Genomic DNA, 259511 nt, shown 5'->3' with positions numbered 1-259511 from the left:
GTGATGTTGATGTTCCCGCCAGGGAGGTGTTGGAAGATGGATGGGAGGACAACCTCATAGGTGACATGAAACGTCAGGAGGATGATTCGACCAACGCAGAGACAAACGGGACGCTGAACCTGACGAACCCGAGGACAACCACATCAAATCATCATAGGACGCCCTCAAGGTCATCAGACAACTCCGTGGGTTCTCGGTCAAGAAAGGCATGCATGATCTTCTTAGAATGATCAACACAGCGGAGGACCTTTTGGAGGAGCAGGCCTTTGCTGATCGTGCTTCAGCTAGACAGTGTACACTGGACTCATTTTTGTGCAAGTGACTGTTTAAAACATTCATTGGATAAATGTGTATGTGTTCTTTAAAATCAAATCCATAATTCAATCGAGAGACTTTAGTTTACTGTGTGAAAATGGACTACACCATATATGAAATGAACATTAAGTGTGTTACAGTAATCAACACAAATGATACGTAAAATGGACATTAATAGAGAAAATTATTATGTTTAAATGGATTACACCATATGAAATGAACACTCAGTGATTGTGTCATCAACGGTTTTTGAAATGGACATACAGTACATGTATAAGTGGTAGTGTCATTGGCGCCTTTTCAAACTTGTAATGATTTAAGAGCATATATTGAAATATTATTTATTAAATGAAGATTATTATTAATTAAATTGTAAGAAACAAACCATTGTCTTTGTTTTTATTTAAAGTTAAGACTATGGCATGTATTTAGCCAAATCTATACAACTTGCACCTGAGTTCAGTCAATTAAGAGTTACGGTTCCTGATGGTCTAGCTCAATTTGGTCCACCTCGGTATTGAGACCACCTCACTATTAAGACCACTTTGACCCGGACCCCCAGGTGGTCTTAATAGTGAGGTTTTACTGTATGTCTATCAGGGAGAGACAGCTGGTGGAAAACCATAATCGACTAGCATTAGTCCGGAGTACAGAGAATCGGAACATCGTGATTCCACGCAACGGATGTATCTATTCAACAACAATTGACGGCCAGAAATACTAAAATTGACCCCAGTGTGTTTTACCAAGTTTCCTTTTACCTCTACTGGACGACATCTTGCTCATGCGAGGTAAAGAAGTCATCAACTTGTTTGAGGATGAAATTCCGATTGGAGATCTGGATCTGGGCCACACTTTATCTTTCAACCACCGCATTGATCTGGATGATGACAGACCTTTCAAGCAACCTCCATAGACGGATACTACACTGAACGGCATAGGAGATCAAAGAGCACCCAAAGCAATTTTTAACATGTGGAGTTATTAGGAAGGATCATTCGCTGTTGGCATCTGAAGCTGTCCTTGTAAAGCGGGATGGTAAATCACGCATGTGCATTGACTATCACCCGCTGAACAACCAGACCATCAAAGATGCCTATGCGCTGCCAAGAATTGTCTGGCTCACAGTACTTCACACGAAGATCGGCTACCATCAAGTTGAGATAGCTGAAGAGCACGAGGAGCGTACCGCATTTACTGTAGGACCCCTTGGCTTCTTCGAGTTCAACAAGATGGCGTTTGGATCGACCAACGCCCTGCGACATATCAACGGCTGATGGAGCAGGTCTTGGATGAGCTATATATGGTAGATTATTTTATATACTTGGACGATCTGATCATATTTGGCAAGACCTTTGAGGAGCATCTTGAGAGGTAGGACCATATGTTTACCAGAATTAGGGGTGTAGTATTAAGTTATCTCCGAAGAACTGCGCATTTCCAGCAGAAGGTTAAGTACATTGGATTTATTATGCCTATAGAGGGCATTGAGGCAGATTCGGAAGATCGTGGATTGATAAACACAGACAAGTCCAGAAGATATTTGACGATTTCTACGATTTGCCGGTTATTATCGGAAGTTCATTAAGGACATTTCTTGGGTCGCCTGACCTTTGGCCGACATTTTGCCCATCGTAGAGAAGATGCGAGGAAAGAAGATACTATATTAAACTTGTGTCTGGGAATAGGAAGCAGATCAACAGCGTGCATTTGACTACCCTAAGTATGCCCCGTCATCAACACCAATGCTGGCCTTTCCCGATTACACCAAGCCATTCGAGCTGCACACGGATACCAATCACAAAGGACTCGGAGCGGTGCTATCCCAGACGCAGAATGCAGCCATGGGTCATCGCATACGCCAGCCGAGGACTTACCAAGGCGGAAAAGAACTATCTTACTAATAAGTTATAATTCCTGGCTTTGAAACAGGCTGTTATGGAGAAATTAAAGGACTTTTTTTTTTGCAACAACGAGTTTCAAGTCTTGACCGACAACAACCCGCTGACCTACGTTTTGACTAGCGCCTAACTTGATGCTACTGGATATCGTCGTTAAGCCGTTCTAGCAGCATTCAAATTCAGCATCAAACACCTGCCCGGAAAAACCAACGTTGTAGAAGATATACTGTCCCGTCTTTCGACTAAGGAGGTTACGAAGGAGTCTGTTGCAGCTATTTGCATTGTTTACACAACCTGTGGTTGGGAGTGTGTACATGACCGCAAACAGTTTGAACATCTTTGACCAATCTGCCAGTGAAGACATTAATGATTTGCAGTACCAGGTCATCAATACAACACAACGAAGTGACATCGTGCTAGCACCATGTTTCGGGATCTTCCTACACGGATACCAGACACTCAGGAATGAAGTACCAGAAGAATCCCGGAATTTCCACCTGTATCGTCTGTTTGATTCTTTGAATGTTGTTCGAGGTAAACTTTACCTGGAGGTAAACCATCGAATGATAGCTTACAGTAAATCCTTGTATAGAAATAGTTTATATTGCATTACAAACAATAGCCACTGTTAAGATTTTAAAAAATTCTACGAGGGGTAAAGCAGGGCGATCATTTGAGCCCTTATTTCTTCTTACTTTAGCAGTAAAATTTATCCAAATATAAATGGCTTTACCATAAATAATTCAGAATATCTTGTAAGCCAGTTGGCAGATGATATATAACATTATCTGATGGTTCAGTTTCCCTTTAGTTTTCACAGGGCTTTGCAAAAGTATCAGGCCCCAAAATAAATATTTAAAACCCCTAAGTAATATGGACGGGGTTGTGGGTTAGAACTTCTACCCCCAAAACTATTGTTGAATCTCCATGATGCCTTTAAACTACTCGGTATCATATATTTTCAATAAAAATAATAAGATCATAACATTGAAAAGCAAAAAGGGATTAAAAATTATCAAAAGATTGGCCATTAAGAAATTTATCCTACATTGGAAGAGTAGCAATTATTCGAATTCTAGCTTTAGATATTTTTATTGAGACGTTGAGTGTCCTCCCTAACCCTCCTTCATATATAACTACTGAATTACAGAAAACTATTTTTTTTACTTCTTGTGGGATGGAAAGCCAGCTGAAATAGAATTGTAAAAACAGTTACTATATAAATGGAGGGTTACGCCTACACATGTTTTAACGTTTTGTCATGCTTTAAATATTTCTTGGATAAAAAATATCATGGATCCATCAAACCATGCAACACGGAAAACATTCTCAACGCATACTAGTGCAAAAAGATATATATTTTGTCTCTGATTTATTAGAAATTAACCAATTTATGTCTGATAAAACGTTTTTCTTATACACGTGATAAAAAAATTATCATCCTGGTCCTTGAATTTGATTGGCCATGTCAATGTTTGTCTACCCTGTAGTTCTAATTTTCCCAGTCGACGATACCTAATACCTGGAAGATGAAGGTTGGCAGCGAAATCTCCATTATTGAGGTTTGTCTTAAACCTTTTGACTTTTGGATGCAAAGGCTTACTGGTTTCCAAATTCATGTAGTATCCTAAATAGTATATGATGCTGGATACGTGGGCACATACTCAACGGTTCTCTGTCCCGTAGAACACTAGCAATAAATATCTTTTATGGGATTACGGAGTTGTCATGCTGGATCAAAATATTGTACTTTACATTGCTCTTATACCTCGAGTGGATCTGGTATCGTTTGATGTCCCGTGAGTGTCGATATATCCAGATCTCATAGTCATCATCATCACTGAGGTGCTCAACGATGTAGCCAACCGCCAGTGATATTTGGCATGTACCACAGGAGATTGCCCGAAGTCTTCCATGTCTAACTTTGGAAAGTCACAATACTCCTTTCTCGCGCGGCAGTTACATCTAGTTTGAAAATTAGTGACTTGGCTTTCAGGTAGGATCTCGCTCATCTTTCACACGCTGAGTTAAGGTGTAGTGAACACTAAGGCGCTTTCATTTTTTTAGCCAGCGCTCTATCGTTTGCGTTTCGCTCTGGTGTTCTAACATATATGGATCCTCGGATTTCATTCAGACAGGCTGTTACTAATGTAACGATCGAGTGCCTCGATGACATCAATGAAATACTTTAGTAGTGGGCAAGTTGTGTTTTGAAAAAAAAAACAGCCATTGCTTGAAGCGTCCTTGATATGACTCCACTACCCATCTAGATTTAGTTAAAGATCTACCAATGTAAGCTTGCAGGTCGTCATGTTGAGTCTGCACAGGGTTTAGATAAGACTGTATCTTTATTATCACACCACGTTATTTCAAATCTAGCAAAATATCCCTAAACCTTGATCAACATTGACATTGTTCCCCAGCCTTGAGAGACTATCCATGATGACTTTCGTAATCTTGGCATCATTATCGCTTCCAGGAAAAGGACCTACTGTATCTAGAAGGAAACCATAAGGTAGTGCTATGCTCATGAACTTCAAATAGTTCCGCTTCTTCTGACCACAGCAGAAGATTCTCTGGAGCTTTTGATCAGAACTCTAAGGAATAAAGATATATGTAACGGCAAGTATGACAGTCGCCCGCTTGCCAAACATTCTTCGGAGAACACTCTGATGTGCTCCAGACCGTTTTCTCTTATAAGATTTTCACCTCCACGGAACAACGGAACGATAGTTATGTGTAATGCTTTAATTGGAAACTGGCATGTTAAAAAGAATTGAACACTCTTTCCATGATATGTCCGTCTTCACTTTTACCCAGAAAAATAGATACATCCTCGTTGTTTTGAGTGTAAATACCAGTGTCAGAAGAGGACGAACAATGTAAAATAATTTCTAGAAACTTTGTTCTTGTCTAAAGACTCATACTTTGTTATATTTCTAGCATATTTCTTGGTTATAACATAATTCTAGCATATTTCTTGGTTATACATGTAATATAATTCTAGCATATTTCTTGGTTATAATATAATTCTAGTATATTTCTTGGTTATAATATAATTCTAGCATATTTCTTGGTTTCAATATACATAAAATGTATCTCCTAAAGGCAACTTCACATCCCGCACATACACACCTATCTCTCATTATGAGAACAGTACTGTCTTAGGTGTTTAAAGAATCCGTCAAACACGATTTAATAAATAGGATAGAAGCGCTTTAATGATATATTTCAAATCCTGAACAGAAAAGCTATTTTTGATTATGAAGGAAATGTAAAAAGTGACATAAGTAATGACAACAGAACAATGAGATCGGGGTGTATTGGAAATGTTGTTGCAAGATTTGTTTAGTCACTATCGGTCATATGTCGGAATTACTTGTGTGCGTGCTACGGATTGTTCTATTTTAAGAAAGGTACATGTATACATGAAAGGTTTGGAGTTAAACAGGGTGGTCTGTTATGTCCTCCTTCGTTAAAGTCATTTGAGTGACACACTTCAAAACTAAAAACCAACACTTTGCACAAATGGTAAAGCTTCGATCTTTGGGTAGAATTAGGGTAAGTAATAAAACTCTCTATACGCTAAATAATTTTGAATGGATTAAACATGGAAGACATTCAAAATATGGAAGACATTCAATATGTCATTTGTTCACAAAAATATCAGCAGCGGTATACTAATTGTTTTAATATTTTGGCATTGAGTTTATTGTTCAAATTCTCCTATTTCGTTAAAATATATAATTATTTATCTTTGTTTTGTGACAATTTACGTTCTTGGATTAGTAATTCAGTTGCATAATTAGTTAATCAGGAAAGTGCATCATCGATTAATTTGGGTTAATTGTATAGCCAATGGGACCAACTTTGATGGCAGAAAGCAATGTTTCAATGAGTGGTTTCGAAGATCTTTAGGCCAACTCCTATGGGAAGTTAACATTGCTAGAAACCTTACCTTTATATATATAATCTACTTGTCTGTAATAAATAAAGTTATAGATGTTGAGTCAAGACAGATTTTACAGGCCCCATACCACTTTGGGAAGTACTGAATACTGTAATAAGTGATTAGACAGTTAATGGGTTTTTTTTTCGTCGTACAAGTCGTATCCCTTATGTTATTTTTAATGTTAATCGCGAATTTCCGCGAACCAGTTCAACATGAAGTTATACCTTCGATTATGTATTACATGTATTAAAAGTCGATTGGCTTTCAGGGGTTACTTCCGGAGATCTCAAATGGCCGGTCTTATTTGTATTCAATTACACTATGTTTTTATTTCACATTTTTCATCATGACAAGCCTTCGGCAATTAAATTTTTTATCGTTTCGCCATGTAACTCGAAAACGTGCATCGTTACATATCGGGATTTCCGACACTATTCCAACCAGAGTTGTTTCCCATCCATTGGCTGAGAGTCAGCTCGGCGACCTCTGTCAACAACTGTTTTTTTCCACTAATTTTGTTCGTTGGTAGGTTCATCTACGAACAATACAAAGGAACGTAAATAAAAATGATTTGTAAATACAGCAATTTCGTTTAAATATTAATGAACTTTCAAAACAAATTCAGAAACCAATCTTCAATTAAATTTTATGGCATTATATTTGGCTTTCATTCCAATGATCTTTTTCAGTGTTGAAATATTTCCTATACATCCTTTGCATGTATGTTATATGGTGGTACATTTGTAGAATACATCAATTTTACAGCAACCTATGATAGTTTTCATTCCCAAAACAGTGCCAAATGGTAAAGTATAAATGAATTCCAAGAAGAAGTAGACTGTTAGTTAAAATATATGCAGTATTGAGAAGTTATGATATAGTATACAATTGTTGGTATAAGCTTAATATACTGCAAAAGTATGTTATAGAAAGAAGTTTTTTTTAAATGAATAGTAAATAAACAAACAAGAGAAAACTCTAAAGCCCTAATAATGTATTGTCACTTTAGGATAGATGATTTCAAGACGAACATGTTTTTCTTTATTTCTTTTGAAATATATTTACTTGTGGTGCATGAAAGTTTGCCAGACTCATTCTATACATCTTAAGAGGCTTAACATACTCCTATGACCCTGAATGAAAACATAACCCAGGGACCGCTCCCTAGATCACTTGTTGTCAATAATAAGCGATTCATGGGTCAGACCCTAGGGTTAATTTTCTCCTGTGTTAAAGAAACCTATCAAGCCATCACTAGTGATGTGGATGTCAGACCCGTCTGGGTTGATTTATTTATCTATCTATTTATTTATTTATTTATTGTTTTTTTTTCTGTTTCATTGGAACGAATCAAACCCCTGTGTACCTCCATTATTGTGTGTAAAATATGAGCCGTGTATTGATAACAGACAGGATGTTGATCAGATGAACTTTTTGCGTTACCATCGGCTCTGAGTTCTGTTGAACCTTCAACTGCATAAACTATATATTAAATTGACAATAATGTGAAAATCTGTTGATCTTCATACTAAATTTCAGATCATATTATATACACGTATTATAAGCAAATAATAAACTCAGTTTTGAAATTATGAACAAGCACTTAAAAATATTGGAAAACATGTTGAAAAAAAGCGATTGAAACCTGTATTTGATAGCTAACGAAATTGTCCGTTTCCTTTGTCAAGCAAAGAGTCAAATGACTGATGGAATTTTTGAAATATAAACGATGATGACGATGGCTAAGTGGCACCGTTACATGATAAGATACTGAACAACAAACTGGTATTACCTAAATACCTGAAGTCGTAATCGAGAATTCGATGCAGGAGATTATTTGTTTTTTATTCTGCAGATATTTCTCCAATGTGCACAGGTAAATAAACATTGCGTCTCATCTAATAACCTTTCTGACGCCGGACTCGTAACTGTGCTTGTTTAAACAATGAAGATTACATTATCATTGAAAACGGCTTCAATTTCACAAATAGCTATTCAAACAAAACAGGGGTGAAACTATATTGAATAACTTTTTATTAGTGTTTACACATGTAATCAGTCTGCATGCTTCCGGTGAATTAACTGTAAACAACATCTATTTCTGGTGATATGACTCTATGTTATATACAACAAGTACGGCGAATTTTCAATGTTTATTTTGTAAAAAAAAGTTCACAGACTACGAATAGAATTGAACTACATATATATATATACACGTTTCAGCTACACACAAATTCTTGTCATACCACAAACACGAAGCAATACCTGGCCAATCAGATGAGGATACTAGATCAGTATCCAATCAAAAAGAGGAGGAATTCGTATAAGAGCTACCGAGCCAATCAGATGTGGAAACCGAAAATATCAATATCCAATGAAAAGAGGAGGAATTTATGTGGAAACCAGAATATCAATATCCAATGACAAATAGGAGGAATTCGTATTAGGATTACCCAGTCAATGAGATAAGGAAAGCGGAATATCAATAACCAATTATGCAGGGGAGGAACTATTGATACGAATACCAGGCAAATCAGATGATTTAATACTAATATACTTGTATGTGCTGACACAGGAAATCACAGATACGCTTTAACTTTTCAAAACATTTCTATGTACAAAATTATGATACATAGCATAATATACCTACCTCATGATGACCATTCTCGATATTACAGTTATTGTTTTAACGTACGATCTTTGGAGACGCAGAGATTGTAATCATTGCATCTTAAATATGTCAAATTGAAACTACATGTAGAGTGAAACCTCGTTATCTTGAAGTCAATAGAGTCATTGAAATGTACTTCGCGATATTCGGATATTTGAGGTGACTTTACTTCGACATAGACAGGGTATTCGAGTTATCAATGTTCGAGATAACGAAGTTTGACTGTATATCTTGCGTATTTATATTTTTCTTTTCCATAAATTGATTATGACTAACTCGCTAAAGGAAATATTCAGTCAATATATAGACACAGGATATCTGCTATGATGTTTTCATTTTCACTTTTCAAAGTCATTATGATGTAGGTAAACAAATCATATCTAAATGGTAAATAAATAAATATTTCAGGAAAGACTGAATAGCTTCGATTGTCTACAATTGTTTGAAGAAATATGAATAAATATGAATATGTACAAACAAGGCATGTTTACAGATTGGCTTTAAAAGCCTAGTGATTCTACATGAACGATTCCTTTATAGGTTGATCACTGGCTTAGTATACCTCAAATGACCAACTTCCTTCGACGTAGAGGATATCCCCGTAAGTTCACCTGAGTCGCCCATTGATAGGGAGGTCCTTCTCTCCTTAATAGGTCTCCCAGTCTCCACATCAAAGGAGCCTCCGATCCCAGTGTGATTCAGAGAACCACGACGGGCAGCGCTCAAGTTATCGGCTCCTTTGATTCGAACCACAGAAGACCGACGTTCTGTTACATGGCCCATTACTTCGTTCATATCCTCATGAACTAATGATTTACGACGTTCACCAGAAGTATGGGATTGGCCACCAACACCTCCCTTCATAATTCTTGAGGACGTCAAAAAAGACAACATGTGTTGATCCACGCTGGATTTCCGCCTGCCCCTCCTTTGGAACTCAGGTATGGTAGATTTTATATCCTTATTGGCCCACCCATTCTGTCCTCTAGCTATCCCGTTGATGGCATTTCTCTCTCTACCCATCGAGTAAGCTTCGCGGCTATCGGTATTTCCAGAATCAACGTTATTGCCATCACCGCTGACTGACGGAAATTTGTGTTGATTTGCAAACGTATCTTTTGGCGCGTGATGGCTTGAAGACGACGTACCCTCTGGTATGCTGTGGCTTGCAGACGTACCCTTTGATGTGTAGGGGTTTGTAGACGTACCCTGTGGTGTGTGATCGTTTGAAGCGTTGTTTGTGAAGTTTTCATGAATTTGTTCATTCGAGGCGTTATCACATTTTGAGATTCGATTGCTAGAAGTGTTATTTGCAAGTTCAATAGAATGGTCATCCGAGGAGTTATTTACAGATCCATCTGAAGCGCCGTCTTTTGAAAAGTTATTTACATGTGTTTCTGCAGTAGGATCATGAAGATTATTTGCAAGTTGTCCCGAAGCATGACCTTCTGTGCAGTCTTTGTGAAGTTCGCCAGCAGTCCGATCATTCGAAGGGTTACTTGTATGTTCACCGGTAAGTTGAGCAGACTCAATGCCATTCTTTGCATCCATATTGCTATCCTTATTGGTGAAATCGACCAAAGAATGCTCTTCTTGTCTGTTCTCGAGTGTGGTTTCTGAATTTCTTTCTATATTTTCTCTATGCTTCTTCTTTTTCCTCCTCTTCTTACGCTTCTCCGTCGTATCTGATGCACCTTCAACGGTCGTACCAGACGGAGGCACCAGGGGCGGTAGTTTAGCAGGCACTGTGTTCGAATCCACAGGAACTTGTATTGGCACTGGTACCATATTGGGAAGAACTGCATCTTTAACAGTCGCATGTGGATTGAGAGGCGGGAGTTTACCGCCATGAACATCCGCCTCGATGAAACCTATTTTGTTCTGACCGAATGTGTTTTTATAGTTGGATTCTGGGCCGCACTTCTCCGGACCTTTCGAGGAACGTCTTGTGTTGTTATCATCAGAAGCAGGTAGGCCGTTTTTTTCGCCATCATTTGACTTAACCTTTAAGAAAACAATTGCTTTATTTCGTTGATATTTCGTAAAAATACATTGAATTATTGCTGTAGAATATTTCCGTACATCTAGATTATCTAGGCGGTGTTTTATTTTACTCTAACGCGATTCATATTCAGACGTTTAAAAATGCATAATGGATAGATAATGGTGATTTCATAGTGAAGTTATCGGTATATGGTCAATGGTATTTATTGTAGAGCGACAGTATGTTGATAATTTCATAGTATTCCTCATTGTCTATTTTTTAGATATGACGTAAATTATATATGCATACCTTTTGTTTCTTCTTCCATCGTACAATGATGATGAAACCCAATATAACCACGATCAGGATGGCGATGATAATATACCACCATGGAACTGAAAATAGATTTTCACTTGTAGTGAGTTTACACAAATGTTAGAGCAGATAAAACTAATGATATGATTGACAGATTCATCAATCGTATCAGGACGGAAAACCGTTGTCTTTTGAAAATTTTGTTTTTTGCTGAATATTGATTTTTGAATCGGAAACTAAATCACACACGGTCTATCATCCAATAAATGGATTCACTTTAAGAATACTATTTACAAAATTATCCCAAGCCTTCAATTTCACATAGCATTCAATTTATACTATCTACATGTAATTAAGTACTGTTTGACGGTAAATTCTGGTCCATTTAGTCTGGAAGGTGAAAGTAAAACAACAAACAAAATACAGTACACAGCTCTAGACCATCAACTTTACATTCACACGCTCAATTTTATTGTTACATTACTTACAAGATGCAGTTGCTGACTCGCTACCTCGTGGCGATGGTTGGGACGAGTCGGGTGCCATGGTGCTGCTTGTGAAGGTGATAATGTTTGGTGGGTTTGTGGTGTTCGTGGTATCGGTGGTGTCAGAAAGCGTGGTGGTGTTGGCGGAGGTGATTGGGGATATGGCTGTGGTCTGTGTTTCAGTATTACTATGATTGGTTGTGGGGCTGGTATTAGACACAGTGGTGGTGTTAGTGGTGGGAGTAGGTGTAGTTGTTGTAAGGGTGGTGGTCGGTACGTCAGTGGTAGTAGTAATGGTTGAAGTAGTTTCGTTGGTGGTGTTGAATTGGGTGGTGGAGGGGATGTCAGTGGTTACGGTCAGGGTTGTATTTGGTTCCTCAGTGCTTGTAGTAATGATGGTGGTAGTGTCACCTATTGTTGTGGTAGACACGTTGTTGGTTGAGGTTGAAGTGGTGTTGGCATCAGTGAGAGTGGTTATGGGTATGTCAGTGGTTGTTATTATGGTGGAGGTGATTTCGTCAGTGGTTGACGTAAGAGTGGAGGTAGGGTCAACTATTGGCGTAGGCAAGTCAGTTGTAGAGCTAAGGGTGGTATCAGTTTGAGTGGTTGTTGGCACGTCAGTTGTCGTGATAGTTGGTACGTCAGTGGTTGTGGTCACAGTGATAGTTGGTACGTCAGTGGTTGTGGTAGTTGGTGCGTCAGTTGTCGTGGTAGTTGGTACGTCAGTTGTCGTGGTAGTTGGTACGTCAGTTGTTGTGGTAGTTGTTGCGTCAGTGCTTGTGGTCACAGTTGTAGTTGGTGCGTCAGTGGTTGTGGTCACAGTGGTAGTTGGTACGTCAGTGGTTGTGGTCAGGGTGGTTGTTGGCACGTCAGTTGTCGTGGTAAGTGTGGTCGAAGTGTCGGTGGTTGTGGTAGCCACATCAGTGGTAGTGGTAAGTGTGGTCGAGGTGTCGACTGGTGTTGTGGTAGATATGTCGGTTGTTGTGGTAGGTACATCTGTGGTAGTGGTAAGGGTGGTGGTAACACAAGAAGATCCACTTGTCGAGTTGGCAACACAGTCATATTCTGGGGCAACTGTTGGACACGATATCTTCAGCGATCCACAGGTGTCCGCTTTAAAGAAAGAGATATTTCTTTGTATTTAAGCATTTGTCTTTATCATAGTCACTTTGGATAACGAACTTTTTTGGAAGATATTTAAACTAAGAAGTAAAAATACTGGCATATTGTCTAAATACTTACATGTAAACCCGATCCAAAAGTAACCATTCGTTTGTCCAAGGTCGTTGGAGAATGTCATCTCCAAATAGTTGGACTGACTGGTGAATATATCTTGAATAACGAAGATATTATTATTGGAACAGTCCAATGTTATTATCGATGAGTTGTCCTTTATTGCAATGCTTTGTCGACATACTCCCGTGGAGTCACTCTGCAGACGAATATCCAATGCTGAAACGGTTATCTGGGAGCCACACGCAGTTTCTATAGAGCACGTGCTAGAGGTCACGGAGGAGTCAATTGGGTTAGGGAAGTTTGGACTCCATAAGTACAAGTAGGATGGGTCGTTTGTTCCTTGAAGAGAGGCAGAGTCGGTTCTACCAATAGATGAAACTGGGGGGAAATAAGTCAATGAGTGTCAATCAAGCATGATACAATAAAGAATATCAATACGATAACAAAACAATAGCCGTAATTCAAACTAATAATTAGTTACACAATGGCAAAATATATATAAAAAACATTAAACATCTATTGTATATATATTTGCACGGAGTCCCTTGACAGTATGGGGAATAAGACCCGGTGTTTCTGAAGAGAAAGCGTCTTCGTATGGCTCTTTTTGGAAAACTTCACCTCAAAGACCACTGGGATGCTTTTCCTAACATTACAATAAACTAATTACATGTCATTGTAACTCGCTTCTTTCTATTTAGTCACAAATTTTCAAGTTTATATTTATAATCATAAAAAGTATTATTATAGCAAGTATACTTATATTATTCATATTTTTTCTGTATGATGCAAGTTTACTTGTTTTAATTAAAACAAATCCTTGCTTCCAGGGAATAAATTAATCTCGTTTTGAATATACATATTGTACATTGTAACTCTAATAAATTATTCATTTTTCAATATCATACAATAACCAAGGTGCCTCTCAACTTAAAGAGAGAAAAAACTTCAAAACAATAAAAACGAACAAAACAAAAACCGCTTCAAAACAAGAAAATGAAAACCTCCGTGCAAATCAGATTAGAGGATGTTCGTATGAATATCATGTTTGTTTTGTCACTTTGGAAACAACAGTATAAAATGCATATCACTATTTAAAAGCAGTATTAATGATACTATTAACAAGCTATTCTTCAGTCTTGTGTTTAAATCAGACTCTTGCTCTACAGGTACGGCGTAAGAATTTAACCTGTTGCTCCCATTGCATGATCGTTAAAGGCGACTTAATTTAATATCTATCTTTTCTCTCTACTTTTTGAACAGCTGTCTTCTTCCTAATGTCTCCCTTGACGCTGTCTCACTTTGAATGCTTTGGGTTTTGTCGCTCGAGATACATTGTACCAGAGTCTATAAAAAAAGGCTGCTACTTCTGCCTAGTGCTTTTGAGAAATGGGATGTCTGGTTCGGTCAGTATAATGTGACAGTTGGAGTGTTCTGGTGGGTGTCTTTGGCAGTATGTTTCAGTAAGATAGCACTATAAGTCGGCGTTAGTTCCGTGCAATCACAAGGAGACAAACACAAACATGCCTCTGGCCTCTCAAAGCACACACATTCACCTCATACATATATCGCATACAGGGGAGGTTGTCCTTAGCTGTTGAGAGGACATTTGGACACTGAACAATTCGAAACCAAACCAAAACAATTAGATCGGACTCTAGGTGATAATCGAGGAACCAAAACAAACAACAAAAACAAAACAAAAAATGGATCGTTCCCCTTATTTTCATAGTAGCAAGTTGAGTCTGGTTCGCTCATTGACAGGTTCATATGACTATGCGAGTGTCCAATGCTGATGTTTTTCAATAGATAATAATTAGCTAAGCAAGAATAGAAGCAGTCTAAAATTCCAGCCCGGATGATCATCTCCATCGAATGATTATCATAAATACACAAACGTTGCTGATACTGGTAAGCGAATGCATCAATTAGATAGCTGTTAAACAACTATGTTTGGTGTCCTGTTTGAAATTTGCTAGTTCACAATAACAACCATGCTAAATGCGTGAAGTGAAATTATTTTCGACGACAAGAGCTTGTGTTGATTGGTAACATAAGTCAATGCAATGGTTTTTTGTTAGTATCTATGAGCATCAAACAACAATTATGTTCAATTCAATGGCGGTCTCTCCTGTGTGCTACTTTAGCTAGCTAAATGTCTCTGGTTATTTTTTGATTCTGGCGCCAATGAGAAGTTTCTCGCCGTGTTATCCTCTAACATTGTTGGGGTACCCTATGTGCGAGATACATGCCTGAGGTTAGTTCATGCGTTTTTCGACAGTATATTTCAGTGAGGTAGCACTATAAAGTCAGCACCAGTTTCACGCAATCACAAGAATACAAGCAAATACAGCAGCCTACCAAAAACAAAGCTTTGTTGAGCAAATGTCCATAATGCAAATTGGTTAGCTCTTAAAATACTCGGTCATAATAACTGCACAGAGTAATTTTATGTCAGTACAAGTCAAACGAAATAAAATATTTCTTGTACAAAAATTACCTACGAGTGACATTCAATTATAACTTACCTGGAATGCAGTAGTAATACATATACAGATAGTTGCTGGTTTCCAAGTACCCGGATGGACACGAATCGGGCGTTTCCATGGTATCCACGCGAATCTTGTCACATTCACTCTTTCCCGTACAATTTATTTGGTATTTGTAATTTGCATCAAATCCCCCTGTAACCGAATAATCGAAAGTGCAATCAGAGTCCGCAGGCGTGCAACACATAGCTTCCTCCTCAACAGTCGATGTGAATCGTTCACAGCCTGTTACGTTTATCTTGGCTCCTCCGAAGACGTCTCGGACTACAATCCGACCATCTGATGGACACTGTGCGTCCATGTAAACATTTCCATCTTGGATACCGTAGCAGCCATATTTATACTCTTCAGATTCTGGTATAGTAGAGTACACGATCCCTTTAAGACAAAAATGGAAATAGCAAAATGAATATTGCAATTCATGACAAAACGAGCCTTGTTATTTAAACTCTTTTTCCTAAATGGATGTTTCAAGTAGCGTTGATGTCCACCATGATGAACAAATCACAATTGCAAGTAATTTTCTGCTTAAAACACAAATGCATATTTTTTTTTTAAATATGAAAAAGAAGATTTATATAGATTCTAGAATTTTTTGCAGTAATCAAGTAAAAGTGAGAACCAAAAAAAAGATCATATGAAGAAAAACTAAATTTAAATGAAAAAAACAACATCGCCATACCAAAGCAGAGAATAGCCGTAAGAAAGGTGAAGATAATATGCCGAGAGTCCATCGTGACACCATCGTAACAATGTTTCCAAATAACTGCCGGCCCGTATGTTATAAGTAAAACGTTATGTCAATACATAGCCAATCGAAATTTGAAAATTGAGAAGTCAATCAACAAAGGAATTTGACGAACTCGCATTTTACGCCATTCCAGACAAATCAACCGACGTGATGTTAGCGTTTGTTTACATTCCCAGTTGGAATACTTAGATGTCGGGGATGAGAATTTCACCATAAATCGGTTACATTAATTACAATTCCATTGTAGTTACGATATATTTACATACTGTATTTTTGTGATGACAATTGGTCACGTGACTTACACAGCCTAGTGGAGACTGGTTCGGGAAACGCCTTAGATTCCCCTTACAGTATTTCTGATAGATGCATTTATTGTTAATTATTAGTATGTATAATTGATGAAATACTAGTTGTTCATCTACACCATTGCTAGGATTGTTGTTTGAAACAATCTTGATTTATTTAACAATAAGACTACGTACTTCCCACATGCTAATAATACGTAATGTTTAAGTATGAAAAAAAAAAAGATTGACACTAATTGATAATTAATCGATTTCTAGGACAAAGCCATGCGAAAATAAGTACAATGATTTATCTCCCGTTTCATCTGAACACGATTTCTTCGCCAACTCCGAGGATATGAAGCTGTTAATATTTTGACCTTGTTTTAAACTATTTTGAGACCGAGTTGTATCCAAACAAGAATGGTACCCACGGTAAAGAAATAGATCTAGATAACAACAAAAAATGACAAAAATGATAGCAACGTCTTCAAAATGGCTGCTTATAAAAGACCGAAAGTTACATACAATCATAAAAATATAGCGGCAGAGTACGAAAGAATTTCTCCGGAATGAAAATGATTAGTTATTTATTCTAGATGAAAAGATGGTCTCACGCTCCATGTAATTTTTGGTATTAATTGTACATAGAAAAAGAACAATGACAATGACAATTATTTATTCTCATAAACAGTACAGTGCACATACATGCTTGTTTTCAATCAGTAAAATGTATTCTTTGTCGAAATGTTGTTAGAAATGAAGCCGGAAACCATGGCTGACGAAGTTGGATGCAGCTACTTACTATCATATTATAGATAGTATAAACGGTGTGAAATTTAGGTTCTCAGATATTGCTAACCATATATACGGATCCAGGATTTTGGGATAACGAGCGGCGTACACTTCATTTCTGGAATGAACTTTTTTTTGTGTAGGGTGTTCTGATGAAATTCTTAGTTTCAATTCTTGCAAAAAAAAAAAAAATAGCCATTTAGCAAAATTTAGCCATTTGCTAACCATATATATACGGATCCAGGATTTTGGGATAACGGGCGGGGTGTACATTTCATTTCTGGAATGAACTTTTGATGGGCGGTCCGCCCCCCCCCCCCCCCCCCCCCCCCCCCCTCTCTCTCTCTCTCTCTCTCTCTCTCTTTCTGGATCGGCGACATACGAGGGGTTTTATCATCCAAATTGCTGTCAGGTGCAGGTTAGTCCGAGTTTCCCCGACATGATGTCAAGGCCAGAGAAAACTCGGGCTTGGCGCTGATGAATATGCAATTATGAAAATAAATCAATCACTCTTCAGAGTCTGAAGAGTTCAGACTACACAGTATTAAAATCATATGCGCCAAATTTTCGTCATGCATTACCTTGAGTTGGGGACACATGTGTGTTCAAGCAAGTACATGTAACATGGTCGGCTTGTTTTTACTTTTTTCAGTGCATCTATCAAGATCTCTTTACATTTTTCAATACACTGATGTGGGGCCAAGCTCATATAACAGAAATAAATTACATTTAAATGTGTGATTGTGGCTATAAGGAAGACTATGAAGACTGCCTGGGAAAACAAACCAAAATACATGGAATACTTTGAGTAGACTATGTCCAGGTGCAAGCATGCCACTAACAGGCTGGTTAAAATTTCCCGCACTACTCAATGTTGGAACTCTTCAAGCCAGAAGATAAGAAACTTCGGAGATACCTCGAGTCGTGTTTTGGAGCGAAAATGACAGAGCGAGTGGATTGTGAATCCTTCACTGTAACTTTGGAAATTAAATTAATCTAGAATGGATCTAGGAAAACTAAACGGAAGAGGGACAGAATATCAATGTTCTTCACGAAGGTAGGTCGACATTGCTTGATATTAATACACACAGTAGATTTCCATAACCGGTTACAATACACATTCGACTAACTCGATCGCTGCATGTTTGTGGTTGGGTCATATTCTGTAAACAGGTGGCCTAACTGTACATAAACTAACTGACAGTTGGATCTACAGCATCGATATTTGGGTTATACTTTTTCTTTAATTGATGAGTAATTCTTCATTAAATCATTTGTTTACGTTACAATGCTTTGTATTGACGAAGGACAATTCATACCAATTTCCATTGCATTTATTTCTGATAGAGGTTATATAGGGCTATCTGGTTGTCCGTTAGAAGATGTAAAGAAACTATTGGCAAATTCATATCAGTGTTATTTGCTGGCCTTTATGGATCATTGTCTCAGTAAGATCGATATACCAATTTATACCTGCCCTACCTGTTCATAAATCTGCATGCAGGCAGGTGGTCTTTATGGACAGGTCTATAACTTTGAAAGATGGAAAACCTCAACGACTGCAAATTTGTTTTGTGTATCATTAATCATAAAAAAGTGGGACACTCATGTCAGCTAATTAAGGTCACCGAGTATAAATATAAATATGTTTTTGTTTAAATGGTTACAGTACAGAAATGGACCATGATTGTCAGGGATTTTTCTCACTGATTAAGGGATAGGGCCTTTTTGTCTCATTTTGGGAAGAAAATTGGTAAATTGGGAAAGATTTTTTCAGGAGTAAACTGAAAATTTTGGGAATTTGGCTTAAAAATGACATTATTTTAATTGGGAATGGGGCCCTTTAACAGCCTCAAAAAGTCCCCAGAAAAAAGTCATGATTGTATATATATCAACATTTTATGGCTGGATGTGTGAGCATGCAGTGCAAATAAACACTTCTTATCGTGTAATAAAGTGTAATTCTGTGTGTTAGTGTAGTGTAAATTTCTGATATTAACAAAGTCATGTTATTATAAAATACAGTGTTATATATATATATATATTATATAATAAGAGGTCTTTGTTTATATATACCAGAAATGAGAACCTTTTGTACATGTACAACATGTATACATATGCATCTATTTACAGCTAGATAGTCATATCATGTATTTTGTATTAGGGCCACAAATTCCTTTGGCTTTTATCCACTGATCAAATCAAAAAGTTTGAAAAGTAAATTCAGATAATCAATTTGATACTACTTAGATTCAGTGATCTCGGAAAAAGTTTGATTGAAGGTAAATTTTTCACCCACAAACTGGTGTTTGTGTCCTCATTTTAAGTGATTTTCCCAAGATTGTCCTATACAAATTTCTGAAAATCTCTCAAATATACTCCCAAACCTGAAGATACTTGTGGACTAATTATTTGGCTTTTGTCAAATTTGTTCCACAAATTTAACATTGATCATGAATATTCATGATTAATAATTAGACAGTGTGTATACATTTCTGTAAACAAATCACTGATGTTATCTCAGCATTGCATAGAATTATGTAGCACTCATTAATCAAGTTAATGTTGTTTGTCCGTACTAATCAAGGATATATATAGCTAGGGGAGGGGGAGACACAACGTGGTCCCAAAAGGTAATGAATCGTAGAAATCCAGACTGACTGGTAAACAACACTCTCTATTAAAAAGCAGACCATCGAAAGAACCTCCATGTTAAGCTTGCTATTAAATACATAATCTAGGATATGTATCTGTATCGGTACATTGTGAAGACATATCCACCATGAATTTCTAAAAATTGAAAAAAAAAAGAAAGAAAGAAGAAAACAAAATTATAAAAGTGTTTTACTATGCCAAATTTAATGTTCATTATGTATTCAAGTTGTAACATAAAAGCCTATATTTACCTAAGTCCTTGAAGTGTATGAAAAGGATCACTCCAAAAGGAAATCCTGTTTTAAAAAATAAAGACAGGACTGACAAGTTTGAGCTTAAGCTTGCACCTGTATTATAAATAATTTATATTTATATTGTGGTTAAGATGATTTATTATTATTTCTCCTTTGTACAGTTTCAAGGATGAATCATCTGTTAAAATGAAGTAAGTGTTTGTGTATTGGGTAAAACATGCGTTTATTGGATACAGATTTACAGCTTCTGATGTCACTTTGCCAGGCAATAAAACATGTATAATAAAACTCATAGCTAGACATGTTCTCTATACAGGGAAATATTACCTTGATCAATTCCTAGTGAATTAAGCCATAAATATTATAATTATCCTAAGTATAGAACTTAATTTTCATAAATTATTTTAATTTCTAATTATTAATGTTGATTATCAAGCAGTAATGATTACAAGCAATCGGATGATTCTTCAGCAGATCTTAAATTTCTCTCTGCTTGTTTCTTTAAGTGTTAAGGAATACCTTCACTTATACCTGACTTATATAAGATTGTGGTGTTGAATTAGCTCTATCAACAACTCATTGTAAAGCCCTTCGTAACATTTTGCGTAATATATTAAGTGTAAACTTGATCGACTTACATTAACATATTTGCTCTATAATGCATTTCATAATTACTCTGAATTGAATATGTTAATCATATTTCACTAATTGATTTGATAATAAGTTAATTGGTACTTTTCAATTCTTAGCGATTCATTAAAAATTGAATTACGTCGTACTAAACGACAAATGACGGATTGCATGTATATAAATATAATTTGACAATTGCTTTTGGAATCATGTAGAGAATCAAAAAATTTATGAATTAATTAGAATATTACGATATAGGTATTATATTTCACAGGGGTTATATTTTCACTATATTTGCGTTTCTACTAAAATCCACAAGTTCTAAACACCAGCAAAATATCTAGCACAACACTTATGTTATGGAGATGTGTCGTTGTGAAAATATAACTCAAGGACACAATGGATCACAAAAGCACAGACCGACCTGTTTCTCAGCTTCCTATTCCTAAGAAACACAAACTGACACAGGTAGCTATATATATGGAGCTTCGAACCACAAACCTCGGATTATAACCTCATATTGTGTTGTCAGTGTTCTAACCGACTGAGCTATCCCTCGTAAATAACTAAAAATTTCAGAGACATGTATTTATAGTGAGTAATTAAAAAGTGTTCAATTTATAAAAGTTTGTGATCTCCATCAATAACAAAGATCCACATAAAAAGACCCTTCTTTCCCTCATGAATGTTATGCAAAATAACATTGCCCGATACTTACATACTGTTTTAATGGATTTTGATACTGTTTTAATGGATTTTGATGCTGTTTTAAGTGACTTTGATACTGTTTCAATGGATTTGAGTTCAAGGCTAACAATAGCTAGATTTCTTACAGATTGTACAGGCCCATTAGGTCTCTTGTTTGTTTTCAATTCCAGGTTTAGATTTTGTAATATTGTAACCCTGATGTACCGGAGCTATGCAATGGCTCACAAAAGACTGATCTTTATAACTAGCTAGAGACAACATAAAATTGTGATTTTTTTTTTTTTTTTACACTTTTAAGGTAATAAGTTGACATTTTTGACAGATATACAAAAAAATTGTACTTGTAACGTTATAGATATACAACATCAACTGTTGTCACCTGCCCTAGGTGACAAATGCGGTTGCCTGATAAGGCATTCTCACCTTTGAATTCTTTCAGTTTCTTAAACTGTTTCATTCAGGTGTTATTCATGTGACTTTAGTGTTTTTATAAAAAAAAGAAAGCTTAATGTACAATATCATATCAAAGCACAGTCAGACATTGAAATGCAGAAAAACGTGATTTTGGTATGCAAGGTATTTGTTGGCAATTTTTTGGAATATTTTTACTTGTTTATTTTTGTGTCATATACCGTAAATACTAATATAACTTCCCTCCTAGAAATAATTCTCCTTTCCCTCCTGAAATTGTTTGTCATCTTTGTTTCTTTATTTCTTAGAATTTATTGTTACCAACAACAATATTTTTTAGCTGACCGTGGCAGAGCTTTAAGGGAGCTATATATTTTTTTTTGCTATACCATCAGTGTCCATATACAGCTAAGTATAAGTTTATTTTAAACAGTGTGGTGCCAATATTAATACAACTTAGGTATTTCACATGTGTGTTCCTTGTCACAAGACTTTTCTATTGGTACTTTTGTGACATATGTGGGCCTGCTGACCTTGACATTGACCTTTGACCTACTTTAAAAAAAAAATAATCCGAATTTCAAACCACTACATGGGCAAGATATGGTGTCTTCTGACAACTCTTGTTATGAATAAATGAGAAAAATTATTTTGTTTGATTAGAAAAAAGGTTTGATTATCCATGAACTTGTGATAATAATTTTGATGATTATTTGTGACTTGCAGGGTTTAAAGTTACATTTTATTTAATTTATTCTTCTGTGCTATACAATCCATGCTTTTAAGTAAACAATTATGTGCAACATTTTCTCTGGTATAATCAATTTTCACAAATTTTTTTCTCCTACATTTTTTTTTTACCTATGGAATTTCGCCATGTTGACAGCATGTGACTGGTTTTCTCAGCTTGTTTTTAAAAAAGACCTATAAATCTCTCTTTTGTAACCTAAGTACTTTTAGATGCATATGAAGCTACTTGGTACATTAAGATATATATAACGAATGGTCATGTGAGGTTTCTGTTAATACTGAGTGCTTGTGTGTATAAACGTCAGGTAAAATTTACACCTGAGTTTGACACAGCGGAGAAACAGGTTGCTACATTGTCACGCTGGACAGCATGGTGGACGGAAATGGCAGCTTTCGCTGACCTAATCTTCTGTGGAGGTATTTCAGGAATGTCATTAAGTATGGAATTATGTGTAATGTTTGTACTGAGGGAGTTTATCTTAGTGTAGATGTCTATCTAGGGATGAAAGGTGATCCCTCTGTCACTAATGCTCGACACTGCCTGATCTCTCTATATATAACGCTGCTTTAACTTACATATAATAATGCTGTAACTTTTAACAGCGGCATTTTACTATTTGGGAATCAGACCTGAGACAGTGGAATTTAAAGAAAAAATATCTCATGATTAATTGTATTTAAATCACAAATTTTACTTAATATCAATTAAAAAAAATCTGTCTAAACGCTTTCTTAATTTTTGACACAGAGCAATTATTTCAGAATTTTAGGACAATTTAATCTTTCAGGTAGAAACATACGGTACTTCATTTGTGTTAAAAGGAAAAAAACCAAGCAAATTTACAGGGGTTGGGTTAACATTGTGACCACGTGCACACACCGTTTTAAACTCAAAGGATTTTAAAATATTTCACACAAAAGAAATGTAACTGGTGCATTTGCACAGACACACATTTAGAATACCTCTTTATATATCAACTGATTTATAGCTACAAATTCTTATATAATGAGTGTCATTTGCCACACAGAATTTCTCGCATGATGTAGCGTTCGTTTCAAGTAGAGTTGTATATTTCACTTGAATTTTAATCACTTCTGAATCATTGGACTCGTATAAACAATCTCTAAGGCGACTGATGTAAATTATAATGTACATAAAAAAAAAACATTGACTCATATCAGTGATGATGTTGTCAAAATTTATAATGGTGTTAAGGGTGTATGCTATATTTCTAGTCATTATACATTTCCTTTAAGAAAGAGTTCGCAAGAGCCAATCTGATAGGCAATTTCTTAACATTCAGTAGGAAAAGTACACAAAATAGCTTCTAGCTATCCTGCTATGTCCGTTACAACATTATGACTTTTTGTTAAGTAGAAAAATAGATTTTATAATGTATCCTTAAGTGTGAAACTTACTTTTTGTCTCATGATTCTTTGAATTCTCCGCGGCAGTTATGGAAGACACAATTAGAAAAATCATCAGTCCAGATTTGAACATCGTTAGAAACACCACAGAATAAATAATCCAGTAGTGTTTTCTTCAAAAACGTTTTCCGATAATATTGAATTTTCAGTTCCATTCATATTTTACGAGTTATAGAATAAAGGTTAAGTCTTCGTTAGGTCACCATATCACAGAAAACTGTTGTGATTTTGCTCAGTGTAGATATTATTAGGGTTTATGTGGGAAGTACAGATGCATGAATTAAACTTGTAGATAGTTTCAAGTTCTGTCTTGCTTAATGAATATTGTCAATTTTATGATGGTCAAGATCTTGGATGTTTACAACGAAATGACGAAAATCCCATTAAGGTTCCAAGATTTGTTCTTCAGATAACAGGTACCGGTCACTCACACCCATTCCATAGAGATATATATTGATCGAATCGTGATAACTTGACAACTTTAAATCATTTAATTTAATAAGATATTTTGAAGAGAAATGAAAAAAATAAAATTTGTTTGTATATTGTAAAAGTTGTGATAATTACTGAGTATATTTAAATTTGTTATGTTTTGAAGTTGTCTCTTTCCCGCCGGTAGTAGTCATTTTTCGGCATTGAGAACTACATTACTATGCTAGCTATCTTTGAAGATAAATATCATACAGTTTACTATGTTTTCATGCAATTTTCTGTTATTCATATCGCTATGTATGCTATAGAAATGCACTTAAATGCTTGGATATACATTCTGTGTAATTTTTACATAGTTTCTAATTTTATTAAACAAATATGTTCATTACTGACAAAATGTTTTCCTAAGAATAAGATTAAATAGCCATTTTGACGTTTAACTGTTGTAGACTAGAAGTCCCTGTGCACGTCTAAAAACATGACATCATGAAAGGCAATTCAAGCAATGAATGTCATTTACGTTCCTTTAAACCACAATTCCTTCCAGTTGTTCATATGGTGGCCGAATGTACTGAATACTCGAAGCATTGTCTAAACTCAACAAAATTTGTGTTTCAACAACTAGTGTGATGTCACGATGATTGATTTGTAATGGAAAATCGGTTGGTAACCCTTCATTTCAAGACAATCGATTGCAAAATCTTATAATCAGTTGATCGTTTCAGCAATAAATTCAACAGAAATTTATTTATTTTTCATAGCTTTACTTCTGAGATTGGCTCCATATATTGAAGCGCGTTTAACAAACCTAAGTGTTAATTTCATAGACTGTAGATAGGCGTTACTAAACTATGAACAAGTGGCGTACGTTATTCCTGAAATTGTTCCAATAATATCAACTAAAAGCCTTTTTCAATGAATTTATAACTTATGAGTGGAATAAGATATTAGATTCACGATAAATAACCAATATAGTTATGCATAAATAAACTACAGATGTAATGATTTTGCTTTTTTAAAAATTTCTGGATTTTGCGATACAGCTTTACATTTATTAATTTGTACTTTCGTTTTCTCAAAATCAAAATGCCAGTCGAATTACGCCCATTACTAGACAGTCTTATTACAACCTAAGCAAGTTACAGAAGCATTTGACAGATAGTCTATGTAAAGTAGAAATGATAAAAAGAGTCAGTTCCGATGCGATTATTAACCCTTCATCAGTTGATTGTAGATAATACATTTTTAGTATTAAAGGAGAATTCCTTCGTTTAAATAAAGTTTAGGTCGTCAAAATTAAACTAACTGGAAAATATGTATTTTCCGAATAGGAAAAGTTATAATCTTTACATTAATAAGGCAGTTTTACTCTCAAGATAAACCAAAGTTCTTCCAGTATTTTAGTCCTGAAAATTCTTAATTCTACCCGAAGTATCACTAATTACCGCAAAACATACAGTATTTGTATATGATACGCCTTTTCCCTGTACATTTTGGCGTTAATTCCATTACTTGTAGGCACAAGCACTCATATAATCATCGTTTGGACATAGATTTCATCGATAGAAATTGTGCATGTTTCTGATGTCCGAACGAAGGAATGTCCCTTTAATCAATTATGGTTTTCAACTGTTTCGCGATTTACGGTAACATCACTAAAAACAACACTGTTGATTTTGCACAGTTCCTGTTGGTATTTACAAACTGAAAGTTGATATCAAACATGGACATAGTAAAAATATACAAATGTATATATCTGATAAAGACATTGCCTTCAAGACAGCAGATTCATAGTGTCAAGATTAAGATCAGACAAGCCCTTTTGTCTAGAGGCTACAAATGTTGGTGCTCATTCATGATATCAAGTTTATATCGCATGAATTTAAACGGCCATAAACTTTCTTGAATATTAAGGGATAGCACAAGATCTGTTTATGTATACATATATGATGGAAGTTGTTTTGATGAATTTTGACATTATTTTATTTTTTGTATGCATGGAAAATAATGTTAGTGTTTTTCCTAGCTGTTTCAGGAAATTGCTACCTGGTGGAAATTGATTGGTAATTTTTTTGTGTAGAAACAAGTGTAAAATTATCATTGGGGAATTATTGAACATTGGTTGTCGGTTTTTATGCCCTTCTTAAAAAATTTCAAATTTAAAGATTATCTGAATAACAAAGGTACACAATTAAAAATGATACCTAAATTCGGACCCAAAATACATACGCTGAAAAAAAATTGAATGAAGATTGTGATGTATTAAAAAGTCACACTTTTGATAGAAATTACCAGGCTTCCAATACTGATAATTTTAAACCACATTGATTGACCTAAGTCAATTCCATCTGTTGTAGCGGTGCACAAGTCACATGGTTTGGTGTGGACTGATGGGAAGGCCATCTTTCTCGCCCCGGTAAAGATTCTCAACGGACAAGTGGAGCCGTGTGAATCGCTGAAACTTGGAGAGTTCGGGTAGGTATGGCCGAGTGTGACGGTAATATGGATTTTTTTGTGTTTTGTTTTGGTTTGCTTAAATGATTTAAATGGTTCAATGAAATGCAGATAATTTAACTTTGATCATATGAAATATTTGAACATCCGAGTGAACGGGACAAAATATAACACAGATTTTTTAATGTACCTCCAACATTAACTGACCCTCGGAAAAATCTCAGACCTACGTAACTCCTCCGTCAAATTATTTTCTGGAAAAAGTTGACCAGTCTCTGCTAATCTGTGTTATTTTATTTTCACATCAGATATACAGTATACTTTGTAGATGGAAATCATTGACATACATATATAACTTCTAATTCCAACTGATAATTTAGTACCAATTTTGTATAGATTTTAATTTATAAATTTTATTTAAACCAAATGATTTTCCTTAAAACTCATTTACAATCCTAAAAGAAAAAATAACATCAAGCTGGGATATGATATAAATTAATAAAGGATACACAGAAAAAATGTAACTGAGACAAAAAAAAATCTATTATTCTATTGATCTTGAATGATAGCATTTAACTAAATTTGAAGCTGAGCGATTGTCTTTTATGCTGATGATTTCAGGATTAATATTTTAATAGTTAAAGTGCACTTCAACTTGCTACTAATAGTGATATCTGAAAAAAAGAATTTTTTTTCCTGTATTAAACAAATCTTAATTAGGTCACATTATGAGAAATGTTAGTTGTATTCCAAAGTTTGTTCTGAGGACTTGTAATTAATGGTCACACATATGAAGAAATTCCGATGATCGAAGATATATAAACTGATTGTGGAAGTGTAAAACTTAAACAGGAAATGTAGCTATCAAAGTCTTAAATGGATTTGAGGTCATAGGTTTACAAAGGGGAAATACATGGTAGATTTAAGATTCAAGGTCAGAACAATGTCCGATGTGTATTAGGGGGAAAATGGTAAATTTAAAATTCAAGGTCAGAACAGTGTCTGATGTTTACAAGGGAAAAGATGATAGATTTAAAATCCAAGGTCAGTAACTGTGAGACGTTTAAAAGGGGGAAAACGGTAGATTTAAAGTTCAAGGTCAGAACTGTCAGATGTTAATTTACAAGGGGAAAACGGTAGCTTTAAAATTCAAGGTCGGAACGGTGTCAGATGTTTACTAGGGCGAAAACAGTAGCTTTAAAATTCAAGGTTAGAAAATTGTCACTCATTTATAAGGGGGAAATGATAGCTTGAAAAAATGTGTCAGACCAGTCGATGTATTTAGGGGTTTATGTAAGTCGTACGTAGCTGTAGTTTAGTTGATAATGATGAGTTAGGTATCAAGATTATATACCTAGTGAAGGGGAACCACAAGGATCAGTACGTGCTGTGATAATTGTCCGACTATTCGGTCACTGGTTGTAACACACAGTCAGGTGACAATGTATCACAGCGGTTCCTCACCTCAACGATTACCTTGTCAAGTGTAGATTTCATAGGTTCTTACAAAAAACAGGAGTTTCAGCCTGATATGGAGTACATCAAACATGTTCTGAATTATTGAATATGTTGCTTCGATTATATTAAGGCTCCTAGCATAAAAAAAATTCTTCTTCAGCAGATTTCGATCTATATAGACACGAATTTGATATCTGGCCTGTAGGCTTCATTTATAAAATACATCAATACTGTTAGTTTGAGGTATGTTTATTACTGGGATAGTCACAATTTGATGTGCATCACTATATAGAAATTCTGAAAATATTTTGAATAGATAAATTTCTTACTGTAGATTCTTAACTTTTTCCGATGCAAAGGTCACAATACGATGCATATGTAGAAATGCATATATGACCATTACGGGATTTTCTTAAAATACTTTGAATAGATAAATTTCTTCTGTAGATTCATAACTTTTTCCGATACAAAGGTCTCAATATGATGCATATATAGAAATGCATATAATATGTGACCCTAAGGAATTTTCTGAAAATATTTTGAATAGATAAATTTCTTACTGTAGATTCATAACTTTTTCTGATACAAAGGTCTCATTTTTTTTCGCAATTAAATATAAAAATTTGGTTTTGAAGATATTTAAATGAAGTGATTTACAAAGACAAAGAAATATATTCATTATTCTTAATGAGTCAGTTGTCAGATCTAGAGCTGTACAAAATATTGAAAAGAACATGACAAAAAAACATCACTATTGATAAATCACAATTAATCAATTCAATTCTATATTTGGTATTGTAAAACATTGTGCACTTCCTTTCCAACATTGCAGTGGTGACGAGGATGAATTTATAGAAAGTGAAACAGTTGACATTGATGAGGATGAGTAAGAAATTTTAAAGAATGCTTTTATCTGGGACAAATACTCTCTCTTTCCTATGTCTCTTTAAAAAAAAAATCTGTGGGAAATTACCGAAATATCTTTTGAAGCATCAACTTGGCATGAAAAATATTCTGTTTCCTTTAATTGTGTGATGTGAAGTCGGACATGTCCAATGTTTGTTGATATGCATGGTGATTCCATTGTCACCATCCTGGTTCTCAAACAAAGTACGATAGGTTTTCTCTCCGTTTGTCTTGTATGTAATTATGCCAAAGTTTGTCAGCTTCATTCTTGAAGGATTTTGATCACTCTATTATGATATATATTATAAGCGGCTTCATTCTTTGAGGGATTTTGATCAACCTCAGGGATTTTCCTACAATAGAACCGTTGAAAGGACCAATTCCCCTAAAAAATCTTGTGAAAATTCCCAATTTGCCACTAAAAATTCCCAATTTTGAAGTCACTTTTCAATGATAAAGTACGTTTTATATACAAAGACCTTTATTAAGGCAATTTAAAAAAAAAAAAACAGCTACAGATAACAAAATGAAATCTAAAATAATATAAACACAATATTCATAAAAAAAACAACTGAAATTTATATGAATTTCAGTATTTTTTGTTTTTCCCGATGTCATATTTTGTCGCGTAGAAATTCTCAATTCAATGGACCCTGCATGGACCCAGTTGAAAAATTGTAGGAAAATCTTTGATGCTTTACACCATGATAAATTATCAAGAAATATCTCGGACCAATTCAAATTTCAGAGATTTTGGGTCAAGGTCACTGTTACTACCAGGTATTTTTAGGGGGGGGTGGGGGGGTCTGTTAGGGGACATGTTATTAATCAGTATACTCGTTCTTCTTGCATTTTTTCAAGAGTCTCCATCAACAAATCTATTTCATGCATATTTGGACTTGTTTTATCGATTTCGAGTCAGAACAATGATTTTATGTGCATGTCAATATTTTCTATTGTTCTTGTTTTCAATACAATTTTTTTAATTTTATTTTTTTTGGGGGGGGGGGGGGGGGGGGGGTGTCTTAAAAAGTCATTTCGCATTCATGCATGTCAAGGGCGTATGTAAACAGTGCTTATACCTATCAACTTTCTAATCTTGTATTTGACATGTACATAGTCAAACAACATATTTGAGGTTGTGTTTCAGTCGGAGCTGCACTATATGTATATACGGTATATATGCATGGTAGATGGTACCCTGTACACATGTATAAGATACCTACTTGTGGTTTCGACCGTTTCGTTACGTATAAGGAAGGAAGTGATCAGTCACATTGGCAGTACCTAGACCAGCTGTCCCGATATGATAATATTATGACATCCTGTGTCCATCTGTCCTTCCGTCCTTCTCCCCACGACTTCCTGCCTCCTTTCTCCCTTTCCCCTCGGCTTGAGTGAAGTTTTCATAATGAAGTATGTACTTGTTTATTAAACCGTTATTGTATTTTTAGGGAAGGTAGGTTCAAACTGATTTTTATGAATCTTTAATTTTATAATAATTTACATGCTTCATAGATAAACCTCCAAAAATGAAAGTAACAACACATTAACTGTATTTCCTGAGGTTAGTGACGACCACACATGCTCTATATACTATATAGTGCTTTGTACAAAATCTGCCCTATCTCTACTATCACCAGTCGAAACTAATTTTGTGTTCATTTCAAATGATTATCAAATCAGAGAGATTTACTTGTGTTCATATTTTCAGACTTAAGAAAAAAACATTTCGTAAACCTGTCATGACAAACATATACGTGTAACTTAAAACTACCTACCTGAGGTCAAAACTGTTCTTTATTTTCTCTAATACCAATAATTAATGTAAAAAAAATTGGCGTCCAAAATTGGGAATCTCCATCCTACGTATCAATATATCCAGCTCAAAATTGTTAAAATTGATGAATATAATGTGTACTTTCAGCCATTTTGTTGTTTGTTTTGCTTTTTCTTTGAATTGATTTTAAATGGATGTCTGTATTAGCTTCAAAACATATCAGCTGTGTGCAGTGACTTAATTATACCCCCGCAACGAAGTTAGGGGGGTATACTGGAATCAGGTTGTCTGTCCGTCCGTCTGTCTGTAGACGCATTTTGTCCGGACAACTCCTCCTAAACCGACTGGCCGATTTCAATGAAACTTCACACAAATATAGAGGACCATGTGTAGATGTGCATGCCACTTTCTTTTCTTTCAAAATTATGGTTGCTATGGCAACTGGTCACTTTAAACAGGTTTTCTGATAAGAACCATAACTTTGTTTGTCTGGACTACTCCTAAACTAAATGGCCAATTTCAATGAAACTTCACACAAATATAGAGGACCATGTGTAGATGTGCATGCCACTTTATTTTTCTCAAAGTTATGGTTTTTATGGCAACTGGTCACTATAAACAGGTTTTCCAATATAAGAACCACAACTTTAAGTTTGTCCAGACAACTCCTAAACCGAAGGGCCAAATTCAATGAAACTTCACACAAATATAGAGGACCATGTGTAGATGTGCATGCCACTTTATTTTTCTCAAAGTTATGGTTGCTGTGGCAACTGGTCACTATAAACAGGTTTTCCAATATAAGAACCACAACTTTAAGTTTGTCCAGACAACTCCTAAACCGAAGGGCCAAATTCAATGAAACTTCACACAAATATAGAGGACCATGTGTAGATGTGCATGCCACTTTATTTTTCTCAAAGTTATGGTTTTTATGGCAACTGGTCACTATAAACAGGTTTTCCAATATAAGAACCACAACTTTAAGTTTGTCCAGACAACTCCTAAACCGAAGGGCCAAATTCAATGAAACATCACACAAATATAGAGGACCATGTGTAGATGTGCATGCCACTTTCTTTTCTTTCAAAATTGTGGTTGCTATGGCAACTGGTCACTATAAACAGGTTTTCTGATAAAAACCATAACTTTAAGTTTGTCCGGACAACTCCTCCTGAACCGAAGGACCGATTTCAATGAAACTTCACACAAATATAGAGGACCATGTGTAGATGTGCATGCCACTTTATTTTTCTCAAAGTTATGGTTGCTGTGGCAACTGGTCACTATAAACAGGTTTTCCAATATAAGAACCACAACTTTAAGTTTGTCCAGACAACTCCTAAACCGAAGGGCCAAATTCAATGAAACTTCACGCAAATATAGAGGACCATGTGTAGATGTGCATGCCACTTTCTTTTCTTTCAAAATTATGGTTGCTATGGCAACTGGTCACTATAAACAGGTTTTCTGATAAGAACCATAACTTTAAGTTTGTCCGGACAACTCCTCCTGAAACGAAGGACCGATTTCAATGAAACTTTACACAAATATAGAGGAGCATGCATGTTTATATGTGCATGCCACTTTCCTTTTTTTTTTTTTTTTAAATTATGGTTGCTATGGCAACTGGTTAGTATTGACTTGTGCTGATTGCGGGGGTATTAGTCAGCCATCCTGGCGACAGTTCTAGTTTGACTATGATGATAAATTGTAAAATACATTGTGATCTTGCAATGTTCCATACTTAGCTGTCAGAATTATTGTTGCAATTATTAACTGTTTCAGCCAATCAGTGAAGAATTATTGTTGTAATTCTTAACTGTTTCAGCCAATCAGTGAAGAATTATTGTTGTAATTCTTAACTGTTTCAGCCAATCAGTGAAGAATTATTGTTGTAATTATAAAACTGTTTCAGCCAATCAGTGAAGAATTATTGTTGTAATTATAAAACTATTTCAGCCAATCGGTGAAGAATTATTGTTGTAATTATAAAACTGTTTCAGCCAATCAGTGAAGAATTATTGTTGTAATTATAAAACTGTTTCAGCCAATCAGTGAAGAATTATTGTTGTAATTATTAACTGTTTCAGCCAATCAGTGAAGAAGTATTGTTATTATTATTAACTGTTTCAGCCAATCAGTGAAGAATTATTGTTGTAATTATAAAACTGTTTCAGCCAATCAGTGAAGAGCATCCATTGGAGCAGTGATGTCGGCCCCAGCTTGTGTTACTTGTGTGTAGTCCATCCCCAACATGTGTCTGTCTGGAAGGTCGAAGGTCATGTACCAAAACTCAGTTTCAAGCAGGTCCGAAAACTCAATGTCCAGCCTATTCAACAAGGTAGGACCGCATTCTGTATAATTATGCATATTTCAGATTTCAATTACACAGAACTATAGACAGGCAAAATTTGACATAAAAAAATTAAATTCTGGTCAATGTCTTGACGTGAAGGATTTTAAAAAAAACTTTTTATGTAAATTTGACCTGATCACATGAAATTGATCTGAAATTTTCACATGAAATTGACCTCAATTTGGCCTAAATTGACATGAAGACATTTTGCCTGTGTAGACAACTTCGCAATCCAAGGGTGCTACTTTTAATTGGTTTAAAAATCTTCTATATGTAACCTAGATTAAAACTCTTAACAATTTCTAGGCTGAAAAATATTACATCACCATGTGCAAGTCACTGTGACCTATATTTTCTGCATCACTGACCTCGGTTAGACTTTGTGTACAGTTCATTTTCGATCAGTATAGGATCCGGAGTGAGCATGTTCAATTTTTACGAAATTTCTAAATGATAAACTTTTTCATCTATAAAGGTCCTTGAATGTAGGACCTTCGACTTATCACAGACGAAATCTCAGGTGTAGACAGGTGTTAATTACAAGTGCTATTTCAGGTGTCATAAACATCCGTTTTATATCAATTTGATGGTCAGGCTGTCATCTTGAAGGGACATTAAAGTGTCAATGTTATAGCTGTAACGATTTAATTATAAGTTGTTGAAAAAATCACAATGTCTATGTGATAGGTGATTTGATGACATTTGAAAAATCTTATCACAAGAAAAAATATATATATATATAATTTGAAGTTTAAATTTAAATATTTGACTCAATCATTAAGTATATTGTAAAGGCTTATGAATAGGTTTTTACATAATTAAGAAGTGTTTAACAAAGCAAGTACATGTACATAATATACTCTTTCGTATATATTAATTATAGCTATAAATGTAAATTTATCAGGAAAGAATGTGTTGAATTGAAGGGTATATACATGTATATATATATATTCCTAATTACCAGTTGATATTTTACACAATCTCTTTGAAAAATTGCAGAGAAATGATTTAGACAATTTCATGAAACACAATTCAACAACTCCCACAATTTTGCAAGCATTGCATGAATATTATTTCCTGAGATGTTGTATAAAATGAATGGTAAGGTAGATTATTGAGGGCGTCTTGGGTTACCAATCTGAGCTAACAATGGGACATGTGTATTTACAGTAATTTTTTACCAAGAAAACTTAAGATAGCCACATTAAATATTAGATCATTTCAGTTGGGAATTGGGCAAATAAGGAGTCCCCGAAAATCCCTATAACACATGCTGATCCCAAGCAAAAATCTATATTATCCATAACATGCTGGTCCTAAGCTTGAAATCAATATTATCCACCATCCTGAACTTATTAGAATAAATGCTGTGTATAATATAAATAGTCAGTAAGAAGTGCAAAGCGCACCTGTCGTGGATTAGAATTCAAGGTTTAATATTTCAAAAGCTGTGGTGGGGATTTTTTTTTGTATGCTAATATACAATCTGTGTATTGTGTCAGCTTTCAATTAGATTTTATTGCAGAACCTGATAGTATTTGACAGGTACAAAGTGAGTTGCCTATTTCCATCTCGACATAATGGCTGCCAGCACTATTTGACCTCGTCTATTGATTACTAAGTTGATACTTGACAGAATTTGCAAATCATGTGCCTGAAGTGGAATAGACTTTATAGGAATGCTTGATATTTCCTGTTCTATATAATAAATAAAATCATGATTCAAGTTTCTGAACCCTAGCTGGTTTACCAACTGCGAGCAGACGACAACTGTAAGCAGATGTCAGCTGCAGGAATACTGGGTCTGTGGGCAGACGTCGGCTGTAGGAATACTGGATCTGTGGGCAGACGTCTACTGTAGGAATATTGGGTCTTTAGGCAGACGTCGGCTGTAGAAATACTGGGTCTGTGGGCAGACATCAGCTGTAGAAATACTGGGTCTGTGGGTAGACGTCTACTGTAGAAATACTGGGTTTGTGGGCAGACGTCAGCTGTAGGAATATTGGGTCTGTAGGCAGACGTCGGCTGTAGAAATACTTGGTCTGTGGGCAGACGTCAGATGTAGGAATACTGGGTCTGTGGGCAGACGTCGGCTGTAGGAATACTGGGTCTATGGGCAGACGTCAGCTGTAGAAATACTGGATCTGTGGGCAGACGTCTACTGTAGAAATACTGGGTCTGTGGGCAGACGTCAGCTGTAGGAATACTGGGTCTGTGGGCAGACATCAGCTGTAGAAATACTGGGTCTGTGGGCAGACGTCGGTTGTAGGAATACTGGGTCTGTGGGCAGACGTCAGCTGTAGGAATACTGGGTCTGTAGGCAGACGTCAGCTGTAGGAATACTGGGTCTGTGGGTAGACGTCGACTGTGGAATTACTGGGTCTGTGGGCAGACGTCGACTGTGGGAATACTGGGTCTGTGGGCAGACGTCGACTGTAGGAATACTGGGTCTGTGGGCAGACGTCGACTGTGGGAATACTGGGTCTGTGGGCAGACGTCGACTGTAGAAATACTGGGTCTGTGGGCAGACGTCAGCTGTAGGAATACTGGGTCTGTGGGCAGACATCAGCTGTAGAAATACTTGGTCTGTGGTTAGACATCAGCTGTAGGAATATTGGGTCTGTGGGTAGACGTCAGCTGTAGAAATACTGGGTCTGTGGGCAGATATCAGGTGTAGGAATACTGGGTCTGTGGGCAGACGTCAGCTGTAGAAATACTGAGTGTGTGGGCAGACGTCAGCTGTAGGAATACTGGGTCTGTGGGCAGACGTCAGCTGTAGGAATACTGGGTCTGTAGGCAGACGTCAGCTGTAGGAATACTGGGTCTGTGGGTAGACGTCAGCTGTAGGAATACTGGGTCTGTGGGTAGACGTCAGCTGTAGGAATACTTGGTCTGTTGGCAGACGTCAGCTGTAGGAATACTGGGTCTGTGGGCAGACGTCAGCTGTAGGAATACTGGGTCTGTGGGCAGACGTCAGCTGTAGAAATACTGGGTCTGTAGGCAGACGTTGGCTGTAGAAATACTGGGTCTGTGGGCAGACGTCAGCTGTAGAAATACTGGGTCTGTGGGCAGACGTCAGTTGTAGAAATACTTGCTCTGTGGGCAGACGTCAGTTGTAGAAATACTTGGTCTGGGCAGACGTCAACTGTAGGAATACTTAGTCTGTAGGCAGACGTCGGTTGTAGAAATACTGGGTCTGTGGGCAGACGTCAGCTGTAGGAATACTGGGTCTGTGGGCAGACGTCAACTGTAGGAATACTTGGTCTATGGGCAGACGTCAGCTGTAGGAATACTTGGTCTGTGGGCAGACGTCAACTGTAGGAATACTGGGTCTGTAGGCAGACGTCAGCTGTAGAAATACTGGGTCTGTGGGCAGACGTCGATTGTAGAAATATTGGGTCTGTAGACAGACGTCAGCTGTAGGAATACTGGGTCTGTAGGCAGACGTCAGCTGTAGAAATACTGGGTCTGTGGGTAGACGTCAGCTGTAGAAATACTGGATCTGTGGGCAGACGTCAGCTGTAGGTATACTGGGTCTGTGGGCAGACGTCAGCTGTAGGAATACTGGGTCTGTGGGCAGACGTCGACTGTAGGAATACTGGGTCTGTAGGCAGAAGTCAGCTGTAGAAATACTGGGTCTGTAGGCAGAAGTCAGCTGTAGAAATACTGGGTCTGTAGGCAGACGTCAGCTGTAGGAATACTGGGTCTGTGGGCAGACGTCGACTGTAGGAATACTGAGTCTGTAGGCAGACGTCAGCTGTAGAAATACTGGGTCTGTAGGTAGATGTCGGCTCTAGGAATACTGGGTCTGTGGGCAGACGTCGACTGTGGAATTACTGGGTCTGTGGGTAGACGTCGACTGTAGGAATACTGGGTCTGTGGGCAGACGTCAGCTGTAGGAATACTGGGTCTGTAGGCAGACGTCAGCTGTAGGAATACTGAGTCTGTAGGCAGACGTCAGCTGTAGAAATACTGGGTCTGTGGGTAGACGTCGACTGTGGAATTACTGGGTCTGTGGGCAGACGTCGACTGTGGAATTACTGGGTCTGTGGGCAGACGTCAGCTGTAGGAATACTGGGTCTGTAGGTAGACGTCAGCTGTAGGAATACTGGGTCTGTAGGTAGACGTCAGCTGTAGGAATACTGGGTCTGTAGGCAGACGTCAGCTGTAGGAATACTGGGTCTGTGGGCAGACGTCAGCTGTAGAAATACTGGGTCTGTAGGCAGACGTCAGCTGTAGGAATACTGGGTCTGTAGGCAGACGTCGACTGTAGGAATACTTGGTCTGTAGGCAGACGTCAGCTGTAGGAATACTGGGTCTGTAGGCAGACGTCAGCTGTAGGAATACTGGGTCTGTGGGCAGACGTCAGCTGTAGGAATACTGGGTCTGTAGGCAGACGTCAGCTGTAGGAATACTGGGTCTGTAGGCAGACGTCGACTGTAGGAATACTGGGTCTGTGGGCAGACGTCAGATGTAGGAATACTGGGTCTGTGGGCAGACGTCAACTGTAGGAATACTTGGTCTATGGGCAGACGTCAACTGTAGGAATACTTGGTCTGTGGGCAGACGTCAGCTGTAGGAATACTGGGTCTGTAGGCAGACGTCAGCTGTAGAAATACTGGGTCTGTGGGCAGACGTCAGCTGTAGGAATACTGGGTCTGTGGGCAGACGTCAGCTGTAGGAATACTGGGTCTGTAGGCAGACGTCAGCTGTAGGAATACTGGGTCTGTGGGCAGACGTCAGCTGTAGGAATACTGGGTCTGTGGGCAGACGTCAGCTGTAGGAATACTGGGTCTGTGGGTAGACATCAGCTGTAGAAATACTGGATCTGTGGGCAGACGTCTTTTCACATTTCAATCTTCTTCTCAAGTTCCACCAGTGGGATTAAGATGAAACTTGCCAGAAATGATCCTGAGATGGTCCTGACCAAGTGTTGTTATTTTTCGGGTTGGTCCGAAATCCAAGATTGCCGCCATAGCCGCCATTTTGAAAACACATTTTAAACTTCTTCTCTAGTTTCACCAGTGCTATTGAGCTGAAACTTGCCTGAAATGATCCTGATATGATCCCGACCAAGTGTTGTTATTTTTCGGGTCGGTCCGAAATCCAAGATGGCCGCCATAGCCGCCATCTTGAACAACACATTTTAAACTTCTTCTCAAGTTCCACCAGTGCTATTGAGCTGAAACTTGCCTGAGATGATCCTGATATGATCTTGACCAAGTGTTGTTATTTTTCGGGTCGGTCTGAAATCCAAGATGGCCGCCATAGCCACCATCTTGAAAAACACATTTAAAACTTCTTCTCAAGTTTCACCAGTGTTATTGAGCTGAAACTTGCCTGAAATGATCCTGATATGATCTTGACCAAGTGTTGTTATTTTTCGGGTCGGTCTGAAATCCAAGATGACCGCCATAGCCGCCATCTTGAAAAACACATTTAAAACTTCTTCTCAAGTTTCACCAGTGCTATTGAGCTGAAACTTGCCTGAAATGATCCTGATATGATCCCGACCAAGTTTTGTTATTTTTTTGGTCGGTCCGAAATCCATGATGGCCGCCATAGCCGCCATCTTGAAAAACACATTTTAAACTTCTTCTCAAGTTCCACCAGTGCTATTGAGCTGAAACTTGCCTGAAATGATCCTGATATGATCCCGACCAAGTGTTGTTATTTTTTGGGTCGGTCCGAAATCCAAGATGGCCGCCATAGCCGCCATCTTGAAAAACACATCTTAAACTCCTTCTCAAGTTCCACCAGTGCTATTTAGCTGAAACTTGCCTGAAATGATCCTGAGATGATCCCGACCAAGTGTTGTTATTTTTTAGATTGGTCTGAAATCCAAGATGGCCGCCATATCCACCATCTTTAAAAAACACATTTTAAACTTCTTCTCAAGTTCCATTGGTGCCATTGAGCTGGAAATGGGTGAGGATGTCAAGGAAGGCGAGCCAACATAGTGTTGTTATTTTTTTGGCCTCGTAAAAACTTTGACATGGCAGCAATATGGCGGCCATTTTGTAACATGATTGCGCAATCATGGTTTTCCTGAACAACACCTATTTCAAACTACTTCTCAAATTCCACTGGTGGAATTCAGCTCTAACTTACCAAAAATGATCCAGAGATGGTCCTTACCAAGTGTTGTTATTTATTGGGTCGGCCAGAAATCCAAGATGGCCGCCATGGCAGCCATCTTGAAAAACACATTTTAAACTTCTTCTCCAGTTCCACTGGTGCCATTGAGCTGGAAATTGGTGAGGATGTTAAGGAAGGAGGGCCAACAAAGGGTTGTTATTTTTTCAGCCTCGTTAAAACTTTGACATGGCAGCAATGGCGGCCATTTTGTAACATGATTGCGCAATCATGGTTTTCCTGAACAACACCTATTTCAAGCTTCTTCTCAAATTCCACCGGTAGGATTCAGCTCTAACTTACCAGAAATTATCCTTAGATGGTCCAGACCAAGTGTTGTTACATGTATTTATTGGGTCGGTCAGAAATCCAAGATGGCCACCATGGCCAACAGTGCCACTATATACTTGCTAAAGAGAATACATACTACAATAATATAAGGATTTTAATTTAGAGTCAGATGACCGTTTAGGCCCCTGGGCCTCTTGTTTAAAGAAGAAATTGAACAAAAAATAAAAGTCTTTACAGGAAACTTATGAAAAACTCCTCCTACTCGGTGATCTTTGACAGACAGAGTTCAATAAAGATCGGAATACAAAAAGGGAGACATGATATGCTTTCGTGTATGATGTAATTTCGATCTAACAGTATGTGTAATCTGGCCTGTTCACACGTCCAGTTGTGATGGTCATTCTCGGTCAGACACACAACTAGGCATCTTACACCAGTGTCCTTATCACCTCGTCGGTCAGAGAAAAGAGGATTATACCCATCATGTAGGATTTATTGATCACTCAATTTAGCAGGTCCATTATATTCTAATAGTCTTCTAACACAAGTTTTGTTGAGGCGTAAAAGGCTATATATAGTCTTGTAGGGGAAATTTTTTGTAAACAATCTTAGATATTGTTGTGTTATATGTAGTAAATACTTGGTCCAGGGAGCAGGGACTGTATTTTTGCTCTAATTCTGGTTTACTATTACCTATCATCATATTTATCTGCAAATGAGCTCCTGTCAACAAGTAAGCCTGCTATTTCATTTTATGCAGTGAAAAAAGAGTAAGCTGGTCCACAAATAAGCCCTCTCTAAACTTGCATTACTAACTTTTACACTAGGGTGAGGATAGAAATGGTACTAAACATTTACACTGGAGGAGGGGGCTTATTTGAGGATAAATATAGTACTAAACATTTACACTGGAGGAGGGGGCTTATTTGAGGATAAAGATGGTACTAAACATTTACACTGGAGGAGGGGGCTTATTTGAGGATAAATATGGTAATAAACTTTTACACAAGGGAAGGTGCTTATTTGAGGATAAATACGGTATATACCCGAGACTCCAATAACAGCTGGGGTGACTTGTCTGTAGTATATACAGAGACAGATGGTTACATACAAAAGTTACATAATATTGATCCTGTATTGTTAAAAGGTGGGCAAAGGTTCATGTATTAGTGATAAGTTGTTGTGTAGTCTGATAGAGATTCTCATCGTTATGCTAGATATTGATATCAATATACTGACCAGGTTGCAGCCTACTATATGTATCTCGTCTTTCTGACAGCACAACTCATTTCAGCTGATTAGAAGACAATTTTTCCACAGAATATGATTATTACCTAAACATCCAGGAATTTTTAAAATTCATTCTCTAAAACTACTTCAGAAAATTTGACCGAACACACATAGTGAGCCATATGCACATGCAAAATAAACCCATAAAATCTCAGTGATCCAGAGGAAATTTGAAAATCTGCTAATGAGGAAGACCAAATGTCTATGAGTAATTTTAAAACAGTGGTAAATTAATTCTACCTGCATGTCTGTATTCGATTCCCTACAGCTCTCTTCATAATCACCAAACATCATGTTCACTATACACATATTTACACTTATCAGATATTTTGAAAATTTTCAGAGAGAATAACAAAAAGGGGTCAGGGTTGTGATATGATGTTGGACTTTCAGTGAATTTCAAGAATTATGTCGGGGAGACTTGGCCACCAAAACCATTTTAGTTTAAACCTTTTAATGTATGATTTTATTGCTTTTGAATTCAAACAAGTTGATTTGGCAAAAGTTATACAAAATCATAAAAGCACTCCTCATTTTGTTATTTGCAACATATATGATTATTTCCCCTACTAGCAGGGACAGTCTATAGGATGATTGATCACAACTGATAGTAATGGATGACTATTGGTTTCTTTTTATCTGATTCCAGGGTGTCTATGGAACCCAGGCCGGGATATTCTCTGTGTCCTGAGCAAGCAGCAATGTAGCTTCTTCTTCAGACACGCACAGAACAGGGGCAGTTATGCCTTCCCTCCCATAGAGAGGTAGGTAACAAAACAGACAGTTACGCCTTCCCTCCCATAGAGAGGTAGGTAACAAAACAGACAGCTACGCCTTCCCTCCCATAGAGAGGTAGGTAACAAAACAGACAGCTACGCCTTCCTTCCCATAGAGAGGTAGGTAACAAAACAGACAGCTACACCTTCCCTCCCATAGAGTGGTAAGTAACAAAACAGACAGCTACGCCTTCCCTCCCATAGAGAGGTAAGTAACAAAACAGACAGCTACACCTTCTCTCCCATAGAGAGGTAGGTAACAAAACAGACAGCTACGCCTTCCTTCCCATAGAGAGGTAGGTAACAAAACAGACAGTTACGCCTTCTCTCCTATAGAGAGGTAGGTAACAAAACCGACAGTTACGCTTTCCCTCCCATAGAGAGGTAGGTAACAAAACAGAGTTACGCCTTCCCTCCCATAGAGAGGTAGGTAACAAAACAGACAGCTACGCCTTCCCTCCCATAGAGAGGTAGGTAACAAAACAGACAGCTATGCCTTCCCTCCCATAGAGAGGTAGGTAATAAAACAGACAGTTACGCCTTCCCTCCCATAGAGAGGTAGTTAACAAAACAGACAGTTACGCCTTCCTTCCCATAGAGAGGTAGGTAACAAAACAGACAGTTATGCCTTCCCTCCCATAGAGAGGTAGGTAACAAAACAGACAGTAACGCCTTCCCTCCCATAGAGAGGTAGGTAACAAAACAGACAGTTACGCCTTCCCTCCCATAGAAAGGTAGGATATCTATTCCTATTGAAAAGAATTTTATGCATGCACTTTTATATTTTAAATTTTTACTATCCTGTGTGTATTCCATAGTCTACTGTTAAGGGATCTGAGCCATTGTCCATTCAAATTAGACCTTTGATACTGTACTTGGATAAATTACATCACTGGTAGATGAAGAAGATAAAAAAAAAAAAAAAATGACCAGACAGAGTTTCAACTGCTGCATCAAGTCTGAAGAAGCTATAAAAGAAATTCCTAGCAGTTAGGCTTTGGAATCTGTTGTTACATGTATAATATGTTTTTACTGGTAGCTGAATATTAACTGTTAATTAAATAATATTGAAATATGAATCCGTATCTGTAAAACAGATGTGTATCTTTGTTTGTGTCTCCAGTTATTGTTTTACTGTGTTTATATAGTGGTAAGATCAGATGCGGAGCCTGGTCCAAGGATGGTACTCAGCTGGTGTTGTGTGTAGGCGCCATGTTACTGGTGAGTAATACTGGATCAAATTGTTTTAGTCCATCATCAACTTTTAAAAGATTAGCATAATGATGAATTGTCGAACATCAATAATATTTGAAATAGTTGAAGACATTGTAACTTTCTTTTAGTACATTCATATTTTAGTGTAAAAGTTTTGTATTAAAGTTACCGAAGGGCTTATTCGTGAACCACTTTCAGTTTACTATTTCAAAACTGATGATTATGCAAAATGAAAAATGGGGTTTATTTATGAGCAAGCCCTTTATTGTGGATACAATAGTTTATAAAACTTTTTGATAGCACAATCAAATTTTAGCACAATGCTTCCGTTGTGAAAGTGCACAAATAAGAGAATCTGTAAATAGCCACGCTTTAACAGTAAAAGAAACTCAACCAATCTACATGTATAATTGTTCAAATTTTTCATTTAATATTTCTCTATTGTTTTAAAAATTTCATTGTTTATTTGACTGTTTCAGATTTATTCCTGGCCGGAGATTGATGTGTCCATCAGTGACCTGACCCCCACGGCCTGGAGGATTCCACAGTATGTGTGCGATAGTGGTCAATTATATAAGTCCCACATGTGGTGGCCTCTACATTTTGTTCACCTACCCAGGTTTCATTCTTGCTTTAGAATAACCGTTCAATTTCCATCAAACTTTGACATGATGTTTGTTTCATTAAATTCTGTTCAGAATGGTAAGAGTTATTCCCCCTTTTCACATTTTCTCTGCACAGACTATTCCTTCTCAAGGGGTTGCGATAGCGCAATCGGTTAGAGTGCTGGCCACATAACCTCAGGTGAAGATCTGAGGTACGTGGTTGGACACTTCCTACCCATGTTGGTTTGTGCTTCTTGGGAAGATGAGAAACTTGCCAGTCTGTGCTTTCGTGATTGTGTCCTTATAATTAGGCAAGGCACTTGACCCTAACTACCTTTGTCGGATTGTGCTTTTCAGGAAGCTGAAAAACAGGCCAGTCTGTGCTGTAGTGGTTGTCTCTTTGGGCAAGACACTTTACCCTTAATTGCTCTGGATGGCATGCAACTGGCATCATGCATGTTATTCAGTGAGGTAGTCACCAACTACTACGAGGAAACCTCACCTCAAAATGACCTTGGCTGTTCACAGGGCGATAAACCAAGCAGACAAACAAACAAACCCTCTGGCTACTATGTCTTTTTGCCTAGTAATTTTGAAGGATATATATGCTCCAGCAGATTTTATTTAATGTTCAAGTTCAAATGTGATTGTTAATAAGACTAATTATCAGTGGTGATTTTTCAAAAGTCATTATAAAATATTTCCCACGCCTTGATGTTCTCTTGCATTTTAATGCAGATAATCTGTGTGAAATCAGTCTTAATGAGTCATAAAATGATTGCATTAGCAAAAAAAAATTTTTGTGATTGTTCCATAGAGTCCCTATTGGACCTTTTGAGTTTGTTTTATGATTGATTGTTTGTAGACCTTTTGAGTTTGTTTTACGACTGATTATTTGTTGACTTGACGGAGGCGTATGTTCCATTTAGTGTCCCTATTGGACCTTTTAAGTTTGTTTCACGATTGATTGTTTGTAGACCTTTTGAGTTTGTTTTACGATTGATTATTTGTAGACTTGACGGAGGCGTATGTTCCATCGTATCCCTGTCGGACCATGCTGTTGTTTGTGCTGCTGAGCTACCTCTGGAATCCCTGTGTAAGAGACAGGACACTTTCATAGCACCAGGTATATAGGCCAGGTGAAGCTTCGTCTCTTAAAATGTCTTATGTTCACCTTCACAGCTCCAGGTATATAGGCTAGGTGAAGCTTCGTCTCTTAAAATGTCTTTTGTTCACCTTCACAGCTCCAGGTATGTAGACTAGGTGAAGCTTCGTCTCTTAAAATCTCTTATGTTCACCTTCACAGCTCCAGGTATGTAGGCTAGCGGAAGCTTCATCTCTTAAAATCTCTTATGTTCACCTTCACAGCTCCAGGTATATAGGCCAGGTGAAGCTTCGTCTCTTAAAATGTCTTTTGTTGGAATTCATTGGAATATTTTAACATTTACTACTTATAGGGAGACTTTTCACAAATGTATAGAAAAATTTAGCATAGAGCGAGTTTGATCAAAAATTATAGTGACTATATAGGGTCTATTATTCATGGAGCGAGTTCTATCCGAAACTATAGTGACTATATATGGCTACTATCCATGGAGCGAGTTCGATCAGAAATTAGAATAATTATATAATTATGGTCTACTATCCACTGAGGAAGTTCGATCAGAAACTATTAGTGACTATATACATACATGGCCTAATTTCCACGGAGCGAGTTTGATCAGAAACTATTAGTGACTATATATGGTCTACTATCCACGGAGCGAGTTCGATCAGAAACTACAGTGACTATATATGGTCTACTATCAACGGAGCGAATTCAATCTGAAACTATAGTGACTATGTTCTACTATTGTTTGAGTGCATTAGATAGAACAGCTTAATATAGTAAATAGCTGATGATCAAACTTGGGCAGTCATTGACATAATGATAGTGGTTTCATCTTTTCAGATTTGAATCAAAATAATTAAGCCAGGTTTCCTCCGTCAAACTCTCATTAGTTTTTAGCCCACCATCATCAAATGGTGGGCTATTCAAATCGCCCTGCGTCCGTGGTCCGTGGTCCGTCCGTCCCTCCGTCCGGCCGTAAACAATTCTTGTTATCGCTAATCCTCAGAAAGTACTAAAGGGATCTTTCTCAAATTTCATATGTAGGTTCCCCTTGGTGCCTAGTTATGCATATTGCATTTTGAGACCAATCGGAAAACAACATGGCCGACAGGCAGCCATCTTGGATTTTGACAATTGAAGTTTGTTATCGCTATATCTCAGAAAGTGCTGAAGGGATCTTTCTCAAATGTCATATGTAGGTTCCCCTTGGTGCCTAGTTATGCATAATGAAGTTTGAGACCAATCGGAAAACAACATGGCCGACAGGCAGCCATCTTGGATTTTGACAATTGAAGTTTGTTATCGCTATTTCTCAGAAAGTAATGAGAGGATCTTTCTCAAATTTCATATGTAGGTTCCTCTTGGTGCCTAGTTATGCATATTGCATTTTGAGACCAATCAGAAAACAACATGGCCAACAGGCAGCCATCTTGGATTTTGACAATTGAAGTTTGTTATCGCTATTTCTCAGAAAGTACTGAATGGATCTCTCTCAAATTTCATATGTAGGTTCCACTTGGTGCCTAGTTATGCATATTGCATTTTGAGACCAATCGGAAAACAACATGGCCGACAGGCAGCCAATATGGATTTTGACAATTGAAGTTTGTTATCGCTATATCTCAGAAAGTACTGAAGGGATCTTTCTCAAATTTCATATGTAGGTTCCCCTTGGTGCCTAGTTATGCATATTGCATATTGAGACCAATCGGAAAACAACATGGCCGACTGGCAGCCATCTTTGATTTTGATAATTGAAGTTTGTTATCGCTATTTCTCAGAAAGTACTGAAGGGATCTTTCTCAAATTTCATATGTAGGTTCCCCTTGGTGCCTAGTTATGCATCATTTCTTTTCAGACTTGAATTAAAATAATCAAATCAGATTTCCTCCGTCAAACTGTCGTTAATTTTTGGACTTTGACATTGATGTTTTTATCTTTTCAGACTTTAATCAAAATAATTAAGCCAGATTTTCTCGGTCAAACTCTCAGTAATTTTTGGGCTCTAATATTGATGTCTTCGTCTTTTCAGACTTGAACCAAAATGAACCTAGTTTGTCGCCTTCGTCTGATATCATCTCTCCTAAAGAAGGATCTCTAACATCACTGAAAGATACTCTACTCAACTTACCACGGCATCCAGGGGTATGTACTCAACTTACCGCGACATCCAGGGGTACGTCACATCAAAATCTAACTGTAGAGTTTGTGTCATTCTATAAAGAAAACATCCACATTGAATCAAATGAAATTGATGCATTTTGTTCATAAATTATCCCAATATAAAAAGTTTTAAGAGAAATTTGTTTTTGTTGGTATACTGAGGTTTCCTTTGCAATGATTTATGTCAAAACAGAAAGAATACGTTCAACTATATTGTCAATACATAAACCAGAAATACATGCATGTGTATTATCAGAATCACATTGATAATTGTTTTGTTTAAAACTTCCTATAAAGCACATTAAAACACAAAATGAAATGTTTAACATTTTTCCCTTGCAAATTATTGCAGCAAAATGCTTTCAGTACAGAAATATGATTATCAATAAAATATGTACACATACAGTATATTGAAATTACCAAATTACACCATCTAGAATGTGATTTAATTGTGTCCCCTTATACACAGATCTGAACTAAAAGATTGAGATCAAAACAAGGTATCATATCTCTGTATTTCTTATTCAATGCTTCACCGAATAGTATTTAACTAAATTTAGTGTATAATTGTACCAAAAGTCTGAGAGTAGTTTTTTCAATGTTTTAGAGTCTTATTGAGGACACCAGTCAGCTGATCGTTGTCCAGCTGAGAGCTAATAAGGAGCCCCTAAGGAGCTGCTGTGTAGGGGTCAAAGGAGTGTTGACCCCAGATATACTTATGTATGAGGTAGGATCACGTCAATATGGTGCACTGTACATGTACAGGGGTCTATTAGTTCCCATGTGGGGTTCGTTAATTTAGTAAATATAACATTTCAGGCATGAATCGCGACAGACATGCGGATATTTATGTATGTCTTTAAAAAAAAATTTGTCAATGCTTGTCTGAAAGCAACATCAAATCATTCAGTCATTTTATTTCAAATGTACTTTTTGATTAAGTCTTTGGACAATACTGAGCAATTACTGCCAAGATTTTCAGAGCATATTCCTGTGCCAGTTCTGTGTAGACTTCAGAATTGGTATGTCGGATCATCATGAGTTGCTGCCATGTCGCAAACCAATATCAGTTTTATTTGATGAAAGCTGAATAAACAGATTTCCACATCTGTATCTGTGACACTAGTCAACACTTGGTAAAGACAATGGTTCATAAATGTTCATAGTAATGTCATGAAGTTATTTCAATCGCATTTAAGCTAAAAAAATTCATCAATACCTCCAAGTTTGGCCAAAAATAAAAAAAAAATGAACCTGGAAAAATGAGGAAAAAGAGCTTGAATTTTGGTATGAAAATCTGTAAGAATCGTGTACATTTACCACAATTGGATCTAAAATCTGGTTAGAAATAGCTTTACTGACCAGTCGGTATACATGTATGTTTGTTTCAGGATACGCAGCAGTGTGTGGTAGTGGGCAGTAACAACCAGAGTCTCCTACAGGTGTACGCGGTGGTGGACAGTGGCCGGACACTGGTCAAGGTCCAGGAAATCGTGAGTTAACTGATACACACAGTCTCAGTTATCTAAAACATTTCAAAGTCATATGCTCCTTTAGGTCAATACAGGGTCAGGTGAGAGGTGCCAAATCACTTTGTTGTATGGTGAATCATTTTGCTTTTGTTTTTAAGACTACATACAGAAATCTAGTTCAGAGCTACTGAAGGACTCGCACAACTAAATTGTTTACTATATGTTAATCCTAGTGACTCCATCCCCTCATTCGAAGTTCAAATGATGTGACATTTATATCAGCTTAAAGTTTGAAATTTTCGATATCTCAAAAAATGGTAAGGCAGTAACCCCGATATTTACAGTGGAATTCCCGCCATTTTTCACCTGTGGACTTACATCATTCTATTTTCAGTAGGAGTGTATAAGTTTTTTAGCCCACCATCTGATGATGGTGGGCTATTCAAATCGCCCTGCGTCCGTGGTCCGTCGTCCGTCCGTCCCTCCGTCCGTAAACAATTCTTGTTATCGCTATTTCTCAGAAAGTACTGAAGGGATCTTTCTCAAATTTCATATGAAGGTTCCCCTTGGTGCCTAGTTATGCATATTGCGTTTTGAGACCAATCGGAAAACAACATGGCCGACAGGCAGCCATCTTGGATTTTGACAATTGAAGTTTGTTATCGCTATTTCTCAGAAAGTACTGAAGGGATCTTTCTCAAATTTCATATGTAGGTTCCCCTTGGTGCCTAGTTATGCATATTGCGTTTTGAGACCAATCGGAAAACAACATCGCCGACAGGCAGCCATCTTGGATTTTGACAATTGAAGTTTGTTATCGCTATTTCTGAGAAAGTACTGAAGGGATCTTTCTCAAATTTCATATGAAGGTTCCCCTTGGTGCCTAGTTATGCATATTGCATTTTGAGACCAATTGGATAACAACATGGCCGACAGGCAGCCATCTTGGATTTTGACAATTGAAGTTTGTTATCGCTATTTCTGAGAAAGTACTGAAGGGATCTTTCTCAAATTTCATATGAAGGTTCCCCTTGGTGCCTAGTTATGCATATTGCGTTTTGAGACCAATCAGGGAAAAAAATGGCCGACAGGCAGCCATCTTGGATTTTGACAATTGAAGTTTGTTATCGCTATTTCTGAGAAAGTACTGAAGGGATCTTTCTCAGATTTCATATGTAGGTTCCCCTCGGTGCCTGGTTATGCATATTGCATTTTGAGACCAATCTGAAAATAACATGGCCGACAGGCAGCCATCTTGGATTTTGACAATTGAAGTTTGTTATCGCTATTTCTCAGAAAGTACTGAAGGGATCTTTCTCAAATTTCATATGTAGGTTCCCCTTGGTGCCTCTTTATGCATATTGCGTTTTGAGACCAATCGGAAAACAACATGGCCGACAGGCAGCCATCTTGGATTTGACAATTGAAGTTTGTTATCACTATTTCTGAGAAAGTATTTAAGGGATCTTTCTCAAATTTCATATGTAAGTTTCCCTTGGTGCCTAGTTATGCATATTGCGTTTTGAGACCAATCTGAAAACAACATGGCCGACAGGCAGCCATCTTGGATTTTGACAACTGAAGTTTGTTATCGCTATTTCTGAGAAAGTACTGAAGGGATCTTTCTCAAATTTCATATGGAGGTTCCCCTTGGTGCCTCATTATGCTTATTGCATTTTGAGATCAATTGGAAAACAATATGGCAGACAGACCGCCATCTTGGATTTTGACAATTTAAGTTTGTTATCTCTATTTCTCAAAGTACTGAAGGGATCTTTCTCAAATTTCATATGTAGGTTCCCCTTGGTCCCTTGTATTGCATTTTTGGACCAGTCTGTCCTGAAAACAACCTGGCAAACAAACAGCCATTATCGTTAAATCTCAAATTTCTTATATAGCTAGGATTCCCTTGTTTGAAAAGTACTGGAGGGATATCTCAATTTGCACAGATTAGTAAAAGGAAGGGAAAAATAGAGAGAAGATCAATCTGACATAGAACCTATAAAGATCATTCAATGGTGGGCGCCAAGATCCCTCTGGGATCTCTTGTTTAAGAATAAAGATACAAACTTCTGAAACACAATGACTTGGTTCAAATGAAACAGGGGAGGGCTGAGTAATTGATCATCAAAAATTTTTTTATCATAGTTATCTGAATTTCTGAAACAACATTCTTATTTAATGACCTACAGCAACTGAATAAGGATGAACGTCCGAGAGGGATTTCTGGCCTCCAGAACCCCCAGCTTGCTGGTTACCAAGGGATACTACTGGCAGTGGGTAAGCGGACGACGGCGAGTGCTCTGTTCCCCTCATCATCGGAGGGTACAGGAGATGTCCGACTACAGTTCTTCCCTGTGGCTATAGGTGTGTATAGATATATTTATCACTGTAATTTTGTTTATCCTTTTCTGGGTTTCTGTTGTTTGTGAATGTGATAATATGATTGTAACAAGATTGAAATTCATTATTATACAAATATATCATGCATGTCTGTGCAATAGTCTAGAATATTTAACCCTCTGTACTGGAAATTGACCAGTGTTCTATTGCAAGTCTGTTTCCAAAAATAAGAAATTCTTTGCAATTCTATTTACAAAATAAAGAAATTCTATGGATGGTGAAGACAAGAGAAAAAGAAAAGGTTTATAATATGATACTGTTTTAGGTAAAATCACTTCTGACAGAAGTTTTCGACCAACTTGGAGTTCTCATTTGAATGAATATATTACTGGAATAGCCCTAACCACAATAATGATTATGTTTCTCCTATATTTTTCATGTTAAGACTTTTGTTTTAATTTCTATTGAGTAGACAGATCTGCTTTGAAGAGTTCCGAAGATGGAAACACAACAGCAATAGATCAGAGTTTGTTAGAAAATCTCGTTCCCTCAAATACATCCACACCCGCCACACAGCCTCAAAAAAAGACAATAAAACTTCAGTATTCTGTCGAAGAAGACGATTCGTCGTTGGGTCAATCAGACCGCCAATCAGAACCTTCGTCTCTTGAACCATTCAGCCTGATAAGCAATGGAATATCAGAGGCTAGTGCTCAAAAAACCACTCAAAATGAATCTGTCGATCTTTTACTTAAAAAACAGAGAACAATATCAGAATTGAGGGACTATTCTGATACAGACTCGGCTAAATCATCGCCAAGGGAGACAACTCAGGATTCTGGGGAATTGTCACCGAGAGATACAGCACCGTCTGAATCTAAACCTCAAAAAAAATTAATCGTTGACTTGAACAAATCTGATAGTGCTGACAGTGATTTAGAAATAGAAACTACTGAATTCTCCGAACAAAAACCACAGTTCAAAAGTGCAGAGTTGGATAAATATCTAGAAGAAAACGTAGGAATGTCTGACATTCCGAACATGTCTAAAGACACAAAAGATGTCCCGTCAGAGTGTGATTCTGAAAAGACTGCCAAAAAGATTAGCCCGAGTGACCCAGACTCGGGCTACACAGAAGTCTGTGATATTTCGCATCAACATCTTGTCGTCGGAGGAGCCGAGGGAAAAGTGAATAACAATATGGCGATTGAGGACTTGGAGCGGGAAATACAACTACAGGTAAAGCAAGTTAGTGGATGGGGAATCTCATTGTTCACATACTGATACTTAAGTTTCTTATTGAGAATATGTCACATCTCAGAATATTTCTTAGTCAGAATTCCGAAATCAATCAATTTGCTGAACCAAAGACAGGCAAAATGTGACATGAAATTGAAATTCAGGTCAATGCCTTGACATGAATTGTCTTTTTTTAACTTTTCAGGTAAATTTAACCTGATCACATGAAATTGACCTGAAAATGTTCTCATGAAATTGTCCTCAATTTGACCTAAATTGACATGAAGACATTTTGCCTGTGTAGACATCTTCGTAATCCAAGGGTGCTACTTTTGTTTCTTGGTGTAAATATCTTTTATATATATGTAACCTAGATTAAAAATATGATCAATTTCTATTCTAATGTATGTACTTTTGTCTCTCAGAATTCACACATCGAGCAGTTACAAAAGAAGGTTGATTCACTATCAAGGTAGGTTTTTTGTAACATGATTACAGACAAATGATATTGTTAAGGACTACATATTTAATATTCTTTCAACAGTTTATTAATGTGGATTTGATATATATAGCAATAAAAATGAACACTTTTGAAATATTTCTTTTCATGCCTGTTAACTGATTGTAGATACCACACAAACTAGAAATGATTTTAAACAAAAGACTGCATGTTAAAGAGAAAAAAAAATCTTTGTGGAATATAAGGGAGATAACTCTGTTACAAATTTCAAGCATGTAAGGTAACATACACCCTTAATCCTCTACACGTACATTATGTATTTATTAACTTAACAATTAGCGAACATACATTATGTATTTATTAACTTAACAATTAGCGAAAAGATGACTAATTTGAGTTTTCTGTCTATAGAATTGTCGAAGAAACATCAATGGTTTTCCCAACTAAATACCAGGCGTTTGAAAAACCAGGTAAGTTGAATTGTACATGTACACTGTGACATATTTCAGTGGGTAAGATTTTTGACAAAATAATAATAAATCTAAAGGTAGTTAAGACCATGAAAATGTCTCTCTGGGTAGTTTGACTTCATTAGATAAAGTGTTTAGTTTCGACACTAATTAAAGGCATGTTGTCCTCAGAATAAATTTTAAATACAAACATTCGGCTCTAATGTACAAAAGGCGGTACCTTGCCTGGAGACTGTTAACTACAATACAAATACATTAGTATTGTGATACATAATACATAAACATCTGGAATTACGGTGTCCGTCTGTCCGTCTGTCTGTAGACACATTTTGTCCGGACAACTACTCCTAAACAGATGGACCGATTCCAATGAAACTTCACACAAATATTAATGATCATGTGTGATTGTACATGCCACTTTCTTTTTCTAAAAATTATGGTTGCTATGGCAACTGGTCACTATAAACAGGTTTTTTGATAAGAACCATAACTTAAAGTTTGTCCAGACAACTCCTCCTAAACCGAAGGGCTGATTTCAATGAAACTTCACAAAAATAGAGAACCATGTGTAGATGTGCATCTCACTTTCTTTTTCTCAAAATTATGGTTGCTATGGCAACTGGTCACTATATAACTGGGTTATCTTAGTTAGCCTCTAATTAACAGTTCCAATTCACCATTGTCCATTGACTTGTGCAGATTGTGGGGGTATTAGTCAGCCATCCTGGCGACAGTTCTAGTTGTTTCTATAAAACATTTCCAGCTACAAAAAGGATCATTAAAATTTGTTCTAAACAATGATTCCAGATGTTGTCCATGTGGTTTGTCACTGTGATGGAGCCAAAGCCAGTAAGAAGACATTTTTATTGGACAACGGACGCCTGCCATTGGACGTTCTGAAACATGCATTTGGTCTGTCATTGGTGGAACTTCTTATTGGTGAGTCTACATGACACAACTTCATCTTATCCTGTCTGATTTACAGATATTGTGTTAAATATTTTTGTCTTGTTTCTATATTCATGAAATTCCAGTTTTATATCCTCATTTTGATAGACAGATATATAAATAGCGCTATTATTTCGCATACTGTAAACATGGAAATTTATGCTTAACAGGCGACTGCAGCTGCCTTTGGACCACAAAAATTTCCCAATGCATATCATTTTGTGATTATGTGGTACAAATTTTGGAGCATGTGCAAAAGAAAAATTCACAGAAATACCCCCATGCGTAAAAGTTACCTAAAGACATCGCGAAATTAAACCCAGTGGAAATAACCACGTTTTCAGTAGCTTGTGAATACATTCACAAAATTATTTCTGGGTTGTATCTATTTCGTGCAAAATTTTAAGATTTAGTTGGATGTCTTACATCATTGGGAGCAATATTTTGAACTTTGACCTTCATAGCGCAAAAACAATTTCCTGTTTATCCAGTATATCAGTGGATCATCATGATGTTTGAATGGGTTTACATGTATTACAGAATGTGCTTTGAGTTACATACTGGTTATAGGTCGCTGCAACCTATGTTTTGACCTTTATGAAAGAAAAACGATTTCCAGAGCATATATATCTTGTAATATTTCATGTATGACCTTCAAGATTTTTATATAGGTGCAATGTAGATCTTAATTGGGACAAAGTAAAAGCAGAAAGTGGAACTGGAAATATCTGCTGAGCTCTGTTCAGAATTACCTCTAGTTTTAAATTTAAATATGAGTAAAGGTTTTGTTAGTATATTTTATTTTGTGTATGTGTTATTATATTTTCTTCTTCAGATGGTGAACCTTTTGTTGTTGGTGCCAACATAGACGGTTACATACCCATGAAATTTGATCCCTCGTCAACGGTGGAGATCGGCGGTATCGTACAGCCTGCTTCGGACAAGGACAGTACCTCGGAGGACATGGGCATCGGCGGAATAGACAAAGAGGTCACATGCTGAACAACTATCATCATATCTGATTAAGGAATGAACTCTCCTTTTATTTTTTCACATGACAAAGAACAAATCTCCAAACATTGTGATGATTTTTAAACTTTGACAAGCTCAGATCTGATTTACTGTTGAAAGTTGTTGTTTTTTTTCTTTGCTTTTCTATGAATCTCAATTTAGTGTTTGATATTCAACATTTTCTATAAAAAGCTGTCTAAATAGCATGATGGGAAATTTTACTTTTGTGAACACATTACGTAGCATTAATGAACCTCAACAACACAGGGGTAGGTTTTACATATGCTGACAGCTGTAGATATTTGTTTTGTGTTGTTAAACAGTATCCAGTCTACCCATCTATAAAAATGGGTACATAGTAAGGAAGTAATCCTATGAAATGTCTCCCTTCTGGGTGTCAGAGAGACTTAAGCTAATTTCATAATACATTGATGGGTATACAACTGCTATATACATAGTATTAAGGATGAACAAGACTTAAAGGTTAAGTTCACCTAGCTGTATAAATAGGTACTTCATATGCCGGGAAGTAAAAACCTGTGATAGTTTGACATTCCATTCTATAAATCCTGAGTTATTGTGTATACATGATTGTATATAATGTATTTTGACCTGTCTGGTTCCAATTCATTGATTGGATTGCTGTGTAATATTATTTTTACTTTATAAATGAATAAATATATATATATGTATACATGTATATGTATTGTGCATTACAATAATTTTCGGGGTTTGCTCGATCTGATATAGCTAACCGGGTAAGTGAAACAAATTTGACTCTTGTCTTCTTGGGTCCTGAAAATCCAGATCTTTGTAGTGATCATCTTGTCAATACAATACATCTGACCATTTCACTACTGTTACTTTCAAACCTGAAATGATAATTGTAGTTTTCAAATTTGAATGAATTATCTACCATCTAGGAAAGAAACTTGGATGATAACACATTAACTTTTTTTTCTCAATTTGATCCAAGGAAACAGCTCCTGAATAAGACCTGTATATTATGGCCTCCTGTACAATCCGACCAATGTGTTATCTCACAAGGATTCTACATGTGTCATTTTGTTTCATATAAACAGCTGTTTAGGGAAATAATGAAAATATAGCTTATAGGTTTTGAAAAAGAAGATAATATATTAAAATTTGTATAAGTACATATATTAAAGCATCGTATATCTGTACTACTGGTATGTATTAAAATTTGTACATTTTGAATTACATGTACCACATTATCTGAACTTTCTGTAATTCTATAAATGGGGGGGAAATATAAACTTGTACAAAAAATACCATACATTAGATATATAAGCTGTACTCACAAAAAATATAACTAGTCATTATTGAATTGATATACTGTTTAATATATATTCATGTAATTTTTTTTTTGTATTTTTGTATAAACTTCAAACCGGTATAGCTTGGACTGGTGTTGATCAATGCATGTTCACTAAACACAGGTCAATGATAACAGACTGAAAACATACTGACTGTAAACTATGGCCTGTACATATATTTACCTAAGTCCTTTGATGTAGATATTGTGTAAAAGTAATGTAAATTTTTAAATCTGCATACTATTCATTGTATGAGTATACATCTTCCTATACAAGATATTGGAAGATATGCAAGAGTTAGCCCCCCTTACTACCTACTAACATATATACATTGTATACCTAGGTTATTTATCACTGTTCAAACAGTTACTGCAGGGTTGTTTGTTTATGACAGAGCTAGATATCTTATTTTAGATTCTGGCTAGCCTTGATAAAGATTTTCATAGTCTGTATTAAAATCTGCAGGTCTGTCAAGATTTATGCCTGAAATAACCTGTTTGTCTGTAAAACAGCGTTCAGATATTACCATAGCAGATATATACAAAAGTGATCTCCCTTACCTAGATTTTACCAGAGCTGTTCCCTCCGACAATGTAAGCCAACTTTAAAATATCCAAATATATACATACTTACATGCACTAAAGCTATTATATGAAGTGAATAATCTTAGTGTCTCATTTTGGTCGACTATGCAAGTTATGATGTAAACATATGAATTCCCAGATAACACCATCCATATCTTTGCTGAAGTGCCAGTGGTTTCATAGACTGTTGGGAGACCTGCTATGTAGTTATGTATGTACATGTACCACTGACTGACTGTGCATAATGATTTGTGTCCACAATAACCCAATTTGCTTGCCATTTTCGTATTACAAAGTATTTTTTAAGATTATTTTTCCAAACTCCCTAAAGTTAAATATTATTTTCAAGATGCATTATCAATTCATTGTTTTATGACTACTATTAAATTTGTTTTCACTGAATATCAAAACATTTACAAAATGAATGTACATGTAAATGCATTCATCCATACATGGTAGAATCTTGTTATACTGCCAATATTTGTCTGGTAAAAATTAGTTATACTGTCATCATTTGTCCAGTAAAACCCTGTTATATTGGCATTTTTTTGTCAATAAAACCTTGTTATATTGGCATTTTTTTGTCAGTAAAACCTTGTTATACTGCCATTTTCTTTTTGTCTGTAAAACCTTGTTATACTGCCATTTTCTTTTTGTCTGTAAAACCTTGTTATACTGCCAACATTTGTCAATCAATACTTAGTTTTGTTGGTTAGAACAGAACTTTGTGTAGATAATGGATGGCAGTATAGGGAGGATTGGTGTATATGTATCCAATATATTGTGTTGTTTCTGTTGTGTTTTTAAAGTGTTTTTAATAGAAAGATTGCCAATCTTGATAAAGACAAAAGGAGTCACATCATACTCCATGTTTTTGAATTGTCATAAATATGTACCTCAGGATACCGAAGTGTCCCAGGTTTTGATTAGGGATATCATACTGATGTAGCGCATGATTAATTCAATTTAAATCACTGCCTCCGCTAGGGATCAAACCAGGACCTCTGGCTTACTAGTCTTACGCTCAACCGATCGAGCTTAAGAGATCTCTCTAGCCGAGCGGTATATTGCGGCTAGTATTTACCAGGGTTACATACTCCCCCTCCAGGAAAGAACTCTTCTTCCAGTTTCCAGGGGTAACAGCGATGCTTGTGTAGCGAGGCTGAGTATTCCCCCTCCCCCCCAACACTAGGGGAGGGGGCTTATTTAAAGGGATAAATATGGTACTAAACTTTTACACTGGAAGGGGGCCTACTTATAAGGATAAATATAGTACTAAACTTTTACACTGGGGAGGGGGCCTACTTATAAGAATAAATATGGTACCCAAATTTTACACAGAAGGGGGCATATTTGATGGAAAATACGGTATATATAGTGGAACAGCTCCCATATATTAACATGTTTCTGACAGTCATAAGGTGAGAAAAATAATGTTTGTTTACTTTGTTTAATGCCCTATTGATAGCCAGGGTCATTTAAGGACGTGCCAGGTTTTGGAGGTAGAGAAAAACCACCGGCCTATGGATGTTACCTGGCAACTGCCCCACCGAGTTCGTGACCCAGTGGTGGAGGGCTTGTGATAAAGTGTCAGAATATGGTAACCTTAACCACTAGGCCACCGCCGCCCCAGAAAAAAAGGATATTATACCCAGCCATGTGTTCAACTACTGAAATTATAAATATTGTACATTTATTTCATGTTTACATGAGAGATAATTCTGGTTAAGAGGACTCAATGTTTTGATATGTCGGACAGGTTAGGACACGGATGGATGATGTCACTGTACCTCTAAACATCTATTACTACTATGATGTCAGGATTGTACAAAAGACACCCAAACACAGGCGAATAGCACCCTGAAATATTGAAAAACCAAATGATGAATATAAAACTGCACCATACAGCTTAATTGTGTCCTTCTAGGTCTCGTCAGTGATGTTAGAGACATCTTAGTGACATCATACAACCGTTTAGTTCCAGGACTCGTCAGTGATGTTAGGGACATCATACAGCTGTTTCATCTTAGGACTTGTCAGTGATATTTTGGGACATCGTACAGCTGTTTCGTCCTAGGACTCGTCAGTGATGCTAGGGACATCATACAACTGTTTTGTCTTTAATTTACTCCTCAGTAATAGAAGTTTGTGTAAGCTATCCTCAACATAAAAATCATTTCAGATAACCACTTATGTTTATTTAGCTAAAAGTATAATCTTACGATCAGTTACATATGTGTAGCATTGATTTCATTCTGCTTCAACATAAAATGATTATTACAGTATTATGTTACTCTGGTGCCAGTGAAAAAGTTTGGTTCTGTACGTAGCAAAACTTACGAGTCACTAACAATATGGTTATCATATGTTGAAAATTATTTCTGTTAATGTCAGTTAATGTTGCTTTAAATTTCCTCATTGTAGTTTATGTTCTCAAACTGTGATGTAACAGTTTAATTTTGATTATATTTTAAAGAAATTATCATGTATAGAAGGAACATACATATGGTGACATTCCATGTATTTATATATATATGCATGTAATATAATTATTTCATGTGTCTGAGACCTGGACAACATGTTTCCCCCCCCACGGAAAGTTTCCCTAGAAAAGAATTAACAAGCCAGCCAATTCTGTTCCTTGAGAAAGAAATCAACATCAGCTTAGATTATATCTGCCGGGGAAAAACAGGTTATTTAAGTATTTTTTAAAATATATTTTTATCCATGACCATGACAAAGTCACATATACATGTATCATATATTCATATGTAACAAATGTATTAATGTCAAAAGTCATAACTTCTATGTTATTGTTATACATATACTGTATAAATGAAAAGCAATATTTTCTTAAATTTAAAACAAAATAAATGAGCCTATCAACATAATGGATTGTTTGTATTCTTTTCATTTCATTTTAAACAGCTCAGTTGGCAAATTCAGACAGCAAAATATTATTCATTAAACTCTGTAATTCTGAACATTGCCAGTTTTGTGTTTCCTGCTGCGTTTAGCTCCTCTGGTCTTGTATTTGTAATTAATGATAATTAAAGAGTTTTATATACCACTATATCACAGCAACATAGCCATCTCAAAATGGTTCACAAGTTATCCATGATTATTGGGCCTTCAGCAATCGGCCAATGTCTTTCTTACCTCCCTGGGGAACATACAGTCGGAGCTGCCATTTCAGAGCTAACAGCTTACACACGACATATCTTGCTTTGCCCTACCACATACTCATCATTAAGAGTTTATTTACTGGGTTTATCCAAATATCTAGAGCAGTTAGGGTAAGAGCTGACTGGAACATAATGGAGTAAAGTATCTTGTTCAAGGATACAACACAGCGTTGGTGCCAGAACTAGCGACCCTTCAGCAATTTAGTCCTGCATTGCATCATCCATCATCTGTCCATCAAATTTTCTGTAAATTTCTTACAGTCCAAAAAGGAAATTGAGCGAATTCTTAAAGCAAAAGTGAGTGGAGGATCGCTTAGATCTACCTCCATCCCTCATCAATAAAATAAATCTGTCCAGGGGTTTACGATGTATTGTACACCAGCATTTTGTACTAAAATTGGTCAAATGTAACCTTTGACCTTTAACTTTGACTAGTAACAACCAAAAGTTAATCAGGTGTAGAATCCCATACTGTGAAGTCCTGGTGTGAATTGGAACTAAATCTGTCCCGGGGTTCATGAAATATCTTTTACACAGTACCCGGAGAAAAACAACCGGCCTACAGTCAGTACCTGGCAAATGCCCAACGTAGGTTTCAAACTCACAACCCAGAGGTGGAGGGCTAGTGATAAAGTGTCAGGACACCTTAACCACTCGGCCACTGCGGCCCCCTTACTTTCAGAGAAATAGCGATAACAAACTTCAATTGTCGAACTCCAAGATGGCTGCCTGTCGGCCATGTTGTTTTCAGATCAGTCCCAAAATGCTATATGCATATCTACAGACCAAGGGGAACCTACATATGAAATTTGAGGAAGATCCTTTCAGTACTTTCTCAGAAATAGCGATAACAAGAAGTGTTTACGGAGGGATGGACGACAGACCACGGACGCAAGGCGATGTGAAGAGTCCATCATCTTATGATGGTGGGCTAAAAAAAAACAGAAGTAGATCAGGGCACAGTTCTTTAAAAGGTGATTAGGCTAATCAAAGTTCAACTTGTAATAAAAATAGCTTGACAAACTTTTATGAACTTTATAGCAGTCATCAGTCTCTTCAAACTTTAAGGAATAAATACACACACACATAGAGGTTTTGAAGCACTGTATAATACAAATATATCATGGGTGTCTGTGCAGTAGTCCAGAATATTAGACCAGTACCTCATAGCACCCATGATATACTTGTTTTATTACATAATCACTAAAACACACTTAGAATCACGGAAATTTCAACTTTCCTGAAGACCTACAAGTCACCATGACTCGTCTAGCAATGTTGACATCTGTGTGACTTTAAGGGTTTGTCTAAATTCCGAAACGTCAAAGGTGTTCAATAGTTTGCATGTGACTGTGCAAGAGTTCATAATATACCTTATGTGTATAGTTAAAGAAAATCAAACACATAATGTAATAAAAGATGATATAGCTTGTTTGACAATTGTGGTTTGTTTGTTTGTTTGTTTTTGTTTAACGTCCTATTAACAGCCAGGGTCATTTAAGGACGTGCCAGGTTTTGGAGGTGGAGGAAAGCCGGAGAATCCGGAGAAAAACCACCGGCCTACGGTCAGTACCTGGCAACTGCCCCACGTAGGTTTCGAACTCGCAACCCAGAGGTGGAGGGCTAGTGTTAAAGTGTCGGGACACCTTAACCACTCGGCCACCGCGGCCCGACAATTGTGGTAAAATAAATAAAGTTTATGACTATTGTGTAGTAAAATTCAATGATTATCAACAAGATCCATCAAAACATATTACATATTGTACTGATAAATCCACAAATTACATTTAAAACACACATGTACTTTTCAAGTTCCATGAGTTAAAATTATTTATTATGAAAATATTGACTAAAATCAAAGCATCAAAATAAATAAACAATTTTCAGTTTAACTGATACTGGACTCATCCATACATTGCATACATTCATATTCTTCAACTGGCAAAAACAGAATATTTTTTAATGCTGACTACCAAAAAAAGTAATCTGTATAAAGTAAATAATGATCCTGAAATCACCCTGCCAATGTACCTAATAAAGTAGATACCACAAGAATTTTGCAATATGACGAGTTTTATAATACAAATGATCATGAACAGAGATCTAGCTCTGCATGTTGTCCACACTGCACGCACAGGAAGACAAGTTTTTCATCGTCATTTTTAATGTATAGGTAATTGTTTTCTAAAAATTTCATTTGTATCCATATGTTATTCTCTTCGTTTTGGAAGAAATGTCTAAGGCCATGGTATCCGATTTATTCTGATCTTTTTCTTTGGCACGGATTCCTGAAAATAGATAATAACACTGAAGTTGAAACGAATTATTACATACTTACACAAAATCTGTTTATAAACATTAGTCAGTAGATCATAATTATGTACAAAATCGAGAGCATAATAAAGAAAAGGAAAGCAATAATTTCACAGAGGACTTAATTACTTAATTTCAGTATCAGAAAATATTAAATTATAAAAATATTATATTTAAAAATTTGCATTTGTGATTGTGAAAAAGGCATCCTGCATCAGATTCATATTTTATGATAACCGCATGCATCTTGCATCGGGTTCATATTTTGTGATAACGACCTCACAAGCAGTCATTAACACATTTGTAAAACAAGACGCCCATGGGGCCTGTATCGCTCACCTGGTTGGATTTGACCAAATGTCAAAATAATGTTCATGTTCAATTTGTTAATACATTATACAAAAATGTACTCTCTGAAAGACCATATGGATTATTTTTTACAACATAATGGTGTTTAAAGAAACTAAGTCCCTTAGGGTGGGGAAAACCCTTTGGCCTATGTTTACATAAGAATTGTGTTTATCCCTTAATGCCCAGCGTTACTATACATAGTTATGGGATTGAGGGTCACAGTAACCATTTATGCAAAATCTGTTCCCCCATCACCACGGATGTTTCTGACCAAATTGGGTTCAAATCCATTTAAAACTCAAATCTCTATTTCCCCTATTTGGCCCCTCCCTTCAGGCCCCTTGGTGGTCAGAGTCAATATTTATATAAACTCTCTTTCCCCCTTCCCCTAAGAATATTCCAGACCAAATTTGGTTCAAATCCATTAATAACTTTATGAATAATAGCGATTTAAAGGATAAACCCCTATTTCCCTATTTGGCCCCGCCCCTCAGGTCCCTAGGGGTTAAGAGTAAAAATTTATACAAACTATGTTCCCCTTCTACCAAGGATGTTCCTGACCAAATTTGGTTCAAATTCATTCATAACTTTATGACTAGTAGCGATTTAAAGGAGTAACCCTATTTCCCCTATTTGGCCCCGCCCCTCAGGTCCCTAGGGGTTCAGAGTAAAAATTTATGCAATCTGCCAAGGATGTTCCTGACCAAATTTGGTTCAAATTCATTCATAACTTTATGACTAGTAGCGATTTAAAGGAGTAACCCTATTTCCCCTATTTGGCCCTGCCCCTCAGGCCCCTGGGGGTTCAGAGTAAAAATTTATACAAACTCTGTTCACCTTCTGCCAAGAATGTTCCTGACCAAATTTGGTTCAAATTCATTAACAACTTTATGACTAGTAGCGATTTAAAGGAGTAACCCTATTTCCCCTATTTGGCCCCGCCTTACAGGTCCCTAGGGGTTCAGAGTAAAAATTTATACAAACTCTGTTCCCCTTCTGCCAAGGATGTTCCTGACCAAATTTGGTTCAAATTCATTCATAACTTTATGACTAGTAGCGATTTAAAGGAGTAACCCTATTTCCCCTATTTGGCCCGCCCCTCAGGCCCCTGGGGGTTCAGAGTAAAAATTTATACAAACTCTGTTCCCTTTCTGCCAAGGATGTTACTGACCAAATTTGGTTCAAATTCATTCATAACTTTATGACTAGTAGCATTTTAAAGGAGTAACCCTATTTCCCCTATTTGGCCCCGCCCCTCAGGCCCCTGGGGGTTCAGAGTAAAAATTTATACAAACTCTGTTCACCTTCTGCCAAGGATGTTCCTGACCAAATTTGGTTCAAATTCATTCATAACTTTATGACAAGAGGCCCATGGGCCTTAACGGTCATCTGACAAACACTTACACTTACAGCAGGGACACACACCTCAATCCAGCATTATTACCATAAATTATTTATCGCAGCCATTTAGCTTGTCCAGGAAGAGCAGCATCATAAAGCAAAATTTTAGCCAAGTTCCCATTTTTGGGGCAGCCCCTCTGTCCCAATGGGTCAGACAAGACTCATTTATATCAATTAGGATTGCCTTTCCCCAATGATGTTTCATACTAAATATGGTTGTTATCAATTCAGGCATTAAGGAGGAATTGCATTTTTAAGAAATGTTTAACCTAAGCGCTCCTTTTGCCCCATCTTTTTTTCCCCAGGGGTCAAACCTGTCTCATTAAAAAATACGATTGCCGTCACCTTATGTTTCACATCAAATTTGGTTGTAATCCACCAAAAGGTTAGGGAGGATTAGGATTTAACAGCAAATATTCACCAAAGTTCCCCTTTTGGGGCCCTGCCCCTCAGGCCCCAGGGGTCACACTAGCCTCGTTTATATAAAATATGACCACCCTTCCCAAAGGATGTTTCACACCATATTTCGTATTAATCCACCCAAGGGTTAGAGAGAAGTAGGATTTATAGCAAAAATTCACCAAAGTTCCCCTTTTGGGGCCCCGCCCCTCTGGCCCTAGGGGTCAAACCAGCCTCATTTATATAAAATATGATTGTCCTCCTCTAATGATGTTTCACACCAAATTTGGTAATAATTCACTATGGGTGTTAGGAGGAGTAGGATTTTATAGCAAAATTTCATCAAAGTTCCCCTTTTGGGGCCCCGCCCCTCTGGCCCCAGGGGCCACACCAGCCTCATTTATATAAAATATGACCACCCTCCACCAATGATATTTCACACAATATCTGGTTGAAATCCACCAAAGGGTTAAGGACGAGTAGGATTTTATAGCAAAATTTCATCAAAAAGTTCCCCTTTTTTGGGCCCGTCACTCTGGCCCCAGGGCTCACACCAGCCTCATTTATATAAAATATGACCACCCTCCCCCAATGATGATTCACAACATATCTGGTTGAAATCTACTAAAGGGTTAAGGAGGAGTAGGATTTTATAGCAAAATTTCATCAAAGTTCCCCATTTGGGGCCCCACCCCTCAGGCCCCAGGGGTCACACTAGCCTCATTTATATAAAATATGACCGCCCTCCCCAAATGATGTTTCACAACATATCTGGTTGAAATCCACTAAAGGGTTAAGGAGGAGTAGGATTTTATAGCAAAATTTCATCAAACTTCCCCATTTGGGGCCCCGCCCCTCAGGCCCTAGTGGTCAGACCAGCCTCATTTATATAAAATATGACCGCCCTCCCCAAATGATGTTTCACAACATATCTGGTTGAAATCCACTAAAGGGTTAAGGAGGAGTAGGATTTTATAGCAAAATTTCATCAAAGTTCCCCTTTTGGGGCCCCGCCCCTCAGGCCCCAGGGGTCACACCAACTTCATTTATATAAAATATGACCGCCCTCCCCCAATGATGTTTCACACCAAATTTAGTTGTAATCCACCCAAGGGTAAAGGAGGAGTAGGATTTTATAGCAATATTCACCTAAGTTCCCTTTTTGGGGCCCCGCCCTTCTGGCCCCAGGGGTCAGACCAGCCTCATTTATATAAAATATGATTGCCCTCCCCCAATGATGCTTCAAACCAAATTTGGAAGTAATCCACCCAAGCGTTAAGGAGGAGTAGCGTTTTGAAAGAAAAAGTTTACGGACGGCGCACGGCGCACGGCGGACGGCGGACGACGACGGACGAAGCACGATGACTATAGGTCATCCTGACCCTTTGGGTCAGATGACCTAACAAGTAGCGATTTAAAGGATTAACCCTATTTCCCCTATTTGGCCCCGCGCCTCAGGCCCCTGGGGGTTCAGAGTAAAACTGTATACAAACTCTGTTCCCCTTCCCCCAAGGATGTTCCTGACCAAATTTGGTGAAAATCCATTCAATACTTTATGACTAGTAGCGATTTAAAGAAAAAGTTGACGGACGCTGCACCATGGCATAAGCTCACCGGCCCTTCGGGCCAGGTGAGCTAATGAGACGGTTGATTAGGAAATCCTTGTTTAAAGTGACATGAGAAATGGCTCTGTAGGTTTTGGATAATTTCATGATATTCAAGATTCATGAAAGGGATGGGCAATACTTTTTTTTCAAATTTTATTGATAATGAAATAACCTTCAGATAATTTTGATGAACATTCAACATCACAGCCGCATTGAAATGACTTGCCCTACATCACTAACTATCAATTATGTACCTTCTGTGAAGCCAATATGGTGTTACCATAACCTGGTTGAATGAAATATTGACTGAGGGCAATGCCCAGGGGTAATATTTCTTATTATATCAGGTCGGTAAAACATAATATTAACAGATTCAAAGGTCCTTAATATATATTTGATTTAGAAGTAGTTTGCGAAAGGTTGGAATTGCATTAAATTTAATTATTGAATAACCGAAATTCACATTGGGGCATTGTGACATTACAATGATTATGATGTCATAAATGCAATATTGACTGATGTTTCTTAAAACAGAAACATTGATCAGGTCAATAACTCAAAATATCAACCTCCATGTGACTGTGTTTTAGCCAATGAGAATTGAGAATTCTGACCATATCTAACAATTCAATAATACATACTAACATATGCAGAGAATACAAACCTTTTCTGTATCTTCTTCCCTTTTTGGTGATTTAGAATTGTGACTCTCAGAATTGGTATCAAGTTTATCTGGTGAGGTCTTTGGCTTCTCTTTAGCACTGGTATCTGAATCGGCCAGGTGTTTGTTTATAAGACCGATTGTTTTACTTTTGTTCATTGAAAAGTCTTTCTTGGTTGGTGATGTCACAGGAGGAGAAATGGCTGGAGATTTTTCCTTGGGGCTTAATGTTGGACTAGTTTCTGATGATGAAAATGATATCAACTTGATTTTCTTTTTCCCTGGTTGTGAATCTGTGTCGCCTTTACAGTCATTATCGTGTGTTGGTGATGGCTTTAGACTAGATCCCAACTTGATTGTTTTCTTTTTAAAGTCAATGCAAGATGGAGGAGGTTTGAGACGGTTTTCTGCCTTTGAAGGATCATTAAACGATGTGATGAAGCGAGAATTAGTAGTGCTGTCTTCATGCTGTCTTCTGAAATTAGAAAAGAAATTACTTTTGCTCAATCAGATGTATGATTTCTCATTGTTTTTTTCCATTTTTTTCAGACAATTCATTCAGAAATTATTTATATGCACACTGACCAAAGGCTAAAAAATTAGCACAGTACACTCAAACAATATCTGAGAACTTGAGAACTGAACCTACTTTTTGGCAGGCTCCGTTTCATCAGGTGCCATAATTTTTCTTTTCTTGGCAAGCAAGATCTGTTTTTTTGTCATCTCACGCCCTCTGCGGTTCATCCTGTACTTTCGCTGTGGGAGGGGTATTACATACTTGTAATACAGCTCCACTAAGTCATCTTTCTCTAGCCTCTCAATATCTGGATGGTTGACATACCGCTGTAAAAAATTAATAATCAAAGGAATTATCATTAAAGTTTTGGGAGGTTTTATTTGACAAACTTGTAATTCATTTATTGCTTACTATTCTAAACTTGACAATATTGCAAAAATTCTTTACTTGCCAAAGGGTGTTCAAGATCCTTTAACATGTTAAAAGGAGACTATTTATTGAACACCCTTGACTAGCTTATATAGAGTAGATGCAAAACTGAAGAATGGGGCTTATTTGTGGGCAGGGGTTTATATTCAAATAAATATAGTATACAAATGTATATACATTCAACAAAAACAAATAAAAACAAAAGAGATTCTGATTGTCTACACAAATCAATAAACCATACATTTTTGTACACATCACAATGTAATCCAATGAGCATGCGCAGCCACAGTAAAAAGCATGCACAGGTAAGTGAATCTATTTTTAGAATGTACTTGTATTCACCTGTGACTGTTTTCCGACAAAAGATTACACTGTTATCAATGGCAATTTTAATATTATGGTTTTTCAATTAGTGTAAAAAGTAGAGAACAATGTGTCTGAGTTCAGAAGATTTTTCTCCTTTTTTATGAGATCTAGAGGACGCGTTGGTGTTCCAGTACATCCTTGCAAATGAAATGATGTTCCAAACTGAGAGATCTGGACCGGCACGACGAATTACCCAAATCTACCCAAATCTACCAATATATTCCACACAAAATAATATATATTACATCAATAACGTATCAAAAAGATGTTTTTAACATTTTATAATGATTATTACGTAGGTCTTTGTCGATTGGTTTAAAATTCAAAATTAAGTAGGGGTTATCTGGACTAGTGTTTAACCCGATCAAAACAGTATCTAGTAACGACATGTTGTAGCTTTGACAAACTTAGCCAATGAAGGATTCCCTCAACCATGAAATCAAATGCATTTAATCCCGAATTAGTATATCTGGTTTCTCTACTGAATGACAAGACATGGATTTCGACGGCGGGGTTTACCCGATTGTTGTTGGAGGAAGGTATTTATTTTGACTGATTGTCTTGACCTTTGACCCTCACTCATAACAAGTCAACAGATATCAACAAACTTAATTGAAATACCTGTCTCAATATATCTAAGAGTCCATCTTTTGACAGTAATTCTGGATAAAGCCAGTCGAACTGCTGCTTTCGATCGGCATCTTGCTGGGTGGCGGCCATGCTTCTCCCTTGATCAGCGTTTCTTTAAAGCTTCGAAAATTTCGACGTGATCAAACGTTTGATCGAGCTAGATTGTGACAGGACCGGTGCATTCGATTCAACAAGCCCACCGATTTTAATAGACCTAAAAATAAAATATTTATGCCTTGATGGAATTCTACTCAATTTAGTTTAACAATAATGAATATTGCCATTTATAGCGGCCCATGATATCATTTTCACCGAGTTTGATATAAGATGTAGAAAGACTATGAAAGGCAAAGTCAAAACGAGATGCGTTAGCATTTTAAGTTAAGACATTGAACGCGTTTAATATTCATTTTAACGAGTTGAAATATAACGCGTAAATCTTTTTTTTCATATTTAACGCGTGAAATGCGGTTTTACTACGTTCATAATTGTATGATTTTTTCCACTGTTTGTATGCAGAATGCAGCTTTAAGATTGAGTTTTTTTTCCTTTTTATACTTCTATGAGAGAAAAAAAAAAGTAAATGGCGCGAAAAACGTGACTTCACAACATTGACGTTGCATTTATTTCTTCAAAATAATCCCCTTTTAAATAAGTAAAAGTGTACGTAAAACGTGTATTAAACTTGAAATAAACTTTCAGAAATTAATAATAAGCATTGACGTCATTGGTTTTTTTTTTAGTTTCATAGGAAGGAACGAAAAAAAAATATTTGCAAACTTATGTAAGAATTCGCCACGCGGATTCATACAGATTGAAACCATTTTTTTCACGATGACATGGGTTTCTCGGGATACTCTGGTTTTCTCCAGCAGATAGAATAATTGCGCACCCCCAAATTGTGTGGTTTTTTTGCGTGTTTTTTTTTTTTGTAATAACCAGACTCCAAAATTACAAAAAAGGTGCCAAGAGGGCCTGTATCGCTCACATGGATATTTTAACAAATATGACAAAAACTTCTATTTAATTTATATAACAACCACTTTCTCAGTTAAGGTAATAAAATTGATTTAATCGGAAGCGGGGGTGGGGGTCAGTCCAACCGTTTGTACAGTTTTGGATCCCCATCCCATATTAATGCTACCAGGCAAATACATATAAGTGATATCCATTGCTCGGTTTCAGAGAAGAAGTCGTTTATATCAACGTAGCCAACTTGACCCACCATTTGTACAATTTAGAGTCCATATACCCAATAAGGATGCTTCTTACCAAATTTGGCCAAGTTATGAAGAAGTCATAAGTTGACGAACGGACGCCTATATATCAGGGGCCGGTAGCCGAGTGGTTAAGGTGTCCCGACACTTTATCACAAGCCCTCCACCTCTGGGTTGCGAGTTCGAAACCTATGTGGGCCAGGTGCCAGGTACTGACCGTAGGCCGGTGGTTTTTCTCCGGGTACTCCGGCTTTCCTCCACCTCCACCTCCACCTCCAAAACCAAAACCTGGCACGTCCTTAAATGACCCTGGCTGTTAATAGGACGAAAAACAAACAAACAAACCAAAGCCTAGATATTACATAAGCCCTTCGGACCAGGTCGCCTAATAATGGGGAATATAATGGAGTACTTAACTCACCGTGTGAATTTTCATATCCAGTGATACACACATTTTAGTAAACATTTACCAATTGATGATTTAAAAACAAAATTCCTCTTTAATTTTGTATCAAATTGGACCACACTTCAGCTAGACATGTTTATTCATTAAACAGTTATTAGAATCGAGGAAGACAGGCCTGCATCCAGTTTGATTTAGTATTTGGTATATACTTTATCTCATTATATATCTATTTTGTTCTTGTTTAGCCATCAAATTAAACTTGAAATCACAATGGTGCTAATTACTACTTCTGAGTTTTGAATTAGATTTTATAACGAATGTGTTATATTTTAACGACTAGCGCCTCAGCATTACGTTATTGGCCCCCTACCGGTGAAACCGGGGGACTACAGGTTTTCTCCCCGTCAGTCGGTTCTCACTCAACATCCTTGTGGGGTGCATTCGCCGATTCATTGTGTCAAAATATCTTCGTCGCCTATAGGAGACGAATTTTAAAGGGGTTTTTTTACCCGGAAATCAACATTAAATCTCACTGCACATGTGCTTTTTTAGCGACGGAATGAACGAAAAAAAAACAACAAAAAAACAGATTTTGAAATTCTGATCGGCTTTTGCCGTGCACCCCACTAGTCGACCTTGGCCGTACGCGTCCGTCCGTCCGTCCGGCCGTCTGTCAATCCGTCTACTCAGTTTTCTGCACTTCTCTCAGCCATGCTTCAAGGTATGTTGGTGAAAGTTGGTACGTAACTTTAGTATGAGTAGCTTCATATCAAGTTCGAGTTTTAGGATTTTTGGGTAAAGGTCAAGGTCACGGTTACTATTTTTAGTGGGGCTGGAAGGGACATGTATTGCTTTAGCAATACCCAGCATGCTTGTTTACATATGAAGTATCACAAGGCGGAACAACACATATCTGCGCTGTGCCAAAGTTCAGCAATTTCCAATTGACAAAACAAAATACGCCTGGAGCTGAACGTCGAATAAGGTCAAGGTCATCATATTCGAAAAAAACTCATTCATCATCAAGATTAATTACACTGTAGTTACTTCGAACTGATTAATATGACGTAATCAACATCCATGTAACATGATTTATTTATACAACTTCAGTGACCAATAACAAAATATATTTAATAGCAAAGAATTTGGTATATTTTTGTATAAGACCATCAATGGTCAAGGTGGACAAAGGAAGATTTGACCAATATAACAAACAAGAAAAAATCGCGGGTCAAGACCGGTTCTATCGGAACTGATCTTGAAAACAACAAAAACAACAATATCCAAAATGATGTATCGATGACGTCACTGCCACAACTTCTTATCCATCGTCGGCATTCTTCTCTACACGCCGAACCTGTAATAAATAACAATAAACAGGCTTACTGCATCATCATCATCATCATCGTCGTCGTCATCGTCATCATCGTCATCGTCATCATCGTCATCGTCATCATCGTCATCGTCATCGTCGTCGTCGTCGTCGTCGTCGTCGTCATCATCTATCCTCCATCATCATCATCATCATCATCATCATCATCATCATCATCATCTATACATACCTAGCGAGGGAGAGGGACCCAGACGTTGATTTGCCGCTGGATACACAGTGGGAATAGAGCCATGTCTTTCTCCTCAAATGGATTGCAGAATTTTCTTTTCCAGTAAAGGCCATCCTGGGGCAGTTCTTTTGTCAACTGTACGGACAACTCGAGGCCATAGCTAAACAACAACATGGCCTTTGACCTCTCAGAGAGGTTGGCCTTGTTCCTCTTACGGGATTTAGACGGCATCCATAGTAATCTTCTTTTTGCCTGACAGGGGACCGTCCCACAGTGGCGACATCTGGAAGGACCTGCACAGGCATAGAAATGTTTGGAATACAAGGGTTCCGCCCGAACACACCTTTTCTTATTAATTGCAATAACTCTTTTTTGGTTTATTTTGTTATACGTCCTTTTAACAGCCAGGGTCATTTAAGGACGTGCCAGGTTTTGGAGGTGGAGGAAAGCACTGGCCTACGGTCAGTACCAGGCAACTGCCCCGCGTGGGTTTCGAGCCCACGAACCAGAGGTGGAGGGCTAATGATAAAGTGTCAAGACACCTTCGCTGGTAATTCGCTGGTATAAAGGCCTCGAAGTAAGTATTAATTACTCGGCCACCGCGGCCCCATATGAAATAACACTAGCAAATGTAATACGATTGCAAACCATTATAAGAGATAGCGTATTTTAATATGTGATTAATATTACTCACGAGATCTCCATTCTCGTAAACTAGAAATCATGGCTGTCCATCTCTCTCTGGCACTGTTTCTGATCGACGGCGCATAACCCAGGAGTAAGGTTATAAGGACGCACAGGAGGTTACAGAATACCTCGCTCCCGATTCGCTAAAAATGAATTGAAATATGATTGTTTTATTCAAACAACACAGATTCTTCAAAATGTTCGATTGGAAATCAAGCAGGTTTTACACAAATATCTTAAAAGAAAGAAACAATTGATGGAAATACATTCACACGGACGCGAAACAGAGAAAATGAAATACATAGAGCTTTTTTAAGGTATATCATTGTTAAAATGTGGCTTGGACAGGATCATCCATATTCCTTCACTTTCGGTTTCTTAACTTAAAATTTTCGATAGGAAAGCATTACAGAATTAAAGGAAGGTTTCTTAAACAAAATTTTCCCTTAAATTATATAATGATTTCCCATGGGAACTGTTATGGTACGGAAGTCCATTGGTGCCAACTGTAATCCGTAAAAAAAAAAATATTGCGTTATATACGCAAAACTGTTCATTAATTCAAGGAATGTTTATTGAACCTAAGTCGGCAAATAATATCTATGTTGGGTATCAATTAAACAATACTTACACGTAGCAGATCGGCTCGCGCTGGGCAAATTCTCTCAACTTCTCTTGCGGAAAAATAATAAAACATCCTCTGGACATATCCTGGTTCCGGCTCCACACTACACAAAATGTAAAGTTGATATTAAATATCTTTAAATTTAAGAAGACAACATTAATTGATTTAGAAACGTAATTTTAAGTTAATTTGAGTATACGCGATGTGCATTTGCAGTCGACTGTAAATTTAATAAGAAAGAGTTCCAAACTTACCACGTAAGGTCCCGATAAGCAGCAGGACCTTGGTGCATGGCGCTCAGTATTACCACAAATATCAAGAATAACTTGATATCCATCGTGGTAATCCGAGATTTAGTATAAAATGTAAGTATTAGGGGAGAGACCCATCATCTCCGCCTTGGCTGATTGCTTAGCATCTAAGCAACAGGAATATGACGTCACAAACGGGATGATACATCATGACGTCATGACATTGTCGTTGTATTCATGTGTAGGCAATCCTGTTTCCTATACCCTGTAGAGAATGCACCCTTGAACTCTAACTCGGCTCGAAGTGGTGCCAAAGTGGCCGGCTCGGGTGATACTGGAACCTGTCTTCGGTTACTGTCGGTACTTTCCGTAAAAAAGCAGATCGTGACATTTTCAGCTTGTATTTATTTTTTGTTTTCTTTGCTATGTTCACCGCCCCTTGAACTCCCAGGTTCATGTTGAGGCGGGGTCTCCTTGTAGTAGTTGGTGACTACCTCGATAAACCATACACGGGAGCGCATTATTGACGACTTGGCATGTTCCTTTAACCCTTAATGAATAATTTTATCTAGGGTCTGAACCAAAGATCACTTTTTTTTTCAATAAGAAGTCAATCTAATTATATGTAATTTCCGCTCCTCTACGTATCTTAGAGGAATGGTAAATTACAAGTCTAATTTTAATTAGATTGAATAATAATTAGTGATCTAGGGGGTCGGACCTTAGGTTTTCATTTTTCTATCCCAGTGGGTCAATGGAACGTATCAAGCCCCTGTGGTTCCTATAGTATTATACGTTTCTATTGATTAATGTAACACCTAATTTTATGATGGGGCGTAAAACTGTATTTGCGGTTTGGTACATTTTCTAATACGGCATGCAAGACTTTACAAGCGACCCGACCTTACCCATCGCCGGAACGTTTGAACGTGTGTTCAATATTATAACTGAAATTAGCCTAGAGAGCCAATACAGCTCCTCTATGCCAGTTACCTCCCCTCCTACGTGTATTGTCGGCGCCAATTTAAACGAGAATAGGCAAATAGGAAAACCACTCGGACCTTTCCGTCATATCTTCGGAGATATGGCGACGGAAAGGCCTCCGAGATATTTTCCGAAGATATGACGGAAAGTCCCGAGTGGTTTTCCGATTGCTGAATAGGCATGTCATACTACTACAATAGCAGAGACTTATTTGAATTTATCAGAATAATCTATATTTACACAAGGTCAACATAAATACGACAGTGAAATCGATATACGGTAATTTGACAATTATAAATGAAAGATAATAGGGACAACAAAGGAACAATTGATAAAATGCTTATCTTGTGTAAACGTTCGTTTCCTCATTATAAAGGAACTGCCTGATTGTATCAGAGACCTATATACTAGTATATAGGTCTCTGATTGTATTCACCCCATGTTTGCTGTCGTGCCAAACAGTGACACGGTCACGTGACCAAATTTTTTGAAATGTCATCAAACATTTACATGGTATATCTTACAATATCAATTTGTCTATCTAAATTACTCTCATCAAATATACTATCAAGTTTCTATGACACAATACACGAATACCTTCTGTTTAAATCAATATTGGTTTACATCAAGTGTACGCTGTTTAATAGGTAAAACGATACGTGCTCTTTAATAGTTAGTTTTAGGTGTACATAGTAAAGGACCCTCCAAAAAGTACCCGATCAGCTCATAAGTTACCCCTTACGGCTCTCCGGGAGATATGCAGATCTAATTTCTTCTCGAATTGTTCAAATATCATAACATAAAGCAGAGACCTATATAGTATATAGGTCTCTGCATAAAGTACTTATGATCGATAGAAAGTGTAAATCCCCCCCCCCCCCCCCCCCCCCAAAAAAAAATAAAATGTTGCACTGTCCACGGACCAGCACAGCTTCAAGATTTAATCTACTACTGTATTATCTTTCTAGCATATCGCATTAAGTCCGAGGTTTGACCGGGTATTGAATTTTGTAGTTTTTATTGTGAATACAATACCTTACTCCACTGAAGCTGAACAATAAACTTATCGGCAGCAATTGAAGTGAGACTGGAGTCTGGCGGCTGGATTTCTTTCTTTGATTACAGTAACAACTGCCAACTTTCAACTTTATTTATTCAATTCTCTTAACAAAGATATGATGTTCAGAAAAAACTCATCATCATCGTCATCATCAACAGCAACATAAACAACAACAACAATAACAACATTTAAACAACATTAAACAAATATACAGTTTATCAATCAGGAGGACAAACCATTACTGTTTTCATCAAAGCTTTTATATAAACGTGTACAGATTAAGTAAGATTTTTAGTAGGGAAAAAGTAAGAATATTTGGTCTTGTAAAATATTTTTTTTTCTAAAAATAGCTTTCTTTACATATACAACACCTCACTTTGATGATTGGCGTTTCATAAAAAGTAAAAGTAAATCTTAACCAAATTTGATACATAGTTACGTCACAAAGTGGACTTGGACGTATATCACATTTAATCTTGACATTAATACATGTATATAAGTAAGTTCAATCATATATATGTATGTCAACATTTCGATATTGTTTTGCTCTTAATATCAGATCTAGACACAGGGACTTTGCACGCGTTTAATGCGTGTATATATGCAAAAATATACATAATACATACAAATACGGACTGTTTGCTTGAAATTTATGTCATGCCCCTGTGATAAAAGATAACAGAAAATGCATATAATTTTACCTAATCAATTTTTTTTCTTAATATCTCGTTGTACAAGGATGTCCAATTTTCTATAATTTCCTGTACCGGTACTATTATATCACCGTGTATGACTGTGTCAGATTTCTATCTCTGTCAGGCGATCCGGTATCATATAGTATACTGCTGTATCATACTATGACACGAACGATTAAGCCCTATATCAACCACTCTCAGATTATATAGCTTCTCGAATTACCAGAACCACCAACTGGTCTCGATTAGTCGGTATTAGTATAAATGGGTCTACAATTCGAGAGACCCCTTCTGTCATTTACCCAGTTTATTAAGCTAAACATGACTTGAAACATCATATCGAGTACCACATTAAGTAAAAAAAAATACATAACAAGATGAAACAAAATTTAAAAAATAAAAAATAAATAAGAAATAAAAAATTACAAACAAAAAGATAGATAAATAAATCAAAAGAACATATCATAAACAAAATCGGCGGTAACATTTTTTTTAATAACGAGAAAAATGAATACTTGATTTCCATATGTGAAGATACCAATGTGTGCTGGGAGCTCGTTGTTATGTTCAGTGGTTCTGTTGTCAAATACACTTGTAATTGAAAGTTCGTGCAAGTTTTGATTAGTATTGTTGAAGAAACTGAGGATAAAACGCTTTCCATTTGGAACGTCTGGTCTCATCCCTGTCATTTTTTTACGGAAAGTACCGACAGTAAACGAAGGCAGGTTCCAATATCAATCGGCTGACTTCGGCCGATTCCGTACCCTTTTCTGATGTAGGTACGGAATCGGCCGAGATGTGACGAGTGGTTCCAGTATCACCTCAAGCTGAGTTAGGGGTCAAGGGATCCACTCTATAAGGGTATAGAAAACAGAACCCATGTACTCATAGACTTCACACAACAAGAGGTCTAGAAGGCCTGTAAAGCTCACATGACTTAACATGTTTGACCTTTGCGACATTGAAAGTAGGCCATTGTCATTTATATGAGGAAACTGTTGGTAAAATATTATGACACTGTGCTTTCTTCATAGGAAGAGGTTTATAGAACTTTCTATCTCAGAGTTTAACATCGTTCAAAGTACAAAGTGCAAGGAAGATATTCATACCTCAGTCTATATGGATCTTCGTACATGTATAATAATCCATGGTGGAGATTTTAAAGCATTTCTTTTTTATTTCATCTTAAGATTATGAAGGTTTAACTTAAAATAAACTGAAATAAACGTGTATTTCTGATTAAGAAAATTAAAATGGAATACCGTATTTCCTTGAAAATAAAGTGAAGTTAATTGTCTTGTTAAGAATAAATTTTGTTGATAGGAGATGGCTGCATAAGTTGTCATAACTTGTGTCAAATCCTTCATATCATCTAATAGACGACTTCCACAATGATCATGTCAGGGTATCGGGCAGACCATCACTGCGCCATGGAAACGTTCTTTTTGAAGAACGCCGATGTGGCGCAGCGGTATAGGCTGCGGGTATTTTTGGCTAGGCGATTGGGTGCCGTAGATCGTGAGTTCGAGGCCCGGCCAGGGCACGAGTCAAAAAGTTGTCTTCCTTCGTCATTTGTGTTTCTATGTTATATATCTATTTATTAGCACAATGTATCATATACACTATGTGTTGGTGATCCGAAGATATAGATTTGAATTTCCTGTCGTTGTTTTACCGAGAGGAAAGTTATGGACAATAAATATATTTAAAGTCAAACAGTAAATTGAATTCAACAGAAAACTAATTAAGTAAAATAAAAATAAAGCAAATTCACATTTTACATTGAAATATTAAAATCACGTGTTTGGTCGTACAGTTGTCAAAGTGACTTGCTTCCGATGGGTTGCTTATACATACAACGAAGACAATGACATGACGTCACGATACCTTGTATAAACCCGTCTGTGACGTCAAATTCTTGTTGCTAAGCTGTTTAGCAATCGGTCAAGGCGGAGATGATGGGTCTCTCCCCTAAAACTTACATTTTATACTAAATCTCAGATTACCACTATGGATATCAAGTTATTCTTGATATTTGTGGTAATACTGAGCGCCATGCACCAAGGTCCTGCTGCTTACCGAGACCTTACGTGGTAAGTTTGGAATTTTTTCTTATCAAATACGGTCGACTGTATGTAGATGCACATCACATATACTCAAATTAACTTAAATTACGTTTCTAAATTAATTAATATTCTCTTCTTAAATTTGTCGATATTTAATATCAACTTTACATTTTGTGTAGTGTGGAGCCGGAACCAGGATATATCCGGAGAATGTTTTATTATTTTTCCGCAAGAGAAGTTGAGAGAATTTGCCCAGCGCGAGCCGATCTGTTGCGGGTAAGTATTGTTCAATTTATACCGTCTATAAATATTATTTGCCGACCCAGATTCAATCAACGTTTCTGACATTAAGAAAAAAAACCTTAACACAACACTTCCCATAGGAAAACATTAACGAGCGAGTCACAACAAATATGTTCCAAATGGACACCACCAGCAGGACAAGGGGACACTCGCACAAAATATTCAAAAAACGATGTAACCTAGACATAAGAAAAAACTTTTTCAGCTTCAGGGTAGTAGATGTTTGGAACAATTTGCCACAACATGTTATAGATGCCGAGGAGGTTAAACAGTTTGAAATTGCACTGGACAATCACTGGGATAATACCAACAAATAACTTGTGTATATATATGAAAAAGGACAAATTAACTCATTGCACACCACATGTATATATATCACATTGTAAACATTGTAATATCAATTGATATGGACATAGAGGCTTACAGCCTGCGTCCATTATTTATCGTATTAAATCGTATTAAATTATATAATTCAAGTGAAAATCTTGGTTTAATAAACCTTCCATTAATTCTGTAATGTTTTCCCAGAGAAAAGTGTATGTTAAGAAACCGTAAGTTAAGAAATATCGATGAAACTGACCCTTCCACACTTTAAGAATGATATACCTTAAGAAGGTCAATATGTATGTCATTTCCTCAGTTTCGCGTCCGTGTGAATGTACTTTCCATCAATTGTTTCTTTATTTAAGACATGTGTGTTAAATCTGCTTGTTTTTCCATTTTAAAGAATCTGTGTGGTTTGAATAAAACAATTATATTTCAATTCATTTTTAGCGAATCGGGAACGAGGTATTCTGTAACCTCCTGTGCGTCCTTATAACCTTACTGCTCGGTCATGCGCCGTCGATCAGAAACAGTGCCAGAGAGAGATGGACAGCCATGATTTCCAGTTTACGAGAATGGAGAGCTCGTAAGTAATATTTTAAAATACGCTGTCCCTTATAATGGTTTGTATATTCGATTCAAAAGAAAAGGTATGTTGGGGCGGAACCCTTGTATTCCAAATGTATAGTTTGACATTATCTGCTTTCACAGGTCCTTCCAAATGTCGCCACTGTGGGACGGTTCCCTGTCAGGCGAAACGAAGATTATTATGGATGCCCTCCAGATCCCGTAAGAGGAACAAGGCCAACCTCTCTGAGCGGTCAAAGGTCATGTTGTTGTTTAGCTATGGCCTCGAGTTGTCCGTACAGTTGACAAAAGAACTGCCCCAGGATGGCCTTTACTGGAAAAGAAAATTCTGCAATCCATTTGAGGAGAAACACATGGCTCTATTCCCACTGTGTATCCAGCGGCAAATCAACATCTGGTTCCCTCTCCCTCGCTAGGTATGTATAAGTGATGATGATGATGATGATGATGATTGTGATGATGATGATTGTGATGATGATGATGATGGTGATGATGATGATGACGACGACGATGGCGACGACGACGACGATGATGATGGTGATGATGATGATGATGATGATGATGATGATGATGATTATGGTGATGATGATGATGATGACGATGATGATGATGATGATGATGCAGTAAGCCTGTTTATTGTTATTTATTACAGGTTCGGCGTGTAGAGAAGAATGCCGACGATGGATTAGAAGTTGAGGCAGTGAAGTCATCGATGCATCACTTTGGATTTTGTTGTTTTTGCTGTTTTCAAGATCAGTTCCGATAGAATCGGTCTGGACCCGCGATTTTTTGTTTGTTTGTTATATTGGTCAAATCTTCCTTTGTCCACCTTGACCATTGATTGTCTTATACAAAAATATACCAAATTCTTGACCATTAAATATATGTTGCTATTGGTCACTAGCGTTGTATTAATAAATCATGTTACCGAGATGTTGATTTCGTCATATTGGTCAGTTCGAAGTAACTACAGTGTAGTTGATCTCGATGATGAATGAGGTCAGCCTGAATTTGATGACCTTGACCTCTATCGGACGTTCAGTGAAGCTCCAGATGTGTTTTGTTTTGTCAACTGGAAATTGCTGAACTTTGGCACAGAGAAGATATTTATTGTTCTGTCTTGTGATACTTATTGTGTAAACAAGCATGCTGGGTATTGCTAAAACATGACATGTCCCCTACTTGCTCCCGCTAAAAACAGTGACCTCGACCTTGACCAAAAAAACATTGAAACTCAAATCTGATCTGTAGCTATCCATACTGAAGCTACATACCAACTTTCATCAGCATATCTTGAGGCATGGCTATGAAAAATGCTGAAAACTGAGTGGGCGGACTGACGGACTGACGGACGGACGGATAGACGGACGGAAAGGAAATCATGATTTTAATAATAGAGCGGAAAGTATGGTGTCTGTGTAAAGATCTTTATTAAAACTGAACTTTTGATGCAATTAAAACACACTACAGAAGGTATCGTAGACTAAGCTTATCAACTCAATAGGCGTGCAGTTAAAGGAACACAATATGTTTAGATTTACATTTTACCCGATAAGAAAGCATGTTAAAAGTCATACATCTTCTGTTAATTATGAAATTTAAAAGTTTGCGTTAAGAGTTTCCGAAAAACAATTACCCAGAGAAAAAATCGAAATCTAGCCGTCGAGTCTCTTTAATGAAACTGTTATAAAACGATAAACTATTGTCAAACTGCGTTGGCAAATTAATAGCCTAGCTGATATCGCAGTAACGCAACACGCATGCTCACTGTCAAATACGGAGTTGTAAAGGTCCCCAGTTGACATATCAACTTATTTTCTCACATAATGTCGACTTTAATATGTTTTGCGGCTTTATGAGTAGTTTTCTCTCAACCTGTCGGCATACGTATTTGCGATTTGTTACGAAATAATCTTGTTTTACGACATGACTCGTTTCATCTTTCAAAGTTTAACGTTAAATGTCAACTTACTTCATTGCGTCCGTAGAATTTATTCAGCGTGTTGATTAAAGAAAACTTGTCCTTACAGTTCGTAAACTATTACGGTCAAACGTTGCTATAAAAAGATCAAAATACTGTGCTAGGGATTGTAGCTTTAGATACTTAATAAACAACAAATAAACAAGGTTTAACAACAAGGAAGAGGCACCGGTGGGTGGCCAGGTGGAACAACGGTAAAACAATTGCCTTTCACCAGAGCGGACGGGGTTCGAATACCCGAATGGAAGTGAAAAGATATTTGGTCACCTGTCCGACCATGTGGGTTTGCCCAGGGTACTCCTCCCGTAGTTAGACCCCTTGCGCGCTTCCAGAGTGATTAATATAAGTTCATATACATTGTTTCGCGATTGTTGTAAAAATAAATAAATAAATAATAATAATAATAGATAAGTAAATAAAGTTTACATTACCGGTAATAAATAAACCTCTTCATATTGTGCCTGAATACATCCGTGTTCAGAATATAACAAAAACAATTTTGATCTTCAAAGAAGCCATTAATGTCGATAGCTGTAGTCAATTCACTTACGTTAACACATGCATGAATAATGCTCAAAGTACAAAGGTTGTCCTCGTAAGCATTCTGTAGCCTTGTCACTTAATTTAGTCCGTCATTTCTCGGCCAAGTAATCTGCATCGAAGGTCTCTCAAATACAGGTATATACGTCAGTCACAGGTAAAACGAAAACACCAAATAATCAATTTCATCAATTTTATTACATTTTATCTTCCTCTCGATTACATGCATTATAAATTACACATACATACATCCACATTACGTAGGATTACAAATCTAAGATGGCAAGTCTAAGATAGGACGTCGTATTTACTGGAATCAAACCATTATACTTATATCCCATAGCACCAGAAAATCAGCGGCAGAATCGGCTAGCATATCTTCTCTTTTAAATATACATAAATACAAAAAGAAGTTTTTACAATGAAATCAAAGAAGCGTAATATTTTTGAAGCTATTTTTGAAGCAGGCGGTAAATCATTACAATACTATGATTGAAATTGTATATTAATTTGATATTTATGTAAGAATTATTTTACAATATTCTCCGGTTGGAATTATTTGTAATTTCATCAATTCCGATTGATAGTGACATTTGAAATAATCAATGCTGTCGAATTAAAGATGAATTTAGAAAGCAATATCTATATGATATGCACCCGTATTCGCTTCTTTAATGAAATATTGCAAAAACAAAATTATCATTTATTCATTCGTTCGTTCGTTCGTTCATTCATTCATTCATTCATTCATTCATTCATGTATCCATCCATTCAATTCATTTAAATTATTCATTTCAGTCCATTTATTCATTTCAATTCATTCATTCATTTGCTTGATCAATTAACATCAATTAATTAATAAATAAGCATAGGTTACTAGAATACAAATACTGACACTTACTAAATATTGCGGATAGTATCGTATGCAAGAAGTTTGACAAACTAGATAAAGTTGATACAATTGTAAGACATTCATTAGTTATTGCACAAAAAGTTTGAAATTTAAAATCACACGTCATAGTAAAATGGTAAGCATGACAAATATTCAATGAACTGAAACAAATGTTAAAATGCAGAACCCAGGGGGTAGCTTTCTCTTTTAAATGAAATATTTCTGAATGACGTATTGTTTATTGTTAGAGAACAATGTCATTGTTGTTTAAACGCGCTGTAAACACGATAATAGACTAATTACCCAAGGCAATTAGAATTACTAGTCCACACGAACATTGGAATGTACCCCCTAGGTAGTGGAAAGTTTATCAACACAGCTGATAATTTATTCCGTGTATGAACACTGCTTCGGATAAAGTTTCTTCATCAGTCAGCATTTTGGCACATTCGCTAGAAACCATACTCACATATCACCAAATTACCATACCCATTATGGATGTTTAGATGTCAATGAAACACATAAAGATAAAGTTTCTTGAAGAATTTGTCAAAGGATGTCCTTTAAAACAGTTCATAGTTTCGGAAATCTGGCAGATTTTTTAACTTCTAAGTTAACTTGCGCTGAAAAGCGCCGCTGAATGTTTGTTAGTCTTTCCTCTCGAGATCTCTCTTCATATGTCGCTTTGGATTCCCTTCGTGAAGTCTTCCTCGGGGATCTGTCGCCTTCTTCAAATAGAGAATCCATACTGTCATCATCAAACGATTTTTCACTCCTGTCGTCCCAGCTGTCCTCGGAGCTAGCTCCATCGGACCTGTAACCGTCCCGTTTGGAACTGTCCGTGAATTGACGAATTCTACTCTTCTCCGACTCCAGAAAACTGGAACCAAATTCTTTTGTAGCTTTTGACCGTGCAAGATTTCCCGTCGTTTTCTTCATTTTTCTTAGCTCCATCACAATGCTCTGTTGCTCTTTGTTTAATTTGGATACCGAAACATGCTTCCTTTTTTCAATTTCGGTAAAAGTGTTTTTCATTTTATTGTGAGCACAATTCATGCACTTTTCGGCATAGTCGTCAGCCTGTGATCGCCCTTGTGGGGGATTGATAAGCACGATTCTTCTATTTTCCATTTTGACTTCTGCTATTTAACGCTGAATAAGTTCAGAACAGAGTAGTATTTTGCCTGTGTGAAGTCACACAATTCCAGTCAGCTTTCACGGCCTTTAAAACAGTTGTAAGGTGTACTCAGCTCGGTACCTTGAGGTGTATTGGTAAAGTGTGTGGACGATCGCCTTTTTATACTGTCGGGTACCACTCTCTCCCACGAAGCGGGTCTCCTACAAGGACGCCGGTAGATCGACAGAGGTCGCACCCACAACAAGTGCATAGATATTACTCAAGCTTAGCGGGCTGGCTCGAATTACCGTCACTCCATAGTTGGTAGGAAACCCGAAAACAAATAATACAATGTTAGGGGCACCGCAAAGTGTGAAAACGAAAGCAATAACTTATTAAAAACCCTAATACACATTGTTGTCTGCTCCTCGAGTGTGAAACTGGTATAGGAAATTTGACTGTTGTTTTACCCCTGCGGAGTCTGTTGATTTAGACAGACACTTTATTGACTTAAAAGAGTTCCCCTGGTTAGAACAATGAATGTTTGTTCTAGACATTTTTCTTTAATATTTCATGTCGTATCTCTTTTTCCTGTCACTTCAATCAGTTTTACTTACTTACAATATACCTATTGAAATACCACCCTGAACTAAATGAATGCTCAATATCTCTAATGTATTACACCTACAAATACAAAAGATTATCTCGCAATTCAATCTCAAACTCATTTATCTAAATGTCGTATTGTGTCTGGTAATACAGGTGTGCGTTTTGTCTTTATTTACTTTTGAGACATATTTAAACGATAACAAACATAATTGAATATTAATTAAGTAAAATGAACTTAGATTTATGTTTATATATATTTTCACATTGTTCAACTACACCTGTATCTCGCAGTGTCTATTGCCAAAATAAAAAGATTGTTTCAAATGTTAATATTAAATAAACACATATACCATAGCGAGAATTGGGTATATTGTATGAATATTTCATTAAACTGGCATTTGGACCCCCCAGAAGGCTTAATGTTCTGTGAAAGAAGAGGAAATCAAATATTGTGATGTAGAATTCAAATGAATTGAATAAGGAAATCTTTTTATTAAAAAGCAAGATTCTACAATTAATCATCATAATTTCACAAAGACACGACACAATGCAGTGTTATCAAAATAATTAATTACCGGCGGTAGTTAAATATTGCTAACAAACGACAAACCGCAATATTGATATTTATTACATTTCTATCAGTGAAATATCGAAAATCATTCATTCTATAAAAGTGTTATCTTCACTAGTGAAAAACATAACATTTTCTGATTTGTCCAATCAAAACATTTCTTATAATCGACAATGGGAAAAATATAAAGCTGACCCGGTATATTTTGTTACAAAAATGTAATAGATGGAATACCTAATACTTTCTTCAGTAATACCAAATACGTTTCACTCGTGTAGCTAATATTTTGATATTTTCCACTCCTGCTGCGCACTCGTGAAACATATCAAAATATAAGTCCCACTCGTGAAATATATTTGGTATTACTAAAGACACTATTAGATGCTCCCTATTAATATTTACAAAGACAACAGGATAGATTGATGGATTGTGGATGTTTAACGGCCCGTCGACAACTCTGGTCAATATTGAGCTGGGGTATATGGAAGTTTACAACGGCTGGAATGCCTGTGACATATATATTTTCTGTCTCAGTAATGATCACACGTGCGACCCATTAACATGTTGATCAAAGTATTGGTATTTTTACTTTGCCGATCGACGCGAGCTTTCAATGGAGTTTCTAAAAAAAAAAGCTTACTTTACGAACATGCCCTATGACATCGCAACGCCAAAATATATTTTCATCATGACTGACAGCGCGAAAATATCCACACGGCAAACAGTTTGAAAGCTGACTAAGCGGAAATTTCAACGCGCGAAAATATTCACTTTTACAGTATGTGGAACTTTTAAACTGTTGGGGTTAAATCCTGTTAGCGATGATTTCACAATACGGATATGTTAAGTTCTTTTATCTGTTTTGTTTCTCTTCTAAAATTGATATATGTTTTCAATGTTCTAGAAAATAATTAAACTTGTTTACAACTTTGATTTTATTAATGGGGATGTACATCCTGCAGTATCGGAGTCGTGCCCAAAGTCTACGACATGATTATTTACCAAGAAAATTGTATACGATGACAAGACAATTCCTTTAATGATGCCGTAATAAAATAAATGAATATTTTCATTGAAAGAGAGGATCAACACGTTTTGCTTATACAATAAAGACGGATATATACCTGTAGTAAACACTGGAAGCCGTAAACACGGAGAACTATTTACCAGAATGGCCCTCAGAACGCTCCTCGTCCGTCTCCAGGATAGCTCGCGAGGAGGAGATTTATGGCGGATTTTGAGCGTCATTGGAGTATAATTATTTATATTCCTCTCGCTGCTGAAGGATGTTATTTAAACACCATGATATGGTACTTGTGACACCATTCTAAAGGTCTATAGTAAAACGATTACAATGTGTGTCAAACTGTAGATTTTAGTGGTAATTCTTTATGGGCACTTTTCGCGATAATCTAGTCATGTGTTGGTATGTTCGGTTGCTAGGATAGCATTGATAGGTAGACTGGATCCGCTAGATAGGATGGCGCCTTACGTAAGTTGTAGAGTGTGATGTTATTTATGGTGTGCATTTTAGAAAGCTGTGAACCGGGATGTTACAAATGCGCACATTGTACTTGCTGTATGTATGTCGACACTCACTGTGATTATGAGCACCATTGAACTTTTAATATTACACAAATGTACTTTGTAAGCGGCCATATTTTAGCAGTACTCTTATCTTAGTGCATTTCGTGCTGAAAGATTTCCGCTAACTTATGATAGCGCCTATTTGCAGTTTCTGTATATATCATTGTTTGCTCGGTCAGTGCATTCTGTGTGGCAAATTACTACGCACATTATGTTTAAATCAAGTTACGCATACGCTAAAATTTGAGCGCGCCAAAATATGAACGCTTACAGTATATACCGACAAGAGTTTAATGTTGAGCACTAAATATCATTCATAAACACGTGCTGTAAGGCAGAACATAACTGCATTATAAGAAAATGCGGAAATGTAAACGAAACCGTAAGTATAACTCAAAATAGACAAATAGGAACAAATATCGACTTATATACATTTACATACATGATTGTACATTTATTTATAGATGTATATATAAATGTGATACAAAAAGTACAAGGAGAATAGGGTCTTATGAATCAAACCATTCTCATGCTCAAACATAGGCCTAATGAATTAAACCATTTTCATGCTCAACATGAATTCTGTGCTAAACACAACTTCCGTTAAACTCGCTTATATCATGAAATATCGGTTCAAAAGAACAACCTAAACATGAAGAATAATATCTCACACAAGGTCTTCTGAAATTCCTTCAAATCACTGAAAAGTGTTTGATCAGACATCATATTTATCACCAGAAAGTATTTGAGTCTGAGCACAACATGTGTATTTGAGCATGGGTACGGTTTTATGAATACGGACTCACGAGTTCCGGATAAATAAGCGTCTTCAGCTTCATCGCCGACACTAGTAATGCAAAGGTTAAATATAGGTAATGTCACGTGATAAAATGAGAACATGATGATAATAAGTGTTTGACATCTTAAAGACATAAGATATTACATCAACAATTTGTGATATCGATGTTATTGTTTTTGGTTTATTGTTTTAACGAAACCATCATACATATCAATGAGCACCAAACACGACTTCCCTCTCACAAGGAAATGCAATACTCCAGAAGGAAGCCTTATGCCGACCATAATGGTACAACTAGACAGAGGATGGATTTCTCTGTAACAATGTATAAATGAATAAACTACAGGAAAAAGATATTTACAATGTTTTGTCATATTAGTTTATTTCATATTTCATATTTCGCTCAGTTGACATCGTTGTAAGCTGTCTAGGTTGTAGAGATGTATTTATGTTGTTTTCCCTCTAATGGATTGGTGTACACCGACGCGTACTATTTGACTTCCGTTTGCTTGAGATTTACACTTTGTACAGTTATTTCATTAATTCATTTCATGTTTTTTTTTGTTTTTTATTCAAGTAAACATATGTAGATGCACGTTGTAGATCAATATTAAAAATAATGTCACAGTTGATCTATTTACACGTATCTAGTATTTCTTGTTTAAAAAGATAAAAAGACAACCTTTCCTTCATTCGACTGATTGAACAGTAATCAGTAACTTGATCGGTTGGTCCAAAGTAACACTTAAGGTAGTGAGAAACACAGGGATTCATGCAGTTCTTTCCTGTTAGAAACACCTTCCTTAAAGAGTTGTAGTTTTTTTGGGGTTTTTTTGTTAGTAGAATATGTGCATGCAAGTAAGTGATATCTCATTATTTCATACCACTACACAAACTGATGTTGACAGAGTCTATGGAATGCATCCCAGACCGACTTCTATATAAATAAACTCGTGTCATTTGTCGTCTTCCAATAAAACATGATATCAATAGGTTTCTTGACACCTTTATGAAACTCGAAGTCACCATATACATAATGAATTATTTGATATTATGATCTATTAAGGTGGCTATCGTGAGGAAGGAGGACAAAAATAGCTCTGTACAGTATCTAGCCAAACAGTTCTCACCTTTTTATGTACTTGTCGAGCTGGAGAATATTTGTTCTCTTGAAATATAACCGTGAAATGATATTTGAAATTCCAGCTTTGCATGGAGATTGTGGATTTTGCAAACACAAAACCGATTTAATTGTTTATCAAGATTTTCTTAAGATGAATATTAAATTTCTGTTTGGCAATAATCCACACAATAATTTTAGAATCGCTCAGTAAAGTGATACCTGTATCGGAATTTAATATGATTAATGCTACATGTTGTATGCTGCATACTTTTTTAATTAATAATAATCGTAGTAATAAACCCATTTGTTAAACAAATTATAGACAAACGTAAAACAAAATATACAAAAAATATACAGATAATACAATACAATTTAAATGATGTTTCTTCTTCACACGATTACTTATGAAATAAGTCTTTCATGTGTTAATTAGTTAATTACTGAGTAAAATAAGTATTCATTACTTTTGTTATCAAATTAATTATATTTCAGAATAAAATCCATCAAACTTAAACGAAAATTCAATGTACAATGTGCCTACATAACTTAGCTTAAAATGTATTTGTTTTGATATTATTTAATATATATAAAAAAAATAATTAAGAAATGAAGATTGATTTGTCCTATTTTAGGGTTATCCATTTCAACTTGACGTTTAATCTGTCAAAAAAGTTCTGTATCTGTGATGATTCCACAAGACAATTCCTTAGAAACATGACATAATGTTCCTAAAATGACCTCTCTTATCGCTGTTAGTGATAATACTTATAAACAGTTTTCGGTACCGTGGCGATATTAACTCATCTCCCAAGGGCCTATCTTATGAGTGTATTTAACACTCCTTAAATATTTTATCAAAGGGTTAGATCATTTTCAATTTTCAATGGTGATTTAAAGTCCAACATTAAACGCCTTTGTCAATTATAGACCAAAGATCATGTTCAAATGTATTAAAAATCATTTAAACCGTTTTACTAACATACAACGATTCTTTTGATTTGTAAAGAAATCAGTTCAGAAAAAAAAACTTTTTTAGTTTTACACGTCATCAAATTTGAGTATATTAAGATTTTATGCATACCAAAGTATTTAGTGTCCCGTTTTATGAATGAACATAGTATGTCAGGTCTGGCTATCATAGTAAAATCGTAACAGCGGAACTATTGTTCGGAATGCATTCGTAGGAATATCGTAACAACGGAACTGGTGTTTGACAGTCATTCATAACACATACCCCAACAACGGATATAGTGTCAACCGTGGTTCCACCAGCTGTTAAAGCTATTTAAAGGTTTTTTTAATGTCAATTTAAGTTTCCGTTAGTCTGCATGATTCATGCTTTCGATTACAACACTGTAAGCAGAATAGTGTTCAATAAATCAAAATGTAAGAGTTCGCCGGAGTGAAATCCACTCCCAAATGCATCTTAAATGTAATATGTTATTGTTGATAGTGTCCTAGATACAACTTCATATAATGCATATTTTGACATTAAGAGATTATCAAAATTACCGGTCGATGTCCAAAAAAATGTTTTAATATTTGATTCTACGTGTATTTTGTGTAAGTATAGAGTAGTTTATGTAAAGAATTGTTCATAATGTTTAAAATACATCATATTATTGAATTTGTATATGTACATGTGTCTATGTTTTGATTAGTAAATGGTATACATATATGTCACGTTATCATATGTAATATCAATTAATATTATATATAATTACCTATCATAATTCTATACATCTATATGATGTCACTAGCATCACTGACGTGTCATAAAAGAAGGAAATAGGAAATAGCCATGTGATGTCCCTATTATCCCTGACGAGTTCGAGAAGGCCCAAACAACTGTATGATGTCCTTAGAATCAGTGACGGGTCTTAGAAGGACAAAACAGCTGTGCGGTGTCCCTAGCATCACTGGCGAGTCCAAGAAGGACAAAACAGCTATATGATTTCCTTAACATCACCGACGAGTCTTAGAAGGACCCAACATTTGCATGATGTCCCAAGAATCACTGACGAGTCATAGAAGATGAAATCAGCTGTTTTGTGTCCCTAGCATTTCCGACTAGTCTTGGAAGGAGGAAACAGTTTCATGATGTCCCTGGCATCATTGACGAGTCATAGAAGATGGAAACAGCTGTGTTGTGTCCCTAGCATTTCCGACTAGTCTTGGAAGGAGGAAACAGTTTCATGATGTTCTTAGCATCACTGACAAGTCCCAGAAGGACCAAACAATTATATGATGTCCCTAGCATCACCGACACGTGCTAGAAGTTTTAAATTAATCATTCACTGTATTTATTCGTTTTTTGCTTTTTTTTGGTGTGTTTTTTCAAAGACCTGTTCATTTGTAGGATTGTGGCAGAAATCTGTAGAGAAAATGTTACGATTCGGGACAATCAGTGTGCTTGAGTTTGGCTTGAAATTTACCGTACTCCAATTCATGTCATAGTAGATCGATGTATGCATTCCACTTAGTCTTACTATACTAATACGTACATAATTTCTATATCTAACATTTTTACCATTACATTACAACCAGGCCAAATTAAGACACCGCTGTATTTTATTACCGAACAATGCATAACACCACAAATGAATCTTGAAACGCCGAAATGACCAATTTACTGTAGTAAATGTAGAGTCTGTTAGATGTAGTATTTGCAGTTTCATAATCTTAAGTTAATGGTGAATGTATTTCATTCGCATAAAACCAAAAAAAAAAAAAAAAAAAATTACTCTTGAAACACTGCGATGGTAAATGGGCATGCTACCAATAATTGCAAAAATTGAAAAAAATGCTTTATTCTTGAAACAACATGAATGTATATTGGTATGCTACCAATAATTAAAAATAAAAAAGTATATGCTTTACTCTTGAAATACATTAATGGTATATTGGTAATGCTACAAATTATAGCAAATACAAATTATAAGTGTTCTACTCTTTAAACACCATTACAATGGTATATTGGAAGTGCTACCAATGATTGGGGAAAAAAATGAAAAAAAAATGAAAAAAAAAAACAAAAACAAAAAAAACCACACAAACATAAAAACATAAACTGCATAAACATTTAGGAATGAGCATCCCTCAACAATGGGTAAAGTAAACAATAACCCCAGTATCAACAAACAAGGGCAATACAACAATTGGACAAAACGGCCGAGGGTAAGTCAAAACGATACACATTAATCGCCTATCAACATAGCATTGACCGTGAAATGTTTAAAGCTACTCGTGGCTTAGTTTATAACTTGTTTACGAGGCTTACCATTGTTGGAATATCTCCTTGATAAAGGTATACATTTACTTGTTTATCAGTTATACAAAATAACACAGACTGACTGTCACTGGTCCGTGTGTTAAGGCATAGCGTAAGAATTGTACTTGCTGCCCCCCATTGCGTGATTCCTAAGAGGCGACTAAATTTGGTATCTTATATTTTCTTTCTAATTAGCAATCTTTTCCTGTGCGATGTATCCCTGGTACACCGGTGCCGCGGTGGCAGAGTGTTGAAGGTGTCCCGATACTTAATCACAAGCCATCCATCTCTGGGTTCTGAGTTCGAAACTCACGTGGTGCAGTTGCCTGGTAGGCCTACTGTTTCTCTGGGTACTCCGGCTTTCCTCCACCTCCAAAACCAGGCATGTCCTAAAATGACCCTGGCTGTTAATAGGACGTTTAACAAAAAAAAAAACAAAAAAAAAAAAAAAAAAACAACAACAACAACGTTATTTTGATTAGAAAAGGTATGTTCGGGCGGAACCCTTATATTCCGAAGATATGGTTGAGACCCAGAGTATGACCCTGGCCGTTAAAAGGACGTTAAAGAAACCAAATCCCCCTAAAATTTGGTATCTTATCTTTTCTCGTCTTTTCATTCGTGATGTAACTCTGGACAAAATGACGTCATGGTGTTGATTTGGACGTCAACATTGACAACCAAACAACTTATAGTGTATTATTTTATATTTTTGTTGAACAGTTAATGTACAGTAGTATAAATTATTGGAATATTATTCTCTCAATATCCTAACCACCCAACCCTCCAAAAAATCCAACATACAAGCACGTAAACTGAATAAGAACAAAAGACAGATACAAATATTTGAAAACAAAACAAAACAAAGGTGAAACGGCTAAGTAGCGATAACAAAAAAAAACAAAAAAAAAAACAACAACACATAAGATGATTTGTAGCTCCTAAATTCCTTTCTATGTACGGAATGGTAGTTGTTTTTAATTGTATGTGTTCGTTTGGATATGAGTTTTCGCCGTTTTTTAGTTTTTGTTTATTCGACGTCATAAATGCTGTTGCTATATTGTCATAAACATGTATAGGTGACCACAGGTATTTATAGATTAGTCTGTTTATAGATATACTCTGACTTATACACAATGTATAAGATAGCTGATATCTCAACATTTGACCATGAGTTTAAACGTGTGCCCATATATATATTTATAGATCTTATCTGCATCATAGTTACTGGGTGTGTTGGTCATACATACATATCCGGCGGAAACACGCGCGTGTCATCTTATTACACATGATATGTGCGTGATATTGTCAAAATAAATTAGGCGGTATTCATCAATACTGTTCACTTAACGATGTTATTAAATTGGCTTTTGTTAAAACATATCTTCACAAATTATTCTAAATCGGATATAGTTGTCCAATCCTTGAATTTTGTTTTTCAGTAAATGTGTAATTGTTTGGTTAATAATCACTACTTCTGCTGATATATATGTCCCGCTTTGACCACATAAAGTCATAGAAAACAATAAACAAGAAAAAATAAAGGAAAAAAAAAAACAATACCAAAAAAAAAACAAAAAAACAAACAAACAAACAAAAGTTTTAGAATGAGTCGTGTATATGTTAAGTTTTAAAGTTTATTAAGGAAGTTATAAAAAAATGAAATTCAGTCCGTAGTCAATCATTGGAAATAAATGTCATTTATTCTGGAATCAATGTTGATTATCGTCTTCCAAAGAAATGTTAATGCTATATTTCTCAGATGCATTCCATTGGGATAAATAAATGTCAACTTGGCTGAACATAAAATCATCTCGAAGTCAGAATTAACATGACAACCAGAACCATAGGTAGCCCGAGTTTCTTCTGGCCATGACACCATGTCTGGTGTAGGGGCCCTACACCAGACATATGGTGTCAGAGCCAGAGGAAACTCGGGCTAAACCATAGGATACATGCTACATTTGATTTATTAATCCAATCTTTTCTTACTGTTATTTTTCTGATATAGTATTTTGAATGTCTGTGACAATTGTTCCTATTTACCATTGTCTTTTCTTCTCATTGTTATAAATGTTTGATCAATTGGAAATAAAAGAAAGTTTACACTATATATATGGTTTTCCTCCATAACAAGGTTTTACGGTCAAAGCCTCGATTAAGCTAGAAATGGTTTTAGTTACGGTAATCTATTTTCTGTTTGCATCCGTACACTTGAACCCCCATCGAAAAAAAAGAAAGAAAGAAAAAAGGAAAATGAGAACATGTGTTCCAAAACAGCAAGCTATCCAAAGTCACGTTCTCAAAATTAAAGCCCGGATGATGACAACGGAGTCACGTTCTCAAAATCAGAGCCCGGATGATGACGATGGAATCATCAGGTATATAATGAACATCTTTAGAAAATTTCTAACTTCATATGCCGTATAACCGTAGGAAATACATTACTTCCGGGCGAGATACTTCAGTATGTGTCCACGCCTTCCTTTGACAATGTTTGCGTCTTAAATTAAGTTTAAAACACGATAATATCGTGACTTGGCCCCCTGTTCCAATATGTCCCTCCTATACATTTGAAGTTTTTCACACTATGGTCACAAATATTCGTTTGCAATTTGGCAAAAGATATATATATCCTGTTTCTGAAGTTTAGCCTGTAATCATGTTTTTTTTTTCTCACACTAGCCACAAATACTGATGTGTGATTTGGCAAAGTTACGCATCCTGTGTCGCGGTTTCCCGTCTCCTGCTGAGGTAGTTTATACACAGTCATGTGACTTGCGTGCTCAGATGTGACGTCTACACACAAGGTAATTGGAGATTACGTGCAAGATAAATTGACCACAGGTAAAAATTATTTATAGAAAGTTGGTTTTGAATAAAAGCGCATTCGACAATTAACATGATAAAAATATTCTTATTTTAGAGTCTGACTCATTGTAGAGTAAATCAACGCCTCTGCTTAAAGATCAAAACTTCCAAGTGTTATAAAATAAAAAAATAAATATATATATATATATATAAAGAGGGTGTGGATGATGACAAATACCATAAAAATAGATCAGAATAGCTCAATATAGATCAATACTATAGATAGATAAAGTTCGTCATTCGTCTAGACAAGAGGCTCAGGGGGCATGTATTGCTCATCTGGATATCTTCAGTTAAGACAAAACACTCCCATCAAAGGAACTAAATGGTTAGATTTCATTAATTTTCTTCATGTATTTGATTTCCAGAAAGCGTTGTGATTCTTGAAATTAGGCTGTTTGCAAAATTATGGCACTTCTTGTCAAATATTGGCTTATCAACTTCAAATTATCGCTGAACATCACTGAAAGTTAGAGTTAAAAATCCATTTTTTTCCAGTTTCATGATCTACCAATCTGTACCATGCATTGTAGTCCTTCAACAATCCTTCTAACTACCATCTAGCTTTCAGGTTCCATAGAAGATTAAAAGCAAGTTGATTTGAAACGTAGTCAACATTAAATAACAATTTTGATTCCCTTTATTGGCCTCCGGTTGATATCCATTCTCCCATTTGGGCCCTTTAGTTGTCCCTCCAACCCATAGGGAGCCAGAACCACCATTTATGCATAATTAGTTCCTCTTCACCCAAGGATGCTTCAGACCTTTAGACAAAATCCTGTCATTCTTACTAAATATGTTTTTTTTTTTTGAAAGAATTAGCTAAATTTCCCCTTTTGAACAAAGCCCCTCAGGCCCTTGGGGATTTCATACACAGGTGATTTCTATAGGAAATATAAAGGACTATGTATGGTTTGGGTGCCTATATTATGTTATTCCCCAATTTGTAGTTTTGGAATCTCCACCACCTAGGGATGCTACCACTTAAATAGAAGTGATATCCATTGCTTAGTTCCAGAGAAGTCGTTCATAGAAATATTGCCAATATGCCCCAGTTTGCCCCTATAACCCTCAGCCTCCTGGGCGGTAAGCCTTGCCAATTCTTGTTTTAATCTCCACATCTGGGGATGTAACAAGTCAAATTATTGACAGATATGAATGAGATCCGATGCAGTTCTAGAGAAGTTGTTTTCAGCAATATAGCCAAATTGCCGCCTTTTGTCAGTGTCTACAAGGCCCCTGGTGAGGTCAGTCCCACCATTTGTATTATTTTGAATCCAAACCACCCAGGAATGCTTCTTGTCAAATTAGGTTCAATTCCAATCAGTCGTTATGAAGTCGTTTGAAGAAATTGCTGAAATAAGGGCAGACAACAGATGTCGCAGTATGGCAGGAGCAGGAGCTAAAAATAGTTCCTAATTTGCATCTGTCAACTCATTCTATCACATTTGATCTTGATCTTTCCTCATGACTAGCGACTCCCAGGCCTTTCCCATCCCCCTACAACTGGATTATCCCTCTGTCAACTCTTTCTATCATTTGTTTGATTTCTGCAAGACTCACGACTTCCATGCCTTTCCCATTCCCCCTCCCCCCCCCGCCTCCATTGATTTCACGGTACCAGAAGCCAAACTTCTTTATTTAAACTCCATACAACCTCCTCACTGTAAGGTTATTTTCTGTTACATGTGTAAAAGTTTCCTTCTATTTTGCAAACGGCCAGACGACAATGAAATGAATATTTGACAATTGGGGAGACATTATAATGTTGATGCAAAACACAAACAATTGTTTATACATCTTCGCTTACCAAGGGTTACAATCCATTAACTTTTTTTATTGAACACTCTTAGCTAGAAAAGATGGTGTTTTCATGAATGTCTTACTTGCGAGTCTTTTGTAGAATGTTTTAAGAGAAAAAATTCAAACTACAGGTACATGTAACTGTTAATGAAGGATTCACAGCGCTATCAGAACTTTATAAACACATCATGACAAATCTATAAAAGCAAAGTTACTTTGAGGATAGGATTCTATATAAACACTGTTGATGTACATTTTGAAACATCACTCCGAACATGAACAGAAAACAGAAATAGATTTTGTTTTATAAATCATGTTTATTTCATTCAATGCCAGTAGAGATGCAATTAACACAAACATTTACTGTTCACAAGATGGCCGACTTCTGACAGTGGAATAACGACAAGCCACGGACATGTGGGTATATTAAACAGTTAGTCACCATCGTCAGACAACAGATTTTCTAACGAGGGCTGACATATAGGCGCCAGTTACTGATGACAAAAAGCATTCCATGAAACAGTGCAGGATGGGATGATGCTCACGTGAAAATTTTCATACTGTGACTTTTGTAGAATAGATCCTATCGAATATTTATCCTATAAAGACTATTACAATCAAGGTGCTTGTCAAATTGGCATTTGGCGCCCCAATATGAACATCTTAACTTAAATGCGACCTTTTGAAATTCTCGTGCGATAATGTTTGGAAATATCTATGGAGCAAACACGTGAAATTCAAATGTCTTAAATTTTGATAATTTCCTGATGAAAAAGCCTTTAAACTTTCTTTTATGCGAATCATTTTTTAAACAACCTTACCAAAGCATGCGATTACATCAAGTATGTCCATGATATGTTAAAATCTTTATCAATGTTTTAGATGGGAAAAATTGTGATATTTCTTAATCTTCTAACAGTTTTGATAATTACAACAGTATCATTAATTAATTTAACCCAACAAAAGCCAGATTTAACGGGATTCAAAAAACGATATAATTAACCAGTATTAACTATGTATCTATATATAACTGTATTCACACTCAAAAATGGAAACTGGCTCCTTGACAAAAACGCTGAGGAATTTATATAAATATATGGCTGTATTGAATAATTATTAGCTGCAAAATTTTGAGCTTAAATCAAGCTATTTTTAAAAGAAAAGCTGAAAAATTATCACTGATTGTTTTGTATATTCACATTAAAAATTTGGGGAAATGTTTTTTTTTTCTAGATTTGATAAGAATTCTTGGATTAATGAGGGCATATAAAGATAAAGATGAACCTAGATTCATTTCAAGGTAAGTTATATCTTCACAAAGTCAGCCCTTCTCATGAAATTCAATGATTAATGTTCATTAAGTCATTTGTTCGCTTGTTCCAGAAATCAAAGTACCTTAGTTATATATATATTTTTGAGATGTGTCTCTTCTCTTGTAATGTACAATTCAAATATGCTTAGATTAGTTGAATATAATATTTTCTCTTTCTCTTCATAACATGCATATGGTATTTTTTACAACACAAAAGGCGAAAAGTAACCATATTATTTCAGTAATGATTAAATACAATGTTATCAAGGTGCGATTAATTTCAGTTCATAATTATGTGAAAAACAAGGAATACATTTGACAATATCCACATGACAGTAGCGATATAATGACAGACACTTATACATTAATGTATAAAGGAAATATTGGTGTTGCAGGTCAATGCCCATATACTCCAAGGGGGATAACTCTTAAGCAAATGAAAAGAAAATTTAACCATCAAGCATTATATTCAATGTCTGTGTTTGAACAAAATTACCGGGTATGACAGATTCAAATTCACCAACTGAATATATTTTTTATACTGTAGAAGCATATTTTATTTTATAGTAACATGTTGCCCAATAGCCTTAAAATACTTCCTTCTGATAAGTTTCAGTTTTCATAACTATTTCTCAATATATAGTAATAAATCTGACATAAACATTATATGAGAATTAATCAAGACTATCATTTTCTAGATGACATTAAAACCTTTTTTCAGTAAAAGATAAATTGTTCCTGAATTAAACAGTAAATCTGTATACATATACTACATAAATGAGATATCAGCTCTGGATTTTTGATTAAATTTAAATATTAATATCCGAGTATATATTATTGAATCTGCATGAATTATTTCCTGTAGACTATATCAACAATTGCTCATGAATATGCATGAGCTAGTTATATGACAATTTTAACATATGACATCTGATTTATTGATTTTCACCCAAACATTAATGTGATGATTTAGAAGCAATGTCATAATGTAAAATAAAGGGTTTAACATTTGGTAGCCTGTTACACAATATCACGAAAATTCCTATGCACTATATGTTACCATAAATCCTCCAGTCCTACTTTTGAACACTTATCAAATTCGACACTTCTGAGCGGAGTATCGGTAACACACAAGCTACTAAAAACTTTCTCTTTACGACTTTGTATGATACAAGCAAGAATATCAATGCCTGCTCAATTTTGATCCAAATGGAATGTTTTGTCAGTAAATGTGAATTTGAATGATATTGTATTGAAGAAATGATGACAATGTTACAAATACATGTATACCATTGCTACGAAAGCAATATCTATCAATCATTAAAAAAAATCCTTATCAGTAACGCTTGTAAAAGTACATACATTTAAGAAGCTTGGTAAATCTTTTGTGATTTTCTATACATGTTTATTACAAAGACTTTTACAATATTTAGTTCAATAATAATTTACAGAAATAAACTTTTAGGTTTTTTTAATACTTGCACACGTCAAACGCGTTAAAGTTAAAGCGACTATTCGGGGAAGCAAACTTAGTCTAGATGCATTATCTGGTCTTCCAAAAGTTCTATCACAGCAATGCGATGGTCAAGTTCTGCTTGCATTGTCCAGTTTTGACCACTTTAATTCGGGAAAAGCCCTGTCCTAATATAACACATATCTATTTTTATAAGTCACGTGGTATTTCGAAAACGAGGCAGTGAGAAAACGTCAACAGAAACACGTGAATTTTTAGAGATGTCCGATTCATCAAGCAGTCAAAGCAGTAACACGGTACGTAAACACTTAATTAACATGTCATATATGATGCATGTGTGGGACTTATGCCTAAAGATTGTTTTCATATGACTTAATACATGCAATAATAACAATAAAAACTGAAATCGGTGTGAATCGGCATCCGATGCAGAGATGGGGCCCAATGTGGGGTAATCTAATGTATGTCATCGTCACCGGTGATATCGTGATCAATTCATTTACACTAAATCAATAGTTGTGTAGGCATATATATATATATATATATATATATATATATTAGAAAACAATCAAGACATAGTGTTATTGATTTAACAGGATATGAGTAGATGAGGTGAATGCTTACAGTAATTTAAACAATCAAATATCATGCATGTAGACCTACATGTATTTCTCGACAGAAGTGAAGCTTCGGGAAACGTTTCAATTACCAATATGTTATACATGTATACATGCACATGCACATAACGGCTATTGACAAAGCCTCTTAGCTCCAAGATTCTTACTTCCATGACGATATGTGTTTTGTTTTCTCATCAGTTTGAAGAACTTCATGTAATGAATTGCCAATTCAACCTCGAGCTCCCTGTTTAGGATGGATTTTCCAATTTTGGACAGCTCAATTTACTATTATCAATTAATAAAGCTAAACTATTTGTATATTTAAAGATCTATTGATTCTTTATAAAAGAAATACTCAAAATATGCCATTTTATATTGTTATTTTATTTGTCTCTATATATTGAATAAATTTCAATTATGTTTAATTTTGAATAATGAGTTCCCCCATGGAAAGTTGTAATAGTTTGCATAGTACTGCTGTATGTATAACATTATTTAAATTTTGCACTTGAAGAATTCTTTTGATACCAAAGTCTTACCCCCATCATTACCATTTAAAGGAATGCTGCTGTCATTGATCACCAAACATAATCAATATACCAAATAGAGCATACGTATATAGCTATAGACTAATCATATTTTCATACCAGGCTTATGTGATCTTGTTAACTGAAGTGTATTAGAATACCTACTTTTGGTTGCTGAACATGCAAATTTCTTTAGTTTTCTATTGTTACACATATATAAATGAATTAGTATGTACATGTATACAAATATACATGTATATACAAATGTATTTATATTTTGTCTTCGATATGCATAGCAATATAAAATTCATCAGTAAACTTTTCTGTTGCATTGCATTGTAAACTTTTTCCTTCAGTTTTGCTCTTACAATAATTTCTTGCTTTCTCATCAGATAGATTATGAATATGCACAAGTCCATACATCCCCAAGGAGGGGGAGGGGATTAAGGAGGAGGGGAGGAACCTGTGGACGGCTAAGGGGTCGAGGAAGGGGTCTCGGGGCAGACAGCAGTCCAAGGATGGAGAGGGCGAGGTAGAGGAAGGGGGCCAAGGGGTGCACGTGGTACAGTTGCTGTGCTGCAGCAGGAGGATCGGGCCAGGGTACTGACATTGCAACAGCAAAGGAGAAGGGATCTACATGAACCTTGCGCTCCTATCATACAAAGCTAATAATCATATTTTTGTAATATTAGTAGTGTGACTTTCTGTATGCTACTGTTTTATGAATGTTATCCACAATTTACTTCATCATTCAAATTATTTTGACTAGTTGATAATCAATTACAAAGTACTGTATTATTTCTTTTCATATCTTTTTTATTTTGATATTTCTTTGGCATGTTCACAGACAAAAAGAACAGTAGACAATTTACCAAAGCATTCAGGAGACAATTTATACTATTACTCACTGAAAGTGTTAAATTTTACCAAAAATGCACAGACCCTCTCACACATCAAACATACTTCCCATATGTGTATGAACACCTAATTTTTAACCAACCAAGTGAATGGTATGGTTATAAGACCTGTTTCTCTAGGTAGGTATTTACATTACACATGGGGGTATTTCATTTTAGTTCACAGAATATTGAAAAAATATGCAACTAGACACTTGATTAACACATTTATCAGAATGAACCATCTATGAACACAATGTTATTATAAGTTAGTAACAACTACACACAATGTTAGTACACACGTGCACCTCAAACACATTCTCACAAGTGAACACTTCGTATACACACTGATAATTGAACACTTCCTACAAACTGATAGTGAACACTTCCTACACACACTGATAATTGGACACTTCCTACAAACTGATAGTGAATAATTCCTACACACACTGATAATTGAACACTTCCTACACACACTGATAAGTGAACACTTCCTACACACACCGATAGTGAACACTTCCTACACACACTGCTAGTGAACACTTCCTACACACACTGATAAGTGAACACTTCCTACACACACTGATAGTGAACACTTCCTATACACACTGCTAGTGAACACTTCCTACACAAACTGATAAGTGAACACTTCCTGCAAACTGATAATTGAACACTTCCTACACACAATGTTGAAAGAACACCTGCATTTACTGTCAAGTGAACACTCTCAAACACACACTAGTACTGAAATGTAAACACCTGCAATACACCATTAAGTGAACACCTACCTCCTACATGTTCTGAAATTGAACACCACATTTACACAATACTTACTTCCACAAACAATTATCAAAAAACGCATACATACCTTATATAAAACCTTAGAAAAATTTGGGATGAAATTTGAGGGAAAATAGATAAGTTATATAAGTGCATTAAAATTTATCAACTCAAAAACCAAAAATAAGGAAAAACAGTTATTTTTATACATTAGAATGCTACAGTACTCCCACCCACATGGATTTGTTCTATAATAATTGTTTTATGTATTAGGATATAATCAGAAGGATGGACCCAAAGCCACTGATAAATTTAGTTCTTCAGCTAGTGTATCGTCAGCCAGGCCTAGTTTTTGACCTTTGCGAAAATGTAGGTGAACCAGAGGATCCAGGACTAGAACCAAATGTTGCTCCTCCAATTCATTTCAACTGTACTGCACATCCAACATATCTCCATTGGAGAATGATATTTGCACCACATGCTTTTCTTTGACAAGTTGTGGGTATTCGAACTGACGTGAGTTACAACAGGGCACTTTGGAAGCATATGGATTTCCTTTCTTCAACACTATCATTTTGAGTGTCTGTTTCCACAATGTCTCCTTCCTCCTCTGCAAGCTCATCATCAACATCAACCTCTTCCATTTCGATGGGATCTTCAGCCATTGGCAAGTGTTCAGGTTGACGTGTCTGAGGTATACTGGATAGTAAAAGATAATGTACAATGTAATTCATTTAAACAAGAGGCCCAATGAACCTGTATCGCTCACTTGGCTATACAGCAACTTTGAAGTTATCTCAGTTATTTCTGAAGATACTATGAAGATTACCGCTTTATCAAAATCACAGTAGGCTAGGTTTATCAATAACAATTAACTTCCAGCATACAATTAGGTTTCAGAGCCTCTGCTAGTGAGAAACCATTTTTTTTAAAGATTAAGCCTATATTTAACCCAAATTACATAGAATGAATGTCATTCATTTTGAACAAACTTGGTAGCCTTTTACACCAGCATGTTACAGGCCTAATATCAAGTCCCTGTGCCTCTTGGTTATTGAGAAAAAGTTGTTTAAAGTAAAACGTGGACACCGGATGGCCAGACAGAAAGACAGCGGGACAGACGTCGGATGCCGCCCCAGTACTCCTCCACAGCAGCATATTACAGTTATAATTATATGTTTCTTGGTTATTGACAAAAATGTCCTTTTAGTTTACTATTGAGGATGTTAGACCTGTGTGACCTTGAATGACATTGACAGCAAGGTCATCCATTTACAGACTGTGTGCAGGATGACAGGTGACAGAACATAATGTCCTGCGGGGAAATTGGGCGTACCAATACCTCTTTACTATATATACAAGTAAATGTATTATTATAGCAATAAGAACACACCATCAAAAATAACACAACATACTTACTCAATAAATGAGGTGTCATCCTCTTTAGCCTTCTGTTGGTAATGGGAAAGCAAGCTGGCATTAATGTTACTCTGGGAGTCTGACTGTAATGCTTCCACACAAGATAAATCAGACGAGTGTGATGACTGAGCTCTGAAATATTAAAATTATGAAAAATTACACAATTCTTTTAAAAACAAATATATATGCCCGAAATGGTGTATTATTTATTCATGACATGCAGTAGCAGAGCATATTTATAATTACAGAATATAAATTTAGTATGTTTGACTGCTCACCCTACCATACAATATGGTGCTGGGTCTAACAGTTAAAATATGTTGTAAAAAACAAAATAGTAAAAACATTTATGGAATTACAATGTCATATATGTGTGACCTGCTACAGTTTACTTCAACACGGAACTATGAACACTGAATAAAAAAATTAAGATACATCAATGTATATTTTGAGGGGTTATAAATCCAACATAGTTAGATCCAAGAACTTACTCTATATCTGAGACATCGGAGGTCTATCTATAGCTATAGGTTCTTTATGGGCATGTGCAGGCGTAGATGTTACTGGTGTAGGGGTGCACACATGTGATGGCGGTCCCATAGAAGTTTCAGCTGGTGTCGGGATGTCTTCACCTGCATGAACTTCTTGTGTCAATGAAGTGCACTTGAAAAATATAAAAATAATTATGTACTGCATGCTAAGTTATAATGATAATCTTTTCCCCACAAATCGTAATTTTTACCACATTTCAAAGAATGGAACAAAACAGCACTTGTATTTGAAGCCATACACCAATATTATTTGCAAATCGTTTATATTATGAGTCAACTGTATATCTGAAACATATAGGCCTATATATATGCCTACATGTAATATAATATGATAGTCGTCCTGAAAGTCCTACTGAACTTTACACATACACCATTTTGTATTTAATAAAGAAAACAGTAAGCTTGATAGGTCTGACATTAATCATCAGTCATACATCAATTGATAATTTTTCATAATTAAAATGATAGTGGCATAAATATAGCCTATAGCTGTGATATGCGAACAATAAAAAAACCCGTATAAATTACCCCTTACGGGGCCCCATAAAACGGAGGTGGAATGTGTCTATCTCTTCATTCTACCACAGGCGTCTGAAGTTCTGACAGTAAACCGAGATATAATACCATATAAAAAATAAGAGTATCTACTATAAAAAAAGAAATAGTAGATACTCTTATTTTTTATATGGTATTATATCCCGGTTTACTGTCAGAACTTCAGACGCCTGTGATTCTACACATCATTTTTCATTTATGTTGCTTGAAACTAATAACCATTACACTTAAGCAACATACTTTATGCATTGTTTGTCAACAAAACTAAGGACATTTACGAGTTACATTCTGATAACGATATAAAATGTGCGGCAATAGAATAGAACTGACCCTACGCAGGCTACGGGCTTACCACTTATCCAGAAGAATCCGTGCTGCATGCTCGTTTGTAGAGAAACTATTTTCTTCATTGAATGTCTTCCACCTAGTGTGTTGTTTCCCCAGTCGTATAATCGGGTTGACCTGTGACCATTTCTATTTACGTCGCTGTGTTGCCGAACTCGTTACAATTCTAGGCCGACATCTCTTGGCTTCGGAAGTCATGTTTCTGCCGCTTATGTTTACGTTCTACTTGCCTAGATTCTTGCGCATGCGCCCAAAGCGGGAAATTTGCATTTTATCTCGTCATTCGACAGTGAGAGGATTCCCCAGAAAATTATTATTTTTTAATTCTAGGGGTTACATATTGCCAAAACTTCAATAAGAATTTTTCATAAGAGTGTATTTTCTTTATGGATTTGCCGTTTTTTCAACTTTGACCTATTTCTTCCCCGAATAGTCGCTTTAAGTCACTTTATTTACAAATATTTCTTCCACTGATGATGATGTTTGAGTTTTGCAAAAAAAAAAAAGAAAGAAAAAAAAAAAAAGCCGGATAGAATCAAAACCTTATTTTTATAATAATATTTCTTAAGATTTTTCCAAATTTCACAAAAAAAAAAAAAAAAAAAAATTCAACACTTGATGAATACCCTGTGATTCCACCAACAATTTCTGGTCTCTTGATTTAATTTAATTTTAATTTTTAATTCCAAATGTTTTTATTTATTTAAAACTGATACTAGTTAATAAGTGTTTTACACTCCCTTTCAGTACGATGAATTTCAGTCTACCGATGACTAGAAGTGAGTAATCAGAATATACTGGATTTTTTCCTCCAATAACACAATCACAAGAATTAACATTACACTCCATTTGACTACAACTTGATCTACATCACAGTCTAATGAAAGATATTTACCTGACAGTATGATTGTAAGTCAGATATTAAAACATTTAACGTGCTTGTATCGAGGAACTGATGAGTTTATTTCATGTTAAATTTTAAAGTGTCAGAAGCACAAAAGATTTGTTCAACTATTTTTTTCTCTCTCTCTCAAAAACCAAAACTGAACCAGATGAATGATTTGTCTGGACACTGTAAGCATGGCTATTTCTGCGGGTTATCAATTTCGCGATTTTGATTTGTAATCTATACATGTTGGGGTTATTTCCACGAATATTTATTTTCCATCTGTTCTATAAATACTTCATATATCAGAAAATAATTTGCATTGCAGTAATTTTTCATGGTCAAATGGTCTTCTCAAATTTAGCATAAATTTGACCCTGTGTTAATTCCACATTTACAGTAGATAAGTTACGTATACAAAGGAGTTGCGATACACGGTTGGTAGAGTGGCACAGTGGTAACACACTTGCCTTTCACCTAGGCGGCCGGGGTTCAATTCCCAAATCGGACCTGAAAAGGTATGGGGTCACCTGCCTGCCCATGTTGGTTTTCCCCGGATTCTTTGGTTTCCTCCCGCAGTAAGAACCCTCGCACGTTTCAATCGGGGCCAACAAGCATGATTAATATAAGTTGTTATATAACTTGTTTCACAATTGTTGTAAAATAAATAAAGTTTACATTCTTTCTTACGAAAACATTTTACCGTACAAACCTAACAATGAAATACAAGCTGTTAACAATAAGTATTAATGAGATGATAATGCTTGAAAATGATTTGACATAGCGGTACATTACGACAAGTTCCGTATGATTTACAGGTCAAGGTAACAGCTGTGAATATGATAGATAAAACCATATATACACAACACGGAAGATGGCATTATGGGTAATTACAATGACAGACATTGTATATATCTACCGTTAGCATGGTGTATCGTATCACCCAAAAAACAACAGTGAGCCAGTCGAGTGTCCATTCTACAACATCACTGTATCATAACCATCCAAGGGTGAGCAATATATCAACACAATTGATGCACAAGTTAGATTTTTAAAGCAATTCAATCCATGAAAAGAAAAAATTAATGTGTTAAAGAAACCTCTGAAGATATAAATTTTTAAACTCGGTTCTTTGGTGGCTGATTATAAATTCAAACCAGCCTTTAAATACATCACAAATCCAACCTAATTTCATCTTGTAATCATGAAAATATTTTTGATAATTCCCTAACTCCACAATATAGAACAGCTCACTGTGTTGTGAACCAGTATGACATAGACTGAATGAAAATGTGAGGGATTTCAATTTTGTTTAACATTTAAACATAAATATACACTCACAAAAGCATCCCTATGGTTAAAGTAAAACAAATGATTTTTATGATAAATTTCCATGCAAACAAAATGTTTGCCATGATCCCCCCAAAATACACAATCACACATAATATCTACATATATAAAATTGATCACAAAGCAAAAGTATAAAAAAAAGAAAATACAAGATCAAGAAAATTGACATTATTTATAATATGTATCACAATATTCATGTTTCATGAACTCACTTCATCAATGATTCGCCTTAAAAAAGTGGCCAAGAAACGAACGCCAAACTACTACAACTTCTATAGAATGACTCTACATTAACAGAAAGAGAAAACTTAAAAAAAAAAAAAAAAAAAAAAAATTTCATTGTGTCCCTTAGAATATTAAAATCACTCCGACTGGTATTCTTGTGATTTTTTATGATTATTTTTCTTTTTTCAAACAGTGGGAAGGTAGGTATTTCATACAAACTTTCTGGTGACCTATTCAAGGTCGGTTAATGACCGGTTGCCCATGTTACCATGTCCACATTTAGTGAAAAAATTCCGCCATACATACAATATACATCTGGTGTCCCTAAGAAAGATAAAGAACCCAAAACTGTCATGGATAATTGTTGAGCTCCAGTTACCTCCCCTTACTGGTGATACAAAAGAACATGGCCAGATAAATTTCATGCCTATATGTTTTTGTATTTTCCCATGTCTAATCACTGCTTCTTGATTTTTAGTCTGTGTTGAAACCATCATTTCTGATAAAACTGTGGACAGCCGACAGTAATAAACTTTTTAGAATAAACATTTTGTTTTTATTTCAGAAAACAAAATAATTTACTTATGAACTCATCTGTTAAAATCCATTACTAATTACTACAAAAATTACAAAAATCAGTCGAAATAAATAACAGGTGGGAACCCACACAGATTGACAATACAAAACAGCGAAGCTGGGTTACGGTTATTCGGAAATCCAAACTGTAATGATATATATAATATATATATATATATATGTACTTGTAAATAAATTACTTGGTATCTATCGACACCAATATCATAATCATTAATACACAGAAACAAATTTCTGAATCTCCGGAGAAAAGGATACCCAGGATAGGCTCACATTTTTCCGAGAAAAGCAGCTGTACAGGGTAAAAGCCGTTTGCTACAACACCAAGAAGTATTTACCTACATGTATATACTCCAGATATTTATAGCCCAAAATACATCTTCAACACCAGAAAACATAGTCAGGACAACAGACAATTGTGCTTTGAATAAATCTTGGTTAAAAATTTCCAATAAAACTATCACTCTTTAGAAAGTCACCAGAGACTATGAATATTTTAAGTAGATATGACGTGACATAAGTACATAATATACCATCAGATTATTTGAATATTGAGTGTGACGTCAGACACGTAATCGGATGATTCAACTATCGAGAGTGACGTCAGATACATAATCGGATGATTCAACTATTGAGAGTGATGTCAGACACATAATCGACTGATTCAACTATTGAGAGTGCCGTCAGACACATAATCAACCGATTCAACTATTGAGAGTGACGTCAGACACATAATCGGATGATTCAACAATTGAGTGTGACATCAGACACATAATCGACTGATTCAACTATCGAGAGTGACGTCAGACACATAATCGACTGATTCAACTATTGAGAGTGACGTCGACACATTAATTGACTGATTCAACTATTGAAAGTGACGTCAGACACATAATCGACTGATTCAACTAATGAGTGTGACATCAGACACATTAATCGACTGATTCAACTATTGAGTGTGACGTCGACACATAATCGGATGATTCATCTCTCAAGAGTGACTTCAGACACACAGACGGGAGTTACATGGAAGGTTGGTTGAGACTAGCACTGTGGAAGAGATGTTGTTCACTACTGTTGCTGTCCCACTGGCTGTTAATGTTGGTCTGTTGGGGGTATCGGTACACTACAGTTTGTACGCTGTCAATTTCAGACTCGGGTTGACCAACTGGTGGCGGTTCTAGTTGTGTGACTGGGGTCGACTCCACTGTAAAGACACACAACAGGCATAAGTAAAGTAAGACACACCAAAATCTTACAGCCAAGAAAATTAAAAGAGACACAATTATTCTGTATAGAGGTATACATGTATTCTCTATAATCTTTACGTTGATAATTCTTAAACAGGCCTCCATACCTTTCTGAATTGAAAGTCAATATTTCCACATTTAAGCAAATCATAAATATGTTAAGATATGTATGTTATTAACAATGGCATGAAGAACAAGAACAGTGTAATATGTAAACATCCCTGCAAATTAATAAATATCACTCAATTTCATTTGTTGGTACCACAACATCAATATATTTCATGTTATATTCAAATTACACCATTAAACTATAATCAAACTATTTTCTTCAGTATTAATCATAGACAAGGAAGAGTTAAAGGACAGGAGTGCAGTCAAAATACCATTAACACAGATGTTGATAATCTGACCTTTTTTCATGGGGTCACAATTTTTAGTGGTCTGGAGTACATCAGTAGGACTAATTATAGGAATGGTGACCTACTTTCTGGGTTTATTCTGTATATAGGTCACTCTGGGATGATGACCTACTTTCTGGGTTTATTCTATATATAGGTCACTCTGGGATGATGACCTACTTCCTGGGTTTATTCTATATATAGGTCACTCTGGGATGGTGACCTATATTCTGGGTTTATTCTATATATAGGTCACTCTGGGATGGTGACCTATATTCTGGGTTTATTCTATATATAGGTCACTCTGGGATGGTGACCTACATTCTGGGTTTATATATAGGTCACTCTGGGATAACAGGTACATGTATACAAGAAGCACTGTGATAACATGTATAATTTATACTGGATATGTCAGCAGAGGTATAATGCTTATTCTGGCTGCCTTGGTTGGATATATAGTTCAGTTTTACAACATACATACAGAATGTTAGTACATGTAGTTGAAGACCAAACAAATTAATTTCCAGACCGCTGTTTTCTTTCTTTCTTTCTTTTTTTCTATCTTGAAAAATGATGTGTTTTTTTGTTTTTTTTTTGTATTTTGATTATTGTAATGCTGTTTTCTTTTATCAAAATAGAAAAAAAAAATAGTAGGAAAAAAAATGTATTATGTGTTACAATACCAGAAACAAACACAAATATACTTCAGATCTAGGAACATTAAAAGTTAAAAAGATTGATATTTTTTTAAAAATCCAGATTAAAAAAAAAAAACCTCTATATTTCAAGAATTAAAAAACAACTAAAAATTAATTTGGGTGTGGCCTTAAAACCAAAAAACGTCACAATTAGTAACAGTATATCAACTGTATTCAATCCAGGGAATTTGAAAGCGAAGAAAAACTTACCAGGTATCAAAATAAATATGCACAAAAATTGCATGTAATTAGATGTCTTGCCTGTTCTGCTTTGTCAGTAAGGTTTTAAAACACTGATGCATTGCAAAAAAAAATGTTGCCAGAAACACAATAGTCTCACTTTTTGCAATTTTTCATCGCAAGTGAGACGAAAACTATCAAAACAAGAGGTCCAATGGGCCTGTATCACTCACCTGGTTCTACAGCAACTTTGAAGTTGATCTAGGTCATTTCTATAGATACTTTGCTGATTACTACTATATTCAAACATCAGAGTAGGCTAGGTTTATTCATGTCAATAAATTTTCATGTCCTTCATTCCAGCATATTATTGGCCTTATATCAAATCCTGGAGTCTTTTGGGCTATCAACATCATTCTTTAAAGAGTAAAGTCTCTTGGACTTTGAAAAGAATTTTTTTTGAAGATTTTGGCTGATTTGATCCCTGTTACCTTTGATGAAGGTCAAAGTCATTCATTTGAACAAACTTCAAGGTCATTTATCTGAACAAACTTGTTAGTCCTTCATCACAGCATGCTACATGTTCAATATCAAGTCTCTGGGCCCATTGGTCCTTGATCATGAGAAGACGTTTAAAGATTTTAGCATATTTGACCCCTGTCACCTTGAATGTAGGTCAAGGTCATTCATTCGAACAAACCCCAGTATGTCACAGGGTCAATATCAGGTCTCTGTGCCTCATGGTTATTGAAAAGAAATTGTTTAATGGAAAAAGTTGCATGCTGGACGGCCGGAATGGATGACAGACGCCTCACCATGGCATATAAGCTCACTTGCCCTTTGGGCAGGTGAGCTAATAATGATCATTTTGTAGTCATTTTGTAGTTGTTCTGTCAATATCTTTTACTCACAGAATATTACTTTTAGGGATATGTTAATTCTCTTTGATGTGAACTCGAAAATGTATCATTTTCAAGTCTTATCACAGCTAAGCTGTGGGATAGGTCTGGGCACCAAGCTGTGATATTAAAACATTGACTTATGGGTGAAAAATTCAATAATTTTGTGTTGTACAACATCCATGTACACTGGAACCTCGTCAGAATCCAACAAAATCCTGGAAAATATTCAAAATCAATATACTTCCAGGAACAGAAATTGTACCTCAAATTTCATCACTAGATAAAAAGTCAAGAAGTATATTTTTAAAATAACTGCAGTTCAATCTGACAAGGTTCCATTGTTCTGTACTTTTAAACGGCATTGCAATAATTAAAAGTTAAACGCAAATTGAATTGTTATTAATAACTTAATTACAACAGTATGAAAACAAATGATCATTAAACCAAATCAAAATGCTTGCGCTCATGAAATACAGCAAAGATCAAAACTGCAAATGAAAAAGACCAAAACCAAACAGAATCACATGCACTTAGCATTTCAATAATAGCTAGAAATGGATGAAGAGCTCCAAAAGCATGTTATTAAATATTTGAAATTTCAAACAATTTCTGTGTGTGGATTCTGACTTCGAGCTATTATAGGAATGTCAAGCATTGGTGATTAATCACATTAAGCTAATTAAAAAAAGCTTTAAACTTAAATGGCAAATGAACAACTGGAATCTGAAATAAACGTCACTGGAAGCAAATCATGGTGTGATGTCACCAATCTATATATAATGGGACTGTGTGCATTCACTGTCAAGACAACTGGAAATCACTTAAATTTCACAAGTATTTGTATCTTAATGTCGCTGCATATTACCACGAAAACCTAACTGACCAGTGACAAGATTTTGTTTTAGAATTTAGAAAAAAAAGAAGGACGAAATTTTACAATTTTTACGAACCTTATCAGAAATTGATTCTTATTATGAAGAATAGGTCAAAACAAGATTTCTAACTCTGGCAGAGTGAAATTTTACAATTTTCATGAACTTTATCACAAATTGATTCTTATTATGAAGAATAGGTCAAAACCAGATTTCTAACTCTGGCAGGGTGAAATTTTACAATTTTTATGAACCTTATCACAAATTCATTTGTTTTATGAAGAAAAGGTCAAAACCAGATTTCTAACTCTGGCAGGGTGAAATTTTACAATTTTTATGAACCTTATCACAAATTCATTTGTTTTATGAAGAAAAGGTCAAAACCAGATTTCTAACTCTGTTACCACAGACTTCCGTACTTGCAAAATGTAAGTGATTTGCAGCGAGCATATACATCATACAGAAACATACCCAATACCAGCTATTTGCCATAATAAGGAGGAAGGGTTCCGTCAACTGGAAAAGTATTCAAACAAGATGTTACATTTGTCAAGTGCATCTCCCTAGATCATCACACAGCTCCATATACATCCCATAATAATAACATATATAATCAAGCCACACTCAATGTCATTAAAATATCCTTTATCTGTTGACACCATCAATGAAATCTGCTTAAAATTGATTTTTTTTGTGGAAGACTGTTATTGAAGTGATATTTCTATAACAACAACAGAACATGATATATTCTATTTCTTATCTTTCAAAAAACCTGTCAAAACACTCAATGTTTGTTTGTTGAATTTATTGCCTGATGAACAGCCAAGGCCATTTTTAGGCAGTCTCTTGAAGTAGTTGGTGACTACCTCACTGAACATTGTGATACAGGAGGCCCATCACAAGCCATTCAGAGCAGTTAGGGTAAAGTGTCTTGACTTAGGACACAACCACGATAGCACATACTGGCCTGTTTTTAATCTTCGCGAGAAAGGGTAGAAAGTGTTGAACCACGTAACTTGGAGACTGGGCTATCGTAGCCCTTTAAAACATTCAAGACTTTATATTTACAACACTTGAAGCATATATATTTATGTATACAAAAATGTACATCATAATGAACGAAGAAAGCTCTTATATGGTAAACACAGACGCCATTTATCTGTTAACTGTCGTTGAATATATAATAGCATTTACAACATGTCTTCCTAATATAGCAACTTTCAGTGAGATTTACATTTCATGAAAACAGTATATCCTTCAATTTCTAATGATTTCACAATAAAAAGCTGGAAAAAATAAACAAAATATCTCACACTTATTGAAACTGAAAATACTGAAAGATCAATTTGATCGAACGTTTTTCTTGTTGGTAGAAAGAAAGTGGTGAGGAACTAGCAGTAGCAAAGCAAATGTACACATTTCATTTAAAGTGACATGACAAAATTGTTAAAGTTTATCTTTGTAAAATAGGATTCGTAATTTGCATTTTGATAAATATGGCTTCAAAACATTTTCATTAAAACGATACAAATGCCGTTTATCTTTGTAAAATAGGATTCATAATTTATATTTTGATAAATATGGCTTAAAAACACTTTCATTAAAATCATACGAATAGCAATTTTTCCCCATACAATGGATAGTTACTACAATAGTATAATGTATAATTAATATCATAAACATCCAAAATCTGATAATTAAACGATAGGTTGATATGCCACTCAATAAGGTTAGGTACTGTCCGTATTTATCCTGTGAAATAAGCCGCCTTTATAAACTTGACTCAGAGTAGCGAGTGGGCTAATTTTGTGAAAAATGAAAATAATTGTTGGATTTCTACCGAACTTTAACAGGTATGGGTGAGTTTATTGCCAGAAAATGCAATAATATGTGTAAGCATTATTCATTAAAGCCGAGTTTTGCTGATTACAAGGCACCTTACTATCGGGATAAATACGGTAACAGCTATGATTTTATTGTATGTCAGAACTCTTTTGACCGCATCATTTACATAAGAATACATATCCATATGATCACCCATTGTTTTAGATTTAACCATAGAAACCTTGAAAAGAACAATAGGATGTCAAGACAATAGGATGTCAATATTATTTATAAACCAGTAAGACTTTTAATTAGTGAATGGAATTGTTAACTCTTGTCCTTGTTACTAGAAATACTGGCAGGGTTGCAATCAACCTGTCTATTGAGGCCACTTAAGGGGATGAAGAAAGGTGACCCTTTATAACCAGTAGTTTTACATAGAGGTTCTTACTAAATTTCCAAATTTATAGAGTTAAATAAGTAATGGATATATATATATATATAAAGGTTCAATTATAGGCAATGAATTGTGATGTTCCTTTAGGAAGTATGAACTATAACAGGCGACCATTATGGACAAGTTTTTGTATATACATGTGGCCTTTATAGGCAGGTTTTTTGTTGAATACAGGTGGCCTTTAAAGACAGGTTTTTGTTGAATACAGCTGGCCTTAATAGACAGGTTTTTGTATACACAGGTGGCCATAAGGGCAAATTCCACTATATGTACAACATTTAGAACTTATAAACTACCATATATTTATTTTAAAAAATTCTAAACAAACAGGTATTACAAAGCAGACCCTGCAACCAAAGACAGTTATAGTTTCAGTTAAAATGTTTAACAAAATAAAAAAAGTATTAATTAATAGTACCGTAAATATTCGGGTATAGTGCGCACTCGCGTATAGTGCGCAGGTACGTTTTTGAGGTTCATTTAAAAAAAAAAAAATTAACATTTTTTTTTTCAATTTTCAACTGAGCGGTAGATGAATTCTAAAGCATAAGATGATAGGAATTTGTAACTTATGAAAGCTTATTTACAATGTACCACATTTAATTGGAATCGCCGGTCAGATTTGACACATTGGATTGACAGGTTGTTTACATTATACCGCCACAGGCCTAGTCAGCTTGCAAATTGTAGCGGTCCCATCTACGCTGTTGTACAAACAAAATAATTAATCCTACCCTCAATTACCTTGTGATTTTCACGCAGGTATGATCTCTTGTGGTATCTGTCCACGAACATACAAAGCTAATTAAGCTCAATTATAACAAGATTGACTAGTAAGCTGACGTAATGTAACACAGGCCGCCATTTTGTATACAGTACTAGTACAGTACGGAAACAAGTCTGCAGTCGTCGTGCTGGTCACAATTTTTATATCAATGAATTAACATGTGTAAAGGATAAATCTACAGTGCAGACGATAAATAAGAGTACCCCGGTAGTTTTCACAGTCATATCATATTTTATATGGCCAGTTGGTCAGTGACTACCGCACGAGATCAAGGCATTAGTGTTACCCGTGCCTAACTGCGCATGCGTGCTGTTACAGCTTCCGTAAATAAACAAGTTGAACGTTATCAGTTTTTGGCAACTTTCTGGATTTATAAGGTGATTAACTTAGAAGTATGAAATAACTAAGTACTGCTATATCATTTCAAGTTTTGTTTGATGTTAATTGAGATGTAATACATCGTTTTGGCCCTGAAAACGGGAACATGCTCAAGTGAGATCGTATGAGTACGGAACATGTGGCTCACGATCGACTTAGATAAATCCACGTAATTGCTGATAAATACACAATTTCAAGGAATTAAACATTAAAATAAGTATTCATTTCTTTGATTATTTGTTAACTATTGCTTTCTTAATGCTTTATATATGTTCTATATATATATAAGTATTAAATCAATCCTCCTGTGAAAGGACACGATCACAAATCTCAGTCAAATCACATTCATTCTGACTGGGAAAAGGCTTGTACTTGCGTATAGTGCGCAGTGGTCTTTTTCACTTGTCAATTTTTGAAAAAAAGTGCGCACTATACGCGAATATTTACGGTAGTTCAAAATAAAAAATAAATCATGTAAAAAAACAATTAACAGAAATCAAATTTTTGGTATTAAATGAACCAACAAAATCGCATCACATGCACTGCTAACATGCATTGAGTGCACACACTTACCATGGTAATTAAGTTGGGTCAAAGTCATATTCCAAAGGGGGTTCTTTCCACCTGTTATATGCAAATCCAGAAAATAGTTTTGATTTTTTTTCGTCTAACCAAAAGGCAGAAACCATTTTGTATTTTCTTTCATACTAGCGTTGCCACACTAGATATATAAGAAATCAAGATCCTGGTATGTAGGACATAACGGCTTCTTCATCGAAATTCATGGAATGCGACGAAGGAATGCATTTACATCTGCTATGCATCGTCAAATAGCAATTGCATAAGAGGAAAATGCAATATGTGTTGTGAGACTGTAACACCATTTGATCATGTGACCCCTTTTGTGATGTCATCGCTCTCATTATAACATTAATTTTGCTGCTCCAACAACTTTACAGATTGAAGACAGAAAAGTGGAAAAACAAAGCATTACCATGTTACATTCTATGTAAATACCATATTTATCCTCAAATTGGCCCCCTCACCTAGTGTAATAGCTTAGCATTATAGTTTGGGGAGGGCTTCTTTGTGAATAAAGTGGGGAAGTTATGGGCAGGGGCTTATTTGCAGATAAATACGGTAATGAAACTAAGACAAGGCCCTGTCTGGCTATGATAAGTTTGTCGGTAAAAGCAATTTTACACACTATTTGCTAAAACAAAAATTCACTATGAGGGATTGAGCAGCGCTTTAATCTAAAATACACATTATGTAATCTAAACTTTTGACTAACCACCAAAAGGAAAAATTCCAAATCACCTAAGGGAGAAATATAACAGGATAAAAATAAATTGCACCAACTACAGTGAAACACATTTCATCGTAAAGATCATCACAGAGTTTATCATGAGGATGAGAACCTACCGTTGATAGGGGGCAGTCGGTTGTTAATGGAGCCGTCTGGTCCCTGGTAGCTGATCATGCTGTGCTTGGTGACGGGACCGACACCATTACTGCTACCGTGAAACACCTGCTCTGGACCCACACTGTTTGTATTTGTTCCCACACTGCTGGTCTTTAAAAGAGAAATATATATCACAAGTCCTGAAAAATTCTTACTAGTTTATCTACAATAACTAATGCTTCCATTCTTTCTTTAAATTTCCTTCTTTTTGAAATGTCCTTCTTTTGAAAACAAAATTTCAACTGACAGGTTTTATGAAAACTAAAACTGCCACCAAGATGGCTGACTGATACCTCTGCTCCTCAATCAAACATGATTCCCGCTCCTAACTAAAAAGGGCAAAACTGCCATAAAAATTAACAGTTCCACAAAATAAGTCGCGGTACAACACTTCAAGGTGTGATGACTTCATCCCCAGAGTTTCATAAAGCTTTGGTGAAAACTGTAAGAGAAGTTGTCTGGACAGATCCTGATACAGACAGATGGAAGTGTGGATGGCCGGACGGACAGCCAAGATTGACTTGTGTGGTGTTTTGTCTGTCACCTTGTGAGGTGCTGCACACAAGATTAAATTTGATACTGATTTCTCTAAAAAAGCATATGAGCAGGATGATGCAATATGGGAAAGAAACACAAATTTACACGAAATTTTGTCTCCTATAGGCAGCGAAGATTTTTGCACAGAATGAATCGTGAATTCACCCCACAAGTATTCTCAGAATGCAGACGGACAGACAACATGATTGAAGTATTTCCCTGCAAGCTTCATTGGGGAGGGTATATACAGATGTATTACGACTACTTTTGGGTAATAATTTCAATTATGAAATTTTATCGGCAAACTAATTCAGAAACACATTACAACTTGGTAGTACATCCTGAATACTCGTATTGTGTTGACTATCTATAGATACCTTTGTTTCATTGGTTGATCCATAATACTCATGCTTCACATTGACAGCATTACTCTCCTTGCCGGTCGAAGCATTTAGTCCACTGTGGATTTCATGGGTTTCTGGCACCACAAAGCCTCGTCTGTCCAGTAAACTGTGGCACACAAGTCAAAATATCTAAATTAAATGCGAGTGTATTCTAAATTTAATAATGATCATATTCTTAAGTACTATGTTTAAAATGACCGTACTATTTTTTAACCAATTTGCTTACTGTCATCATATTTCCTATTCAATTTACTAGTTAATTATGTTCGGATGAATTCGTTTGTTGATATATCATCAAATGTTTAAAGTTAAAATTTCCTGGATATATATGACAGCAGAATAACAAAGTTCAACCCTACAATAACTATCACAATCTTAATATGCAGACGAGCTTATTCCAGCTGCTAGCAAGAAATGATGACACATTTCAAGGCCATTAATCCAAGACTAGTAATATAATGGACTGCACCCACCCTCCACTGCTGTTTTCCAGTTTCGGACGTATCATGTTTTGACCCATAACTGTGCCCAATAAGTCCATACCAATAGAACAATGACTATTGTCAGTGACATCAAACCTAGCAATAGGCGGAGTCTTGTAGGCGGTAAAACACTGACTATAGTCGTTGAGATGAAACCTAGAACAGGCGGAGTCACGTAGTCGTTGAAACGAAACCTAGCAATAGGCGGAGTCATGTAGGCGGTAAAACATTGACTATAGTCCTTGAGACAAAACCTAGCAACAGGCGGAGTCACGTAGTCGTTGAGACGAAACCTAGCAACAGGCGGAGTCATGTAGGCGGTAAAACATTGACTATAGTCGTTGAGATGAAACCTAGAACAGGCGGAGTCACGTAGTCGTTGAGACGAAACCTAGCAATAGGCGGAGTCATGTAGGCGGTAAAACATTGACTATAGTCCTTGAGACAAAACCTAGCAATGGGCGGAGTTAGGTAGTCTGTAAAACACTGACTATAGTCGTTAAGACGAAACCTAGCAACAGGCGGAGTCATGTAGGCGGTAAAACATTGACTATAGTCGTTGAGACAAAATTAAACCTAGCAATAGGCGTAGTCGTAAAGTCTGTAAAACACTGACTAGAGTCGTTGAGACAAAATTAAACCTAGCAATAGGCGGAGTCAAGCAGTCATTAAACCTGTAACTAACTGTGTCCAACACTTTTTTGAAATTATCGGAGCACTTTACCTTGGAGGAGTTGGCCCACAAAGCACTACTAAACAGTTTTTCAATATCGACCCCTGACTGTAAGGGTTGAAATTTTCTTGGCCCCTTTTAGCGGAGAAGGATCCTTTGATCTGCAATGAAAATCAACAGAAATTGTTAAACATTCATACATGGTCTTGAAATGAGGATGAAACTCACCAGCTTTGATACATGGGAGTCTCTCTGAAAGCACCAGTGTCCTCTGGGGGTAAATTGAGCTGTCTTTAGATTTTAATTAGGGTAGTTAATTAATGTTGCTGGGATTCTTGATTACATTTTTAATGAAACATGAGATTTGGCTGGATCACAGCTGGGTACATCATCGACCCCAGGTGAAAATCGCACTATTGCTTTTTCAGTAGTAAATAAGCGATCGTGCAATTCTCACCTGGGCCCAAGGATGAGCTAGGTACAGGTAATAAACATGCTTTATGATGTTGATATGGTAATTACAGATATAAATGCATGCAAATTAGTGGTCAACATATATATATATAAACAGCGGACACTCATTAATACAGCACATGCCAAGACTCTTTGCGACAAATACATAAACGTAAAATAAAAGCAAAGCCAGTGGGGACTTCCATAGATTTGTCACATGTCTAAACCCCTCATGAAACATAAATCTGTCCTTGGTTCATGTGACATCTTAAACACAAACTTTCTTTTTATTTTAAAAGGTGTTAAAGTTTGACCTTTGACCTTAGCCAATGACCACCAAAATCTAACCTGGTGTAGTGATGCTGTTGTGTTATGATGTCAATATGAACTCAATTTGTCAAGGTTCAAGAGCTATCTCTTGTATACTATATGCTTTCTATTTTGAAAGTGGTCTGTCGTAACCTTTGACCTTTAACCTTAACTAATGACGACCAAATCTAAACAGGTGTAGAATTTGATGGTAACGTTATGATATACATGTAATATGCACTATATTTGTCCAGGGGTTCATGAATTGTACACAAAGTGCTAAAGTGTGACCTTTGACCTTGACCACTTAATCATTTATAATGAACAATGAATATATCAGTAAAATAGAAGATCAACTACTTTTTGGTCGGTAACATTACAAAATATGTGAAGCCAATAATTTACGAACAGTTCCAGAAATGTTCGATCAATTGCCTACCAAAATTGTCCTAGATGCTGGTTTTACTCCCCCCCCCCCCCCCCCCCCCCCCCTGACTTATCAGCCAATCACTAGTGACAACAGAATCATACCCTTTATACATATTGTTTGTTTGTTTGTTTTTGTTCAATGTCCTATTAACAGCAAGGGTTATTTAAGAACATGCCTGGTTTTGAGGTGGAGGAAAGCCGGAGTACCCGCAGAAAAACCACCGGCCTACGGTCAGTACCAGGCAACTGCCCCACTTGGGTTTCGAACTCACCACCCATAGGTGGAGGGCTAGTGACAATTTAGTGTTGGGACACCTTAACCACTTGGCCACCCTTGCGCGGCCCTGGCTCTATATTCATATATAAGTACAACCTTATTCCTGTTTTGTATTGGATCAGATTCCGTTACCAAGGGACAAAGTTAGGGCGACCTCTTACTTACATCTTCGTTAGTTGTCTGTTCTGTAGCCACTAAAAATGTATGGAAGCCTGCTAGGCTTACGATTGTCCACACACTAAAGAAACACATTATCATCACTATAATAGTACACAAGTTAAGGAATTCAACTGAAGCGAATTGAGTAGACACAAAACATACATGCACTCAAAAGAAGCAAATTCAAAGTTACAATATACATGCATTCAAATGAAGCCAGTTATAGAAGCAAGCAATCCAAGCAAACAAGTTACAGCTATTTTACTTGTGATACCAAAAAAGGATTTTTTTTTTTTTTTCAAGTTTAATTTTTCCTTCCCTACACCATAACCAAGGTTTTAAAGAACAGTGTAAAAAAAAACAAGAGGCCCAGGGGCCTTAACGGTCATCTGACTTTTAATTAAAACCCTTATATTATTGTAGTATGCATTCTCTGTAGCAAGTATATAGTGGCACTGTTGGCCATGGTGGCCATCTTGGATATCTGACCGACCCAATAAATAATAACACTTGGTCTGGACATCTAAGGATCATTTCTGGTAAGTAAGAGCTGAATCCCACCGGTGGAATTTGAGAAGAAGTTTGAAATAGGTGTTGTTCAGGAAAACCATGATTGCGCAATCATGTTACAAAATGGCCGCCATTGCTGCCATTTCAAAGTTTTTACAAGGCCGAAAAAATAACAACACTTTGTTGGCACTCCTTCCTTAACATTCTCACCAATTTCGAGCTCAATGGCACCAGTGGAACTGGAGAAGAAGTTTAAAATGTGTTTTTAAAGATGGCGGATATGGTGGCCATCTTGCATTTCAGACCAATCTAAAAAATAACAACACTTGGTCGGGATCATCTCAGGAACATTTCAGGCAAGTTTCAGCCCAACAGCACTGGTGGAACTTGAGAAGAAGTTTAAAATGTGTTTTTGAAGATGGTGGTTATGGTGGCCATCTTGGATTTCGGACCGACCCGAAAAATAACATCACTTGGTCGGGATCATATCAGGATCATTTCAGGCAATTTTCAGCTCAAAAGCACTGGTGGAACCGGAGAAGAAGTTTAAAATGTGTTTTCAAAATGGCGGCTATGGGGGCCATCTTGGATTTTGGACCGACCCGAAAAATAACAACACTTGGTCGGGATCATATCGGGATCATTTCAGGCAAGTTTCAGCTCAATAGCACTGGTGGAACTTGAGAAGAAGTTTAAAATGTGTTTTTCAAGATGGCGGCTATGGCGGCCATCTTGGATTTTGGACCGACCCGAAAAATAACAACACTTGGTCGGGATCATATCAGGATCATTTAAGGCAAGTTTCAGCTCAATAGCACTGGTGGAACTTGAGAAGAAGTTTAAAATGTGTTTTTCAAGATGGCGGCTATGGTGGCCATCTTGGATTTCGGACAGACCCGAAAAATAACAACACTTCGTCGGGATCATCTCAGGATCATTTCAGGCAAGTTTCAGCTCAAAAGCACTGGTGGAACTTGAGAAGAAGTTTAAAATGTGTTTTTCAAGATGGCGGCTATGGCGGCCATCTTGGATTTTGGACCGACCCGAAAAATAACAACACTTGGTCGGGATCATATCAGGATCATTTCAGGCAAGTTTCAGCTCAATAGCACTGGTGGAACTTGAGAAGAAGTTTAAAATGTGTTTTTCAAGATGGCGGCTATGGCGGCCATCTTGGATTTCGGACCAACCCGAAAAATAACAACACTTGGTCAGGATCATCTCAGGATCATTTCAGGCAAGTTTCAGCTCAAAAGCACTGGTGGAACTTGAGAAGAAGTTTAAAATGTGTTTTTCAAGATGGCGGCTATGGCGGCCATCTTGGATTTCGGACCGACCCGAAAAATAACAACACTTGGTCGGGATTATCTCAGGATCATTTATGGCAAGTTTCAGCCCAACAGCACTGGTGGAACTTGAGAAGAAGTTTAAAATGTGTTTTCAAAATGGCGGCTATGGCGGCCATCTTGGATTTCGGACTGACCCGAAAAATAACAACACTTGGTCAGGACCATCTCAGGATCATTTCAGGCAAGTTTCAGCTTAATCCCACTGGTGGAACTTGAGAAGAAGATTGAAATGTGAAAAGTTTACGCACGGCGCACGGCGCACAACGCACGGCGCACGACGACGGACGAAGCATGATGACTATAGGTCATCCTGACCCTTCGGGTCAGATGACCTAAAAATCTGGGCCGGGTTATTCAAAAAGTGATTAGCTTAATTACTTCATCAGTGAAAAACTTGTTTCTGGTTTACTTCAAAATCTGAGTGTGTGTCTTCCTTAAAATAAGCAGGTATGAAGAGGCTGACAATGAAGTGCTATAAATAGTTTCACAAAAATTATTTCTCCAGAAATTCCTGATTATCTTGATTTAAAGTTTGTTGTTAAACACTGATTAGCCTTATCACCATGGGCCCCGTTCTAAAAAATCTTATTATTAAGACTATCTAATGGCGGAGGAAATAACTGGTTCATCTGCAATCTTTTCCTGGGTAACATAAAACTAATACCAGAATTACTAACATCAGATATCAGATCTAAGAATGTCATATTGGTTTCTCAAAGAGATATTTTTTCTTTGCTTTGGAGAAGCTGCAAAGCAAATCTATATTTCTGGTTTATATTTCACCCACGTTTAATCAATTTTTAGTTTAATTACAGTTTCGTTATTATGTCAGTATTCTCTGTTTTTGCAAGCAATAGCAAGCTTAAGGCTGACAGAATGAGAGGATGCAGCTCAATTTAGTGTTTTTCAATACTCCTATCTCAGACGTAGCTAAATTACTGTGATTAATTTTTCTTGTTAGACAATGGCCTCCTGCAATCTTCCGCAGGGCGTTTCTTTATGCTAATACCAGTATTGTGTACAACCGTTACACAATATTGGCAATAATTTAGCATTACGAATCCACTACAGCACAGGACTACAATACGCCATACATGATATTACGCTTCCCTTACAATTTCTTAAGCGCCTATAGACCGATCGCGAGGACTACATTTTTTTTTCATCTGTCTGCCAACATTCAAATTTAAACAATTATGAAATCCCTGTGGTAAGTTTAAATGATATGTCTGTTTTAAAACCCTATTAAATGATGCTGCGTAACGGGAACGGAGATTTCAAGTATTCCAGACATCTAGGGGCTAAAATTAAAGCCGATACCAGCATCATCTCACAAGCCTCTGTCCTTGTCTATAAAATCATGCAATAAATCATGCGTAAATGCTTCTAGGATGTTCTTTTACACCTCATCTGTTGAATACCACAGGCATAACGTTCTGTACATGTAGTGTTAATAGTAAACACTAACTACAACTATACACAATTAACTAATTGGAACATAAATATATATTATTTAAAGTCAGGATTTATGATATTCATATGAAAATTATATGTCCAGTTCTCAGAGAAACGATTCTCGAGTGAAAAAATGAATTTAAAAATACCTTATATTATTTTGTTTTCACTGTCATAATTGTAATTAAGGAGATATTTACTATTGTTTTTTCACCAACTTATTATCGTAATGACAATAATTACCTACCAATTTTAAACATACAAAATTCACATTTTTTGTGTTATATCAAAGGTAAAAGAAAGTTTAGTAGATTTTTTTATCATTTCACATTCAAGTTACATCAATTAAAATAGAGCATGTTTTCATGAGGAAATATCGTAGGTCCTGCATTTACCGTAAATCCCAAACCATGATAATGAAGCCATGCAAACAAAGTCAAGCAGTAGAAGATGAAGTATCTTTTATCTTGTTAAATTAATTCGGGAAATCAAAATATAAAACAAAATTTTAGAAACTGATCAAACAAAATTTCAAAAATTGCCAAAAAAAATTTAAAAAAAAAAAAAGAAAAGATAAAAGCAGAAGTCACATGATCTTCTACTTACATCCTCATTGGTTGTCTGCTCTGAGGAGGCAAGGTAAGTATGGAAACCTGCAAGGCCTATAATTGACCATACTGAGAAGAAGCAGATAATTGCTTCCACAATAGTACAAATGGTTAAGGATATATGATAAGTGTTAGTCGAAATATATTCTCTCAATGGATGGAAACAAATAACACAAACTTCAAATGTCAAAACTGATCATGACTTCAAAAATATCTCTACTATATGTATACAGATGTATACTGGTACATAATGATACAAAACCCAAGATGAATTTCAAATTTTAAAATATTTTAAATTTTAGTAAATTTTAATAAAATTTTAAAATATTTTAAATTTTAGTAAATTTTAGTTAAATTTTAATTTAGAAAAAAAAGTATTTTATCAAACAGATTTTTGTATTAGTTTATGTATTTATCAATTTTCAAACAATTTTGATATTTGATCCATCCGATATCGAGAATATTTTGTGCACCCTATAGCTAGCAATGCCTCGTAACTATAGAAACATGAGTTGGGTGTGCATGAACTGTAAGATGAACATTATAATTAAATTACTCACATCTTCATTGGTTGTCTGTTCTGACGACACTAAGTATGAATGGAAGCCAGCAAGGCCGATCACAGACCAAATGGAGAAGAAACATATAATGGCTTCTACGATAGTGACAAAGTTAAGGAGCAAACCGGTTAAAGTCTGATCTAGATCTGTCTACCAGACATCGTCATAAAAATACTGCCAATCTGAATAATTTGAAATATCACCAAATTTCTTATAACTTAAAATCATTTTCATTTTCTAATTACAGATAATTTTATTCATTTTCAAATTACAGATAATTTTATTCATTTTCAAATTACAGATAATTTTATCTGGAAAAGTAAATTTCCTTTATATGAGAGCTGAAATTCGAACAGATGTCTACTAAACAGACACGTGTGTTGTAATATACAATGTAAATGTGTAGATTATGTATATAAGGTCGATTATAAGGAATTTCTTCGATGTAGTCTTGCTACTAAAGAGATTTTCACACACACAGTGCAAGTGACTGACTTATTCTTCAATTTTTGCATATAAAGGAGAACACTGCAAATCAGAATCACTGAGAGATATTAAATTTGTTAGTGGTGAAGATATATGCAAGATTTTCTAACAACACTTTTTATAAAGAGGACAATTACGAGTTCAGCTAATTGAAAGATTACAATATTAATGTGTGGCATTATAAATTTGTATTGTACAAGATATTACCCGAGTATACAGATTCCTGATACAAAATTATCCATCATTTTCCTATAAAATAAGATTTCTGTCCTATTTTGTAAATATCTCTTATAAAAACAAGTACTTAAAGTTTAATACAATCTTTAGCTACTTTAAGCCTAAGACACTTCCCCCCCCCCCCCCCCCCCCCCCCCCTAAATTGATACTAAAGACATTTTAAGACGAAAGCAATAACAAGAAGCAAAGAAAACCATGGATCTGTATATATATATCTGCACCTGCGTTCCAACATACTGTACATGTATAGTTCTAATATAGTTGGTGACGCAGTATGTCACATCAGACTTCAACTCAGGTGACCTTATCAAACAGCTATTTTTCTGTCAACAACCTGGAATACAATGTTCTCCAGTTCCAACATTATGTCCTTAACTACAGCTACAACACTGAGGAAATCCAGATAGATAATCCCCGCGGTTCTAAGATGGAATTAAAAGTGTGCTAATGCAAGAAAATTGATTAAGGCTGAAACCGAGGGGAAACTAAATGGTATGCTCTCCAATAATTACCTGAAAAATAAAGCACTCTCTATCATAAAACCAAGGTCACCTTTAACTATTGTCAATCTAAAGCCACAGAATTATACAGATTCCAACAAATCTCTGTACTAGCGATACCCAGGTAACCTTTTCTGTTCTTTATTGATTCAGTAGAACAATGGTAAATGTATTATGAGAATTTCAAACTGTTGGTTATAGATTTCATTGACACAGTATATGTAGGGGGCAATTGTGTAAGATAGTGGAGCATTTGTATAGGATAGTAGGACAACTGTGTAGGATTGAGAGTAGGACAGCTGTGTAGGATTGATAGTAGGACAACTGTGTAGGATTGATAGTAGGACAGCTGTGTAGGATTGAGAGTAGGACAACTGTGTAGGATTGATAGTAGGACAACTGTGTAGGATTGATAGTAGGACAACTGTGTAGGATTGATAGTAGGACAACTGTGTAGGATTGAGAGTAGGACAACTGTGTAGGATTGATAGTAGGACAACTTGTGTAGGATTGATAGTAGGACAACTTGTGTAGGATTGAGAGTAGGACAACTGTGTAGGATTGATAGTAGGACAACTTGTGTAGGACAGTAGAACAATTGTTTAGGGTAGTATGACAAATGTATGAGAGGGCTAGGACAACTATGTAGGATTTTAGGACAATGGTGTAGGATAGTAAGACAACTCTATAGGATAGTAGGACAACTGTATGAGAGGGCTATGACAACTATGTAGGATTTTAGGACAATGGTGTAGGATAGTAAGACAACTCTATAGGATAGTAGGACAACTGTATGAGAGGGCTATGACAACTATGTAGGATTTTAGGACAATGGTATAGGATAGTAAGACAACTCTATAGGATAGTAGGACAACTGTATGAGAGGGCTATGACAACTATGTAGGATTTTAGGACAATGGTGTAGGATAGTAGAACAATTGTTTAGGGTAGTATGACAAATGTATGAGAGGGCTATGACAACTATGTAGGATTTTAGGACAATGGTGTAGGATAGTAAGACAACTCTATAGGATAGTAGGACAACTGTATGAGAGGGCTAGGACAACTATGTAGGATTTTAGGACAATGGTGTAGGATAGTAAAACAACTATATAGGATAGTAGGACAACTGTATGAGAGGGCTATGACAACTATGTAGGATTTTAGGACAATGGTATAGGATAGTAAGACAACTCTATAGGATAGTAGGACAACTGTATGAGAGGGCTATGACAACTATGTAGGATTTTAGGACAATGGTGTATGATAGTAAGACAACTCTATAGGATAGTAGGACAACTGTATGAGAGGGCTATGACAACTATGTAGGATTTTAGGACAATGGTGTAGGATAGTAAAACAACTATATAGGATAGTAGGACAACTGTATGAGAGGGCTATGACAACTATGTAGGATTTTAGGACAATGGTGTAGGATAGTAAAACAACTATATAGGATAGTAGGACAACTGTATGAGAGGGCTATGACAACTATGTAGGATTTTAGGACAATGGTGTATGATAGTAAAACAACTATATAGGATAGTAGGACAATTGTATGAGAGGGCTAGGACAACTATGTAGGATTTTAGGACAATGGTGTAGGATAGTAAGACAACTCTATAGGATAGTAGGACAACTGTATGAGAGGGCTATGACAACTATGTAGGATTTAGGACAATGGTGTGGATAGTAAAACAACCTAGTAGGATAGTAGGAAAACTTGTATGAGAGGGCTAGGACACTAGTAGGATTTAGGACAATGGTGTAGGATAGTAAGACAATCTATAGGATAGTAGTACAAACTGTATGAGAGGGCTATGACAACTATGTAGGATTTTAGGACAATGGGTATAGGATAGTAAAACAACTCTATAGGATAGTAGGACAACTGTATGAGAGGGTTATGACAACTATGTAGGATTTTAGGACAATGGTGTAGGATAGTAAAACAACTCTATAGGATAGTAGGACAACTGTATGAGAGGGCTATGACAACTATGTAGGATTTTAGGACAATGGTGTATGATAGTAAAACAACTCTATAGGATAGTAGGACAACTGTATGAGAGGGCTATGACAACTATGTAGGATTTTAGGACAATGGTGTAGGATAGTAAGACAACTCTATAGGATAGTAGGACAACTGTATGAGAGGGCTATGACAACTATGTAGGATTTTAGGACAATGGTGTAGGATAGTAAAACAACTGTATAGGATAGTAGGACATATCTGTCGGATAGTATGACAACTGTATAGGATAGTAGGACAGTAATTATCATAGAGGATAGCAGGACAACTGTGTAGAATACCCGCAGAACTAAAACTTGACAACGGGACAACCAGAGAAGTTATACTTAACAACGATCAATACTATACATATTGAGCATATGTATAGGACAAAAACATCACTGGAGGATTGTTAAGCGGTCTGTCTGTATAGTAAGGACATTTACGACTATTAGGAAGCGTAATTGTTAATACAGCGGGCCATTACGGAGGCCGGTTCTGGATAAGTTATGGTATAAGTCTATCATATGTCTGTATTTAATGTCCTTATCCTTCCATGTGTATTCTGCTGTCCCCTTCACTGTTACACAGTTGGCAAAAAACTTTGTGTATCTGAATCAATATGGATACTGACGTTAGGAGGAAACTTGATCCTGAATTACAGTCATCTTGTGTATTAGCTATATCTCTGGAAACAAAGCCTATTGTACATACATATGGCCATGAACGGAAAACAAAACGTACTCTTATAAAGACTGTTGCTCCATGAAGATCTTTAAAAGCTGAACAGTGAACAGGTCTAGGTATTCTACACGTGGAACTGGTTTCTTAATTCATATTAAAGCTATAAATAATTATTTTTTAAGATTTAATTTGAAATAAACATTTTAAAAACAAAATCAATACAGAAATATTTGATAATTAAAAAAAAAAAAAATATTTGAAATAGTTGCATGTAGTTTTATGGAGTTAAGATTTATTGCTACAAACACTTCAAGATATAATCTGTCAATCATACAACATTCATTACCCTAATATGTGAAAAAAAAAGAAAAAAGAAAAAAAAAATTTATTGACAAAAATACTTCTTCAATAATACTTGTTGTTGAGACTCATTCACAACACATTCACAGGCACACTGTCATTCATTTCTGTAGATTTAATGCTAGATGCCAGATGCTGGCATATAATCAATACAATAATATTTTATTGTCTTACAACGATGAAATTAGGGCTGAATAATCTAGAAATTTCCAGATTTTTTTTTTTTATTTTCGTATAATTATGACAAAGAAACAGGCCACTTCCTGCAAGCTTTTATGTCTCAGACTCACTAATACAGTAACTAAATTCTAATGGTCTAAACTGCTGGCTGTATGCATGTTATGTGAATGAAGTGCATATTAGTCTTTATTTTAATTTCATAATTAGTTGACTCATTACAAAACAAGCATGAATGTATATAATTTATAAAAGTCATAGTTGGGAGCAAATCTAACTTTCTCATTAAATTTTAAGCTTTTCAAATGAACTATTTCCAGAATTAGTTATTGAAAAAATTAAGCTAAGTTCATGAAATAATTTTATTTCTTAGATCATTAATTCATATGAATATTAATTTCATAATTAAACCTTTAGGAACAGCTGAACTGTAAGCTGAACATTCAATCACTGATTACAATAACATTTGCTGAGGTGTTATTACATCAATATTTCAAATTCTTAAACACTGGTCACATTTTTAGGAAATTAGAGGGAAATGTAAAAACAACAAGGGCGATAACTCCAATATTGACTAGATCCGTATCATCCCAAATTACCAGAAAATAAGATGATAATTTTAGTGCTATATTTTATGTGTAATACTCTGGGAGGTTTGTTTGTTTACTTGCTGGATTAATTTCTCTGTGAACAGTTAAGGTCATTTTGAGTCAGGGTCTCCTTGAATTGTAGTAGTTGGTGACAACCTCACTGAACAATATATGGAGCAATTTGCGTAAAGTGCCTTGCTCATGGACACTGAACCATGACAGCACAGACCAGCTTGTTTCTCAGCTTTCTCAGAAACAAAATGACAGGAAGTAGAAAGAGTCAAACCTATTCACCTGAGATTACATGGCCAGCACTCTATATATAGCTAGATGCCAGATGCTTTGAAACAATAAAGACAAAACCCTGAAGAAGATCATGTTTATCCCTATCTCATTCAAACCAGGTATGTTCTAGAGTAACAGGTAAAGTACACACAAGGTACTTAGGTAACCAATTCCTCAAAATTCCATAATTTAAGACTTTTTAAGTCACAGATTTCATCTTCCAGACACCGATAAGATTTTGTGCATGGAATCCATGTCTGATTGGATTCTTACTAATCTGTGAAGAATCCAACCAGATTCTGATTTTTTTTTCTTTTTTATCATAGAATCTAACTCAGAATTTCATACAGGCAGAGCAAAGTACAGCTTATACAATATTTGTACCCAGCTGGTAAACCTCTTACTCTCGAAGATGGATCCAAGTAAAACTTTTGATAATGTCTGTATTTAACCATGTTTTGCCAAGTCAAAATAAGGATCTATTTCAGCTGAAATTGATCATTCATGTCCAAAACTGTCTGTTCAAATAACGTTCCTAGGCTTGTAATCAGTTTTGTAATCAATATTCTCTTCCTGCTCCGGGATGGAATATGGTCCAAATGTATAGCTTCATGCAATAAAATGGCTTCTTCTCTGGAAGACTAGTCATCAAAGTTCACAAAATCAATTTTGCCTATAAAATCATCATGTCTATTCATGTAAATCTACATATCCCTTAGGGATTGAAGTTCCATATACATGTAGAAACAACTAGCAGGGATATGGGTCCATAACAATGTAGTTTTGTACTGATTACATGCCTGTCAATCAATGCTGATCAAAAGGCAGAGGGAAGAACAATGAGCAACATATCTATTTATATCTAAAGTTCATGACCTTGACATATATAGTTATATCAATAGTTTATGACCATGACCAATATATTTATATCTATAGTTGACCTATCTATTTTTATCAATAGTTCATGACCTTGACCTATCTATTTATATCTATAGTTCATGACCTTGACATATCTATTTATATCTATGCTTCATGACCTTGTCATATATAAGGTATTCATATATTTATAGTTAATGATCTTGACCTATCTATTTATATCTTTAGTTCATGACCTTGACCTATCTATTTATATTTATAGTTAATAACCTTGACCTATCTATTTATATTTATAGTTAATGACCTTGACCTATGTACTAAAGACCTCCATATCATTACAGAATTACACAAAAGACACACATGTACAAGATATTAGCACCTTTCAATACCAATCAAGAGTTACAGTGGAGTCAAAAATGAATTAAACTGCTTCGTTCTTCGAGGACCAGTAATCAGTCACTAATGTTAACAGTCTAAGGTATCTTATTAAACACTTGCACAGAAGCTTAATTATCCATCAAACAACTGATTGTGTAATGAATGTACAGACTTACGGTCTAATTTCATGATTAGGGCATACAACGTACACTTCAGAACCATCTAAGTATGTCATATACACAATTGTTCTTATATATATGAAATTAAGCAGACTGCTTGATAAATATTTTAGGTAATTTAAAATATTGTTTTTCAATTCAAAAAGGATATCTAGCTGGAGAGTCCCTCATTGCATGAAGGAAATTGTCCTTTTGAGAACCTGAAAATGAAGAAACAGTATTTAAAATGTAGATACATAATATATATGTTAATATATAAGTAATGTAGATATCCTTTAAAAGGAGATCAAACAAATAACAATATTCCTGATAGGGCTTGTTTGTTTGTTTGCTGGGTTTATCCCCTATGAACAGCCAGGGTCATTTTGAGGCAGGGTCTCCTTGTAGTAGTTGGTGACTACATCACTGAACAACATACAAGAGGCCTGTCACATGCCATCCGGAGCAATAAGAGTAATAGTGTCTTTCCCATGGACACAACCTCAACAGCTAGCACAGAGCGGCCTGATATGGCAGAGCATACATAGATAATATACAAGATATATCACACTAACACATTTGTAACTTATAAATTTGATTTTGTAGAATCCTATTTCATTGTATCGATCCTGAATAAAACAGATTAGTGCCCATTTGAATTAGTCCTGCAACAATACTTGCCAAAGAAAACAATACACAGAATCTATAATTAGCACAAATATAACTTTAGTTGAAAACATTCTTTAAAATTTTAAAACATTTCACCACTTTCACCTTGAAAGTAGCTAGGTCAAGGTCATTAATTTGAACAAAGGTTCTGTAGCCTTTCATCCCATTATGCTGCTGGCTAAAAATTATGACTGACACATTTATAACCCAGACTGTCCATTCCGGTTTTAAAAAATCAATATTCTGTAACTGTTGCAGTTCCGATACAAGTGTCGCCAATCTGTCCCTGTGTATTTAAATTTGATGCTCTGTTTCATGTTCAATGATTCCGAAGGTGAGCTGCACAATATCTGATCTCCTAGTCCCTAGCGGATAAAACCTGACTAGCTACCAAACTCACGACCGTCAGTTATCACTGTAGATGTGGATCATATATATATACTGCTCTGTAAGTCACAAACACATTACCCAACTTCACTTTTTTTTCTTTCATTTTTAAAAAAATATATCAACCATTTCGAAATGCAGACAGTCGAAGCACGAACCTTTTTAAATTTTAGCAGATAGCATGCAGCAGGTCATCACCATATGGAGAAATTCGTCTGTTTAAATACAGACGGGGTGTGTTGGATAACCAGACCTAGCTAAGGCATTGTATGCCAGACACAATCAATAGATCTTGATTCTGATCCTCGATTGTTAAAACACCTCATCATATTTCAAAATGGCCTGTTATAAAAGATCAGGGTCCGATGTTATAAACCGAACTTTCATTGACTCTTCATACTTGTGTTCAATGTGGTTGAGTTCTTCACAATCAATTACAAAATGGAGTTGTGATATTTTTTTTTTTTTTTTTTTGTAATTTCTCGAAATAATATCAAAACATTTTTTCTTTCTCCCTTTTTCATTTAACTTACCTTAGTAGCATTGAAAGTGATTTTCAACAATTGTTAGTCGAACAGAAATGAATTGAGGTAGCTTAAATTGATGTAAAGGAGATCTATATTTTAAGTTTTCTGGCCATGGGGGGAGGGATTTAAAAATTGTTGGTAAAGCATATAAGCATGTTGTAATTATACTTACGTAAAATTAAATGTGTTAGCACACAGGCAAATATGTAGATACAGAGAATGGAAAGTGAAAGTATGAACAAGTAGAAGTAACGATAATTCCTCTTCCCGACGCAGTTTCCTACCCAGGGGCAGTGGTGGTCGAACCGCTCTGAAACGACACAACAGTGCAAAAGTTAATATCTTGAGAAAATAGTATTCTGAGACAGTTTCCTACCCAGGGCAGTGGTGGTTTTACTGCTCTGAAAAGACAACAGTGTATTACAAGAAGTTGATATTTCATAACTGGGAGAAAACAGTATTCTAAGATGACACAGCCTGAGAAACCATTTTTTTCCCCATGGCCATGATGCAGTCAAAAATTGAATAAGGCTTTTTTTTAAATATTGTGTTTGATTTTCCTTAATTATCGCATAAGCTATATTTTGAACTATTGCACGGCTAAAATGACTATTACAAGGTCACGTGCGATCTATTGAAACCTGTGACGTTTCGGAACTTAGTCCTACCCTTAAGCTTGGTACTGGTGTAATCGACCGATGTTCTTTTGCACAAGGCCAACATCAGTTGATTACCAGTACCTCATGTCAAATATTCTGGACTATTGCACAGACACCAATGATATATTTACTGAGTGCAAGAATTTAGATGAAAATTAAAACCAAAAATCAATAGACAACTTTTAATTGTTAATCATTATATAAATAAACTTATTTTACAACAATTGAGAAACCAGTTATATCAACTTATATTAATCACGCTTGATGGCCCCGATGGAAGCGCGCGAGGGGTCTTACTGTGGGAGGAAACCGGAGAATCCGGGGAAAACCCAGGTGGCCAGACAGGTGAGCCCATACCTTTTCATATCCGATCGTGGTATCAAACCGCGGCCGCCTAGATGAACGGCAATTTTGTTAACTCCCCGACAACCCATTAATACTTCTTCTTAGAAATAAGGAGTCATATATATATATGTAGACTGAAGATGTTGTTTAACTAATAAAAATTTGTAATGAAATGTAATTTTTCCTTTGTTTGTAGATATGATAATTACTTACACATAAAAAAAACCCAAAAACCCAAAAATTGAAAGTTGTTAAAAAGATCAAATATATTCTTGATTTATTGAATACAGTACATCTTTATATCATGATCAGTTCTAAAAGGATAATTTTAACACTGGTCATCAGACATATATATAACAATGATCTAAATAATAACAAACACATTTAATAGAGTTTAATTTTAAGACGTTATCTAACAGACACATGTACCTGACCGATGATTCCAATTAAAGGTAGTAAATAAGCTTTCATAAGTTACAAATTCTTATCATCTTATGCTTCAGAATTCATCTACCGCTCAGTTGAATATTGAAATTTTTTTTTTTTTTTTTTTTGAAAACGAACCTCAAAAACGTACCTGCGCACTATACGCGAGTGCGCACTATACCCGAATATTTACGGTAGGTGTTAATGCTGACAATTTTGAGTCAAGATCCAATTCACATATTTGACAGATAATTAATTCCAAAACCATCGAGTGCCCCATTTTATCAAACATATCATTCATCTTCGCCAACAGAATGTGTTGCCGTTATGAATTTTTAATACAATTCATTACCAATTGATGACCCTGAATGACGAGCGAGTGACAATGGTAATCGGTAGATGTTGCTGATTCCACAGGAAGACTATATGACTCAAGGCGATGACTGATCATCGCTGCTTCACGCCACCAACACCATCACCATCAAGCTAGATCATAATCGATCAATATCTATGACCATGTCACTTGTATACTCATCATCAGGCCCCAATAATGGCTAAACAAATCATAAAGGCTTATCAGGAAGTTTATACCCTAAAATAAACACATGTACAATGCAAGCTTAAGATCTTACATAAGTTTCAATTTGATATATTCAATATATCAGATTTATGAAATGAGTCTATACCGGGAAAGATCTTTTTTCTAGCAACTCTCTGATTAGCTGAAATGATCAAGATATGAGTTTCAGAAATTTCACATACATTGATTAAGAAATGAAAACAAAATTAATTGTCATGATGAACGTATACGTGAATGATGAGTTTCTCAAAATTTAATCTTACATTTCTTTTAATGAAAATGTTGTTTATAACATAACCAAGCTTGGATTAATTGTCACTTATTTTATCATTCAGCATCAAAATCCTAATTAACCCAGAAACAGCGAAATTTAATATTCAAAATGACTAAACACACTTATTATATTCAAAATGACTAAATACACTTAAACTGTTTTCAGCTCTCTTTCTTTGTTTCTTTACAAAACAAACACATCACCCAGCAGGTGGTATAATATTCCTTGACAAGGATCAATATATTAAATGCCAGACATCTGTAAATGGGCAAAATGATATATCATCTAATATTCCTCTTCCTCAATAAATCATGTATGTGTATACAGATACACCAAGAAATACTGTGTATTCCAGACAAGAAATATTTTAAGTTATATATATTGTAATTGATATCCAGAATTATAGGCCTTCAAGGACAATCTGCAGATTGTGCCCGGCTGACTCTCCCGGATGATAAATATCAATGCGAGATATATATCAGCTTGTGAAATTCAAGCTTACAGCAACATGGCTTATAACTGAAATCAATGAGAATCAGACATCACAATCTATAAATGGGAGGCTGCAGGATGTGCATTGTAGAAACCTTATTGATCAAGATTTCTCCTTATTGATCAGGCTTCCCTGCATTCACTAAAAGTAAGATATTTTAAAAGTCATGCTATCTATACGTGCAAAATCAGGTATGCGTGCGCGTACCGTGTGTAACTGGCAAACATTAGCTATAGTCTGACTTATGTTTTCAGACCTTCAGTCGTTCAATCGATTATCAGACCTTCAGAATCAATCAATTATACGTATTGTTTAAAAATGAAGAAAGCTTAGCTAATGCCCCACCTAATCTCCGATAACAGAACTAAATTTCAACAAGAGCTCCGCAAGCAGGAGCATGATACGCCCGTCATGCCAATAGTTGAAACATCAGCCAAAAACTTGTAATACATGTTTAACATAATTGCTTCAAGTTGTAGTGTGCAAACTTTTGGAGAAATTGAATAATAAATAGAAAACTTGTTACATTTTCTACACGATGCCCATATTTAGCAACGAAAGGGGCATAACTCTGCCAAAAATGATCGCGAAATTCTGTAAAACGAACTCGTTTGAGCTATTGTGCCTTCGAATATTTGTAGTAAGTTTCATAAAAATCTGTGAATAAATAAAGGCTAGAGAGTGCTAACTAGGAAAAGTTAGCAGACGGACATACGAATACGGATACGTACAGCGCAAGGTATACCATAGTATGACCCGTCAATGATGGTCGTACAAAAAGCCATTATTTCAGCTGTTTGTATACAGCTGGAGTGACTGTGAAGCATTTGACTGATCATGATCATGATATCATAACTATGGCATGGCTACACGACCCCCGTGAATTCTGACATGATCATAAGACTGCATAAGGAAAATCAGTTTTACGCAAAGAAAATAGATTACTGAATCTGACAGGTGCCAAAATAGATTTAATCCATATAGATGTTTAAAATCATCATGACGGGTACATGTACTCCAATAGTACTTTATAGCTACGTACTATATACGTATATATCTTTATATATATTCTTGAACATTTTCTTTGGGTTGGTAAAGTTAAATATGATAGAAATTATATGATGATGTTGATGACTACACTATCACCTTCATCAGATTATAATGACCAATGTGAATCATACTAGCAGTCTTATGTAGTGTCCGAGATGGTAAAAGATTTGATCTACTTTGAAGGATGTTTTGTGTTGATCATAATCCTGTTGACACCAAGTTCGAATATAGTGTGACAAGATGGTAAAAATAAAATAGAATCAAACAAGTGTATGAGATCGTATGATGTACTGTAGTTGAATCGGCTACGCTTTGTTTAACACTTGGTCATAAATGTGGGAGAGTGTGTGCCCCCCCCCCAGCCTCGTCCCTGTTTAGTATTGGACCACTGCGGCGTATCGGACACTACATAAGACAGTGCTTAGTACGCCTCACATTGCTCATTAGTCTGATGAAGGTGACATGTACAGTGTATAGTCACCGAAACGTCATCCTTTTAAATATCATATTGGTTGTGTCATATAATTTCTATCATAGCTATGTATATATACAATGTATAGTTGCAGCGTGATTATAGCACAATAGCATGGCCTAGTTGAGTCATAGTACATAATCCATTGATCATGACCATAGAGTAAAAGTCTATAAATATTAATCCAGTTGACTGGTGGCAAAATAACGAAGCAAATAAAATTTCTCTGCAACATATGGACAAACTGATAGTCCAACATCAGGACTGTACGTATATAAACTCATTTTAAATTGATGAGTCAAAACACAATACTCCTGTGGGACTATTGAAAGTCATGTAGGACAAGTTACAATCCATCACTTCTTGGTTTAATTTGGCTGTTATATATATATTATACAAATATATCATGGGTGTGTTTGCAATAGTCCAGAATATTTGACACGAGGAACTGGTAACAAATTGACCGATGTTCTATTACAGGAGACCGAAGACCGAGTGCAACAGAAGTCTGGCAGTGTTATAAGTCTGAGTGACTTATAATTAGATGCTTGAAAGGGAAGGACTAAACTCAGAAATGTCACATGTACAGGTGACAATAGTTATAGCATGTGACCAAATTCCAAAGCATCACACCCGTGCAATAGTTCAAAATATAGCTTATGCTTATAGAATGGTTTGACTTTGTATGCATCACATATAAAATATGTTTAAATCATGATCATACACCATTAATTAATCACATTATTTTAAATAATTATATACTCATAAAAAGTCAAGCATAATTTAAACTTGAAAGTTTAAAATTAAAATCATAATTGGTGAAATAAATAAAAAAAACCTTTTTTTTTCATTACGAAGATTCAATAGATCGGAAAAATAAGTAAAAATTGAAAAAAGTGATTATGCATGGAATTAATGATCATGATGAATATTTACTGAATGTATCTTTGAGTAGTACATCTTCAATCATTTTATAATACATTGAAGCATTCAAACATCTGCAAAAAAAAAATGATGGGAAATAAATCACTTTTAGGGTTTCCAGACTGATATATGACTCGGAAGAATTCTCTCAGGCTGATTATTTTTAATTAGCTATAGCCTGATAATCAATTATTTTATTACAGCTAGGGACAAGTAACACGTGAAACCATCTGATCAGGAGTTGAGCCAGTTTCTAGGGAATATGGTGGTTGCATTTATTAAGTTAGATCCTAAAATGGTACAACTTCTTTATCCATAATCCATTTACCAATCATCTGTCTTGAAGCCTTAAATCAATAAGTCTCATCTGTTAGAACTGTCAAAGATGTAGCTAGCAAGGCTCAGGAGAGATTTACTTACATATGTATATATAGCCTAGAAAAAATATCAAAGCATCAAGCTGTGTTCCATCGTCTGACACTGATTAGAATGGTCAGTCTACAACAAACACTGACAGTTCTGTCCTAATGTCCGATGTCTGACACTTGATAGACGGTTAGTCTACAACTATCACCAACAGTCGTGTCCTAATGTCTGACACTTGATAGACGGTCAGTCTACAACTAACACCGACAGTCCTGTCCTGATGTCCGACACTTGATAGACGGTCAGTCTACAACTAACACCGACAGTCGTGTCCTAATGTCTGACACTTGATAGACGGTCAGTCTACAACTAAAACTGACAGTCGTGTCCTATTGTCTGATACTAGATAGATGGTCAGTCTACAACTAAAACTGACAGTCGTGTCCTAATGTCCGACACTAGATAGACGGTCAGTCTACAACTAAAACTGACAGTCGTGTCCTAATGTTCGACACTTGATAGACGGTCAGTCTACAACTAACAACGACAGTTGTGTCCTAATGTCTGACACTAGATAGACGGTCAGTCTACAACTAAAACTGACAGTCGTGTCCTAATGTCTGACACTTGATAGACGGTCAGTCTACAACTAACACCGACAGTCGTGTCCTAATGTCTGATACTAGATAGACGGTCAGTCTACAACTAACACCGACAGTCGTGTCCTAATGTCTGACACTAGATAGACGGTCAGTCTACAACTAACACAAGACAGTCGTGTCCTAATGTCTGATACTAGATAGATGGTCAGTCTACAACTAACAACGACAGTTGTGTCCTAATGTCCGACACTAGATAGACGGTCAGTCTACAACTAACACTGACAGTCGTGTCCTAATGTCTGACACTTGATAGACGGTCAGTCTACAACTAACACTGACAGCCGTGTCCTAATGTCTGATACTAGATATATAGACGGTCAGTCTACAACTAACACAGACAGCCGTGTCCTAATGTCTGACACTTGATAGACCGCGGTCAGTCAACAACTAACATTGACAGTCCTGAACTTATGCAAACCAATATTTGACATATAATGCTAACACATGTTAACACAATGAGAAATACTGAGAAGGTATATATAAAGACAATAATGTAAACTTTAGAATTTTTCTGAATTTTCATTTGAAAAAAAAAAAACAACAAATATCTCAGTTAATGAAATGATTCCCTAGCTGGGCAACCAGTAAAGTCTTGAGTACATATTTTTGATTACCAACAATAAGATTTGGCTCTTGGTTTTGAAGTGACATGTCTATATTTGACATATGTTTGGACCTTTCATATTTATTTGACTTTTGAAATTGCTAAAAATCAAGGGTCAACTGGATACCCTTATTCCATCACTTTATACTTTCAAGGTTTTAACTCTGATGACTTATGAAAACAGTTCCAAAATGATATTGTCAATTATCTTTTTTAGTTTGCAATCAAACCTCAAAGTAAGTAAATGATGAAATATATCTAAACTTCATATACCAAGGTCATGCAGAAGTTAAAATTATCTTTGATTTATGCGCCTGTGAACAAGTGTAATGACGAGAAATCAATATTCCTCATAATGAATGGAAAATGTCAGAAAACAATGGCATTCACAATCTTGCTACAGACAAGACAAAAAGGCATCAGTTATAAAACACATAAAACTAACACAGGAATTGCCTGCACAGAAAGTTGGTTGATATTTTTCTTGACCTTCGACCTATGGACCAGTTAATAAACAATCCCATTCAAGCACTTATGGTAAGGAAAGACTGCATGAAAATAAGGTTTGATGGGCCAAAATAAACTTTTGGTCAAAAGGAAACAAATTTCTATTTTTAGTAAGTGACCTTGACCTTTGAACCTGGAAAAGAAAATCTGCATGAAGTTTGAGTTTGACCGGCCCAAGGGAACTTGAGTTATCGCACGGAAAACAAATTTTCTACATTTAGTAATAGTGATGTCCTTGACCTTTGGCCTGAAAAGCTATCCCAAGCAAGCACTTTTGGCAAGGAAGATCTGCATGAAACTAAGTTGATCGGCCCAAGGGAACTTGAGGTATCACAAATAGAAACAAATCTTCTATTTTTAGTAACAGCAACCTTAAACTTTGGACCTGAAAAGCAATCCCAACCAAGCCCTTTTGGTAATTTGAAGATCTGCATTAAGATTGAGTTTGATAAGTTCAAGGAAACTTGAGTTATTGCACTAAAATCTCTATGTGGACACCGCTGACATAGTGTTACCTACCGTATATGTTGCCTGCTTTTTGCAGACAACACAAAAATGAGAGCAGGAAAGAAACACAGTATACAATATTTAAATACGATTTAAACTTACCAACACAGTTGTCACAGAGACTGCAGTGGGAAGCCCGAGGGGGCCGAAATATCTTACAGGTGAAGCAGTACTTGAGCTTGACCACCTGACCCTTGATAACCACCTCCTTAGTTCTAGGAGGTGGCCTGTAGGTACCCGGGGACGTAGTGCTCGGGATTTCTGAAAGGAGAGGATAAGTATAACTTTTCTGACAAGAAATATAATTGCGAACAGCTGAAGAATTATCAATTTCATTCTAGATATTTGCATCTCAACTGAACAGTTTCTCAAACTTAACAATATTAAACTTAAATTTTGAATACACTTAGAATTCAATACAATTTGCATGTGAAAATATTCTAAACAATACAATTCACAGCCATGAATGGCTTGCGTGGGTAGGAATTAATATGTTATAATGTTACTGGAATACACTTTATAAACAAATATCAAAACAATCGGCTGGAACTCGCAGCACTGCTATGATGATGATGATGATGATGATGATGTTGACAGCAACGACATGTACAATCTCTTTGTTAACATGTATAGATGTACATATTTATGGATTGAAAGAAAATTTCAGATGAAGATGCAAACAGGCAAGATTACAGCTTGAACGTGAATATAACTATATAGTATTATATATATTCTACATTTGGTTATTTAAAATGATGAAAACATATTACAGAAAATCTACAGATGAGGAGACTGACAAATCTTAGCTACTTACCTATTTGTTTCTCTGTGTCAGCAGCCTCATCTGGAGTTGCCCTAGGGATGACCCCCGGGTCACTGAAGCTGGTACGGAATAAAGTGGCCATCACAAAGATAAATAATGCTGCCCCTATGGCAGGTATGGCCGGGGTGACATTGGTGGCCAGGTAAGGACAGCTGGAACAAATGAAAAGTATGTCAAATATAAATGTTTAGACTCAGCAGATAGGTACAGGTATGGCTGGGGTGATGTTGGTGGCCAGGTATATATATATATATAAGGACAGCTTGAATGACGAAATGAAGATCAACTATTAAGGTGTACATATATAAAGGTATAGGTATGGCCGGGGTAATAATAATATATATGAAGGACATGTACACCTGTATGTAACAAACACCTATACACAGAGGACACCTGTATGTAGAGAATACCTGTATGTAGAGGACACCTGTGTGTAGAGGATACCTGTATGTAGAGGACACCTGTGTGTAGAGGACACCTGTATGTAGAGGACACCTGTACATGTATGTAGAGGATACCTGTATGTAAATGACACCTCTAAGTAGAAGATACCTGTATTTAGAGGACACCTACATATGTAAAAGACACCTGTATGTAGGGGACACCTGTATGTAAAGGACACCTATATGAAGAGGATACTTGTATGTACAGGCCTAGGCCAACTGTTCCTAGATCGCTAGAGGATACCCAGTATCACAGCAGACACCAGCTGTATGTACCTGTATGAAGAGGATACCTGTATATAGAGGACATCACTGCTCATAGCAGACACCTGCACTTAAATTTAAAGGGCACCTGTTCATAAGGGACATCTGTATGTAGAGGAATATGGGTCATAGCAGACACCTACACTTAGAGGACACCTTATACAGAGGACACCTGTATATAAGGGACACTTGTATGCAGAGGATACCTGTATGTAGAAGACAACAAATCGCAGCAGACAACTGTATGTAGAGGATACCTGTACATAGAGGACACCTGTACATAGAGGAAACCTGTACATAGTGGACACCTGTACACAGAGAGCATATTTATGTAGCCATGTACACCTGTATGTAGAGGACACCTGTACTTGGCTACTAGAGGACACTTGTATGTAGGGGACAACAGTACATATATAGAAGACACTGGTTCAGTATAAGCAGACACCTGTATGTCGAGGACACCTGTATGAAGAGAAAACCTGCACATAGAGGACACATGCCATTTTATGGAAACAGTGACGTGGTTGGAGTAGAACTACTCTTTATAAGATATTGGTTTTTTTTTCATAAAAGTTATCATGAATTGTAAAAAAAAAAAAGATGAACTGCTGACTTTGCATTTATAACAACAGCAGGCCTTAATTTATATTGCTTCATGCATATCGGCCCTTTTATAACTATCATTTCATATCTGACACAACACAATAACTCATTTTAAAACCAGAATTAAGTGAACTTTAAATACAGGAGTTAATTGGGAGGGGCCGGGGATTAACTTGGTATAAAAATATGTCATTATAAAGATTGGTGTAAAATGTAATTATATGATGAGGATTTCATGAGAGTAGACATAAAAATCAGTTAAAAATCAAATAGAAAATAAGCAATTAGAAGATAAAGCACATGACGACATTTCGTAATCGAAAGGTTAAAAAATGGGGTCGACACTCGGGGTCACGTCACTAGTACTGTTTACTTACTCGAAACCGAAAAATAGGCCGCATGTCACAATGATTAAGGTGCATGTGAAGTAAAATATGCCAGTCTGTCTGGCCATCATAAGTCTGCCATTGCAGCAGAATTTGTTCTTCCCTGGGAACACCTCCCAATTCCGCAAGGATTTGGAAAGGTTCTTGTTTTTTGGTGTAATATCGTGAGGATTCATCGCGACAGCCACATACGTCGGATCTTTCATTACCCGTCGTACAACTTCAGGTTAAATCTGATACCCTTAACATCATATACATAGGTAAATCAACCCCTACTGATGTTAAAGTCACTATGATGTCCGAGTTATATTAACACATATACACAATCCAGAGATAAAATTCTTCATAATGATATCCATTCTGTTGTACAGGAAACCATCATTTGTTGTTGATCATTTATGCACGGCGCATGCGCGTATAAACATTAGGCAATATAGAAAACAAAAGAAACAAAAGAAAATCAGTTTGGGCTCAAATAAAGAACATTTGTTGCGAAAAACATTTAAATTATATGAAGTTAACAATTTTTAATTTATAAGTTAATTTGTAATGACATGTGTGATGACCTTGACATTGTAAACAAACATGGCGACCTCCAGTCAAGATCATGCTTCTGCAATCCAACGTTCACAAATGGAACCTAAACCAGAGAAGAAAAAAGATTCTGTTGCTGCCGGTATGTTCTCTAGATATAAGATATATCCAGATATATAATGCAAATATAAATGACGGTCATGATTATACATATATATATCCCCCCCCCCCCCTCCACCTCCACTTAGCCACATCGTTACAAATGATATATACAACGTAATTAACTATTTTATGTTATTTGCCTTCGGACTAGTATGCTGTATGCGATTTTGGAGTGTCATTATAGCATATCCATTATGCAGATATAGAGTTCATCTTTTGTATGGATACCCGTATATAGAGGTCAGCTGTTGAACTGTACGTAAAGGTCAGCTGTTACAGTTATAGAGACCTGTATAAAGAGGTCACCTGATATTATGGAGACCTGATCAGAAGTCATCTGTCATGGATACTTCTACAGAGGTAAACTGTTCTTACGGATACGTGTACATAGCTACATAGAGGGCATGCATCTGTTGTGATTGAGACCTGTATAGTTCATAGTTCATAGTGTTCGACGTCCTTGTAAGCTTGTGGCTTCTGTTGACGCATCTCCATGGTTGTACACTCATTTGCAGGTTGCGCAGAGGACACGTATACAACTTTTATAATATATACATTAGTAGCAAGAAGGTAAAAACTTTACTGGATGATTGACCCAATGCTTATTGAGCCTAGATTTAAAAGTATTAAGGGACGGGGAATCTACTACTGGTGTGGGAAGTCGATTCCATGTATTTACAATCCTATTTTTAAAAGCTTGTCCCCTAATATTAGTGTTGTACCTAATCTTTTTAAGTTTTTTGGAATTCCCTCTAGTATTGAGGTTATCAAGTGTAGGTATTACTTGTTGGTTAGATATGTCCAAATTGTTAATCAATTTATAGGTTTGAACCATGTCTGCTCTTAATCTCCTATATTCAAGTGATGGAAGTCCTAGATGACGCAGGTGTATGTAAGGGTCATCTGTTGTTATGGTGACCTGTATTATAGGTCACCTGAACATGATGTTATAGAGACTTGATCAGAAGTCAGTTGTTATCATGGAGACTTCTACAGAGGTAAGCTGTTGTTACGGATACCTGTTTATAGAGAGCATCTGTTGTTATTGCGACCTGTATTATATAGGTCACATGATGTTATAGAGACTTGATCAGAAATCTCAAGTAGGCTGTTGTTATGGAGACCTAAATATAGAGGTTATCTGCTGTCATAGAGACATTTACAAAAGGTCAACTTTTGTTATGGAGACTGTATATAGATATTGTCTGCTGTTATGGAGACCTGTACATAGAGGTCACCTGGTCAGAAGTCTCAAAGGTCAGCTGTTGTTATAGAGGACAACTGTTGTTATGGAGACTTGAATATAGAGGTCATCTGTTGTTAGTTTAAACTTTCTTTATTCAAATATCTAAGTACATTATATATATATAATTACATTGCATAAAATACAAAATTAAAGGAAATAGAAACAAGTGTCTAAGACACTTATATAAATATATTACCTGTGTACAGAGATCATCTGTTGTTATGGAGACATGTATGTAGAGGTCATCTGTTATTAACTTATTAAAGAGATAGATGTTAAGGTCACTTATTAGGTCATCTGACCCAAAGGGTCAGGATGAATATATAGCCATCGTGTTCCGTCCGTCGTCAGACTTTTTATTTCAAAACGCTACTCCTCCTTTACCCTTGGGTGAATTACTTCCAAATTTGGTTTGAAGCATCATTTGGGAAGGGTGTTCATTTTTTATATAAATGAGGCTAGTGTGACCCCTGGGGCCTGAGGGGCGGGGTCTCAAAAGGGGAACCTGGTGAATTTTTGCTATAAAATGCTACTCCTCCGTAGCCTTTGGGTGGATTACAACCAAATTTGATGTGAAACTTCATAAGGGGACGGCAATCATATTTTATGTAAATGAGACAGGTCTGACCCCTGGGGAAAGAAAGATGGGTCAAAGGAGCACTTAGGTTAAACTTTTCTTTAAAATGCTGCTCCTCCTTAATGCCTTAATTGATTACAACCCTATTTAGTATGAAACATCATTGGGGAAGGGCAATCCTAATGCCCTTTTGCTTTAAGATGCTGCGCGCTCTTCCTTTAAGCCAAAATGGATAAAAACCAAATTTGATCTGAAACATAACTGGCTGCGTATAGATAATTTATGGTAATGATGCTGGATTGAGGGGTGTGTCCCTGCTGTTAGTGTTTGTCAGATGACCGTTAAGGCCCCTGGGCCTCTTGTTGTTAACAGATATTTTGATTATTGTTTTAATGTTTCAGGCGTGGTCTTTCTCACCTTGACCACAGTGGTGTCAGCTGGCCTCGGATTTTCTGGAGCTCTGGCTTTGACTAAAAAACAAGATCGTTCTTCTTATGAAAAGGTTAGTTTTTTCAAGGATCAAGGTAAGCAGCTGATTGGTGCTGGTAGTGACTGTCTGAAATACATGTACTCTTGGATACTAACATCATGATACACAATAATTGGGCATCTTTCAGAAAGATTTATTTAAATCTCTGTCTGAGACTCGAGAGATTCTTCACTGTCGATTCCAAGGAAAACCTTGTGTTAAGATGGACATGCAGGGCATCCAGTAGACCTTTGAGAGTATGTTTTTGACTCTCCAAAATCAGATTTGATTCTTGAGTTTGAAGGAGCATGTCTATCAATATTTGACATAATGTTTTGACCCTTCATATTTCGGAAAAAAGGTGATTTGACTTCTGAAATTGCTTAAAGTCAAGGGTCAACTGGATGCCCTGGACATGAATCTCCTGCTTTGGTGGAGATCTCTCTGTCCTTTTCTCAATCTCAATCCACCCCTCAGTATTTGTATATGTGAGTAATCATAAAAACTCAATGCTTCTTCATTTTTGCAGAATCATCGATTCTAAAACAGCACGCTAAAATTGGCTCACAAATAAGTCCTACTCAAACTTTCATACTTAACTTTTACACTAATGAAGGGGGTCTACTTGAGGATAAATGCAGTACTAAACTCTTACACTAAGGAGTGGGCCTACTTTAGAATAAATATGGTACTTTATTTTTACAATAAAGGAGGGGCTTAATTGAGGATAAGTATGGTACTGAACTTTTACAATAGGGGAGGGGTTTATAACTAGAGGATGAATATGGTACTGAAATTTTACACTAGAGGAGGGGCTTTATTGAGGATAATTCTGGTACTGAACTTTTTACACTGTGGAGGGGCTTACTTGAGGATAAATATGGTATTTAAATCCTAAAGGCTCATATAAGATTATTCAACTTTTTGAAGAAATTTCATTCATTTTACATTGAAACATTTAAATACATGTATGCTTAATGTATCTACCCGGTAATTACCAGTTATTCGTAGCATCATGTCCTTCACCCCATGACAATTGTAATTATTTATTTTTCAGGGCTCATTAGATCATGCCAAGGGAAATCCAGTGACTGGGTATTCTGTTGCAGCCAGAGCCTTTCGCTGGGGTACACTGTTAGCCTTTTCTGGTGTCGGGCTTCTGTCTTTTACTGTGTGGAAAATGTTGGGTGTTCACAATGTAAGTCAAAAGGAACCTCAGTACCATTATGTAGACTTCAGTCCAAACTTCCAGATGTTAAAAGTTGGAAATCATTTGCAGTTCTATCAAAAGAAGGACAAAATTTTCTCTTGTGTAAAATATTACAACACCAGGGGTGTAAAAATCCACTCGCCCAACATACAGGGCTACCAAATGTTCACCTTGGGCTTGTGAAAATTACACCCAAATTAGTCCATGTATAAATCTGAATAATATGTAGTCATTTTTGCCAAAGAACATGCAAGACCTTCCTCCTGTAATCACAAGGATTGTCATAGTTTTTGACATGTATGCTAAGAAATCAAGATAAAATTTATTCAAAAAATCAATCTGACAATGAAAGCAAGAAGTCGAGACCCCTTTATAGATAGATCAGTGAGTTAGAGCACCGTAACCTCATGAGAAGATCAGAGGTGCGTAGTTCGACTTTCCCTACATTTGTCAGTTGGTATTTCTCATGAAGCTGAGAAATGGGCCAGTCTTTGCTGTCGTGGTTGTGTCCATGGGCAAGACATTTCACCCTATAATTGCTCTGGATGGCATGCGATGGGTCTCCTGCATGTTGTTTAGTGTGGTAGTCACCAACTACTACAAGGAGACTCTGCCACAAAATGACCCTGGCTGTTCATGGGGCGATAAACCCAACAAACAAACAAACAAACAAACAAAAATTATCTTATTCCATATATATATGCTTCCCGATATATTCCGTTTCTCCTGTGTTTTCAGATGGAGGAATTCACTGCTGCCGTCCAATCAAAGATGCCTATCATTCCGAAGAAGGACAAGAACGAACAAGGCCGTAGTGACTTTGAAACTCTTAAAGACCTCGCTAATTACTTAGAAGAACAAGATGAAATCAAGAGAAGGAGAAAGGAATTAAGTGAAAAAAATATCAATTCACAGGAAGAAAAATTTTCTGATTTAAAATCCTGATGAGTAATATTTGTGTGCGAGTGATATTTGTATGTTACTATTGATTAGATGTATGTTTATGACAAGGGAGAGCAAATGGATTTTATAAATATGAGTCGTTTATGTACGATTGATATGAGGTTCATGATATTATATCAGAATCATAGTGCTGCAACGATACGCATCCCTCACGATGTGATACGTATCGTGATACTTGTCTCGGGATACAATACATATCATGGTATATTTATTTCGCAAATAATCAATGAAATATATAAACACCATCTGTTTCTATTACACAGAACTCAAAATGTTTCCAAATGTTTTATTTAAATGAAGCAATTCTATGCAGTCAATCAACGAAAGCGTTTCCGCCGCCATGCTAGTTTTGGGTGATTCTAATTACTTTGCAGAAAACTGGAAACGACCTGATCCAGAAAACTGTGGCCATACTGTGATATGAGAAAATAATACCATGAACAGAACCGTGCCATTTATGCTGCGATATATCGTCCCACGCTGCACCGTTGCAGCACTACTGAATCATTATATATATGTACTGTGTGTGACTTTAGTGAGACTTGGATGAATTTATAATTCGTATGTGTGAATACTGTTATTTTTTACTTAGAGATTTATTAAAATTTTCAAAATTGTAAATTATTAGTGGTAGTTCCGCAGTAAAAATCGTTCATAATATTTCCACCTTAAGGAATTTGTGACCGATATTTACTGGTTCTGATAATTGTGATGACGTCCATTTTGTTTGCATTATACAATAAAATTGAATATAAGAACTACAAATGGTTTGACTGATAAGAAGACCTTATTAGCCAGAGATCTTTTCAAACTGCCTTTTGACAGATCTGTCTACAATGACTTTATATCACATTTTCTCTTTCTTTTTACACATTGGGTTGTAGTTGTGCAACACTTTTCTTGGCATACATGAAGAATAATACCCTGATTGTGTGGCTATGTTTGATTCTTAAGTTTGTCATCACTTTGTCTCATAATCTGAAAAGACTTGACAGGTACACAGTATTTCTCGAATAAGTACACTTTTATCCGTTTGTGTCGTATATAACTGGCCAGAATAATTCAAGGTCAAGGACACAATTTTTACTGCCAGTAACTCCAAGTTGTAAATATTACCAGAACATAATGATTTAACGTTATCAAACCATATCCTCAACTCCTGGAGAGAAGTTATTCTCAAAAATCATGTGTTCTTGAAAAATAAGGCGTAACATTTATTTCACGCTTGTGACCAAAATTTTGTGAAGGAAAATGTCTATTTAAATTGGGCTATCTTAAGGTTATTTCATTACATCAGATCTAGGCCTTGTTTTAGGGACAAGGGTACCCTTTGGGTTGTACACAACAGTGTATATCTAGAGCTACCTACTGACACTAGAATCTCACTTTCACTAAAATGATGACCATATTACCTATTCATGCTTACGCTCATGGAAGTGAAACTTGTGGAATATAACTTATGTGACTGTCTCCCTAGGCTCTTCTGTTCCTCCCTCCCTTGCTCCTCAATTCCTTTCTTGCCTCTCTTTCTGTCTGTCCCTCCCTTGCGTCCTCCATCCTTCCCTCCCTCGCCTACCCCTCCCTTGCCTCCTCCGTCCATCCCTTCCCTCCTCTGTCCCGTCCCTCCCTCCTTTGCCTCCTCCGTCCCCTCCCTCCCTCCCTTGCCTCCTCCGTCCATCCCTCCTTCCCTTGCCTCCTCCGTTCATCCCTCCCTCCTAGCCTCTCCTCCGTCCATCCCTCCTTCCCTTGCCACCTCCGTCCATCCCTCGCTCCCTCCCTTGCCTCTCTTCTGTCCCGCCCCTCCCTCCCTTGCCACCTCTATCCATCCTTCCCTCCCTCGCCTCCGTCTACCCCTCCCTAGCCTCTTCTGTCCATCCCTCCCTCCCTTGCTTCCTCAGTCCTGACCCTCCCTCCCTTGCCACCTCCGTCCATCCCTCCTTCCCTTGCCTCCTCCATCCATCCCTCTCTCCCTTGCCTCTCCTGTCACTTTCTCCCTTGCCTCCTCTATTCCTTCCTCCCTTGCCTCCTCTTGTTAAAATAATTAACCTTGACCTGCTTTGAAGGTTGGGTTCATAATTATGTGTCTAAATGTCTACATCCAAGAAAGTTACATTATCAATGCACATAACATGTTAAATTTAAGGAAAAAAGGACAATATAGGAGTTTTATATATTATATTTATTTGTATAAATCACTCGCATACAGCATAAGGAACATTAAAGTGAAAATGTATACAGTAACAGTATATCAAAATCTACAAATCAAGCAAAATCTACTCAATAACATACTGCAGACAGACTTTTATTGGTGGTTGAATTTTTTTTTTACACAGCATACATGTTCTGCAAACAGACTTATTAGTGGTTATCATATCTTGGCACGTTTTTACACAATAACATACTGCAGACAGACTTTTATTGGTGGTTAATCTATCATGGCACTTTTTAACACAATAACATACTGCAGACAGACTTTTATTGGTGGTTATCATATCTTGGTGCTTTTTTACACAATAACATACTGCAGACAGGCTTTTATTGGAAGTTATCATATTACAACACTTTTTAACACCGTAACAAACTGCAGACAGACTTTTAGTGGTAGTTATCATATTAACAGCCCTTTTTGTCAGTTATAGCTTCAGTACTTAAGGGGCTGTGATAGCTCAGTAGGTTAGAGTGCCGGTCATATTGTCTTGGGTGAAGACCCTGAGGCACATGGTTCGATGCTCCCTACCCGTGTCAGTTTGTGTTTCTTGGAAAGCTGAGAAACAGGTCAGTGTGCAGTCATGGCTGTGTCCTTGGGCAAGACACTTTACCTTAATTGCTCTGGATAGTATGTGACGGACCTCTTGTATGTTGTACAGTGAGGTAGTCACCAACTACTACAAGGAGACATCGCCTCAAAATGACCCTGGCTGTTTATGGGGTGATAAACCCAGCAAACAAACAAACCATCTAGTACATAGTCTGTAATGCCTTCCATGGAAATCAGAGAGCATTTTTAAATCACAGTAAAGAAAGAAAACCGTTTAATATAACAAAGCTATTGCTTATACAAAGGTATAAAAATATTTGTAAATATAACAATTGCATAACAAATTAACAAGAGAAATGACAGCCCAAAGCACTTTCATACATGTCAACCTCTAAAACCTCCAATGAGGGAGATCTCCCTCATTCCACATCCAAAATGAGAGAGAAAGTGTGTGAAAAAAATCGCGACATTTTTGTTGCATTTAGGTGATGTTCCTCATAGGCTTGTGCAGGTGTAAATTACCTCGGGCTACATTTTGATATTAAAATTTGACTACAATGGTTAATTTTAAGTGACTTTGTTATTGCTAGCTTATCTTATGAGGTAAATTCTTTATCCCATATGATTATGATAAGTAATTTTACATATGTGGTCGCTATACACAAGTGTAAGTATAAAACCAAATTTGTGACCAAAAATTTTAACATTTCCATACTGACAGACTCCTGATCAGATAGTTTATCACGGACATTATATAGTGGACTTTGTCTAAACCTGACTCTGTCTGATCCGGATTTTTGTCTAAACCTGACTCTGTCTGATCCGGATTTTTGTCTGAACTAGACTCTGTCTGATCTGGATTTTTGTCTGAACTAGACTCTGTCTGATCTGGATTTTTGTCTAAACCTGACTCTGTCTAATCCGGATTTTTGTCTGAACTAGACTCTGTCTGATCCGGATTTTTGTCTGAACTAGACTCTGTCCAAATCCAGATCTTTGTCTAAACTGGTCTGTCCAATCAAAATCTTTGTCTAAACTGGACTCTGTCTGATCCGGATTTTTGTCTGAACTAGACTCTGTCCAATCCGGATCTTTGTCTAAACTAAACTCTGTCCAATCTAGATCTTTGTCTAAACTAAACTCTGTCCAATCTGGATCTTTGTCTAAACTAAACTATGTCCAATCAAAATCTTTGTCTAAATTGGACTCTATCCAATCACAATCTTTGTCTTAACTAGACTCTGTCCAATCCGGACTCTCTCTATTCTGTAATCCAGACATATTTCTCGTTCCCATTAATTTGTGTAAATCGGTGTCGGCTCATGTATGGTCTAGAAATCAAAAAAAGTTTTCACACCAAAGATGACCAATATCAATTGAATCTTGATCAATGAATAGAATGACAGCTATCATAATGTGGGTTTCAAGAGGTTTGTTATATTCAACAAAGATATCAATTAAATTATGACATTCAATCCGAACTCTACACAAACCAAATTATATAGTCCCAATAAAGTTCGTTTTACACTGAGTTCACTGTAGTGTATATATTTTTACCAACAACATCAGGATATGTTTTTTTTTTGTTGTTTCCTTCACAACGCTTTTATAGGTGAATGAGTATTGTAGAAAATGGGACTTATTTACATCTGGATTACACTAGAATCTAAAAAAGGTCCATCTTTGTTTTTATATTCTTAAGATAAATACATATTCATGGAGAAAATATTAAGCAACAAACAGTTCTATAATTTAAATCTTGAGATAAAAATATTGCAGCATAAAGCATCAAATAACTAATTAAACTAATTTACTACTTGAATTAGCCCGTTATGAAGTTAGGTAGCTTGGAAGAACTGGGGCATGAAACTACTAAACCAAAAACAAATCCAGACAAGAGTAACAGAAATCAAGCAAAGTGAAGGATACCTTGTTAGTACGTAAAATTACTGTATGCGGAATTTTTCAGCACGAAATGCGCTAAGATAAGATTACTGCTGAAACATGTATATTTACAGTAGATGCTGTACCACAGAAGTAAAATTGGCCGAAAAAATTATAATCTGCTACACAATTTCTGTAAAAAATATTTTTCATTTCAACTTGGTTAGGCATTGTTGGGTTGTAAAAAATTATGATAAGATATTTGCATCTTTCAGTACAAATTGATTCAGAGTTAGGTACAAAAACAAAAGAGTCAAAAATAAAATAAACTGCATCATACAGCCGTTTTGTCCTCGTAAGAATCGTCATAAGGTGTTGTTATATACACAAGAGATGATGGAAGAAATTCTCAAACCATGTTGAAAGAAAATAAAAAAAATTGAGGGGGGGGGGGGGGGGGGAGGTTGCGCAATAGCCTTGCAATTCAAAAATATGGATGTATTGTAGATGTAAATAAATAAAAAAAAAAATTAAAAACTGCTACTATTGAAATGAAATTTGGACTACCCGGTATTAAAGATACCACCTGTATAATCACAGTAAAAATCTAGAACTGCATGGTCACCCAGAAATGAAGCTAGAAAATAATATCTTGAGTAATATTTTATATGAGTAATAATATCAAACCTATAAATTCTGCTTAAATGATATCCATATCAGTAACATGCACATTCATCAAAGCTGATATTTCTTCTATCAGTCAAATGGATATTTCTCTTAGAAAATCTATACTTAATACATAACAATTTAACAAAGCTAAGATAATGATCCAGTTTGGACTATTAGGTCTGAAATGAAATGGAAACATTTGAGCCTCAGTATCATGCATGTAACATTAATATACAAACTTGTTAGATAAATTAATGTAGGCATTCATCGCTGATGAATTTTTTTCCTGAATATTCATCAGAATTTAATGAAATAATTTAGCATAATCAACATTAAGTGCCTAGACATTTCAACGTGTACTCAACATTGTGACATCAGGTTAAAAAACAAGGATTTACAGGATTACCTCCCTTGTAGGTAAGTGACAAAAAGTCCCAACCAGAGAAATAAAACTCATGTCCGCACCAAATACTTGCCAAGGGTTTGCAATGAATATCATCCAATGAAATAGATTGAAATTTCTTCATTGTATAATTATAATTGATATAATGAGCATCACAGATGATATAAGACTTTCATGAAAATTCACTCATTTGTGTAAACAACAGCACAGGCATTGTGACATAAGAATATCAACTTGTTTTTAAAAAACAACATTTCTCAAATATTGGTATAACACTAATTTACCATTACAAAATAATGCACTTGTAACCAAATTCATACCAAGAACAGTCCATGAAAATCTAACACACAAGTAAATGCTTAGACTACTGTATTGAAGTATAATTTCACAGAGTTAACATTTCAAATTTGTCTCCATTTATGTAAGTTAAGACTCCCAGACGCTTGTATTAAATTTTGCGTCACCATAACTTAGAAACATTCTGCAGTTACTGCAAACACTGCTATACTTTTGCATGTATATATCATTATTCGCATGATTATTTTTTTTCGTATTATGTACCATGGCCACAAATTTATAGCAAAACTAAATCTGCAGTGAATATTAGCTACTATACAGTATAACAGTATATATATATATATAATTTAGTTACTAATCTTCTACTTAAAATAATTAATCTCGCATATATTGTCCTAGTTTATACTGGGATCAAACAGATCAAAATGTAAATTTTATGATTACATACCAACTTAGAGAGGCTGATATAGAGAAATCATTCACCGAGAACAACAAAAATTGATGACAACACTTTTTATGTGATGTCAGTCACCTGAGACAAAAAAAAAAGAAGCAAAAAACAGTTCAACAAAAATCACAAGTGCTAAGTATAATGTTAATCAAGACTCCAACATCTTACAAACAAATCATCATTTCCCTTAAAATGAATAATTTTTTTTTTTTAACAGTAAACATTTTTGTAATCATAAAACAATATCTGTCAAATCACAAAAACTCTTGATTAATCCATCCTCCTGCTCCGAATCATAGGAACTCTTGATTCATACAGAGTGGATCATTTGTGATCAAGCCTCTCTCATGATCTAAATCATAGGAACTCTTGATTCAAACCACGTTTGTCCTGCATGGAGCCATGGTGAATTAAGGGTCTGCTCGTTTATGTGGACAAACCGATTCATCTATTTTTAAAAGTAGTATTTCCGGCATACATGCACAATGTACAACTCTAATACAATCGATTTGTTGGGTGGTCGAGTGCCACAGTGGTAACACACTTTTCGGGTTCAATTTCCCAATCGGTCATGAAAAAGCATAGGGTCACCTGCCCATCCACTTGGGATTTCCAGATACATGTATACTCTGTTTCCCTCCCACAGTAAGACCCCTCGCGCGCTTCCATCCGGGCCAACAAGCGTGATTAATATAAGTTGATATACCGTAACTTGTATTGCAATTGTTGTAAAATAAATAAAGTTTACATTTTACATCCAACTGGTCCAACTGATCAATGAAATGGCCCCAGTCACCCTCATGTCAGAGTTGGTTGGTATGAACAAATATTGAAAAATTTAAGAAAGGATGCATATTTGGATCAGTGGTGTGCAGGATTAATTAACAAAACTCTAACCTAAACAATTCCATTATGCATGTATATAAATATATAGGTGTATAAAAATACTATATATATATATATTATAGATATAAACTAGCAGCTAACAATTAAAAAGTCAAACAATGGATTCTCCTTAGTTTATATATAGTACCCATAAACTACACGTGTCAGAAAAAATACAATAAACAGCCATAGGTACTGTTAAGTCTTCATCCGACCTTTCGGTCTCTTACAGATATATTAACACACATAATGGATTCCTATCAAGCATACTGAAGTACAAAAAATGAAAGAAACTTGAATTATTTTTACATTTTCCTTGATTTGTACAGTTTTTCCAAATGAACATATAACATACTTGGTATCAATAAAGTTCCGGAAAAATCTGTATTAGAAAAAAAAATCTACAAAAGATACTGTCCAGACTTTTAAGATAAGAAAAATCTTTATCATTTAGGAGAATTTTTAAACAAGAAAATCTTAATCACTTATGAGAATTTTTAGATAAGAAAAATCTTTTATCACCTATGAGAATTTTTAGATAAGAAAATCCCCAACGAATGGTGATGGTGTGGCATGTACCTTTACTGATACCAGATATTGATCTCATGTGAGACGATCTCATGTGAGACGATCATGGGAGACACTGAGCTACAGGAGAGTGTGATAGAAATGTAAATAACATCCAGGTATTTATTGCTAGAACGATATAAAGATATTCCAACAAATGTAGAAAAAAAAAGGAATAAAAGACAAAAATAAATAATGATAAAAAAATGACAAAAAAAAAAAATGACAAAAAAAAAAAATGAAAGATAAAAAAGGAAGCAACTATAAATGTACTTGTTAGTGAAAGATTGTAACACAAAAATTCATAAGTTATTTTAAGTATAATTTACTGGAATTACATTCCTTTAGCAATAAAACATTTCTTAAACATTAAATATTTCCCTGGATTTTTTTTTTTTTTTCAAATTTAAAGTCATACATTATGGTGGTAATAGGCATTTTAAACAAAATTTGATACAGTTCTGTAAATGCGGTTATTCCTGAAGGGGTTTAGTTTGGAGTAAACTATTAATCATCTGTGGGGATATTTCCATGAATTTTTCTTTTTCACCTTTTCCATGAATACCTCCTACATCACAAAATGATATTGGCAGGGGACATTTACATGGCCGAATAGCCTGTGTGAATTTAGCATAAATTTCCCCCTCGTGTAAATTTCCATATTTACTGGATTTTCGATACTAAATGTTCCTTGCAGGATAAGTTTACAGAACTGTTTTCTTTATCACTGACGTAAAAATAGGACAGACTAGAAATATTTGGTAAGGTGGTCTATAGCTTTGGATTAAATTTATTGGAAAGTACCCTTAATGAGACCTTTGGCCTATTCCTGTAAATTCATTGTTGGGTGACTTTTGACCTACATAATTAATTATGTATTTTAATTCATACACTTATAAGCAGAAAACTGAAATAAATACCTTATGATGAAGCATCTTTTTGAGAAGAAATTAATTTGATTATTAATTATAAATATCTTATGATTAAGCAATTTTTGAGAAGAAATTAATATGATTATTAATCAAGAGATTAATTTGACTATAAATTAATTTTTAATTCAGAAATTAATTTGATTATAAATTTTTAAAAAATTGTTTATTTATCAAACAATAAGTTTCCAAAATATTACCTAGCCTAGGTATTGCATCGGATAAGAATTTGCCAACAATTTAATCAAAATCTCTTGAACCTCCAGAATTCAAAGAAAAGGCGACAGTGCTTGTTTCTGTAATGAATCAATATCTGCATTCTCTTACATAAACCAACTTGTGTAGCACCATAAAACAAAACACATTTAACTAAATCTGGCTTTAAATGTATATATCTGATAGGTTGACCCGAACTACAACGGAAGGGAGATAACTCATCGAAATCGGATGGAACCCTTACCTTCCAACACTTTCATCACATTAGTATGTCAACTTTGTAAAAAAGAATTATATATATAAGAATAGAATACCAAAAGACGAACACTTTCGCAAATATCAAATATTTCACGAACACTTTCGCAAATATCAAATATTTCACGAACACTTTCGCAAATATCAAATATTTCTTATAACTTGTCCTGATGATGTAAAATGCTGACAAGTATTCTAAATGCCTTGATTTAAAAAAAACTGATATATAAAACAGACTATCTTAATTCAATATAGTAAAACCGGAGGCGTGTTAGGGATGGCGAGCGCTCATGAAGCAAATGCGGGTGCTTGCTCCTGAAAAGACGTACGCGCAAGTGTTTGCGAGCGAGTTATTTGGTTTCATACGAAAGGATCACACAATCCCAGCATCCTTTGCGAGTTGGTAGAAAGCACTTCCTGTGTCCTGTAGGAGGTTGTCAGGAGAGTCAAACTCACATATTTCACCTTTATCCAGTACCATGATTCTGAAACACAAAATTGGACATTAAAAGGAGGAAAATTGGCAGCAGAAGATTCTAAGCAGATTTGGTTTGTTTTGTTTAATGTCCTATTAACAACCAGGGTCATTTGAGGATGGGCCAAGTTTTGGAGTCCGGAGTACCTGGAGAAAAACCACGGACCTACAGTCAGTACCTGGCAACTGCCTCATGTAGGTTTCGAACTCGTAACCCAGAGGTGGAGGGCTAGTGATTGGAGGGCTAGTGATTAAGTGTCTTAGCAGATCAAACCTTAATGAGCGAGAATGTCTGCATAACGACTATGGGAAAGGAATTAATATAATTAGCTCTAAGCTTGTTTTCCCATCCCATATGAAAAACCTATTTGTGTTTTGAGCATTTTAAGCATTGAATAAAATATTGTTAATTAACTACGGTAGATTAAATGTACATTTTCTTCCAACTCGCAAATTCCTCTAATTAGGTGTCACAATTAAATAAACCCATTACATGAATTTCACGATATCATATTGCGGTCTTCATACCATTTTTTGGTAGATGAAAGCCATATTGTTCCATATAGGTTAGACAATAAGCCCATTGAGTACCTAGCTGGGTTTCTGTTCAGTAAAAATGCTATAAATGCTTATTCTTGGAATATTAATGGGGTAGAGACTACACTCATTCAAAATATTGAGCTTCAGTTAAGTACACTTCTTGACCTTCCTTTGACAAAATGTAAGTAAACACTTTTAAGCTACTCTTGTAACAGTTATGAACTTATTGAATTTCTGAAATTTAACGAAAAACAAAGAAGTTTAACTGATCTAATCAAGCCGATGTTAGCATATTTTACAACCGCAGTATTCGATTCAACAGTGTTCGAATCATCTGTGTTAAATTTACCAAGGAAAAGAAGGAAAAAAATCGTGACCAAACGAGACATTTGACTCATCCGATGTACAAATGTATTTGATTCAAGCGCGTTCGACAAAAGTGAGTTTTACTGTACCTGTCATAGTCCATGATTGTGTTTAGTCGATGAGCTATTGTTAGGACTGTGCTGTCCTTGAACTCTGTGCGGATTGTCTGCTGTATAAGATCGTCTGTTTCCATGTCGACAGCTGCAGTAGCTTCATCCAGCACCAGGATCTTGGTTTTACGTAACAGACTCCGAGCCAGGCACACCAACTGTCTCTGTCCGACACTGCATAAAGACCGATGTATTAGGTACATCTATATAATACCACAATGCTTGTTTTACATTGATATCGAGTGAAAAGATTCAACTAATTTAATTTGTCAACCAGTTTAATTATATATTTCAACTTCAACTGAAGTTCTATTCGGTAAAACTATACTGAATTTTGCCTGGTTTATTAGGCCATGCATTTGAGCAGATTAACACTATATATGCATATGAATACCATATTTATCCTCAAATAAGCCCCCTCCTCAAGTGTTAAATTTTAGTACAGTATTTATCCTAAAAAAAACTCCTCCCCTAGTGTAACAGTTTATTACCATATTTATCCTCAAATGAGACCTGTCCCCTTGTGTAAAAGGTAGGTACCATATCTATCCTAACAAGAGATCCCAGAGGGATCTTGGCGCCCACCATTGAATGATCTTTATAGGTTCCATGTCAGATTGATCTTTTCTCTTTTTTTACCCTTCCTCTTACTAATCTGTGTAAATTGAGAAACATCCCTCCAGTGTTTTTTAAACAAGGGAAACTTATATATGAAATTTGAGATTTAGTGATAATGGCTGTCTGTCGACAATGTTTTCAGATTAGTCCAAAAATGCATCACAACGGACCAAGGGGAACCTACAAATGAAAATTGAGAAAGATCCCTTCAGTACCTTCTGTAAAATAGCAATAACAAACTTCAGTTGTCAAAATTCAAGATGACTGTCTGTTGGCCATGTTGTTATCCGACTAGTTCCAAAATGAGATATGCACAAGTAGGGACCAAGGGCAACCTATATATCAAATTTCAGAAAGATCCCTTCAGTTCTTTCTGAGAAATATCGATAACAAACTTCAATTGTCAAAATCCAAGATGGCTGCCTGTCGGCCATGTTGTTTTCTGATCGGTCCCAAAATGCAATATGCATAACTAGGTACCAAGGGGAACCTACATATGAAATTTGAGAAAGATCCCTTCAGCACTTTCTCAGAAATAGCGGTAACAAACTTCAATTGTCAAAATCCAAGATGGCTGCCTGTCGGCCATGTTGTTTTCCGATCGGTCCCAAAATTCAATATGCATAACTAGGCACCAAGGGAAACCTACATATGAAATTTGAGAGAGATCTCTTCAATACTTTCTCAGAAATAGCGATAACAAGAATTGTTAACGGACGGACGGACGACGAACCACGGACGAAAGGCGATTTGAAAAATACCCCTTCCCTTTGTTTAAAAGTTTAGTATCATATTCATCCTCAAAATACCCCCTCCCCTAGTGTATAAGTTTAGTACCATATTTATCCTAAAAATACCCCATATCCTAGTGTATAAGTTTAGTACCATATTTATCCAAAAAATTCCCCCTTCCATTGTGTAAAAGTTTAGTCCAATATTTATCCTCAAAATACCCCTCCCCTAGTGTAAAAGTTTAGTCCAATATTTATCCTAAAATAAGCCCCTCTCCTAGTGTAAAAGTTTAATACTGCATTTATCCTCAAATATGCCCCCTCTGCCAGTTTAAAAGTTTAGTACAGTATTTATCCTCAGATAAGCCCCCTCCCCTAGTGTAAAAGTTAAAATCAAAGTTTGAGGGCTTAATTACTATTTAAGAATTGACAATTCTGCAAAATGAAGAATTGGTCAAGAAGCTTATCTGTGGGCCAGGGGCTTATTTGCAAATAAATGCAGTGCCTTATTTTACACCATCAAACCATTATTGAGCATTACAGATGTTGAAATGCTTTATCATATTTTTTCTAAGCTAGAATACACTCGGTCTACAGTATTAAGGAAAAAATCTGATATAAAGGAATTCGCAGTCTATGACAATCATCATGCAAGGATGATCAAACTGCATTTCTGCAAAGACTAGTTATAATAAGCATTTATAATAAGTTATCAATGGTTAGTATGAAATTGAAAACACACTTTGTTTTAAAATTATTGTGGTGTGATGAATTGAAATATAAAGACTGAATCCTGTTTTGTTGATTTCATAGGGCGATGAATTGAGATAAATTTCAGACAAATTTAACAAAAACTGCTCGACATTATCTATTTTAATGTCTCTATGGAAACCACATCATGTGACCCACCTCAAGTTTTGTCCTCCTTCTCCACAGTCATATTCAAGGCCAGTGGGCAATGATTGGACGAATGTTTTCAGATGTGCATGTTCCAAGGAATCCCAGAGGTCACTGTCCATGTAGGTATTCAAGGGGTCAAGGTTCATCCTCAATGACCCCGAGAACAATACAGGTTCCTGCCATGAAATGACACAATGACATTAATGGTAGGTATTTCAAACATCTGAGGAATGTTTGTGAGACCTGGATATATCTGCTTCATCTTAGACGGAAATCAAGCTAATTCACTTACTATTAATAATTAATAACTTCCCCCATTCTAACCAACAAAAATGTTCAGTTATTTGTCAGAATTATGAAATAGAGAACTGTGACTTTCCTGTTCAACAGTCAAAACCAAAGAATACAGAGACACCTGCAGGGTGACCTTGGTTTGGGATATTGACTTTAGCTTGACATTGACCTTTAGTTTTGACAGTGACCTTTACTAATTTGCAAAGAGACCTTTGATAACAAATTAAGTGATGATAATTGCGAAAAAAAAAATTTTTGTGAAAAAATAGAATTTATTTTGACATTTTGTTCAATATCTTTTTACTTTTTGTTTGTTTTTTTTTGTTTTTTTTTTGTTTTTTTTTTGTTTTTTTTTTCCCCATTTTGGCCCCATATTAAGATGGAAACTATGCAGCTGAAAGTCACCATTCAGCACAGAATCTATACATACAGTGGATCTATCTATCTAGCCAATAACTTACCTGGGGTAGAATTGTCAGTCTGGAGCGACAATCATGAAGCCCCATGCGATTAAGATTTTCTCCATCAATTATGATACTTCCACCGACTGGTTCAATCAAGCGGAACAAAGCTAAGGTGAGAGAAGACTTTCCTGCTCCCGTCCTTCCAACGATCCCGACCTATAATAAATGATTGAGTGTTGAGTTCAATAAAACAATTATAATCACAACTCTTATTCAGTTTGGGTAGAAACTCATTGTTTAATGAGAAATATTAAAAAAAAAAAAAAAAAAAAAATTTACACAGACAATGTTACATACAATGTATAACACAAATAATTGCATTCACTGATAATTATTTAACTTTGGGGTGTGGTGGGAGGGGAAGGAGCCAACGCCAGATCGAGTATGTTGCGTTTATCATCTCCTGCCTATAGAAAATTATTTAGATTTATTTTCAATGTTGTAAGAAACTGAGTTACAATCCCCTAGGTAACAACACTATCGTATTTGTACAATGTATATGCATAATCGATCATTAAGTAATATCAATGCTTGGTTACGGTTTTTGAACCAATTCCCACTACTAGGCAAGAATTCCACGAAAGTGCATGGATGTGTCACCTGCTTAACAAGTAGGGTGATTACGCGAGTTATTACATGGAAACAGATTTTCTATTTATAGTAACAGCGACCTTGGCCTTTGACCTTAGGCCTTGTGAAAAAACAATCCCATGCAAGACCTTGTGCTAAAGAAAAATTGAAAGAAAATTGAGTTTAATAGCCGAGCCCAAAGGAACTTGAGTAATCACAAGGAAACAAATTTTCTGTTTTTAGTTACAGTGATCTTGACCTTCGACTTTCAGGTCTGAAAAGCAATCCCAAGCAAGTACTGTTAGTAAGAAAGATCTGCATGAAGTTTAAGTTTGATTGGCCCAAGGGAACTTGAGTTAAAACAAGAAAAGGTTTTCTTTGTGGACGCCTCCACTGACGCTGACTTTTAATGTGACACAAAAATGGGACGAAATAGTTTATATTAAATCATTTCTTTGCCTGTGATACTGTATAATATTTTTAAAGACAGCAGAATGATTAAGGTATAAAGGTCCTGATATATAAAATGTACTTCAAGACGACAAGGGTTCGGCCTACAATACCTACCTTTTCACCAGGTTTGATTACGACATCAATGTTCTTGAGGACGAGATCGAGTCCTTGTCGGTAGCGAGTGGAATACTTGTTAAACTTCACCTCACCATTTTCTGGCCACAACAAAGATGGCCGATGGCTCTTGTAAACTAACTTGTCCTATAGCATAGAAAGACAAACTCTCAAAAAATTGATAAAAGAACTTGCATATTTATGTAAATGGTATACAAAATATAACTTAGCAATTTTAATGTTACTCAAAATGTAAAATTACTTCTAGAATCTTCAAAGTCACTAAACAATGGAAATTAGGTCAGTGACCTATTTTTATAATGATTTTGATCTCATGACAACACAACTAATTATGATAATTACAACCAATACAAATAAATGGTACAGAAAAATATTGATGCCAGAAAAAAAACTTTATCTATCCATAATCAGGGCCAAAACCATTTCTTCTTTGGTGCCAATTTAATATATCTACAATATCAATATTATGATTATACATGAAGAAATTTTACCTCGTGTTGTAGCTCCGCATATTCGTTCACCCTCTCCACGGAAACCACTTTGGTTTCAAGTTCACTCGACATCCGAACCATCCAATTCAAATTCTCTGTGATCTGTGAATCAAATTTTTTTTAAAGTCAAAATTAAGATGAAATACATTTCAAAATAAATTTAAACTGCAATATGTAAATTCATATAGATCTCCTTGAAAAGAAATTCAGAAAATGTTTATTGAAAATAACTACCGGTAATATGATGTACTTTACATCAAGAATGTTTAAAGAAAATGACGTAAGATTATTTGTTGAAATCAAATGACAGAAATAGCATCTTCCGCACCCAGGATGCAGTAACTTTATCCTTATACATGTACATTAAGCAAAATTTCGATAAAACTCCTTCTACTGCTTTTGATGTCGAGTAACACTGGTATGATTCCTTAGGAAAAGATTAGTATTTTACGATGTAGAAAAGTTTGACAGATTTTACAATGTAGAAAATTTCATGAGAGGTCTTGCGATGTAGAAAACTTAACAACTGGTTTTACAATGTAGAAAGAATGGAATTTTCAATCGATGTTGGACAACCAGCATACTGACCTGTAGTGCGTAGGTGATGGACAGGCCTACGATGGACCCTGTAATACCATTACCATCCCGACTAATAACAGACAGAAGTGACGCCGCCACGATGATTAAATTCCCCAGGAACTCTAACCGGAAACCGAGCCACCTGTACAAAAGTCAAAACCTGGCAATTTACTGGTACAGCATGGTGATATAAATTTTAAACACAGTAGACTAATGTATGTCGAAAAAAACAATGTTTTACGAAAACTGAAAAGTGATGTTGAAAGGACTTTAAACATAACTTGAGATTCCATGCTTATCGATGATATGGTAAATTTTTTCCTATAGCTATAATGCTGAAAAATTATAATATTATAGATATTTTTCTCTGTTTACCTGTTTGATGAAAAACTAGCAAAAGAGTATTTTTGGTTGAGATCGACCCTCTTCTCCGACTCTGCGATAAACTTGTGCTGGACGCTGTAGGCTCGAATAACACTCACTCCAGACAGTGTTTCACTGAAGTGGTTATAGATCGGTGATCGAGTCTTGGACTCGACTCTCTTCAGCTGGCGGGAAGTCGGAATGTAAAACCTCTGTTGATAAAGTAAGGAATTCAATAGTCTATATGAAATCATGATTTGTATTATGTATCTGTTAGAATCTTAAGTATTTCCAAAAGATTTTGGCTACTATTGTTACAGCATGTCATTGTTCCGTAAGGAACTGCATGCTCATTATTCCTATAGACAGAAATGACAAATTTTTGAAATGGTAAGCTAGGTATAAACGATAAAAAGTTTTCTTTAGATATTATTTCAAAAGGCATAGTATCACTGGTGCAATGATGTCACTCACCTGTACGAGAAAGTAGATGAAACCTACAGGTGTGATGTACTCACCTGTACGAGAAACTAGATGAAACCTACAGGTACGATGTCACTCACCTGTACGAGAAACTAGATGAAACCTACAGGTATGATGTCACTTACCTGTACGAGGAAGTAGATGAAACCTACAAGTACGATGTCACTCACCTGTACGAGGAAGTAGATGAAACCTACAGGTACGATGATGGCCATAAAGAAGGGTGTACTATAGGATATAACAACCAGCGATCCAACCACGGTAAAAAGACAGTCGAGGAACATCTGGAATGTCATGGGTAGCTCCCGATCAATGACGTCCATGTCCTGGGAGAAACGATTGATGATTCGGCCGACAGGTGTCGTATCAAAGAAGGACATCGGTGATCGCAGGATGCCGTGCAGCATGTGAGCATGTAATACTTTAGATGCTTTCACTGCTCTGATGACCAGTACTAAGGAAAAGGCCGTGATGAAAATAGCTGAAAACATATCATAAAAAGAACTCAGAAAAGGGATTAAAGATGAACGTCTCTTGAAAATAAATGACTACAGAGAATGTTTGGGAAACATGCCTGCCAGCTCTAACTTTGCTTTGCCAAATGAAAAAAATTTGAAAAAAAAAGTATAAAAATATTTTGAATGCGTCTACACAGTATGGATGCATGCCTGGAAAAATTTTCATGTGAAATAACAGCATCTTAATCAATGAATGAATAACAAAACTGAAATCAAAATCTTCAACCTAGAAATTGTGGTCGAAATAAAGATATTTATATAGTGTCCGTCTTTAATATTTAACATGAGCAAAAAAATTATTTTGAAATTTGACTCCACTGCAATAATATGGTATCTAACCCTTAAAAGAACTTTTATATAAAATATTGGTTTCATATTCATATACAGGGGAACTTAATTATCTTGCAGTCAGAAGAGCCATGAAATTACATAGAGGTATCCAAAATATTCAAGATAACCAAGTGTAGTGAACTGTAAGGTTGGTTGGGGTCTCGCTGATTTACATTGCGGGTATTATAATTAGGCAATGAAAATAAACATATGTCTTTCCTGTTCCGATTCTTCCTGTATTCTTCCCAATTATAATCTTTAATTACAAGAGATTTACAAAAGGGGGAATAACTCTGATACATACTGGGGTTTTATTATCTCCCTTTGACTGTAATGTGTAATCTCCTCACACCCATATAACTATATATATAACACGAGTGTATTCTATATAGATTTTTTACAGTCGGGACAAAGTTTGACCTTGAGCTAAGATTAGGGTCTTTTAGCTATCAGATATTGAGATAATGAAGTTTGACTGTATACAATGAAAAAATGACAAAAAACTTCATCGTCAAAGAACAGTGAAAAATTATCATCATCCCTTACCTTGTCCAGCTCCGAGTCCTCCGTAGATTCCCAGATAATAGCTGTTTTTATCCATGTAGATGGGGCTGTCCGGTGGTCCAATGGTACGATTATTGAGTGTTTCATCACCAGTCCATTTACTGAGCCACATATTGCCGAGCACGGCCAAAGCCTGGTAGCCAGCACTTATAAACACTATCATGATGAAATATGGAATTCCGATAGATCGAGCATAGGCGAAAAATACGGCAAGTTTGACCTAAACAGAATATATATAAGGTCATTAAATATTACAGATATGCTAAAAACAAGTACTTGTATAAACAATTCATAAAACATTTTTGACTAGTTGCTCAATCTGATAAAAATCAGCAGTTACATGGCTACGTTTACTATGCACTACGCCTGAACGTTCAGGTGTAGCACATATTGAGCGTAGCTATGTAACAGCTGATTTTAATCAGATTGCTAGTTGCTTTAAGCATATGATAATACAATATCAATCCAAAATACCAGTTACATGTTTAGGAGATTGTAATACTTACTTATATTGTAAACAGCCTGATAATTCAAAGTCAAAATGATTTTATTTACTAGTGATAGAAATGCTCTAAAATCCTGATAATAACTACGTCTTGAACATTTCGAAAATCTTACAAGGGAATTACAATTTTATGAGAAGTTGGTTTTAACATGAAGCTGTGGACTCCTTTCCGAGTAAATTAAAGAAAATAAAAAAAAATAAAAACCAGTCTTTAAAATATGCTAAGTTTTACTAAAGCTGCAAGCTTAAGTTTGACTTGTATTACAAAATATAAGGATGTGGTATCTTAGGCTAGCACTTACATTAATTGTGTATCAATAATAAACATTGAAAATTCTGTGAAATTAAATTATTGAACATTTGAATTTACTTTACCCTGACTAAGCCTAGTTTCGAGATTAGTGCCTAGTTCATTTATGTAGATAAACCAGTTTGCCAATTTTTAATGGTAACGTTTCGGACCTGCAGGCCTAATGAAAGCCTTTGTCAATTTAAGGCTCATCGGAAAGCAACATAAAATAACAATTTGATTTCAGAAATGAACAACTCTGGTCCAACCAGTCCAACTGGTCCAGCCTGACTGCAACCATTTGTACAGAATGAACGAAAACGACCCAGCTAATTATCATAACTTTATGGTACATCTATTATCATCGACATACACTGCCTGTCTCCGATTTTTCTTCCTCTATCAACTTGTTTTCCATCTTTTTCTCTGTCGCAGCTTCCTTAGACAGCGCCCTTTCCAGTCCTTTTTTCTTCTCTCCCATCAACTTGAGACAGGCCCCTTTCCAGCCCTTTAGACTTCCTCCTCTTGAGTGTCTTGTTGTCCTCTGTGCCACTCTCCGACTCAGATGCTCTACAAGATCAACGAAGTCATCGTTATAAACAAAATCAACAGTACATAGCAGTTTTTATAAACTTTTCACAAAAGAAAAAGACCTGACTTTTAATTTTGTTTTCTCATAAAATCACAATATGTACTGATCGAACTTTCCACAAAAGAAAAAGACCTGATTTTTCTCATAAAATCACAATATATACTGAAACAGCCGTAAAACCATGGCGCATGATACATGTATATCTCACAGCCATAGAGCTGTGTATTGCATGGTGGGTAGCGATATGATTCGTATCACGATACAGGGGTCACGATACGATACGTATCACGATATATGAGAAGCTTATGACCTATCAGATATCTGGTATTTCATCGTTCAGTAGTCATGTTTTGTTTGTGGCATTTTCGGAATATTGGAGTCTTTGCCTACATTTGTTACAAAAAAACATACGTTTTGTCCGTTTCCCACAAAGCTTTCTCCAATTGGAATAATTTTGATTTGAAAGAACTCATACAGGCAGTTTATAAGCTGCTGGAACGGCCTTGCAAATCATGTTGTTTACTACAAAGCGTAAGCAAACATTGGTCAAGGGAGATAACTTTCAGGTATCACGTTGCAAATCAAGGTATAGACGATGCATCAATACACCACACTGCGATCCAATAAATTGATGCATCAGTGAATTGTTACACCACTCCACAGCCAACCAGCAAAATCTTATGCTTACCTGGTACAATTGTCTACAGTTGGAAGAATGATTAAATTCTTTAATCAAATTCAGTCAAGTCCTAAATTTTCATACAAAGGTTAAAATAATTCAATATTGCAGAATATAAAATATTGTTAATTTAATCTTTATAAACAATGTAACACTGATCGTTGAAGGACGCAGATGCCTAAGGTACAGCTTTGCTGCACTGGATTGCATGCTTGGTTTAGTTTGGTTTATTTTGTTTAACGTCCTATTAACAGTCAGGGTCATTCAAGGACGTTCCAGGTTTTGGAGGTGGAGGAAAGCTGGAGTACCCAGAGAAAAACCACCAGTCTATGGTCAGTACCAGACAACTGCCCCACTTGGGTTTCGAACTCATGACCCAGAGGTGGAGGGCTAGTGATAAAGTGTCCAGACACCTTAACTACTGGGCCACCGCAGCCCCACAATTAAGTGCATGTAGGTCAAAAATAACAACAGACTTCAGTATTAGGTCAAATTCTACATATGTATTTCCATTGATTTTGTGCAATATTTCTGAATTTTCTAAGGGAATCCATTTGTTAAACACAAAATACATGTATAAATAGTGCATTCACATTTTCAGTGCTTTTTCATGATAGCTTTTCCTATAACAGATGAGATCTGAAATTTTAGATCTTTTCAAGGTGTGACACTTTTACATGGACTTAAGACTACCTGTATGAATGCAGAGCAAGACATACCTGGTACCTTATTATAGCATATTTATATCATTTGTAATACAGATCGAACATCTGAAGGCAAGCACAAACTTCAAAAGGGAATGGTAAGATTGTTAGTAGAAGGCACATAAACGGTAATTTACAAAAAGCTTAATGACATATATCATGAAATATACAGTTTGCACTAGGACTTAATCAGCGTCTTACTGCAGGTTGTCATTGGTTACCTTAAAAGTTCACCTCCATCATCTGAATTGATTGACGTGAGTCGCTGGAGAATCCTCGCTTTGGTCTCAGCAACTACAACATTAGAATGATACGCATTTATTGTAAGTACAATGGAACTTTTCCATTCAAAAATACAATTACAGTAAACCAGGACTTTATACAGACTAGTGACTTTACGGACCACTGACTTAACCGACAACTGACTTTACCGACAACTGACTTTACTGACCACAGACTTTATTGACCACTGACTTTACTGACCACTGACTTTATCGACCACTGACTTTACTGACCACTGACTTTATGACGAATTACTTAACCCACCACTGACTTTACCAGCCACTGGTCAACTTTACTGACCACTGACTTTACCGACCACCGATTTTACCAACCACCGACTTAACCCAACATTGACTTAACACACCACAGACGTTTCCCATCATCGACTTAACCCACCACTGACTTTAATGACCACTGGTCAACTTTACCGACCACTGACTAAACTGACCACTGACTTTACTTACCACCAACTTAACCCACCACCAACTTAACCCACCACTGTCTTAACCTACCACTGTCTTAACCTACCACTGTCTTAACCTACCACTGTCTTAACCAACCACTGTCTTAACCTACCACTGTCTTAACCTACCACTGTCTTAACCTACCACTGTCTTAACCTACCACTGTCTTAACCAACCACTGTCTTAACCTACCACTGTCTTAACCTACCACTGTCTTAACCTACCACTGTCTTAACCTACCACTGTCTTAACCTACCACTGTCTTAACCTACCACTGTCTTAACCTACCACTGTCTTAACCAACCAATGTCTTAACCAACCAATGTCTTAACCAACCACTGTCTTAACCCACTGCTGACTTTAACAAAATCCTGTAACATTTGACCCTATTCACCAAATGATGACATGCTCTACTGTCATCCCATTACTCTGTAATATCTGACACATTGGCTCTGTTCTATACAGTGTTCGTAAAGCTGTAGTATGTTTGTTCTAGATAAAAGGTTCCATTATAACAGGGTTTGCTTTTTTTTCCCTTCTAATTTTGCAAACTTAACACACAGAGTTATCTCCCTTACCTTCAGGATCTTCTTCTTCATCAGAATCTTCCTCATTCTGAACAAAGTACGTTTGGAGAAACTTAGCGAAGGCTCCAGCATGACTCAACAACTCATCGTAGGACCCGACCTCGGTCACTTTGCCGTTATCCAGGACCACGATAGTATCGACGTGGGGCAGCCAGTGGACACCATGGGTTATCAGTACCCGCGTCTGGAACAAAGGGCAGATAACTCTAATACCACCACAGCCTGTTCGTTTATACAGACAAATATGAGGTAATTCTTATACCATCACAGCCGTGTTTGTTTTCTCATAGATGTAAATCATTATAGGCTAGCTTTGGACTGTTTCAGCAAAATATAAATCCGACAAACGGACTTCGGAAAAAAAGAAATTCTTTGTATTAGGTTTGTTTTTTGTTTGTTTTTGTTTTAACATCCTATAAACAGCCAGGGTCATTTAAGGACGTGCCAGGTTTGGAGGTGGAGGAAAGCCGGAGTACCCGGAGAAAAACCCAAAGGCCTAAGTTCAGTACCTGGCAACTGCCTCACGTAGGTTTCGAACTCGCAACCCAGAGGTGGAGGGCTAGTGATACAGTGTCGGAACACCTTAACCACTCAGCCACCGCGGCCCTAGGTGAGTGCTAGCCTACAGAAAATGTGGCTCATGATACGGTGCAAATCAAAATGGAATAAGTTCCTTTTGAGAAACCTGGAGTCATCATGGTTTGTAGATATTCTACTGGAATAGCCCTTATGTTATACAGGCCTTGAAAGTCTGTATAGGAAAAGACTTCTATAGGGTTGCCTGTTGTCTAATCCTTTTGTATCAATTGTAGAATAAATTTTGTTGAAATGAAACGAAATAGAATAAAATTCTTTAATATAATATGATGGACACTATAAATATTGAAATCAAAGTAAGATTAAGAACTTTCTATCATTTAAATAAACAATATTGATCGGACTGGTCCGATAAACCATATGGCCAGGATGGAATATACAATACACCAAGATCTTTGTCCAGTTTAAACTCCTGGGACATCCAGCAAAGTCCTTCATCTGCATCAATGGACAGATAACTCTTAACTTGAAATCAGTAAAAGTTTAACATAACATTATGATACACATCAAACATACCTTGTTTTTCAATAGTCCGTTGCGCCCTATGACTTGGTCAAAGATATGTTTGCCTACATGGGAGTCCACAGCACTGAGGGGGTCGTCCAACAGATAGATGTCCGTGTTGAAGTATACGGCACGAGCCAAACTGACCCTCTGTTTCTGACCGCCACTCAGGTTGATACCCTTTAAAGGAGAAGAAAGACTTAAATACACATCAGATGATCTCTCGTACCTTAACATAACTCTCTATTGAAATATTAATATAAACTGTACTTCAATTGATTACCATATTTGTTTATCCTCAAATTAGCCCTCTTCACTGTTGTATAAGTTTAGCATTAAAGTTGAGAGGGGGCTTACTTGTGAATCATATTAACTATTTCAAATCTTCGATTAACTGGAAGAATGAAGAAATGGGCTTATTTGTGGGCAGGAGACATACTTGCTGATAAATACAATTCACTTTTAAATATTGCCATCAACAAAATCATATATTACATGTACACAATATCTATAAAAGTCCAGAACACAACAGATCTTATTCGGAACTCTGACCTTTTCTCCAATTTCCGTCTGGTCTCCTCCCGGCAGCATATCCATATCAGAGGTAAGGGCACAGGCTTCCACAATCTCATCATAACGTTGTCGCTGATAATCCTCACCGAACAGGATGTTGTCCTGAAGTGTTGCATTCTGGATCCAGGCTTGTTGTGGAATGTAGGATAAAGAGCCCTGCATGCATACAAAGCAAGTCATAGATGGATAATTTTGTGAAATCTCCTGCTCTGAAGGGAAAGGAGGATAATGTCAAGTTTTCAACATGTAAAATTTTGCCATCTTCAAAATTTGAAATAATCATTTTGAACTCTTGGACACCATATTGAATGTCAAACCAGCAAATGAACCTGCAAACAATGTCGTGCAAAAACAACAACTGTCGATGTTAATGTGGATTGCTGACTAATACCCCCTAACTCCTCAATCCACCCTAATTTGGTCTATAAACATATTAAAGGGGCATAAACAGAATGAAAAATGGGAAGATCTGATATATAGGATGATTCCCTAGAGTTTCCTAAAGTTTTGATGACAGCTGTAGGAGATGTCCAGATAAGATTCTGAACAGACAGATAGACAGATGGACTGAAAGACAAACAACCTGATTCCAGTATAACACCAACACCACCCTCCCCTAATTTTACTGACCTTGACATTGACTCATATATAGAAGATGTTTACTGACCTTGACATTGACTTTATAAACACTATTACTGACCTTGACATTGACTTTATAGAATATTTTTACTGACCCTTGACATTGACTTTATAAACATTCTTACTGACCTTGACATTGACTTTATAGAATATTTTTACTCACCTTGACATTGAATTTATAGAACATTTTTACTCACCTTGACATTGACTATATAGAACATTTTTACTGACCTTGACATTGACTTTATAGAATCTTTTAATCACCTTGACAATGACTTTATAGAACATTTTTACTCACCTTGACATTGACTTTATAGACTATTTTTACTGACCTTGACATTGACTTTATAGAATATTTTTACTGACCTTGACATTGACTATATAGAACATTTTTACTGACCTTGACATTGACTATGTAGAACATTTTTACTGACCTTGACATTGACTTTATAGAACATTTTTACTGACCTTGACATTGACTTTATAGAATATTTTTACTGACCTTGACATTGACTTTATAGAACATTTTTACTGACCTTTACATTGACTTTATAGAACATTTTTACTGACCTTGACATTGACTTCTCCTTTCACTTTCTTCATTTCTCCCAAAATGGCAGACACGAGGGACGATTTTCCAGCTCCTACTTGTCCAACAACAGCTACCAGGCCTCCTTCTGGCACTCGAAAATTGATGCTGAACAAACATTATCAAATACAATATACAAGTATTTCATCTTATACAATGTACTTATGGCTTATGAAGTATGTTGCTGTCCGTTTATCATGAAACTGATCTGTTTTTATCAGGAGACACTCAATATTTTGGTTTAATATAGTAGCTATTTTTTATGATGAACCATAGGGAATATTGAAAAGGTGGTTGGGTGCCAGATTGGTAACACAACTGTTTTTTACCTAGACCACTTGGGTTTGATTCCCCGATCAGACATGAAAAAATATGGGGTCACCTGGTCAGCCACATGGGTGTTCTGGTCTCCACCACAGTTAGACCCAATGTACACTTCCATCCGGGCCAATAAGTAAAATTGATAAAGTTTATATTTTGAAAAATCGCTTGAATTTGCAAATTACAATTGGACAAAAATTGTGTGGCAAAATCTGAGACTGACTGTCAACACAGGTTTTGGAGAAGAAATAAAGGTTCAAGCAATTATTTTGTTTAACATTAAGCGACTTACTGGCCATTGGGGCAATTTATAACTTACTCTGACAGAGTAGTTCCAACTTCTTCATCCCACAAAAATTCTCCGTCCCTGATCACAACTGCATCACCTAGTTTACAGAAAGTACAGAGTCAAATAATTATGTCGGCCATTTTGGTTTTCAATCTGTTCCAATTGCAATACGCACAGCTAGTTACCATGGGAACGTGTTTAGAGAATATATTTTTATTTGAGACTGATCTCTCATACTCTCAGAGAAATTTTCAATAATAGTAATTGTTCAAGGATGGATACATATATGGATGAAATACTACTGTTGACAGATGAAGTAAGATTTAAACAGTCCATCATCAATTGTGTGATAATCCCAATTTCTGCAAGAGGCTCCCACATTAGTAGCCTCTTTCAAAAAAAACGTAAGGTAACAGCATAAGAGCTCTTATCTTTATTCCTGACAGGTGATTTTTTTTATTAAGAATTGTCATACATGCGTAACAGCAGAAAGGGAAAATGAAACAGCCAGACCAGGGTTCGAACCCGGGACCCTCCGAACTCTAGACAGACACTCTACCAACTAAACTACCTGGTCACCGATGATTGACCAAGTCCAGTTGTTCCGATAAACGTGTCACACAAGTTTTTTTTTATCCGTAGAATACTTACGTTCGGAGACATCATGAGACACACAGCTGTCATCAAGGTCAGCACTGTTGAGGAATTTACTTAACCGCTTCACTGAGACATTGGCCTACAAATATATAATATTCTGTCACATAATTCACATAAAATGACCAGGATCTCATCCAAACATTTATAGAAACATTCTTTATTCTATCTTATTACAGAATGTGTTGGATTTTCTTTAACTATACACATAAGCTATATTTTGAACTATTGCACAGCCACATTCGAACTATTGAACACCTGTGACACTTTGGAATTTCGTCCTACCCTTTCAAACATCTAAGTCACTCAGATGTTAACACTGCCAAACGACAGTAATGGTGACTTCTAAGCCTACAGAAAAGTTGAGATGTCAGTGATTATAATAGTGTTTTAGTGATTATGTAATAAAACAAGCATATCAAGGGTGTCTGTGCAATAGTCCAGAATATTTGACATAAGGTACTGGTGATCAATCGATGTACCTTGTGTCAAATATTCTGGACTATTGCACAGACACCCATGATATATTTGTATTTGTATATTATATATCGGCTCGATGTACATGTGTATTGCATATGTAGGAATGATTCATTCCGAGTTTACAGAGTTGGAATAAGGAGTGGTCAATGTTTACCATGGCTCAGATCCTAACTCCACACCCAATCATGATAAAACTCCCTATTTCACACACCAGCATAATGATTGACAAATTTTCTTCCAAATCTAATCTAAAATTGTTAAAACTAAACTTTAAAAAAAAAAATTGCAAACATAAAAATATTGAACTTCTATAGACAGGAGGCTGGCTTTTATTTCACCTATAAAATATAAAAATGTTTTATATCACACACAAGATTATATGTATAACTGCGTTTCATATTATGTTAATTTCAAATATTTTAATCAATTTTCTGAAAGCACATTTCCTGAGCTGCAGACTCGGAGACACATCAAAATTCTTACCGTGACAACCTCCGAGATGACTGCCGGGGCAACATTAACAGCAAACCTCAGTATGTTGAACAAGGAAATGGCCACAAAGGCTGTCTGAGGGTCAAGAAAATGTGTGTTCGTTGTGTAGATGAAGGTCACAAAGGTTGCCAGGGAAACCTGATCACAAAAGAAAAAAGTCAAAATTGTCCCATAAGAATACTTTATGAAATTATAAAATTTCTTCAATAGATTAACATTGATCTTATATTATCATGTTCGATAGGTGATTTCAGTCTACAGTTTGCTTGCCTTCGCATAAATCGGTAAATCCTGCTTAATGTAAAGATGGTTACCAGGTAAAAATGGTTGCTTAGTAGTATAAACTAGGTAGATAAATTATTTTGATAGGGATCTGCAGCTAAACCTAACTTGAAATAATAGCTAATTCAGAAATTTTGGCAAAATAAATCATTATTAATTTTAATTTTTGCTAGAAATTAATACCAAGATTATGTGATTGTCAGGCATATGTATATATCTTAAAGAAGTTTTTCCAAAATCAAGTTTACGAATATTACTACGGTGAATTAATAACACTAACGAGATAGGGAGCTATCGTCCAGGAGAACATGAATCCACAGTTATAGATCCCAGCCTTCCAGATCACCGCCAGCTCCAGTTTTCTCACGGCAGCAATCTTCTCTTTAAAGGACATCTCCCAGGCGTAGAGTTTTAAAATCTAAAACAGAAGTTAACATCTAGTGAAATACAATCGCTATAATTTATTTTATTATGTATTATATTTATTCCATTAAGAACCTCTGTAATGACCTTGACCTACCTTTATTCCATTAAGAACCTCTGTAATGACCTTGACCTACCTTTATTCCATTAAGAACCTCTGTAATGACCTTGACCTACCTTTATTCCATTAAGAACCTCTGTGATGACCCTGACCTACATTTATTCCATTTAGAACCTCTGTGATGACCCTGACCTACATTTATTCCATTTAGAACCTCTGTGATGACCTTGACCTACATTTATTCCATTTAGAACCTCTGTGATAACCTTGACCTACCTTTATTCCAATAAGAACCTCTGTGATGACCTTGACCTCTGTGATGACCCTGACCTACCTTTATTCCATTAAGAACCTCTGTGATGACCTTGACCTCTGTGATGACCTTGACCTACCTTTATTCCATTAAGAACCTCTGTGATGACCTTGATCCTGGTGTCCTTCAGTGTCATCTGCTCTTCCTGTAGTTTTTGTAATTTGTACATGAGGTAGCCGTTCGCGGGAAACATGAGTATGAGAGATCCAAAGCCAGCAAACATGGACGGGCCGGTAGTCTCGTACAGGAAGTACAAAGCTATGGCCATCTGAAGAGGCGAGGACCACAGGCCCCATATATACTGTAATGTTGAGACAATGCGCTCCGTATCAACAGACATAAGATTCACTATTTCTCCAATGGTGGATTCCTTTCTTGCTGCGCTGCTCATTGATAATGCCTGCAGGAAGAAGGACAATGACAAACTAATATTCGTGAAAGAAATTTCTGGTGAATAGGTTGGTCACTAAGATTTGCTTTCGTAAACGAAAAACATATGACCCCTTCTTTTCCCCTTTCAATGATGCATATAGGTTATCGAGTTTCATCAAGATATCACTGTTAAAAATTAATGCTCCAGACCAAATTTGCACTTAATCATCAACCTTTGACCTTGAAATAAAGGTTGCAGTGACCCAATTATACTACACTGCAAAGAATCTGTCGGTGATGCATACATGTTTCAAGTTTCATCAAGACATCTTCAGTTTGGAAATTTTGTCCCAGATTATGTAAGAATAAGGACAGCAACAGGAACCAGTATTGAAACAATATGCCGTACTTCTTTCCATGGGGAAATTGATAACAAGGAAGTAATCATAAACAAAGGGCCATAACTCTTTATTCAGTGTTGATACCGGAATACTCTGCATTGGTAGCAGGGCTGACATCAAATATTACCACAAAAAGCCCCCATGCAAATTTTTAAACTAATTATCTATTTGATAACCTGAAACAACATTCAACCAATATCAAATTATCTTTACTTAAAAAAAAATTAATAGATAAAAAAAAAATATTTAAAAGAAATATATTTTAAATTATGTAATTTTTCAATTCTTACCATAAGTTGAAAAAAATCATTTAGAAAGATCTCACCTTCTTGTAGACTGCCGAAATGAGAACGGCACGGACTCGCAGGCCAAGGGTGGTACTCTTATGGAATACTTGGTGAAACAGAAAGGACTGCATTAGGACGGTAAGGAAGAACCCAGCGGTCAGGACGTACCCCTTCCAGACTTGTTGGTAAACACCATCAGCTCCAGGCACAGTGAAATCTATCAGCAAGCTTCAAATTAACGAGACTAATTAACAATCCTGGAAATCTGTGTAGCCCTGGTAAATAATATCTGCAAAATTCTGGTCGGGTAGAAAGAATTTTAGCTTAAAGGCAACACATTATGCATATAACAAACTTGGAAATCTGTGTAACTTGGTAATGCTAGCCACAAAATACTGCTTGGTTAGAGAAATTTTCTTTTACACCTTGACTAGTTAAGAGAAAGAAATAGATACACGTATTCAGTTTCAGGTAAAATGATGAATTGTACAGCAGTTCCATTCATTTAAATGAGTAGTTGTCCAAACTTACCGTAAAAGAAAAGGATTCACAAAATTTAATCCATCATAAAACAATTTGAATAGATGGGCATTCAACAGCTCCAGTCCAAATGTTTTAAAGAGCACTTTTGTCAAACTAGCTTTTCCTACGATTTCCTTGGACGGTTCCTTTTTGGTGTCTTGGTTGCCGCTTGACAATAAAGGTGTCCTCTCTGTGAATGTCTCATAGGAACTTGCAGGGACTTTTGCAATTCTCGATTTTTGACATCTAGAAATTGAATTAAATACTGGTTTGAAAAATCAGTAAATACTTAACATTATAATGTAATAACATCTTTATCACTTTATTTCTGATCAGATTTGAGTTTTTATTCAAATAGTTTACATACATACTCCTATTTCTGTATTTCTGGATCAGTACCATGCTCAAATATGCATTTATTTTGTGCTCAGGCTCAAAATACTTTTAGTGATGAATCTAATTTTGAAATACAAATGCAATAATTTCAATAATTTAAGAGAATTGTGGAGAGACACCAAGTGGGATCTTATTTTCTATGTTTAAGTTTTTCTTTTAATCAATTTCAGGGTTTAAGCAAGTTTAAAAGAAGTGAAGTTGAGCACAGATTTCATGCTTGAGCATGAGAATGATTAAATGATTATGGGGCAGGTGTCAACAGAATCATCTTACTGAGAAAAATAAACAACGACGACGACGACAATGACGACGACAACAACGACAACAACAACAGCAACAAGTGAAAAATGTTTTGCAATATGTAAATTCTACCAATTATCATTTATATGTACATTTAAAGGCTTAAGGAGTATAAAGATTATGAATAAATTTGTTTTCAGATACAAAAGAGTTCAAATTATTTAACACAAATTCACAGTACTAAACATTCAATGTTGGTCAAATAATCCCCAGACATACAGTTCATCAAATCAAAGATGACCATGCTTAGTAACTAATGGTAATGGTAACTGTCAAATGTTTAAACTTTATTGTCAGAAATTCTCATTTGGTTTTTTGGACCAAATAAAAATTTCTCGGTTTACTTATGACAATGTGTGTCTCCATGTGTGTAGACAGCTACAATTAACAACATTTATCTATTGATCTTACTTGATTCTCTGTTTTGCCACCTCAGAATTCCAGACTCTTTCAAACCTCGGTACAACCTTTTGTGACTTTTCGGATGGATTCAAATTAAACACATCATCTTCTGTCAGAGTCTTTTTATACCCCAGCACCATCAACCTAGGGAAAACACAATTTAACTGTAAATCGGCAAACAGTTCCTTAAATCATCATGTTGTATTAATAACTTTTGACACAAATTATATCAAGAAAATATGAAAATCTTTCTGGCCAGCGATATGTTGCAGATGATGTGTTGGTCTCAACTTGAGATAATTTGCTAGGAAAGATATTTAATTTCCCAAATATTACTATTTTTTGTGTTGATTTACACAAATCCTTCAATTATTTGCTTTGGTTCTATTAATCAATTCTTGGTTTTTACTTTCATAAATTATATTCTTTGTTTTGATTTTAATAAATACTTTTGTTAAAATACCTGTTAGATTCAAAGTGCCTTTTAAATGGAGACATACTTGAAACAAATTTTAACTAAAATAAAATACGTAATTTTCAATTGAAATATACCTGGATGAATATTCAGAATTTAAAAACCACTGATATTAAAAAAATTCAAAATGTCTATTACCGTATTTGACCTAATAAGGGCGCATGGCGCGGGTAATTGACAGTGGGGGCGCCCTTATTAAGATTAGTTATTCTGAAGTTTTATGAAACAGACTATACCTTATAGCAGAATACCCAAGGTTGTGGAAACGGTAAAATATTCAGTCATAAAAATATTCCAGATGAAGATATCTATTCCATATCATATATTAAGCTTAAACATCACTTGAATACTCCTGTAAACTTGTAAACCATGCCAGCTGATCTTTAGACCAGAGAACGTGTGTTCCACCATTTATGTTCAAATGGAACTCTTTTGTGTTCTATTTATAGAAACAGGTGATTTCCCAGATCATATCGGACATCGTTTTCTTTGACCTAATAATTGATTTACAATGTCTTTTACTAGCTTTCTGTTCTGAACAAAAGTTATTTATCAACAAGAATGAAATCTTTACTTTATCTTCAAATAAAGATGGTAAGTTATTATTTGTATGTGTGTTTAGTTTTGGGTGCTCTTTGCACTGACATGTCATCTGTAGCCTGTAGGAATACACAAAATGTGGCGAAAACATGTGTTCCAGTTACTTAATTTGCTGAAGAAAATTGAACACATAAAGTCGCAAAATATTTCACATGAATTATTACTTTTGAACACTATTTCAACACCATTTTGACACTCAGTCAAAGATTTATTTCCTTGAAAAAAGGTAGGGGCGCCCTTATTGGGGCAGGCACCCTTATTAGGTCAAATACGGTATATATTTTTTTTTTCTGGTTTGCTATGTAAAGGAAATCAATTAACTATTTATGTATATATCACATTGTTACCTTAACAATGATTAATAAATAGTATCCTACTGTATTTATTTGTCTTAATACAGAATACTTATAGGAGAGACTTACTTGTCTAGCCAGGTAAAAGATAACCTTGATAGGAAAGAACCTTTACTTTCCGGACAAGTAAACTGAAAAATAAAATTAAAAAACAAAAAGACATGAATTAAATACCTGATAAAATTTAAGCAGACCTTTGATATTAGTTTTAGAGTTGTATGCAATGTTTTTGATTGAAAAAAAAATTACAAAAAAAAAGAAAAAAAAAGACATAAATTAATACCTGATCAAATTTAAGCAGATCTTTGATATTAGTTTTAGAGTTATAAGCAAATATTTTTAATAGTTACTTGATCAACTGGTGAATTTTGACTTTTATGAAACATTAAAGATTTGACCTACACAAGTCATGGTATATTTGAACATGATTGATTGGTAAATATTGTAGATAATATGGTCAGTATGGTTGTGATAGACATTTATATATATTGTGTCATATATATACCACATCTATATATGGTGATAAGCCCATCTGTGTCTATTACAGTTCTGTGTGATAGTGTGATAACATTAATTGTCCTGTAATAAACCCCATTGTCTAGTATGAGACGAAATTGATGCATTGACCCCTATTCCATTGTCCTACAATAAACCTCCCCATATATATCATCAGTTGAAATTGATGGGTTCATCCTTATTTCGTAGTCCTGCAATAACCTCCCCGTATATATCATCAGTTGAAATTGATGTATTACCTCTATTTCGTAGTCTACAATATACCCACACCATCAATATAATGAGTCAAAGTTGATGTGCTGACCCCTATTTCATTGTCTACAATATACCCATCCCTTCAACATAATGAGTCGAAGTTGATGTGTTCACCCCTATTTCATAGTCTACAATATACCCACACCATCAATATAATGAGTCAAAGTTGATGTGTTGACCCCTATTTCATTGTCTACAATATACCCATCCCTTCAATATAATGAGTCGAAGTTGATGCGCCGACCCCTATTTCATAGCCTACAATATACCCATCCCGTCAATATAATGAGTCAAAGTTGATGTGTTCACCCCTATTTCATAGTCTACAATATACCCATCCCGTCAATATAATGAGTCATAAGTTGATGTGCTGACCCCTGGGTTTATTACAGGATAAATACGGTAACAGATATATACATACCTTGGTAGTGTGTGGTAATTCCTCGGCAAAACAGTGAACTATCACCTGTAGAAGAACGAGTGCTGTGGAAATCATAAAGATTATAAATCTCTTTTCCTCGTCCACGTAGTCCTAAAACAGGAAAAACAGCAAGGTTAGCTTCATTAAATATACTAGATAGGGTTTTCATATTAAATTATAAAAGTAAAGCTTTTAAAACAAGAAAATATTCTTTTATCAATTTTTATCCCCTCAACAGTTTAAGGATGAAATCTTTCATTTTGGTTTTTATTGCTTTTCTGCCCAAAGAATTTCCTGTTTCCAAGGGTACATAAACCACAACAAATTTGTTCAAATTCTAGTAAGTCATTCAGGAGAATGCATACTGCATCATAGCAAATAAGGTCAATACTTCTTCAGAGTAGATGATCCAAAAATAGTAAATTGTAGTCCCAAAGTCTCCTTTCCATCAAACCCATAAGGGGAGATAACTCAAGGTAACCACCATAAACAAGTATAATGCCCTACCGGCCCTCATCAGCTATTATACTGTAATGATTTGAATTTTCTAAATATAGTAACAGTGACCTTGATCTTGACCTAACAACCCTGAAACTCAAACTATCTAGGATATTAATAGTCTCTGTACTTGCATGAATTTTAATCAAAATCTATCAAGGATTGAAACCATTAAAGCACCGTCAAATTTTGGTGTTACATATATATGTATGTACAAGAGGGACGGAAAAGAAGGGTCCTGCAGTAGCTCAGTATTTTAGAGCGCCGGCCACATAACCTAAGATAAAGATCCGAGGTGTGTGGTTCGACGCTCCCTACCCGTGTCGGTTTGTGTTTCTCGGGAAGCTGAGAAACATTCAGGTCTTTGCTGTCATGTTGGTGTCCTTGGGTAAACACTTTACCATAATTGCCATGGATGGCACATGACAGGCCTCCTGCATATTGTTTTGTGAGGTAGCCACCAACTACTACACAGGGACCCTACCTCTGACTCCGGCTGTTCATGGGGCAAAATGCCCAGCAAACAAACACAAGGACATAGAAGAAACCTATAGTCCCCCTCATTTCACCTGAAGGGGACCAAAAACTGTTGTAACTGTCAATGAATAATATCAACTAAACTTATGTTAAATTATATTCAGCCGGAAGTTACATGATAACACCTTAGTTTGAACACTGATTAAAGATTTAATTTATCACTTGAAATATTTATGACTTTTATCACTTAATCAAAGATTTATGATATATTTCCATCCGGTACTTGCCTTTTGAATGATGGTTGAGTAGAATGGAATGATAAGAGTAACAGCGACCAGGACCCAGTATATAAACAGCACTCCGGAGGTTACCAATCCTTTCCTTCTCTCCAGGCATATCAGTAGGAACACTACACACTGTAATAAATTAATAGACAGATGCCTCAACAACTAGGTAATCACAATTCTTTAGGACTCACACAACTAAATCAGCCAATCAGCTGGTGTTTCACATGAACCAAGTCCCTGAGGAAAATATGTTTCTTAGGTTTGTAGCTGTTTTCCCGAGTAAATAACGTACGAAATGGGTACTTTCTATATACGAGAATAAAGAGAAGGGTCTTGATGTTTGGAGAATCAAAAATATACACCCCTACTGAAAATTGAATGACGAAGGATTCGAGGTGTAAAAAGGCAGGAATTCCCAAGATGGGGGTTCCCCAGTGTATTGTAAATGTCTGGGTTACTGTCTTTCGAGTACCCGCGTGCTCTTATATGCCATTAAACCTATACAATAACAACATTTATCCGATAGAAAAAACTTGAAACTTTAATTTGATATCAATTTCACATCACTTGAACTTTAAACGAGCGAATAAAGGGATGGGGTCACTAGTAATAACATATAGTAAATTATTTAGTTGTGTGAGTCCTTTAGAGGAACATGGACATCTCCTTGACATGGTCGACCCCCATACTTACATAGGTAGCTAGTTGTATGGTCGACCCCCATACTTACATAGGTAGCCAGTCGTATGATGGGCCCCACAAGCGTGGCTCTGAAGTACTCTCCTTCAGGTTTCAGTGTGTTTACTACATCTGTGATCCAGTAAATCAAAAGGCCCATCAGGATAACTACAATGGCCTGTAGGAAGTAAAAGAGAGGACAATTTAAGCTAGACCACAAATTCTGAACCTCTTCAGATATTATAAGAAATACATCCCTTTAACTCTAATATGGAATTGACAGAAACGTTTCACACCTTGGAAAGTGAAAAAGGTGGATCGCAACCCAAATATTCCTAAGTTAACAAACAAGAAGATTTTAAATTCTCCACCTCTTTATATTATAAGAAATACATCCCTTTAACTCTAGCACGGAATTAACAGAAATGTTTCACACCTTGGAAGGTGAAAAAGGTGGATCTCAACCTGAGGGGCAAGATTATACTAATATAACAAACAAGAGGATTTTAATTGCATTTTTAGATCATCTTGCCATCATAGTGGAGATCCGCTTGTTTTAAGCCCAAGAAGGTAATTGAATATTTTTTCTGGTCAATCTAAATTCATAGCTACCGGGTAATTAAGCTTCAGTAAGCATGAAAATGTAAAGAAAGGCTTACATGGAGATTTTGATTTTTGAATTTTTTTATTATTATTTTTACCATATACCGTTCACTACCTTTCCCCATTTCATCAAAATCAGTCTTATATTAATTTGACCAAATATTTTTAAAATCCAGAATGGTCTAGTAGTAAAGGCAATTTAATTGATCCTATTTTTTTTTTTTTTTTTTTGAATTATCAAACAGAACGATATTTACCAGTTTAATTCTATGTTTCCAGGAGCATTTGAGGGGTGTTCCTGTGATGGGGACGAGGTACCACAGGTAGAACGGTAGAGCAAGCCACAGAAAGCCGCTCGACACCCATACCAACACTGTATTCTGGAAACAGTCTGTAAACTGTGGCCAGTCGCCGTTCCATGTTTCATTTAAATCCTGAAAGAAAATAAGAAAATTATACCAATGACAATGTGATGAACTTCTAGTGAATTATGTATTGTATTAGGGACATAATTGTAAATGACAAATGCATTTTCAGTGGTGGGCCAATGATCGAAAATAATCAAAAATTAGTAAAAAAAAAAATTAAACTAATCATCGATGACGATTTTCTGGAAGTGTAATAGTAAATCTTCAGCTTCACATATTTTTGTAATGTTACCAAAACAAGAAATAGCTGATCTTATATTCTTATGATATATTCTTTTGTTATTTAAAAGCAATTAAGGAGATTTAAATATACAAACAAGCGTTAAATGCCTTACTATGTTCGGTATTGAAAATATTGGTAACAACAGCAAAGATAGGAAATAAAAATGTACATGAGATATACATGAATTTTATACAATAGCGCAATTCTGTGCAAATTAGAAAACTAATTTTAATCGATAATCGATCGATTTTGAGTTTCAGATTATCGATTCTGAAAGTGCAACCAATTCCCATATCACTTACGCATTTTATACCTTTTTGAGTGAACACTGATCTGTGGATTAAAGATGTCATAAAATGAAGTGAACTAATCTGCTTTCTTAAGAATTAACCCCCCCCACCCCTGATTATGGGTGACCTCAAATTCTACAATACTGTTAATGACATTTCTATCTGCCAGTAATTCATTTCATATTTTGATAAAATTTCTTATCATTTCCTTGATAGGAATCCATTCATATTCTAATGAAAACTTGTCAAAAGGCCAGCTGCATATAACAAAAGCATATTTGATATACATTGTATACCAGCTGTTTCATCACATCTGAACTTCTGTACAGACCATCTGTCTACATTTTCTTAGTTTACTTGAGCGATATATTTTACATATTAAAGGCACCTCTATATAAAAGCCATCTGCCCATACAGCCACCTTCTTTACTTCCTTGAGTGGCCTTATAGACAGGTTTGACTATATAAACCTCAAAACAAGGGCCACCTACCTATAAAGGTCAATTTCCTTTGTTCCCTAAAATGTCCTTTATATATAGACAGAACTAATTGTATATACATATGTATATGGACCACATGGCCTCATACAGATGTTTGACCTGCCTATAAATGCCAATTCCCTTTGTAACCCTAAATGGCCTTAATAGACAGGATAAATTGTATATTGAACTCTCTATGGGTCACCTGTCTTATAAAGACCACAATTTTCTGTTCCCTTGAGTGGCCTTTATACACAGGTACAGTCGACTAATATACAAATTCCCACATAGAGGTCACCTGTCTATAAAGACCACAATTTTCTGTTTCCTTGGGTGACCTTTATACACAGGTACAGTCGACTAATATACAAATTACCACATAGAGGTCACCTGTCTATAAAGACCACAATTTTCTGTTTCCTTGAGTAACCTTTATACACAGGTTTGACTGGATATATATAAGCCTTTATATTAAGGCCATCTCTCAAGAAAGACAAAGCTTACCACACTTACATTATAGTACCTGAACTTGAATTGATAGGGTATATTTACTAGTAATCCTATGATTTCTGGCGGTTTATCAGCTAGTCTTTGAAACCTTTGGATTAGGGTATATATAAGATGTCATGATCTACATGTATACAAATGTATATATAACTGGTAGCACCATTTTGATTGGTCAACAATGATTGATGTTATCAAGTTGAAGACTCGATCAATTCTACTAGACTAGCTGCCTGTCTCTAAAATATCAAAATTATAAATTTGATTATGTTTTATGATCTTGGTCTCTAGGATAATATGTCCGAGTCTAACGAAGTTTCAATCTAGGGGGAGATAATCTAGTATTAGAATTTAGCTGAGCAATTCTTAACAAAAAAATTCCGGGCGGATATGGGCAATCTACAACTTTACCTGTATATAATGCAAATATATTTCAAAACCCAAGTGAGAGTAGATATGAATAAGTCTATGTCTGACTTAAATACTTAAGTGCTAGCTTACATACATAATCCTGATGTACCCACATCACGTACATGTATCTGTAATCTGTGTATTTATCATAAAATTGAAATATTTTACAAGATGTGTCAGAAGTCTTAACAAACATATTCTAGAGTCAGTTCTTCAGGTAGAGTGATATGTCCATAATGATTCTGAATTATCAAGTGAAACAGTTTAACTGATATAATAACATTGACTTTTGCATTTAGCCATATTTTGTATTCATGACATCAACTTAATCTTCTTATAAGATTTATAACAAAATCTAAACTACACTAAGGCTTACTTTATCAAGAAGAAATATCAAAATAACACACAATCATGACAACACATACCACATCAATCACCTGGTTAAGAGCGAATCATATGCAAAATTTATACTATCTATTTTTTTTAAACATTTAAATATAGTTTTAAAATATTCAAGAAAATAGTATGTTGTTTATCTACTCTTGAAATATATTTTATTACTCAAAAAATTCAGTTTGATACATTAGGTTTTAAAAGGACTAATATGATTTTTTATAATATATAAATATGTGTTGATTTCTGAAATTGCAGAACTGAAGTCATTGAATTAAGTAGCAATACATGCTTAACAAAATTTCACCCAAGTATTACACAACTGAAGAAGTGAATTACAGTAGGGTAGATATTCTAATAGATTGTCTCACAAGTTGATTTATAAGTTGTCAGGAAAAGTGATTCACCTTATAATGTATGACCTACTTTTAGCTGAGACGTGATATACACATCTTGATCACGTCTCTGCTTTCAGAAGGTTAACCAGACAACTACATCTGTGTCATTTTCAAATATAAAGTGATCGGTCATACCATGTGCCTACGGAATGTGGGTTTTTCCCACAACAATGCTTCTGAGGGATGGGGAGGAACAAAAGATTCAATGCAAATTCATTCATGTCCATATATGGTATATCACTGCATATTACACAATGTATATATTTTTGCTGAAATAGGCAAAAATGACAGCATTGTCAACTTTACATGAAGATTGAACCTTATTTATACAGATATAGGTGATAAAAAATATGGTAAGTTAAATATATATCTTCAATTGTATAAATGTGCTAATTATATAGATATAAATGATGATAAGTTGATGATGGTCCTAAAATCTTTAAATTTGGGTAATTTAAACAAGTTTGAAATATCTTTAAACATTTAAATCTAATTGAAAAACCTACAATTAATCTATTAAAGTATATCTACCTGAAACGTATTCTGTTTCTATAAGATACCGTGGGTGTTTTTTGGCGTTACATATATTGCAAGTTACCCTACATTTGTAAAGGTCAGTATATGGCACGGAGGCATGTGCAGTATGTTATAGGATTTTACAAGTCGTACTTTAAAGAAGTGCATGCATGTTTTCAGACCAAGTTCATTGTTAGGAATGAATCTAATCTGCCTTCATGAGTACATAATATCGGTGTGTATATCAGCCGAACACAGCCGAGTTCAGCTGTACTAACAAAAGCACAGTATCGTCAGCTAGCTAGACATGAATGACAGGAACCGAATGACAGCAGTCAGGAAACCGGTGTACTTACCCAAAATGTTCCATTGCAAAACTCCTCCATAGCAAAACGACTCGGTGTTATTGCTATGAGTTTAGCGAGAGAAGACTAGTTATAAATCATATTTTAGACTCCAAGCACCTGTCATTTACCTACACGTGTGTTAACCCGCATCCAACACATATGCTTAAAACAGGTTTCCTTCGGTAAACAAATACAATACAAACTAAAGGGAAATAACTCGTAGTGTAGTAATATATTCAGGATGCATGTTACTTTTTCTAAAAAAATTAACAATTTTCTCAAGAATAAATCATGCGTTTTCCCGTTTTACCTGGCGAATTCAGACTATCAGCTTACTAAATGATGTCGTACAGTACCATTCATATCAGAATATTAATATTTCTTTTTGAAAAATCTAGGTCATTTTTATTTTAATTTTAAACAGAGATCTATTTACTAACTGTATTTTTCTTGCATTCTTCACGAAGATTCCTTGCAGTTTGAACTTTGAACCGTCGCAATCTTATATACTAGATATACAGTGACGTACCAAAAGTCTTTCACGTTTTTTTTGTTTTTTTTTATCTTTGTATGTCCAATTTTATCCAACTTTTTCACGACTTTGTTGATAAATTGATTTTGACAATTTTTGGTTATTTGATCATTCAAGATTTCTTCTCTTAATATAAATTTATCTAATTTTCCGTTTTGCATTTCTGGAGTAATACAGAATTATCTACACTGCTTATTTTTGTGCGACGTTTTATTTCCTAGCGCCTGCTCGTGAGGGAAAAGCGAAAAATCGTCATTCTAAGTCGCTAGTTTTACTTTGTATATATACGGCGATTTATCTTTGATATAAATAACATTTACTTCTTGCTCCTTTTTTTCATTCGAACTATAGGACTTAAACATTATAATTGAATCATCATGCATCAATTAGAATTCCCCAGCACAGCGATCTTATATCGCTACCGCTGTAGGTGGAACGAAGGGACTCTGATAGACCGGAATGTCTTAATTTTTTAATTGGACCTTAGATAATTACTATTTGATTCAATCTTGTATTGTGTAAGTTAGTCCGAACTGTTGTCGTTTAATCGGCTTTTTGATGTCGGCAATGCCAGACCGATATAATAAAAAAAAGTTAATATAATTTCAGAATAATTAAGACTACACGTATACTTTTCGTTGTATATGTTTTAGTGTTCAATATACATGTGTTTCATTTAAACATGTTTTATTTGAATATGTATTTATGATATTAGACACAAGTTAAGAAACTTGTACTCTGTGTAATTTCGTAAAAGCATTAGTTAATGTACAGCGAATGTCACAAATGAAGATGAATATACCATTCGAAAATAAATACTCAGTATATGATAAAAAAACAAAAACAAACAAAAACGTGAATCACTGTGTCAACATATTTCCCTATAATAATTACAGCAATATTTGTCCATAATGCTGTAATTGCGAACTGACAAAATGTCTCTGAAATTAATTTACCGACGCCGTAATCCGAAGGATTCTGATGTTGTATCGGCCTTTCGAAAATTTGATATGGGCCTATTTGAAACCTTGGGTGATAGGGTGGCACAGTGGTAACATACTTGCCTTTTACCTAGGCGGCCGGGGTTCGATTCCCCGATCGGGCGTGAAAAGGTGCGGGATCACCTGTCCGATCACGTGGGCTTTCCACGCGTACTCCGGTTTCCTCCCACAGTAAGACCCCTCACGTACTTCCATCCGTGCCAACAAGTGTGATTAATATAAGTTGATATAACTTGTTTCGCAATTGTTGTAAAATAATGTATCTCAGAATTGAGGAATAAGTTAGTTGATTATGATTTATTAAATTGTTCCGAATGTTAAATATATTCTTAAATTAATTAAAATAGAGAAACGATTTAATTTTCAGATAACATATCGGAACATATAAAAAAAATCTCAAATCTAAGAAGATTTAATACATTAAAATAATATACAGTGTATCTGACATGATACCCTTCAATCTAGATCTAACTTGATCACTCATATTTTGTATATATAACATTGAAAGCAATGAGTTATTATTGGGGTTGAGTTCAGCCTTATCGCACCGTCGGAATTGGCGCCCCGCAATGTGAAGAGCGACAGCGCGTCATGGGGAAAGAACGCACCAGTTCGGCAAAATTACACGACAATGCCACATAAAAATTGTGTCGCCCTGTCGCCGCATTGGCGGAGTACTTTTGTCAAATGACGCGTTGTCGCTCTTCGCATGGCGCACTGTCGCTTGGCGCCGGCACCATTGCGACAGAGCGACATGGCCGATATAAGCCATTACGATAAGCAGCGGACATGATATATATAAAAACACCGGCAATAAGACACTTTCAAAACACCCTGTTGGTTTGTGCACTCAATTACCATAATATATAAAGTATATTTCAAAGAGATATTCTTTGTCGGACTTAGGTATCAACACGCACGAGAGAAATGGAATAAACTTGGGTCCGCTTTTATAACCAACGAAGGTAGAATAAATGTGGTCGTCTGTCCATCCGTCCGTTATAAGTAGTCATATCGCAGATCTCTATCGTTCTCTACTCAATTAACCAATAGGATAAACAACACAAGATATAGAAATGTATTTCACTGCGACAGAGACATTGCGACTGATTTATTAAACAGATCATTTCTTACACACAACAGCACTGATGTTATGGACAAAATAATTGTATGCATCTACAATGTACAAACCATGGATTTCATTTGATTATAAATTAATCATATCCAAACTACTCCCCATATCATTGATTACTAATGAATGTGTATCATTTTTAATCAATCAAGTATTTAAATTACATTTTCGCCAAAACTCACCCCAATATTTTTAATTAAATCAAAGTACTGGAAGTACTGTAAACGAACATTATTGTTTAACCCCAAATCAGTAATCTTCTAAGTTTAAAGTTGATAAATTTACTGATATTGGTTTAGAAATTAATTGCAAATAATCTGAAATGTTTGCAGCTGTTCTGATATGATTGTACACATGCATGTTTCTGTAAGGTCCTAATTGAAATTGGAAGTTTGTTCATTTATCTTGGATGGATGAAAATAAAATATGTCGGGAAGGCATCATCAGTTATAATACAGCCAGGACTCTGTGACCTTATTGATGCCGACTTCTAATATGCACTAAATTTAGGCTAGTTCCATCGTTAGTTTGGCATATTTCAACTTAATATGATGAAACACACATAAAGAATTACTGAAAACCAAAACCAGAGCTGCTAATCAAGGCCCGGATTAGGAATGTATCCTATTGAAACTATACTAAAGCATGTATGGTACTTCAAAACAAACAAGAGGCCCAAGGGCCTTAACGGTCATCTGACTCTAAATTAAAACCCTTATATTATAGTAGTATGCATTCTCTGTAGCAAGAATATAGTGACACTGTTGGCCATGGTGGCCATCTTGGATTTCTGAATGACCCAATAAATAACAACACTTGGTAAGGACCATCTCAGGATCATTTCTGGTAAGTTAGAGCTGAATCCCGCCGGTGGAATTTGAGAAGAAGTTTGAAATAGATGTTGTTTAGGAAAACCATGATTGCGCAATCATGTTACAAAATGGCCGCCATTGCTGCCATGTCAAAGTTTTTACGAGGCTGAAAAAATAACAACACTATGTTGACTCGCCTTCCTTGAGATCCTCATCCATTTCCAGCTCAATGGCACCAATGAAACTTGAGAAGAAGTTTAAAATGTGTTTTTCAAGAAGGCGACCGCGGCGGCCATCTTGGATTTCGGACCGACCCGAAAAATAACAACACTTGGTCAGGATCATCTGAGGAACATTTCAGGCAAGTTTCAGCCCAACAGCACTGGTTAAACTTGAGAAGTTTAAAATGTGTTTTCAAAATGGCCGCTATGGCGGCCATCTTGGATTTCGGATCAGCCCGAAAAATAAGAACACTTGGTCAGGATCATCTCAGGATCATTTCAGGCAAGTTTCAGCCCAACAGCACTGGTGGAACTTGAGAAAAAGTTTAAAATGTGTTTTTCAAGATGGCGGCTATGGCGGCCCTTTTGGATTTCGGACCGACTCGAAAAATAACAACACTTGGTCGGAATCATATCAGGATCATTTCAGGCAAGTTTCAGCTCAAAAGCACTGGTGGAACTTGAGAAGAATTTTAAAATGTGTTTTCAAAATGGCGGCTGTGGCAGCCATCTTGGATTTCGGACTGACCCGAAAAATAACAACACTTGATCGGGATCATATCAGGATCATTTCAGGCAAGTTTCAGCTCAAAAGCACTGGTGGAACTTGAGAAGAAGTTTAAAATGTGTTTTCAAAATGGCGGCTGTGGCAGCCATCTTGGATTTCAGACTGACCAGAAAAATAACAACACTTGGTCAGGATCATCTAAGGAACATTTCAGGCAAGTTTCAGCCCAACAGCACTGGTGGAACTTGAGAAGAAGTTTAAAATGTGTTTTCAAAATGGCGGCTGTCGCGGCCATCTTGGATTTCAGACTGACCCGAAAAATAACAACACTTGGTCAGGACCATCCCAGCATCATTTCAGGCAAGTTTCAGCTCAATCCCACTGGTGGAACTTGAGAAGAAGTTTGAAATGTGAAAAGTCTACGCACGGCGCACGACGACGGACGAAGCATGATGACTATAGGTCATTCTGACCCTTTGGGTCAGATGACCTAAAAACTTGACTCCTTTTGTTCTGGAATCATTTGATGTTAATAAATCTTGATATGAGAAGATATACTTCTGGTATAATTACAGTATTGCAAACAATGTGATAGCAACCAGATAAAGACTATCTTCATCGAATAATTCAGCAAACAGAAAAAGAAAACTTCGAAGCTTCATTTTCAACTTCAAACCTGATCACAAAGATTACAGTCCATTCGATGGGATGACACATTCCCTATTTATTGTCCTTTTCCAATGTTGATCATCCAATCATACTGTACCACACAGTTCAGCAATGTAATTGCACAAATCACACCTTTATGTGGAGAGAACATCTTTGGGGGTGTTATAAGATTCCATAACTGTATGCAAATTTGTGAAGCATTCCATATCTATAACTATATATATACCGTATGTGTATATATTTACACATCAAAATTGGAATGACACAGGAGATTTGCAACTTTAAGTTCACCATCAGTCATGGGAGGTTTATGTAAAATGTTATATTTACCGGGGTAATTAGTAATTTTGAGAATATATTTATGAAGCTCTATTCTGTACTTTCTACCAGTGCTTAGAGAATGGACACAATTATATGTTCTCCAATGTCAAAATTAATCATATGTAAAATATTAGGGGTTTATTTGACCGAGAAGTATTTAATTTTTTTGTAATCATTCGCCATTTGAGACCTGATTGCTGTCATAGTTGAATTACCAAAATGGACCTGAAATCAATATTTTTAAAAGAGAATGATCAATGATTTGAATATTTCATAAACATAATTTAATACATCGTTTATTCACTTCATTCAGATCTTCAGACACCAAATAATTTGTGAAGTAATATAAAGAAATATATGAACCATTTTGTTATTGATTTATAGTTCACACAAGTAAGCACTAGATGTAAGCAGTACGTATATGTACCGCTATCTACTGGCATGACTTTGAGTACAGTAGACTACACTGGCTTTGTGGATATTGACAGGCTAGCATATATTTACATACTAATTCAATTTTAGAATTGAAACTGAAATCTTGTAACAGCATGGCACTAATAGTCATCTGAACATTTGTTGTATATTGAAAAAATACTTAAGGTAAATATTAACTCATTTGCTTGACTTCAATTTTCAGTTTATCAATTCATTGATTACTCCGTGTTTGAAGTATGGTGTAGTGAGAATTTCAAGTCTTGATCATGACTTGATGAACATTCTAAATTAACAAATTATTAAAATGAATTTGAAAAATAACACAAGTTCCACAGCAATATTATATAGAGAATCAATCACAATATATCAGAAGTTATAAAACTACAAATAACAATTAACGGCTGAATATCAAATTAAGTGAATATCACAAGTATTTTTGCATTTGTTTTTAGATAATCCGGATTTCCGTTTTCCGTTTTTTACGTAGACGTAGTGCATAGTAAACGTAGCCATGTAACAGCTGATTTTAATCAGATTGGCTTAACATGAACTTAACACCGTCTCAGTAGTTCGTCACAATCGAAAATTTAGTCGTGAATTCGGTATTTTGCAAATGATTTCAAAATACTTCCAGGGAAATGAAAAACAAATTCATATGGTCTTTATACACACACCAAAGATTACTATATTGGGTCCATTCTCTCGTAAAAATATCGATTTTGGGTCCACTATCGGCCATTTCGGCAATTCAACTCTAACGACAATCGGGCCGCGATTCGCAAATGAAAAATTAATTTAAAAATCGGTCCTGTAATATTTTACATATGATACAATTAGGCATTGAGGAACATATATTTGGGTCAATTCTCTGAAAATAATGCCAATTTATATTATAATTGAGCCCCATTTTTCTTCGCGTCGGTATTTCCAAGTCCGCTTCACCTGTGGTCCGTTTCAGTAAATATTCTCGTCTTTGCCGAAATAAAACCAAACTATATAATTGTTCATTTTAAACATGACAACAACTGCCAACCACACGTATCCAAAAATGTTTTTGTTGATATCATCTGAATATTGCCGTAGTTATCTGTCACTTCGATTGTAAACCCCATGCCAAAGTCATGGAAGAATCGACCAATCAAATTGGTATAACTTTTGATTTCCGTAATCTTGCAGTTACCTCCCTTACAACAGTAAAGACGTTCCAAGTATCGCCTACAACAAGAAATCCCGTGCACATAACAAGATATTATCATTTGCATTTGATGTATTGGTCGTTTTCGTCAAATAGAAATGGTATATGGAAATCGATGACATCGTTAACGCTATGACCAGTCATCCTGACCACAAATACCACTTTATTGTAAGCCTATACATATGTACAGTTCTTTCTCGCAAACACGTACAGTAATCTATGATACAACGTATCGTCTCGTATGCCGTTTTTGATATATTTCTTTCTCTAAATTATATAAATACACACCTAGTTGAAAATGATGTAACATTCTAGAATATATATATTACACATTTAAGTAAATCGCGGACATATTTGCAGACCTATGCTATAATGTCAGCCGTTTTGGAATGAACACGGAAGAGCAAAACTTTCAAAACATCCGGAGACGAATGCGCCTGCGCAATAGTTGTTTACATAAATATATTGACCTGGAGTTGTTCGCAAAGTTCAGGTTCATTTAGTCTTCACATTTCGCTAGCGTTATGCATTTCTCAAATCTTATGCATCTTGAAAACATCTACTGAATACATTTCAACATTTTCGGCAAAACTATTATATAAAACGAAGATGTTTTTGCACATAAATTATTTGAAGCGTAAGGCCATGGGGGCAGCCATTTTCATTGAAACAGACAGTAGATGGCGTATTGGTGAATGTGGCTACCAAATATGGTCATATTTCTCAGTCCAGTTCTTGATGGCAATAACCGAACATTAATGTTCGTTTAAAAATAAATAAATTTCAGGTAACACCGTAAGGATTTGCACGTGCATATCGCAGATACTCACGCCACCTATTGGCACTGCATATCATAGAGAAAATAATTTCACGCTTATTCCGTACCCATCAAACGGTTGAAATTATATGTATACCATCCGACAAAGTGAACGACTTGAGATAACTATGATACTGATTAGAATGATATGTTTATGGCAGTTATGTCCCTTTAGCTTTGTCGGCAATATTAAATTTTTTACCTGATCTCATGGTTTTTGGAGATCTCAGGAGACATCCGCTTGCTATTGAGATTAAAACCAGAATAATAGAAGCTTAAGAGACCGAGATCAGTAATTGATTATATAAGATTCAATTTATGGGTTGCATCTTGAATGCATTAAAAGTTTATTGAATAATTATGGATTTTCCAACGTCTGGTTTAATCAAGATTCTATTATCCAAATTGGTTTCTTTTACAAATAAAATTGACATAAATGGCTAATTCAAACAAAACTGGGCGTAAACATGCAGAGGCTCCCCAAAATCCACCACCTATGCAGAGGTTTTTTAAATGCAAAGTTATTTTTTGTTTTATAAGTTCGATATTCTATCTAAAATACTTGCTTTTACACTGGCGTAGGTAAAGAACAAGAAATAACTATTCACCTGTCAAAATTGGAAGCTGGAGACACATACCAAGGAAAACGGAACGAAAGCGACATTCGTGATGAATATCACTATATATTTGAATGTTTGACTTTTGATAATGATACGATGAAGTTTCTCAGTCTCAAAATTAATTTTTAGACAGTGTACTCCAATTATATGAAATCATGATGCTTTAAAGAGTATTTTCTTTAAAAAGCTACGTACCTTTATAGAAAAAGCAGTCATATATGTCGCCCTCGGTAATTATTTAATTAAAGTACATCTAGGCCTAATTGATCTATACGATACTTTCATCCCTCTGTATATCTGCGCATGCGCATTGCATTACATGTATTTTAATTATAACATAATTTTCTGTCGTCTATCTCTGTAAACCATTTTTGTAAAGGTGTTGAGATAATAAACAAATAAATGAACAAATTTCAAATTTTGAAACTAGTTTAATAATATACATATTTATTGAAAACAAAATTAAAATATTTTTGTAACATGACTCAGAAAACTTCCTAGTTAAAATTTGAATGATAAAATAAAATAAAGGCAGACATTTTGTTTGTACAAACAATTCATGACGTCACGTTTTTGTCTATATTTTGACGTCACAGTCGATTTCTTGCTGGAGCATCCAATGAAAAACGTTCCATGCTGTATTTTAAACTTGGCCCAGTGACGGATCCAGGACTTGATGTGCCGAGGGAGTAAAGATTAAATAGAAATCTGAATTTATTTAAACTCTACCGAGTTATACCCTGAACATGGTTTCTGTAGCAATTTTTTAGGAGTCGATAAATTTCACTACTTATTCAAATGTACACTGTCTGAAACAGACGTGAGAATATGGTTGAGAGGGATCGAGAGAAAACAGAATGTTCATATGTGAAAAAAATGCAGAAATGGACATTGACCTTTGACCCTAGGACGGACGTAGACAAAAAGACAGAGTGATTGAGTCACCACTTTTCTCTCGTGCACACTACCATATCGACACAGGTACGTGGTACATATGACATTATGACATCCTTCCCGCGCCATACTAAATTCGATTTCTGCCTAGCCAGAAATAATTTTGCCTATGCATAAATCGAATATTGCCTAGGCTGAAATATTTTTGCCTAAGCAATATTCGATTTTTGCCTAGGCAGAAATAATTTTGCCTAGGCAATATTTTATTTTTGCCTAGGCAAAAATATTTAATTATGACATCCTTCCCGCGCCATAGTCACCTGTATCTCTAGCTGATACGGGGCCCTATAATCATTTAACTATTATTATAGCTTGTAACGCTCTTTTAAAATGTTTTTTAACCTAAACACTTACACAACCTCCTTTTAACTCGCACGTACATTTTTTGTTTCAAATGTTCAGTGTTTTGATATAAGAAATATGAAACAAATACATGTATAAGCGGAAAAAAACAACAAAAAACACTTCAATATGAGCAGTAAACATAACTCATAGCTTGCACGAGACAGCCTTTGATAAAATTGGGACTTATGAATAATTCAAGTTTTTAAATTAAGATTTTCTATATTTTAGATATTTCAGATATTCAATAACTTAATTGTACTATTGCTACTGTGGTATTATAACCATTTACAGCAGTAACCAGTGTTTGGTTTGAAGTGATTTACACTAATTACTATCACAAAATTAATTGAATCTCCGGAGGAACCGGTTCCTATGGATGGACCACCCGCTGGGAATCTAGCTGTGCTACACAGGTAAACGCGACTCCTCTCTCCACAGGTGGGGTCCTCGTGACCGACTCCTCTGGGACCTTAATTCACACCTTCTGCTGTGAACTATAAGCAGTGTTTGAACTATGAAAGAATACTCCCTTTTCCCCCTCTAATGCTAAACTTTGAAAACAAAATAAAATAAAATAAATAAATAGACTGTACGAATTAAATCATTTTATATGATTTCAAGAGAGCTTATAAAGCTATTTTTTGTATTTATTTATTTATTTATTTATTTATAACTTCGTTACATGCCTCTTGCTAGCTGCGATAACGTAGCTCTGGACGACGGACAGACCAATTTTTAGCCTCTAGCTATGTCTAGCTTGTGCACTATAAAGCTCTTCAGAAATATTGTGTATTAAAATATTTATTTCACAAAGGCGTAAGTCTTTACTAATTTTACGTTGAACACAAATAATACACGAAAGTATGCCAAACTAGTCCCACACATTCAATGCAAGGATCATTCAATTTTAAAAACAACACCCTCACTGTGACAAGCCGAATAAGAATCGAGTTTTGTGGTGCGAATCTGTGGCTACCAGTCGGCAGATATACGATGGGATTTTCAAGTCACGTGACATGTAAAAGTGAGCTTCCTGTAGAGCACTTCCAGTGGACTATAAGAAGTAGGTATAAGCATATCTTTGCTGTTTTTGTTATAATTTTTCACATTTTTGTAATTCTAACTCCACCTAATGACAAACATAGTAATTTAGGAGGAAATGTCTTCGTTTGTGTACATTCTACGAACAGGTGTCTAAAATTGCAGCGGCTAATGTGATGGCATTCGACTGTCTCCTCCTCCCAAAAAAGTATCAACAAACAACTTTATGTTCTCGGTATCATGATATGATGTACAAAGGTGGCTATTTTTTGTATATATAGATATATATTTGTGATTATCTTTCTCTGCTTTTAAATATTCAATCATTGAATTGTGTGTTAAATTCTATTCTGTGAGTGGGTGTGAACAGACGACAGGCGAGCCGGAAAATCAAAATAAACATTTCGTGTATACGTCACATCAGGTGTTCAGTACCTATCCTGTATATAATTCAGGATAATTTCACACACCTGTTTTAGTTCCGTTTCATTGTTTTGTCATAAGAAAAGACATCCCACTGTATGTAGAAATATGTCCCCGTTTTAATGTCAGCCCCGGACGTAACGGATGCCAGGAGTTACACCCATGTGTATATAACGTTGTGTATTGGCCAGGGGTCATTGTGTCACATTGTCTGTATCGATCATATACAAGGTAGACTCTTCACTGAATAGAAATTTCAGGTGTGGTCGTCTGAAAGTTAAATTTAGCTTGCAATAGGTCTATTATTAGAAAACTAGACCTGTTAACTTCTCAAAATATTTTGGTCAAAATTTTATGTAGGCTAATTCCAAAAAAGTACACTGTACACATGCATTAAAAAATGATTATGTCAGGTTTTGGTTTCATGATGGGTCATTATGGAAACTGAATTATGTGAGTATGTTATGTAATATTGTTAGTTTTACTTTGGCTGAAAAACCTCTAATAAGTTGTTTGCTACTCTCAAAGTCTGATTTGTTAAATGGTTTCAAAGTTAATTAAACAGTTCTTTAAACATTAATGTGATGATTTTCTAAACACTTTGAATTTTGTTGGTGTATATTATTATTATTATATACATGTATAAAAAATAGACAAGCGGAAAGACCACTAATTATGTATATATAATGTTAAGGATGTTCATACAGCTGTAGAAAACATTGTTTCTAATTAGCTCAAGCTTCTACATTGAAATTGAACACATCTGAAGATTCTTATATAAATCTAAATCATATCAAAGATTTATGTTTTTGATTTTGGCTAGGAAAATCATAAACTTTGTTTTTATATAAAGCCAGCACACTGTACATGACATGTACAGTACATTATACGTATAATATGTATTGTTTATGTTTTTTTGCATGAATTCTTTTTCCTTAGATTATTTATACAAAACTGTTAATAAGCATTGGTAATTGTGAGTTTGGTCCTTTCACCTGTGAAAAATACATGCTTTAAAAAAATCTTTTCTATAAAGGAATCTTTTAATTAGGAATCTTAAAAACTCACAAAGTTACAATTTTGATTGATGATAATTTATTTGGTAGAGTTTTTGACCCATACTCAACCATATATTCCATTCAAACCAGTTCTAAAGCTACTGCAATTCAAAAGAGGAAAACAGAATACCTACCCGGTACTACTTAACAGTTTTATTGTTTGTGTGGTTTTGGATTGTTTATACTGTCCATGACACCTATGGTCATTTAAGGATGACTTTCCATGTGTGAGATGAATGTTTGTGTATTTTGGAAGGTTGTATGTTATAGTGTTTGTCTCCTTCTGATAGAGTAAAACTGATGGTGACTTTATACTATAGTGCTAGCTCAATGAAGTATACTGCCGAAGACACCCAGCAGGACACCCCACCTGGTTTACATTATACTAAATTATAACTGCAGGTAAACCAGTCGCATCTCTCCCAAAAATGCTGAGAACTAATGGGGAGTATTGGCTACCATTTTATAGAATATGGTATGTATGTCTCGACCAAGGGACAGAACCTAAAGCCTTCCTCAAAGAGGTTAACACTCATGATCAACTAAAGGCCAAAAATGAGACATAAGAACATTGTTAAGAAAGAGAAGAAAAGATAAGATCCCAAATTTAGTCACTCTTGCGATCATGCAATTAGGGCAGCATGTACCATTCCTTAGGCCCTACCTGCAGGGCAGCAATTTATTTGTAAGGTACACCTGATGGAAAACTTCATCTTATTATAAGAACAGAACCAATTTCATTGTTTCTCTATGTATAAGCTGACATTTGCATCTGGTGTCATATATTGCAAATCTTTTTATGCTTCTGTCGTGAAATGGGTGGGGGAGGGGGGGGGGGGGCATACATTGTTTACCCATATGTCTGGCCGGTCCTGTCCTGCAGTCAGAGTGTAATTATGTAACTAGCTAATCTCAGGAACTGCTGATGTGATTCCTCACCAAACTGTGTTTTAGGGATTTTAAGTGGCAGCGGGGACATTTATGTCTTACACAGACTTTTTCAAGTCTATTAATAACCTTTGTAAACAATTGGAGTTTATGATTAATTATAACAAACTTAGCAAATGGTTGTACCTTGTTTTCATTGATAGGCAGTAAAGATTTAAGAGAAGCAGATGTATTGTAAAATGTTTAATATTAATTGCTGATTAAAATCTTCATTTATTATTTATCATCATACAACGAAAAAGTGAAAAAATGCCCACTCTGGTTAGGTGCTATGAGTATTTTGTTATAATATTATGCTTTGGTCACAACCCCTTCTGATTAGTCTTAGGATGTATTCCCGGCATGATTTTTAGCCATTTTGGCCTTGCCCCGGCTGGACACCAGACATGGCCGGCCCAGTGGCCGGGGCTCTCAGGCAGCATCGGGGAGCTCGAGGTGCCCAACGAGTTTTAACTTGAAGTTAAAAATTTCTCGGTGTCCCGTATATTTTCATAATCGGCCACATATCCTTCACACATCGTTTAAGTATCGTCCGATATCCGGCCGGGAATCGAGTGGTTATCACACTGCATCAAAATCGCCCGACATTCGGCCGGGCCTGGTACAAGCATCGTTCATTGTCTGTAGGATACTCGGGCGATATTCGTATGATGTCCGGTGAATAGGCCGGTTATCGCCCGGACATCATAGGATAATCGGCCGATAAGTATTAGATGTTCGGTTGGTATGCACTGGAAACAGACGCCGTACAATTACCAGATGGCCTCCGGACGGTGCCATTTATGTAAATGATATGTGTGAAAAAAATTTTAACCAGTGTTGTCCGATGTCTGAAAAATGGCCAAAACCAGCGGTGTACTTCCGATTACCCCCTATCCCCGGATACCGGACGATCTTTGTGACCATATATAGCATTAGGTGTATACATGCAAAAGTGTATTCTCACCACCTGAAGAGATTCCAATTTCTCCTACAATCTGCGTTCGTATCCGCCATGAATGAATTTTAACGAAAGCTGACCGTGTCTACGCGTCAAAGGTCGTTGCCTGAATGACACAACCGCAAACACACTCGTGCTTCGCAGGTAGCATATATAGCGCCACCTAGCGGCCCACTCTACTATAGGAGAAGTTAATTTCGTTCTTATTCCGCCTAGTCAAACGAAAGAAATTACATTTAGTAGAATGCTTCAGGTATGAACATACTGCACTCACACTGTGTGTTTTGAGTAAAAAATTTGCGACTTTATTTCAATATTTGTAGAGACATTAACAATTCATGTTTCAGTGTTTCATAAATCAAATCAAATTTGCACCTTGCTAGTTGAAAGCCTGTTATACTTTTTAGGTCACCTGAGACGAAAGATTTCAGAAATTCCACTTGACCCTAACTGATACTGACAATTTCAGAGGTCAAATGGCCATTTGTCAGAAATTTGGTTTATCAAAACATAAAATAGATATGTCCATTTGATCCCATAAAAGTTATATATATTTTTAGGGGAGTTAATTATATATATAACCAGTCTTTTTTAGAATCCCTGATAAAGTCTATTGTAGATCACATTGAGTTGATGTCATTGAGAGCGTTTTGTATTTGTGCGTCACAGAACATGGGTAACACCATGGCCAACTATGTCGTAAATTCATCACCGTTATATTTACACTACCGCTATTCCAATAAACACATAGCTAGAGAGTCTAAATATAGGCCATATGTTTCCTTATTAGCAAGAAAAAATACATTTTGTTCTTAATATGGCCAGCTGACAGTCAGAATATATATACATGTACATATGTGTTAATTGTTTGAACAGGCCTAGGGCAACCATGGCCAATTGACCTTCGACTTTTAGCAATTTCAAAAGTCAAATCGTTATTTCTAAGAAATCGGCAGATTCAAACCGTATCTCAAGAGTCAGTTCTCATTTAGAGGGTCAAAAACAAACTCTCAAGGGGTCAGCTGAATGCCCTTTTGAAATAATGTTGTTTTTCTTTTCTTTACAGCGAGAAATTGAAAAAATGTGAAACTTTCTGAATGGATATGACAGGTCACATTTTACAAGACCGTGGAAGGATTGCTAAAACATGATGAGTAAGTACATCTATACTGTGTTTGGTTTTCCCTTTAATTTGCAGAATAAGATATCAGGCTATATCTATATATTGCCCTGGGACCTTCTAAGTGGGTCAAATTTGAAGTACATGTACTTTTGAACAGTATGACTGCAGCTGCTTGTTGAACACTTAACAGTAAATTACCGAAGAGTAATTTCATCAATTATTTATGATGTTCGTTGCGTTACATGAATGTAATTGCATATTATTTTATTGTTATAAACTCCTACTTCTGAAGAGTATAACGTTGGTTTACACTATGACGGTTTTGAAGTCTGAGCTTTAAGTCTTTGCATCACATATTACTCTATTCATCCTAAAATAAGCCCTCTTCCATAATGTAAAAGTTTGTGTTTTTTTCCCCATATTATTCCTCATATAAGCACCCTCCCCTAATGTGAAAGTTTAAAATACAATATTTATACTCAAATAAGCCCCTTCCCTAATGTGAAAGTTTAAAGTACCATATCTCTCTTCAAATAAGCCCCCTTCCCTAATGTGAAAGTTTAAAATACAATATTTATACTCAAATAAGCCCCCTTCCCTAATGTGAAAGTTTAAAGTACCATATTTATCCTCAGATAAGCCCCTCCCCTAATGTAAAAGTTAAGCACCATATATATTTGACCTCAAATAATCCGCCTCTCCTCAGTGTGAAAATTCAGTATATATTTATCCTCAAGTTAGCCCCTCCCCTACATTCAGTACAATGTATTTACATTTGAAGGGCTTATTTGTGAACGACCTTTAGCTTATAATTACTATTTTAAAATTGATTATTCTACAAAAATGAAGAGGGGGGCTTATTTATGGATAAATGCGGTATCAAGCCACATCTGCCACTATTTGTAGATTTCATATTGGTGAAGTGTGGGAAATGATTTTCAGGACATGGAATGCATTATATTAGACTTACAAGCTACATTTTACTATATATAGCACTCCATCATATTTTTGTGAACCATCTTTGCTTTGTAATACACTACATTGTGATCATGACCTTGCCAATGCATAATGTATTTTGAAAATGCAAGAATAAATTTCATTAGTAATACTGCAGTGTGCTGCTTTGTGCAATAGCTTCAAGTGGCTATATATTTTGGGCTACAAATTTGTCCCTATTTGTAATATGTTTAAGTTTAAAGCTATTCTCAATTTGATAAATAAAAAACCCATTGATTACAAATAAGATCCGGAAGAATGGCAAATGTATTCTTTAGAGTTTCCCTAATCAAAGAATGAGAGCAGTGCCAGATGCCCAATTAAATAAAGAAGACATTTAATTGAGAACACAAAAAAATGGATTCAGTAATTAAAAGGTTTCAGTTTCCGCAACATTCCTTAAATTTTCCAGAGGAAAGCATTACAGAATTTTAGTTAAATTGAAGTTCAATAGCTAAGAGTTTTTCCTTAATTCCAATGTAATACTTTCCAGTAAAAACTTTTAAGTTAACTTAAGGAATTAAAGAGAACATGGTACCAGTAGCTACCCAATAACTGTGATCAAATTCTCAACGCTTATTATGTAATAATTTTGACACTGCTGTACACAGAATAAAGTTTAACGAAGGAATTGATTTTAATTAGGAACAATACTGGAACTGAGACAGCTATATAGGGCAATGTAAGGGTCACAACTCTGGGTCATTGATCCCAAATACACACTTTAGGAACTCTATGCTAACCTGTACGATCTGTAAAGTTTCAAAACTGCTCTGACCTGTTATGATTAAAATGTGTCCAAACTTTTGTAGAACCAAACTTTTATCTATCCCTGGTCAGTGTCCAGTGACATTTGACCAAACATTGGAGGTCAGTATACCCAACTCACATCTCTCAGTGTTCAGACGTTTATCAATCCCTGGCCAGTGACATTTAAAAAAACAGAAGAGGTCAGTATACCCAGTTTACAATGTTCTGTTTTCTGTCAGGACTGTGTACTAGACCTGGATTAAGTTACAGAAATCTGTATATAAGTGTGCCAGAGAAAGTGTTATCTTTATATATAAACTTACATGTATCAACTATTTATCTATATACTTACATGTATCACCTATTTAGATAAACACTCTCGAGCTCTCTGTCTCATTAATAACCAGATATATTGTGTCAGTGAACCTTTAACATCTTACATTTTAAACTGCCCAGTTTGGGGTGGGGGTTGAAGATCAGTCTTGCATTCAAATCTGTCCAGGCCAGTTTGGTATGGGGATCGGAGATCAGGATAGAAATAAGCTGTTAACGTATACTTCAGTTAAAAAAAACCCCAACAAAAACAAAAAATAAAATAATTAGATGGAAAATAAAACCAAGGATTGATGACTTACACTTTTGAACATCAGTTTTGCAAACTAAATAGATAGTATAAAATTATGTATAGACATAAAAAACAGAGGATACAGGGTGGGAAAAAACATATTACTCGATAGCCCGGGCCAGTAGACTAGGGCTGTGGGCAAGTGAACATATTGGTGACTTCTTTCCCAATTGGAAAGTGCAAAATTTCTCATAATATTGACCTTTTCCTTAGAGTACCTGAAGATACTTTAAATTCAGGATAATCAGACTGCCATATTTTATCTTTGTGCGAGTACTTTTGAACTCAAGCTTGCCCGAAGGACCAGTGATGCTGAATGTTTTTCCTGGCTTGATAAAGGGACTTTACAGTTAGGGAGTGATATGTTGGTACTAAATGATGTATTCCAAGATACATGTTCGCTTAATTAGTCAGACGTACCACATTACACCTATATGTGCAGTGTATACAGGGTAAATTACGATATATTATTTATACACTCTGTAAGCTAGTAACAGGATCGAAAGGAACAAGGACATGTATATATGCTAGATATATTAAGGTGAGATAATTTTGATAAAATAAACCGCCAAAAACAAGTTTTAAAATGATGTGCAAAACGGTGAATTTAATAAACTGTGTCACAGATCGTTATCTTTAAAGCTTGATTTGAATAACATGTTTATTGAATACAAACTCTGTAATGACAATGACTTTGATACCACAACTGCTGGTTCAGATACATTATAAAGACAGTCCTGTATCCTAACATATGCTGACGTCTGCTACCAGCTGTATCATTACACCAACAAAGATAAAAATAAATGCACATATACTTGTAATTTAAAAAATGCTTTTACAGTCGTGTATATCATTCTATGATATATCACAGTGATATTTCACAAAATAATCTAAATAATTGTAAGCGTTCAGTCAGTTTGACAGAAATGCACGTGGAAAACTATAACCCCATAAACCTGATAAAGTGGCCCATTACTGAAACAGACAGGACCCATTTTTGTCTTTATCAGGAAGATAATGTGGTGTTAAATTATTTCTTTTATATATTATACCATGGGTAGTTCACTGCATATCAACAATGCAGATGTTTTTTGGCACCTTAGATTACCCATGAATATTATAGTGCATAGCCATATGTACGGTATGTTTTGTTATTTCAAGTTTTACTTGTAACACAAGGAAATATTTCAGATAGTTTAAATATTTCTTTTGTCTATATCATAATGGTAAGTTTAAATATTTCTTTTGTCTATATCATAATGGTAAGTTTTTTCAATTTTTCAACTGAAGCTTAATATTCAAACAGTTAACGTTGGTGTCAAGCCAGGAAAAAGAGTATTTAAACTAATTGAAAGCAACTAACTTCGAATAAGATTTACTGTATGTTGTAGGTGGCATTGGATGAAAGGTTATGTTCATTTTATAATAAGTTCAAAGCTCCAAACCAGCTGGAAACCACATTATTTCTACAAAAAAAAAAAAAATCAAATTTTCTTTCTTTATGTGATCGATCTATGTTAAGATTGATCATGGCCCATAACTTCATAGATCAATCTTACACTTGAAGATAGTGCTGTAAGCTAAAGGTATATACCTGCCTATATGCTGGCTATAATATCTGATAAAGATCTATCAGATCAGATGGGCACCATGTATCCCCTGCTGCTTTATCTGGGTTGAGTCACAGTTGCTCCCCTTAATTGGTATATTTCAATGAGTCATAAAGTTCACTTGCTCAAAGTCTCGTCTATCTTCTGTATAGCTGTACTTGTACTAGCCTCTAGTGGCATGTACATATGTAAATTATATATATATCTATTTCCTTTCCTATTTAGGGTTCCTCTATAGGGTAATTCTAACTTGTACCTAGGTCCCCTAGTGAGGGTGACCTGTGAATACTAGCTATATATATAGGGTTAATCTAGACCGATTATACTACCAAAATTAGGTAGTATTCCTCACTGATGGTGTTTTCCCCTTTGAACAAAAACATATATATTCCCCATCAAGAAAAAAATCACATAAAACAGGGAAAATTCTCCAAAACAGGGGAAATCCCCCAAATTTTGATGAAATATGTAACAATTATAGCAAAGAATAGCTGTAAAATGTAAAAATTTAAAGAATAATTCAAGACACTGCGGTCATTCATTTCCCATAAACTTCATAATGGGTATATATAAATGGGTTATAATTCCCCAAATCCTAGAATAACCCCTTATAGGTGATATCATATAAGTTTAATCTTAATGAGTGATATGGTGGTATATTCATGCAAACGTAAATAATTCATTATGTGAAGAATGCCATGGTTTAAATGTTTTATAAGAGGAATTTTACTGAGGGGAATGTGTTGAAGATAACTGGAAAGTGGTCATAGAATTTATCAATTTGAGTTATTGTATTAGATGGTGAATCCGCAGAGAATTGTACATTGTGATAAATGGCATGTTGTAATGTATCATGGTGCCAGGTGTGGAACGGAAGTAATTTATTATCATGATTAAAGTCGGCAAATAGGGAAAATATGCCATATATGACACAATCTAATTAGATTTGTAATTTCCGCTCCTCTATGATAGACTACAATGCAGTTGTGCTGCAGTGTATTGCAGAGGATGGAAATTACAAGTCTAATTCTAATTGATGTGTTTTTGCCAGATAAGGATATATTGACATCTCTCTATGTACTGTGCCTAAGTGCTGGATAAAGGCCATCGTATCCATCTGTTATACATGTGATATTGATTACCTGTTCTCACCTGAGATACTTATACCTGTGTTATACAGGTCCCTGTGTATAGATCACACCTGTCCTCACCTGAGATACTTATACCTCTGTTATACAGGTCCCCGTGTATAGATCACACCTGTCCTCACCTGAGATACTAAAGTACCTGTGTTATACAGGTCTCTGTGTATAAATCACACCTGTCCTCACCTGAGATACTTATACCCACGTTATACAGGTCCCTGTGTATAGATCACACCTGTCCTCACCTGAGATACTAATACCTGTGTTATACAGGTCTCTGTGTATAGATCACACCTGTCCTCACCTGAGATACTAATACCTGTGTTATACAGGTCTCCGTGTATAGATCACACCTGTCCTCACCTGAGATACTTATACCTGTGTTATACAGGTCTCTGTGTATAGATCACACCTGTCCTCACCTGAGATACTAATACCTGTGTTATACAGGTCTCTGTGTATAGATCACACCTGTCCTCACCTGAGATACTTATACCTGTGTTATACAGGTCCCTGTGTATAGATCACAACTGTCCTCACCTGAGATACTTATACCTGTGTTATACCGGTCCCCGTGTATAGATCACACCTGTCCTCACCTGAGATACTTATACCTGTGTTATACAGGTCCCCGTGTATAGATCACACCTGTCCTCACCTGAGATACTTATACCTGTGTTATACAGGTCTCTGTGTATAGATCACACCTGTCCTCACTTGAGATAGTTATACCCACGTTATACAGGTCTCTGTTTATAGATAACACCTGTCCTCACCTGAGATACTTATACCCACGTTATACAGGTCCCTGTGTATAGATCACACCTGTCCTCACCTGAGATACTTATACCCGTGTTATACAGGTCCCTGTGTATAGATCACACCTGTCCTCACCTGAGATACTTAAACCCACGTTATACAGGTCCCCGTGTATAGATCACACCTGTCCTCACCTGAGATACTTATACCTGTGTAATACAGGTCCCTGTGTATAGATCACACCTGTCCTCACCTGAGATACTTATACTCATGTTATACAGGTCCCCGTGTATAGATCACACCTGTCCTCACCTGAGATACTTATACTCATGTTATACAGGTCCCCGTGTATAGATCACACCTGTCCTCACCTGAGATACTTATACCTGTGTAATACAGGTCCCTGTGTATAGATCACACCTGTCCTCACCTGAGATACTTATACCCACGTTATACAGGTCCCCGTGTATAGATCACACCTGTCCTCACCTGAGATACTTATACCTGTGTAATACAGGTCCCTGTGTATAGATCACACCTGTCCTCACCTGAGATACTTATACCCACGTTATACAGGTCCCTGTGTATAGATCACACCTGTCCTCACCTGAGATACTTATACCTGTGTTATACAGGTCCCCGTGTATAGATCACACCTGTCCTCACCTGAGATACTTATACCTGTGTTATACAGGTCCCTGTGTATAGATCTCACCTGTCCTCACCTGAGATACTTATACCCACATTATACAGGTCCCCGTGTATAGATCACACCTGTCCTCACCTGAGATATTTATACCTGTGTTATACAGGTCTCCATGTATAGATCACACCTGTCCTCACCTGAGATACCTATACCCACGTTATACAGGTCTCCGTTTATAGATAACACCTGTCCTCACCTGAGATACTTATACCCATGTTATACAGGTCCCTGTGTATAGATCACACCTGTCCTCACTTGAGATAGTTATACCCACGTTATACAGGTCTCTGTTTATAGATAACACCTGTCCTCACCTGAGATACTTATACCCATGTTATACAGGTCCCTGTGTATAGATCACACCTGTCCTCACCTGAGATAATTATACCCACGTACAAGTTGTTCATGATCATGATCAATTTACCGCTTTACAGGATATATCTGATATTTCCATCAAAGACTGTTCAATGTATAGAGGGTATCATTTCCATCAAAGACTGTTCAATGTATAGAGGGTATCATTTCCATCAAAGACTGTTCAATGTATAGAGGGTATCATTTCCATCAAAGACTGTTCAATGTATAGAGGGTATCATTTCCATCAAAGACTGTTCAATGTATAGAGGGTATCATTTCCATCAAAGACTGTTCAATGTATAGAGGGTATCATTTCCATCAAACACTGTTCAATGTATAGAGGGTATCATTTCCATCAAAGACTGTTCAATGTATAGAGGGTATTATTTCCATCAAACACTGTTCAATGTATAGAGGGTTTTCAATGTATAGAGGGTATCATTTCCATCAAAGACTGTTCAATGTATAGAGGGTATCATTTCCATCAAAGACTATTCAATGTATATACAGGGTAACATTTCCATCAACGATCTAGATTGTTCAATGTCACTCCAAGGTGAATTCTTGCTCTGTATATGTAACTTCAAATCACACTGTTCAATGTATACAGGGTATTGTTTCCATCAAAGATTCTTCAATGTCACTCCAAGGAACATTTTAGCTGTAACTTCAAATCACACTGAAGGTAAAGAATATCAATAAGTTTGAAATGTTTGAATACCTCTCATAAAATGGAAATTTTTCTTCTGAAGATTTGGTCCTGTTCTTCACCATATATACAGAGTTATGGCCCTTTGTTCACTTCTGATATCAAACTGTGTCCATTGAAGCGGAACCATGTCTTGTGTTCTATATATATATACTGTACATGTCTTATTTAAAGAAGTATGCAGAAATAATAACTGGTTACGACATAAGTAAAAGACACCAGTTTATTTTCTATAGGGGTGTATGTATATATATTATACCATTGAAGTTAATTTGCCTGGCATTATCTATTTTCTTCATCTTTTGTTCAGTACACAAGCAAAGCCAATATGATGTTACAAAGTGCATGAACTTTGTCGAGCGAGGCTTGTACGAAACGGAGGAAGGAAATATTCTGAAGACCTGGTGTATTGGGCCAGGCTAGGTGTAGATAACACACGAATAACTCAAACCATTTCATTGGCCGAACAAATTGTATCAAATATGATACAGTAGACAAGTTAGTCGGTATAATCGTTTTTGTATTAGTTGTATATCTTTTTGTATCCTGCAATGTGATGACTTTACAGTTTAAATGTGATTTCCCTATGATAGTTGTGTGCAGGGCTTCCTTATTGCCGAAATATATACGATACAATCTCATAGACCAAATCAACAAATTATATAAAATTTGATCTCCATACATAAGTAGTAAATACAGTGGAACTTCGTTAACTCGAAGTCGACGGGACCACGAAAAAACTTCGAGTTATCCGAGTGTTCGAATTAAGCGAGTTATCGTTTTTGGTGAAAAGTTCGGTCAATATTTGTCAACATTATATAATCATTATAACTTCGCTCTGTCGCTGATCAGTTTAGTGTGAAGACTGGTCAATACATGTAAATATATATGTAATGTTTCGTTATGTCACTTGTAATTTGGTGTAATTTTGCCGATATACAGTCACGATAAAGTTTCTTTCACTTAGTCACTTCAATAACGATCTGATGTGCAAGTCATGTTTGCAAAAGGTAAACGATAAAACGGAATTCGACAAAATAACAAGTTATTAATGTCAAAACAAATAACCGTTTAAGTTTAACACGGATTGCATACAAAACGTAACAGAACCATTACCTTTTATTGGACATATATAAAATACTGTTTGATCGGCCTACTTACTTTTTATTGATAACCACGCCATTTCCATGTGTATTAGCACCGGAAGTTGGGCTGCGCATGTGCGTATAAAATGTTACTGTAACTGAGTTGGCGTTTTATCCGATTTAATAGACAGCACTGACCGTTACAGTTGTATTCTGAACACCTCGGCAGTAATTATGCTATTGTTTCAGCAGTTTAAAGATTTAATAGGCGCCGGTGACTGAGTCATTTCTACACCTGTAAAAACATCAGCCGGGTAGATCTACCGGTGTGTCAGAGATTAGTTCCGCTTGAGCGAACGGGTAGATGAGTTGTTGACTATCGTGTGTACTGATATCGGCGACCGCCTTGGGGAAATTACCTGATGTAAGTAAAGCAGTACTTTTTATCACCAAGACTTGTTGTTATAAGATTCAACCGACAATTTCTTTTATGAATTTATGAAACACTTATAATAGCATGTAGGTTAGTAGTGCCGATATGGTCAGTATTACAAACGGAATTTAGCTCTTAAAAAATGTCGGCGTTTGCCACCGATCGACGAAAATTATACTTCGAGTTATTCGAACATTTCAAGTAGGATTTTTTTTGTTGGGACCAAATTTTTACTTCGTATTATCCGAGTTTTTCGAGTTATCCGAATTCGAATTTTCCGAGTTTTTTTTACTAAGATAAAGAGAGAATTCGGCCGGGACCGGCGAGGTACTTCGAGTTAAGCGGGGTATTCGAGTTATCCGAGTTCGAGTTAACGAAGTTCCACTGTATATATTATTAGCTGTCATTGGTTGTAAAATATCAGGTCTTTTTCATTTGAGAGTGGTAAATTTTTATCAATTCTTCAACTCATTTGATTAGTCGACTTTCACTGTACTGTATGACAGCTGTGACCAGTTATGTAACAGGCCCATAAATCGACCCCTACCCGTCAAGCGCTGCAAATCATTACTAAACATTTCGGTGTTATTTCTATGGCACATTTTGTTTTGAAAAAATTGAGTTAAAGATGTTCACTTAATTCATGAAGTGTTTCCGAGACCGCAGCAATTTATCTTAAGCCTTACTTATCACACGCTAAAATTATGCAATCGATTTGACTGCAGTGTATGTTACCATTAGATATTTGTGTCAAAACTCTGCTGTTTATCAGTCAAGTTTATACTAAATTAAAATAAGATTATGTTATCTTAAAAAGGCAAGTAATAATTTACTTTAGAGAATGGCTACGGCTATATTGATGTTTCTCTCTAAACGTCAATAGGATCTTGTTTATAGGGTATATATTGAAAGCTTTGAAGTCCTCCAAGTACCACTGTAATGACACATCAGCTACATGTTTAGGTATTAATGGGTGAATTCCTATCAAATCCTGGGAACAAGTGTATTTGCTTGCTAAACAACCATAATGTGCTTGTCATCCAGGCCTGAAAAATCAATGCAGAGATACACAAAAGTTCAATTAATCTGTATGTTGGGCCGATGGGCCACTGCTAGGCTGCCTACTGGCAGCTGCCAAGGCCATTGTAGCATAGTATCAGAGTCATTAGGGTACGCTCCAACAATCATATAAGTCTCGGTGGTCATCTGCAAATTGTCATGGTCAGGTGGTTGTCATCTGCAAATTGTCATGGTCTGGTGATTTTATTTATAACATTTCATATTGAATCTATGTTCTTTTGCTCTTTTCTTGACCATTCCTCCAGGAATCGTATATTGATATTAGTACGTAGAGTATAAATTCTAGATTGTATAATAAATTGGTATGAGGGTTAGAGTGTTAGTTCCTTTGACAAGTAGAGAGGTTCTGTCTACTCCAATTAATGTGGGCTGGTGGTACATTGATATCAGTACGTATATATACATGAGAATCATTGTCCGACCAAGAGTACTGTATTATAGTTGTTGCAAACAAGTTCCATATCGACTTTCAAGAGTTATTGCCCTTTGTTTTTTCCCCAAATATTTTTTTTCTTGTTTCAAGCATGAAATAACAATTTTATGCTTTTTAATAGAAGACAAGAGATCTAGACAGAGTAATTATGAAGACATTTTGTAAACATAGCAATATTGAATTGTATTAAATAGTCTGTGGTGTACTGTTAACATGATCTATGGTATCAGGAAGTTGCTTTGATGACAAAAGGCTGAAGAGACCATATCTCAGTAATAACATTCCCTTGAGTGGTTCCTGCATGAATGGGGATTTTTTTTTTTATTGTTATTTTTTGTTTATGTTTGTGCTGTTAAAAATCAATACACAGTGCTATTATGTCATTTCCAACCTCTTAGCAGTGCAGCCTCTGTTATGGGAAAAAGCTTCAGGTTACATCATCAGAAAAGCTCCGGAGTGATAATTAAACAGCAGCAGTAACCCTTAACAAAAGACAGCATAGCTATTAGCTGGTGTCATTGGGCCGTATCTGTAACATGCCTTTAATAGATAGCATTGTAGAAAACTTTTGGATCAATTTAGTCCCAGATAACATTTGGAAAATTGCTTTTTCACAAAATAAACAGAATCCCGGCTATTAAACTCCTGAAAACTGGTGATATGTGATGTGGCGTTATATACTTGTGAAAGAACTTGTATATTGATTTTTCACTTTAATTAAAATCCTTGTTTGAATATACTGACTCCTCATCATATAACTTATATATTGCTTAAATCACAATCTTGTAGATAATAATTAATGTTTCAATAATCTTACCATATTTCAATTTGATACTTAACAGAAAAAGTCCATGTCATCATAATTATATTGAAATTTAGTTAGTTTCTGGTTTATCACCTAAAAGGACTGGAGGACAATTTCAGAGATTGCTTAATAAGTATAGTGATTTTTCTCAAGTGTTTTTTAATCTTTAATAGTGGACCAACAACATTCATTGGTTTCGTCCTTATATTTAGAATGCGGAATGTCGCTGAAAAAGTTGCTTTTCTGTGTTTCAGACACAGAAAAGATGGTCGTTAGTTGCATCTGACAGGTGGTCACTTAATTCAGTTCACTAGTACATATAATAGATAATGTTAGGAGGAAAAAATATTGTCGCATATGAGAGGGAGTCGCTTAATTCAGGTATTCCCTGATTAGGCAAGTTTGCCTATTTCAGTATCATGCATAATAGAAAAAGTCAATGTCATAATTATAGTGCAATTTAATTAGTTACTGGTTTACCACCTACATATAAATCTGCCTTTTGCTATTGTAGGTTTACCACCTACATATAAATCTGCCTATTGCTGTTGTAGGTTTACCACCTACATATAAATCTGCCTATTGCTGTTGTAGGTTTACCACCTACATATAAATCTGCCTATTGCTATTGTAGGTTTACCACCTACATATAAATCTGCCTATTGCTGTTGTAGGTTTACCACCTACATATAAATCTGCCTATTGCTGTTGTAGGTTTACCACCTACATATAAATCTGCCTGTTGCTATTGTAGGATTCTTCCCACCAACAATAGTTAGTATTTAAATTTCTGTCAGCGTTATTTAATTAAACTGTCTTCTTCGGAAATTTATGATCGTATAATTCTCACAGGAATGCAGACAAATTGAATAACGTGTGTTAGTGTGTTATGATTAACTTGTCTGTATTTATAATCCTGTGAGAATCATAGGATGAAAACTTTCCTTAGAATGCATTTAAAGCTTATGTTTCCAATTTGAATTAAAGTTTTTCTCTTATAGAACCTGTAATAGTGTTGTAGCATTCTAAAGTCAAATTTTGCACTGTCAATGGGACCTGTTCTTGTGATATCATGACTACAGGCGATCGCTTCCAGCAAAAAAATGTCATTCATGGAAATAAACACAAAATCATCAATTTAATTTCAACAATAATAAACATTTTAACCAATATACTCCGTGAGGTTTTTCACTCTCATACAACAGAACTATAAAAAATTTAGTACAAGTTATAATGATCATTGGTGTTTTCGTTTTCATTCTGGAAGCAAAAATTTTCTTGATGTCAAAATACACTTTAAATATACCATATGTAGTGACATGCTGACACGAAACAAAATGATGTCATCTGTAGTGATGTCAGAAACATTGTTCTTCGTATCACTACGCCAATGGGAATTATGTGAGAACTATGTGAGAATCGTGTGAGAATTGTGTGAGAATTATGATCCGATAACTTTCTATTTTGTTTGGTTATATAGCGACAAAGCACAGCAAATGGAAATATATACTTTATATACAGATGTTCTGTCTACTTCAGCAGGTGCTGCAGTACGTAGTTATAATTTGTACCCTGTAAATATATTATACATTCTGGAACATCAGTTACTAATGGCATGTTTCCCCCATGGAATGAGGACATTATGCGTGTTATATATATAGCATGTTTGATGACATTAGGCTACCTAGAGTTTATATGACAAGTGCAGGTGGATTCTGTTTGGAAGTGATCATTAGGGATACAGTTCGGAATATGCAACATGTTCACAGTTAGGAGACACTCCCTGGGCCAGCAGGCTATAAATATTCTACCATGAGGCATTTGTCCTCAAATTCTGTAAAAATTTGTCTTTAAAATTTTTTGCTGGCGAGTTATTATATCTACTTGCATATATATATATTGTGCTGTAGGAAAGAGTTTATATAGAAGTAGAAGAATGTACAGTTTATAGGAGCAGTGGTGTGTTATTAGCCTAAAGCATGAATCTTCCTCCTTTTTATGCTGTCTAGAATGCAAGTACACTAATTTGTCACATGTTCGGAGCAAACAAATGTAAACAACTTACAACTAATGAGCTGATGTTTTGACATCTGTTTACAAGTTATAGTATCTCACCTTTTAGTTTGTGTAAACATATGATGAAATTTGGTCAGATTATGTAAAAACAAAAATTTAATGGTGGATCTTGAAATCAAGTAAATATTTGTCATCAATTAGCTCGATTAACTAATATTGTATTATTGTAGATTTAAACGTAGAGATTAAACAGGGATGTTATTTATACATTTAGCTGTTAAATAAATATTTTAGCCAAATAGGTTACACTATTAGAATCTTCTGTATAGGAGTGAAATGACTACTTGTCAGGAAAACCGACCTTATACGCTTGTAAAGGGACAAACATGATTGATTTGCTTGGTATGTAGTTTTACAACTGACGCTGAGCTACCATGTGATGGAGGTAATCAAATGATACCTATCCACTGTACAAAAATATATATACGGAAAAAAAAAAGTCTCGGAAATTAAGAATTGTTTTTGTGTGAAAATCAATCTTTGGTATCGGCTAAGTTTACTGTTGTTCCAGGCGAGGATCCATGACATGTTATCAATTAAAATTGCATGATATGATATAACCGGACTGGCCTTTCAGCAATCAGCGTCTGCACTGCGATTATATTGATTGTTTTGTCAATTCACAATGACTAAGTGATGGACTGAGGGTTTATAACGGAAAAAGTGTCCACAGGGGACGAGGCTGGCAGTCATTGTATACAAGTACAATGTACAGGGTGGTATAGGTCGGGGGACGAGGCTGGTAGTGTACAGGGTGGTATAGGTCGGGGGACGAGGCTGGCAGTGTACAGGGTGGTATAGGTCGCGGAGCCTGTGATTGGCAATGTACAGGGTGGTATATATATAGATCGGAGCCTGATGAGGTTGGCAGTGTACAGGGTGGTATAGGTCGGAGCCCGAGTGGCTGACAGTGTACAGTGTGGTACATAGGGCAGGGGAAGAGGCTGGCAGTGAACAGGGTGGTACATAGGTCGGGAACGAGGTTGGCAGTGTACAGGGTGGTATAGGTTGGAGCCTGATGAGGTTGGCAGTGTACAGGGTGGTATAGGTCGGAGCCTGATGAGGTTGACAGTGTACAGGGTGGTATATAGGTCGGGGCCTGATGAGGTTGGCAGTGTACAGGGTGGTATATAGGTCAGAGCCTGATGAGGTTGGCAGTGTACAGGGTGGTATATTAGTCGGAGCCTGATGAGGTTGGCAGTGTACAGGGTGGTACATAGGTTGGAGCCTGATGAGGTTGGCAGTGTACAGGGTTGTACATAGGTTGGAGCCTGATGAGGTTGGCAGTGTACAGGGTGGTAAAGGTCGGGGCCTGATGAGGTTGACAGTGTACAGGGTTGTACATAGGTTGGAGCCTGATGAGGTTGGCAGTGTACAGGGTAGTAAAGGTCGGGGCCTGATGAGGTTGGTAGTGTACAAGGTGGTATATAAGTTGGAGCCTGATGAGGTTGGCAGTGTACAGGGTGGTACATAGGTTGGAGCCTGATGAGGTTGGCAGTGTACAGGGTGGTACATAGGTTGGAGCCTGATGAGGTTGGCAGTGTACAGGGTGGTACATAGGTCTGGGGACGAGGCTGGCAGTGTACAGGGTAGTAAAGGTCGGAGCCTGATGAGGCTGGCAGTTTGCAGGGTGGTATATAGGTCGGAGCCTGATGAGGTTGGCAGTGTACAGGGTGGTATATAGGTTGGAGCCTGATGAGGTTGGCAGTGTACAGGGTGGTATATAGGTCGGAGCCTGATGAGGTTGGCAGTGTACATGGTGGTATATAGGTCGGAGCTTGAGAGGTTGGTAGTGTACAGGGTGGTGTAGGTCAGAACCTGATGAGGTTGACAGTGTACAGGGTAGTAAAGGTCGGAGCCTGATGAGGTTGGCAGTCACTGTACAACGCTGACAGTCAATGTATACCTATTGTATAGTAATATCTGAAAAATCATGAAATTGTTAAAAATATTTTATCATCTGAGGACTTCTTGTAGACCCTTTGAAGAGTTGTTTTGTCTCTGGCTCAAAATGAGATACATTTGTATCTATTGGACATATATGTTTTGTAACCCTTTAGATTTCAGAGAAATGGTGATATGATCTCTGAAAGAGACAAAAAGAGACAAAAAGAAACAAAAAGAGACAACAAAATCAATTAATGCAAGGGTCAGTTGGAAGCCCTAGCTGTTGTTATTATTGCTTACATACCAAGTGATTGATACAGGACCCCTTGGCCTCTTGATACATTTGTATGTGATGTGACCATTATAAATAAGGGGACTTAAAAGTAAACTTGCTGTCAGTAATTAGGTGGCCTGCTGGTCAGTACATGATAAAAGAGTACTGAATCTGTGTTTGAAGGTCTGTGACTACCTTTAATAAAGTGTAATATAACTGTGGAACACTTTATGTACCCAAGTACTGGTATGTATCAGTTTAGGACATCTGGAGCTAATCAAAATACAGAAGTTTGTCAGTAGGACTTCACATAGGTCAAAAGTCATACTAGCTTGTACAATATTAGAATGCAGAGATCAGTAGAAATTACTCTGGTGTAGTAATTATATAATTAATTAGCTTGGTATTAATGTGAGGTATGGAGACTGATAGGCATAGCTAGGTATTAATGTGAGGTATGGAGACTGATAGGCATAGCTAGGTATTGATGTGAGGTATGGAGACTGATATATATATATATTGATATTAATTGTCTATCATAATTGTTTATTGATGGTGTAAGTATGAATGTACATATTGTATAATGTACATATTGTATAATGTACATATTGTATAATGTACATATTGTATTTTGGTGTTACAGCCAGCTCAGACCAGTACGATGAAGTAGAGCGAGCATCCAGAGAAAGGAAGGAGATTGTAGCCAAGTATGACAAGGTGGGTACACGGGAGGCCAAACATATTCTCTGTATTACTTCAGGGGCTTCTCTCCTGGCACGAAGTTCAAAAGCATCATACAGTCTGTTTTCTGTATGTTGTGTCAACGCTTCCTCAGATTGTCTCAATATGTATAGAAGTTATAGGTACGCCAAGTCCCGAACTTTAGCATATAGCTTCCTGTAATGAATCGGGGCTATTCTAAGGAACAATTTAGTTAACTGCCACCGTTAAAATCAACCAAGTACTTAACAATAAGTCTTTCCAAATAAAACTTTGTGTTAGTATACTGGTAATGAAATTGCCCGTAACTGAAGTTAACTGTGGTCGTATTATCAACCCTTGGGGAATTGAAGCTGGTAATAAAGATATAAAGAGCATAATGTCCAAAAATAGCACAATTTGTCCGAGGCCCTCTTAAATGGACGGACAACACATGCACGGTTTCTGATGTTTTAAAATATTTAGTCTGGATAATTTGAATCTAAAAATATGATATAAGCATGTTGTATTATGTAAGAACTCTGTGACATTTTGATAAATCTAAGACCCTATCATGTTCACAATTGAATTAAAATGTTTTTCTGCATCCGTACAATTGTATGTATGCACAACTGTATAATTTAAAGTGTAAACTGTTTTGAAAGCTTTTTAACAGATTCTATGCAAGTTCAGAAATCAAAATTTAAATGTGAGTGAATTTTCCAAATACAAATTGTACCAGGTAAGGTGCCAGCCTGTCCGGTTTTGGGGAATTTAATTAAGGCTCTTCATCAATGATGCAGGCGTCCTGTGGTAAAAACATTGTCTGTCCATCAAACTAGAAGTCAGCTGACCCTGACCAAAGACCAATTTTATTTATTTATTTAATTAACAGGTTTTACTATGGCCTTCCGGCCTTTCAGCTGACCAGTTCCTACCAAAGACCAAAACCTGCGTTACTATTTATGACATTTTGCAGCAAAGTCATATAATCAAAGGTCAAGGTCATATTTTGTATGTCTCAACTAAGTTATTTAGCTGTTGAGGTTGACAGGCATCAAGTTAATTGTTTATGTTTTGTGATTCAGGGTCGAGAAGAAGGGGCGCAGATCGACCCATGGGAGGACCCGACCTTGGAGGTGTACCATGTCACAGACAGATATGGATTCATCCAGTAGGTTTCAGATTAGATCATGTGATTACAATTCACATACAAATTAAACATTGAAACTTGATTTAAGGATCAATAGATCATTTCAAATATAAAAAAAAATGTAAAATTAGATGACTGACTGGAGGTACAAAATTTCTCATGAATATATGTAAGTTAAATGTTAATGGCTAAATGTGTAGGTCAGGGATATCATTGTTCATTAATTTTGCTCAAAACTAGAACACATTTACCCCTCGTATACCAGCCGGATATTGAGATGACAGGATAAGGCTTGACTCCATGTATAGATGTTATAAGTATATTGTTTTGTGTTATGGTTTAATTAACAAGGAAAATTAACGAGGCTTGACTCCATATATAGATGTTATAAGTACATTGCTTTGAGTTATGGTTTAATTAACGAGGTAAATTAACGAGGTTTGACTCTTTGTATAGATGTTTTAAGTATTGTTTTGTGCTATGGTTTAATTAACGAGGTAAATTAACGAGGTTTGACTCTCTGTATAGATGTTTTAAGTACATTGTTTTGTTTTATGGTTTAATTAACAAGGTAAATTAACGAGGTTTGACTCTCTGTATAAATGTTATAAGTATTGTTTTGTGTTATGGTTTAATTAACGAGGTTTGACTCTTTGTATAGATGTTATAAGTATTGTTTTGTGTTATGGTTTAATTAAAGAGGTAAATTAACGAGGTTTGACTCTCTGTATAGATGTTATAAGTATTTTTTTGTGTTACAGTAATTACCAGCTCCCTCAGAAACAAAGTGCAGCCGAGGCAAAGGTAGGGTTACCATACAAGTGTCTTACACTGTAATTATTGTTAACCGTCAACGAGGCAATGTTACACAACAAGCCAGGATGACAGTTTCTTCATCAGTTCAACTCCAAAACTGCCATCATGAGTCGTTGTGTCTCATGATCAACTCCTTGATTTTAATGACTGCCTTGCTTATGGTGGGACACCCTGTGTAGGTTTTGGTGTCCCCTACGAGGATGAATCAACTGTCAATCAATCCTTAACAGACCAGAGTTGTCTGTTTCATTGTTATGTTGTTTACCATGTTATATTTATAATTAATCCTTCAATTTATTAAAGTAAAATATAAAGGGGTAATCCTTCGTTCGGACATCAGAAACATGCACAATTTCTATTGATGAAATCTATGTCTGGGAGTTTTTTGTAGGAAACTCGAGTACACTGAAAAGGAGAGTGTCGTTAATCATTTAATATCAATTTGATTATTAATTTATCAATTTTCTTTCCAGGCTATTGAAGTGGAGATTGAAAGATCACAAAAATGGTTGAAAATGATAAAAAATTGGGACAAATATGCATCTGGAGAGAAGGTATAGTATTCTTTGATTGTTGACATATGAGGTGGAGGGGGGGATTATGTCGTCCTTAAAGGGGCATTCCTTCATTCGGACATCAGAAACATTAACAATTTCTCTTGATGAAATCTATGTCCGAATGATGATTATATGAGTGTTTGTCCTTACATGTAATGAAATAATCATGGAAATGTACAGGAAAAAGGCATATTGTATACAAATACTGTATGTCTTTGTGGTAATTAGTGATACTTTGGGTCGAATTCAGAATTTTCAGGACTTAATATTTGAAGAACTTCGGTTTATCTTGAGAGTGAAAACTGCCTTATTAATGTAAAGATTATAACATTTACTTCTTGGAAAAAATACATCTTTTCGTCAACATTTCAATTTTAAGTTTTGCTTTTAAATTTATTTCTCAAAAAGTATGATACAGTTAGATCACATAGTAGACATTTCAACACAGCCTTCATTCAGTATTTTTTTCATTAATATTGGATAAGCGCCAAAATATCTTTTTATTGTAAATGTATCAATGATTAAAAAAACCAGTTGAGTGTTGTTGAAAACTGAACTTTGTATATGATGAATTTATGTACTGTGTAGATGACCCGGCGTATCTACAAAGGTATTCCCAATCGTGTTCGAGGAGAGGTATGGGTGCGACTACTGGATGTCAACAAGGTCAAGGCCGAACAAAAGGGTATATACAAAGTAAGTGACTCTGCTCCTTGTAGGTACAAAATAGGGCCCAGACAAAAACGTTTAAAGATTGAAACACTGTTTATTTACCATATGCAATATCTTTGAGTAGTCTTCTTTTAATCCGAGCAGTTAATAAAGTTCATTTATATGGTAAAAGTATATTTTTTCTAACTCATTTTAAAACTTCTCTTTTGTATTTGTGCTATAGGAAATGAAGACTAGCACAAGGACCAAATTCTAACTCATTTTAAAACTTTTTTATTTGTGCTATAGGAAATGAAGACTAGGGCGAGGACCAAATCTCCACATATTCGCCAGATTGATCTTGATGTAAATCGTACATACCGGAACCACTTTGAGTTCCGATCAAGATATGGTGTTCAGTAAGTAGAATCCTGGTCAAGGTACAGCTTCAGTAAGTTGTATTCTCATGGTCAAGATACAGTGTTCTTAATTAGAATCCTTGATCAGTGTACAGAGTTTGTAGGGTAGAGGTTCATTCAAGACACTGTGTCAGTAGGGGGGGAATGCAGTACATTTATAATAAACACTGTGTACAGATGAATCATTGAAAACTACCTCAACACTGCCTCTAATTTTTATGCAACTATGAATCAAGGGAGATAACTCATTTTATTCCTGTTACTTAATGCTTAAGCTAACTTTCTTACATTGTTTTAAATCAGTCTTAAATTATCTGACATTGCTATTTTTATTTCAATGTCAGAATTTCTCAGCATGGCTGTGATTTGTTTAAAACTAAAAAATAAAACACAAAATTGACAATATCTTTATTACCATATCCATCAAAGACTATAATACCTGCTGGTATTGTCTTTGTACCTGTCTAAGACATGTAACAACAAACATGTTTGTACCTTTCAGACAACAGGCACTGTTCCATGTGCTGGGTGCCTACTCCATGTACAACACTGAAGTTGGCTATTGCCAGGGAATGAGTGAAATCGCAGCACTGCTTCTTATGTACATGGGTGAAGAGGTGAGTTGATTGGTATTCTGAATGCAAAGAATCTTTGTTGCAAGTAAAGAAATTTCCATCGCTGGTTTAATAGAATCTCTTGCCCTGTATGACGTGAACAAGGTCAGGGCTTCCAGTTGACCTTTGACCTTTAGAATTTACAAAGGCCATATCACCATTTCTCAGAAATCTGAATGGTCATAGCATAATTATAGATCAAACTGATGTGATCTTTTGAACTCAAAGAGTCCAATCTCATTGGTCAAAGGGAAACCCCAAAGTATGTTCCGAAATTAATGTTAAGTTTTTTTAGACGTTTATTTCAAAGATATAGGGTTGACTACTTTTCTTGTCATTGAATACGTTAAGCTTTGATAGTGAACTCAACTCGATAAATTGCACCATCGAAGATGGCAGGTGAAATGTTGACAACGGAAAAAATTAGTGATGTAACAAAGTGAATTGAACAGAAAAACCTTAATCTCAATATGATGAGGATTTTTTTAAAAATTTAAAAAAAAAAAAATAAAATCTTGAGAAGTTGTACAAACTTTTGTATTTTAGAGATAAATTGGAGGAAAACTTAACGTTAAAACCGATTATGATAACATTTAATCTCGTTATTTGTGTGTTAATTCTCTAACATAAAGTTACTCTGTGATTTATGTCTCCCTTGGTATATCAACTCTCAGTCATCAATGTTTCCCTTTACAGGAAGCTTTCTGGGCCATATCCCAACTCTTTTCCTCAAAGAAACACGGAATGCATGGTATGTACACAAGGTTTTGTCATAAATAATTAAAACTGGTTGATATTCAGGAAATAAAACACTGTTTCAAGGAAAATGGAAACATGAATGATTTCTGTAACTGTGTTCTGGATTTTACATCATTTTGTAATTTAGGAGTAAAATTTCGTGATCTCCATAAACATGTTTCTGGATAAAAGAAAACCACACTGGTATTGTGAATTTGTTTGTAGTTGTTCTGGTTGCCTTTGGTTTTAATTCTTATTTTTTATTACAGGATTTTTCATCCCTGGATTTCCAAAGCTATTGAGATTTCAAGAACACCATGATACTATTCTTAAAAAATTTATGCCGAAGCTTCGCAGATTTTTTGTAAGTATCTGGCAAAGAGCTACTACCCAAGTATTGTTGACACAGGGGAGGTTACTCTAAAATTCTTTTGAATGGGTTTGAGTCTCGCTGTACATCAGGTTGAAACTGTCGAGTATCCTTTACTAACAGAACCTGCTAAGTACAGTCAAACCTGCTCTAACGACCCCCTGTATATAACGACCGGTTTTAAGATTCCCCGTGAGATTTTACTATATAACGACCCTCTGTATAGCGACTCCCTGTCTAATGTGACTAACGACCGGTGATTTTGGAACGGCGGTCGCTAATTTGTTTTCTATAGCGACCGATGTCTGTCGGCCATCTTCTGGTCTCGGCAGTCATCCCTCATAAAATCCCCGGACAATTCAGACACATCGACCCTGGCCTGATTATAAAAACAAAGGACCACCACAACCATGTCCTGATTATATAAACAAAAGACCCCTACCACCTGTTAGCCTATAATTACTTTAGCTGCCCTGGCCTGGGGCTCTGTGAGAGAGGAGTCGGGTCACCATGCGTGTCGGTATTACATTACAACTGTGCATAGGTGGCTTCATTTGACACGGTCAGTTAATTTCGTGATTACAACTAGGATACATCACTTCAATAACAAACACTAGTCATATCTGTCAACAAGATTTACTCACATGAAAGCCAATAATGCCTTTCTTAATCGTAGCTGTCGGTACTAGCGTTTATACTGCCGCCATCTTTAATTAGTCAATACTAATAAAAAGTCGTAAACTGACACAAATATCCGGATTTCAATTTGGGAAAAAAAAAATCTTTTGGTTTTAAGAAGTTGAGACTATATCACAAAATAATTAATAGTAACATAAATATAATTAATTATTGTGTATTCTTTTTCTTTATTTAAGAAAGAAAGGGACATAATTTGATAGATACATATAGCATATTATTTCAGAAAAAAAATATTTTAAAAAAATTATCAATAAGACCATTTTGAGTTATATTTTGTCTTTGGGTCTACAAAATCATTAAAGATTAAACCCTTCAGATTTATAAAGTTTATGCATTTATTTGACTTCTGACTGGTCTTCTGAATGCCCTGTACAATGACAAGTTATTTATGGCAGTTTCATGTCAATTGGTTGGTGCGGTAATTTTGACCTGTCTATAAAGTCAACCTGTCTATAGTGACCGTTTTTCTGCCTCCCCTTGGGCGGTCGTTATAGACAGGTTTGACTGTATATTTAATGTGTTTTTAAAATGTTTCGTAAGGAAATTTTTTTATCTTATTCATGTCATGTTTCTAAGGTTTGTTTCTGTCTGTGACAATCATTTTCTCATCATAAGTCCTTTTTATTTTCATGGATGTTTGCCAAACCTGATACACTGTTACATTTTTAGTGTGATTTTTTGTGACAAATCGTAACTAGGTCACAGTGACCTAGATAAAACAACAAACTAAAAACAAAACAAACTAGATACAACAAGATACAAGAATATTGTGTTTGTGTCATGTGAACATTATCTCAGCAGAGTTATTTCTAAAGCAGACATATTAACACATCAACTCTAACATAACAGTTACATGCTATAGAATTACAATTCCACTACTCTCGATAGTTTTCCATAGAATTACAATTCCACTCCTCTCGATAGTTTTCCAAAGAATTACAATTCCACTCCTCTCGATAGTTTTCTTGGTCTCTGGAAGATAAAGTGAGATACATAGAGGTTACACAACGAGTGGTTGTAATATCAGCTTGAATCAAAGGGAAATGTGACCAAGTCTTATTTCATGTATGTGATGTGACATCTTTCGTTTATTGATGACGTCAATAACAATTGCAGCTCGGGTCAAAGTTCGAATTCTTGACCAATCAAAAGACCGGAAGGTCATATTCCACTTGTGGAATATAACAGATATATATCCAACTGTCAGTATTTATACAATGGCTTGAGAGTGGAATAACACAGTTTATTGTGGTAGAAATGTAATTATATGATTTATGTTGTGATGGTTATTCATATTAATCTATACAGGCTGTCAAACATTGTAGCAACTCTGTCAGGTAAACAGTGGAAGATATGTTACTTTTATATTCCAATGTACAGGTGATGTCATACAAAATTAATACTATGGCCACACATCTTATGACAGTTTAGCAAACCTGATTGTATTTTACTTTAAATTTCCTTGTTTAAATGAATAATGTACAATTTTGTCACATTTCTATTAAGTATGCAATAAAATGATCTCGGATTCTCAACTGATGAAACAATCCTGCAAGGCTTTTGTCATTAAGAACATGTAATGGGGACTAGTATTGGGATTCTCTTTTAGGTATACCCTGTTCAAATAATAACATTTGAATGCAGTTACTTTTGAATTGGATCTGCATTAGAACTTTCGTCTGTTGCAAAATAATATACAAATCTAATCCTGCAGTATTTTGTTGTGTGGATTAACTATTTTATGATGTTGATATATTTCAGGATAAAAATGACATCTATACAACATTATATACTATCAAGTGGTTTCTTCAGTGCTTCTTAGACAGGGTAAGTACAGAGGGTTCTGCAGATTTCATTTCTATATAGGGTAAGTTAAGAGGAGTTCCAAATGTCATTACTATATACCATATATGTAGGGTAATTTCAGAGTATTAATAACTTGCCAGGGATAGCAGGCACCTTGCCTTCCGTATGTTAGTATTTTATGCAATGAGGTAGCCACCAGCTACTACAAAGGAGACCCTGCCTTAAAATGACCCTTGCTTTTCATAGGTCGATAAACCCAGCAAACGAACAAACAACCCATATCATTTTCAAACATTTTGACCTTTATCTTATTTTGATTTGATGTTTCTCTGGTCCAGGTTCCATACACCCTCAATCTTCGTCTATGGGACATTTTGATGCTAGAGGGAGAGGTCCTCCTCACTGGCATGGCCTACACAATTATCAAGTTACACCGGCGTAAGTATTCCTTATCGCATTCCTGCACATTTATCAAGTTACACCCTGGCGTAAGTATTCTGTATCACATTCCAACACATTTATCAAGTTACAGTACACACGCACATGAAAGTATTCCATATCACAGGCTAACAAAGAGCTTTTGATAACAGCACGTCCTGTTAATTTGAAAAAAAACAAACATGAATCCAATTGGAGTGTATATTGATTCGTAGATATTTAAGATGACTGATATGAAATTTATTATGATATTAAATATTTATCATGTACATGGTGTCACCTAACATCTACCATACAGTGTGATTTTTGGTTGTTGCTTTCAGGAAAGCTTCTGAAGATGAATGTGGATGACATCCTTCAGTTTTTTCAGTCGGGACTTGAGAAAGACTTTGGTTATGATGATGACACAGTGATAGATCAATTACAGGTGGCAATAGAAGAGCTAAGGAAAGCTAAAATGGAGTTACCTCCTAAAGCTAAGAATAATGAACTTCCTTCACTACCATTTGGACTGGAAATTGAGCCAAGTATTGAACAGATTATTAAGAGTAGAAACCCCGAATCTGTTGATGAACATTTTAAACGCAATCCGCACAAAGGAAAGTCAGGGTTCATGAAAAAGCGGGGTTTGACTAGTTCTGGGACTCCAGAAATGACTCGGAGTACAGACAGTGCGTCTATGCAGTCGAGTAGACTTTCCGATTATTCTGTGGACGATCGGTCATCATACTATGATACGGCAGCCAATTCAAGGCTTTCCTTGGCAGATTTTAGTTCCAAAGTTTCCATGCAAAGCTCTAGAACTTCATTTGCTGACGGATCGGAGGGCGGCAGTGTTAGTATGATGAGGTTCACCCCCGTCATGAACGACGCTCCTGGGGAGGGTGAACCAGCGATGCTCATGGAACAGGAACAACCCTCGCGGGACACAACAATTGAGAATCTGGCGGGAGAGTTGAAAACCCCTTCAGAGCACTCAGAATACGACAACATGAACGGGAACGGGCCGGAAGAGTCTAATTACCCGTCATCTCACATTGTAAATATCCCCATTAGTAAATCAGACGGATACATCATGAAAAAATCTGAGCCGGTCCAGCGCACTGATTGGGTAGATCACGCTGAGGATCGCTTGGTGACTGAAGCGGTGACATTGTCGCGCAGTGACACCCTCCGACTGTCACAAGCTAAGATACAACGCATGAAAAACTCTCTGAGTGCCGACGATGACGGATTACACGAGAGTAGACATGTGTCTAAAGTACTTATACAAAGCTCAAGTCACCATAACGGTTACCTCGCCACGGAGAATGGACATTCACCACAGAGAGTGGAAGTTCACATGACAGCCGTTTCTACGCCGAGTTTACCGATCTCTCGCCAACAGCATGTAATTTAGCATCTGGTAGAGTCTTATTAGTCTTCATAGAACCTCTCATCATTGCACAGGGCCACATGATAATACATATTTATAAAACACTTCAATTAATTAAAAAACATCTTCAGTTGATTTAATACCTGCAACATGTCAAATTTAGTTACAGCATAAGAAACGAATGTCTAATTCTTAAATCTTTCAAAAATTTGAATACAAGCACAAAAACATAAATTCGGAGTTTAAATGTAAAAGAAATAATAAAATTATGATTTGTTAAGTGATCCTGTCTATAAGTACCCAAATTTTTAATTAGTAATTAAAAGTATTCATTGGTCATTATTTTTGGTAACCTGAACATATCTTGAAATATCGTCCGTCTATATACTAAGCACCTGTTTCATTAATAACAAATAATTATACAGACAGCAGTGTTTGGGATTATCTAGTGTACATCTAGCGATGCTGAGGGGCTCTCTGCTTTGTTGTGAGATACAAAACGTAATATATATATATATTTACTGGGGACCCGGGTATTTTTCTACCTCTCCCGTCTGTTATCCCGTTCAAATGTGGAGTAGATTCTGTTTGCTTTCCTCATCCTCATTAACACATAATATTACTGTCATGGATAAAACAAAACCTTATATGCAAATTAGTAGAATTAAAAAAGACATTTTGTATATTTATAGCAAAGTTCAAAAATGACACTTATTTATTTATCTGTGTATATATATTAATCATCTGTCTGTCGTGTGTTCTGGTAGTTTGTGAATGTTTTAGGCATATGGGATATAATGATAAAATTATTTTGAGAAATTGTCATTTTTATAAAAATTATTATTTTAAATAACACAATAGAGAACGCTAAGTTGTAATCATTTTCTTAGCTACCAGTGTTTTGTCCCCAAAGTTTGCACTCATTTTTTCTTTACTTGAGCTTAATACAATAAATTATGAAGTTGATTCTGGTCGAGCGAGATATTTTCTCAATTTTCAAAATGTTTGTTTTGGTGTTTGTCGAGCATGGCACTAAATGGTGTCTTCATCAGGATAAAATCATGGTTTTAACACTGAACCTTCGTAGCCTTATAAGGGAGAAAAAAAAATTGGAGGGGAAAGCTTATTACGTAGAGGAAAATGCATAGAATCAGAGTTCAGTTTGTAATAGATCAACAAGGCATATCCACAGTTTTCTTTTAAGAAATGGTATCAAAATATTAACAGTTACTCTCGTTGAAGTTTCTGGGGTAACCCTGGTTGAAGTTTCTGAGGTAACCCTGGTTGAAGTTTCTGGGGTAACCCTGGTTGAAGTTTCTGGGGTAACCCTGGTTGAAGTTTCTGAGGTAACCCTGGTAGAAGTTTCTGAGGTAACCCTGGTTGAAGTTTCTGGGGTAACCCTGGTAGAAGTTTCTGAGGTAACCCTGGTTGAAGTTTCTGGGGTAACCCTGGTTGAAGTTTCTGAGGTAACCCTGGTTGAAGTTTCTGAGGTAACCCTGGTAGAAGTTTCTGGGGTAACCCTGGTTGAAGTTTCTGGGGTAACCCTGGTTGAAGTTTCTGGGGTAACCCTGGTTGAAGTTTCTGGGGTAAGTTTCTGGGGTAACCCTGGTTGAAGTTTCTGGGGTAACCCTGGTTGAAGTTTCTGGGGTAACCCTGGTTGAAGTTTCTGGGGTAACCCTGGTTGAAGTTTCTGGGGTAACCCTGGTTGAAGTTTCTGAGGTAATGAAGTTTCTGGGGTAACCCTTCATCACAGATTATGTGGTTCTCTCTCCCTCCCACCCCCACTATATCTCACCTAATATCTCTTTTTGGTTCAAATTTTCGTGGGTAACCCTTCATCCTGGATTATGTGGTCATCCCCCTCCCCCTACATCACATGCATCTTAGATTCTCAGACACTTACAATAGTTACAGTTTGGAGAGTATGATCCCTAATGAAGGGGTTTAAGTCGAAGAGCTTTGAAAAGTGACTGTTAGTATTTGTATTGAAGCATTTATGATGAGGTTAGATTTAGAAACCTGCTGAAGTTATACCAACCATCCATTCATCTTGTGCCAAAGTCACATCATCTTAAACATAACTTTTTGTCTTTTCTTTCTACCTCACACACTCTTGTCACCTAAAAGGAGATCGGATTCTAACACGGGATATTGTTCTGTCTTCGGGGGGAAATCTGATAAATCTGATAATATTGCACTGAACAAACGCCTCTGCTGTATTGGTGAGTGATAGGCAATACTGTTTTACTGTCTAAATTCAAACGCCATTTTTGATTAGAATTCTTTCAGGCGGGATGACCCCAGAAAATATTCTATCCATGATTTGTCTCATCTTCGCTTGCTACAGTTTGTGATTTCGTAATCAAAAGCCTTGGCTAGCAAAGATTAGTTTTGGAGAGAGTGAAGCTGATTTATATAGTATATGGATCAAATTAATCATTTATCTTGATGGTCCCATTTTGAAAAACCTTTAAGTAAGATATTTTACTGGAATAGCCTTGAGAATCTTGTTGGAAAGGCGTACCATCTGAATACAAGATCACATACCCTAGCTAGGGCCAGATTTTGATTGTGTCATTACCTGATAGTCCAGTGGCTAAGTTTTGTCTTCAAGGTGTATGTTGGTTTGAGGAGGAATATTGATCAGGTTGAAGTGATCGATTAGTAGTGATTTTCCATCTGTGATTTTTAAGCGATTTTTAGTATTAGGTGTCATAATGAGTGAAAGATAGAGGATAAGGAAGAGAGGATGAATATAAATTTACGAAGAAGCCCCTCCTCCCTCCCCCATTCTCTCCTCGGTTTTTCACACAGATTTAGTATTAGAAAGCCTTGCCCTTGGTATTGTTCAACATTGTGTATTCGTAGTTTTGATCTTTTACAATAGATCGTTACTAGTCAAAATGGGAGATTTTAAATATGAAAATTACTTATGCCATGTGGTGCATGGATTATATAGAATTAGAACCCTCCAGTCTTAAACAAAGCAATGTTGAACATTTTTCAACGAAAATATGAGATTTTTGTTCGTGTAAGCGTTTGTCAATTTTTTTAAGCATTTGTGTACTAGAATTTGATAAAACCATGTTGATGTGATGTTTGAATACAATGTTTTTTATACCTTTGATCTTGTCATAGTGGGACTTAGAAATGTCCTCAGGTTCTCTATGAGAACTTTGATACAGGATTAACATGTAAACCTATTGTGATACTAGGTAGCTGTAGTGATTCACAGGTAGTTTGAAGCTGTGTTCTGTATGAATACGCCTATCATATTGTTTGTCAGATCTTTGGCATTTTCTGCCTGAGAAAAAACGCCAGAATTTTTTTCTCAAATTTCTGACGCTATTAAGTCCTGATAAAAAACAATTTAATACATACTCCTGCTCGATATATTTGATCTTGTATGAATAAATCATTGACATGCTGTATTTCGTAACAGTTGTATGACAAATTGTATCCACTACAAGGCAATGCATATAAAACCTTGGGTTTCGTCATTGTGCGTTCCAAGGGTGAAGATATGTAATTCGTTAACATAACCCTTGGTTCTTCCTCCTTCTGTAATTAAGGCTGGCTTTAATATTTTAGCTTGGCAATAAAATTTGGATTTGACCAGTAAGTATTTCAGTGTGAAAATAAATTTTTATCGTGTAGAATATGTAACTTCAGAGGTAGTTTGTAGCCATTGTCGGATAAAACCACAGATGTTTCAATATTTTTGATGCCATAATCAAGAAAAAAAGTTTATAAGAAATAGATTACGCAACCAACTTGACTCTACATTTTATACCTGGCCCTGTTTCTTAACTTTAGAAAGTCCCTTAACTTGAAATTGTCTAGAGGAAAGCAGTATTTGATTTAAGGATAAATTTTAGCTAAGGAAATTATAACTTATATTCATTAATGTTTTCCTGTGAAAATATTTCAGTTAAGGTATTTCCTTATCAATAAGGAATCTTGATAAAAAATGGACCAGGCGGTATATCATTCTGCATTATCAGAATAATATTAAAAGTTTCAGAGTTAGAAGTTCAAAAAACATGGATGATTGTCTTTTTGATTAGGATATTTTTGATAGTAATTGTAAGTTTGTTCTTTTGAAGTTATTTAAAGCACTTTCTACCACAATAGGTGGGTGTTAATCAACCCCCAAGGTATGATCAAATCTAATCGTTCCAACTGTTGAATAACAAAAAGTTTATACCACACGTGGAATAAACTCTTAAACATGTTTGGTTAACACAGTGACCCTTGACCACTGGGACTATTTTTTTATCATGTGGTTCAATGCGTTTTGATTGGCTAACACTTGAAGACCACTTCACGGGGCCGTGGAAATGTAGATACGCACAAAGTAGTTCCCAATTGTTTTTTGTGATAATTCAATTTTGATATAGATTTCTATCAAATTAATGCTTTGAAAATAACAATAAAATAATAAACTTGATGATTATATGTTATGATTAACAATACTTTGTAATATCTGCACACATTTCTAAAATTTCTAAAATTGTCAGTTTTGCATATTAATTAACCCTTTCAACCCTAAGGAACTTTAGTGGACTCTGCCATTCTTTCATAATTTGAAGTCCAATATGGTCAGTAGGGGTGAAAGGGTTAATGGCATTTCACTTTAGGTCATATCCTTACACTCCCCCCTAATATTGTGAAAAGAATACACATTGACGCAAAACAGGTCACTTCATTCTCAGATTAGTTTTTTCATTGTGGTGGAAGCAGGTCACACAAACCTCTAGGTTCTTGTATGTGGTATTTCTTTAGCTCTCGTTAGTTATTTTTCCAAAGTTAAAAAGAAAACACTTGCCAAAGCTTGTTTTTTTGTAATTTTTGAAAAAATAACTTGCTAAAATAAAAGAAATACCATATACAACAACCACTCATTGTGTAATCTGTATTTCATTTTACACTATAGAATATTAGTATCTGTAATTACCAATCTGATTAAAATACATCTCTTTAATATGGCTATGCTATGAAGCGGAGGTGTATTGAACAAATGTATTTAAATCAGGTTGTAATAACTGCATGATTAATGTAAAACGCTATTTAATTTTTCACCACCAAACATTTTTATCCATAATTACATCATTCATTTCTGCAGTCAATGTGAACTTGAGAACGGAGTCCGATATAGAAAAATACAACCCTTAAGTCAGCTAAGGTATCTTAACAGGCAGTTTATCATTATACAGATAAAATGTCAAAATGATCAAATTCTTTCAAACGTAAGAATAAGAGTGCCTCAAATACAAGTATTTTGTTATAACATTTAAACCATTAAGGCTATTTTCATTTCCCATAAATATATTGCACAATACAAATTTTATTTCTTTAAATATTAACACCTTGGAAATAGATACATCCAAAATTAAGGGTACTAAACCTGCATATCTTATATATCTCCAGAACTGAAAATTCTCACTGAAGATCAAAGTGTTATTGTCATCTTTTTGCACTTTATTGCGCATATATCGAACAATAGATCTGATAAGATACGTTAATTTAACCTATCCTAGTCATTGACTGTACGATTCTATTACTCAGGGCTTTAGTTGGGATGAGGTTTGTCTGGGAATTTTTAATTAAAATGAGATTATATGCCGAATCCTATATTTGATTGGTTTTAGTTTTATCATGGTAATTTATCTTTTATAGAATACAGAAATAAACATCTCTAAATAGATAACATGAACAAAATGCAGAAATAAACATCCGGTCTATAAATAGATGATATGAACACCATCCGTCAAATTTCTGGATCATATCGACTGAAAGAGGCCTAATCATCAAACTCATGATCAGACATATCAAAATTTTGGTATGCTATGTACAGTAAAAAATTCATTTGTCTCTGAAAAATTTTGATATCTGGCAATATTTCTTGAGATAGAGGTATAATAAAATTTCATGAACCGACTTAAGGCAAACAGGACATTAATTAAAGGGTATCTTGGTATATGTAATATTTGTACCGTATTTATCCCCAAATAAGCCCTGTCTACAAATAAGCCCCCTTCATCATTTTGCAGAATCACCATTTTTAAAAGAATAATTTAAAATGGTCACAAATAAGCCCTCCCCATGCAAACTTGAATTCTAATTTGTTTTCCTCGGGGAGGGGGCTTAATTGAGGATAAATACGGTACTGTACTTTTACACAGGAGAGGGGGCTTAATTCAGGATAAATGTGGTATATTCACAGTGGCAAAAGAAGCAGGACAACACACTGTAACGATGTCCTGATTTGTGTCAAAAACCTTTTATATTTAACTTTGCAGGTGATGCCTTTCCATGAAAATCATTCTGAATCATTTAAAATCTGATTAGGAAAATAATGGCTGTGTTTAATTCATGAAAAAAAATATGATTACAGTAACTTTTTGAAATAAATCATTCTTAATTCATCTATGAAATTATGTACAGACTGATATATATATATATATATCTTACCAGCAACATCATAATATATAGTTTGTTTCATCAAGGAATCGTACATTGTAGTTATACATACCGATAATCGTGAAATTCATGTCTCTTTGTGACAAATTTCTATTTATAAATCATGTAATCTTTATTCGATAGTTTTTTAAAGCTCATATATACATCATTATTGATACATGTTTGTGGATCAAGTGAAGTACACGGTTATATTTTATTTATTATCTTATATTATTTGCAGTCTCCGCATCTATTTTGTGGGTGTGAATTATATACAGCAACATCAGTCCAGTTTTGTTATAGTCAAATATCTGTATAAAAGTATATATATCTGTAAAAATGCAATAATTTTGAATCATAATTCTATACAAGTATTAAGACCAAACAAATGAGTTGTATTTTTGTTGTCTCATTGAAAAAGGATAGAAGAGTAAATGGTTCAATAGTCAGATATATACTTTTTACAGAACATTTTTCAATTAGAACAGGTATTAATATTTAAAGAGTGCATGTGTAGTTTTTTTCGTGGACTCTGGTTTTTTTGTTGGTTTATAGCCATCAATCTCTTGACAATTTATTGAGAGAGAGGGTCAGTTAAGAAAAAAGGAAAAAATGATTTTTTTTTAGATAAATGCTATTGAAGTTGACCGATGAAAATAATAATATGGCTTTACCATGCCTAATATAGGTAAGGGCGTACTGCACTGATTGTTTAAAATAATAACTACGGTTCATTTGAATGCCACCATAGGTTGTTCTCTACAAATAATGCTACTGAATATGTATGAGTGGGCCCATCCTAGATACTAGAGAGTATATGGGATTGTAACCCATGGTATAATACCGAGGATTGAGTTGACCCAACATTTAAACACATCGGTACACATGCAGTAAGTACTGCGTAAATTCTCTTTTTCTCAAAGGACGTCATTTCATGAATTTTGTAAAATTATATTGAAGAACACATTTACTTGTGAGGAATTGTCAGGGATTTCCATCGTTTGCTTCATAACAGATACGCAAATTTAAAAATAAAGAAATTAGCAAGACCATGTGACTTACCTAAAAAAAATATTCAATTTCTTAATAATGTACTGATGATAGACCAAATTATTATAAATATGATTGTGTGTTTGCTACGAACAGTCTTGAGTCATCTTGAGGTAGGATCTATTTGTAGTAGCTGGTGGCTACCTCACTGAAAAACATCTGAGACGAAATCACTAGGAACATTTGGGTTTTTTTTCTTCTTCTTTTTGCTTTGTTAAATATAAAGCATATCACAAAGATTATTTAACAAATGGTGAACTTGATTATAGTTAATATCGGGAAACATGGGGGCCCCAAGACTTTAATCTAGAATCAATACATGGGTAACTCCCAAGTTTCATTATGTTTAATTGTTAATCATAATCTGTAACAAAAATGTTATCTATTATTACCTGAAAATGTGTTTTAAAAACTACCATAGAAAATGGGGGATAGAGCCAACACCAGCTGTTTTAAGAGGTGGATAAAGGGTTTCTACACCTCTGATCTGGATACTCTAAGGTATTCAAAGTGATTGATTGAGAAGAGAACTGGTTAGTTTAGAGTTCATTTGCAACAGGCGAAGAGGCTGGGTTCATCAATTTATTGTATGTCGACTGGTTTCGCCCTGCTACTTTGGGTTTCAAACCTATTTCTGACTTCGTCAGGAGTTGGCGAAGCTCAAAGAAGAGGGGGAAACTGGTTGACTAAAAATGAATTGTTGAACGCAGCATCTTCGCCGGTTGTGACATGCCTCTACTTACCCAGTTCCCTTAAAATCTACCAAATATTACTCTTACTTGGTGAATAGATTTAATGACATGTTATTAAAACAATGCTAATATATATTGATTTGTCGGTCCCATGAAATATATTATAATGTTGTTTTGCTGTATATCAATCATATATATATATATTCACAGTAACCTTGTACAAGGTTCCGTTAGACTTTGATACTGGTTAAGGTTTGTTGATATAACACTTATCTAATGCTTCGTTTAGTCTGAAGGCGCTTCCATACCTGGCCAATAATTTCCCGGTATCAATGATGCCCCCATATGAACTCTATAACTTCTCTGTATATATTGGAAAGCAGATATTATTTCTTCATGATTTTTTTTTCTTTTTTTTTCACTAAAGTGATAATTAATTTGGTTGTGAAGGGTGTTTTTTTTTCTTTTTTGCATATATTTGTCTTCTTTCCTTTTTCATATATAATTACTTCATCAACAATTTCATTGGTCACTATGGTGTAATTTTTGTATAAAATGATAATTTACATAGATGGCCTCCTAAAAATGAAGACATTATCATTTTTAAAGATAGTATATTTTTTCAGAAGTTGTATAGTGGTAATTCTTTCATATCTATTTATTTAAATGATATTCAGTAAATAATTTTCTCTTCGCTGCTAGTATTGGTCATATTACGGGCAGTCCTTTCATACATTATAATTTTCAATAATCTTTTTTTATTGAATAATTAATCATGGCACTCTGTTTTCTATGTATAATTAGTTAAGTTGATATTACAACTTTGTTATTCATGCATATGCTGTATCTAGGTAAATATGATAAATTTAATTTAACCTCAATTTCAAATTTTCATGTAACTCTGTACAAGTATCCATATACGGAGAACAGAGCATTGTATGTATGCTCAAAGTTATCTTAAGCAGAAGTAATGAACCAAAAGTATTAAATAAACTTGAAATCGATCATAAGCTCAGCCAGAATTTGAAAATTATCAGAGTATCAACGTCTGTTTCATCAACATTCCTTAACTTGAGAAAATTCCTGAAAATAAAATTTTTCATAGGAATTCATTATTGAACTTAAGGGAAATATTTTATTTGCAGAATTTTCAAAAAAGGGAAAAATCTTAATTGCAGAATTTTCAAAAACTCTTCCTATGGAAATTTCATAGTTTAGGAGTTTCCTTAAGCTAAGGAATATTGTGGAAACATGTGACAGATTATGAATATATATCGTTAATATAAGGAATAATTATTACACGATTGATAGGAAGATAGAAACTAAGTCCTGGAGTCGATTTCATGTAATGTATTTGATCCTTGTGTGAAGAGGAAGACAGTGTTTATGTGTAGAGTAGAGTTACGTTGTAATACATTGGTTAATTATTTTATTTTGCTGTGCTTCCAATTTATGTTCAACATTATGCAGTTTGTTATAATAAGATGAATGCATGTGAAGCGACAGTGGACGGACGGATGGATGAGTTTTAATGTTCTCTAAATATCAAAAGTTGTGTAATCTTGAAATAAATTTTGACATTTAGAAATGGCAGGACAGTATAATTGAAATTCTATTGATCGTAATTTCATGGCAAATGTATTAGATATTAGTATTATTTCTAAACACATAGGGATCTATATATCCTCACAAAAAATAATTCTGATTAAATTGATACAACTTTATATTGTGTATTGCAAAAAACAAAGAAATCTTTCTTTCACCTTGAATAATATTACAGAAAAAACATGATTTTTGTATGTTGAAAATAGGTAGGTAATTGATATCGGAACGATAATAATAAGTCAGCCAAAAACATTGTCACTATCTCTAAATTATGATTATAAAAGTAAAAAACAAAATTATGTTAAATACTTTTTAAATTCATTTATTTGATTTGAGAGTCATTTTAAAGATTTGAAAATGTCATAATCAGGATATTTGATGGTTTCTCATTTAAAATTCATTCATTCAGCAGAACGTAATTATTTAAGCACATTCTTGGGCGTCTGAAGAAAAAAATTTAAAAAAAAATGTTTGCACCTCATTTGTGAAATAAAAAATAGTATTAATGATAATCTGTCAGATATCCAGCAATATTTATTGACATGTTTTATCAAGTTCACCAAATTCATAAATATGGATTAAAATTGAATTCAATTTAAATGAATTGAAGTGGGACGAGAGTGAGTGAAACTGAGCCTAAAAATAGCTTTATAAATACTCTTTTGTTAGACTTGTTGCCAATTGTTTTCATTTTTGTTGTTCAGTAAGACAAATGTTGCATTTTGTTTCATGTTTTTTTGAGTTTATACAAAATCTTGACCAATGCTTTTTGTCATTAAAATACCATTTGTATCTGTGCTTATAATGATGATAATATATAATTAAATCATGTAGCGATGTACCGTTTCTACTATCTTGTGTTATCTGTCAAGCTTCTGTTCGTAATAACGGGCCGCAAAGGCCAAGTATAGTTAAGGTGTCCCGACACTTTATCACTAGCCTCAACCTCTGGGTTGCGAGCTCAAAACCTACGTGGGGCAGTTGCCAGGTACTGACCTTAGGTCAGTGTTTTTCTCTGGTATTCCGGCTTTCCTCCACCTCCAAAACCTGACACATCCTTAAATGACTCTGGCCGTTAATAGGACGTTAAACAAAAACAGTAATATTAATAAAAGTATATTAATAACTGTATATGCACCAAGTTCATATCAGTGGTGGTTTTTCTTGGGTACTCTGGTTTTCCTCCACCTCCAAAACTTGGCACTGGTTTTCCTCCACCTACAAAACTTGGCACTTCTTTAAATTGTCCTGGCTGTTAAAAGGACATTAAACAAAATAAACCAAAAGTAATACTGAGTCATCTGGACCACAGGCACTTGCATAGAAAATATGACTTTCAATTTTTTTTTGATATGACAGTGGTATGTTTAATCTGTTAAGCTGCAGTAACAGATTACACATACCACTGTCATATCAAAAAAAAATTGAAAGTCATATTTTCTATGCAAGCGCCTGTGATCTGGACCCAGTTGTTCAAGAGGTGATAAGCTTGCTGACTTGATTAGGAAAAATCTCATTTTTCTTTTGCTTTAAAACTTTTGCGTGTGTATTCCTTATGATAAGCAGGTAGGAAAAGACTGATGAGCGCTGTAGTTTCATAAAATTTTGTTAAATTAGTTTAACCACAAATAAGTCTATCAGGATTTTGAAATTATTGTTAACTTTTGATTAGCCAAATCACTTTTTAAACAACTGGGCCTTGTTAGGATATCAGTGTTAGTCTTTGAAAGCAATAGGGGCCGCGGTGGCCGAGTGGTTAAGGTGTACCAACACTTTAACACTAGCCCTCCACCTCTGGGTTGCAAGTTCAAAACCTACGTGGGGCAGTTGCCAGATACTGACCATAGGCCGGTGGTTTTTCTCCGGGTACTCCGGCTTTCCTCTACCTCCAAAACGTGACATGTCCTTAAATGATGCTGGCTGTTAATAGGACATTAAACAAAACATACTAAACTTTGAAAGCAACACCGAAAATAAGTTGTATGGTAAATAGACCTACTAACATTGTCACTCCTTGGTCATGCCTTGGTCACATCTTGGAGTCGTACCGGAATATGTAAAGCTTGTACATGGCTCAAAACAGACTAAATATTCATTGCCTTGGTCATAATAGTAAAGGTGTAAGTAGGAGTACAACACAGTAATTACTCTCTCGCTCTCTCACTCTCTCTCACTCTCTCTCTCTCACTCTCGCTCTCTCTCTCTCTCTCTCACTCTCTCTCGCCCTCTTACTCACAAAACCATGCTTATGGGGAATTAGGCAAACTCCGTTGTTATGGGGAATGGCATTTCCCGCTTCATTACCGCTTCAAGGATAACACTAATTAATTCCATGTGCTATATTTATGTAATGAGTCCCACTCATATATTGCTTTTATTCATTGAAAACCCCAATTTCGGTCACCTGAGACAAAGTACTGAGTGCCCATTACGATCGCCTTTTGTCCTGCGTCAACTGTCATCCGTCGTAAAACAATTTACACTTTCAACTTCTTTCCAACAATACCAAGGAGCCCCAGTGGTCATGGTATTGGGCTAGTTGCATTCTGGGATGAAGGACTACAAAGTTTGCTCAAATCAATGACCTTGACCTACTTTGAAGGTCACAGGAGACAAATACGTTAAAATCTTTTAAACAACTTTAATAACCAAGAATCCATGCTGGGATGTAGGGATACAGTGTTTGTTCAAATGAATGCCCTTCACCTACTTCCAAGGTCACATGGATCAAATGTTAAAAAAAAGTTTTCTTCTCATCAACTGAAGACTCATTGTCACACCTTTCTTCAAGGGAACACTCATCTTCGCTAGCCAAGGCTTCTGATTACGTTAAACTCCAGGAACGTGGAGTGTAACGTAATCAGAAGCCTTGGCTAGCGAAGATGGGGAACACTGGTCAAAAACAAAAAGACAAAAAAAAACAAAAAAACTCTTTTTACACGTTTGAAGTTGGTTTGCAAACAGTCAACACCTGTCTGTTATAGGTATCTGGCTTTCCCAAGCACCATTGACGCTGCCATGGTTTTGGCCTTCAAGTTGAACGGTTGCTCCCGTGAAGAAAAGAAAACGAACGGCTCTTCCTCTAAACCTTGCAATACACAAATATCTATCATTCATAATTATTCGTGATGTTTCTACATCCCGCTCAGCACTGAAAGGTAGCTGAGCACAAGGAAACATTCCTGTTCCGTTCCAGTGTCGGTATAATGGGCCGGAAAAGATATTAATCATATCATGATATGACATTTAAATACACTTTCAGCAACCTGTGCTTTCAGCAACTTATTGAATTAATGTGCAAAAAAAACACCAGGTTTTGTCTAATGAATGTCTCTTATAGCATTGTCGACACCAGACATCTACCTGTCAGAATGTCCAAGTCGGATGTCGGGGTCAGAGGAAACTCCGGCTACACCGTCCTTAAACTACCCATATATGTTGACAGGGCGCGACGTTAGTCCCCCCACATTGATATTTCATTCCGTCGACAGATTATGAATACATATCATTATTTTGCAACAGATATGAACACTTTCTTCGTTTACCAAGTTTCACATTGTGAGTTATAAATGAAAACGATTTCACACGAATACACCGACATTCAATTTATTATAACAACATATTTGGAATCCCGTCTGTGAGGACGCTATAAGATAGTGACGTCACGGGCAAAACTAAGAGATCTAATTGTCGTGATAATAAACATTACATTCAGTAAATCATTGGAAGAAAGTGTCAAGAAAAAAACAAACAAAGTATAAACAGAGACCTATATACTAGGTCTCTGGTATAAATAACACTTTAGGATAGAAACATTTTTATACTATTTACTGTTTTATTATACTATGCAAGTCCAAAAGATCTCGCCAACCAATCGCTGTGCGTTTTGCAAAAACAAAACCAATAGAATTCCACGTTGCATCTAGTCCATCAGATTCAAAGCTGGATTGGTTGTCTACAAGCCCATATAGTCCAGCTCTCTTGACATCTGACAGACAGCGCACGCCTCACACCAGCTGAGGACACAGGAATCCCAAGAGATAGTCCCCTGTAAAGTATACGAAATAAGGTATAATTTGAAAAAAATATCCTTCTAATAGAAAATATTAAGGTTTATATATTATCACATCCTCAGTCCTACAACATAACTAAGGCCCTCTCCAGAATACATACTATACAAATTGAGAAAAAGCACAATATGATCACAATGAATGCAATTTTTATACAAAAAAAAACAAACAAACAAACAAACTAAGAAGCAAACAAAAATAAATAAATAAATAAACAAACAAAATTATCGATTTATATCATATCATAATACCGAAACTTTTTGGCGGGATTTTATATATTTTTGCACACTTCAAAAATGTTTGTGTTTACATTTACCGGGAGATTTTCATTTCCTTGTAGCAGTAAGTTTAAATCAATGACAACCTCCAGATTTAGATTTTGTAATGAGGACAAATGAAAAAGAAACGATAGGCATTCTCACGGGGATTTCCACAAGAATACTTTGAAGTTTCACCAGAGACGTACATGGTATATATACGTTTCTGGTTTTAGATAGATTTACTCTAAAAAATCATATTTAAATAAACTACATTTGTACCGCAACCTTGCGGTTTCGGAAGATATAATACTCTAAACAAATAAATATATGTATTTTGAATAGTCAATGGTGAGATTATTGCGCTGTATTAACCAAAACATAATTGAACAAATTGTAAAATATTTGAAAACTCGTACCTCTATACCGCCAAGCGTCCTCAACCTCGTTCTCATCGCCAAAGTGCCGCCCATTGTACAGTATGGCGTGAAAGGGGACTCTCCGAGTCGGGAGGCGTTTTTACACTGAGCACATTGAAAAAATAGGCACGTCAACAAACCTGTTCAAATAATGATATACCCATCATTAGCCACGTCATCAAATCTGATCAAATATACTCAGCACAATTTAAGTTAGCCACGTCTACAAACCTGACCAAATATACCCAATCTGGTCAAATATACTCATCTTTTTTTTTTCAAGTAATGGTTATGATTTTTTGTTATTATTTTATCTTCGTTCCTCTCTCTCTCTCTCTCTCTCTCTCTCTCTCTCTCTCTCTCTCTCTCTCTCTCTCTCTCTCTCTCTCTCTCTCTCTCTCAAATGGTTACCTCTTTTCTTTTCAATATTGTTGACCTAAACATTGATTATTAATTAAAATCTCCAGTTGTTAACTGAAAACAACGCTAATTAAAGTTTAAGACCGACCATGAGAGAAAAAACGTGCGTAGTCTTTCGAGTGTTTATTTTTTATTGTGGATTTAAAGTAAAACTAGAATTAAAAAATCTGTTCAGATAAACATTTCTGATTAAATCCAAAGAGGAACCCTCAAATATCCTTCGGGGACCATAGAACTAAATCAGCTCCTCTGGAAGATAGTTCTAACTTATAATGCTTATATATTTATAGTCATCCTCACACTTCGCTGGACTAAACTTTTTTTTTGTACTTTATTTTTTTAATTTTTTTTTTTATTTTTTTTTGCATGCATTTAGATTCTGTAAATTAAATTTTGAATTAATATTGCTCCCTGTCTGCAGAAACTATGCAACGACTTTATATATTCACTGATATATTATATATCTATATTATCCTTACAAGCCAGGGTCAAGGTGGAAACTTATATATCGATCCATATGTTGTAGATATTTTGGTAATAAAATACTTTTTAAACCAAGATGGAAACTTATATCGAGCGACAATGTTTATATCTTAATAAATTCTTAATTGGTAACCAGCTATTCGAAGGATAAAGAACTCTTACATGACTTCCAGTCGACGAAACAATCGAAAAGGCCTGATGACCATTCACGCGTGCCTTTGAGTGGACCAAGGATCTTTGGGCCCGGTTGTACGGTGACAACCTGTTGAACTATTACTTGTTGTGGTGGTTGCTGACATTGGACCTCCATCCTAATAGTCTGAAAAGAAAGAAAAAGAAAACAATATATATATTTGTGTATAAATCTGTTTTTTATTATATATATTCTTGAAATGATACAAATAATTTATAATACCGAAGTGCCTTAATAGCAATCCAGACATTTTGTATCGCACTTCACACTTTGTCAACTTTTTTTTTTTTTTTTTTTACATTTTGTCACACTCCACTCTTAACTTACAACATAAATATCAACATAGCACGTGCCAATGACCTTACCAAGTCCTTTAATTTGACCTAAATTCCGGACATTATGTGTCAAAATTTGTTACATCTCACTTTTTACTTACAACATAGAGCTTACCAAAAACGGGTAGCAGTGATTTTATCAAGACCTTACATTTCACCTTAAAAAATACAGAAGATGTTTTCTTTATATTAAAACATGGTGTTCCGTTAGGACCACATTTCCAATATCAATCCTTCGCTCCTTCGACCTAAACGCGAAGGAGCGAAAACACGATGGCGAAGGAGCGAAAATACGATGGCGAAGGATCGAAAATACGATGGCGAGAGAGCAAAAATACGATGGCGAAGGAGCGAAAATACGATGGCGAGAGAGCGAAAATACGATGGCGAGGGAGCGAAAATACGATGGCGAAGGAGCGATAGAACTTCGCTCCTTTGTAATCGTATTTTCGCTCCTTCACCATCGTGTTTTCGCTCCTTCGCTCCTTCGCGTTTAGGTCGAAGGAGCGATATTGGAAATTTGACCCTATCTAAGAACTCTTCAATATCAGCCACTTACCTTGATCTTCACTTAAAACGTAACCAGCGGGGACAGCTTACAGCTAGACTGCATAACAAGTCTGATTATTATAATTTCCCTATTATACAGTTATCATTTTAGATACTTCAAACCCAGCTTCCTCTACCTATTGTTCACAGTTCCAAATCTATTATCACCGTATTTCCGTGACGACTACTGTCGGAAACAGAGGGTTTCGAGAGAACCAGGATGGTAAAAACGACGAAGGAAGTTTAATGGTAGACGTCATTAGCTCGCTTGAAAAAAAAATCATTTCCTTGTACGATTTGATATATGTTGGCATGGAAAAAAAATGACAAAGCTTCAGGATTTTTTTTTTAATTTTTTTTTTTTTTTGAAAAATTATGTGCACGCACTTGCGTATCCGCGTACAGGGAGTTACACCCATGAGTTCCGTTGTCACCAGCCATTTCGAGAATGTGACCAGTCCGGATTTCATCTATATTTCTATAAGGGGCTGTTGGTATATTATGCCTATAGAGCGTTCGATCGAAATCGGCGGGTCGTGCCCTTGGATTTTCATCTACGATTTAAAAAAAAAATAAAAATATTTTTGTATTTGTAGGAATGTTATACAATGTCTTCAAAACGTTATTTGGATTCCTAGTCCAGGTAATTTTATTATATGGATCGACAATCTGGGGCCAAACTAAAACACCGATTGATCAATAATAATCAAAATCGTGCGATGAAACTTTATTTTTCCGGCGTTAATACACGGGGTGCCACGGCGAAATGGGTTGGTCAACAGGTTTAACAGAACAACGTCTTAAAGTATTTCGACGGTATGTCCATCTTGAAAACGAAGACAGGAATCGAATATTGTATAAAGTTCACAATCGGTCTGCACGTCGTGGTAACTTGACTATCTGGAAAACTGAAATTGACTGATGTCCTTACCACAGGGACTTGAGAATTAGTTACAGTCTACATGTATTTGGACTTTCCCTAGTGTGTATCACAGGGACTTGAGAATTAGTTACAGTCTACATGTATTTGGACCTTCCCTAGTGTGTATCACAGGGACTTGATAATTAGTTACAGTCTACATGTATTTGGACCTTCCCTAGTGTGTATCACAGGGACTTGATAATTAGTTACAGTCTACATGTATTTGGACCTCTCCTAGTGTGTATCACAGGGACTTGAGAATTAGTTACAGTCTACGTGTATTTGGACTTTCCATAGTGTGTATAGCACATTATGAGACGTTTTGGGGGCTAGATTAAAATTCGGTAAAATTGACACCCCAGGAGGAAGGAAAGCTCTCTGTGACAAAAATCGACACCGCCTACGTTTCTGGATGAAAAAAACATGTTTCTGCTGAGTGTAGAGAAATATGAATATAATCGTTGAAAAGATGGCTATTTTGTCTTTCAATAACATCCCATATACACGTGAAATGTATTATCGTTCCGACGCATGTACCTCCGTTTCCTCCAAAAACCACGCCATTTCCGCGATTAGGAAAAAATACGACCCATTGTGGCACGGTTAATGTGCATGTGCTCTAGATGCTATTTTGAAGCCCTTCATTTTAATATTCTAGGGACACCTCGGGGCTTACTCTCGAAGTCATCCACAAGCAAGCAATCGGAACACCTCGTCCCCGTCTGCGAACGTAGGCGAAAATGACGAGGAGTTCCGATTGATAAACCAAAGGTGAACTTATCTTATTTTTCTAAATTTTGTTCCCCGAATTACCTTTAAGCTAATTTTTTTTATCTAGACATTTAAAGACATAAATCTAATTATTTGTCAAAGTCAAAAATGCTTGATAAGATATCATTATTCATTAATTTCCCTGATCAGTCATTCTTTTAATAGTTTATTTATCAGAAAGAAATACATGTAATACATTGTAAGATCACAGGGTGTCAAAAATTTTCAACAATTATACAACTTTTTCCCCGATAAACATACTATAGGTTATTTTTCAGTCCAATATTGAATATTGTATGGACAAGAATTCAATCTAATTAAAATCTAGATGGTCATTCTCACGACATTACATGAACATCTAACAACATCCGATAAGGGGTCACGTCAGGGTGACCTTTAGGATTAGCCAATCAAACGACTACTTCCAGAATCTTGGAGGTGAATTTTATATGTCCGAATTAGCAGGACTAGAGTGCATAGCTTGCATAATATGTCAATTTGTTTTAAGTAATTTCGACCCAAATATCATATAGCATTATTGCTTATAAGCTGTGACGAAATGGTTTGCTTCGGTGATATCGAAAAATTGACAATTCGCCCTGAGAGTGAAATAGACACATCTCAAAGGTCATCAGAACGTGACCCCTTATTGGATGTTGTTAGATGTCCATGTAACGTAGTGAAAATGACTATCATTAAGATCATGAATATCAGTGAAATCCTAACTGACAACTTGTTTTAGTAACATGTAGGGCATGTTTGACAAAATTCTGATCATTTGTGTATGGATATAGGTCCATATAGCTTAAACAATATTTTATTCAGTGGAAACATCAATAAACATATACATATAATTCCAAATGAATAGGGATTTGACAGCAAGCTTACAGCTTATGCATGTCATCTCCCATATATCTAACAATATTCTGAAGTTCTTTGTTGTCTGTATGCCATAATTTACTGTATGCAATAATGTGTACAAAATGTAATGTTGATAATCCTTTGCAAATGTAGAAAACTTAAAATCTAATAAGAAAAATGAAGATTCAACATTAAAACAACAGAAGTAAAGAAAGAGAAAATGTTTCCACACCGGCTGTACAAATTATAAACTAAGAAATAAATGTTTATGGTACCACTTTTAACAAGAAATATCTTTTAAAAAGATAAACGTCATAGTTTTAATGGTGTTGGTTATAATGTAAAACTGCTGGTGAAATATATTAACGAACGAACTAATAATGCGTTTCAGCAAGGATAACAAAATTATATCAGTTTTAAACATTTTTGGTGATAATAAGACTGCAGTTGAATCAGGAATATGATTTTATTAATGTTCATTTGAATAGATACATCCACTTATTTAGCTTGCATTTAATCTTAATTTTGTTTCGTCTTTAACTGCATATCTGCATTTTGCATTTACCGCTACATTGACCACTCACATGCTTCATCTTGACCAGTAACGCCACCTTTCGCGTCATATCCGGGGCCAAAAGAAAATTATACGGCTATGCCGAAAAAAAGCAGCATATGGTGTCTGACATCTTCGCTAACCAAGGGTTACTCATTTCACTGGAGCTTAGCGTAGAGTAACCCTTGGTTAGCGAAGATGGTGTTCTGTCGGCTTTAGTTTGTTTTTGGTTTAATCCGCCTACCGTTAGGTTTCGTCTCGCCGACTATCTACCGCTAGGTTACGTCTCGCCGACCTTATAGACAGAGTTCTCTCAGTGTCCCAGTTACAGGTAAATTTTAATCCATAATGGGTAAAACTGAGTAGTCAAGCAATTTATAACAAGAGGCCCAATGGCCCTGTATCGCTCACATAGAGGGTGAAACATCTTTGACTTCAATGACCCTCAAAACATTGATTAGCACTGATCACATATTCAAATACATGTGGAAGGAATATTTCCTTACATTTAAAAAAAAAAAGCAACAAAAAAAAAAAAAAAAACGCTTTCATCGCTGGTTACTAGTATAACTGACATATTATATACACCGGTTACTGAAATAGACAGCTTCTATCTTCATATATAACAGTGAAAATTGATGTCATTTATTCACTTCACAGTTCTTACGTTGAAGAGTCGTGAAACTGATGATAAAGAGAGTCAGTCTGTAAAATGAAAAAATATAAATAAATAAATAAAAATCTAAAAAAAATATCTAAACTTCATTTTTTTATGACACAGGGAGTAATCCTCTATATATTATCTCGTGTTTTGAAATTATTGTATATTGTTAATGTGCCACTCGAATGTAATTTCATAAGAGTTTAAGGAATGTATTATGTCAAAATGAAACGTACCCAGCTGGTTATGGATTTTGATTTGCCAGTGATCAATTACACAGAAAAAAAAAAAAAAAAAACACACACAAATACATTTTTCACAGCGACAAAGGCACTGCAATTCAACTAACAAAATTATGTAAAATATTCAAACCTAAAAAATCAGTAATGGATTTTTCATATAATTTCTTTAAATACTTTTAAATTTATTTTAACATGATGTTTAATACCAATACAATTTTAGAATTACAGGCCGTACAGTATCGATTGATTCCATGAAATATAATCATATTTCGTCAAAAAACATTAACATCGATGGATAATACCCCCATCATAAGTACTATCTGTCCCTGTACACCTCACTACGTGTACGTGGCGCCAAATTTAAAGGCTAAGTCCATCTCAGGCACACCATCTGCACGTGCAAATACACAACATAAAAAAAGTTGAGAGAAAAGAATTGGGGTTTTTCACAGACGCAAGGCTACAGTCTTCCAACCCTACATATACTCATTCTATGAATGGTTTCCTCTCATTCATATCATCAAATTTCAGGAAATGTAAATTATAAACAGACAATTAAGGCGCATTTTGTGCGCACTTTATCATAACTATTGCCTTCACAGTTGTAACAATGCGCGACACAGGATACCGATATCACGTGTTTGCGTATGAATTCATTTCAACGTGATCATATTGACCAGTGAAAATGTTGCTTACAAACTGTCCCTATGTAACCAGTGTTTTCACTGGATGCCTGTCAATCGGATTAGAAAAGATTGGAATTTGTTCAGCGTTTTGAAGTTTAGCGTCACTTTTGCACGAGACTTGCTGTTCAGAAGATGTGGTTTGATCCAGTGCTGGGTGTGAGTATTTTGTTAAGTAGAAGCCATTGTAGATTTTGAATTTCTTTCAGAAACATAATTATTTTCATTTTCAGCGTCAAACATTTCATCATATTAGTGTAAATCTATAACGAAAAGTTTAGTAGAGATATCTAGTTAGTATTAAATTTATACTAAGAACTTTAATGTTTTATTACTGGTTGGGGGGGGGGGGGAGGGTGCTGTATATTAAGAACTTGAATGTAACATTACTCGTGGGGGGAGGGGGGATCCTAGTATATAGTAAGAACTTGAATGTTTTATTACAGGTGGGGGTTCCTGTTAACTAAGAACTTTAATGTTTTATTACTGGAGTGGGGAGAGGGGGGGTCCTTTACACAAAAAACTTGAATGTTTGATTACTGGTGGGGGTGGGGAGGGGGGTCCTTTATAGTAAGAACTCGAATGTTTTATTACAGGTGGGGGGGGGGGGGGGGGGGGTCCTGTTAACTAAGAACATGAATGTTTTATTACTGGTGGGGGTGGGGAGGGGGGTCCTTTATAGTAAGAACTTGAATGTTTTATTACAGGTGGGGGGGGGGGGGGGGGGGGGGTCCTGTTAACTAAAAACGTCAAAGTTTATTACTCGTGGGGGGGGGGGGGAGAAGGGGGTGTCCTATATAGTAAGAACTTGAATGTTTTATAACAGGTGGGGGTCCTGTTAACTAAGAACGTGAATGTTTTATTACTAATGGGGGTGGGGAGGGGGGGTCCTTTATTAGAACTTGAATGTTTTATTACAGGTGGGGGTCCTGTTACTAATAACTGATGTTTTATTACTAGTGGGGTGGGGATGGGTTCCTATTAGTAACACGAATGTTTTATTACGGTGGGGGGGGGGGGGGGGTCCGGGGTTGGTGTTGGGGGGGGGGGGAGGGGGGTTCTGTTATGTAGTTTCGAATGTTTTATTACAGGTGGGAGGGGGGGGGGGGGGGTTCCTGTTAACTAAGAACATGAATGTTTTATTACTGGTGGGGGGGGGAGGGGGTCCTATATAGTAAGAACTTGAATGTTTTATTACAGGTGGGGGTCCTGTTAACTAAGAACGTGAATGTTTTATTACTGGTGGGGGGGGGGAGGGGGGTCCTATATAGTAAGAACTTGAATGTTTTATTACAGGTGGGGGGTTCTGTTAACTAAGAACTTGAATGTTTTATTACAGGTGGGGGGGGGGGGGTCCTGTATAGTAAGAACGTGAATGTTTTATTACTGGTGGGGGGGGGGGGGGGTCCTGGTCTGTAAAGAACTGAATGTTTGATTACAGGTGGGGGGGGGTGGGGGAGGGGGTCCTATATAGTAAGAACTTGAATGTTTTATTACTGGTGGGGGGGGGGGGGGGGTCCTGTTAACTAAGAACGTGAATGTTTTATTACTGGTGGGGGTGGGGGGGGGGAGGGGGTCCTATATAGTAAGAACTTGAATATTTTATTACAGGTGAGGGGTCCTGTTAACTAAGAACGTGAATGTTTTATTACTCGTGGGGGGGGGGGGGGGGGAGGGGGGGTCCGATAGAAGAATTGAAGTGTGTTGTAGTAAGAACTGGTCTGTTATTAAGGAGGGGAATGTTTTATGAGTGGATGGGGAGTTTCTGGGGGTAAGAGGGAATGTTTATTAAATTTTGGGTGGGGGGGGGGGTCCGAACAAGAATTGAATATTTTTTATGTGGGGTGGGGGGGGGGGGGGTGGTATAGTAGAAGAATGTTTTAAGGGGTCCTATAGAGGATGAGTTTGGCGGGGGGTTCTTTAAATGTATTTTTATTACTGGTTGGGGGGTTGGGTTAGTATGATTTAAGGTTTTTATGTAAGAACTGGGGTTTTAAGGGGGGGGGGGGGCTGTAGTTAACTAAACTGAAGGGTTTTATGATGTGGGGGGGGGGGTAAGGGAACGTGGTATTTTATACAGTAAGGGCTTGAATGTTTATTACAAGGTGGAGGTTTTATTAAGGGGGGGGGTTTGGTACTGTGGTGGGAGGGGTCTATTATAGTGTGATGAGGGGGGGGGGGGGGGGGGGGGGGTCCTGGGGTATAGTAAGAACTTGAATGTTTTTATTACAGGTCGGGGGTAAGACGTGAATGGTTTATTATGGGTGAGAACTGGAAGGTTATTAATGGGTGGAGGGGGTGATTGTTTTATTACAGGTGGGGAATGTTTGGGGGGGGGGGGGGGGGGGGGGGGGGGCTGTATAGAATAGAGAGTTTATTAAGGTGGGGGTGGGAAGGGTCAATTTTGTAAGGGTTCATGTTTTATACAACGTGGGGGTTCTTTAAAGGTTTTAGGGATGGGGGTCCTGTTAGTAGAATAATGTTTTATTACGGGGGGGGTTGGAAATGTTTTTACTGGTGGGGGGTTGTAGTATGAAGTTAATGTTATTATGGGGGGGGGGTGGGGGTGGGGGGGGTCTGTGATAGGGAACTTGAATTTATTTAACCTGGTGGTTGGAGGGGGGGGGGTCCTTAAGTAAGAACTGAATTTTTTAGGGGGGGGGGGGGGGGGGGGTCTGTAACTAAGAAATAATGTTTTATTACAGGTTGGGGGGGGGGTGGGGGGGGGGGGGAGGGAGGGGGTTGTTAACTAGGAACTTGAATGTTTTATACTTGGTGGGGGTCCTTAAGTAGAACGGAATTTTTATTACAGGGGGGGGGGGGTGGTCCTAGTAGAGAATGTTTATTACATGGTGGGGGGGGGGGGGGGGGGTCCTTATAGTAAGAACTTGAATGATTTTATTACAGGTGGGGGGGGGGGAGGGGTATTAGTAGAACTTGAATGTTTTTTCTGTAACTAAGAGGGTGAAGGTTCTTGTTACTGAGATGGGAGAGGTGTTCCTTGGTGAGAATTGAATGGTTGATTAAGGTGGGGGTGGGGTCGTAGAACGGAAGGGTTTTATACTGACTGGGTTTTAGGAGGGGGGTCTGTTAACTAGACTGGTTTATCTGGTGGTGGGACTGAAGGTTCTATATAGGGGGGTTTTTATAGTGTGGAGGGTTTGTTCATGGTGGGGAGGACTTGTTATTATTAATCGTGTTATTACGGGGGGGGGGGGGTGGGGGTGAAGTAGAACGTGAGTTTATTAGTAGGGAGGGGTCTTTTAGGAGGGGGTAGTAACTAAGAACGATTTTATTACAGTGGTGGGGGTTCTGAAGGGGGCTTATGTGAACTTGAATGTTTATTTACCGGTGGGGGGGGGGGAAGGGAGGTTTTTTGAGTAGGTGGAACGTGAATGTTTTATTACTGGGGGGGTGGGGAGGGGGGTCCCTATATAGTAAGAACTTGAATATTTTATTACAGGTGGGGGTTCTGTTAACTAAGAACTTGAATGTTTTATTACAGGTGGGGGGGGGGGGGGTCCTGTTAACTAGGAACGTCAATGTTTTATAACTGGTGGTGGTGGGGAGGGGGTCCTATATAGTAAGAACTTGAATATTTTATTACAGGTGGGGGTCCTGTTAAACTAAGAACGTGAATGTTTTATTACTGGTGGGGGTGGGGAGGGGGTCCTATATAGTAAGAACTTGAATGTTTTTTTATTACAGGTGGGGGGGGGGGGGGGGGTCCTGTTAACTAAGAAACGTGAATGTTTTATTACTGGTGGGGGTGGGGAGGGGGGTCCTATATAGTAATAACTTGAATATTTTATTACAGGTTGGGGGTCCTGTTAACTAAGAACTTGAATGTTTTATTACTCGTGGGGGGGGGGGGGGGGGGGGGGGGGGGGGGGGGAGGGGGGTGTCCTGTATAGTAAGAACTTGAATGTTTTATTACAGGTGGGGGGTTCTGTTAACTAAGAACGTGAATGTTTTATTACTGGTGGGGGTGGGGAGGGGGGTCCTATATAGTAAGAACTTGAATGTTTTATTACAGGTGGGGGGGGGGGGGGTCCTGTTAACTAAGAACGTGAATGTTTTATTACTGGTGGGGGTGGGGAGGGGGGGTCCTATATAGTAAGAACTTGAATATTTTATTACAGGTGGGGGGTCCTGTTAACTAAGAACTTGAATGTTTTATTACAGGGTGGGGGGGGGGGGGGGGGGGGGGTCCTGTTAACTAAGAACATGAATGTTTTATTACTGGTGGGGGTGGGGAGGGGGGTCCTTTATAGTAAGAACTTGAATGTTTTATTACAGGTGGGGGGGGGGGGGGTCCTGTTAACTAAAAACGTCAATGTTTTATTACTCGTGGGGGGGGGGGGGGGGGGTGGAGGAGAAGGGGGTGTCCTATATAGTAAGAACTTGAATGTTTTATTACAGGTGGGGGTCCTGTTAACTAAGAACGTGAATGTTTTATTACTGATGGGGTGGGGAGGGGGGTCCTATATAGTAAGAACTCGAATGTTTTATTACAGGTGGGGGGGGGGGGGGGGGGGGGGTTCCTATTAACTAAGAATATGAATGATTTATTACAGGGGTGGGGGTGGGGACGGGGTCCTATATAGTAAGAACTTGAATGTTTTATTACTGGGTGGGAGGGTGGGGTCCTGTATACTAAGAACTTGAATATTTTATTACTCGTGGGGGGGGGGGGGGGGGGGGGGGGGGGGAAGAGAAGATGGGGGTGTCCTATATAGTAAGAACTTGAATGTTTTATTACAGGTGGGGGTTCTGTTAACTAAGAACGTGAATGTTTTATTACTGGTGGGGTAGGGAGGGGGTCCTATATAGTAAGAACTTGAATGTTTTATTACAGGCGGGGGGTTCCTTTGAAATGTTTTATTACTGGTTGGGGGGATCCTGTTTAGTATGAATATTAATGTTTTATTACTCGGGGGGGGGGGGGGGGGGTGGTAGGGGGGTCCTGTATAGTTAGAACTTGAATGTTTTATTACAGGTGGGGGTGGGGAGGGGGGGGTTCCTTATATAGTAAGAAACCTTGAATATTTTATTACAGGTGGGGGTTTGTTAATAAGTGGAATGGCAGGTGGGGGGGGGGACTTGATGTTAAATAGGGGTCATGTTAATAATGGGGGTGGTTGGTGAGGGGGTTATAGTAGGAGTGAATATATTTATTAACGGTCGGGTTCTTTAAATAAGAGTGGATGGGGGGGGGGGGGGGGGTCAATATATTATAATTGGAATGTTTTTTTGAGTTACAGGTGGGGGGGGAGGTGGTCTGTTAATAGAAGGTGAGGCTGTTATTACTGGATTGGGGGTGGGAGGGGTCGTAGGGGGTAATAGGGAATGTTATTACAGGTTGGGGGTCCTGTTAACTAAGAACTTGAATGTTTTATTACTCGGGGGGGGGGGGGGGGGGGGAGGAAGGGTTGTACTGGTAGGTAGGATGGGGTTTATTACAGTGGGGTTTTTCACTAAGAGACGTGAAGGTGGGTACTGGTAGAAGGAGTGAAGGGTACTATTATAGTAAGAGGGAATGTGGGAGAGGGGGGGGGTCCTTTTAACTATCGAACGTGCATGTTTTATTACTGGTGGGGTAGGGAGGGGGTCCTATATAGTAAGAACTTGAATGTTTTATTACAGGCGGGGGGTTCCTTTTAAATGTTTTCTTACTGGTTGGGGGGATCCTGTTTAGTATGAATATTAATGTTTTATTACTCGGGGGGGGGGGGGGGGGGGGGGGGGGGGTCCTGTATAGTTAGAACTTGAATGTTTTATTACAGGTGGGGGTGGGGAGGGGGGTCCTATATAGTAAGAACTTGAATATTTTATTACAGGTGGGGGTTCTGTTAACTAAGAACTTGAATGTTTTATTACAGGTGGGGGGGGGGGGGGGGGTCCTGTTAACTAGGAACGTCAATGTTTTATAACTGGTGGTGGTGGGGAGGGGGTCTATTATAGTAAGAATTGAATATCTTATTCAGGTGGGGGGTCCTGTAAACTAAGAACGTGAATGTTTTATTACTGGTGGGGTGGGGAGGGGGGTCCTATCTAGTAAGAACTTGAATGTTTTATTACAGGTGGGGGGGGGGGGGGGGGGGGGTCCTGTTAACTAAGAACGTGAATGTTTTATTACTGGTGGGGGTGGGGAGGGGGGTCCTATATAGTAATAACTTGAATATTTTATTACAGGTTGGGGGTCCTGTTAACTAAGAACTTGAATGTTTTATTACTCGTGGGAGGGGGGGGGGGGGGGGAGGACGGTGGGGGGGGGGGGGGGGGGGGTCCTGTATAGTAAGAACTTGAATGTTTTTACAGGGTGGGGGGTTGGCAATAGAAACGTGAATGTTTTATTACAGGTGGGGGCCGTGGGGAGGGGGTCAATTAACGTGGAGGGGGGGGGGGGAAGTAGACAGGGGGGGGGATGAGGGGGTCCGAGGTTATACTAAGAACAACGTGAATGTTTTATTACTGGGGGGGTGGGAGGGGGGGGGGAGGGGGGAGTCCTATTAAGAACTGATATTTGGTGGGGGGTCCTGTTGTTAATAGAACTGAATGTTGTACCTAAAAGATGGGGTGTAGTGGGGGGGGGGGGGCGGGTTCTGTTAACTAAGAAGGAATGTTTTATTACTGGTGGGGGGTGGGGGGGGGGGGTCCTAATAGAGAATTTGAATATTTTATTACGGTGGGGGGGTCCTGTAAATAAGAACTTAATGTTTTATTACTGTGGGGGGGGGGGGGGGGGGGGGTGTCCTGTATAGTAAGAACTTGAATGTTTTATTACAGGTGGGGGGGGGGGGGGTTGGGGTTCTGTTAAACTAAGAACATAAAGTTTTATTGCAGGGGGGGGGGGGGGGGGTTTCCTTTAACTAAGAACGTGAATGTTTATTATGGGAGGGTGGGGGGGGCCCCTATATAGTAAGAACTTGAATATTTTATACAGGTGGGGGGCCCTGTTAACAAAGAACTGAATGTTTTTTAAATGGTGGGGGTGGGAGGGGGGTCCTATATAGTAAGAAACTTGAATGTTTATTACAGGGTGGGGGAGGGGGTCCTGTTAACTAAAAACGTCAAAGTTTTATTACTCGTGGGGGGGGGGGGGGGAGAAGGGGGTGTCCTATATAGTAAAGAACTTGAATGTTT

The 259511-nt window shown here is 36.1% G+C and overlaps 11 protein-coding genes and 3 long non-coding RNA genes across 16 annotated transcripts; 5 read left to right on the top strand and 9 right to left on the bottom strand.

Annotated features, from left to right (window-relative positions):
• Positions 1–8308: 8308 nt before the first annotated feature.
• LOC117326960 (mucin-22-like) lies at positions 8309–24339 on the bottom strand. The gene is made up of 6 exons (XM_033883762.1): positions 24066–24339; positions 15388–15786; positions 12866–13237; positions 11627–12736; positions 11133–11218; positions 8309–10843 (listed from the first exon to the last, which is right to left on the bottom strand). The coding sequence occupies exons 1-6, from the start codon at positions 24145–24147 to the stop codon at positions 9374–9376; spliced, it is 3519 nt and encodes a 1172-aa protein (XP_033739653.1). The 5' UTR covers positions 24148–24339; the 3' UTR covers positions 8309–9373.
• On the top strand, positions 22975–56091 carry LOC117326961 (WD repeat and coiled-coil-containing protein-like). 2 transcript variants are annotated; one of them, XM_033883763.1, is made up of 17 exons: positions 22975–23063; positions 26864–26981; positions 29254–29304; positions 33285–33448; positions 41829–41943; positions 43104–43176; positions 43650–43717; positions 44789–44901; positions 46919–47031; positions 47657–47776; positions 48441–48542; positions 50714–50888; positions 51337–52103; positions 52529–52575; positions 52975–53033; positions 53841–53972; positions 54817–56091. In XM_033883763.1, exons 1-17 carry the CDS (start codon positions 23030–23032, stop codon positions 54981–54983), a joined length of 2418 nt encoding a protein of 805 aa, XP_033739654.1. In that variant the 5' UTR covers positions 22975–23029; the 3' UTR covers positions 54984–56091. The 2 variants fall into 2 exon arrangements, with proteins under 2 accessions (XP_033739654.1, XP_033739655.1); XM_033883764.1 differs by lacking the exon at positions 29254–29304.
• A 5793-nt stretch (positions 56092–61884) lies between these two features.
• On the bottom strand, positions 61885–68902 carry LOC117326959 (ashwin-like). The gene is made up of 4 exons (XM_033883761.1): positions 68764–68902; positions 67480–67673; positions 66834–67305; positions 61885–62386 (listed from the first exon to the last, which is right to left on the bottom strand). Exons 1-4 carry the CDS (start codon positions 68860–68862, stop codon positions 62336–62338), a joined length of 816 nt encoding a protein of 271 aa, XP_033739652.1. The 5' UTR covers positions 68863–68902; the 3' UTR covers positions 61885–62335.
• Positions 68903–71716: 2814 nt separating this feature from the next.
• LOC117326725 lies at positions 71717–73668 on the bottom strand. The gene is made up of 5 exons (XM_033883447.1): positions 73524–73668; positions 73276–73372; positions 72652–72787; positions 71982–72250; positions 71717–71752 (listed from the first exon to the last, which is right to left on the bottom strand). Exons 1-5 carry the CDS (start codon positions 73604–73606, stop codon positions 71717–71719), a joined length of 621 nt encoding a protein of 206 aa, XP_033739338.1. The 5' UTR covers positions 73607–73668.
• Positions 73669–78136: 4468 nt separating this feature from the next.
• Positions 78137–80467, top strand: LOC117326958. The gene is made up of 5 exons (XM_033883760.1): positions 78137–78352; positions 78505–78601; positions 79403–79538; positions 79664–79956; positions 80193–80467. Exons 1-4 carry the CDS (start codon positions 78270–78272, stop codon positions 79954–79956), a joined length of 609 nt encoding a protein of 202 aa, XP_033739651.1. The 5' UTR covers positions 78137–78269; the 3' UTR covers positions 80193–80467.
• A 19055-nt stretch (positions 80468–99522) lies between these two features.
• On the top strand, positions 99523–101435 carry LOC117326957. Its single transcript, XR_004532538.1, has 2 exons — positions 99523–99786; positions 101030–101435. It is a non-coding gene; the product is annotated as an uncharacterized LOC117326957 (long non-coding RNA).
• Positions 101436–102094: 659 nt separating this feature from the next.
• On the bottom strand, positions 102095–105372 carry LOC117326956. Its single transcript, XR_004532537.1, has 4 exons — positions 105191–105372; positions 104224–104395; positions 103733–103864; positions 102095–103012 (listed from the first exon to the last, which is right to left on the bottom strand). It is a non-coding gene; the product is annotated as an uncharacterized LOC117326956 (long non-coding RNA).
• Positions 105373–105992: 620 nt separating this feature from the next.
• LOC117326955 (palmitoyltransferase ZDHHC9-like) lies at positions 105993–144761 on the bottom strand. Of its 2 annotated transcripts, XM_033883757.1 has the most exons (11): positions 144359–144761; positions 142663–142823; positions 141951–142109; positions 134152–134289; positions 132569–132617; positions 125655–125757; positions 119597–119706; positions 118364–118496; positions 117410–117560; positions 116558–116608; positions 105993–109445 (listed from the first exon to the last, which is right to left on the bottom strand). In XM_033883757.1, the coding sequence occupies exons 1-11, from the start codon at positions 144571–144573 to the stop codon at positions 109261–109263; spliced, it is 1455 nt and encodes a 484-aa protein (XP_033739648.1). In that variant the 5' UTR covers positions 144574–144761; the 3' UTR covers positions 105993–109260. The 2 variants fall into 2 exon arrangements, with proteins under 2 accessions (XP_033739648.1, XP_033739649.1); XM_033883758.1 differs by lacking the exon at positions 116558–116608.
• A 178-nt stretch (positions 144762–144939) lies between these two features.
• LOC117326953 (transmembrane protein 242-like) lies at positions 144940–151084 on the top strand. The gene is made up of 4 exons (XM_033883756.1): positions 144940–145043; positions 147288–147388; positions 148413–148553; positions 149304–151084. Exons 1-4 carry the CDS (start codon positions 144953–144955, stop codon positions 149508–149510), a joined length of 540 nt encoding a protein of 179 aa, XP_033739647.1. The 5' UTR covers positions 144940–144952; the 3' UTR covers positions 149511–151084.
• On the bottom strand, positions 149888–151206 carry LOC117326723 (rRNA/tRNA 2'-O-methyltransferase fibrillarin-like protein 1). The gene is made up of 2 exons (XM_033883446.1): positions 150955–151206; positions 149888–149941 (listed from the first exon to the last, which is right to left on the bottom strand). Exons 1-2 carry the CDS (start codon positions 151204–151206, stop codon positions 149888–149890), a joined length of 306 nt encoding a protein of 101 aa, XP_033739337.1.
• Positions 151207–151976: 770 nt separating this feature from the next.
• Positions 151977–156144, bottom strand: LOC117326952. Its single transcript, XR_004532536.1, has 2 exons — positions 153094–156144; positions 151977–153060 (listed from the first exon to the last, which is right to left on the bottom strand). It is a non-coding gene; the product is annotated as an uncharacterized LOC117326952 (long non-coding RNA).
• A 6-nt stretch (positions 156145–156150) lies between these two features.
• Positions 156151–190068, bottom strand: LOC117326722 (multidrug resistance-associated protein 1-like). The gene is given in 31 exon segments (XM_033883445.1): positions 156151–159327; positions 160313–160507; positions 162592–162758; positions 163338–163496; positions 164478–164624; positions 164990–165091; positions 165578–165710; positions 165944–166143; positions 166585–166895; positions 167809–168046; positions 168994–169052; positions 169054–169190; positions 170817–170889; positions 171920–172112; positions 173042–173209; positions 173582–173758; positions 174812–174938; positions 175471–175537; positions 176092–176176; positions 177058–177204; positions 177629–177766; positions 178225–178545; positions 179244–179433; positions 179737–179973; positions 180835–180969; positions 182323–182384; positions 183446–183556; positions 184708–184836; positions 185438–185563; positions 186246–186422; positions 189987–190068. Coding segments are annotated over 31 exon segments (4653 nt in total). The 5' UTR covers positions 190017–190068; the 3' UTR covers positions 156151–159215.
• Positions 190069–200557: 10489 nt separating this feature from the next.
• LOC117326951 (USP6 N-terminal-like protein) lies at positions 200558–232852 on the top strand. Its single transcript, XM_033883755.1, has 14 exons — positions 200558–200602; positions 205016–205103; positions 221446–221519; positions 222590–222675; positions 223416–223458; positions 223944–224024; positions 224616–224723; positions 224988–225097; positions 225600–225714; positions 226408–226462; positions 226719–226813; positions 229280–229345; positions 229663–229762; positions 230086–232852. Exons 2-14 carry the CDS (start codon positions 205097–205099, stop codon positions 231159–231161), a joined length of 2016 nt encoding a protein of 671 aa, XP_033739646.1. The 5' UTR covers positions 200558–200602; positions 205016–205096; the 3' UTR covers positions 231162–232852.
• Positions 232853–244536: 11684 nt separating this feature from the next.
• On the bottom strand, positions 244537–247863 carry LOC117326950 (placenta-specific gene 8 protein-like). Its single transcript, XM_033883754.1, has 4 exons — positions 247683–247863; positions 246758–246914; positions 245693–245832; positions 244537–244994 (listed from the first exon to the last, which is right to left on the bottom strand). The coding sequence occupies exons 2-4, from the start codon at positions 246903–246905 to the stop codon at positions 244902–244904; spliced, it is 381 nt and encodes a 126-aa protein (XP_033739645.1). The 5' UTR covers positions 246906–246914; positions 247683–247863; the 3' UTR covers positions 244537–244901.
• Between the last annotated feature and the right edge of the window lie 11648 nt (positions 247864–259511).

Source organism: Pecten maximus, chromosome 5 (genome assembly GCF_902652985.1).
Source record: "Pecten maximus chromosome 5, xPecMax1.1, whole genome shotgun sequence".
Taxonomy (NCBI): domain Eukaryota; kingdom Metazoa; phylum Mollusca; class Bivalvia; order Pectinida; family Pectinidae; genus Pecten; species Pecten maximus.
Note: the sequence above shows the minus strand (reverse complement) of the source record. Positions and strands in the feature narration are given on the sequence as shown.

Bases quoted from the DNA above. Each gene is read 5' to 3' on its own strand.
- LOC117326961 (XM_033883763.1), top strand. From the start codon at position 23,030: ATGGCAGCTTTCGCTGACCTAATCTTCTGTGGAG. The intron at 43,718-44,788 runs GTATGTGTGCGA...GATTATTTGTAG, and splicing joins ACGGCCTGGAGGATTCCACA to ACTTGACGGAGGCGTATGTT. The intron at 44,902-46,918 runs GTATATAGGCCA...TCGTCTTTTCAG, and splicing joins GGACACTTTCATAGCACCAG to ACTTGAACCAAAATGAACCT.
- LOC117326960 (XM_033883762.1), bottom strand. From the start codon at position 24,147: ATGTTCAAATCTGGACTGATGATTTTTCTAATTGTGTCTTCCATAACT. The intron at 11,219-11,626 runs GTAAGTAATGTA...ATCTATTTTCAG, and splicing joins CGAGTCAGCAACTGCATCTT to TTCCATGGTGGTATATTATC. The intron at 10,844-11,132 runs GTATGCATATAT...GTTTTCTTAAAG, and splicing joins GATGGAAGAAGAAACAAAAG to GTTAAGTCAAATGATGGCGA.
- LOC117326959 (XM_033883761.1), bottom strand. From the start codon at position 68,862: ATGGCCGCCACCCAGCAAGATGCCGATCGAAAGCAGCAGTTCGACTGG. The intron at 67,674-68,763 runs GTATTTCAATTA...AATTTTTTACAG, and splicing joins TCTTAGATATATTGAGACAG to CGGTATGTCAACCATCCAGA. The intron at 62,387-66,833 runs GTTTGTATTCTC...ATCTATTTTCAG, and splicing joins GGGAAGAAGATACAGAAAAG to GAATCCGTGCCAAAGAAAAA.
- LOC117326725 (XM_033883447.1), bottom strand. From the start codon at position 73,606: ATGGATATCAAGTTATTCTTGATATTTGTGGTAATACTGAGCGCCATG. The intron at 73,373-73,523 runs GTAAGTTTGGAA...CATTTTGTGTAG, and splicing joins GCTTATCGGGACCTTACGTG to TGTGGAGCCGGAACCAGGAT. The intron at 72,251-72,651 runs GTGAGTAATATT...ATGCCTGTGCAG, and splicing joins TTTACGAGAATGGAGATCTC to GTCCTTCCAGATGTCGCCAC.
- LOC117326958 (XM_033883760.1), top strand. From the start codon at position 78,270: ATGGATATCAAGTTATTCTTGATATTTGTGGTAATACTGAGCGCCATG. The intron at 78,602-79,402 runs GTAAGTATTGTT...ATTCATTTTTAG, and splicing joins CGCGAGCCGATCTGTTGCGG to CGAATCGGGAACGAGGTATT. The intron at 79,539-79,663 runs GTAAGTAATATT...CTGCTTTCACAG, and splicing joins TTTACGAGAATGGAGAGCTC to GTCCTTCCAAATGTCGCCAC.
- LOC117326955 (XM_033883757.1), bottom strand. From the start codon at position 144,573: ATGAAAGATCCGACGTATGTGGCTGTCGCGATGAATCCTCACGATATT. The intron at 142,824-144,358 runs GTAAGTAAACAG...CATTTGTTCCAG, and splicing joins GGCCTATTTTTCGGTTTCGA to CTGTCCTTACCTGGCCACCA. The intron at 119,707-125,654 runs GTGAGTAATTTA...TTTTCATTGCAG, and splicing joins AACAGACAACCAATGAAGAT to ATCAAAGGATCCTTCTCCGC.
- LOC117326953 (XM_033883756.1), top strand. From the start codon at position 144,953: ATGGCGACCTCCAGTCAAGATCATGCTTCTGCAATCCAACGTTCACAA. The intron at 145,044-147,287 runs GTATGTTCTCTA...TTAATGTTTCAG, and splicing joins AAAAGATTCTGTTGCTGCCG to GCGTGGTCTTTCTCACCTTG. The intron at 147,389-148,412 runs GTTAGTTTTTTC...TTTATTTTTCAG, and splicing joins ATCGTTCTTCTTATGAAAAG to GGCTCATTAGATCATGCCAA.
- LOC117326723 (XM_033883446.1), bottom strand. From the start codon at position 151,206: ATGGACGGAGGAGGCAAGGGAGGGAGGGAGGGGACGGAGGAGGCAAAG. The intron at 149,942-150,954 runs GTAAGCATGAAT...CTCATATCACAG, and splicing joins CAAGTTTCACTTCCATGAGC to TATGGCCACAGTTTTCTGGA.
- LOC117326951 (XM_033883755.1), top strand. The intron at 223,459-223,943 runs GTAGGGTTACCA...TTTTCTTTCCAG, and splicing joins AAAGTGCAGCCGAGGCAAAG to GCTATTGAAGTGGAGATTGA. The intron at 224,025-224,615 runs GTATAGTATTCT...TGTACTGTGTAG, and splicing joins AATATGCATCTGGAGAGAAG to ATGACCCGGCGTATCTACAA.
- LOC117326950 (XM_033883754.1), bottom strand. From the start codon at position 246,905: ATGGAGGTCCAATGTCAGCAACCACCACAACAAGTAATAGTTCAACAG. The intron at 245,833-246,757 runs GTAAGAGTTCTT...TTATTTGAACAG, and splicing joins TTTCGTCGACTGGAAGTCAT to GTTTGTTGACGTGCCTATTT. The intron at 244,995-245,692 runs GTACGAGTTTTC...TATACTTTACAG, and splicing joins GGACGCTTGGCGGTATAGAG to GGGACTATCTCTTGGGATTC.